The sequence below is a fragment of the Delphinapterus leucas genome, chromosome 9 (genome assembly GCF_059928025.1).
Source record: "Delphinapterus leucas isolate spDelLeu-1000000601 "Yukka" chromosome 9, BTC_Dleu_Yukka2, whole genome shotgun sequence".
Classification (NCBI taxonomy): Eukaryota; Metazoa; Chordata; class Mammalia; order Artiodactyla; family Monodontidae; genus Delphinapterus; species Delphinapterus leucas.
The window spans coordinates 26502126-26790483 of NC_143137.1; the positions used below are offsets into that span (position 1 = coordinate 26502126).

General features: G+C 37.2%; 1 protein-coding gene, 1 long non-coding RNA gene and 1 pseudogene across 2 annotated transcripts; 2 read left to right on the plus strand and 1 right to left on the minus strand.

The window, feature by feature from the left end:
• The first annotated feature begins 9062 nt into the window (after nt 1-9062).
• Nucleotides 9063-209252, plus strand: LOC115801700 (uncharacterized). Its single transcript, XR_004022033.2, has 4 exons — nt 9063-10013; nt 83215-83322; nt 135328-135462; nt 151366-209252. It is a non-coding gene; the product is annotated as an uncharacterized LOC115801700 (long non-coding RNA).
• LOC115801763 (U6 spliceosomal RNA) lies at nt 20253-20353 on the minus strand (annotated as a pseudogene).
• LOC111178901 (peptidyl-prolyl cis-trans isomerase A-like) lies at nt 47122-63685 on the plus strand. Its single transcript, XM_022582094.3, has 2 exons — nt 47122-63147; nt 63216-63685. The coding sequence occupies exons 1-2, from the start codon at nt 63079-63081 to the stop codon at nt 63639-63641; spliced, it is 495 nt and encodes a 164-aa protein (XP_022437802.1). The 5' UTR covers nt 47122-63078; the 3' UTR covers nt 63642-63685.
• Nucleotides 209253-288358: the final 79106 nt, after the last annotated feature.

Below are 288358 nucleotides of genomic sequence, written 5' to 3' on the forward strand. Positions count from 1 at the left end.
TGAAAAAAGCCAATCTGAAAAGGTTACATACTGTATGATTTCAATTACATGACTTTGTGGAAAAGGCAATAGTGGTTGCCAGGGAAGGGCAGGGGGAAGGATGAAAAGGCAGAGCACCGGGAATTTTTAGGGCAGTGAAAATCCTCTGTATGATATTATGATTTTGTATATATGTCACTATAGGCTTGTCCAAACCTATAGAATGTACAACACTGAGAGTCAACCCTAAGGTAAACTTGAATTTGGGTGATTAGGATGTGTCAATGTAGGTTTATCCTCAGTAAAAACTATACCACTCTGGTGAGTGATGTTGATGATGGCGGAAGCTATACATGTGTGGCGGCAGGGGTGGAGGAGAAATCTCTGTACCATCCTCTCAACTTTGTTGTAAACCTAAAACTGCTCTTTAAAACAAAGTCTTAAAAAAGAAATAATTAGTCTAAACTATAAATAGCTTCTAAAAATCAATAAGAAAAAGTTGAAGGCCCCATAAATAATTACATAAAGGATAGAACTGCCAATTTAAAAAGAGGAAAACCAGTGTTTTATATTGACATTTTAACTATATTAGTATGATGTTAATTAAAAGGAATGGTTTGCCTTCAAAATCAGTAACTAAAATATATAAATACTGTTTAATGTTGATAAATGTGTAGATAAACGAGCCCATTCCCACATTGCTAATGGGGGTGTATTGGTAAAATTAATAACTTACATCAAAACCCCAAAATATTTATAGTGTTGGATCTATGAATTCCACTTCTAGAAAATGATTCCTTGTTAATAATTTGAAATAATGAAAAACATTCATGTATAAAAATGTTTAAAACAACTCAATTCATAATATTGAAATATTTAAAATAATGTGAATCTCTAGTAATAAGGAATGGTAAAGTGAAATATCACATGTAACATTAAAATTATGTTTCTGAAATGTTCTTAATGACAAGAGAAAAATGTATGTCGACATTTAGTAAAATCTTATTAAATTTAAAAAAAGGTCTTAGAGAAGCACAGAAAAGGAGTAAGCAGAGTGATATCAAAAGGTTCAGACGGTTATGAGATGATGAGATTACAGGTGGCTATTGCTGTGCTCAGACTTTACAGTATTTTCCAGTTTCTTGAAAAACCATACACTGTTGTTAAGTCAGAGAAACATGTAAAAATTGTAGAAATTGTAGAAAGACATCTGCCAAAGATGGCAAATCCTACAGAGAGCAAGGGGAGTAGATTGGCCAAGAAGAAAGTCATTGGCGACTTTCAGGTGAGAGTGTGAACAGCCCTGGATGTGGAAGGAGAGCAGTGCACTTAGTAGAAATTCGAAGGAGAAGTGTTGGAGGGAGTTAGTGCAGACAGTGGAGGGGCTCTGCACACCACAAGCCCTGTACACAAGTAAATATTAAAGTTGACGGCCAAGGAAGGGTTGCAGATAGAATGGGACCTGGAGGAGGAAACAGAGTTCAATGAAGGTTTCTTTTTAAATAAATAACGTTAAAGAACGCACGTCATTGGGGCTTCCCTGGTGGTGCAGTGGTTGAGAGTCCGCCTGCCGATGCAGGAGACACGGGTTCGTGCCCCGGTCCGGGAAGATCCCACATGTCGCGGAGCGGCTGGGCCCGTGAGCCATGGCCGCTGAGCCTGCGCGTCCGGAGCCTGTGCTCCGCAACGGGAGAGGCCACAACAGTGAGAGGCCCGCGTACCGCAAAAAAAAAAAAAAAAAAAAAGAAAAAAAAGAATGCACGTCATATAATGCTGGAGCACAGTCCTAGAAAAAAGCATCAAGGCGACAGGTACTAAATATGAAGTCTTCTCATGTGTTCTTAGATATTATTCATAGTAATTGTATTTATTGAATTCAGTCAATTATTTAGTAGAGAAAGAAGTCCATGCATTCATAAATTAGACACATTCCCTTTTTAAAAAAAAAAAAAACCTCTACAAGTTTGGGTTTTTGCTCCAAAATTTCAGGCATGGATTCCTTTATCATTAGATCTTAAATGATCTCTTTTTTGTACTTCTTTGACAGAGCTGAGAATGAAAAAATAAATATATAAATGAGACCAGCAACCTTTCAATTTCTTCCATATGACCAAAATGTAGATTTTATAATTTGACTGATAAACCATCTTGTGAGAAGTTTGGCTTTCTCAATCAATGTAGTTGTATGTAATGTCTTGGAATGTCAGTCAGTCATCAGATACTTTGTCAACGTTCTCTGTTTGACCAGCATATGTTCCAGCTATGTGCTGGAAATACACTGGTGGATGAGGCCAGGGGTTCTGGTCTTAATGGAGTTTACAGTCTATTGGAAATAGGAGTACTAAACAAATAAGTGTGATTTGTTTATACTAAACAAGTAAGTATAAGTGTGAGGAATATAGGTTTCTACAAAGGGGGTGCACTTTGCTGTAGAGAATTGAGGAAATAATATTTAAACTGGAGTCTGAGGAATGAGTAGAAGTCATAGGTCAAGCTGGTAGAAGAGTGTCAGTGAACCAAATATATAAAGGGCCTGAGGCAGAAGGAAACCTGAAGTATTGTCTCACGGAGAGAATTTTAGCGGGTTGGGAGTGGGAAAGATGAGGCTGGGCATAGGCAAAAATGAGTCCTGAAGTCTCATACACCATGGTTAGAAAACAGCATTTAAATGGAAAGGCAACAGGAGTTCCCTGAAAGGGTTGAAGTTGGGAAGCCATATGATCAGATTATATTTTAAAAACATCTTTCTGGCTACACTGAAGGGCAGAGTGTGGATGGGCAGTGGTGGGCAAAGTTGATGTGAGAAGAATGAGATCATTCTCTCAGAGAAAGATGAGACAAGTGGCCTGGATTGGGGGGGTTGTCAGTGGGGATGGAGAGAAGAGCAGGGATTTCCGGCGAAGTAGGAGACAGCTGACAAAATTTGGGTCTGTGCTGTTCCATGGTAATATAAGGAGATCCACATGTATAATTTTAAGCTTAAAGGGAGAAATGTGAAATTAATTTTCATGATATATTTAATTTAACCCTATATCCAAATTTTATCATCTCAACACATATCAATATATAAACTATTAATGAGATACTTAATAATCTTCAAAATCCAGAGTGTAATTTACACTTATAAAACTTTCAATTTGAACTAGCACTCTTCAAGAGTCCTGCAGCCACATATGGCTAGTGGCTAAATATTTGGAGGAGCTGTGGGTTCAGATCCTGACTCTGATGCTTGTCTTGGTGACTTTTACATCTTCCATAAACTGGCAGCCTGCTCTGAATACCGCATTGCATCATTGTATGATTAAATGAAGTAATGTACATGAAAGTGAATAATGTTCAATAAAGGATTGTTCAATATGAAAAACTGGTAGGTGTCCATCTAGCCATTATCTTTATGATGCTAAAATGAGGGGCAATCTATTCAATTCACTGAGGAAAAATAGACCAACTGATTTTTTTTTTTTATAAAGATGGAAAACAGAAACAATCGGTTGCTTACTACAAATAAATCCTAATTTACGATCGTTGGCATGGATTGTATCCTTAGGTAAGTGGTAGGCAATAAACAAGTAGGATGGTGAATCTTAAAATTACGTTTAATAGTTTTGTTTTAGAAAACGTGAGCTACGGGGGCACAATAAATTATAACATAACATCCTTTTTCATGTTCTGTAAGTTTTCATGGACAACTCTTTTAATGTGTGTGAATGCACTAAATCTCTAGCAAACACTACAGAAAATCCTGTTATCACTGATATTTGTAATGTTTCTGTGAAATGATTTATTTTAGAAACTAAAATAAGAGTTTCCTTACTTTTGGTAGGGGTCACAAAGAATGCTCAGGTTGCTTTTGATTATACCTACATGGTTGAGGAATTAAAATAGTTAACACATCAAACCAACTTTCAAATGCTTTCCGCTTTTTAAATCTGTGGGAATTTTCCCATGGACACATCAGAGGAGAATTTTGCTCAGGGCAACTGATTAATGAATCACATGATTCTCTAGGCAGCTTCTCTATCACAGACTGAACTTCTGTAGCTGGAGCAGCATAATTGAACTGTGAGCTGCATGTTGGGGAGATACCTGCTTTTGTCCCTCTAATCTATTTTCCAAATTGCAGACGGTAATTTTTTCAAAATACTATTCTGATTAAGCCATTTCTCTACTTCACACATGGCAACGACTCCTCATGCTTTTACATTAAGACCATAGTCTCTAAGGTGGCCCACATGAGCCTGCACAGTACACCCACCTCTCTGTATTCATCTTGCAACTTGTCCCTTACATATCTGCCCCTCATCCTACACTCCCTGTTCTCAGCATTTCAGCCACAATGGCCTTCTGTGGCTCATCAGAGATACATTAGTTCCTCCTGCCAGAGCCCTTTCATAAATGGTTTCCTATGTTTGGAATAATCTGTTTCTATTCATCACCCTTTGCCTTTTATTAAATTAGATTTTGCATTTTGTAATAATTCTAGTTTCACATGATGTTTAAAGAATTAATACAGACATATTCTCTGAATCCTTTATTCAGCTCCCCAAAGGCAACATCTTGCAAAATTGTAGTTGAATATCACAACCAGGATATTGACATTGATACAGTCAAGATCTGGAACATTTTCATCACCACAAAGATCCCTAATGTTGCTCTTTTTTTTTTTTTTTTTTGCGGTACACGGGCCTCTCACTGTTGTGGCCTCTCTCGTTGCGGAGCACAGGCTCCGGACGCGCAGGCTCAGCGGGCATGGCTCACGGGCCCAGCCGCTCCGCGGCATGTGGGATCTTCCCGGACCGGGGCACGAATCCGTGTCCCCTGCATCGGCAGGCGGACTCTCAACCACTACGCCACCAGGGAAGCCCGTGTGTCGCTCTTTTATAACCACATTATCTCCCTTCCAGTGCTCCCACCTCCTACTAACCTCCACAACCGCGATCTGTTCTCCATTTCTATAATTTGTAATTTCAAACATGTTGAATAAATGGAAACATCAAATATGTAATCTATTGGGGTTGGCTTTTTTACTCAGCATAATTCTTTGGAGATTCATCCAGGTTGTTGTAAGGTGTCAATAGTTTAATACTTTTTATTGCGATGTGCCAGTTTTTTGTATTTTGTTTTTTTTTTAATAATACAGCAGAGGACCTCTAATTATATTACTGAGGTTGGGTCTTTTTTTTTTTTTTTTTTACATCTTTATTGGAGTATAATTGCTTTACAGTGGTGTGTTAGTTTCTGCTTTATAACAAAGTGAATCAGTTATACATATACATATGTTCCCATATCTCTTCCCTCTTGCGTCTCCCTCCCTCCCACCCTCCCTATCCCACCCCTCCAGGCGGTCACAAAGCACCAAGCTGATCTCCCTGTGCTATGCGGCTGCTTCCCACTGGCTATCTACCTTATATTTGGTAGTGTATATATATTTTTTTCTTAAATTCCATATATATGTGTTAGCATACAGCATTTGTCTTTCTCTTTCTGACTTACTTCACTCTGTATGACAGACTCCAGGTCCATCCACCTCACTACAAATAACTCAATTTCGTTTCTTTTTATGGCGAGTAATATTCCATTGTATATATGTGCCACATCTTCTTTATCCATTCATCTGATGATGGACACTTAGGTTGTTTCCATCTCCGGGCTATTGTAAATAGAGCTGCAATGAACATTTTGGTACATGACTCTTTTTGAATTATGGTTTTCTCGATGTTGGCTGTGGGTTTGTCATATATGGCCTTTATTATGTTGAGGAAAGTTCCCTCTATGCCTACTTTCTGCAGGGTTTTTATCATAAATGGGTGTTGAATTTTGTCGAAAGCTTTCTCTGCATCTGTTGAGATGATCATATGGTTTTTCTCCCTCAGTTTGTTAATATGGTGTATCACGTTGATTGATTTGCGTATATTGAAGAATTCTTGCATTCCTGGAATATACCCCACTTGATCATGGTGTATGATCCGTTTACTGTGCTGTTGGATTCTGTTTGCTAGTATTTTGCTGAGGATTTTTGCATCTATGTTCATCAGTGATATTGGCCTGTAGTTTTCTTTCTTGGTGACATCCTTGTCTGGTTTTGGTATCAGGGTGATGGTGGCCTCGTAGAATGAGTTTGGGAGTGTTCCTCCCTCTGCTATATTTTGGAAGAGTTTGAGAAGGATAGGTGTTAGCTCTTCTCTAAATGTTTGATAGAATTCGCCTGTGAAGCCATCTGGTCCTGGACTTTTGTTTGTTGGAAGATTTTTAATCACAGTTTCCATTTCAGTGCTTGTGATTGGTCTGTTCATATTTTCTATTTCTTCCTGGTTCAGTCTCAGAAGGTTGTGCATTTCTAAGAATTTGTCCATTTCTTACAGGTTGTCCATTTGATTGGCAAACAGTTGCCTGTAGTAATCTCACATGATCTTTTGTATTTCTGCAGTGTCAGTTGTTACTTTTCCTTTTTCAATTCTAATTCTATTGATGTGAGTCTTCTCCCTTTTTTTCTTGATGAGTCTGGCTAATGGTTTATCAATTTTGTTTATCTTCTCAAAGAACCAGCTTTTAGTTTTATTGGTCTTTGCTATCATTTCCTTCATTTCTTTTTCACTTATTTCTGATCTGATTTTTATGATTTCTTTCCTTCTGCTAACTTTGGGGGTTTTTTGTTCTTCTTTCTCTACTTGCTTTAGGTGTAAGGTTAGGTTGTCTATTCGAGATGTTTCCTATTTCTTAAGGTTGGACTGTATTGCTATAAACTTCCCTCTTAGAACTACTTTTGTTGCATCCCATAGATTTTTGGGTCGTCGTGTCTCCATTGTCATTTGTTTCTAGGTTTTTTTTGTATTTCCTCTTTGATTTCTTCAGTGATCTCTTCGTTATTAAGTAGTGTATTGTTTAGCGTCCATGTGTTTGCATTTTTTACAGATCTTTTCCTGTAATTGATATCTAGTCTCATAGCATTGTGGTCGGAAAAGATACTTGATACACTTTCAATTTTCTTAAATTTACCAAGGCTTGATTTGTGACCCAAGATATGATCTGTCCTGGAGAATGTTCCATGAGCACTTGAGAAGAATGTGTATTCTGTGGTTTTTGGATGGAATGTCCTATAAATATCAATGAAGTCCATCTTGTTTAATGTATAATTTAAAGCTTGTGTTTCCTTATTTATTTTCATTTTGGATGATCTGTCTGTTGGTGAAAATGGGGTGTTAAAGTCCCCTACTGTGAATGTGTTACTGTTGATTTCCCCTTTTATGGCTGTTAGTATTTGCCTTATGTATTGAGGTGCTCCTATGTTGGGTGCGTAAATATTTACAATTGTTATATCTTCTTCTTGGATCGATCCCTTGATCATTATGTAGTGTCCTTCTTTGTCTCTTCTAATAGTCTTTATTTTAAAGTCTATTTTGTCTGATACGAGAATTGCTACTCCAGCTTTCTTTTGGTTTCCATTTGCATGAAATATCTTTTTCCACCCCCTTACTTTCAGTTTGTATGTGTCCCTAGGTCTGAAGTGGGTCTCTTGTAGACAGCAAATATATGGGTCTTGTTTTTGTATCCATTCAGCCAATCTGTGTCTTTTGGTGGGAGCATTTAGTCCATTTACATTTAAGGTAATTATCGATATGTATGTTCCTATTCCCATTTTCTTAATTGTTTTGGGTTCGTTATTGTAGGTCTTTTCCTTCTCTTGTGTTTCTTGCCTAGAGAAGTTCCTTTAGCAGTTGTAAAGCTGGTTTGGTGGTGCTGAACTCTCTCAGCTTTTGCTTGTCTGTAAAGGTTTTAATTTCTCCATCAAATCTGAATGAGATCCTTGCTGGGTAGAGTAATCTTGGTTGCAGGTTTTTCTCCTTCATCAGTTTAAATATGTCCTGCCAGTCCCTTCTGGCTTGCAGAGTTTCTGCTGAAAGATCAGCTGTTAACCTTATGGGGATTCCCTTGTGTGTTACTTGTTGTTTTTCCCTTGCTGCTTTTAATATGCTTTCTTTGTATTTAATTTTTGACAGTTTGATTAATATGTGTCTTGGTGTATTTCTCCTTGGATTTATCCTGTATAGGACTCTCTGTGCTTCCTGGACTTGAATAACTATTTCCTTTCCCATATTAGGGAAGGTTCCAACTATAATCTCTTCAAATATTTTCTCAGTCCCTTTCTTTTTCTCTTCTTCTTCTGGAACCCCTATAATTCGAATGTAGGTGCATTTAATGTTGTCCCAGAGGTCTCTGAGACTGTCCTCAGTTCTTTTTATTCTTTTTTATTTATTCTGCTCTGCAGTAGTTATTTCTACTATTTTATCTTCCAGGTCACTTATCCGTTCTTCTGCCTCAGTTATTCTGCTATTGATCCCATCTAGAGTATTTTTAATTTCATTTATTGTGTTGTTCATCATTGTTTGTTTCATCTTTAGTTCTTCTAGGTCCTTGTTAAATGTTTCTTGCATTTTGTCTATTCTATTTCCAAGATTTTGTATCATCTTTACTATCATTATTCTGAATTCTTTTTCTGGTAGACTGCCTATTTCCTCTTCATTTGTTAGGCCTGGTGGGTTTTTATCTTGCTCCTTCATCTGCGGTGTGTTTTTCTGTCTTCTCATTTTGCTTATCTTACTGTGTTTGGGGTCTTCTTTTTGCAGGCTGCAGGTTTGTAGTTCCCGTTGTTTTTGGTGTCTGTCCCCAGTGGCTAAAGTTGGTTCAGTGGGTTGTGTAGGCTTCCTGGTGGAGGGGACTAGTGCCTGTGCTCTGGTGGATGAGGCTGGATCTTGTCTCTCTGGTGGGCAGGTCCACGTCTGGTGGTGTGTTTTGGGGTGTCTGTGGACTTATTATGATTTTAGGCAGCCTCTCTGCTAATGGGTAGGGTTGTGTTCCTGTCTTGCTAGTTGTTTGGCATAGGATGTCCAGCACTGTAGCTTGCTGGTCGTTGAGTGAAACTGGGTGATGGTGTTGAGATGGAGATCTCTGGGAGATTTTCGCCGTTTAATATTATGTGGAGCTGGGAGGTCTCTTGTAGACCAGTGTCCTGAAGTTGGCTCTCCCACCTCAGAGGCACGGCACTGACTCCTGGCTGCAGCCAGCTCAGAATAAAAGGGAGAAAAAGTAAAGAGAAAGCAGCTCAGAATAAAAGGGAGAAAAAGTAAAGAGAAAGAATTAGTTGAAGTAGAAAGAAAGAAAGGAGGGAGGGAGAGACGGAGGAAGGAAGGAAGGAGGGAAGGAAGGAAAGAAGAAAGAAGATAAAGTAAAATTTTAAAAAGTAAGATAAAATATAATAAAGTTATTAAAATAAAAAATAATTATTAAGAGAGAAAAAAAAACGGACAGATAGACCCCTAGGACAAATGGTGGAAGCAAAGCTATACAGACAAACTCTCACACAGAAGCATACACATACACGCTCACAAAAAGAGGAAAAGGGGAAAAAACCCCTAAACCTTGCTCTCAATGTCCACCTCCTCAATTTGGGATGATTCGTTTTCTATTCAGGTATTCCACAGATGCAGGTTACATCAAGTTGATTGTGGAGCTTTAATCCGCTGCTTCTGAGGCTGCTGGGAGGTGTTTCCCTTTCTCTTCTTTGTTCTCACAGCTCCCAGGGGCTCAGCTTTGGATTTGGCCCCGCCTCTGCGTGTAGGTCGCCGGAGGGCGTCTGTTCTTCGCTCAGACAGGACAGGGTTAAAGGAGCAGCTGATTCACGGGCTCTGGCTCAATCAGGCCACGGGGGAGGGAGGGGCACGGAGTGCGGGGCGTGTCTGCGGCGGCAGAGGCCTGCGTGAAGTTGCAGCAGCCTGAGGCGCGCCGTGCGTTCTCCCGGGGAGGTTGTCCCTGAATGCCGGGACCCTGGCAGTGGCGGGCTGCACAGGCTCCCTGGAAGGGGTGTGTGGATAGTGACCTGTGCTCGCACACAGGCTTTTTGGTGGCGGCAGCAGCAGCCTTAGCGTCTCATGCCCGTCTCTGGGGTCCGTGCTGTTATCCGCGGCTTGCGCCCGTCTCTGGAGCTCCTTTATGCAGCGCTCTTAATCCCCTCTTCTCGCGCACCAGGAAACAAAGAGGTAAGAAAAAGTCTCTTGCCTCTTCGGCAGGTCCAGACTTTTCCCCGGACTCCCTCCCGGCTAGCCGTGGCGCACTAACCCCCTGCAGGCCGTGTTCGCGCCGCCAATGCGGTCCTCTCCCAGTGCTCCGACCGCAGCCCAAGCCTCAGCTCTCAGCCCCGCCCGCCCCGGCGGGTGAGCAGACAAGCCTCTCGGGCTGGTGAGTGCAGGTCGGCCCTGATCCTCTGTGCGAGAATCTCGCCGCTTTGCCCTCCGCACCCCTGTTGCTGTGCACTCCTCCGCGGCTCCGAAGCTTTCCCCCTCCGCCACCCGCAGTCTCCGCCCGCGAAGGGGCTTCCTAGTGTGGGGAAACCTTTCCTCCTTCACAGCTCCCTCCCCCTGGTGCGGGTCCCGTCCTTATTCTTTTGTCTCTGTTGTTTCTTTTTTTTTGCCCTACCCAGGTACGTGGGGGTTTTCTTGCCTTTTGGGAGGTCTGAGGTCTTCTGCCAGCGTTCAGTAGGTGTTCTGTAGGAGTTGTTCCACGTGTAGATGTATTTCTGGTGTATCTGTGGGGAGGAAGGGGATCTCCGCGTCTTACTCTTCCGCCATCTTCCCGGAAGCCTCTCGAGACACTTGTTTTGAATTTAAAAATCTGTGCCAGTTTTTTTAACCATTCATCGACTGATGGACATCTAGATGCTTCCAATTTTGTACGATTATGAATAGAGCAGCTTTAAACATCTCGGTACCTGATTTTGTGTAAACATAGATCTTTACTTCTCTGGGATAATTGTCCAGAAGTATAACTGCTGGGTCACATGGTAGTTACATGTTAAGGTGTTTTCTTTTGTTGTTATTATTTTTAACCTGCCAAATAGTACCAGAGCGGCTGCAGTGTTCTTCATTACCACCAGTAATATAACATTATCCACTTTCTCTGCATCCACACCAGCATTCGGTCTTGTCATTAATTTTTATTTTAGTTATTCTGATAAGTGTTTAGTAGTATCTCACTGTGGTTTTAATTAACATTTCTAATGGCTAATGATATTAAATAACCTTTCCTGTGCTTATTTGCTATCTGTATGTCTTCTGTGAAATGTTTCTTCATGTCTTTTGCCCATGTGTTAATCAGATTGTTTGATTTTGTACTGGTGAGTTTTGAGAGTTCTTTATTCTAGATATTTTGTCGGATATGTGGCTTGATTCTCCTACTCTGTAGCTTGTCCTTTCATATTCTTAATAGGGTCCTATGCACAGTAAAAGTTTTTATTTTTAATGAGGTCCACTTATTAACTTTTCCTTTTATGGATCATGTTTTTGGTATCAAGTCTAACAACTCTGTCTAGTCCAAGATATTGAAGATTTTCTCATTATTTTTTTCTAAAAGGTTAATAGCCTCACATTTTACCTTTAAGTCTTTGATACATTCTGAGTTAATTTTGTGTTAGCAGTAAGACTGAGATCAAGGTTTATTTTATTGCCTAGATATGTCATTGTTTCAGCGATAAGTTGAAAGACCACCTATCCTCCCTTGAATTGCTTTTGAACTTTTGTCAAAACATCAGTTGGGGATATTTATGTGCATCTATTTCTGTGTCCTCTGTTCTTTTCCATTGATCTGTGTATCTATTTGTCTAGCAATACCACACAATCTTGATTACTGTAGCCATATAATGTCTTGAAATTGGGTAGGTGGATTCCTCCTATTTTATTGTTCTTTTTCAAAATTGTTTTAGCTATTTTAGTTTGTCTCTTCATATACATTTTAGAATAATATTGTCTAGATCTATGAAAAAATCTTGCTTAGGTTTTGATATGAATTGCATTATAGCTGTATATCAATTTGAGAAGAACTGATATCTTTACTATGTTGAGTCTTCCAATCCATGAACATATATGTCTTCATTTTTTAGACTTTTTAATCTCTCTCATCAGTTGTGTAGTTTAAACACACAAGTCTTGTACATGTTTTGTTGGATTTAGATCTAAAATATTTCATTTTTAAAAAGCTATTTAAAAAAGTATTATATGTTTAATTTTGTTGTTCACATGTTCAATTGCTAGCATATAAATATACAACTGCCCTCCTACATTCTTTTAGCCACAAATTCTCTCTGTTTTCTTTCATATGAGAATGGCTTATTTCTTCTTCATTCATGCCTACTTTCACTGGGCATAGAATTCTGGGTTGGCATATCCTTTTTTCAGCACCTGAGAAATATCCTGCCACTTCCTCTGGTTTCTATGGGAGCTGATAAGGAATCTGCTGTTATTTTAATTGTTTTTTCCTCTATAGGTAAAGTGTCATTTTTTTTCTCATTACATTCAAGATTTTTCTTTGTCTTTAGTTTTCAGAAGTTCAATTATGATGTTTCTTGGCATGAGTTTCTTTGTTTGCTTATTTGTTTTTTTCTGTTTGGGGTTCACTCAGCTTTGAATCTGTAGGCTTATGTCTCTTGCCAAATTTGGAATCTTTCATCCAGTACTTTTCAGCCCTGACCCCTTGCTCTTCTCCTTCTTGAACTCTCCAGTCAAGAATATTAGCTATTTTGTTATAGTTCCACAGGTTTTCAAGGCTCAGTTTATTTTTTTGTATATATTTCTCTGTTTTTCACATTGTATAATATCTATCTTTCTAACTTCCATTTCATTAATCTTTTCTTTGTTCCCTCTATTCTGCTGTTGAGCCAATTACTAAGCTTTTAATTTCAGTTATTACATTTTTTTCAGTTCTAAAGTTGCCATTTGGTACTACTTTATATGTTCCATTTCTTTGTTGAATATTTCTATTTTTTCGATGAAATTTTCTGGTTTTTTTCATTTCAAGCATGTTGGTAATTACATGTTAAAGCATTTTTATCACAGATGTTTGAAAATTGTTGTTAGATAATTCTAACATCTCTGTCATATCGTTGTTTGGCATCTACAGATTGTCTTTTTTATCCAGTTTGAGATCTTACCAGCTCTTGGCATGACTAGTAATTTTAAATTGAACTCTGGACATTTTCCTCTTATCTTCTGAGACTCTGGATCTTATTTAAACACTTTTTTCCCTCAGACACCACTCCAGAGAGAAGGAAGGGAGGAGCACCACCTCCTTACTGCCAAGTAGAGGTAGAAATTCAAGTTCCCACACAACCTCCATTGATAGGTGTGACATGTGCGCGTGTGCGTCTGTGTGTGCATGTGTGTGTGCGTGTGTGGGCTCCTTGCTACTGCTGGGCAGGGGTGAGAGTTTGGTGATACAAGCTGTCTCCACTGACATCAGCAGATGTGAACTCATTATCTCTGAGTTAATGTGAAAGTTCTGACCCTCCACTCAGCCCCCAATGTGATTTCTACTGACACCATTGGGAGTGCAGGGTGGGTACTTATTACTGAAACCTGGGAATGAAAGTCCTATCTCCCTATTTGATTTTTTCTGACAACAACCTGGCATGTGTTTGGGGCACTTGTTACAAACTCTTGAGGGTATAAGTCTGGATGCCTCTCTCAGCCTTTGTCAGCATGGATGGAGGCATTGTTACAGCTCCTCTGTGATATTTGCCTAGAGTAGAATGCTTATTGTCTAAAATTTTTCTATTTTTTACTTTTTCCTTTTCCTCATTTTTTGGGGGGTGCTAGAGATCAGGCTTTCACTGGGGATTTTTGTCTGTACTTATTGGTGTTTCTGGGTTATCAGCTTCTCATCTCCAAGTCTAAGATGTACAAGGTAGAAAGAAAACCCAAGGAACTTACTGTCATTCCTTGGGCCTTGTGGTCCCCAGATTACTGCCTTCTTTTCTATACCTTTCAGAGCCTTCTGATGTTTGTTTAGTATATAATGTCCAGGAATTTTAGTTGTACTTAGCTTGAATAATAGGGAAAAATATGTTTACTCCATTTTTCCAGAAGTGGTAGTGATCCTTGGCTTTTTAAAATATCCTGTTCTTTAGATTTTAGCCTAATATTCCTCCATCTGCAAAACATCCTCTCACTTCCCTTAGGACCTAAGTCATCTGAACATTAGAGACTCTCATAGAAGTATGCATTTCTCTTCTTAGCATGTGTTTATAATAGAAATTTTAAATGAATTTGACTGATTATTTGATTAATGAGTTTCCTTAATTGAACCCTAAGAGTCATGTTTGTAGTGATCATGGCTGTGTTTTATTTATTATTTTATTCACAGTGCCTAATAGTCTGCCTGGCATTAATAGTAGATTCTCAATAATCTTTGTAGAATGAATAAGGTGATGCAATAAAGTAGAAAGGGCTTTAGTTTTGCAATTAAATTTTGCCACTTTACTAGAGTGTAATCTTTATAAGTCTTTTTTGTCCTTTTACTTTGTATTTTCTCACATGTTGATATTAAGTGATATAACATGTAAAATTTTTCACTCAATTCAACGGGTGACACGATGACTTCCAATTTCCAATAGCTATTATTTCTCTTTTTCTGCTTTCTCTCTTTCTAGGAAGCTTCAGTCTTGCTTTTTTGTTTGTTTTACTTTTTTTTTTTCTGTGTTTGGTGACAAGCACAGTGCCCAGGACATGATGGAAACTCAAAAATTATTGAATGGAATTAAATTGATATGCTTATTATTACTTAGTGGAACTTATATGAGTTTTCTGATATAATATTACATACCTAGGAAAATGTAAATAAAAAGAATTAAAATTTATAGGGGGAAAGAATTTTGTTTAGAAGTGAAAAGCTGTTTTGTCAATAATTCACCCGTGAACTAGAAGAGTAGCAGGCTGAAAATAGTGAATACATTCAAGGAAAGAGTACAGATATTTATTCTATAATAAATGCCACAGAAAGTTACAAGAACAAGTCCATTTGGAAACATAAAAAGAATGTGAACTGTGTTTAGAGGCCAAAAAGTCCTCTGAAAAAATAGATAAAAGAATTGTTGTCAAATGGAATCAGTTTTATCTCTTAGAGTCAGGAAAAGGGAACAAGGAAAAATGGACTTCAAAATACATACTTGACACTGCTCATGGGAGAGAAAAACAGAGAGAAAGAAAAGGGGGTTCAAAGCCTTTTGCTGACCTTTTTTTCACCAGATCAGGTCTGGGGTCTGGGTTTGCAGCACTGCCCACAGGGTGACTGTAAAGGGGTTATCCTTGGGGCTAAGAATGCTTATTGAATTTTGGACAGTGTGATATACACAGCATAGCAGATGGCCCATCTCCTGAGAAAGCTGTAATTTGCGGTTGTAAGAAAGGAAGAGAAAATCACAAAGAAATCCAGAACATCTCTGTTCAGATGTGAATGAAAATGCTGAGACAGTGAATGTGTATAAATCATGGTAAGTTTTTATTGAAGATATACTATGAGCTTGGTACTGCTCCATGAGCTTTACATGAATTAAATCATTTGCCCTATTATGATTGGTGTTCATACCATGACATTTATGTCGGGATATAGAAGTTACAACATGCTTGTAGGTTTATTAATACTATCTCTCTTCTCAGGTTGGAAGTTGGGAGATGATGTTTGGGATGGGAGAAGAGATACTTTATACTCCACTGCTATGCTTTCTGTTATGGCTCGAACTGTTCCCCCAAAATTCATATCCTGAAGTATTAATCTCCAGTACCTCAGAAAGTGACCTTATTTGAAAATAGGGTTGTCGCAGATGTAATTAGTTAAGCTGGGGTCACAGTGGAGTTGGGTAGAACCTAATTGCTGCTGTTTAAGCCACCCAGTTTGTGGCACTTTGTTTTGGCAGCCCTAGCAAACTAACATACTTTCCATAATTTCCTTCATAATTTTGAAGCTTATGTATCCTTTTGAAAATATAAATCGAACAATGGAAGTTCTCTCTTGAAAAATGCAAATAGCCACAATTTCACGTACAGTTTCCAAAGTTCACAGGTGTTCTGCCGTCCATCTACAGATCCCACTCCCAGTCTCTGGTCAGACTGAGAACCTTTGTCCTAGAGTCTGTGTGACCTCACCTGACCCCTTTCTTAGGCAATGCCTCCTGAACACATGGCCCTGCACTGAACACTTCCCATGAGAAGAACCACTCTTTACTATGCGACAGTATCTTACAACAGAGGGCAATTCTGCTCTTAAGAGCTTGTCCAATGGAGCTGTGACTCACATCAGTGTATTCAACTTAGAGATACCATGGGCCTTACCACAGTCCCCTGCTAAAGCATACAGCTGCTTTTCTATGTCCTTTTTCTTGTGTTAAATTAAAACAATCTTTCTATTGTAATTGCTACATGTAATTTATAGGGCAAGTATAGAAATAGGGAGAGGAAGCTGTTGCTGTTTTGGCGTGCTGTAGGGAAAGAACTTGAGCTCAAAGGGACTACTTCTATTTATATTTAAAACTCCAAATATAGTTTTGGGGGCTGTGGGGTAAAAAGAAAAGCAAAGAGACTGAGGAAGTGGTTCCTGAAAGGATAGACGGGCTCTTGCAGAGGAGGTGAGAGGAAGCCAAAAACTTACTCTGCTTCCTTCACCCTCTACTTGGCACTGTGAGTGTTTGCACATGTTCTGGATCTCACAGAGTATGTTCTGTGTGCATGAGGCTGAAAGGCTTTATGAAGAGAAATGTAAGAAGCACCTGCCTACATCCTTCTCTGTGTGTGTTTGTGCTGTGTCTTGCTGTCTAGAGGTTGGCTTTCTCCTCCCACTCGAATAAGACCTATCTCTGTTACTGTGGTGAAAACTCTGTGAAACTCAGTCTGTCTTCTGTTGTCATTTGCTAGATCCAGATAGAATTGCCCTCGCCGTGGCTCCATGTTGTCCTTGAAGAACGTCCTTTACCTGCGTTTATATGACTTTTCTCTGTCATTTGCTTTGTGGAAGAGATACCTTGTCTTGATATTGCCAATGCCCCGCATATATCGACTCACAAGAGTGAGTCTGTGTTTTTCAGCTGTCATTATTATCCTCAAACAAACATTAAACACAGTCTGGCAGATAATCCGGTCCGCACATGGAATGAAATTTCAGAAAGCCCAGTTCAGAAAACCTGTTATTTGCCGCCATAGGATGGAGGGATCATCATTTGGGATTCTTCCTCTCGTGGAAATCCTGCTCACGTTTCACCACCTGAGGCGCATGCCACCTCCAGGAAGCTAGATCTCTCAACTGCATGGGATTTTGACATTTCATGATTTTCCTTAGGTCATAGTATGGTACTTAGGGGGAATCTGTCTGCCCATGAGATCATAAGGTCCTGAGGACAATGCCTGGCCTTATTCATTTTGCAGTCTCCCTCAGTACTTCACACGTGATGCTCACAACAGAGTGCTTTGGGATTTTTATTCCCGAAGCCTTCTAACACCTGGCTCTGCCACTTAGTCTTCTTACATTAATCGGAATTTGGGTTGGCTTTTGAACTTGAGGTAGAAAGTACTTTGGCAGATGCAAACTTGAAGAATGTAGGCAAAGGGACATCAAAAGAGATGTCAGTCACTATCATTTACTGAGATCTTACAGAATGCCGTGAAAATGTAGTAGGAATTTATAAGACAGGAAAATAGAGAGTAAGGGATCAAGTTGAAATGGGGACATTTAGGATAATTTAAAGATTGTAAAATATTTAGGTTTATATAGCAGTTTGCTTTCAAGGAACTTAAAGGAATTACAGTAATATAGGCACAGGTCAATCTCTTGCTATAAATTTTATAGCAGAAACAACATAATGCCTGAAATCAAATGAGAATTCAGTTATTTGCGGGATGAAGACGTGATGTACTTGGAGCTTTGGAAGAAAGAGGGTTGATTAAAGAAGACCACTGGCCTGCCAGAGGATGGTAGAAAGCCAAGACTCATTTCTAGACCTTAGCCTTACTCAACTTAAGGAAGATACACGGAGGAGAGGGGTGGAAAACAGTGGTGAGAGTTAATCAGATTATGAATAGGGTGAAAAGATAGATATGATGTTAGTATAAATGGAAATTATTGGCCCCTGGCTGTAATCTGCTTAGTTACAGAGGCAGCACTGCTCCCCTCCCCAAAACTTGAGTTTTAGATATGCTGTAATCTAACAAATCTGATAGTAGGAAGTTTTTTATAGTGATAAGAACACTTAAAATGAGACTTACCCTCTTAATAAATGTTTAAGCATACAATACAGTGTTGCTAATTATAGCCACAATGTTTTACGGCATATATATGGAACTTAATCATCTTGCATAACTGCTTTTTAAGACATGCCTCGGGCTGCCTTAAATCAAGATAGCCATCCCTTCCGTCAGGCCTCTCACTGGAAAAAGAAACACTTTGAGTAAGTCACAGTGAGTAACCCTAAAATAAGACTGATAGCGTTCTTTTTCTCTGGATGTAATGCAGAGTGGGTACAAAAGTGTGTACGGGAAGTTGTATATATTGCCAGAAAATTATAGTGAGCGTGGGGAAGGGAAACAGCCCAGCTTACCATCATTTGCTTGGTAAATATTTATCCAAAACTAACTACGTGTCAGTAAATATCCCTGTGGTGGGAAACACATTGGTACGTTTGGGGAATAATAAGGGCGATTTGGCTTAGAGCAGTAAAAAAATGGGAGAACAGGATAGTAGGAAATAAGATCTGAAGGGTGGCCTGGGCCAGATCAGGAGGCAGTAAGCAGCTGGGTTTTATTCTAAGTGTGATGCCTGGACCCTGGAACCTTTGGAGCAGCATAACAGGATTTAGTCTTTACAAGCTCTGTCTGCCTGCTCCATGGAGAATGAAGTGTGGGAGGGCAGGCACAGAAGCAAGCCGGCTAGCGGGGAGGCTGCTGCATTTGCTGAGGTGAGAGTTAATGATAACACACAAGGATGGTGGCAGGGGAGGCAGCAAACGTGACTGGTTTAGGAAATGTTCTGATATACATAAGCTGACAAGACTTGCTGATAGATTTATTGCAGGGGAGACGGAGAGAGAAGTCAAAGATGGCTTCTGGGTTTTCAGACTTAGCAACTGAGTCAGTTAAAGAAGGAGCAGGCTCTGGAGGGGTGATTAAGGCTGCTGCTTTGGGCAGATGCTTAACAGACACCCAGTGGAAATGATGAGTAAGCTGTTGGCTATGAGCCTGGGATTCAGGGGGGGGTCAGGGCTGGATATATACCTTTAGTAGTCGTTAGCAGAGAGATGGTATTCGCACGCAGGGTCTGGGTGAGGCCATTAGGAAGAGTGTTGATAGAAGAGGAGATGGACCCCTGGACTGAGTCTCATGGCACTCTGGTAATTAAAAGCAGGAAGGAGAAAAGGAGCAAGCAAAGAAGGCTGAGAAGGAGAGGCTGCTGAAGAAGCAGAAGCATTAGGAGGGTAGATGTCAAAAACAAGAACATGTCCAATGCTGCTCACAGGTTGAGAAAGGTGAAGCTGGAGAGGTGGCCACTGGGCGCGGCAAGACGAAGGTGCTGATAAGCTGAAGTGCATTGAGTGGAGAGTAAGAAGTGAGGAAACTGAACTAGCTATTTCAACTAGCTTTAGCTATGGAGAGAGCAGTAGATAGAAACAGGGAAACTTCACCTATTGTAACAGGAGGGAAGGTGGAATTTAAGGGTATGGATGCAGGTAAAGGTTGACTTGATTTTGAAAACAAGAAGTTGTTATTTTCACATTACAAGAAAAATGGAAAACAACGGTATTCTTTTCAAAAGCATTCATCACCATATTTGTTGCCTGATGAGATGTTAGATCACAGAAGAGTGGAAACTGCAATAGGGCTTGTGAATATTCACTTGGTGTAAATTTGTTTTCATGCTTCACATTCATACACAAGTTGTTTCAATCAGTCATTTTAGTTTCAGGAAAGCTTTCTACTCAATTCTGTATAGAAAAGTAAATAATACAAGAACATTTTAAATTGCTGTTTGGCATCGACATGAAATAAAATTACGCTTTGATTACTCTCTTCTGTCCCACAAGTCTCTCTAGAAGTATAAAAGTACAGTAGTGGAATATTCAGTGATAACAGGTAATTCTACAAATGGTCATGCTTCTGAATTGTTATGTATTGCAGTAAGCATAAATAAATAAGCAAAACCCAGCTTGCTCTGGTCAGTCTTCGCAATATTCAGAAATTTAATGCTGTGTTTGCCTCTGCTTTGCTGATAACAGTGGGCTAGCAATTTAGCTATTCTGTGACCAGTCAAATATATAAAATTGTTGACAAGGGACCAGTATTTTAATAGCTCAGTGTCCTCTTAATGAAGCGGTGTTAATACATTTTCTTCTAATTTCGGTATCATAGTAAAATATATGTAACATGAAATTTACAATGCTAACCAATTTAAATGAAGAGTTAAGTGGTATTAAAGACATTCATACTGTTGTGCATGACATCGTTGAGCAGGTGTCATGCTAATCTTCTCTGTATTGTTCCACTTTTAGTATATGTGCTGCTGAAGTGAGCACTGGTACACATTTTAATGAAAACACTTATTGACATAAAGAAGAAAAAATTATACAGACTGTGAGTCTGAAAGAGAAGCAAGATCCATTTAATGATTATTATAAAAAAAGGGCTTTGATTAATTCTATAATGCTCCCTATCAGAGTATTGAGGCATGGAAGGTGAGTAAAATACCTTCTGATTCTACCCGCAGAGACAGAATATAGGGATAGGTTATCTGATCCAAAATGATCATTGCTGTATTTTCCTAATTTATCTGGTTGAAAATGAAACAACTGAAAAGTGATTAAATCTAGATTAAATGCGTTCTTAATATATGCCAGGCACTATGCTAAATAATGCACAATGCACTGTCCAGCTTAATTCAAAAAGAATGCAATGAGGTAATTCCCTTATTTTCATTTTAAAGATAGTAAAACTAAGATTCAGAAATAGTATAATTAACTACACATGGTCTTACAACCAGTAAGCTATGGGTGAAAGACATGGCTCTGGGTCAGCCTGCCCACATAGCCCTTGCTCTTAATCTCTGAGATCTGCTGTGTCTAAGACCACATCTGCCCCCCACTTTTTCAATTTATGGCCTTAGACAGCCTCCAAAAACACATCCTGTTCTTATGAACACATCCTGTTCTTATGAACACGTTAGTTTTGCTTGTGCAATCATTTATATGCTGAACAATGATACTTACCTCACCCAAGTTTTGAGTTGAACTCTATTATCTCTAAGTGTTTTACAAGCGAACGTTTTCTCGATAGCGACACTCAAGATTTGTGGTTGGGAGGACTGAGAAAGATTTCATCAATATTCTCTGGTGCAGTTTCTCTGTATTCATGCTCATAATTTGCTGACTTCTGGAATGATGGCTTTGAAATTAAAACATCTCTTGAAATAAAACTGCTGTGCCAGAAGACACCATTTAGAATTCCATTACAGCCCTGATGTACAAACATTCTTGCATCTACATTTTGATCCCAACACCTGTTATGCACTAAGAGATATATCTATTTCCAGAATTTTCCCTAGTGGAGCTTTATTATCACCCATTCAGGAAGCCCTTAAATATTTGCCAGCCGTTGGTGAGGTTTCTGCTTGTTTTATTTAGACTTTGTTTGTGGGCTTTCCTCACACAGCGCTCCCACTCCTGTTATATTTTTTTTAATTTATTTTTTATTTTATTTATTTTTGGCTGTGTTTGGTCTTCGTTGCTGCGCGTGGGCTTTCTCTAGTTGTGGCGAGCGGGGGCTACTCTTCGTTGCGGTGCGCGGGTTTCTCATTGCAGTGGCTTCTCTTGTTGTGGAGCATGGGCTCTAGGCGTGCGGGCTTCAGTAGTTGTGGCTCGCAGGCTCAGTAGTTGTGGCTCGCAGGCTCAGTAGTTGTGGCTTGCAGCGTCTAGAGCGCAGGCTCAGTAGTTGTGGCACACGGGCTTAGTTGCTCTGCGGCATGTGGGATCTTCCCGGGCCAGGGCTCGAGTCCGTGTCCCCTGCATCGGCAGGCAGATTCTTAACCACTGCGCCACCAGGGAAGCCCTCCACTCCTGTTATTTACTAGCAGCTCTCTGTTGTGGAAAGAGCATGGTTTTAGAAGACACCCCTGACCCTGGTTTGACTTTGACTCCTCCACTTATTGTACATAATGCACAATTATGTTCAACTATTTTTGATTCCTAAGATTACAGACATAATTTTAGATTTACTTATGATCAAGTAAAGATTTATACAGTTGAGTGAAAAAATATTTCATGTTTGCTGGGGGGAGCGGTAGAGGGGATTGGTAAAGGGCTTTAATTTTACCCCAACCAATCTAAGTGGTAAAAGAAGCTGGTCTGGGTGAGCTCCATGTTCCTCTCATGTGTCCTTCCTTCCCACACTCCTTCTGTTCTCTTACCTGAGCTTCCCCCAGCAGACCTGACCAGCCATAGGCACCAGCCCATAGCTCAGGATAGATGCACGTGGGCAGGAGGGTAGAAGTAGGGGATGACTTTCCTAATCCCTTTTCTTTACTCTCCTCCTTCCAACCTGGATTCTGTGCTGCTGGAAAATGTATCCCAGCACTGAGGCCCTCAGACAACTGTACCGTTTCAGAAGCCAGGCTGGCTTTTCTCTTCATTTACAATTTTGTAAATTCTGAGAGAATTGTTTTTTATTTATTTAAGAAAATGTGGTATATACATACAATGGAGTACTATTTGGCCTTAAAAAAGAAGGAAATTCTGCAATATGCTATCACATGGATGAATCTTGAGGACATTATGCTAAGTGAAATAAGCCAATCACAGAAAGACAAATACTGCATGAATCCACTTATATAAAGTAAGCCAAATTCATAGAACCAAAGAGTGGAATGGTGGTTGCCAGGGGCTGGTGGGAGGAGGGAATGGGGAGTTACTAATCAATGGGCATAAGGTTTCAGTTATGCAAGATGAATAAGTTCTAGAGAGCTGCTGTACAATGTTGCACCTGTAGACAACAAATGCTGTATTATACACTTATCAATTTGTTAAGAGGCTAGTCCTCATGTTAAGTGTTCTTGCCACAATAAAATAAAATTAAAGAAAAAAATAGCTGCTTTTTAAATCTAGATTTCCAGTGGAGAAGGCTAGATTGCACTTGAGTTCTGCTTAAACTTCCAAAATGCATCTGGGCTCTCTAATCTGGCAAGTTTTTATCCCCACCATGTAATTTAACAGTGTGGAGCGAAGAGCTGACTTTCTGGGCCTTGCTGTGCTCTTTTAGATTATGTTACCCAGAAAAAAAATCCTGACCGAGTACCATAAACAAAATACATCTTAAAATCAGGGCTATTGCTTAAATGAATAAACTTTTGAATGCGTAAAGATATATGATATTTCTCATGTTATCATTTAGGAGATGAAATACTACTTTGAAGTTTGAGTTTCCTTTCCTGCCCCTAACTTTCACTTACTTTCTGAAGTTTGTGCCAAATATAATTCTTGATAAAGCAGACACTGTTTCTTCAACATGAGCAATTCTCAATGTTTTCAGCTTCTAATTTTGTTGCCTCAATTTTAATTGTAATTTGTGTTTTCTGAGCCAGAATTGTTTCAAATGAGCACAAAAGTTTCCATTGTTCCGTGTCTTACAATATGAGTATGCCTGAGTTGCAGTCATTAAAAGCCTCACATGGGTCGTTTTTGTTATTGTTCCCCTGGGCCCCCTCTACCCTGACTTTTTTTTTTACATGAGTGAGCTAAGAAGAAGCAACTATTTTAACAATTTATTTAAATAGAAAATGAGTGACTATGTGTCTCGTAGAAAGATGGTCATCAGATGTGTTTTTAAATTCTGACTGCTACAAGTAAATTTAGCCACAGTGCATTGCTTTCTGAATGCTTCCAGAATGGAACACTGTGCTTTGATTGTTGCTTTGGGAGTCTCATTAAGACTCTAAAAGGTCAAAGGAGTAAGGACTGGAGCAAAATATGTTCACTTACAATACACACAGCACAATCCAAATGCAGAAATCAGCTACATACACGATGTGTTTCTACCAGAGTATTCGTACAATAGAGAACCCTGTTCTTGTCTAAATGGTTGCATTTATTCTACCAAATATCTACAGTGTTGTTACTAGTGGAGAAATATTTCAGATTGCCAATTGTTTGCTTCATAAACTAATTTCTGAACAGAGGATGATGTTGGAATCAGATATTTTTGCCATAAAATGAAATCGCTATCTCCATAGGTTTTCCTGTCTTAAGCGATGGACATTTTTCATAAAGCCTCTGCTCTAACACACACTTTAAAAATTTCATGAGGTGAAGACAGAATGCAATGATTTTGGCCCCTGGAAAATTGCCCTTGAAGGAGGACATCAGATTTTGACAAAGAATACATTAAGAATACAAACTAACTTAAAACTCAGTTTTCCCAGCAGAGTCTGCTCCAGCTTGAAATTTAATTATCTCAGGTACATTTCAGTAATTTGTTTCTGCTGGTAATAGGAGATTATTTTCATGCGAATGTGATGATACCCTATAGAGGAATCGGTGGGAGTTTTCCTTTAATTTGAATTTAGCCTTTAATGTTTTCCTTCTCTAACATATTAAGAGGATAGCATAATTTTAAACACCTTGCTACTTGGTTTCCCACATTCCATATTTTAGCTTTTATTTGCTTTGGCTCTTGAATATCTCAAAAATTATAATGAAATAACCTCAGAAGTTTCCTTTTTGTGTCCATAATTGATTGCTATAGTACTTAATATTCTTATAAGGATTAAGAACTACCCTGTTTCAGGGGGTGGGCCAGGTGCTAACAGTTCAACAGTGAAATACAGATAAAAATCTCTGCCTGTATGGGCCTTTCATTTTCGTACGTATGTCTATACCCAAGTTTATCCTTTTCACCTCAACCTCCAGTAAAAATTTCAAAAATTTTCATCAATCTTAGAATTTTAAAGATTGCATAACTTTTTGAAGAAATCACTATGAATTATTTTCAATCTGAGGATACAGTGTTCATGGTGCTCCTTGGAGGTGAGGACTAAATCAATGCTATTTAATGTTTTTATTAATGAATAAGATCAATGATTTTTAAATTGTGTCCTTTGGAGCGCCAATGTCAGAATCCCTTCAGCTGGTGGTCACAGTTCCTGAGATCCACTTCACAGATCCTGATTCAGAATAACAGGGTGCAGATCAGGAATCTGCATTCTTAAGTAGCAGTCTAAGTGATCCCTACACATGCTGAAGTCTAAGAATCAATTACTAATTTAGACAAAGAGCTGAAGAAAGTGAATCTTAAATTAGAAAATGACCACAAGCAATTGGACAAAAAGGCTTGAGCCTTGTGTATTCTCAGTACATAAAGTGGTGCGAAAGGGCAAAAAAGTTATTTTCTGAGGAACTGGCACCAGAATTTCTCCTAGAGGGAAGACTGTTTCTTGTTAAGGAAATACTTTGATGTCTGCTTGGAGAGAGAAAATAAGCCTATGAGAGTAAATGTCACCGAGGCACAAAGAGAAAACAGATTCGAAACAAGATTGGAGGTGCTGGGGAGGGGAGACTGAAGAGAGAAACAGAGAACCACACATCTTGGGGAGAGGCTGGCCACTAGTGGAAATGGCCTAAAAGGTGTCTAAGACTGAATTTTTAGTCATTTGTGTGGTTGTGATGTAAACTCCTTTTTTCTTCCTGAATACTCACTGATGGCTGCTACACACACAAGAGCCTGACATGAGTGGTTTTCATGGGAATCAAATTAAATCGGTGGAGATCTGTGTTGAGATTAAAGAAGAGCAGTGAGGATGGAGGAATACCTAGCCACCAGAAGTTGAGCAGAAAATGGAGGATTAAGAAGGGAGAACTCAGAGCCAGAGAGCTGGGAGAAATGGCAGAGAATTTTCAGAAATTCAGAGGGAGGCAATCATCTTCCCATTGAATGAGGAGTTGGGGTTCAAGCTAATTGTATACAGATCTTGAGGGGTAGGATGATCCAGGTGGACACTGGGCATTATGTTTAGTTACTGTTTTATGGATTATGCCTTATCTTTTCATCTAGGTTTTGAGTTTCTAGTTAGAGGGGTATTCTTGTCTTTTTTTAATTATTAATCACTTTTCTGCACGGTATATTTTGCACACTGTAGGCTGCCACACGCTTATTGAATTTTTTTTGTGCTAGAGTGAAAAGTGTAGAGGATTGTGAATGAAAAGTGTCCTAGATTTATGATCTTTAGGTTATTCCCTTGTGGACCTTTTAAGTTCTGGGTCCTTAAGTCTTATAGACACTTGTAGAAAATAACTTGTCTATGCCTTTATTCCTAGAATGTCTGAGTTACTTGATATTTACTATTTCAGTGGAATGAAATGGTCATTCCTTTAAAATAACATCTATAAACTACTTTTCTATGTGAAAATATATGATAGATTAATTTCCTAAAGTTAGTTTAATTTCCCAGCAAGTATTGCAGACCTTATACATACTCTAAAGCCTTATGATTATTTTAACTTGGTGAGTTAAATATTTGTGGCTAAGCTCATTACATTTTTAACGCTGGAAGTACATTTATTTTCCTATGAGGATTCTAAATATTTAGAGTAATTATACTTGGCATCTAGAATTCTGTTGGAGGATGCATTAAAAAATACTACTTGACACTTCTATGGGTAAAGAAATCAAAGCATAAGTAAGTAGGTAAAGCACAGAATGGCATTTTATCTTTGGAATTCTGGTCATAACTCTAACAGTAATTTCCATGCTGTGAGAAATTCCCTTTAAATCTTTTCATCTGCAAGAGAGCTTTTCTGTTGAACTTACATATATTAGTTTACAACAAAGACTTGAAATAAGTTACAGTCATTCCTCAGTATCCCCAGTGGATTGGTTCTAGGACCCCTAGAGATACCAAAATCTGCAGATGCTCAAGTCCCTCATAGAAAATGGCATAGTATCTCCATATAACCCACACACATCCTCCCGTATACTTTTATCATCTCCAGATTACGTATAATACCTGACACAATGTAAATGCTATGTAAATAGTTGCAAATAAATGTAAAGGTTATGTAAATAGTTGCTGAGCATGTGGCAAATACAACTTTTGCTTTTTGGAACTTTCTGGATTTGTTTTTTTCTTAAATATTATTGGTCTGTGTTTGGTTGAGTCCGAGGATGTGGAACCCATGGATACCAAGAACAAACTGTATATGCAAATAAGTCAGTGAGAATATATTTATGTTGTGCTTTTATAACCAACCGCCTTGTGTGGCAGGCAATATTATTTCCACTTTATACTCGAGTGTGGCAGGCAGTCACCCATTGGAGGGTGACCTCCAATGAGCCACAGTTCTCTCCTGATTATTTGAGTGTGGGCTGGACCTAGTGACTTATTTCTAAAGAACAGAATATGGAAAAAGTGATGGGATATTTTTCAAGATCAGGTTACAAAGAAAAGGTAGCTGCCATTTTCCATTTCCTTTCTTTCTCTCTCATAGGCTTGCTCTGAAGGAAAGCAGCTGCTGTGTTGTGAGCTGCCCTATGGAGAGGTCCATGTGTTAAGGAACTAGTATCTCCAGTCAATGGCCAATGAGGACCTGAGGCCTGCCAACGGCCATATAGGTGGTTTGGAAGTATATCCAGTAGAGCCTTGATATAGCTAGACCTATGCTTTGATTATAGCTTTGAGAGAAAACGTGAGCCAGAGGCACCAGCAAAGCTGCATTTGGATTCCTGACCCAGAGAAAAATAGATAATAAATATTAATTTTTTTAAGCAGCTACATTTTGGGGTAAATTGTTGTCTTAGTCCATTCAGGCTGCTATCACATAGTACCACAAACTGGGTAGCTTATGAACAACAAAACTTTATTTCTCACAGTTTTGGAGGCTGGGAAGTCCAAGATCCAGGTGCCAGAAGATTTGGTGTCTGGTGAGACTCACTTCCTGGTTCATAAGGCATCTTATTGTATCCTCACATGGTGAAAGGGACAAGAGAGCTATCTGGAGTCTCTCTCATTAGGGCACTAATCCCATTTATGATGGCTCTGCCCTCATGACCTAATCACCTTCCAAAGACCCCACTTCCTCATACTGTTACCTTTGGGGTTTATGTCTTCAACGTATGAGTTTGGGGAAGACATAAACATTTAGTCTATAGCCCTTGTTATACAGCAATAGATAAACTATACATGAGGAAATTGAATCCCAGAAAGGTCATATGATTTGAACAATGTATCAGATGTAAAGAATTGAAAACGCAAGGGTTTTCTGACCACTTGGCCAGAGAAGGGCACTGAGGAGGTGGCATTAAACAGATACCTAAACGAACTGAGCCATGTGGGCATTTGGGGAATAAGTGTGCAGGCAGAGAGACAGGCAAGGGCAAATGCTTTGTCATGAGAACACTGGATCAGCATCAAGGCCAATGTGGATACAGAAGAGCAAACTAGAGAAAGATACAGGGGATTAAGTCAAAGAGACAGGCAGAGGCCAGATTATGCAGAGCTTCCCAGCCATGGTAACGACTTTGGATTTTGTTCTAATTCTAGGGGGAAGACATTAGGGTATTTTAAACAGAGAAGTGATATGATTTGATGCACTTGTTAATATTTGTGGAGAATGGAAAGAGAAACAACAGAAGGAGTAAAGACCCAGTAAAAAGATTTCTTGAGGCAGATAACTTGCCTGGATGAGTGTTAATGATTACTTGGACTAGAGGTAGGAGTGAAATGGTAGTAAATGGTAGATTGAATGCTTGGAAATTGAAGTAGTTTTTATTTCTGGTTGCTTCTATGGACATTTTTGTCAAAGAGCTTGCATTTTTGGAAGGGAGGTTTAATTGTGATGAGAATGCAATCTAGGTATTTGATTACTGGAACTTAATGGTTTTGAAATTATGGCTGTGCTCTGCTTTAACCAAATCAGATGAGCAGTCTTGACTGAAGGCACTCAGACATTGGAGAAGACTTAGAGTCAAGGTCTGTATAAAGGCATGATACAGGTTTGGCATTCCCCTTAGATTTTAAGCGGGTGACCATGAGTGTTGGAAAGAGCCAACACTTATTTCTTTGCTTTTGCACTACACAAACTGAAGTTAGTTTTTGTTTTCCTCTCATTATCCTTTTGACCAGCTTTCCTGGGAGATCCCAGAGAACTCGCCCAACAGTTCACATTTTATAATCGCTCTTTTTCTAAGAATGGGTATGTATATATATGTACACACACACACAAACACATACAAGGGAGAGATGGCACAGTTTATTTTTGATTTTGTTGTGTATGAGAACACACATTCCTAAGTAATATGGAGAGATTGTCTAAGTTTGGATGTTGGTTGAGATCCCCAGGGATCTGAACACTGGCACTTTTATTTTGAAATGTCCTATTGCTGCCTCATCAGCATTATCCTCCCATTTTCTTCTCAAAGGTGAATTGGAGTCTTTCATTCTTTACATCTGTCCCACTAGGGGGACTAGAGTTGAACACGGTTCAGGAGAGCTCTTTGTATACTTGATTTCTTCACAAGCTTTGTTTTGGGGAAAAAAAAAAGGTAAAACTCATCTGGTAATTTTGAGTCTTTTCATTTTAGAGCAAGAAATTATGTGGTAAAATTTCAGTAAGTGATACTGGAATATATTTCCCTTTTGATAAGTGTAAACTGCCTTTTTCAGATTTCAGAAATAAGGTCTCATATGTATCCAATATAAATGATATGAAACATTCATTTGTCTATGGGGTGTGTGTCAGATTTAAAGTAAAACATCTTAAAACCCACAGGTCAGTTTCCTCAATAATAAATTCATGTAACTATGAATTTTAAAATAAATACATTCTTGGGGAATAAAATAAATGATATTTGAGAAGTTACTGATTATTTATTGAAGGCATTGTTTATGTTAAATGCTTTATGCTAAGTGAAATAAGTCAGAGAAAGACAAATACTGTATAATAGCACTTATATGTGGAATCTCAAAAATACAACAAACTAGTGAAAATAACGGAAAAGAAGTAGGCTCACAGATATAGAGAACAGGCCAGTGGTTACCAGTGGGGTGGGGAGGGGCAATTTAGAGGTGGGGGAGTAGAAGGTACAAGGATGTATTGTACAACACGGGGAATACAGCCAATATTTTGTAATAATTACAAATGGAAAGTAACCTTTAAAAATTATGTTAAAAATGCAGTTTAAGCAGTATTTTCCCAGCATTTTATCAACTAGGATCTCTCACCCTATCCACCATTCCTTGATCATCTACTACATTTAATCCACCCCAAATGAATAATGGTCCTGCAAGCAGTTGGTTGAATCTACCTACAGAACAGGCATTTCACACAGAAAACATATGTTATTTTACATCTCTCAGATTGGAGAAATGTTATATCATGATGGAAATTGGAATAATTCCAGCTTCAGAAGTGTCCTCTAGAATTCCCAAATGTCACAAATTTCCATTTCAGAGTGGTGGTATCATAATTTATAAACTGCTAGGGAATTAAAAAAGGGCTAAACAACCATTAGTTTGGGTGTTAATATGTAGATGTATGTTTTTTGTGCTTTTCCCCATTATACAAAAGCAAAGGTTTTTCATTATGCTAGCATAGTTAATTTATTATTTTCAAGATAGTGCCTAAACTTCTGGAACACAAAAATTAATGGGCTCTTGGAAACCCTCTCTGAATTGTCCCAAAGTCAATAGTGGTTCTTCCCATCTGTCATCTTAATTTGTAGTATGTCTCCCAGATGCATTAAAACAAAGATATACACTAAACTTCCTTGCATTCCCATTGGCACTAAGTACAAAAATAAGAGTTGTCATAAATCAATTATTTACAAGAAAACTCCCAAACTTGCCAAACTGGAAGCCCTGATTTAAAATAAACTGGGATGTCACTCAGCTTTGCCAACCAACTCTTTCAGACTGCAAATGGCATATTTATTTATAGAGCTATTTAGATAATAATGGAAGAAGGTTTAGTAGCTTATTTTCTAAACTAGCAACCAATGTTAACTCCATGAGTTTGATGACTGCTTATAAAATGATCTGTTTGCATCTGTTTTCTGTTGAAATAATTACAACTGGAAATGATGAAAATAGTTAATATTTAACATTACACTTGTTTTGGGTCATATTCTGAGAGAAGATTATTTTTTGATCCAGAACTGTGGCCTTCAAAGTAATTGAGAATGAATTAATTCATGACTCCCATAGTTCTTTCCATGATAAAAGGGTAAAGGAAAATTTGGGTAAGTAATTTTAGCATTTTATGTTGTCTCATGTTGGAACTGAGCCCAGTTTAGCCTGGGGAGAATCCAAGTCACAGTTGAAAGGGAACCAAGTTTGCAGTCAAAAAACAGTGCTACATACAGCAAGTCCAAAGAATGAGGCAAGCTCAAGAATGGGGGGAAAGAAATGAAGTCGGAAAGCTGGAGAAAAAGGCAGCTAGAATGTAGTTTAAGGAATTGGTCCAGGACAGAGGTTTGTAACTAAGGTCAGCCATTTTCAGATAGTGCCAGCATTATCCTGCAGCAATGGTGCACGTCAAAGTAAGAGTGGAATTTATAGGAACTGTAAGAGCAAGACACAGACCTCCACTATCCCCACTCCTTACCCATAATTGCTGTAGTTCCTTCAGTATTTATTGTTTCCTGGTACAGGATAGCTAAAAATTTGAGTGACAGGATAGCTAAAAAGTCAGGTTTCCCTGATTTTGTCCTAGTCAAAGCCTACCTTTTGGTATAGTTATGAAAAACACCCCCTTTCACTTTACAGAGTTTCCTAGTTTGGATGATAAAGCTTATGGTCATTCTAGCAAAGGCCCAAGATGAGAAGGTATGAGCGCCTTAATCCTTTGTGGATTATTATCTTATTATTATTACTATTTTTTTTAATTTAAATTAAAAAAAATTTTTTAACATCTTTATTTGAGTAAAATTGCTTTACATTGTTGTGTTAGTTTCTGCTGTATAACAAAGTGAATCAGCTATATGTATACATATATCCCCATATCCCCTCCCTCTTGCATCTCCCTCCCACCCTCCCTATCCCACCCCTCTAGGTGGTCACAAAGCACCTAGCTGATCTCCCTGTGCTATGCGGCTGCTTCCCACTAGCTATCTATTTTACATTTGGTAGTGTGTTTCTGTCCATGCCACTCTCTCACTTCCCTCTCCCCGTGTCCTTAAGTCCATTCTCTATGTCTGCATCCTTATTCCTGTTATTATTACTATTTACCCACAAATCCTGTTGAAATCCACATAGGAAAAGAAGATTTGTTGATTATTCCTTCTTTGGGAGATGGCAAAGTGTATGGGAAGGGATGAGACTGTATTCCTGGAGAATTTTTTTTAAAAATTAGAGAAATTTGGTTCTAAAGTGTTCAGGACATCAAAGACCCACACAGACCATGAGGGTAAATTTAAGAAAATTGATATAAAGTTAAATTACTTACCTCCATTTCATTAGGGGCTTTTCCTAAGGTTCTACCTTTTCTTTTGTTTGGAACATAGTCTTCGATTTCTTCGTTTTGCTTGACTCTGTGTTGATGTCTATGCATTAGATAAACAGCCCCCTCTCCCCAGTCTTTTTTTTTTTGCGGTACGCGGGCCTCTCACTGTTGTGGCCTCTCCCGCTGCAGAGCACAGGCTCCGGACGCGCAGGCTCAGTGGCCATGGCTCCCGGGCCCAGCCACTCTGCGGCATGTGGGATCCTCCCGGACCGGGGCACGAACCCCCGTCCGCTGCATCGGCAGGCGGACTCTCAACCACTGTGCCACCAGGGAAGACCCCCCGCCCCCAGTCTTAAAGGAGACGCCTTGGGTAGATGAGCGTCATCGTTCAACCCTGCCCTGGCTCTTGGTTGTCCCTCAAACCTTTGTGATCGTCCAAGTGGCCTATTTTAGTTTTAGTGGCTCCCAGTAGTTGAGGGTTTTCCTAGAACTATCAGTGTCCCAAAGGGAAGGATCTCAGGCAGCACGGAGATTCAGGCAGATTGGAAGCCAGACCCTGAGGCAGCAGCTTTGAAAATATGCAAATATATACAGTCCTGTGGGACCCTGGCTTGAGTCCCGTCGGCCACGGAGTCAGTGATCCAGAGGTGTCCCCTGGGTGGCAGCTGCAAAAACCAGGGCACCGGATGCACTTAAAAGCTTCCCTCCAGGAGACTGGCGCTCAGGAGCACTGCAGAGGGAGAGTGTGAAGATGGGGTGCATCCGCTGGGGTGGAGGTGAGGCGGAGGGTATAGATGGCGTGGCCAGGAAGGAGAGAGAAAAAGATGGTGCCAGGCAAAAAGCGCGCCAAGACGGCGCCTGCCAGCTGGAGCTGGACAAAAGGAGAGTGTATAGATAGCATCTGCAGGAAAAAGAAGAGAAAAGAAAAGAAAAGAAACTTTAGCGTTAAAAAATAATATATATATATATATATATATATATATAGTGACTGGGTCTAGAGCGAGGCACAGGGAGAGTGTGAAGACGGTGCCCGCCAGCCAGCAGGCTCCAGATGTGTGCTAAATTAGATGACTGCCCCTCCTGCCAACAGCTTTAATATAAGCAAATGAGCTTCATTTACAGAAGTCTGGGACCTCTTCATCCTATGCGTCCACCATGAGCTCTGGAGCTGGTGAGTCCGAGCGCTGGAGCCCTTTAAGGCTGTTTCTTAGACCGTTTTATTTTAACCTTTTGGGTAATGTGGACCGAGCCCTGGAGGTTTTTAAAGCTAGATGTTTTAGGAACTTGGCAGTCAGGGGCTGGTCTTAAAAGTTGGGGTCTCCAATGTGGGCGTCAAACCCTACTCTCCTCAGGGAGAAGCTCTGGGGTTTGAGTTCCCTCCCGATGGCGCATCGCTCTGCCCCAGGGTGGGGTTTATGGGGAGATGTGCCCCAGGCTCCCCTACCTTCTTCCACGTGGGACTTAATTCTCTCATTCACCTGATGCATAGCATTTGCTCAGAGATGAGGTTTATTTCAGAGGAAGTTGTTTCATACTTAGCTGCAGATTCGGTGTGCCCGTGGAGGGAGGCGAGCCCAGAACGCTTCGATGTCTGCCTTGACCCAGAACTCATTGGTATAAAGAAATACTGACAAGCCTGGTAATTTTAAAAGGTTGAATGGAATCTTAGGGTCGCATAAAATGTAGCACAGGCCATAAATGAATCGTTAATTAAGATGAATAAGGAATGGTAAAGTTAATATTAGAATGGGGCCCTTTATTTCACGTAAGATGTTCTTTATTCAAGGGCTATTATGACAAAAACACAGCACTTAGATCTTGAAAAAAGGAGAATTCTTTAGGCTTAAAAGTAAATAGGAAAATAAAACATTCATGGGAATTTGAATTTGGAGATTGAAATTAATTTATCACTTCTCATTTTACTATTCAGTGTGGTGTGTGTGTTCTAGGGGATGTTAAGACCTTACTCATGAAAGTCGGTAAACTATTCAACTGAATGGGGCTTCGTGTGGGAACCCTGACAGCAGAGGCATACGGGAGTCACTTGATCACTTGGGTATTTAGTAATGCAGTTAATGCCGTTCATTGTGTGATCATTTCTATAATGAGAAGGTGAAAGTTGATTAGTAAGTGGAACTGATTTGGAAGGAATTTATTAAAAGTTTGTGCATGACTAAGTGTTAAATAGAACATTTAATTTCTACAACCAATGTTTTCATGAAAAATTTGAGATTATTTTTTCTAAAAATGGATCGACTCTCTTGTCCCTGGTTTTCGCTAATCTAATTTCTCCTCAATATCAAGATAAAATGGTTCATACATACTCTTTCACTTTCTCGCTTCCCATTTCCTATTCAGCCCACTGCAGTCTGGCCTTGTGCCTGTTTAGAGATATTCAGAAACTGCTCTCAGAGTCATTGTGACCTGCAGTCATATATTGGACTTCTCGATTGCATTTGACTTGGGGATCATTTTCTCCTTGAAATTCTGTGTTCCCTACGTGTCCTGACACCACCTTCTCGTAGTTCTTTATGACCAGTTCTAGTATAATTATGTGCTGCATTTTACGATGGAAGTATGAACAAGCAACAAATAATTCTGGCTCAATCTCTTGTTTTCCTTCTTATTTGTTAATTTTAGTAGTTGGGCCAGGACATCTCAGTATCACAAACAAGAAAGCACTTCCTACACAAAGTGAATATCTAAATGTTTTGAGGACCTTATTTTTTATTTTCATTCATTTTACATATTAATATTATACATAATATAATATTCATTTGATAAAAGATTGCTATCAACCTTGAAACAGTTTCTGTTGACTCCCTGTCTTTACCTGAGTTCCAACTCCTGTCTTATCTTTGTCGCTGCATTTTGACTTTACTCCTTTGTGGGTGTTGATACAAAGATGGAAAAGTCATGCATTTCCTTTTGTGCGGATGCCATGCCCAACCCACTACTGTCTCCTCTTCTGCTACTGGTACTGGCTCCATCCTGTTGCCTTTCCTACCAATGTTCTGTTTTTTCACTCAGAGGGGAAATTTCTCTTGAAAATGTGACACTCCAATTCAATCAACACTAGAGAATCGGTTTCTGCATGAGGATAGCTCATTTAACCCCCAAATGGTAACCTTCTCTTTGATGATTACAGTGTCTTGGATGAGACCTGCACATAGTGGGTGTTCAGTGAACTCCTAATACTCTTTTTAGGTACTCTAGGGATTATTCCCAGTGGAGGATAAATATGAGGGAGATGATTCTGTATCATTCTTTAAGATTCATCCAGCGTGGGATGTTTGTCCACTGATTTATCCCTGACTTTAGGGGAATACCCTGCTATTCCAGGTGTTAGAATAGTCTTCTTTGCAAATGAAAATCTTCAGGACAGAGATTGGACACAGTCAAATGCTCTTTCCATGATGGCTCCTGAAAAAAAATCTATGTAGGAAAATTTTATTATCTTTATTTTATAGACAAGGAACTTCACTGAGAGACTGTGATCCTTCTGAGGTTATTTCGCTGACACCTGCATAACTGAGACCCAGCTCAAGAGATCTGAGTCCAACTTCTGTCTACATTTCCTCCGGATTGTGTAATTTTATTGCAATAATGAATTTTTGGAGTTATGCCTAAATCTTAAAAGAATTACTTCCAATTTTAAACATTTCTGAGTTTTAATCTGTAATTGGAGTTAGTTCAGTATAAACAAATCTATAAACTAGAAACTCTGTATTTCAAATCTATTAAAAAGAAAAATGAAATACAATCAGCTCAATTAGTTTATCTGGTGGTCTCTAGCTAAGGAAGCATAAGCCCGTATAATAAATCCCTCCAGCAATCTGGGAATTTAGTTCAACATAAATGGTTAAATTATTATATTATTTCCTGAATGTGTCTTTGATTTTTTGAGTATTGTATTAAACCATAAATAAATTATATTAAATCTGGGGAAACAATTAGAAAAATATAAATTAATGGGAGCTTTTATGATGAATAAATGAGGAAAAGGAGTTAAACTTGAAGACAGCAGAAAGGAGTAATACCAAGTATCTATGAATAAATAAAGGTAGATCCTAGGGAGAACATGGGTCAATTTTATGATTATTCGTCTTAAAATAAGGTATTAATCAACTTAACATTCTAGACAGAAAAATAATTTCTTCAAGTTTTGATATGAAAACCTCATCATTTTAAGAAGGTTTGAGTGACAGAATAAGCTTTTAGAGAAGAGAAGGAAATCCTATAATGTAAAATCCTTGAAGTCAGGTTAATGGGTGGATTAATACTCATGACATAAATCCTATAATGCAAGAGAGTGGCTTAGCTGACTTGCTGGGAACATTGCTGATTCAAATTATATTCATCTGCTTGGAAATAATACTTTGGGGGAGTCTGGGTATCTGGAAATATATTAATTTTAGCTTTTTCAAGTCAAAAGGTGTTCCAGAAACTCATCAAGTCACTCAGGCAATGGATGGAAAAATCTTCATCCTGATTTTTTAAAAATTCTCAAACTGTATATACCTCAATTTAATTTTCACCTTGATTTAAGTTGTAGGGACTTCTGCAGTATCATTTTAAATTTTGTCAGTGTCTTATGAGTAATAACTAAAGGATGGTTTTCTTGTTTGCTAATGATTTTATTTTCTTTTTTTGGGGGGGGGCACAGTTCCCTATTTCTTATGTGAGATACCTATTTCAAAGAAACATCAGAAATGTGGTTTGTAAAATACAGATATACCTTTCTTGGTGCAAAAGACAAATTCCTGAAAGAATGCATATAAACTCAGTTCTGGTTTCAAATGGCTTCTTGGCTAGCATTTTCTCACATTTCTACCAAAATACGAAATCAAAGAAAAAGGAGAAACTAAAGCTTTGTAGATTTGACTTTGGAGTCATGTAGTTAAAGAACACACAAACAAACCAATGGTTTCAAACTTACAAGAATGCTGTAAAGGTAATACAAAGAACACAAATATGGCCTTTTTTTTTCTTTTTAATTAGACATGTGTTTCACTTTATTAGATACTGCCAGTATCTAATACTGCCATTTTACATCCACACTAGCAATATAAAGGCATTTTATTTGCTCCACATTCTTGCTGGCTTTTGGTATTGTCAGTCTTTTAAATTTTGGCTCATTGTGGTTCTAATTTGCATTTCTCTAATAAGTAAATCTTTGAGCAACTTTCCATTGCTTATTGTCCATTTGAATATCTTCTAAAGTATCTATTTAAATCTTTGTTCCATTAAAAATGTTTTAGTCTTTTATTAATTTATTTGTAGGAGTTCTTTATAATGTAGATGAATCCTTTGACAGATACCTATGTTGTGAGTATTTTCTCCCTGTCTGTGATTTGCCTTTATACTTTCTTTTTAAAAATTTTTATTTTATATTGGAATATAGTTGATTAACAATGTCATGTTAATTTCAGGTGTACAGAAAAGTGATTCAGTTACACATATACATGTATCTATTCTTTTTCAAATTCTTTTCCCGTTTAAGTTATTACAGAATATTGAGCAGAGTTCTCTGTGCTATACAATAGGTCCTTGTGGTTTATCTGTTTTAAATATAGCAGTGTGTACATGTCAGTCCCAAATTCCCTTTGTCCAGGGACCCAATTAGCTTTCTTCAACTGTCAGTCATATCAACTATAGCAAAAGAACCCAGTCTAAGATCATGTGTTCCACCTGGTTATGTCTTTTTAGCTTCTTTTCTTAAAAAACAATTGTTCCCAAGTCTTTCCCTTGTTTTCATGACCTTGACATAAATTTTAAGGTTATAGATCAGTGTTGTCTCTGTTATCCCTCAGTTTAGCTTTGTCCAATGTTTCCTCATGCTTAGACACAAATTGCATATTTTTGGGTGGAATGTCACAGAAATGATGCTGTGTTCTTTCCATTGCATCTTTACAGGTACCATAAAATGCTTTTTTTGTTGTTGAGTATTTTTATTTTATTTTACTTTTTTTGAATTTAATTTAATATTTTTATACAGCAGGTTCTAATTATTTATCTATTTTATACACATTAATATTATAAATGTCAATCCCAGTCTTCCAATTCATCCCACCCCCACACACCCCCACTTTCCCCGCTTGGTGTCCATACATTTGTTCTCTACATCTGTCTCTCTATTTCTGCCTTGCAAACTGGTTCATCTGTACCATTTTTCTAGATTCCACATATATGTGTTAATATACGATATTTGTTTTTCTCTTTCTGACTTACTTCACTCTGTATGACAGTCTCTAGGTCCATCCACGTCTCAACAAATGACTCAATTTCGTTCCTTTTCATGGCTGAGTAATATTCCATTGTATATATGTACCACCTCTTCTTTATCCATTCATCTGTCAGTGGGCATTTAGGTTGCTTCCATGACCTGGATATTGTAAATAGTGCTGCAATGAACATTGGGGTGTATGTGTCTTTTTGAATTATGTTTTTCTCTGGGTATATGCCCAGTAGTGGGGTTGCTGGGTCATATGGTAATTCTGTTTTTAGTTTTTTAAGGACCCTCCATAGTGTTCACCGTAGTGGCTGTATCAATTTACATTCCCACCAACAGTGCAAGAGGGTTCCCTTTTCTCCACACCCTCTCCAGCATTTGTTGTTTGTAGATTTTCTGATGATGCCCATTCTAACCAGTGTGAGGGAATACCTCATTGTAGTTTTGATTTGCATTTCTCTGATAATCAGTGATGTAGAGCAGCTTTTCATGTGCCTCTTCGTCTCTATGTCTTCTTTGGAGAAATGTCTCTTTAGATCTTCTGCCCATTTTTTGATTGGGTTGTTTGTTTTTATAATATTGAGCTTCATGGGAGCTGTTTATATATTTCGGAGGTTAATCCTTTGTTGATTCGTTTGCAAATACTTTCGCCCATTCTGAGGGTTGTCTTTTCATCTTGATTATAGTTTCCTTTGCTGTGCAAAAGCTTTTAAGTTTCATTAGATCTCATTTGTTTATTCTTGTTTATATTTCCATTACTCTAGGAGGTGGGTCAAGAAAGATCTTGCTGTGATTTATGTCAAAGAGTGTTCTTCCTATGTTTTCCTCTAAGAGTTTTATAGTGTCTGGTCTTCATTTAGGTCTTTAATCCATTTTGAGTTTATTTTTGTGTATGGTGTTAGGGAGTGTTCTAATTTTATGCTTTTACATGTGGCTGTCCAGTTTTCCCAGCACCACTTATTGAAGAGACTGTCTTTTCTCCATTGTATATCCTTGCCTCCTTTGTCATAGATTAGTTGACCGTAGATGCATGAGTTTACCTCTGGGCTTTCAATCCTGTTCCACTGATCTATATTTCTGTTTTTGTGACAGTACCATATTGTCTTGATTACTGTAGCTTTGTAGTATAGTCTGACATCAAGGAGTCTGATTCCTCCACCTCTGCTTTTTTCCCTCAAAAAAAGGGAAAAAAAGGATTGTTTTGGCTATTCAGGGTCTTCTGTGTCTCCATACAAACTTTAAGATTTTTTGTTCTAATTCTGTAAAAAATGCCATTGGTTATTTGATAGGGATTGCATTGAATCTGAAGATTGCTTTGAGTAGTATAGTCATTTTCACAATATTGATTCTTTCAATCCAAGAACATGGTATATCTCTCCATCTGTTTATGTTATCTCTGATTTCTTTCATCAGTGTCTTATAGTTTTCTGAGTACAGGTATTTTACCTTCTTAGGTAGGTTTATTCCTAGATATTTTATTCTTTTTGCTGCAGTGGAGAATGGGATGGTTTCCTTAATTTCTCTTTCTGATCTTTCGTTATTAGTGTATAGGAATGCATGAGATTTCTGAGCATTAATTTTGTATCCTCAACTTTACCAAATTCATTGATTAACTCTAGTAGTTTTCTGGTGGCATCTTTAGAATTATCTATGTATATAGTATCATGTCATCTGCAAAAGGTAACAGTTTTACTTCTTCTTTTGCAATTTGTATTGCTTTTATTTGTTTTTCTTCTCTTATGGCCATGGCTAGGACTTGCAAAACTATGTTGAATAATAGTGGCAAGAGTGGACATCCTTGTCTGCTTCCTGATCTTAGAGGAAATGCTTTCAGTTTTTCACCATTGAGTATGATGTTTGCTCTTGGTTTGTTGTATATGGCCTTTATTATGTTGAGGTAGTTTCCCTCTATGCCCACTTTCTGGTGAGCTTTTATCATAAATGGATGTTGAATTTTGTCAAAACTTTTTCTGCATCTATTGAGATGATCATATGGTTTTCATTCTTCAGTTTGTTAATATGGTTTATCACATTGTTTGATTTGCATATATTGAAGAATCCTTGCATCCCTGGCATAAATCACACTTGATCATGGTGTATGATCCTTTTAATGTGTTGTTGGATCCTGTTTGCTACTGTTTTGTTGAAGATTTTTGCATCTATATTCATCAGTGATATTGGTCTGTAATTTTCTTTTTTTGTAGTATCTTTGTCTGGTTTTGGTATCAGGGTTATGGTGGCCTCATAGAATGAGTTTGGGAGTGTTCCTTCCTCGGCAGGTTTTTGGAAGAGTTTGAGAAGGTTGGATGTTAGCTCTTCTCTAAATGTTTGATAGAATTCAGCTGTGAAGCCATCTGGTCCTGGACTTTTGTTTGTTGGAAGATTCTTAATCACAATTTCAATTTCATTACTTGTGATTGGTCTGTTGAACAATGACGCTTATCTCCTACCCAAGGCATGTCCTTCAAGATTGGGAGGGGGTGGGTGGCTTCCCTATATTGAATATAGTTCCCTGTGCTATATAGTAGTACCTTGTTGTCCATCTGTTCTATAAATGGTAGTTTGTATATGCTAATCCCAAATTCCTAATTTATCCCTCCCCCATCCCCTTTGCCCTTTGGTAACCATAACTTTGTCTTCTATGTGTGTGAGTCTGTTTCTATTTTGTAAATAAGTTCATTTGTATCATATTTTAGATTCCACATATAAGCAGTATCATGATATTTGTCTTTCTCTGACTTACTTTACTTAGTATGATAAACTCTAGGTCCATCTATGTTGCTGCAAATGGCATTATTTCATTATTTTTTTTATGGTTGAGTAATATTCCATTGTGTATATATACCACATCTTCCTTGTCCATTTATCTGTTGATGGACATTTAGGTTGCTTCCATGGGAAGACTGTTTATATCATTTGCTAACTTCTCATGTCCCAGTCAGAAGAGATCTGCACTCACTCTTCATTCCCCTCTGTTCTCTGGTTCATTCTTCTCAGCCATCCTGCCTACTAGCATTACCACAGGAAAAGACCAGGGCAAAGTGGATAGACATGTCTTCAAAGACACTGGAAGCTTTCTAGCCAATTTAGTAAATTTAGCAAATATTCCTGAGTTCCAGCTGTCTGTAACTTTGTGTGAAGAAGGCAAGGTTTTCCCACCTAAGAATTGAGTCACTTCCCTGAATTAACTGAAATGATGTCATCTCAGATGAAAAGCTTTTTGAAAATCGCTTACACCATAAATTCTTTTCCTAACTTGTGACCTCCTGAAAGGGAAATAAGTTTATGTTTTATGTGGGCCTTGGAGTAAATATATATTCACACAAACACATACACACATGCATATATAATATATACATATATATGTGTATATCTTCATATATATTATATATTGCCTTAGAAAGCCCTATTTTGACACTATTTTTGACCTTGAAGATGTTGCTTAGTTTCTGTGTCTTCAACTACAAAACGTGTGTTTATGAGACTAAGAAAGATGGAAAGTACTTATTAAAGTGTCTGGTATCAAGAAGGTTTTCAATAAATGAATGGTACCTACTATGATACTTTTATGTTTTATTAAATTTATGCAACAATTCTAGCCCTGCTTACCACCCAGGATTATCACGAGGCTCGTGTGAGATAACTTGTGTTGAAAATATTTTATACACAGGAAAGTGTCAAACAAATGAAAGAAAACATTGTGATGGGTACAGTGCATCAGAGGGGGGATAAAGAAGAATAAAATGAAGCAAACATAATGTGTCTGGCACCAGCATTTAGTCAGAATGGAGAGGAAAATTCTGACACCTGCTTCTGTGATAATAGTTGACATAATCCACACACTTTAATGATCTTAACACACAATATAGCTCCAGTAATGTCCAAAGTAGCAAGAGTGGTGGTTCAAAGCATTATAACACCAATGTAAAGGCAGCGCATGCCATGTTATCAGCAGATGACCTTTCCCTTTATTTTTCCCCTTCTTCTCTTTCATGATTAACCTAACATCCATCACAGTAAAAAGAGAAGCACCATGGCAAGAGAATCTGGGACATTTTCATGACGGTTGAAGTCAGGCAAGTCCTTACGCTAAGAAGAACTGTAAAACAGGCTAGTAACCTATCATTGTGTGGTGGTGTTTTTTCATTTGAATTTTATTATGTGTGCTATCTAGTAGAGCTTCAGAATTGTATTAAAGTGAAGGAAAATATAATTGGAGATTGTGTAGCAGTTTGGTGAGCACAAACTCTCGAAAAGAGAGCAAAGAGAGTTGTATAGTCTCCCAGAGTATTTTACTTGGACATTTTAGCTCAGTTATTAAATGGGATACTTTTGTAAATATCAGAATAATCTAATTTGTAAATATATCATCTTGTGGTTATTCTGAATTAAAAATTAATGCAAATCAAATTATAAATTGCTCTCTTACACTTTATTTTCTGCAGAATTCTATTTTTTCATTTGAATTTGGTTAAATTGGATTAAATGGTTAAAAAATTAAATGGTAAAATAGTTAAATTATTAAAGAGTTAAATGGTTAAAATTTCAAAGAATGCCACTCATTTTATATGGTTGTACTTACAATTGGTGTTGGTTGATGATATTGTTCAATGTTTTTGAAAAATTTCCATATGCCAAGCACTGTGCTAAATGCTAAGGACTTAAGGATAAATACGATATGATTCCCATCACTCCCAATGAGCATATGAATTGTTCAGAGAGGGAGATAGACAAGTACACTAACAATTTTAATACAATGTGAGAAGTGAACTCTGTATACAATATTCTACTGGAGCATACTCTAGATAGAAAAAAGGAAGTTCTTCTTCTTCTTTAGAAATTTAAAGGGAGTCCAAGGAAATGGTTATTCAGCAAAAGAAGGGGCCTCCTTGGTGGGTGGTAAAGGGGTACTCTATGTGGGAGTTATCTGAGGCTGAAGGAAGAGCTTATACAACAAAATGGAGGTGTGAGTACACAATTTAATGAGGAAGAAACGAGAAGTTCATGTTGGCTGGAATGTAGAGTGCTCTTGGAAAAGGAAATGGCAAGAACTGAGACTAGAGACGTAAGTAGAAGCTTGATAATGAAGAGTATTGAATGTTTTTCTAAGGATTCTGGGCTTATTCTGAAGGTGGGGCGGGGAGGAGAGGTGAACCCTGGAGGATTCAAAGCAGTGGAGTGACACCCACAGATTTTCATTCAGGAAGCTCACTCCAGTAGGTATGCAGAAACAAAAGAAGTGGTTGGGAGCTGGATTATGCAGTGTCCCCTCTGCCACAGTAAGTGCTTTGGCTTTTATTCTGAGATGGAAAGTTTGAGTAGAAGAATGACATAATCTACCTCATATTCATATGATAGTTCTATCTCCTTGTAGGGAATAAACTATGTGGGTAAGGAAATGAGGACTATCAGTTAGGGGACTCAAGCACTTATCCAGCACAGAGGTTTTGGTGGCTTGGACAATGGTTGTAGTGAAGGTGGAGGTGTGAGGAGTGTTTGTTTCAGGATATACTTAGAATGCAGAGCTAAGAGCATTTGCTACTGATTTCAATATGAAAGAAAGAACAACTTTAAGGTTTTTGGCCGAAGTAATTGTAAGGATGGAACTGCTGTTCCATAAGATGCTGAAGAGACCCTTTTAGGAAAAAGGTTGGGGAGGGGGGTGATATCATGTGTTCTGCTGTAACTTTGTTAAGTTAGCTGCCTATAAGCATACAGTGGAGATTATAAGTAGGGAATTATATTTATGAGACTATATTTGGAGGAGAAATCTGGGTTGGAAATACAGACTTGGGAATTGTCAGCATATAAATTTTTTAATTTATTTTTGCGGTACGCGGGCCTCTCACTGCTGTGGCCTCTCCCGTTGCGGAGCACAGGCTCCGGACGCGCAGGCTCAGCGGCCATGGCTCACGGGCCCAGCCGCTCTGCGGCATGTGGGATCTTCCCGGACTGGGGCACGATCCCGTGTCCCCTGCATCGGCAGGCGGACTCTCAACCACTGCGCCACCAGGGAAGCCCATATATAAATTTATTTTAAACCATGGAGATGGATCATTTTCCTGGGGAATGAGTGTCTGTTGAGCAGATGAGTCAGAGAACTAAGTGCTGTGGCACTCCAACATTTGGTGGTTGGAAATAAAAGAGGATCTGATAAAGGAGCATGAGAAGGAGTAGCTAGTGTTACTGGCAGGGGGAGAACCACATGTGCCACAAATCCAATAAAAAAAAAAGTTTCAAAAAGGAAAGAGTGAAACTATCATATTAAGTGTTATTGTTAGACAGAGGAAACAAAGAAATGAGAAGAAACCACTTGATTTTAAACTTGTAGATTATTTGTGACCTTGACCATAGCAGTTTATGGTGGGGACAAAAGCCCGACTGAAGTAGATTCAAAAGAGAATTGGAAAAAGAGGAAGAAGAGAGAATGGGAAAAGAAAAACTGGAGATTAGGAAAGTTTTGCTCTAAAGATAAAAGAGAATAGGGAGAGTGGGTGGAGGTTTACGTGGGGTCAAAAGAGAGTTTTTAGTTTTTAAGATGGAAGATAGGAGAGCTTGTTTGTATGTTAATGGAAATGATCCGACAAGAGGGCAAACTTGAAAATGCAGGAGATAAAAATGATTAAAGACCTTGAATAATTAGAGGATATGGGATCCATTGTAAAATGGAATTTAGTGTTAGAAAGAAGCTTGGACAAATTTATCCATTGTGACAAAAGGGGAAATGTATATGGGTACAGATGCAAGTATATTGGTATAGTAGTTGGACAGTTGCAAAAGTACAGGTAAGAAATAATGGTCCAGATCAAGTTATTGCATGGAGATAGAAGTGTACAGATTCAGAAGATACTTGGAAAGCAGTATGGATAGGACTTAGTGCTTATTTTGAAGTGGAAGATGAGAGAGAAATCTCCTAAAACTATCTCATAAATTGATCATCAAATAAATTATAATTCAGTTAGTCTAGTCTGAGCAAAAGGTAAAGATTTATGAGTCACTAATTATGGAAGATAAAGATGAGCTAATGGAGGATAGATTATATGTTTTTTAATATGGGAGTTTCTTATGTATATTGCATTCAGAAGCATGGGTCAGTTGACAGAACAAGGTTCAGGGTAGAAAGAGTAGATAACAGAGTAGAGAGAGGACAGCCTTTTAAAAGCCCAGTTTGAGAGCCCAGATGGATGGATAATATTTGACTAGAGGGAAGGAAGCCACTTCCTTCTGAGGTTATAGAGAGTTTAAGAGGAGTAGATACACATATGTGTTTAGTAGGGAGAGAAGTAAGGGCCTTAAGGTAGTTCCTGGCTTTTAATTTCTACTCTCTGTTTATCATGGATGAGAGATGATGGGACAAAGACATCGTGAGGTGTGGGAGGTGATTAGGTGCTTGGTATAGTCTCCTTGGGCTGTGGTAGGAGGAGCAAACCAAGTAGAGATCAGAGACTACAAATTTGCTAATGATACCAGTCTATATGACTGTGCGGCCATTTTTAGTGGGATTCACAGCCTAGTAATAAGAATGGAAAAGTTATTGGGGGCAGGGGTTCCTGTGGATAAGGATTTTAAGGATAACTGAGGCATACAGGCATATGAAGGAGGAAATGAGAGTTAATATGCTATCTATTATTAACTTAAATTCTGTTATATAACAGCACAGTTCTGAGTCTCTGACCAGACCTTAACATACGTTTCTGAGCCAATAGTAAATTGACCTCAATAGTCATGGTCAGAGGATGTAATTTGGCCCTTTCCTGGCCTCAGCTAATTGTTCGGAGAATGATACCTGGTTCAGAGGGAACTGACCCAGAGGCTGTGTAATGCAGAATATTCTCCACATCTCTAAATCAGCTGATAATCAAATGTAATCACATCTTCAACCATAATTTTCTTTGGCCGTGTAAGGTAACATATTCATAGGTTCCAGTGACTAGGACGTGGGCATCTTTGGGGACCCATATTTTGCCTACCTCCCCATCATAACATGACTACTAGTAGAAATCACTCTGCTACTTAAGGTCTTGTAAGATTGAATAAAAATACGATCCTACAACACGTGGGCATTCTAACGTACTCCCCAAGATTCCCTGCAAGTTCTTGTAGAACTTATATTTTTATGGTTATCCCTAGTGCTGAGCTATATTCCTACTGAAATACTTCTCAGTCCCACTCTTTCTGTTTCTATTTTGTACCATGCCAGACAAAATGGGAAATGTGATTTCTGGAATTAGGAGTGGGAGTGCAGGGGATAAAAGTGTCAATCTCACAAAGCTTACGGGTACAGGAGACTTTACCGAAGATCTGGTAAAATGGAGGAGAAGCTGGCATAATGGTGGCAGTTATCCAGCCAATACCAAATATTTTTAAATTGAACATCCCTAGTCTTAAAAATTCTTTCATTCACTCCATCCCCAGGGCTTTTTACCATTGGCAGTGTCATCCTACAAAGGTTTCCTGAGTTTTGGAAATCTGCTAGGGCTTTTCCCTTCTTCTCATTCCTTCTTCCTTTTTCAATTGAAAAAAAAGAAAAAAGAGAAGGAAAGCCTTCTTACCTCTCTGCCCCTCACCCCCCTCCTCTTTCTCTCTCTCTCTTTTGTTTTTTCTTATACACCTTGTTCGGAGGCTACTTGTTTTGTACCCAAATTAGAAAATACTGGTAAAGTGATTCTTAGGTATTATAGTCAAGTTTTAAACATATATTATGGAATCTCTTATCCCACTTGAGTAAGTGATAGATTTTTGCTGTTCGAACAGTCTCCAATTCTGAGTTAATTTCCTGCTGGTCTAATAATCTTCATAAATTGAACTCTTGTTGATCAAGGTCAGTATAATAATTGTAGTAGATCTTCTGCTGGAAATATTTAAGACGAAGGATAATTTCACTTTTACTCCTGTATGGAGTGCTAGACACTATATTTAGCTTTATGTTTAATTGACTTATTGTACTGTGTGTTCTTCGGTAATGGAACAAAAATTGCATCTTTTTAAAGCACTTCATGTTACAAAAATACAAATGTAATTTTAAAATGACATTAAATAATTGATGTACAGAAGGCATTGTTTTGAAGAAAGTGCAAAAATTTCTCCTTAATGAAATATTTACATTGTTTCAATATAACTTCCACATCAAGAAATGTAGCTAATGAAAATTAAGTAGAAAAAATTCAGAGTAATTATTATTCAAAATGTTATGGTGAATTCATATGTAATACAAAGTATTTAAATTCATCACTGGATTGCATTCTAACTATAAATAACACCCATATATTGTGAACGGCGGTGGGTTAATTGGGAGAAGTGTAAATGATCACAAACTTACATATTGCCTCAGCAGGTCATATAATCCCTTTCAATAACTCACCATTAATACTCATTTCTATTTTTCAGAAACTATAAGATATTTCTGTTGTTTGCTATTCCCAGGGAATTCTGTCATGTTATTGAATCTTGATAAGAATTTCGGGAATATCATTATGGTAAAAGAATCACATAGTATTAAAGTTTCAGCACGAACAATACTCCCAGTACTTCATGAGAATCAGCCTTCTCAATAGTTTTCCACAGGACTAGACCTGAGTGAAATTGTCCTGGATAATAGTGAGAAATTGGAAGTTTGTCTTTGCCATCCAACTTTCTCTTTTCCTCAGGACCCTCGGTGACCTGGTGTCCCTGAGCTTGTGCATAGGTGTCCCATATTGCAGAATCACCACAGTTCCAATTCCTTTACCAGAGGTGCTTGAGCCATACCTTCAGGGTCACCTCTAAATCAAACTTCTACTCTTTCAAAGTGTTGTCGTATCTACAGTATAAATAAAATTTAGGCAAGCCCAATTGATTTGCTTTCAGTATTCTTAAAAACTCATTTGGCCAAGATACAAATTGGTTTGGTGAATTCCTGAAGCACTGACCCTTTTTTCCGGTCACATTTTCTGTTCTAAAGACTGAGAAAAATAGAGCCAGTCACTATACTCTGTTACGAATAACTAAAACGTCACTTCTGAGTACAAATAAAAATGGGAATATGATATTGTTTATACACTTTTACAGCAACTGAAAGAAAACAGACTGAAGCTAGTATGTATTGGACAGTTAGCATGTGTGAGATACCACATCTATCTTATGATAGAGACTGTTTGGATTAGGAAGATAAAAGCTTGTCTGGTCAAGTAATTGGCCCAAGGATGGACCACAGCATTTTGCAAGGTTTGAAGCTGGCCCTAGACAAGCCTACAGCTTTTACTTTTCCCACACTCCCACTCTGCCTCTGTTATTCCGAGACATTTTCAACTATCGAAAAAAAAAAAGAATAAGTGAGTAGAATATGGTTTGTTTTACTTTAAAATTAGCAATGATGTCTTTAAACTGACAAGAACTGAGTATTTTTGCTATTATGAATGTTTTCTTTTCTTAGACAAGCAGGGTCATTCTAGTTTACTGCCTTGAGCATCAGACCAGGTGTTTAAATAAATGTAAGTCAATTTAAATGTTTTAAATACATTCTTAATGGTCTTCGTTTTCGCATTTCATTTTTGCATTTGGCAGCTTTGAGGACCTAGAAAATGGTATGGACAGTCCTGAGAAAAATGCTCAGTTACCTAAAATACTGTGTTTAGAAATCTCCGAAAGCCTGTCTTTATACCCAAGTTTGAAAATCTCTGAACGAGAGGACTGTAGTAAGGGAGTGATCTAAATAATATTGCAAGCATTTGTTAACAATTAAAAAAAAATCATGAATTAATTGCACGGAAAATAAAAAGTTTAAAAATTAGAATGAATTGTTGAGAACTGTACATTCCTGATAGAATCACACATTGCAGGAGGCTTTAAGTAGTTATAAATGATGACAAGAAAAGATTTAATGTAATTATTATACTGCTTAAGGACAGATATACACTTTTTTTAGTAAAAAAAGTACAGTACATTTGTATTAGAAATTTTATCATGCCGAATTAAGCAGATGTATGTGAAATCTCCATAGGTAAATTGTCCATTTTTAATTCTTCGTGAAAGCTGTATTTGCACTATACAACAATTTTATTTCTAGTTTCTTGTTTATTTCTTACTTCTTTGCTGCAATGTCTGTTTAATGCTTAAGTCCCACTAGACTTCATATTCTGCTGATGATAGGCAGCCCCTCTACTTCAAGAATAAGAGTGAATAATAGGAAAACAACGAATATGCTTCATTTGTCAGTATTCACTGGGCTTTATTAATCCTCTGGGCCACACTCTTCGTCTCCATTGTTAACTGTGCTGTTTTCTTAAATGTGTGAAAACAATCTTTAATCAAAATTATGCCAAGTCATCTCTGGGAACAAACCTTCACATTTGGAAGAGGATAACAAGCTGGACATCGAGTGCTACTTAAGTGTGAATAGTGGTTAAAGAAAAACAAACAGATTTGTTCAAGAGCAGCAGTGAAAACTCTAGGGAAATTGCTCACTGCTCTTGGCGTGTTAGCAATGTTTAAAACCAATGGCGCCTTGAGTCCATGGACCATATTGACTAAGGAGCATTAAAATTCCAAACAGTCAGCCCAGGGCATGCTTGGAAGGACTCAGGACCTTTCTTCAACAGGGTAAGATATGGAGAGTATAAATATTTTTAATGGACTAAACTTGAGGTCCCTGGTCTTAGTAATATCAGCCAACAAATAAATACCTTAATAGGTATATGTCAGAATTGTTATTCCCTATGCATTTTTATTCAATTTTATCACAAGAAAGAATTGATAAAGAACTAATAAGTTAGCTAGTGACTCTCTATTGAAATGCCTAAATAAGATTTATTCAACTCATCTGTTAATGTTCAGGTTTTTTCCTAAACAAAACCTGCATTTCCCAAATTATAAATGAACAATGCCTAAATTTTCTAAAAAAGTCAAAACCATACTTTCATTATCAAATTGCCTACTAACTCAGGGGTACAAAGTCTTTGTATTTGAGAGAAGAAGGAGTGTAGAACTTTCAGGATGCTTTGAATTTACTCAATGAATTCTTTACAAGTAGAATATGTATTTGAAAAAATCAGAATCATTTTAATTTGAAACTATATTTAGTTAATAATATAGTTAATTTTATCTTTCATATTAATCTTGGCATAAGGTTTATTCAGCCAATTTGAAATTATATCTGTAAGTTTCATTTCTCAGAGATTTGCTTTAAAAGAAAATCAAGATTTTCAGAGATCAATGATACATTGTTTTTCTGATGTCATTTTTAATGAAGTAACCCCCCTCTCCTGCAACTGGTCTGGCATGTAAGGAGTTTGGAGATTGCTACTCTGTCCTAACAAGAGCGAGTAAAAAGCTGAAGAAACTAAAAAAGCTACAACCTTTAGATTCATAACAAATATGAGGTCACAGGGGAAACTGCTGTCCCCAAAGCTGGACGAATTGACAGATGAACACATAGAATTGTATCAATAACTTCCTAGATCAGAACCCACAAGCTGAAATCTCCATGGGAATCAGTCCTAGGGTAGGAAAATCTGAACAGTAATTGACAAATTGCTGGAGGTTCATTGTGGACAACTCTGAGAGAACTTCCCCAAATTAATGTCAGAGACCAAACCACAGGTCCAGGAAGCTCAGTGAACACCAAAGAGGATACATGCCAGAAAAGCCACACCTAGGCATATCATTTACAAACCATAGAAAAAAAAAAAAATTCTTAAAGAAGCCAGAGGAAATAAACATCTTACCTAGAGAGGACAGAAGGTGAGAATTATATCTGACTTTCCTCAAAAACCATGCAAACAAGAAGAAAGAAGTGACATATTTAAAGTTTGAGAGAAAACAACTCACCAACCTAGAATTCTGTACCCTGCGAAATTATCCTTTAAAAGTGAAGGAGAAATAATGACTTTCCCAGACAAACAAAACTGAGGAAATTTGTTGCCAGTATTCTGTCTTGAAAGAAATGTTAAAAGGAGTTCTTTAGAAGAAGGAAAATGATATAGGTCAGAAATTCAGATCTATATAATGAAAGGAAGAGAATCAGAGAAGAAGCAAGTGAAGGCAAATCAAACTTTTATTTTTCTTATTTTTAATTTCCCTAACAGATAATAGTTTGTTCAAAATAATAATAGCAACAGTGTGTTTAATTATGTACATATGTATGCTTATCTATGCTTACATATGCTTATGTACACATATATAAGTGAAATGAATGACAGCAATAATACAAGGGACAAGAGAGAGGAGTTAGGATTATTTTGTTATTATAAGGTACTCACACTACCCATGAATTGGTATAGTGTTATTTGAAAGTGGACTTGGAGTACTTGTAAATGTGTATTCCAAACTCTAGGGAAACCACTAAAAAAACTGAAAGTGAAAAAACAGTACAACAGACATGCTAAGAGTGGATAGAAAATAGAATCACATAAAATGCTCAATTAAAACCACAAAAGGCAGAAAAAGAGAAGAAGACAGAAATAAGAACAAGAACAAGGGCAACAAATAGAAAACAGTAACAAATATGATAGATATTAATCCAGATATATCAGTAATCACTTTGAATATCAATGGTCTAAATTCACCAATTAAAAGACAGAATGAATCAAAAAATGAGACCCAACTCTGTGTTGTCTACAAGAAACCCACATTAAATGTAAAAAGACACATATAAAAGTAGATGAATGGAGAAAATACACCATGCTAACACTAACCAAAAAAGGAAGGAGTAAGCTATATTAATTTCAGGTTTAGTAGATTTCAGGTCAAGAAAATTATCAGAAATAAAGAGGGGCATTACATAGCGACAATGACGATGTGTTGATGTAGGTTTACCGGTTGTAACAAATGTCTCACTCAGGTGGAGGAGGTTGATAATGAGGGAGGCTATGCATGTATGGGGGCAGGGGGTATTCAGAAAATCTCTGTACCTTTCACTCAATTTGGCTGTGAATCTAAAACTGTGCTAAAAAATAAAGTCTTTAAAAAGCCCCATATTTTCTAATTATAAATGACATTAATATGGAAGTTTTCTAGAACATGTTTTAAGTGGGCATATATATTTCATACTACTTTCAAATTAACTTATGAAGTAAGTTCAAACTCCTTTATAAAAGGAAAAATACTGAAATTTTCCAATGGACACCAGATTTTTTTAGCTTTCTGAACTTAAGTGCATATAAAAATATAAAAATGTTTTATAAGCTTCTCAGCTAAAAAAATATTAACATTCACATGAAGTACCCTACAATAAAAGTGATCATATCTTTTGAGTTACTTTAGTAACTTAGTTGCTTCATATTATATTGAATTTTAACCTATAAAACAAAAGCAAAGCAGAAATTGAAGTAGGCAAAATACAGAGACCAGAGAAAAATATCCAGGTCTTAGTGATCTAATCTGCCAGAGAAGAATTCAGAGTATTTTCCTTTATTGTTGCTCATTTTCTTTATAGGATATAGTGACACATAATGGCCCTAAACACAAAAGTTTTCTACTTAAAATGAAAAAAGAGGCAGTTGCTTATCAGTTTTGGTCTTATTTTTTGAACATCTATCTTACTTTTTAAAAAGTAAGTCTTTATGAGCTTACAAAGAAGCAGAGTTTTATAATCAAAAGATTTGTTCAGTCATACAGTCATACAAAAGCGCCTTGAAATTAATGATATAATCTCAATTACATTAATTCAGAAATTAATTAAATCTATCTCATATTATTATCTATTCTATAGTATATTTTAATATAGAATATATAATATTTTATTATCATTATTTGTGCATGTATCATTACTCTTTTCCTAAACTATAAACTCCTTCAGTTGGTATGATCTTTCTTATTTATCTAAAATAATTTGTTTGTTTATATTTTTTTGACATAGTACTTTTAAAAATTATTATTTATTTACTTTATTGAGGTATAGTTGATTTCCAATAGTATATTAGTTATATTAGGTGTACAATATAGTGATTCAAAAATTTTATACAATATACTCTCCAGAGTTTGGTTTTTAATGTTTACTGAATAAATGTGAATAAAACTCTAAGAATTTACACATTTTACTTATTCAAATTATAAGTAAGACTGAATTGTGTAGGTGAATATATGACCTTTGCCCTGTTTATTTAATAAAATTTTTTTCTTAATGTCTAACATTCTTTTAACATTTATTAAGCACCTACTATATGTCAGACACTATTCTGGATACTGGAGATATATCAGAAAATAAAACAGCCAAAACCACCAGCCCACATGGAGCCTCCACTCTTGTGGACAGAGAAAAGCAAAAAATAAATAAGTAAATTGAATAGTGTGTTAGGAATTAGCAGGGAATTGGCAGAGGGGGTACCAGGCATTGGGGTCTGCAGTTTCAAATAGTTGAGCCAGGGAAGGGCTTTCTGAGAAGGAGACATTTGAACAAAGACTTCCAGAGAGTGAGGGTGAGCCACATGAATATCTGGGAGGAGAGCATTCCAGTCTGAGGGACAAGAAGTGCAAAGGTCCTGAGGCAGGAGTGTGCCTGGAGTCTTCCCAGAACAGCAAGAGGACAGTTGTAGCTGGAGTGAGTCAGCAAGTATGAGAGTAGCAGATGAAGTCAGAGAGATCATGAAAAGTTGGATCATGTAAGGTCTTGAAGGTCATTGTAAGAATTTTGACTTTTACTCTGAATGTGATGGGAGGTATTGGAGGATTTGAGCCAAGGAATGGCATAATCTGACCTACATCTTCAATAGGATCACTGTGCTGTAATGTTAAGAACAGACTGCAGAGGCACAAAGTGGAAGCAGGGAGACCAGTTAGGCAAGAGATGACGGTGCCTAGGACTAGGGCAGTAGCAGAGATGGTAATGAGAAGTGGTTGGTATGTGGATATACTTTGAATTAAAGCCAATATTTGTTTTTTTGATGGAAAGGAATCAAGGATAATAGCAAGGTTTTGAACTGAGCAAACAGAACGATTGAGTTGCTATTGAGAGGGAAGTCTGATGAGGGAGCAGGTTTGTGTAGATTAGAAACTTATTTTGGAAAAGTTAAGTTGGAGAAGCCAGCTAAACATCTAAGGGTGAAATCAGGTAGGGAGTTGGGTCTACGAGTCATGAGGTTAGCAGGGTGATCTTGATTAGAGACGTGAAATTAAGAGTCATCAGTGTGCAGACGGTGTTTATAGTCCTGGGATGGAGGAGGGCACCCAGAGAATGAGTGTAGTTGGAAAAGATGAGGGGTTCAATAACTGTGATTAAAATATTTGAAAAATGAGAAACAAAGGAAAAGAAAAGGAGGCTGAGTGGCTATGAGATAGGAGGAAAACCAGGAGAGTGTCATGTCCTGGAGTGAAATTAAGAAAGTATTTCAAGACAGGTGGAACATACAGTCTTGTTGTGTTAAATGTTGCTGACAAGTCAAGTGAGATGCAACTTGACAGTGCCCATTGATTGGATTTATAGATGGGAGTGACATCCACAGAAGTGGGGCTAAAGGGGTGGGGCGGAGGGGAAAGAGCTTGATCGTGTATAAAAGAGAGAGTGGGAAGAGACTGTAAACTTTTGAGCGGTTTTACTCTCAAAGAAATGAGAGAATAGAGTGATAGTTGGAGAGCCCCGTAATCAAAAGTATGTGTGTGTGTCTGTTTTAAGAAAGTGAGAAAGAAGCATATTTGTGTGCTGGAATGATAACAAAAGAATGCTTGTCAGGAGAAAGACTTGCTGGAGCAAAGTTATTGAGAGACACCTAGGATTAGGGTCCAAGGTACAGGTGGAGGGATCGAGTACATTCCACCTGCCACGCTGGGAGCTTTCCCAGGAACCCTGTCTAGGAAATGTTGCTCTAACAGTTTTACAAAAGAGAAAACTGAGACTCAGAAAATGTAAGTAATTTGTAAATGTAATACAGCTAGTAGAAGGCAGAGCTGAATTTCAAGTTGTATTCTGCTGTAAATCTAGCGCTCTTTCCACGTTCTCACAGCTGGAGAGCCATTAAAATGGCAACTTCATTGTGGTATTTAATGTTGTGCACATGACTGGAGAAGAAGTTGAGAAAATGTGCTGAGGTACATACTGCTTACTAATTATCTAGGGCTCAATTTGTACAGTATTCCGTGTTCTCTGTATTTTTCTTTTTTGTGCTCTTTACGCTTTAGCCTCCCAAACACATTCTCCCCTACACGAGGGGGATGAGGATGATTGGACAGAAGCATGATCTAAAAAAAAGATTTACTGTGGGAAGAGTTCCAAATTATAGTGGTTTTTTTCCCCCCCAATGTGTTCTCTAATATAAAAGAGATATTTGAAAATGCACTCTATTTTGACTATATGTTAAGCTTCGTAAGTCCTGCAGAAGTAAAAGAAATGATATAAAACATGATATTCTTGCAGAAAGATTTTAATGAGAGCAATGATAGGACCTTACTCCCTGGGCCACTAAGTTTGTTGTGATCCTCGTACATTATTGATTTTTAACCCGTGTCAACAATCTTTTCAGAGTTTGGTCATTGGTCAGATTATCCCCCGGTGAGAGGATAGGAGTGAATCCGCATAAACTCAGTCCTACAATTATCAAAGAGGTCAAAGGGAGGGACCTATAGTTGGCTGAGTAGTAGCTCCTTTCCATACACAAAGGACATACTGGACAAAAGCCAGCACAGCAGTGCTTGAATGGCCTCATCCCTTGGAGATAAATTAGGGCTAGGAGTGATGGAGTATTATTTTATTAGTTAACTTTAGTTAACAAATTTAATGAATATATTCTATATACTTAGCTCTCCTCCACTGAAGAGGTATCAGTGCACAAAACTGCTTTAAAAATCTCTGCTTTTTGTGATGGTTACAATCTAATGGGGACAGATAGATAATAAGCAATAAGGATAATTGACAAGTAAATTTTACGGCATGTCACAAGCTAATAAGTGCTATGGAAAAAAATACATCAGGGTAAGGGGGATTGAAAATGGGGGGAATTATAGTAGTTATAAATCTTGTCTTTGATGCTAACACTCCAAATAAGGACATGAATATTCTTAAAGCAGAGAATGACTTCCAAATCAGCAGAAAGAATTTTCTTATGTCTTACATATAGTGTTTACTGCTTTTAGTATAAAGGCAGTAGTACTGAATTCTGAGGCACAGAAGTGGTGTGGGAATTGGATGAACTTAACTGTCACCCTTTGAAATCCTTGTTTCTGACAGGTCAGATATTTCAAAATCTCTTGTTAAGAACACTTTGAGCATGTTCCTTTCTTGGGGACATTTTCATCTTTAACAATAACCAACTTAGAGAAAGTAGGACAGAGCAACTAGGATATTTTGAAAACAACAAAGAAACAGATGCTTCATTGCTAACTGCTTGGCACTCTGAAACTCTGAATATTTAAAAAGCATCAATTGTATTTCTAAAATTCGAGCAAGGTCATAGGCTGACAATGCCATCCTGTAAAACTCTTATCATAAAACTAATGAAATCGGAAACTAGTGCTATTTTGCAGGGCAGTAAAAGAAGGAAGGAAGATCAGGTAATTATTTTTGTATTTCCCCACACCCAGTGCTTGTCAATGAGAAGCTGCAGGGGAGAGACTATCTTAGATTATTTCTGCATCCCCAGAGCTCTCAGATACTGAAGTTCCAAACAGTCACTCAGGATACTCACTAAAAATGTATAATCTTGAGTTCCACTGTATGGAATATACTTATACTAACTTATACTAACAAAATATGTGTTGTTCATGAAATTCAAATTTAAATCTAGCAACCCTAATATATAATTAAAATTGAGAATAGGTATCCCATATGTCTAAGGACAGATTTCATAGCTGTGAGACAATCATCTACCTGGGTAACAAGGGTCTATAAATTAATTCAGTTTTCTATGGCTCTGAAAAGACTAAATTCTCTTACTTGGCCCCAAAGTAGGTTTGTTTATTTCCGTCTGTTTTGAGGCTAGAAATTAACACTGGCTTCTCAGCTTGGAGGTAACAGTGATTAGTCATATAGTGGGACTCAGTAGGTGAGTCTGATGTAATAAACATTATTAAGAAACTTCTTAAATCAAATATCCTGATGACATTATTGCAGCTCCATTTTTTGTATATGAAGATTATGAAGGGAATAATCCCTTCATAATAAGGGATTATTATCATATTATCATATCATATTATTATATCATAAGGGAATATCCTTTATGATAAGGGAAAATCTAGCTATTTCAGTTTGTGTATATTCGTGTTTCAATGAAAAATGCCAACTATTAACTTATTTGGATGGAAATCAATGTTCTAACCACTCTTTAGTTCTTAAAAATTCCCATGATGAAATGATCATAAAAGTTTCTGCAGACTGGCTGATTATTTTTATTGCTCAGGTATGCTCACCCCTGTTTCATTTTATATTCAAGCTGATTGATTTTCATTGATTCTGCTCCACCATCAGGGACTCAAAACAAGCCAGTCCTAAAAGGTTATGGTTATGGCAGTAAGGAAAGGAAATGGTTCAAGATCCCCATAGAATTAGAAAAAGACATTTTATAAGTTTTCTATTGCTGTGTAACAAATTGCCACAAATTTGCAGCTTAAAACAACTTCCATTTATTGTCTCACATTTTCTGTGGGTTGGGAGTGTAGGCACAGCTTAACAGAGCTCTCTGCTTGGAGCTCAAGGCTGCAGTCAAAGTGTTAGCTGGGGCAGGGATCTCATCTGAGTCTTGGCATATTCTTCTAAATTTCCACGTTTGTAGGCAGAATTCATTGCATTAAGTTTTTAAAATTTGAGATGTCTTGCTTCTTTAAGTCCAGAAAACAGAGAGAGTCTCTGACTTCTGTCTCTGACTTCTAGACCCTCTTTTAAAGGACTCACCTGATTAAGTCAGGCCCACCGAGGATAATTTCCCTTTTGATAACTTAAAGTTCACTGGTTAAGGAACTTAATTACATCTGCAAAATCACTTTATCTTTGCCATTTAATATAACATTGTCACAGGGGTGACATCTCATCACCACATTCTAATGGTTGGAAGCAAGAGTCTCAACTACGCTCATGGGAGGGGATTATATAAAGGTTTGGGTCATTGGGGGTTATCTTCAAAATTGACCTATTTTACTTACAGAATTAACTTTCAGATCTCAGCCAATTTTGGAAAGAAGTGAGATAAAAAGATAATTAAACTCCCCTCTATGAGATACAAATGTGTATTTGGAGAATTAGTGAGCAAAAAAGAAAAGGAGGTCAAAAGAAATAGAGAAGGTAGGCCCAACATTATGGTTCTAATAAAAAAGATTATCAATGAGAATTCAGGGACCAGAGTGTTCAATAATTTTATGATAAGTACCATCTAGAATTCAATGTAAAATTATTTGCTTACATGTATAATTATTTGCTCACTTGCATTTAGTGGAATTATTGGTTCATTTATATGTGGAATTAAAACAAAACAAAACAAGCTCATAGGTACAAAGGACAGATTGGTGGTGGCCCGAGTTGGGGAATGAGAGTGGGTGAAATGGATGAAGGGGTCAAAAAGTACAAACTTCAGCTATAAAATAAATTAAGTCATGGGTATGTAATAAGCAGCTTAGTGACTATAGTTAATATTCAAATATTTATTGCATATTTGAAAGTTGCTAAGAGAGTAGATCATAAAAGTTCATCACAAGAAAAAAATTTGTAACTGTATGGTGATGGATGTTAACTAGACTTATTGTGGAGGTCATCTTGTAATATATATGGATATCAAATCATTATGTTGTACACCTGAAACTAATATAACATTATATGTCTATTATACCTCAGTAAAAAATTACCTGCTATAATGTTTTTGGAATATAAACCTCTACAGTGTCCCAGAATCTCAGAAAAGCTTGTTGCATGTAGGTTACATATAGAAACCGAGAATTGATAACTAATAATGTAGATAATTATGACTCCTTGGATATATTGTGTATACTGCAGGTTTTCCACCATATATGTGGTCAGGATTTGAGTCAGTTTTTCTTAAGTATTGCAAACAAGATGATCACAATAAACTGGAAGTCTTGGGAACATTTAAAATTTTAATTTATAGGTTATATATGTTTCTGTCTGAGAAGAGAACAGTAATTAGAAATTGTCTTAAAATATATAGCCAAACCTGCCTCAAGATAGGCCAGGAGAATATGGTTCATTCTGAAACGAGGGCAAGCAAGTAAACTTCAGGGTCATAAAACAAACAGACAAACAAATACTTAAGCTTTTGTAAAGAAGAACTTAGAAATGTTTTTATTGTATTGGCAAGTGGCTGCTGTCATATAGCCTTCGCAACCTGGTAACACAATTCCAGATATTACCTGTGTCAGCAAAATGCTGCCCTTCAGACAGATGACAGTTTATTAGATTTTCAAAATTGCACTTTTCGTGATAAAAATCACCTCAGGACTCAAGTACAAAAGAAATGACATGTGTTTATATGAGTTTGATTCAGAGATTAGAAGAAGTGAAATATTAATGCTATTTATTGAATGTTGTAACATTCAATACCTGCTGAGTATAAATGTATAAAGTCAGCATAAGATTCCTTCTGTCTATGAGAGGATTGAAATCATACAAGAAGCGTTCAATCTATCAAAATTAGGAAACATTTTGGTGTTTGGTCCTCAGCTTGGTTGAATACTAAGGATACGGCTAAGAGAGATGGCAGGAGAAGTAGTATGCGAAGAACACTGGGTTTAGAACCAAAAGCTCTTTCTTCCAACCCTGCCTGGGTCTTGTGTGCATTGGGTGAGTTATTTAACATTTTAAGGCTTCAATTTTCTCTTCAGTAAAATGGGGACAGCCTCCCAGGATGAGTAGTGAATGTTCAAGGGGTATGCAAATTATATTACCATAATAATTTGAATTATTATTTTCTACTGATTCTAAGCTAGGTACCATCCAAGTGTTTACTTCATAGGGAAGAGGCAGTCAAAGCACAGTATGGGATGTGATAACGGTTTGTAGCAAAAAAAAAAAAAAAAAAAAAAAAAGAGTATTTATCAAACGTAATCTAGGACCGCTGAAGATTCTCCATTCAAATCTATTCTCACTTTACCCAACCTCTTTCAGTCACAGGAGGTACCTGTCTGTGGGAAATCACTTAATCAGGTTAAAATCTTTGTCCAACATGAAAAAAGTATAAAATGAAATGACAAGAAGGCTAAAGTTTGGGCAAGGATCTCTACTTATTACTTTTGTGTATTAATGTTTTGCATAGAATAGTACTTTAGAGTTAGGCAGGGTAGATGTAATCTCAATTATACCAAAGAAAGAGCTTTCTTACAGAAACTTTGCTGGCAAGATTTTTTTTTAATTGAAGTATAGTTGATATATAATATTGTGTCAGTTTCAGGTATATAGCAAAGTGATTCAGATATATATACACATATCTATTAGATTATTTTCCATTATAGGTTATTATAAGATATTGACTATTGTTCCCTGTGTTATATAGTAAATCCTTTTTGCTTATCTATTTTATGTATAGTAGTTTGTATCTGTTAATACCATACTCCTAATTTATCTCTCCCCCTTCCCTTTTCCCTTCGGTAACCATAAATTTGATTTCTGTGTCTGTGAGTCTGTTTCTGTTTTGTTTATAGGTTCATTTGAATTATTTTTTAGATTCCACATATAAGTGATATATAATATTTGTCTTTGTCTGACTTACTTCACTTAGTATAATATTCTCTAGGGCCATCTGTGTTGCTGCAAGTGGCAATATTTCATTCTTTTTTATGGCTGAGTAATATTCCATTGTGTGTGTATGTATGTGTATATATATATATACACCACATCTTAACCCGATTGCTGGGTCACATGCTAACTCTATTGTTAGTTTTTTAAGGACCCTCCATACTGTTCTCCATAGTGGCTGCAACTATCTACATTCCCACCAACAGTGTAAGAGGGTTCCCTTTTTTCGGCACCCTCTCCAGCATTTATTATTTGTAGAATTTTTGATGATGGCCTTTCTGAACAGTGTGAGGTGATACTTCATTGCGGTTTTGATTTGCATTTCTCTAATAATTAGCGATGTTGAGCATCTTTTTATGTGCCTGTCGGCCAGCTGTGTGTCTTCATTGGAGAAATGTCTGTTTAGGTCTTCTCGCTGGCAAGATATTTCTAATGCACAAGATGAAAGGACAGGATAAGTGACAGAGCTAGTTACCAGAAATTAGGCTTTCTTGTATTACATCGTGGGCCTCTCATTTGTTTCCTCCTCCGTCTCTCTCCCTCTCTCTCTCCTTCTCTCTCACTCTTGCTCTCTCTCTCTCTCACTCACTCTGTCACTCTCTCTCTCTCTTAATTTATATATCTATATACCTAAAGGTTAAGTGAAAGAAACTAGTTTGGCTAATTAAGGTAAAATGATACTAAGAAACATTGCACACAAAACAGACAGAGGTTAAAAGGATGCTTTTCAGATTTCTCTCAGAACCTCCAAGAAAATCAGAGTCACACTGCAAAGACAACTCCCTTTGGAGGGGGACCTATTCACTCAGTGGCATCAAATCACACATTAATGTAAAGAGAGTGAGGTAAGCTTCGTGTTTTGGCCAATTGTAGTCTCTATTAATAAATTTTAGAGGGTGATTTTATCAGTTATTTTCATGGTTTAGTATATTCATAATTAATCTATAAATAACATTCTAGAAAAATTTCTTATTGAGTTCTCTGCAAACATTCCTTCTTCTCCTTTTGATTCTGCTCTCTTCACTGCTGTCAGAACTCTCTCTCTTAAACAACTTATCTAATTATTTATTTCCCATTACTTGCACAGTTCTATTAAATCCAGATGGCTTTCAGGAAAAAATACTAAAGCCTCTGGCTAGGCATTCAATGCCCCTCCTCATGTGGCCTGAAATGACCTCTATGACCTTATTTTCACACATGCATCTCAACTCCATAGACCCACTCATGTGACTCTATTCAGGAACATTTATGTCTCATCCTTCAATAAATATTCCATATCAAATATTCCGTATCATTTCATGAGACTAAGTGGCTGCAAATGCTGTCGCTTTGCCTAGAACATCATTCTTCCTTTTATGCCTGACAAATTCTGCTCAGGCTTCAGGATCAAGTGTAACTTTATTTATTTGTGAACTCTTTCCTGAATCCTGTGGGCAAGCAATCTTTTCTTCCTCTGAGTTCCAGGAGATGGTTTTTCTCCCTATTATAACATGTGCTACATTGCATTGCAGTTTATCTGTTTCCATATTTGACTTCTCTGTAAACTGTAAGTTCATCTGGTGCCAGGATTGTCTAACTCACTCTTAATTCCACAGCACATGATATGGTGTTTGTGACCAGCAGATAATCGATAAATGTTTGTCAAATTAAATTAAAGCTCCAGAAGCTCTATTCTTTGACTTGCAAAAATTTCTTGGACTGATTCTTAAAAAAAAAAAAACTTTACTTTTTTAAATAAATATTTGGAGTCCTGATTTTATGTTCTAAGTAGGATGTAGTAGGTTACAGTAAGCCAATACTCCTACTGTAGCAATGTGAAAGTGGATAAGTTGCAAAATTGTAGTGTTAAAAGGTTTCAGAAATCCACGGAATCAACAAGGACTAGGTGGAATAAAATTATAGAGAGGGAGGCAGACGCTGCCACCCCAGAACCTCCTGCGCTGCCCAACCATGGTCAACCCTACCGTGTTCTTTGACATCGCCGTCGATGGCGAGCACTTGGGCCACGTCTCCTTCGAGGTAAGGGACCTGGAAACCATGAACTGACTGCTCATCCAATCCATAAAGTTATGTTTAACAGATTGGAGCTGTTTTCAGACAAAGTTCCAAAGACAGCAGAAAACTTTTGTGCTCTGAGCACTGGGGAGAAAGGCTTTGGTTATAAAGGTTCCTGCTTTCACAGAATAATTCCGGGATTTATGTGCCAGGGTGGTGACTTCACACACCATAATGGCACTGGTGGCAAGTCCATCTATGAGGAGAAATTTGATGATGAGAATTTCCTCCTGAAGCATATGGGTCCTGGCATCTTTTCCATGGTAAATGCTGGCCCCAACACAAACAGTTCCCAGTTTTTCATCTGCACAGCCAAGACTGAGTGGTTGGATGGCAAGCATGTGGTCTTTGGCAAGGTGAAAGAGGGCATGAATGTTGCGGAAGCCATGGAGTGCTTTGGGTCCAGGAATGGCAAGACCAGCAAGAAGATCACCATTGCTGACTGTGGACAAATCTAATAATAAATTTGACTTGTGTTTTATCTTTAAAAAAAAAAAATAGAGAGAGGGAAACTGTATACAAATGATCTTTGGATCACCAGATATTTTTTTCTTGCAGAGGAATTGCCAGTTCTTGTGTGAGCTGAGGGTCAGGGTTGGCCCCTGTGCAGAGCCTCTGCTGGGGAGAGAGAAGTAGGAAGGCCATTTGCTATTGTGTGGATCTGGAGCTGCAAATTGGAATCTTGAGGAACCACAAACATTTGCAATCATCAAAGACAGAATTTAAATTCATATGAAATATTTACCAAGTCAACCATCTGATGGGCCATAAAGAATTGCCAGAAATTTCAAAAGATTTGAATAGCTTAGAGTATATTCTCTGATCACAATACAGTTAACTTAGAAGTCAATAAAAAGATAACAAGAAAAGCCCCACTGTCTGGAAATTAAAGAAAACATCTCGTATATGAATAATTAAGAAATCAAATGAGAATTAGTTTGAACTAAATCGTAATGAAGTTACAACATATTTAAACTTGAGGGTTGCAATTAAAGCATAGTGAAATCAATGGTTACAGGGAGATGTATGCTTGTAAACATATAAGAAAAAAGGTTAAAATTTAATAATTTAAAATTCCATCTCAAGGAGCTAGAAAAACAATATATCAATCCTGTGGAAAAGAGAAGAAAATAAAGATAAGATCAGAAACAAATGGAATAGAAGGATAAAATCAACTAAGCTAAAAGCTTTAAAAAACTTTTAGTAAAATTAATAAAGCTCTAGCAGAACGTTTAACAAAAATAAAGGAAATCAAATTATCATTACCAGAAATTTGAAATCCATTACTATTGGGTTGGCCAAAAAGTTCGTTCAGGGTTTTCCGTAAATAAAAATCTTCCCACAAAGAAAGTGCTTGAATAGCTGCAGATATTTAAAGAAGAAATTAACACCCAGTCACCCAGTTTATGCAGCCTCTCCCAGATAATAAAAACAGGGGAAAGAGTTTTTTTAAGTGATGTCAGCATAATCCAAAGCCTGACAAAGACATTACGGAAAAGGAAAACTAGAGAACAATCTCCCATACAGATGTAAAAATTATTAACATTTAAATTAAATCTAGTGGTATTCAAAAAGGAAAATACAGTACAACAAAGTGGAGTTTACTCCACCTATGAAAGGCTAATTTCACATTTCAAAATGAACATAATTCACAGTATTAACAGAGAAAAGGAGAAAAATACATGATTTTCTCAATAGATGCACAGTTAGCTTTTGATTCAATATCCCTTCTTGATAAAATAAAACTCTCAGCAAACGAGTTATAGAAGGGAATTTCCTTAATCTGATAACGAATGTTTACAAAACACCTACAGCAAACATTATATTCGATGGTAAAATATTGAAAATGTTCCCCTTAAGATCAGGGGAAAAAAAGGTATGCCTATTCTCACTATTTTTATTTAGTATTGTACTGGGGGTTTTATTCAGTGCATTAAGATAAGAAAAAGAAAACTCACTCAGACACACACATCAAATATCTAGCAGTTTCCTCAGTTCTCTTTGTGCTTTGAGACATGCCCGTCCACATCTGATGCTGCAACTTGCCAATTTCAGGAAACACTCCTTTACCACTTCACAAAACTTGCAAGCTGGGACCCCTCCGATGCTCACAAGCAACCTTAAATCACTTTCAAAGTAAAGTGTCATAGTAGTTATTATGCTACTTATGAATTTCTGGACCATACATAAAACTGTTACCACTTTTATCAGACTCCTATTTTTTTATGTATGTGTCACTGGTGACGTTTGTGAGCCTTATGCCCCTAACCCATTTTCCCCATAAACCCTGTGGTTTTTGTTGTGAGATTTTTGCATAGCATAGTGATTTTCAGGGATCTATATATCTATATGTAATGGCAAAACTGCCCATAAAATTCACTGAAAGTCAATCAGTGTTTTTATGTGTAAAATTTATCTCAAGGTAATTGAAACAAAGTGTGACTTTGGACTCATTTTCAAAATAAATAAGAAGCTATTAGGTATTTGACTCTGTGCCCATGTTCACATGTGTTCAGGAATTCTTTTCCTCTCAGAATACACTTTTGCTATTGTGTAACACTGCTCTCTGCAGAAAACATATTATAAAGATTTAAAAAATTGACTTTCTTCATATTTATCCAATAGACAAAATTGTGTTAAAGGCATCGAGCCTAAACTAGTCAGTTCACGCCACTTCTAACAAGAGCTTCCTCAGCCCCTTTGGTGACAGCTCGTGTCGCAGGTTGCAATGAAGTGGGTTAACATGGATGTTAGTCATGTGGGATTTAGAGCTGCCTAGAATGCGATAATACAAATAAAGAATATACTCTCACAGGAACAAAATGGTAGTTTTAAGGCAGTGGTGCAAAATTTGATTGCTTTGGGATGGGTAGGTATGTTTTTAATGAGGTATTTGGAAAATATTCATAAAGAATAAGCTGTCTGTGATACGAGCTGTTTAATGTCATCTGATGGGAATATGATGAGGAAGAACATTTTTAGGACAAGCTTTATGTAACATTGATTGCCACGAAAGGACTGTCTTGTAAAAAAAAACATAAAAGACCGCACCCCAGATTCCTTATTGTAACATGAAAAACAATAATAACTAGACACAAAGTTCAAAAGGAGCTTGGGGAGTTCTAGTATCTGACAGCTTATGCATCTAATTATGATATGTCACCAGAAGTCTGATTATGGTGGAGGGAGGGAAGGAGGGGGTGGGAGGTGATGAGATGGCAGTGCCTAAAACAAAGGATAACATTGTCTCTTTGTATCTGGATCGCTGTTCTTTGGATCATAAGGGAATCTGCAGTGTGAATGAACTCTTTGCCCTGTTGGTGCAAGAAACGAAGTGTTGCTGCTAGCTTGGGCATTGCCACTTGATGCTTTGGTATGAATACGGCAATGATACTTATCTTGTTTGGTTTGTTTTAGATTTTAGTGTTCACAGAGAGGATTTTAAATTTCAAACCATTTGATTCAACTTGAAGTCTCTACCTGCTCTTTTGGGGCACAGATAGGAATGGTAGGATTAAGGGATGCTTTCTGACTCATCTCTTTCAATCCTGGCCAATACAAGAGGAACGGAGCCATACAGCTGTGGAGAGCACAGCCAGCCTCCCTCCCCTGCAGGGAGGCAGATTCCAGGCGCCCCCCCCGAGGATCCCACAGAGGCCTTCAGACTCACCTTTGCCAGCCTTTGGCAGGCTGGCTTTTATTCCCAAGAAAAAGAGAGTCAATTAAATGGACTTCCAAAAAACTGAGTCCTGTATTAAAGGGACCTAGGAATGCCGGAATACAGCTTTGGTAAACTGCTTCGGTGGTGAAAGAGTGGTGTTCTGTAGATCTCCTGCTGCACTGTGTGGTTTTGAATTGCCTGCTGAGAAAGACAAGTCTGATTTTCCTCTGTGCCCCTGGCAAGCCTGTGTAGTTCTAAAGGTCAGAAACGAGATTAATAAGGGTACACACAAGCAGAGTTTCCAAATTACCTCTACCCATATATCGTTCATGCATTAGTCATCAGCTCTTCTACTGTGTGCTGAGAGCTGGGATAAGCACTGGTGAGCAAAGACAAGTAGGACGTGGACCCTATTTTGAAGGGACATCATCTAGTAGAGAAGGACAGGCAGGAAAACAAATAAGGGCCATAACATGTTGTAGGGACTCTGAGAGAATCAGCGTCAGAGGAAGAGTAGTCCTGTCTACCTAGAACACGGGTCTTTAAACTGTTTTTTCCTCTGGATCCATTTGGCAGTTGACAAGATTTAGGTGTTGATGTTCCAGTTTCAAGCAAATGCTCAACAAAATATTTATTAAACATATAATTAAATGTGACCGTGTTGGGATCATAAGGTAAATTACAGAGCCATAGCTACTACCCTAGTTCCTAAGGATATGAAAAGGAAATTAAAGCATATTGTTCTAAGTTACTCTGAAAATGCCATAGTACAGGTGAAAGAACCCAGAACACCTGTTATTGCTTGGCTTTGCAAACAACTAGCTGTGTGATCTTGGCCAAATCACTTAATTTGACCTCAGTTTCCTTATATGTAAAATGAGAAAGTCTCCCATTCCAGACAGTAATGATTACAGAAAAACTCAAAGATAAGACTAAAAATAGAAAAAAAAAAAAAGAAAAGTGTAAATTCGTAACGGAATTTCTCCGTGTATAAACAAACTTTAGAGAGAAACTGGATGATTTTGGACTTCCCTTGAAATTCAAGCCAAGTTGGGAGCCAGATGGTTGTTACCCACAAACCCCACATGAGATGAATCTCAGGAAGCCCATCTGCTTGAATTCCCCCCACTTCCACATGGAAGTGAGGATCTCTAGATATTCATAATCCAGTGAGTCATTTCATCTTCTCTCTTTTCTCGTGCGTGCCAAAGAAAATTTCTCCAGAGGAATATAAGAAGTCTAAGTTCTGACTGGTGTCCCTGGAGTATGCAGTAAATGGTTCTTATCATGAGTATCTGTAGAAAACTCAGAAGAGTACAAGGTAATATTCTGCGTTTTATAAGTGAAATTCTATTCCCTACGACAGCTACTCAGAACTTCTAACCTTGATTGTTCAAATCAGCTTCCCGTTTATGGTTTCCTCTCCCATCCAATCCACTAATAGTGCACTACTGGATCAATCTTTTAAAGCAACTCTGTCCAGTAGAACATTCTGTGATGATAGAAATGTTCTATATCTCTCCTGTCCTGTATACAGAAGCTGCTAACTTTTGGGCATTACTGAGAATTTGAAATATGGCAAATGCAATTGAGGAGCTGACTTTTTCATTTTATTTAATATTGATTAATTTAAATTTAAACTTAGGCAACTACACATGCTGGTGGCGTCTGCACTGAACATTACAGTTCTCAAGCACAGCCCTGACCATGTCCCTCCTTGACTCAAAACGTTATGTACCTTTGTTCTGCTTAAAATGTACCAATAAAGTATCTTAAACATTCAAGAAATTCCATAAACTGTTTTCAAACTTTGCTTTTTATGCAATCAGTATTTTATCTGAAGTGAAATATTTGCTGTTCTCAAACCTATCTTCTGTTTTCCAGCAGTCACACTTTCCTTACGGTTTTTTAAACGAGTATTTTGTTCATTTATTTAATTATATCTGATGTTGAAATAGCTCAGCTCAGTTTTCCCAGCCTTTATAAGATCTTATCTCATTCATATCAGTTGACATCTCTCATGCTCATGAAATCCCATAGCCCTTTCTTATGACATTTAGTACATTTTACTGTATATTGTAACTATTTATGTATATACATTAAGTCCACTACTAGACTGTAATCTTCCTGAGACTGTTGCCCATGTCTGATTTAACTTTGTATCCTTCCTGACTCTTTTCACAAAGAAGAAATATAAATTAATCATTAAGCGAAAGTCAATAGCATTGGATTTAAATCCCAGTTACTTGAACTACTACCTGTGTAATTGATTAGCGCCATGCCAAGGTACATAGCAAGGATGCAGCAAATGCTAGCTAATTCATAAATGCTAAAGATGTAAGTTCAGAATTTTCATAGACAGATTGTCATAGTTACTTTTGATGCACAAACAAAAGGCCATATTCTTTCACTGAAAGAATCACACAATCAGCAATATCTTATTCTCCAAGACTGAGTGTGATAGAAAGAAGCTTGTTCTCTCTAACAGCAGAGAGAACCTTTCTTGATCTATATTCACCTCTCTCTCCATTACTAAAAAGTAGAGTTTGGGGCAAAATGTCAAGAAAGAAGACTTGAAACTTAGCCCCAGGGCAGGACCAACAGCAGATCATCCTGAAAGCTATTCCTTGGTAAAGGCAGCCCCATTTCTATGGGAAGCATGTGGTTTCCTGCCCTCCTGCCATCCACTGTGTTCCTGTTGGCAGCACCAGGGTTGAATGACTTATTTTTTTTGGCCCTGGGCTTGAAAAGAATTATAAAAATACATGGGTAAAAGGGAAGAGAACAGATTTAAGGGGAAGCTGCCCTTCTCAGCATTTGAGAGAATTCTTTGTTCTCTGCTTTTGGACACTAATCTTTGGGTTATTTAGGCTGACTTTTCCCACAATGGTTGAAATCAAATGCTTTCAAAACTCTACAGTAGAGAATTTTAAAGATTTTTCTCAAAGACATAAAATTCTACTAAAATATTGTTGATTATGTTTAAATTACCAAATTCTTGATTCAGAAATATTTCTAAGGAATAGAATTGCTTTTATCTACAAAATCACTTGAACTAACTTCTGACCTACTCTTAGTAAGTGATAATGACTGATCTGCTTTAATGAAATAATAGGATGTAAATCATCTGGGTTTGAATCCTAGTTTGCTATTTACTCACTATGTCATTAATTTTCTTACCTATTAGAGTCAGCTCCTTCTAGGTTCGAACATGAGTTGGGGCACTTATAAACTTTACAATCACTCACAAGTTACTTAAGTTTCTTCATTTATGAAATAAACTATAAAATAATGATAATTCCTACTTCTCAAGAATGTGGTTAAATATGAATTGAATTTACATAAAGTGAATAAAGCACTTTGCACAGTACCTGGCACATAAAAGGCACTCAATACATTTAAGTACCCTATGTGGGTAGTTTGTACTTTGTACGAACCCTGTGTGGTTTGTACTAAGATAAATGCTATAAATTATTAAAGAACAATTTCTTCTTTGGGCTATTTATAACTCCTCCATGTAACGTTGACTATACTATTTTTTAAATCTTTTATTTGGAAATAGTTTATAGCTTACCATAAAGATGCAAAATGTTGGTACCAAGAACTCCATATACCATTTATCCAGATTCAAAAAGTTTTTAATATTTTGTTCCATTTGCTTTATCATAAGTACTCTCTTCATATATTATACATCTATCATTATATCCTAGGCTGGGCTTTTTATAACCACATGTCCAGCTATCTGCAACAGCAGAGAAAGTTTTTTTCTTTTGTTATTCATTATCACGGAAGACATGTGGCTTTCTTATGTAAAAACTAGACCTAAAAACGTTTTGGAAATGCCATACTCCAGATATGCCACTATCTGATCTGTGTATCCAGCACATTACCTCCATATTAAGCCTCCCAGAGCAATACCTGGAGTGGTTTCCCCTCTAGAAAGTGAAGGGAAGCATTAGAGCAGCATTCTCAAACACTTGAGTTTTAGGGCCCCTTTCCCCACTTACAAATTACTGAGTATCTCAAAGAGTTTTTTTTAGGTCTGTTATAGCTATCACTAGTTACCATATTGGAAAATAAACTGAGGAAAACTTTAAATATTTATTAATTCATTTAAAAATAATATTAAACTCACTACATATTAACATAAATAATATACTTTAGTGAAAAAAACTATATTTACCAATAATAAAGATGTTAGAAGAATTGTGTTGTTTTAATTTTAATCTTTTTAATTTCTGTCTTATTAGATGCCAATTAGATTCTTATTAGATTCTCATATCTGGTCTGAAGTCAACCCATTAAAATATGCTGTTTTGGTTGAAGTATAAAAAAAAGAAATCCAGCCTCATGCAGTTCATGGGAAAAGGAGTACATTAATTGCCTTTTCAGATAATTTATCTTTAAAACTATATCAAAACTCAGTAAGTGGTAGTTTCTTAAAGATTAATTGCAGCCCTATCTTTTAATATTCTGTCAAAACGATGCGCTCTATTACTTTTAAATCCATTGGCTTCTTTTTCACTTTAAATGTGTCTTTTACCCATGCATACATGGTTTTGTATCATCATTCATTGGCCATTTGAAAAGTATTGGTTCACTGAGTTGTGCAGATCTTCTGCATATTTCATAAATATCAAAAAACACATTTGTTAATATGCCCACTAGTCTCCTTAGAAAATCCAACACTGGGAAGCTGTTAGACACATAGTGGCTCGTAAAAGTCTTAAAAATTTGTACTTTGCTTGAAAGTTTTAATTATATCGCTGGCAACAAATACTGTCAGTTGTTTTCTTTGGAGTGACAGACTGACTTCATTTGTTCTCGAGAAAACATCTGCCAAATACTTCTTTTTTTAAAAGCAGTTTATTAAGATATAATTCACATACTATAAAATACACCAATTTAAATTTTAGAATTCATTGGTTTGCAGTATATTCACAGAAGTGAGCAACCACCAATACAATAAATTTTAGAAAATTTAATCACTCCCAAAAGAAAGCTCACATCCATTTGCAGTCACCATAGCTTCAGCACAACCCTCAAATCTTAGAAATCACTAATCTACTGTCTGTCTCTGTGGATTTGTCTATTATGAACTTTTCATATAAATGGAATCATACAATATGTGGTCTTTTGTGACGGGCTTCTTTCACTTAGCATAATGTTTTCAAGATCCATTCATGTTGCAGCATGTGTCAGTACTTGACTTTTTTTTTTTTTTTTTTTTGTGGTACGCGGGCTTCTCACTGCCGTGGCCTCTCCCGTTGCGGAGCACAGGCTCCGGACGCACAGCCTCAGCGGCCATGGCTCACGGGCCCAGCCGCTCCACGGCACGTGGGATCCTCCCGGACCGGGGCACGAACCCGTGTCCCCTGCATCGGCAGGCGGACTCTCAACCACTGCGCCACCAGGGAAGCCCGCCTGTCTTTTTTATTATAGCCTTTTTGGTGCATATGAAGTGGCATCCCATTTTGGTTTTGGACTGCATTTTCCTAATGGCTAATGAAGTTCAGCATCTTTTCATGCAATATCGTTCACTTACATATCTTCTTTTGAGATATGTGTAATCAGAACCTTTGCCCATTAAAAAAAAATGGGATATTTGTCTTTTTATTGTTTAGTTCTTTATATATTCTGGATATTAGACTCTGATTAGATATATGATTTACAAATATTTCTTCCATTCTGTGAATTATCCTTTCAGTTTTTTGATGGTGCCCTTTGAAGCACAACAGTTTTTAATTTTAATAAAGCTCAACTTATCACTTTTTTTCTTTTGTCAATTGTACTTTTGGTGTCATATCTAAGAAACCTTTCCCAACCTATGGTCACAAAGATTTACTGCTATATTTTATTCTATGGATATTTCAGTTTCAGTTTTTACACTTAAGCATATGAGCCATTTCAAGCTAATTTTTGTGTATGACATGAGGCAGGGTTCTAAGTTCATTCTTTTGTATATGGATGGATACTCAATTCTCCCAGCACAATTTCTTGAAAAAATTCTTCTTTCTCCATGGCACCCTTGTCAAAAATCAAATGACCATAATTAAATGGATTATCTCTAGCTTCTCAGTTCTATTTCATTTATCTATATGACTGCCCTTATGACAGCACCACACTGGCTTGATTACTATAACTTTGTGGTGAATTTTGAAATCAAGAAGGATGAGTCCTTCAACTTTGTCCTTTTTCAAAATTGCTTTGGTTCTTCAAACACCAACTTCTGAATAACCATAATTTGTTTGTTGGTTGTTCTTTCAAGTAAAAATTATATTCTGTGGTAATAGTGGCTAGTTCTACTCTCAGGCTCGCAAGTGCTTTTGTTCAACACAACTACTGGACTTTATAATATGTAGCAGAAGTGCTCTATGCTTCTCTTTTTATCACACAGAATATTAAAGGATGTGTACTCAAGGGCCAAGATTTAATACATTTAACAAATTTTACTACTATATTAAGACTTCTTTAGAGAAATTGCCTTTTAATATTTATTTATTTATTTTACACATGTGTATGAGACCACAATGACCACAAGTGCTACTACCTTGATTCCTGCTCAGTCCACAGCAGTTTTGCCCATCACTGAATGTGCACCATCAGTACAAATGTCAACACAGTAAAAAAGGTAAAAATTTCTCTGCATGTATTTGGTAATACCAAGTCTGGTAAAAAAAAAAAAAAAAAATCTGTGAGGAGTAAACTCTTAAAATGCCATTTTACGGCCCGCATAACTTCAGAAAACCTGTCAACAAACATTTAATTCATATTTTATTGCATATATCTTTAAAACTATATACAGTAAAAATAATTGTCCAAGTAATCTTGTCATAGTTATGAATATTTACCTCCAATAGAAAATATAGTTATTATTAGTGCTATCATTACTTGGATAAGGATACTTTTTAGGTCTTTTAAAATATCCCTTTGACCCAGAATAGTCTGTGATTGTGTAATAAGGTATTTTCTGTATACATTGCAATTTGTGGCTATGGCATTTGAGATAGCATAAAATATTTTAGACAAAATGTTCTTTCAGTGAAGTTTACATTTTTTCTACTGTAATTACCAAATGCCAGAATTAATTTTTCTCAGATCATTATTCCTTTAGCATAGTTGACAATCCCAGGCATTTAACTCATTCATTAAAATGCAGTAGTGATTTCTCCAATGGTTTTCACTACCAGTAATGACATGCATTATTACACATTACTAATTTCCATGAAGAACAATGAGATACTATGTTATTGGTATTTACATTTACAGGACTATACTTTGTTGCATGCTTATAAAGAAAACAAAAGGACCCAGGTCAAATTAACATCAGGTTTTTTTCTTAAAGATTAAATAATCACTATATTAGTATATGATGTTAGAATTGCTACTAAATATTTTTATTATTATGTAATTTCATTAATAATTGGAATAAACATATGGCTGAGAAGGACAACACTGAAATTATTAAAATAAATATATGATGATAGTTATGAGTAAACTTGGAACTAAAAAAATTTTTCAAGACAATTTTTGGATTAAATATTCTGAAGTTTTTTTTCTTTGATGTTTTGCATTTGCGTTTGTTGTCATTGTTACTTTCTCCAGTTCTAAGCATTTATTAATTTCAAAACAAGCCACTTAACTTGTGAAATTATCTACTTTAAATGCTTTTTTGTGTTAAATGTTAAATGTCTTATTGTGCTGGTATTCCAGTGTTTACATTAGTACTCACTAAAATAAAACAGTTACTTTTTGATAAAAGTTAATTTGTGATTTGAGCCACTAAAACAACACAATGCAAGCATTTCTCAGTTTCGCCTTGAAGAGTCATCTTCAATTTTATAAACTAAAAATGTAGAATTAATAATCAGGCTTTATATCTGGTGACAGTATATCAAAATATTCGCATATGCTCATTGATTAAAACACTTATTCAGTTGGACAGCCACTAATTGATATGCAAATATTTCATCCATTAAGGTGAGCTTTACTCAAAATGTATGATTTGTCTTTAAGATTATAGCTCCTCATTTCAAAGACATGCTATTTTTACCCTATTTGTATGAAGCAACTGTGACATGCAGGGACTGATTAGCTTAAACCACAGATGTGTTTGCCTTAGGGAAGTAGCAGTAGCCTAGTTTTCCCCATAAATATGATAGCCAGAATTCAAATTATTTCCAATCCAAAGCCATGACTGTCCCAATTCTAGTAGTTCAGTGATTAAATTGGAATATAGTAAAGAGGAAAGGAAGATTGAACCTGTAAACATTTAATGTCTGTATATTTTTTTCTAAGGCTAAAAATAATAATTCTGTATATTACTAGGGATTGGCTCTCACTAGGCTAACATCGGTAGGCGACTCATTTACGCAGCACTTGAAAAATTCATTTGCATCACTCATCGACACATGGATGCATAATGAGGGCGGGTATTTTTCAGGAAGAGAACACACATTTAATTTGACATTTTCATGTTAAACTTGAGGCAGCCAGCTTCCCTGGCTTTACTCCATCTTTTCATCCCACCAAACCTTCCCTCCTACTCATCAAATCAGCAGAGCATTCTGCACCCTAAAACATAGGCAGATGGGTTCTTGTGTCATTATTTGTAATCCGATTGAAAGATCTGTTTTTGCTTCTCCTGGCCCCCATCCCATAGTTCTCTAAAATCAACATTCCGTTTCTTAAATTCACGATCTTTCTTTTTTCTTAGCAAGAAATGAAACTTACCAATAGCATTTCTTTGCAACTTTCTCATGTACTTTATAGTCATGCATAATCTCTGGGTGAGAGTAATTCACGTAAAGTGTTGGAAACTGTTTTTCTTATTTCAGTAACAGTAGTACACTTATAAAATGGAAAGTGCCAAATAAATGCCATATAATAACAACAATTTTATTGAAGTCAAGTCATCTAGTCTTTCCTATAAATATAAATGCTTCATTATTTAAGCATGCATTTAAGAACCATTTTCGTGGGTTCTCTTTATTCATGACTGTTTATTCTGAATTATCTCATAATTGGATGATTTCTCATTTATTTTAATAATTGCTTGAAGCATCTAAAAAGCACTAAGTGTTAAGAGGTCATTCCTTAACAGTGACTGTTAGAATTTCTTGAAAATGATTTTCCTAGGTTTCTAGGTTACATTTTTCTTGCCCCATTTGTATGCCTAAAATTCTTTGTTGAGCCAGGGAGGGATATATAATATTATGCTTTTAAACTGTCCAGTCAATACTTGTGTACCTACATCCTTGAATTTTTTTAATCTATAAAGAACTACATAAATCTAATGTGTAAAATATAAAGAGAGCAAGCCCCACTGGGGACATATGAAATATTGAAAAATATAGTAAGAATAAAACTCAGCTTAAATACTGAACCCTGAAACAACATTTTACAAAGTGGCATTTCCCATTCTTTACATTCATAAAAAAACCTAGCCTTGCGTCCTGGGAAAAGTGAGACTACCTCCAAAGTTCATGGCAGTTGATTAGACATAGTTAAATCTTTGCATAAGAAGTACGAGTGTTTGGACTTTTAGCTTGACCAAATTCATATTCTATATTTAGTAGGTACTCTAACCTGATTTAATCACAAATTACAGAAATATCACAGTGAGGGAAGGAAAAGGAAGGGTGGCAATTAAATGAGACAACTGGTTTTCCCAGATCTTTCATTTGACCTCTTCATCCTCAGTCCCCCATCTTCTTTGATTCTATCTTTCCAATCCTTCCAAAATAATTTGAAAGAAGTGCCTTATAGGAAATGCAAACTTTCTAGAGATAGGCAACCAAAAGGTTGAAATTTACCAGTGTGTGATTTTCACCAGAGGACAAATACTCTTTCAGTCAGATGAACAAAATGCTCGTTATTACGTTTTAAGTTTTCTACTGCATACAGAGTATGTTGTTCAGTGTCAGGAAAAGTTGATTCTGGAAAGGTAAAATATCCATGCTTCAGAGAGTCTACATGTTAAGAACAAGTTGATAGATAAGTGATAATTTAAAAAAAAATGAGGCGTAGATGTTATAAAGATTTTTATTCAACTAATAGTTTTTTAAAAAAATTATTATCTAGCATCATGTAGTGAAAATTCATCATACTGGGGATCAGGAAACAGTGCTGATTTTGGCTCTGGCTTGATTGGGTGTGACCTTGGTTATGTCATTGAACATCTCTGGGTTTCAGATTTATTGTCTAAAGAAAACAAAATCGATTGAACAATCTCTAATTCATAGTCATTCTGTATTATTTCTTATGAGGAAAAATGTTCTTTTTAAGGACAGGTGTTTTCACAATACTCCTGTTAATGCACTTAATGCCTCTATCATATCTTTTGAGTTTCTGTCTGGTACTTAAGATTCTCCTATATAACTATATATATCTTTAGTGCGTATATTTTTTTATGAAATGAAAAACATTGGTTTTTTTCACATGGTTAAGCACTTTTCATGGATAGCTAATTCTTCACAGCACTCTCTGAAGTATTATTATAATTATGCCTGTTTTCCAGGTAAAGACTTGGAGACACCATGAGATTCGGTCGCTAACCCAGGATCACATTAACAGTAAATGGGGAACTGAGATTCTAGCCCAGACAGTCTGACCCTGGGGCCCACTTTCTTAACCACCCTACTGCATTTATACCTACCAGCATTACTGATTTCACACTACTCTCCATATTTTTCCAAATGTTTCTTTTTCTAGACAGATTGATTTTTTTGTTTCAAAACAGAAGGCTATGTGCTCATTCAGGACTGCAAATCTTTACATCTTGTCCCCCATCCTGAATGCTTTTATCGAATCTCTCTTCTCTAGGCTCCAAAATGGCACAGTGCTCCAGGTGGCCACTGCCTCAATTAGCCAGAGTTGGCCTCTGAGAATAATCCTCTGCATCGTCACATGTATGTGGCAATGGCTCCCAGGTGGATTTCAGGGCCCTGACTCTTCTCCTGAGCACCTCTGCTGTGCCAGAGGCTCCTCAGCTGACATCTCATTTTGCCCAAATTTGCAACATCCCTGATCCTCTTACAGGTAAATGTACCACTTAATCTCACCAAGCAAAAACTTTGGAATTCTAGGGACTTCCTGATGGCGTGGTGGTTAAGAATCCGCCAGCCAATGCAGTGCACATGGGTTCGAACCCTGGTCCGGGAAGATCCCACATGCCGTGGAGCAACTAAGCCCATGCACCACAACTACTGAGCCTGCGCTCTAGAGCCCATGAGCTGTGCACAACTAATGAGCCTACGTGCTGCAACTACTGAAGCCCGCGCACCTAGAGCCTGTGCTCCTCAACAAGAGAAGCCACAGCAATGAGAAGTCCGTGCACAGCAACGAAGAGTAGCCCCCGCTCGCAGCAACTAGAGAAAGCCTAAAAAAAAAAACTTGGGAATTTTAGATTATTCCCTCTTTCTCATCATATACACCCAGTCCCTGAAACCTAGCAGTTTTGCTCCTTTTGTGTCTCTCAAGTCCCATTTTTCTCCATTCTCATAGCCATTGCCTTAAGTCCTTATTATTTTTTGTCTGAATTATCACAATAGCCTTCTTGTCTGCTCCCTGTGTCTCCCACCATGCCCTATTCCAGTTCTGCCAACATAAATCTGGCACAATCTTCAAAAATGGCTAATCTTTCAGATTTCCTCCATAATTTTCAGTATAAAATTTCAACTCTTTACCATAATTTTTAAGGTTTTTCCTTCCCTCCCTCCCTACCTCTCTCACTTCTCCTGACACTGTTCTCCTCCCGTGAGGTTCAGCAACCTTCCCCAAGTCTCCCAGCCCCTCCTGTGTATCCCTCTACTAGAACGAACAAGTAGGACCCTGTTCTCTCAGTGCTTAGAGCCCCAACACCTAGGCATTTTAATATAAAACTTAAGAACTCATACTTTGAAGGTACACAAACCTGGTTTGAATTACTGGTGCACCAGTTACTAGCTTATTTGGATGAGCTTGGACAAGTAATGTGACCTGCCTGGGTCTTAGTTTCCTCATCTGTAAAATGGACAGAATAAAGGGCCTATCTCACAGTTGTTAGCAGGGTTAAATAAGATAATTAATAGAAAGCCCTTACTGGGATACCTGGGACACAATAATTGCTTCGTGAATGTGATACTACAACTAATGCAATGCCTAAAATTGAATACTAATGAAATTTTTAAATGAATAAAAAACTGAATGAATGAATGAACAAAGTGTATGGAATTGAATCTAAGGAGGAGAGAAAAATCCTGCAGGTCAATGATAGTTTCAGGATGAGATCAAGTAAATAAGCAACACTTCAGATGTGCCCATTTTTTGCCTTCAGATTTGTTTCATGGTTGATATTATTTTAATACAAAAGAAACCATCAAAAGCTTATTTTTGATCAGGCTTTTATTTTATATTTCCACTTCCATGTTCTTCTTGACATTTGAGAAGTACTTTTTACTACTTCCAAGATCCTGGTCTTTGTGCATCTTTACTGAATTAGAATAAGCACAATGCGCTTTCTATTGATGGAGCCATCTGAGGTTCCTGGCCTGGAGGTTTCCTTCGCAGATAAAGGAAAGCTGGTGTCAGCACGTTTAGGGCACATCAGAGAACAATCGAGCAGTGTGCAGGGTCTGTGCAATCACTTGCTCTCATTAGATACTTTTTAAATGTTTGCATGCTTGCCAGTGGCAAAGATGGCAAACTTCAAGTAATTGATTGGGAACAAAATTTTTATTGTCCCCTGCAGTTCTATAAAAACCAGTGGTTAATATATTTTTCTTTTTTTTTCTGAATGACTTTCCACTTCAAACCTTTGGTCAAGAGTCCGGGTCTATAGTCAGTATCTGGAGTCCTTAGCAGATGGGATGACAGGGATTAACAGGCCTTTCTGCAGGTGGTGAAGTGTAACCAGCAAGATACTAGCAGCTAATGTTTTTAAACTCTTTATAATTTACCCTGTGATTCCCATATATGATCTCATAAGGGGAGGGGAGGTATTTTTCTTAACCTTCTTTTACACTTGAGGAAAACAGGAAAATCGAGTATCAGTTAATTGCTCAAATTCATTTATTAGGAGTGCCACTGTTACGGTCATTGTTAGGAATCACATACCCTTCCCCTGCTGACCTAAAAATCATTTTGGAGGCTGATTTTATAATGGATTTAAAAATTGAAGAGGCTAGAAATATTTATTACCATTGGCAGGGCAGAGATGTGGCAGATGTGTTTCACTCAAGCAAATTTAAGACAATACATTTAGGGAAGTGTGTACTGTAGGGTGAGGGGGTTTGTCTACACAGTTGTTACTTGGAGAAGATGGAGCAAGGAAATTAGAGGGAGAAAAAGTATCTACAACAAAGAATTTCTCTTACTCTTGCTCCAATCACCATTTCACTTACCTGCCGATGAGATAAAAATTTCTATTTTAAGGCAAGACAAGAAAATTTAAACATAAAATATTTCTCTGCCAGTTTGGGCCTCCTCCCTCCCCTCCAGTGTGCATTGTGCATCTGCATTATGCATCCACCAGACCTCCCCAATGGCAGAAATACCTGCTTAAGCATAAAGATCAATTTTTCTTCTTCTGGAGCTAGTCATGAAACTCCTTAGGAGATAACATTCCTTTCTCAATCTTGTAGGGACCTTGATGACCCACCACTTGCCTTGTGTGTGCAGATGACTCTGGTGAACTTTATGTACAGTGACAATATATCATTTCCCTTAGAGATAGCAATTGGTGCAGAACAGACTGGTCCGATGACCTGGGGAGATACTGGGCCACACCTAATAGAATTTTACAGCTTAAATACTTACTTATGACCTTAGTAATGTTACTAGTTATGTTACTTGTATTTTGCCTATTTTACAAGATTGTTATTTCTTGCATTACCAAATGTGTGACTAATCCTGAGATAAAACTAATGTGATTAGGTGACTTGAAACAATTGACCAAATATATAGTCCTATAAGATCAATGATTATAATAGTGTAGCTCTAGATATGGAAAGAAGCAACCAGAGGGAACCATTTCCTGAACCTTAACAGACTAGTAGGACAGGCAGTCCAAAAGCTTTTGGCTACTGTTAACAGGACCAGTCCAGTAATAGCACTTCGGGTGGCTTATCAACGAAATTCTTGCTTGACCTGGGAATGGGCATTCGTAGTGCCATGGGACAAATTGGTCATGAACTGCCTCCCAAACCTTGGTGGAAATTAAGAGCGAAAGGGAAGGGATTATAAAGTAAAGAATGTTGCCCACCATCTTGTTGTACAATAATCAAATTATCAGCCACTGCAGTCACTGACCTACCAGACACTCTGAAAGGAACTTGGGGTGAAGATCAGGAAGAGGTAATCTGTGCTCTGGGAAAACTGAGAGAACAGGCCTTCAAATAGTTAGATATTTTCGGGAGAAATCTTTTATGAAACTGGATTCTTACATCTTGCCATACCTGGAAAAGCACTAAAACCGTCAACTAAGACGTCTGTTTCTCATGACTAGCAGCAACCTTCTACTGAGATGTGTGCTTGATTGCATGTACCCCCTTTGCCAGAATAACATGTATGCTGACCTCCCCCTTTACCTCTTTGGAACAGTCCTCAGAGCTTTCTGAAAGACTGTCTCCCAGGTTATAATCCTCAGATTGGCTCAAATAAAATTTTCCATCTCTTTCTTTGATTGTTGATTAATTTTTTTTGTAGACACTGCCACAACCACAGCATGAACCGATTTGTTAGTGAGACTTCTGAGCTTGCCCTGGAATCTGTTTTCTATTCTCTGACATCAGTTCCCATCAGAGCCAAAAGGGTCTCCCAGAACAAATAGCTTTCACTTCAAAATCATGTCATATCCTTAATTACTAATGCCTTAAAATACCATAACCCTTAGCTTTTTGATCTATGCCTTCTACCTTTGTTTTTTAATCTTTATTGGGACTTTCAAAGTTGTTCCTATTTTTTTAATCTTTATTGGAGTATGGTTGCTTTACAATGTTGTGTTAGTTTCTGCTGTTCATAGTTTTTTGTTTTTTTTTCCTCCTGTTTTTCAAAGTTGTTTTGATTTCCCTAGGTTCTTTATATTTCCAAATGAATTTCAGAATCAGCTTGTCAGTTTATGCAAAAAGGAGTCTCATTGGGAATGCTTTTTTTTCTACAGATTAATTTGGGGGAAATTTGACATATTTGGTATATTGAGTTATCTGACCCATGAAACTTGTAAATCACTCCATTTATTTAGGCCTTTCATTTCTCTCAGCAATGTTTTATAGTTTTAAATGTGCAGACCTTAATCATGTTTTGCCAGATTTATCCCTAGGAATATAACAGTTTTTAATGCTATTGTAACTGGAATTTTAAAAAATGTCAGTAGTGAACTGTTCATTAGTAGTATTTGGAAGTAACAGATCTTTGTATATTGATTTTACATCCTGCAACCTTCCTAAAGCCACTTATTGGTTCTTTTTTTTTTTTTAACATCTTTATTGGGGTATAATTGCTTTACAATGGTGTGTTAGTTTCTGCTTTATAACGAAGTGAATCAGTTATACATATACATATGTTCCCATATCTCTTCCCTCTTGGGTCTTGTTCCTAGTTTTGAATGTCATTATTTTCTGAAGCTGTGGTGTGAGTAGTTGTGGTTCTCTGAATTCTTTGCATCTTTCTTGTCTTTCACCTTCAGTGGTGTATTCAATGAATAGTTTTGAGCTCCTGTAGTGTACTGAAGGCACCAAGATGAATGCAGAATGTTCCCCGACCTCACCATTGGTTGAGAGAGATATCAATGGTGTTTCTAAAACACAGAGATAAGTGTATTCATAGTCAAGTCAATGCAGGTCATTGCTGGATCTTTCTAAGGAAACTTGAGTCTCTCTGTCCACCAGAAACAGGATATCCTTTGGTGAGCAAGGCCACAGACTGATGCTGGAAAGGCCTTTGTACTCCCCACATCTACACTCCACCCATCAACAGATTGCAGGAATTAAATCACTTGACAACCTGTGGTAAATTTAATCCACTAGGGCTCATATTATTATTATCTCTGGTCACCACCCAGTATATAGATTCCTGTTATCTACTCTTTCCTGCAGCCTCACCTTAGGCCTCCTGCCCCTGATCTGTCCTAATGCTGCTCCTCTTGGCACTGCCTTCTGGTCCTGATTTCTATCTTTTACTCTTTGAAACTCCCTGATCATAGTTAACAAATTTTTCTGTGTTTCCTACAACTGGGGGCCTTAATTGAAAAGACATTCCGTACGTAAACCCTTCTCCTGTTCAAGTGGGAAAATCTAATATTGGGAAGGAGGTAGTCACTAGAGTCTATGTGTATTTATGGCTTATCTACAAGAATTCTCAAAGTTAGTTGTTTGTTTTGGTTTTGTTTTTAGAAGCCATGGGGTGAGAGTTCCCCAGATGTGTTCCTATGATCTTGAAGTCTATCCATAGCAAGCATGTGACACTTGCCTGGATCATCAAGTTTCAGAGTACCTGTAAAAGTAAGTGCATAAAAATAAACCAGGTGGTTAACTTATTTACAAAACAGGAACAGACTCACAGACATAGAAACAAAACTTATGGTTAGCAAAGGGGAAGGCGGGGAGGGATAAATTAGGAGTTTGGGATTAGCAGATGCACACTACTGTATATATAATAGATAAACAACAAGGCCCTACTGTGTAGCCCAGGCAACTATATTTAATATCCTGTAATAAACCATAGTGGAGAAGGATATGAAAAAGAATATGTATATATATACACATATATTTGTATACATATTAATATATATCTGAATAACTTTGCCGTACACCAGAAACTAACACAACATTGTAAACCAACTACACTTCAATTAAAAAAAAAAAAACAGACATGTGGTCAGGTCCAAGATATTCTGTGCAATCAAGTTTTCTCTCTCTGACCAAGAATGTGTCTATTCTGCCTCATAATCACTTCAGTTTTAAAGAATATATTTCAAATAGGTTAGCTTCCTACTACAACATATTTTCTTTCTTTTGTTTGTGAACTTTTCTAGATTTTTAAACTTAATTATTTTTTTCCTTTGTAATTTATTTTTCACTTCTGCTATCTCTTGAAGTAAAGAGTTTGGTACGTTTGCTTCCTGCTGGGGAAAGTACTACAAGAAATTTTGTGTCATTTTGCATAATTGAGTAATAAAGTATTCTGGTAAAGCCTTTAGAATTGTTCCTGGAATATACTCTGGGTTCAGCAAAAGCTTTCTCTTAACACAATCATTTTTTTCTTTAAATTGATTGGTTCATAGGTGAGGCCCTATTATTTTTGAAATTTAGTGCATACATCTTTGTTAACTTGAAATGGACTTCATCATCTTCTAATGGTTGTTTTTCCAGATGCAGGAGGCCTAATCCCTTTAATCAGTGCTTATCATTCCATGGAATGGATGCAGCATCTGGCAGCTGAGGGCGTGAGGAAATACTGTGGAGGTAGAGGGAGGATTCAGGATTGTCCTAGTCTCTCAGTTTGAAGGTTCTGTTTCATACCAAAGCGAAGTCAGCTTTTTTATATCTTCCTTTTAACTTCCCTACTCCTGCTGCCTGGCCTGCACTGACTGCGTAGTCATTCTGGTCATTGGACAGACCTTCTAATATTTAAAAATGGCCATTGTGTTTCACGTAAAACTTCTCTCTTCCATTTCAACACACCCAGTTCCTACAAGCCTTCTTGATAACTGTTTTCCCAAACATTTATCATCCTGGTCACTCTCGTCTGTTCGCAGCATCCTAAAGTGGTCTCGGAGCAGGACATGCTATTCTAGGTGTTGTAAAGAATTATGGGATTTCCCCCTCTTGTGGACACTGTTTCCATTAATGCAGGATACAATTGTATTCATTTTGGAAAAGTCTTGGTGTCCTGTTGGATGTTGGGCTTGAATTCAATGACAATATTTGAGGTTTTTTTAAAATTGAAGTATAGTTGATTTATAATATGTGTTAATTTCAGGTGTACAGCAAAGTGATTCAGTTTTATATATATATATTTTTTCATATTCTTCTCCATTATAGGTTATTACAAGATATTGAATATAGTTTCCTGTGGTATTGCAGTAAATCTTGTTGTTTATCTATTTTATATATAGCAGTGTGTATTTGTTACTCTCATACTCCTAATTTATCCCTTCCCCTCTATTTGAGTTTTTTTAAATTGGAACGACTTGTTGTTAAAACAGGTTTCCTCATCATGTAGTTGCTCTAATGTATTTTGAACTTAATTCTAGGATTTCATATTTTTATCTGTCCAATTTTATATTACTTTTATGTCATTGCTCTCATGTATTGAGAGTTGTCGATCTATATTATATTATTATATGATATTATATTATATGTATTATATTATATATTAGTATTTGATCTCAGCATTGGGACATCTGATGTTTTAAAATACAATGTATAATAGTGGAAACCCTACTGATAAAGAAGTAGATCAAATCAAAGCTTTATATACAGGTGGCTGACACGCTAGACATCTCTCTTCAGGTTGGAAATGAACAGTAATCAGTATCATTCGGTCTCTAGCATTATTTTACCTCTCTCATCACTGATAGTTTTTCTAATTGGGTAATTTATTGAATGAATCTGGTGAATCTTTCATCATTCTGTGATGTAAATCATTAGGACTGGAACAGTGGGCTCATGTAAAGCATATGTGTACTCTCTTACTATTTCCACACCTTTCCTGAGCGTTAACGTTTTGCTCTGAACACAAACATGCACACACATACCCACACGTTCACACACACACTCACATTCATTGCAGAAAATTTCAAAACTACTTTTCACTTAGAAAATTTAGAAAGCGCATGCAATTCGATTCAAAGAACGGAACCAGTTGTATGACTGTTTCTCCTGGCTCACTCCTAACTAATAGCTACATGTCCCTTCTCTCTTTAAACACACACACACGCACACACACGCACACACACACATACACACCTCTTGTTTATATAAGGTTGGGATCATATGATCTATAATAATTTATCTTATTCTCATTTACTTTTTTTAGCATTTTCCAAAGTCGTGAAAAAATATGGGAGAATATGAACGTTAATGGCTGCATGTATACTATAAAATAGATTCAACATAACTTATGTAACAAATTCTCAGATTAAGTATATATCCAAATTTTGGCTATTGTGAATAATATCATGACAAAAATAATTATAGCCAAATAATTCTCAGTACCTCTGGTAATTTCTTCTAGATAAATGCCTAGAAGAGATTAATTAAACAGTCATAAGTTTACGCATACATACAATATATATTATACATTTATATTTCTTTTAACAAAAAGTATATATTTTAGAAAATATATAAAATGCAAACATTGAAAAGTCAAAAAAATTATAACCCACAACCCAGAAAACAATGTTATTAATTTAATCTTAATAACATAGTGCATATATTTCCTGTATTTTTTTACATTTAAGATTTAAAATATAATAAGGTTATACTGTACATATTATTTTTAGAATTTTTTTAGTTAAAAATAGGTCATAATCATTATTCATATCATTCATTACTTTTCTACAATATAATTTTAATATCTATACAGTATTCTTTTGTATGACTTAATTTTAAAAAAGAGAATTCTTATTATTGGTTAGTTATGGCAGTTCTATATTCTTTGTTATGTAGACTGTGATGAGTATTGCTGATAATAAATCTTTGTATATATTCACATCAATTTTCTAAGGATAAAGTCTTAAAGATGAAATTGCTTGTCAAAGAGCACATGCAATTCTAAAGCTTTTTATGGACCTTATTCAATTGGTCTTTGGAAAATATCCACAAATTTTCCCTCCCAGCAGTATAAAATCACATTTCCTCACATTCTTACCAACATCATTTATACATTTTGGCCTCGCTTTAAGTGAAAATTATGTTGTATGGTTGTTTCTATTTGGCATTTCTTTCTTTGATTACCAGTGAGGTTTCACGTTTGGGGCTGCGTCTGTGTGTGTGTGAGCGTGTGTGAGAGACAGAGACAGAAGGAGATGGAGAGAGAGCTTGTGTGTGAATTTGCTCCTCAGTCTTTATTATTTTCAATAGATTTTTCTGTTTTTTATTTAGAAAATGTATTTGATATTAATGCAATTAAACATTTATCTTTGAATAACTTTTACAACTTTTCTTAAAAATGTTTCCCATTCTCCAATACTGTAAAATATTCAACATTATTATTATTATTTATTTTTTTGTTTTGCGGTACGCGAGCCTCTCACTGTTGTGGCCTCTCCCGTTGCGGAGCATAGGTTCCGGATGCGCAGGCTCAACGGCCATGGCTCATGGGCCTAGCCGCTCGGCGACATGCGGGATCTTCCCAGACCGGGACACGAACCCGTGTCCCCTGCATCAGCAGGCGGACTCTCAACCACTGCGCCACCAGGGAAGCCCACAACAACAACATTATTATTAATACCATTATTTTTATTGCATTTCACTATTGTCTTCTGGAATTTGTGCCTGTGTGAGTTATGATGTAAGAATCTGACTTATTTTTTTCCAAAAATTTTAATCAGTTCTCCCAGCACTAAATTCATCTCCCTACTGATTTGAAGTAATGCAAGCAAAGTATATTAATTCAGATATAGAGAATGGCTGTTTTTATTCCATTATCTGTCAGTTTTACTATTTTCCATTTTTAATTTGCAAATTTTTGTTTATAGTGATATAAACACCTATGTGAGTCTTTATACGATTTGGCATTTCAACTCTGATATTATGTTATATTTTTTCATATATGTCTTATTTTAAGGAAAATCTTTGAATTCAGTTTTGCAGTTATTTTCATAAATTTTTTATACTTACTGACTAGATTCAAAGCTTGCTGCAGATTTGATATCTTCCCTTCTCAGTTATTTGGGATACAATTTTAATGATTATTTTCCAAAAGGAACATGCAAGCAGTATTTTTTCTGAAATCTTTTATGTCTGTGAATGGCTTTCTCTTAATTTCATCCATTAATGACAACATGGATTGTTATTTTGAGTGTCAACTTTTCATTTTCTCTGAGCCTGCAGGATGATGCTTGCTTTCTTTGTTTCTGCAGGGATTTTTCTTAGGCTCCTGTTGTTTTACTTTTCTCTCTTTTCAATCCTGAGCAGATTTTTCCCACAGTCCCTTAGCTCTGTAGTCTATCTTCTTGAGCTGAATGTATGGATCCCTTCCTCAGCTCCGTGACTAGAGCTTGGTAAGAAATATACTCCAGTCCATTTTCCCATGTCTGATAAATACTCATCTACTCTTCTACTCTCATAATCTGTTTCTCTGAGACTCTGGACCATTGGATTACATGAAAAAAATTATAATTCTCAACATACACTTCCCCAAAATCCTTCTTAATTCTTCCCCTTCCTTGAATGTCTTACTTGTAATTGCATTAAAAGCCATAATTTCAGCTTTAAATTCTTCTTCAATATATAAGTATTTGGGGAAAATATTTAAATTTCTATATGCCTTTTTTGAGTCTAACTTTTATTTAATATTTTGATGTGCAGCTTTAGTTTTACTTGATTAAAAAACCACCTACAGGGGCTTCCCTGGTGGCGCAGTGGTTGAGAGTCCGCCTGCCGATGCAGGGGACACGGGTTCGTGCCCCGGTCCGGGAAGATCCCACATGCCGCGGAGCGGCTGGGCCCGTGAGCCATGGCCGCTGAGCCTGCGTGTCCGGAGCCTGTGCTCCGCAACGGGAGAGGACGCAACAGTGAGAGGCCCGCGTACCGCAAAAAAAAAAAAAATTAAAAAAAAAAACAAAAAACAACAAAAAAACCCCACCTACATAGTTTGTCTCTCCTTTTTTAAATCACAAGTCCCTTCCACGTTCTTGCTCAGGTTTATGTGTTTTTTTATGGTCCAGTTTAATTTCTCTGTATCTGTGATTTTTATACACCCTACACTTGCTTTAAAGGTAACAGAATATCATTTAATTTGGGTCTTTATTGAAGAGCTAGGAGTCTGGTAACAAGTGAATCCCTCTTCCTTCATCTATCTTCTAACCCATGTCTACTACATGAGATAGTTTACCTAGGAAAAAGACCCACATTCTTTATTTTTATTTTTTATTTATTTATTTTTTTTGCGGTACGCGGACCTCTCACCGTTGTGGCCTCTCCCGTTGCAGAGCACAGGCTCAGCGGCCGTGGCTCACGGGCCCAGCCGCTCTGCGGCATGTGGGATCTTCCCGGACCGGGGCACGAACCCGTGTCCCCTGCATCGGCAGGCGGACTCTCAACCACTGCACCACCAGGGAAGCCCCACATTCTTTATTTTATTCACTTTTAACTCTAATCTTTCTGATTTTGTCTGTTTCATGTGAATATGTATGTGAACTCTGAGTTAATTACTATGCTAGACACTGGCTCTATAGCAGAGATATGGCTAGAGCTTGCAGTCTAACAGAGAACACAGATATAAAAGACAGTAAGGTAGAGTTGGAAGGTTCTTTTTTTTTTTGAAAAGGGGATTTTTTAAAAAAATTATTTATTTATTTTTGGCTGTGTTGGGTTTTCGTCACTGTGCGCCGGCTTTCTCTAGTTGTGGTGAGCGGGGGTCCTATTTGTTGTGGTGTGTGGGCTTCTCATTGCGGTGGCTCCTCTTGTTGCGGAGCACGGGCTCTAGGCGCCCGGGCTTCAGTAGTTGCAGCACACAGTCTCAGTAGTTGTGGTTTGCAGGCTCTAGAGTGCAGGCTCAGTAGTTGTGGTGCACGGGCTGAGTTGCTCCAAGGCATGTGGGATCTTCCCGGACCAGGGCTCGAACCCGTGTCCCCTGCATTGGCAGGCGGATTCTTAACCACTGTGCCACCAGGGAAGCCCCAGAAGGTTCTTTGAAGAAATAGTTAAGCAAGAAAAAACAAAAGACCTTCTGACACTGACATTTTACTAATCCCTAATGAAACAGCCTAATGACCCAAAATTGTTGCCCACCGTACAGAAGTTCTAATCAGTTTTTGGTGCCTTTTTGTTGCATGCCGTCTTCTAGATTACCTGGGATACGTGGGAACCTTTCAAAGACCTTATCCCCCAAAGTATCTCACTCCACAGCTTTTCTTGCTGGAATTTTCAGCATGTCCATTGTTTGCCCCAACTGCTATCCTTTGCCTCAGGTCGCAGTAGCTAGCTTCTTTTCCTTTCTCAGTGTTTTCGAGGAATTTCCTTGCATAGCCCCCTTGCTCCTCTGAGAGAGCTCTGTTAGGTAAAATAAAGGCAAGCCTTTTGCACTAGTCCTTCAGGGGCTCCCAGAGAGGTCAGAAGAGATACACCGTTTTTTGAGAACAAGGTTCTCTCTGCTCTCTCCAGACCAGAACCAATATCAGGAAATGGGGACTGCCAAGCTGTGGAGGGGAGAAGGGACCAAGGCAAGTCAAAATACCACACAAGTCTCCTACTGGGTTTCAGTCACTGTTTTCCTGATTAAGCATTCACGTGGTTACTGTAAACCTCGGACTATATATTATTCTAGAGTTCTGATAAGGTTGCTTCTACACATTTTTTGCCAGAATTTTTGGTGTTTCTGAGGCATGATAGGCCACTGGAGGTCCCCGCTCTGTCATTTTCACTGATGTTACTCTCGACTTAACATTTTTTTACTTAAAAGCCATGTCTGAGTGCTCTCCCATAGAAATACATAAAAGCTTCTTTATTCTTTTTATCAGTACAGTGTTCCATTGTGTAGTTCTACTCTGATGATTTAATGAATCTCCTATTGCTGTACATCTAGCTTGTTAACAACCTTTTGCTATGACAAGTGGCAAAAGGTAATGAATAGCCTTATACATGTTATTTCATATCTCTGCTTGCATATTTCTGTAATAAATTCTGAATGCATTGGTGTGCCAATGGATATGTGCGTTCATAATTTCAAAAGTATTTCCAAACTGTGTTATATGTGACTCCTACCAGTTTACAGAGTTACTAACAATGCACGGGAATTCAAGGTTTATTATAGGCTTATCCAACATAGTGCTTCATCAGGTTTTTTCATCTTTTCCAGTTTGATGCAGTATAGTTTTTATTTGCATTTCTCCAGTTATTAATGAGGTTGAGTATCTTTCAATAAACTAGAGACCCACTTTTGTTTTAACTTACGTGACTATTTTATTTATTTATTGCTCATACTTTTATGGCCATTTGTTATTGGTTTGTGAGAATTTTTGTATTGGGAGAGCACTCATAATATTTCCATACATATTATTACTGTTTGTCATTTTTTTCTTCTAATTTGTACTTGTTGATTTCTCCATGCATATTATATGCAGTCGTATCGATCATTTTTAAATGTTGCCTGGGCTTTTTATCATAATTAGTAAGACCTTGAAAACTAGGGGATTAAAAAAAAAAATTAGGCATGATTTCTTCTAGGTTTTTTAGACTTCACTTACTAAATTTAAATATTTACTGAGGATATTTCTTATTGTAGTACAGGAAGTTTGGATCCAACTTTAATTTTTCCAAATGAGACTCCACTAGAACGTAGTTGGCTCAACACCTCTTACTGAATAATTTCATTCTTCCCTCCTCCCCCTACCCCCTACACTAATTTGAAGTACCAAGTTTATAATACACAAAATTTCTGTAGTATTTGAATATATATATATAAATTTTCTCTTAAGGGATTATGTCCTATCAGTTCTAAAAACTGAGATTCCCTCCAATATATTATCAGGGTATTTGTAGACCATCTTTTATCCTGCTCAACTTTTAATTTTCTCATTAATCTCATTAATATTCTCTGATAATCGTCTTTTATGGCAGCCTCGTTAGAATGAACATAACTGGCTCAGAAATGTTGATGACTCACTTGTAATTACCGCTAGTTTTCTATGTTCTATATCCGCCGATATGAGATGGTAGAGACTGTTCCTGACTATGTCACATCATGGGACAAGTTAACCAGACATATCAATGCATATGTTTTGTTGGATAATTACAGACCCCTGGAACATATTCCACTATATATACCTGCTCTAAATTAGATTTTAAATTGTAAAGGTAAGCTACCCAATATGTGATGTTGTTCTGGGTAAGTGGTGGTTAATGTCATGGATCTGTAAGAAACCTAAATTTTGGAATATTTATAGCTCCATATCAAGGGTTTAAACTTTATAATTTACAGCTATCTGAGGAAAGTCCTAACAAATTTATTCTAATGGTTTTGAGTATATTATATGGTAAACTAGATATAATTAATGTGTTTTTCTGGGGGTAGGGAGAGAGTACACTTACATTTTATTATCATTTGGCAAATAATGATGTAAAATTAAAATTTGACTTCTAGATAGATGTTGTTATATACATTTTCTCATTACTTGAAATTATTTCACTATACGTGCTCAAGAAAGTGGTAGATTTCCTAAAATATTAGTTATACACTTTTATTTGGCATATAGTTCTATTATATTTAAGGAGATGTAGTGAAAAATACAGGATTATTAAAATTAATGAAGAAAATTGGAGCATTTTGCATGTTTGTAGTATTAAAACACGAAATATATATTAGGAGTATCTTTAACCAACAAAAGAGGACAAAAAGGAAATGATAAATATTATTAAGAAAGAATAAATAAACCTGAAGAGCGGCAACATAAGATTATGGGTTTCAGCATATAATTTTATTAATTTGAGAACAGACCTCCAGAGAAAAGCACTTTCCTTCTTTTAAGAATTTTCAATGACACTGGACATACTTTAGCTGTACTGTCACGTGGTTTATAAATCAAAATGATAAAATTCTGGTACTTCCATTTAGAGATGAAATTAAGTAGTTTTAAGGGAATGAAAATTAATAAGACTTCAAATAATTTGAGAAACATAATTGCCTATTAAAGTAAGGTTAACCTTTATGTGCAGGACATGAATGCAAATTCTAAGAAATATTCTTATGTTTTGTACTTGCTAAAGACATGTGTTGTAACTTTAATATTGAACATATCACCCATACTTATCTTTGAAAGATAAATGCTCAAAGATATTAAAAAATTAGCTACAAACACTGTAAGATCGAGTATTAAAATTATGTAAATTGTGAGCCAGTGCACACTCAACATGGTTTAACTATAGCATTTAATGTTAAGATATTATTTTTTAAATTCACAAAATTTCTATAGGTTACTTAGGCACATTCATTAATCACCCGAGATTTTTGGAAATGGAGAGTTAACTTTCTATCGTGAATGAGAAAGTCTTCTTTCTTGGAAACTAAAATCTTTCGGTTAGTGCCAAAATCCACATAATTGTTTTGACATCCGGCTGACTCTTTACAGTCTTTTGATGATTATTTGTTGAGATCTCTCTGCTTTAGTTTACCCAGCTCTCTCCAAATGTAATCCAGCTTATTTTTAACCTCATTTGAAAAGATTTCCTTATGCCAATAGAAACACTTTTAAATCAAGTTGGGAGATACACAGAAAAGAAGGTATTTGTTCTGCCACATCATTTATTGCAGATTACCTGAGTTATACCCAGCCCCTAAGTAAGCCAAGCTAGCCTGTAGGAATTTCGTTTCTGAAGATGGAAATGACCCCAAGAAACTGACTCGTATTTTCCATTTAATTCAACTTACAGAGATTGGTTTTGATGGGAGTTAGTCACCATAAATATTGGATATCAATCCTCTCCAAAACTCAGTGGCTTAAGAAAAAAGTATTTATTTAGCTCACAAACTTGTAGGTTAGCTGGGGGAAGGGGCACTATTCTGCTCTTAACTAGGCTTTCCCAGATGTCTAGGGTGGGCTTGCTTTGGGGTGATCTTGAATGGCCTTGACTGAGATATCTCATCTCTTTTCCACGTGTTTCATCCTCCAACAAACTAACGTCAGCATGTCCTTCTCATGGATGACAGAAAACAGGAGAGAAGCCCAATTGTGCCAATGATATTCAACCCTGTGTTTGGGCAAGTCACATGGCCGACCCCAGAGTCAGAGTGGGAGGGCCCTGCAAGGCTACATGGCAAAGAGCATGAATACAGGAAGAAGTAAAGAATTAGAGCCATTTTGCAATCTACCACTGTGATTGTCCTAGGATTGTATTCACCACCGCACAATATATGTACTATCTGTATGCTCTGCTGCTTCCAGAGAGCAGAACTACTTTAAAGCTGTTAAAACCTCACAGGGAAGACAACGAAAGCTGTACTACCTTATGGCACCACGTCCTGTAAATGTTGCACTCAAATATTCAAAGCTCCTATTGTTGACTGATAATAGGAAAGATGCCATTTGGGAACATTATTCTGATGCTAAAGTCTACTGAAGCTTCAACAACACTGCAATTCAGATTTTCCTAGATTTATCTCTTAGGAGAAATAAAGGAAACTCAATTAAATGTTGAATTATTACTCTCGAGCAACCAATTTGTGAAGGATAATGATCTCACCTAGAAGATAAAAGTTTTCATATGATCAGCTTCTTCAGTCTGTCAAGCATTGTCAAACACCTGAGAGTAATATGTAAAAGATCTTCCCTCACTTTCTTGGGCTAATTAAGAGGAATGGCGTCCCTAAGGCGTCTTCATGCACAGATCCTCCACAAGGGCCTTACTCTGATGTTTTCAGTTACAAGTTGTGACTCACAGCAGGTGAGTTTTGTTCAAGATTATGCAGTTTATTTTCACGACCGTAGTATGAATTTTTCTTGTTAGGCTCCTTTGCTAAGCAAACACCCTCACTAATCAGCTCATAAACTGTACAACACAATTGCAAACATTTAAAAATATTTCTATTTTTATATCCCATGAAAAGTCTAATTGTTAAAAAAAATCCCATTTACTATGATTTACCTTTATGTGGATTTTGACATGCTTCTCCCAATTCTGTGGTCTTGTGATAAGCGCTGAGTTTTCATGAAATTCTAAATTTTCTTTAGTTAAATCTGGTAACCTTACTGTAAATGAAAACATTGTGATATATCTAATTAATAGTAATAATAGCTAAATTGTACTGGGCACTTACAGTGACTCCAGTGCAGCATGTTTAAATTTTGCATCAAATCTAAACAAGGTTATTATAATTGTCAGGAAATTGAAGCTCAGAGCGACCAGGTTTCTAAGACATCACTTATTGTAGGTGAAAGAAGAGATTGTGTTCATCTTGGGAACCCCTTCCTGCACTGTTGTCTGGAACCTGCCTCTAGGCAGAAAATCAGGGAGACTGTGGGACTCATCTCCTTTGTTACCCTTCTCTCAGATATCACAGAGTTCCTACACTGCCTCTCTTTTATATATATATAAAAGAGAGGCAGTGCCGACCCTTCTAGGTCGTCACAAAGCATCAAGCTGATCCCCCTGTTACACTGCCTCTTGTTTGATGTCTGAAAACAGTTGTTTTATGTATTCTTTCCAGTTTTCTATTCGTTTATTACAAGAAAATAAGTCTAACACCAGTTACTTGGGCATGATAGAAGCAGAATTCCTCTGGAATGTTGTTTATAGCTGGTGAACTTTTCCCAGAAGGGGGGTATAAAGAAATTGGAAAAGGCCAATCACAGTATTTACCATACATTCTTCATTCAAATTTTGTCTTTAGAAACTGTCTTTTGGATGACCATTGTTTAAATGCTCCATAGCCTTTGGGGTGATCTTAGGCTTATAGAATCTCAGTCCAGATCTTATACATAGGATGATTTGGGGGCAGTCATTCTTTATCTGCCTATTAAAATACCTTCATAGTATTGCAATTTAGGGTTCTGCTATCTTCTTTCTCTTTAGTTTTGAATCTCAGGTCATCAGACTATACACCAATTCTTACTAATCCTTCTCTGAGATGCAGGTGGGTCCTGTTAATCCGTCAATTTAGATATTCCTTCATTTCAGGGGATTTTTTTTTTAACATCTTTATTGGAGTATAATTGCTTTACAATGGTGTGTTAGTTTCTGCTTTATAACAAAGTGAATCAGCTATACATATACATATATCCCCATATCTCCTCCCTCTTGCGTCTCCCTCCCTCCCATCCTCTCTATCCCACCCCTCTAGGTGGTCACAAAGTACCGAGCTGATCTCCCTGTGCTATTCGGCTGCTTCCCACTAGCTATCGGTTTTACATTTGGTAGAATGGGAGAAAATATTTGCAAATGAAGCAACTGACAAAGGATTAATCTCCAGAATTTACAAGCAGCTCATGCAGCTCAATATCAAAAAAACAAACAACCCAATCCAAAAATGGGAATTTTGTTAATATTATATATTCAAATTCTTTTTCTGCTCAATTGTTTGGATTCTCTCTGTAAGAGCTCCAGTTATCTTTACGATGGTCCATTTTTGTCTTGCCTCAATATCTATTATTTTCTCTCAAATTGCTCTGATTGCTTAGTCTTTTGTCTGCACTCACTGTAATTATCTCAAGTCATTCTTCTATATTATCGTCTCAGTGTTAAAGCATATCTGTTCTGTACTTTATTTCTAACTTTTTTTAATTTCTGTAATAGTATTATTTTGACCCTCAATTCATTTCATTGGCTCTAGTGTAACCTCTTTATCACATTCTATTGTTTTATCATCTTGTATTTGAGTTTTTATGTATTAAATCCTTGTTCGCATTAATTTCTCCCTTATTGCAAAACACTAGTGGGAACATTTCCTCTGGCTTTTGGCTAACATTTTTAAAAAGCTGTTCTTTTTTAATATATAAAGTTTTGGAAGGGTTGTTCAGTATTTTTGCATGCATGTGAGAGCATTTCTTTGACTTTTACTGGATCTAGAGAGTTCATTTCTCGTAATATATAGTGAATGACTGCTTGACTCCCCTTGCACCTCTGACTGACGTGTGTTTCTAAACTGCAGGAAAGGGCTCTTTTGAGAATTTCATTACTCCTGTGCAAGTGTTTTCTTTACCTGGTAAAGACCAGAAGTTCTACTTCCACAGAGGTGGTGGTAGGAGTTTGGAGAAGAGAGTTTATTTACTCCAGAATTTTGGATCATTTTTTTAGTTTATGGAGGATGCTTGGAGTCTAAGCATGTGCAGTAAGAGCGATTTCCACTTACTCCAGGCCCACTTCACCATGTTCTTCCATTCAAAATTTAAAAAAGAAATCAAAATTGATGGTGTTTGTGAGAATTGTCAATATTTAATCAACTCTCAGTACCATTTATATAAGGTGGGATTGTGGCTAAGGTCCACATTGCATTGTGCCCTTCTTTACTTTTTTGTGGACTGATGAATTTTTTTTCTTCTGGTTATTATTTTTTATAATAAAGGAGGGAGAAAGCTATCATTTTTACGTGGAAGTCTGGTGCTAATTTTTAATTAATTAATTACGGGTTAAGTTTGGATTCTGTGGTAACAAAATGTAACAAAATGTCTATTCCTGTTGAACTGAAATATTTCCCATTATGATTTAATTAGATTTGTGTCACCTTTGTTGCCAAGGAACTTAATGCAATAGCTCTCCTCAGCCTGATTTTTTTAGTATAAGCATCTATTCCCAACTTGTATAATATGATTGCATGACTTTTGTTATTTTATTTGTCATTGGTTCTATGCACTTTTGCTTTTGACTATAAGTCAATTCAAATTCTGTTTGGAATTAGGTAAAATATGTAATTTAAAAATAAAGTCACTTTCTGGGAAAGAAGACAATATACTTTAAATCCCTATTATAACAACAGCTTCTATGCCAACTGTCATAATATTTTCCCTCACCATCATAAAGGGGCTCAAATTATTTTAACTCTGTGGCTTTAAAATCAAAATGTGATTAAGTTAAAAATTAAAATGTGCACACACTCTTAGTTTTTATTCAGCCAAGTGGTCACTAGTTTATAGAAACTTTCAAGTAGAAATATAGCTGATAAATGGAGACCAATTAATGTGTATTTTAAGGTTATTTGATCTTTCCATCATGCCCTTGGTCTACTTGGAGAGATGGTACAAGAAACAGCTCTGTTAAAATTAATTAGAGGGATGTCATTGGAGATGAAATTTATTCTGTTAACCTAATTTGTCTTCATGAAAAGCGAAGGAAGAAATTTTATCAAGTCATTGTATCTAGAAAAAGTGAAGCTACCCCTGAGAATAGCATTATTTTAATCCTAAGAATTGAGACTCAGGTATTGAGACTCACAGTATGTTTCCCATTCTGGTTTGGCTATTCAGAAACTCCAGACAACATTGTGACTTACTTCTATTAACTGTATGGGATCTTAAGTTGTGAAATGTTTTGAGTATGTGTTCCTCTGACTCCATTTCCTTTCCTAATTCTCATTTTTCCTGCTTTAATTTATGTATGTACTTTTTCATTTGAAGGCTTTAATATTCATAAAATATTTTGAGTTAGGTTTGGCATAATAAATGAATTAAATATTTGACTATTCATCTGTCACTGATATACTATATTTAAATTTTCATTAACAGAATGAATTATAAAGTCACTTTACTCAAAGTAAAACTTAAATATTTGTATATTAATCTCAGCCCATTTAGAATACCAGAAAAAGGAAACATCTTAACATATAACAATAAAGGAATAGTTAAATATATTTTCATTTATGTATATGATTTCTTCCAAATAATATTAAATGGGTAAATGTTTATGACATAACATCATTAAAATAATGGGATACAAAATTCTATTACAATATGATCTTAATTTCATTGACATCATATAAACAGAAAATATTTTCAAGTAAAATACATCAATGTTAAATATTACTCATGAGGATTGATTAGAGGCGATTTGTATTTTGTCTTGTGTCTATAGTTTTCATGCATTCTACAATGAGTATCTATTATTTTTATTAACAGAAACATACACTATTTTAAATCACCTTTTAATTTTCAACTTATTGCCATAATCTTAAAATGTATTTTGTAGAGTGATACTGGTATTTTTTTGTTAATCTAAGATATCGACTTAATTCCTACTCCCACCCATACCTAATTAGGCTACTAAGGGTCCTAAGACCTTAACTCCTGATGAAATTGTGTTTTCCCTCTTAAAATATCCAGAGATGAGTCTCTTTTTTGCCATAATGATTGGGGTAATTTTTTTTTTTATCATGAAGGTGAAAATCTAAAGTGTCAAAAGTCATATGTGTGGGTACTTAAAATGATCACTTGGGCCCAGGAATTTTCTATAACTTGTGAAATAAGTAAAGCTGACTGAAATTTCAGTGATACAGACTTTCTCTTTCATAAACCAGACTTATTCTGCAACATGCTGTTGCTAAAGGAACTGAACTTTTCCATGCTATGTAATTTTAAATTTTTACTCTACTTCAATGGCTTTTATATTCTGAAAAAGGTAGTGTGGGAAATCTGGTTGTGCAAGATATGTCATGATTTGAATGCTGCCATTTTCCTTCATGCATAATTATGCTGATTCCATTTTCATATTATTCTCTATTGATATTAGTCTCATTCCCCACATGTTGAGAACACATAGAGTATATTTTATTGCAAAGGAGAGAAAACAAAGAAATGCATTGTAATTGGTCATGTTGCATTATGAGCGACTTTTGTCTTCAGCAAAAGGAGCGCCATTTTAGTACAGCCTCCAGTTCATTAAACACTTGGAAATTTCTTTTTCTTAGTCTTAATCTTCACAATAAAAATACTCTCTTTAGTGTTGGGATAAATGTGCTTTCTTTCTTTTCTTGTCTACTCTACATTCCTAGCTAAATTATTGCTTTCTGGGACTTTGTTTAGTTGTGTGTGTGTGAGTGTGTGTATGTGTGAGTGTATGTGTGTTAGAGAAGACCAAAGAATTCAAACCAAAAAGTGATTGCTATATTTAATTACTTTAATATTTCCAATAGTATGAGAAATCAACATTCAAAAAATATTTGTTCTGTAATCTATAACGTTAAGTTGTTCTACATTCCCTGACAGTGTCAGTGCCTTTGAATTTCCTGGCATGGACACGGTGAGAATTCTACTTAACGATTTTTAACCATCTATAGTTGTTATTCAGTCCTATTCATTAGGACTGAATAACAGCTATAAATGGTATTAGTTAGTTTTCTCTCCTTTGATTGTTATTAAAAGTATTATTTAATTTACAAAACAATATCATAAGATTGTTCAGATTCTTTCCCCAAAGAGAAATTTATTTTAATACTAAAAATATGCCCAAAATAGATTATCCTTTTAAGTTATGTAAGCGTCTGGAAATGAAAACATTTGTTTAACTGAGATTTGGCTTGCGTGTTTTCTAGAGTGACTTTCACAAAACATAAATAAAAGTGATGGAATTTCAATATCCTTGGATATTCTCTTGCAATTAAAAACACTGATTCTAGTCTCAACCTTCTTGTCTCTTAAGATTCATTCAGAGATTTGGGTTTTGCTTCTAGTATTTTGTAAACATAGGAAGAAGAAGCTTAGTGTGTTTGAAAGAAGGTCATATTGTGTTTATGAAGTATAAACCACTGCTCTTGCAATTACACAAACCATTACTCCCCAATATTAATGCTTCCATGCCCTCAAAACAGATGTTCAAATGTTATATTATCTTATTATCTTGTTTCTCTTTGGCACACAGATTCTTTAAAATATTGCCTTTTTTTTAACCACTCTCAAATACCTAAATAGAAGAAAAAACCATCCTATTTTGCCCATTTAAAAAAAAAAAGAAAAGGAAAAGAAAACATGCTAGTCCTCATTTCACCTTTGTTCTCTTTTACATCAAAACTCTTCAAGAAGTTTTTCTACTCACAGTCTCCGATTTTTTTCTCTTAATTCTTTCTTGAATCATTCCAACTAACTTTTATGTCCACCACTTCACTAAAACTACTTTTGTCAAGGTCACCAGTGACCTCTACATAGTTAAATCTAATGCCATCTCTCAATCTTCAACATGGTTGACCTGTCAGCACCTTTTGACACAGATGATCCTTCTCAAGAAACTTTTTTGGTTTCCAGGAGTTTTACTCCTTTCGGTTCCTTTTGTCAGCTGCTCCTCATTTCTCCACTGCTAAATAGGGCAATGATCCATGCTCAATCTTTGAACCTCTTCTCTTCTCTCTATACATTTTCCTTTTACAACTTCAACTGGTCTCATTGACTTAAATCCCTCCTATAAGCCAGTGATACCTAAATGTACACGTTGTGTCTGAAACTCCTTGGAATGCCACACTTACATAACCTGTTGCCTCATCTAAGGTTCTCTTGGATTTCTAATGGGCAGTTCACACCTAATGTCTAAGTTTGCCCTTCCTACAGTCTTCCTCATCTCAGTTAATGGTCACTCCTTTCTTGCAGTTGATGAAGCTAACAAAGCTTGAAGCCAAAATTTATGCTCTCATATTTCACATTCACTTCAAGAGTATATCCTGTAGAATCTATCACCCCAGACACATCTAGTGCTGTTGACATGATCCAAGCTGCCATCATCCTTCAACTAGATCACTATATGATAACCTTCCAGTGGTCTTGCTTTTTCTTCCCCTGCCCCATTATTTTCCACAATGCATTCAGGGGCTTGTTAAAATATAAGTAAAATCATGTCACCCCCTCTACTCAGAACTCTCTAATGGCTTTTTATTATGACTTCAAAGCCCTAGGATATGGCTACCCTGATCTCTCTAACCTCTCTCAGTATAATATCTCTCACTCTCCAACTACACTGGCATCCTAGATTTCCCTTGAATACTACAGGCGCATTCCTGCCTCAGAGATTTTGCACTTACTTTTCCCTTTGTCTGGAATGCTCTTTTCCCAGGTATCCACAAAACTTGCTTTCTCACCTCCTTCAAGTCTTTATTTAAATGTCACATTTTCACTGACGCTTTCCTTGGATCTCTGTTTAAAATTGCACCTCTGCCTGCCTTTTATCCCATTTTTCAGCTTCATTTCCCTTTTTAGCAGTCCTAACCATTTTACATACTATATATTTTTTAAATTTAGCTTGCTTATTGTATGTCTCTCCAAAAACAAGAATGTAAGTTTGAGTTTTAACACTTTTGTTTAGAATTGTATCAACAGAACCTAAAACAATGTTTGAAATATATTGGGTACATGATAAATATTTGTAGAATTTATTAATGAATGCAGCAAAACTGTTACTAATGTGTCATACTTTTAAGCTTCAGAGTGAATTATGTTATTTTGGATAGTAGACTTATTCTTCTAAAATACTTTGCATGTACATGCATAGGTTTATTACACTGAACTTCCATTGCCTTATGCAAAATAGAACCCCCATAAAAATTTCTTGGATTAATAAAATCTTCGTGTGCATATAAATGGAAGTGAAGAGATATGCTAAGAGATGTGAACAAAGCATCGGGCTAGGATAATGCTAGAATAATGCTTCAATAACTGAGTTAAATTAATAGGTGAGATAGTAAATACAAAATTTGTAGGATCCCCTCCATTAGGCAATAAAATAAAATTGTTAAAGAACTTTGTTTGGAGACATCTGGAAAACTCTAAATGGTACTGAAATGACATTCCGCGAATGGCTTTCCTTGTAACATTGTGCTGCCTTAATTGAGACCATTTTCTAGGCAGACTTATTTATAAGTCTAGATATATGTTTTAGGTAACCTATTATTAGGAGAAACGCATTTTTTTTCTTCCAAGAGAATGATGAACTAATGCCAAAAGTATTCCCCTGTTGTGTTCCCTAAGCCAGGATTTTCCTTTCTCTAGGCAGTCTGGATGGCATCATTCTGGATTCAGGGTAAGAAAACCTGGCAAGGAGTCTGGAGACAGGAGTTGTAGTCTCAGTTGTTGTTGTTTTGTTTGTTTGTTTGTTTTTGCGGCACGCGGGCCCCTCACTGTTGTGGCCTCTCCCGTTGCGGAGCACAAGCTCCGGACGTGCAGGCTCAGCGGCCATGGCTCACAGGCCCAGCCACTCCGCGGCATGTGGGATCTTCCCGGACCGGGGCACGAACCCCTGTCCCCTGCATCAGCAGGCGGACTCTCAACCACTGCGCCACCAGGGAAGCCCAATCTCAGTTGTTTTTATCCCTCTCTTCTTTCACCCATCACCCTTCACTCAATATACAGTGTTTAACTATCACAGTCTGCTAGCAGCACATTTGAAAGTCATAGGATAAAATCCATTGTGTATACAAGAGAGATTTTTAGGTTCTTACTAGGAAATGATGATATGGTTGTTTTCCAGAGGTATTGTTGAGAGGGTTCTTAACTATATGAAAGGTTGGACTAGATGTCCTCCAAGTTCAATTTTAAGTCTCCAGATTTGATAATCTAAAAGTGGCTCACTGGTAAACTAGACATAGCAGAGCAATGAAATTCTAATCGTTAAGGTATCTCAACAGAAATCTCCAAAACCGAGGGGAAAAAAAGACTAAAAATTCAAAACATAATATCCAAGAACTATGAGATGACTACAAATGGTGTAACATACATGTAATGGGAATACCAAGAGAATAAAGAGAGAAAGGAACAAAGGCAATATTTGAAGCAATAACGAGAATTTCCTCCAATGTCAGACAACAAACCACAGATTCAAGAAGCTTAGAGAACACCAAGAAGGGTAAATGCCAAAGAAACAAACAAACAAAAAAGAAAACAAAACCAACCAACCAAAACAACAACAAAAAAACCTATACCTATATAATTTACAGACTAGCATTCTATATTTCTTCAAGCCAGATTCCCTGACATAAAATCCAAGCAAACACAACCAGGGAAAAATGTTACATAACCTATTCACTTAAGGAAAAATGTGGAAATGTAACAACCTTTAGGGATGGCTGTTTGGGAAGAACAGCCCTACCTCCAATGGAGGAAACATAAAACACATTTGTAACCCCAAACTTGTTCTCTCTTCATGGAAGTAATCCACAAAGGGTGATCTCTCCTTTTCTTTCTTCTCTCATTTTAGTTTTCTGAGGGCTAGCTATTAGAAACTCTGCTATTAGAAACTACACAACGCCCTGCCAACATATTTAATTGTCTGCCTTGTTCAGTAAAGTTCTCTCACATCACAAGGCCTATTCTACTCCTTTGTGTTCTTTTGGAACACTTAATTACTCCTACATCATAGATCTCTTCAATAGCAACAAGATACAGAGAGAGATTCAAGAAAGTAGATTATTTTCATTTTGCTCCACTGCCTTTGGGTAAAACTGTCTCCATAAGATTCTCATTGATGTCAGAACAATAGAGCTTAGCCCTGGCCTGCACTGTTTTCCTAGGCTTATATCTAGCCAAGAATGGATGTTGCCAAATATTCAAAGAACTTTCTAAACAGCCTCAGCTTGTGAATCTTTAAACATATTGTACTGAGTTATTCCACCCAATCCTTGGTAAAATTCATGTTTATGAATTCATGCACAAATGACAAATGTGCCTAGTGAAATTAAAAGCTGTTTGATCCATTAAGCATATTAGGAGTATTGTAATTTAATTTTCTTGTTTTTATTTTTCAGTTTTGTTTTAACTTTGCTTTAAACAACAAATCATTTCAAACATATATTAATCCATACCTGATATGAATAGAAAATGACTTCAGTAATAGATACCTAGGCTTACATAGCTAGTCCCTTCTAAAAAAATAAAGTAAAATTTACTGCAAGGTCAAGTCAGCACAGTACACATTTTATTTGATATAATAGAAATATGTGGAGGATTTCCCTGGCAGTCCGGTGGTTAAGGCTCTGCGCTTTCATTGCACGGGACACAGGTTCAGTCCTTGATCAGGGAACTAAGATTCCTCATGCTGCCTGATATGGCCAAAAAAAAAAAAAAAGAAGGAAAAAGAAAAAGAAATGTGTGGAAAAGAATTGAGGAGAATAAGAAGATGGCAGAGTAGAAGGACGTGCACTCATTCCCTCTTGTGAGGGCACCAAAATCACAGCTAACTGCTGAACAGTCATCAACAGGAAGACACTGGAACTCATCAAAAAAGATACCCCACATCCAAAGACAAAGGAAGCTGCAATGAGAGGGTAGGAGGGATGCAATCACAATAAAATCAAATCCCATAACCACTGGGTGGGTGACTCACAAACTGGAAAACAGTTATACCACAGAAGTCCACCCACTGGAGTGAAGGTTCTGAGCCCCATGTCAGGCTTCCCAACCTGGGGGTCTGGCAACGGCAGGCAGAATTCCCAGAGAATCAAATTTGAAGGCTAGCGGGGTTTGATTGCAGGACTTTGACAGGACTGGGGGAAACAGAGACTCCACTCTTGAAGGGCACAGACAAAGTAGTGTGTGCATAAGGACCCAGGGAGGAGGAGCAGTGACCCAATAGGAGACTGAACCAGACCTACCAGCTAGTGTTGGAGGGTCTCCTGCAGAGGCAGGGGGTGGTTCTGGCTCACCGCAGGGACAAAGACACTGAGAGCAGAAGTTCTGGGAAGTACTCCTTGGTGTGAGCCCTCCTGGAGTCTGCCATTAGCCCCACCAAAGAGCCTGTACCCTCCAGTGCTGGGTTGTCTCAGGCCAAACAACCAACAGGGAGGGAACTCAGCCCCACCCATCAGCAGACAAGGTGATTGAAGTTTTACTGAGCTCTTCCCACCAGAGCAACACCCAGCTCTACCCACCACCAGTTCCTCCCATCAGGAAGCTTGCGCAAGCCACATAGATAGCCTCATCCACCAGAGGGCAGACAGCAGAAGCAAGAAGTACAATCCTGGAGCCTATGGAACAAAAACCGTATTCACAGAAAGACAGACAAGATGAAAAGGCAGAGAGCTATGTACCAGATGAAGGAACAAGATAAAACCCCAGAAAAACAACTAAATGAAGTGGAGATAGGCAACCTTCCTGAAAAAATATTGAGAATAATGATAGTGAAGATGATCCAGGACCTTGGAAAAAGAATGGAGGCAAAGATTGAGAAAATGCAACAAATGTTTATCAAAGACATAGAATTAAAGAACAAGCACCTAGAAGAATTAAAGAACAAACAGGGATGAACAATAAAATAACTGAAATGAAAAATACACTAGAAGGAATCAATAGCATAATAACTGAGGCAGAAGAATGGATAAGTGATCTGGAAGACAGAATGGTGGAATTCACTGCCATGGAGCAGAATAAAGAAAAAAGAATGAAAAGAAATGAAGACAGCCTAAGAGACCTCTGGGACAACATTAAACGTACCAACATTTGCATTATAGGAGTCCCAGAAGGAGAAGAGAGAGAGAAAGGACCTGAGAAAATATTCGAAGAGATTATAGTCGAAAACTTCCCTAACATGGGAAAGGAAATAGCCACCCAAGTCCAGGAAAGGTAGAGAGTCCCAAGCAGGATAAACCCAAGGAGAAACATGCCAAGACACATAGTAATCAAACTGACAAAAATTAAGCACAAAGAAAAATTATTAAAAGCAACAGGGAAAAATGACAAACAACATACTAGGGAACTCCCATAAAGTTAACAGATGATTTCTCAGCAGAAACTCTACAAGCCAGAAGGGAGTGGCATGATATATTTAAAGTGATGAAAGGGAAGAATCTACAACCAAGATTACTCTACCCGGCAAGGAACTCATTCAGATTTGACAGAGAAATAAAAGCTTTACAGATAAGCAAAAGCTAAGAGAATTCAGCACCACCAAACCAGCTCTACAACTAATGCTAGAGGAACTTCTCTAAGTGGGACACACACGAGAAGAAAAGGACCTACAAAAACGAACCCAAAACAATTAAGAAAATGATGATAGGGACATACATATCGATAATTACCTTAAATGTGAATGGATTAAATGCTCCAACCAAAAGACACAGGCTTGCTGAATGGATACAAAAACAAGACCCATATATATGCTGTCTATAAGAGACCCACTTCAGACCTAGGGATACGTACAAACTGAAAGTGAGGGAATGGAAAAAGATATTCCATGCCAATGGAAATCAAAAGAAAGCTGCAGTAGCAATACTCATATCAGATAAAATGGACTTGAAAATAAAGAATGTTACAAGAGACAAGGAAGGACACTATAAAATGATCAAGGGATCCATCCAAGAAGAAGATATAACAATTATAAATATATACACACCCAACATAGGAGCACCTCAATACATAAGGCAAACGCAAACAGCTATAAAAGAGGAAATCGACAGTAACACAATAATAGTGGGGGACTTTCACACCTCACACCAATGGACCAGGTCATCCAGACAGAAAATTAGTAAGGAAACACAAGCTTTACATGGCACAGTAGACCAGATAAATTTAATTGATATTTATAGGACATTTCATCCAAAAACTGCAGATTACACTTTCTTCTCAAGTGCACACGGATCATTCTCTAGGATAGATCACATCTTGGGTCACAAATCAAGCCTTGGTAAATTTAGGAAAATTGAAATCATATCAAGCATATTTTCTGACCACAACACTCTTAAGATTAGAAATAAATTACAGGGGAAAGAAATTAAAAACACAAACACATGAAGGCTAAACAAGATGTTACTAAATAACCAAGAGATCACTGAAGAAATCAAAGAGGAAATCAAAAAATACAAATGACAATGAAAACATGACGATCCAAAACCCATGGGATGCAGCAAAAGCAGTTCTAAGAGGGAAGTTTATAGCAATACAATCCTACATCATTAAACCAGAAAAATATCAAATAAACAATCTAACCTTACACCTAAAGGAACTAGAGAAAGAAGAACAAACAAAACCCAAAATTAGCAGAAGGAAAGGAATCATAAAAATCAGAGAAGAAATAAACAGAAACAAAGAAAACAATAGCAAAGATCAATAAAACTAAAAGCTGGTTCTTTGAGAATATAAACAAAATTGATAAACCTTTAGCCAGACTCATCAGGAAAAAGAGGGAGAGGACTCAAATCAATAAAATTAGAAATGAAAAAGAGTTACAATGCACACCACAGAAATACAAAGCATCCTAAGAGACTACTACAAGCAACTCTATGCCAATAAAATGGACAACCTGGAAGAAATGGATGAATTCTTAGAAAGGTATAATCTTCCAAGACTGAGCCAGGAAGAAATAGAAAATATGAACAGATGAATCACAAGTAATGAAATTGAAACTGTGATTAAAAATCTTCCAGCAGGGCTTCCCTGGTGGCGCAGTGGTTGGGAGTCTGCCTGCTGATGCAGGGGACGCAGGTTCGTGCCCCGGTCCGGGAAGATCCTGCATGCCGCGGAGCAGCTGGGCCCGTGAGCCATGGCCGCTGAGCCTGTGCGTCCGGAGCCTGTGCTCTGCAACGGGAGAGGCCACAGCAGTGAGAGGCCCGCGTACGGAAAAAAAAAAAAAAAAAATCTTCCAGCAAACAAAAGTCCAGGACCAGATGGCTTCACAGGTAAATTCTATCAAACATTTAGAAAAGAGCTAACACCCATCCTTCTCAAACTCTTCCAAAAAATTGCAGAGGAAGGAACACTCCCAAATTCATTCTACGAGGCTACCATCACCCTGATACCAAAACCAGACAAAGATGTCACAAAAAGAGAAGATTACAGACCAATATCACTGATGAATGTAGATGCAAAAATCCTCAACAAAATACTAGCAAACAGAATCCAACAACACATTAAAAGGATCATACACCATGATCAAGTGTGATTTATGCCAGGGATGCAAGGATTCTTCAATATATGCAAATCAATCAAGTGACACACCATATTAACAAATTGAAGAATAAAAACCATATGATCATCTAAATAGATGCAGAAAAAGCTTTTGACAAAATTCAACACCATTTGTGATAAAAATTCTCCAGAAGGTGGGCATAGAGGGAATCTACCTCAACATAATAAAGGCCATATACGACAAACCCATAGCAAACATCATTCTCAATGGTGAAAAACTGAAAACATTCCCTCTAAGATCAAGAACAAGACAAGGATGTCCACTCTTGCCACTATTATTCAACATAGTTTTGGAAGTCCTAACCACAGCAATCAGAGAAGAAAAAGAAATAAAAAGAAATAAAATAAATACTAAGGATATCCACATAAATCCACATAAATACTAAGAATCATAAGAAAATATTAGTATCCACATAAATACTAAGGATGATAAGAAAATATTAACAACATTAAATGACAACAAATTAGAAAACCTTGAAAAAGTAAATTCCTAAAATACATAACCTACAAAGACTAAATCATAAAGAAACAGAAAATATGAACAGACCAATTAATAGAAAGCAGGTTGAATCAGTAATGAAAAAACTCCCAGCAAACAAAAGTCCAGGACCGTATGGCATCACTGGTGAATTACCAAATATTAAAAGAAGAAGTAATACCAATACTTCTCAAACTTTTCCAAAAAAATTGAAGAGGAGGGAATACTTCCAAATTCACTTTACAAGGCCAGCATTACACAGATACCAAAGCCAGAAAAGGGTACTACAAGGAAAGAAAATTACAGGTCAATACCCCTGATGAACACAGATGCAAAAATCCTCAACAAAATATTAGCAAACTGAATTTAACAATACATTAAAAGGATCATACGTGATCAAGTGGTATTTATTCCTGGGATTCAGGAATAGTACAACATATGGAAATCAATAAAGGTAGTATACCACATTAACAAAATGAAGGATTAAACATAATAAATTTCAGTATGGTTATGTCAGAACATGATCACTTTGCTCTGTGCCTAGTAATCTATATTTAGGAAATCTAATGTGGTTATGAGTTTTAATTCAGGGAGCATAACTGGAAAGAGCCAGTGACTTTCTAGCTGTTTCTCTTTCTCATTCTCTATTGCCCTTTCCCTGTATTTTACATTATGTAAACAGAATAATATCAAAGATCAATATAAAGTTCCCTAAGAGAGAAGAAAAACAACAGCTCGGACCTTCTATTTCATAACAGCAGTTATTATTTCCGCTTCCAGGCATAGTGACTATTGTTCAGTCTGACTTCCGTTAACTTAATGAATAATTCAGTTGAAAAGTTATGGGTTTTTTTAAAATTTCTTGACTGAAAATGCAATTAACCTACATGCTATTCGAAAATAAACCTCCATTTATCATTGAGATTATACCAGATGGCAAAATGTAGGCTCTCCCTTTCTCTCTCTGGGCAGAATGAATGAAAAAGAAACATTTTTACAAGTAAAATTGTTTTTTTTTTAATATAAGTAGAAAAATAAAATAACTCCCTAAATAAAATGCATAACAAATATTTCAGAAACCAGGTTTCAGTTTTAGTGTATGCCATAGGTTTTCTCAGGATTGTATAGCAATCATCACAGTGGTTATGAAGAACTAGGCTACAGTAGGGTCTACATAGTTATAATTCTTACTGGTTGTTTAACATAATTACAGTATTTACTTTTACAAATACTGAGGAATTTGTATACTAAATAAAGCAAGTGTCTTGCAGTGTTTCTCCCCAAATAATAGAGATACTGGCTGTGGAGTATAGGGAGACTCGTGGCACTATCTTTGCAATTTTTTTTGAAGATCTAAATCTATACTAAAATACAAAGCGAAGCAGAAATTCTAATGCTTTCAGCTTCCATTCAGCAGAATTTTAAAGGAGTCAAGAAAGAGTACAATGTGAGCAACAATCCCGCCTGTGCAGAGACATAAAGCGCTGCTTAGTTCTCACCATAAACTGAAATATTCAAGATCTCCTCTTCAAAATTGATTTTCAAGCCTCTCAAAGTAACTCTTCATGCTTATTAGAAAGTTAACTCAGTAATAGTGATCTGAAACTTCTCATCTGCAGACAGGCAAATGACAAGTTAAATTAGAGCCACGGTGTATGCATAAACTCTCTCAGGAGACCTAATGCCGCTTGACCAAGGTACGGCTGCCCCATTGCTGTGAAAGCCAAGGGTAGTATCACCCTGCATATCACTAATTACCTGTGCTCAAGTCCGAAGGTGGCTTAGTGTCTATTCTCAGATTCACCTTGATAGCCACTTAAATATTTTCTGTGTGAAGCCCAGTCCAGAGACACAGAGCATTATCTCTCCACCTTAGGAAGTGATGACCCTGCATAGTCATGCCCAAATTACACTGACCTTTTTGATAGCGGTGTCACATCCTTCAGTGATAGTCAATTAGGCCGCCCAGCTCACCCTTCAGTTTTTTTAAGCACTGAAGATTAACAAGATTTTTTTCCTGTCTCACTAAATGTCTTATTTCTGATTTGTGTCTCCATGCATTGAGCTCTATTTCTGGGTCCGTTTTAGTTCTGGATTTATAGCTTGTCCGTTTCTACATCCACTTTTCTCTTCAAAAATCCTTAATTTGTGTTAAGAAATAAATAATTTACTGCTTTTAAAATGCTGAACACCCAAAATACCTCTGACATTTTCTGTTTTATGAGTGATTGGAAATCAAAGTCATAGTTAAGGTATGATTAAAAGAGTGCCCTTAAAATATGCATCTGAGACTTAGGGGCAGACAGACAGTTATTATGATGATAAAATAATTGCTTCTTTTTTTTCCCACCATGTACTTTTTTTCCCAGCATGTATGAATTTGTACTTCATTCAGAAAGTCAGGGTAGATTTACAGAGAAAGACAAATATTATATCATATCACTTATATCTGGAATCTAAAAAGTAATACAAATGAATCTGTGAGAAACAGACTCACAGACATAGAAAACAAACTTATGGTTACCAAAGGGGAAAGGACAGGGGAGGGGTAAATTAGGAATATGGGATTAGCAGATATAAACTAATATATATATAACAGATAAGCAACAAAGATTTACTATATAACACAGGGAACTTTATTCAATATCCTGTAATAACCTATAATGGAAAATAATCTTAAAAATGTATGTATAACTGAATCACTTTGCTGTACACCTGAAACTAACACAATATTGTAAATCAACTGTACTTCAATTAAAAAAAAAAAAAAAGAAAGAAAGTCAAGGTAGATTTGCCACCAGAAAAGCCTCTGAAAATAGAAGTACTCGTTTGTCCAGGGGAGACTTTCTGGAAAATCTCATGACAAGGATACTGAAGCAGCAATAAACTTGAGGCATTTACCTCCAATTTCCCGTAGCCTACCAGGAAACAAGAGAGCCCCTTCTTCAGAAAATGCAATGCTCACACTCCTTGACTAAAGAAGACACGCTAATTTGCCTTCCTGTTTAATTTGTCTTCATTGTTAAAATCATCACCACCATGAATAAAAAGTATGCATTTGTTACCCGTGGCTCGGGATCCTCTTCTGAGCAGCTTACAAACATAATTGCGTACATCTTGTTGGATACTCTTGCAGTCAATACTGCCCAAGGTACACAATGAGATGGATGCATCCAGGTATAAAGTTTTTGGATGGTAAGAATTGTCATACTCATCTATTTCCCAATGTACTCAGCACAGTGCCCTTTTTGTAGGTGCTTAAGAAATATTTGTTGCATTGAGTTGAATTATAGTGAGAAGAGGCAGGGAAAGTGAGTATCTTGCCAAATCCCTTAATTCCCCAAATCTGCATACTGCCGACGACAAACTGTAAATTAGAACTGCCACAGATATGTTTGAACTTCTGTTTAAATTCCTTCCTAAGTCAGTGCTTCTAAATTTAACACTCTAGTCACATTCCTGGCAGGAGGATAAGCGCCAGGATGGAAAATGAGAAAAGCCTAGTCTAGTGCTCGTCTTGGCATTACCTCCCGTTTGGTTGCAGAAGCCCCAGGGCAAGGATGCATCGTGCTTCTAGCCTTATTTCCCTTACTTGAGTGGTGAGGGGGAGAAGAGGAACAAAAGCTAACATTTGTAAAGCAATGTAATCACTTAAAAGAAAATAGGAATTCTACAGATACCTATATTCAACTCTTGGATGACTTCCTGTCAGCCCCATGATAATAAATGATCAAACAGCAGCTTTCAAAAGCAATACAGCAGTTAGGTATCTTAACTCATCACAGAGTCTGATCTTTGGAGATGAGAGGACATTTTATAGCTGCCCATATTTCAGGTAGCATGTTTGGACCAGGATCATATGAAAACTGCACTAGGGGCTCATTCCAGTTTGCCTGGGTCACACACTAGCTGAGTACTGGGTGACTCCCCTTTTCCCAGGCACAGGGGCAGTGCCCAGTGTCAGCTTACTCTGGAATTGAAGCTTTCCTCCCCAAGCAGGGCTCTGCACCCTGTGCATGAGCACCAAAATTTGCGCACGGTCTGCTCAAGGTCTTTGATATTAGGCAGTTGGTAATCCCAGAACACAATTGTAAAAGTCTGAAACTCAAAATTCAGACTGCCTGGGGTCAAACAGCCAATGTATTCCTTCACTAATGAAGTGACTTTTTTCATACATATAAAAAGAGATGCCCACAAGTCCTTCGACTGGAATAAAACCCACACTATGTGATGCAGACTCCCTGACCTGGCATGTCTCTCCCTAGAGAGATAGGGAGACTAGAAGGCTTCCTGTATCTCTGGTTTGTTGACTCTGGCCTTGTGAGTGTTTCCTTTCCCCTATAATGCTTATTCTTTAATTTATGCCGTGTAATATTTTGAAAATAAACCCAACTCTTTACTCCACCAGTAGAAACCTTTTAGGGATCACCTGACACAATGATATCATAGGGAGAAGAGTATGGACTTTGGGTTCAAAATCTGTAACTTACTAATATAAGTCCATTGATTAGTTATTTAAGTCCTGTGAGTCTCAGTTTCCTGCAGTTTAAAAGGAGATTGAGAACCATCTCAATTTGATTTGGATATTAAATAAAATGATGTGACTGGCTCTGGCACAAAGTATGAGCTCAATGTTCTTTTCCATGACTTTTCCAATGTCTTCTACCATCTCCCATCACACCTTCCTTTTTGTTTTAAAATTAAGAGAGAAATTGTGGAAACAAGGGAGAGAGCACTGAAGAAGGTTCATCATATTAAGGCCTAGGAGCTGAGAGGAGCAAGGCAAGGAAGCAAACCCAGAGGAAGGATGGCTTTAGAATAAGGGGCTTCCCCGGTGGCGCAGTGGTTGAGAGTCCGCCTGCCGATGCAGGGGACACGGGTTCGTGCCCTGGTCCGGGAAGATCCCACATGCCGCGGAGCGGCTGGGCCCGTGAGCCATGGCCGCTGAGCCTGCGCGTCCAGAGCCTGTGCTCCGCAACGGGAGAGGCCACAACAGTGAGAGGCCCGCGTACCGGAAAAAAAAAAAAAGAATAAGGGTGTGAGATTTCTGGGAAACTTTTTTTCTGACTTCACATGAGCTTGAATATCGCCATCTCCCCTAGGCCTAAACAAAGGGCAGTTGCAGATAAGTTTTCTATAAATATTCTCTATTTATCCTTAAATAAAGATGGATGTTGATTTCTTTACCACTTCTGGTGCTTGTGAGGCCTGCCTGGTGTTCACGGTACACATCAACAGGTGCCGAAGGACACAGCAGCATTTCAGAACAGCACAAACTCTGCCTTGGGAAAGCATCACTATTACATCTTATAAACCTCCCTGCACACTGACTTAAGCGGTAGCAGTTCCCAAAGACAGAGGCTGTGCTGCCCAGATGCTGCCGTGATAGGCTTTCATTTATGACCATGTAATTTACACTTGGCAATGACAGCAGCAGTATCATAGTCACTCTGGAATTCAGCTTAGAAGGACTCATAACTCTTTAAATGGGTACAGTAGCTTTCAAGCTGTCAGAACAAAAGAGAGATCGTTTATAATAGCAGCAACTTACCAGGATAAGGAAACAGAGTCCTGTGCATACCGGAATGAGACAATCAACCCACCAATAATAGGAACAGTGCTTTCAAAGCAGATAAAAAGCAACTTCCAGTCTTTCTGTTCTACTTTTCTAAGTCAGTCTATCCTCTTGACTTAAAATACTCATTTGTAAATGGCATGCTCAGAATTAGAAGTGTAGACAGATGAGACCAAATACCAGTTCAGAAAGCAAGGAGCTCTATTACTATTGGTATTTACCCTCAAAGCTGCATTGATTTTGCCATTTTTAAGTTACATTAACTCTGCTCATGTACGCCCCAGTCGACAAAGAATAAAATTCTGTTTAAGTTTTCTGTCCCAGGGGATTTTTATGATGAGTGCGGCAGAACTTTAGAAATCATCTTCCAAAAGAGGAGAGACCAGGTCACTGCTTATCAAAGTTGGAGAAAAATGACTGTCCGTGCCTCTCGGGGATAGTCTCATATGAAGGAAGGTGATGTTGAGAACTTTATCTTGCATTTGCATGGATTTTGTAGTTTATAAGCCACTTTCCATATTGTGGCTGAGAGTGGCAGGTGCCACTGGTATATATGAACGTAGGGGCATTTTAGGGGCCTCTTCTGTCCCAGATTTCTTACCCATTGACTACATCAAGGTGCATGAAATGCCCATCTAATTCACCACAGCAAAGTGGCAACGGCCCTGAGTTTGGAATCAGAAGTCACGTGTATAAGCCTCATCTTGGCCATTTACCAGCTCTGCTTCCCACGAGGACAGTTACTCTCTTTGAAGCTAGTTTCTCATTTCTAAAATGGAATTTTGTGACCTTGATGCCCCCTAGGACGCTTTTCAGTTCTAACATTCTGTGATGCTGTAGGCTGTCCTTTTGACTCACTTCTAAGTTTTCTACATTTAAACTAGGGATCGAAGCAGTCAAACGGCAGAAGTATTTCAGGACACAGGATCAAGAGCAGAGTCAGATGCTATGGGAGAGTCTCCAAACCACACGGAGGATTCTGAGTGGAGAACGGTGCAAGGTAGAGCTCACAATTCTGGAGACTTGAAGGGAGCAGATCTGGCTGGGGGCATAGGCGCCCCTGCACTACTGTCCATCTAAAGTGTTGAATGTGATGGCACGTTGGAGATGCCTAGACAACCCTATCAAAAGACACCCAAGGAATCTATGCTCTACATACTTAACACCGGCCACACCATCCATAAAAAGGGCTTCTGTAAGGGGCTGGAAGCATCAATGAAGACTATATTTGCCTACTTCTCAAACTTTATCCATCTCAAAAGACTGCCTGGTGGCTGGAAGTTAAGATATTAATGGGGCCTGAGGAATGATGATTTATATATTCTTTTTTTTTTATTGCTGTATCACTTCATAGTAGCAAGCCTGTCAAATATCCACAAGCAATTAGATAAAGTGAAGGATTTGGCAGAAAATTGGAAGAACAAGATCTTTCATTGAGAATGCTTATTTGAGTGTGAAGAAAAGTCATAGAGAAAATTACTTGCAAGAAGAAGCTTTTGTGGAATCAAGGACTTGTGACAAAAGTGGTTAAGAACTGTAATTGAGGTTTCATGTCTTCAGCATAAGCCTAGTTTTAGAAAGAGTAGTCAGTGGTGAATAGAATTTGAGGTCTTAGTCTTCTAGAAAAAATAAAGTAAAGCAAGAAGTATCCAGCGAGAATGTTCTTCCATGGGGCCTCTAAGGCTTTAGATGCTTTCTGTTACTCAACATAAACTTCACTACAGTTCTCTTACTCTGGAGAACAGCAGAAACATCAAGTCGAGTGTCTGAGTTCAAAGAAAAGTAGATTAAAAGGGAAAAAAAATCCAAATTCCAGTGAACACAGAATATCACTAAAAAAGAGAACAGACAGAAAATATCCCTAGGGTGTTAGATGAATTTGCCTTTGACATATAATGTTTTAAGTGACATGATTGTATAGAAGGCAAAAAATGAATTTCATGCTGTTACCAAGGAGGCAAGTCTTAAAAGATATGATCTGTTTTTGGTGTTTAATCATTTACCTTTTCCACAAAAATATTGAAGTTGGAAGAAACCTTGAAGGTTATTTTTCCCAACAGACTTACTTTGCATTAGATTAGAGGAGTCGGAGCATTGGGAGAGGTGAATTGATGTCCTTGGATTTGACCAGGTGAGATTGGAAGATGCACCTGGAACCAGAACCTTTTACTCCGAGTCTGAATAGCCTTCATTTTGCTCTTTTAAGCATTTCCCAAAGCCACGTTTAGGGCTTTTTCCCTCCATTTTTTCCTCCCTAGTTTTTGTCTTTCTTTCTCCCCTCCTATCCATTTTCTGATTATTAATGTTCTTAACAGATCTTTAATTCCAACAATTCACATTGTTTCACTAAAGACTGTACTTTCTTTTTGAGTCAATTGTATTCTATTCTCTTTCCATTTTCAATGATTCTGAAATATCCACCAATGGAAGACTTTTAAAATTTTATGAGAAGTCAGCAGGATTATGAAAAAGATGCTATGGTAGCTGTCATGAGGATTTAAAACATTCCAGTTAAAAAGTCAATGAAGTGATGATCAAAAATAGATCGGAAAAAAAGAAATAGATCGGAAGAGATTACAGCAACAGCAGCTCTTGGAAGAGTGTGAAATTAATCAGCTGGGAAATATAGTAAAGCAAGAAGTATCCAGGGAAAGAATCTCTGCAGCGGGGCCTCTAAACCTTTAGACGTTGATTCCTGGATATTGCAGCTCGCATGTGCTACTAGGAATAATTCTTGGAAATAGTATTAACCCAAATCCCACTAATACATGAAGAGTCCTGAGTGCAGGCTCTGGACTCTGAACAACAGTTTGTGCGACAAATATAAAATATTGTATTATCAAGGGCTAATGTCATCTACAAATTTTAGTTGCCTTAATTATAGTCTGCAGCTGTTATGCAAAGCTAAAAATAATGTTAACTGTCACCATTGAAATGTATTTTTTAAAGGAATGTCTGTACACATGGCACCGTGTTGAATGTTTTACAGACTGAGTAGAGTTAAAAGCTCCCAATTTAAAGTGGATGACTAGGTTCTATCGTGCGTCTGGTGAAATTTGCTAAGATCTTAATTCTTTAGAGATTCTTAATTCTTTAAATATGCCTTCATATTTATATTTATAAATAAATCATATTTATTTAACCAAGCTCTCTGAGCAATTGCAGACCTCTACATTAAGTGTACCTTCTCATATATTTGCTATGAATTCTCTGGTTTCAGTTGAAGGCTTCCCTCCTCTGGGAACCTTGAAACATAATAAATTTCATCATTTGTTTCTTTCATAATGATAGGGTTACTTGGAAATAAATAAGTGGTAAAGAAAAAAGAAATAGAGAAAAGTATAAATTACCATCTTAATAGTTTTTATTTTAATTGTCAGGTACTTAAATACAGCCTTAGATAATTGTCACAGAAAGATACAGACATGCCCTTTGATGAGAGAAACACCATAAATAATTTTTATTGTATATAGAAGACTTTATCACACTTTTTTGATGACAACGGAGGTATTGGTACTTTCAAAAATTAAAATACTTATTATTCAGTTTTCAGTATTTAGATTACCATAAGCCAGTTCTTCCCCCTAAAGCATAGAAAGAGATCTCTATCTACAAAATCAAAATCATTACTAGATAGTGAAATATCCCACCAACCAGGTAGTGTTTTTTTAGTAATTGTGCACAGATGATTTGATTTGTTATGCTAAAACTTTGCATCCCTCAGGTTTTTGTTGTATTGTGGACAATGCTAAAATATTAATATGTGGTTGGTGTTTATCAACATCATATCAAAACAACCAGAAGTGAGGATAATTGAATTATTTGGAAGTGATATCTGAAGAAAGGAATTCCATCTTTTGTTGTTTTGAAATATAACCAATCAGGAGCTGAAAACAGCAGAGAAATTTTAAAATATGAGATTGCTCTTTATTTTATGATAGACTGAATTGTGAAGGAAAGAAGCAGTTTATCTTTGAAATATTTTCAAAAGGCTGTTTTTTCTTTTTATAATATTTATACATGTGTTGTGAGAACAACCAATGAAATATAGATAAGCAAGCAAAAGAAAAGTATTTCCTCCTATCCTATAATCCTGGCCTATTGGTTTAATGGCACCGGCACTAAGTCTGTCTTCCTGAGAAGCATCTTTTTCTATATCTTGCCAGTGTCGGTGGTTAAAGAACTGTCATGAGAGAGCAGAAGAGGACAGACCAATTTTGAGATAATAAAAATAAATGTCTCTATAAGACTGGTCATGATAAAGAAAGACTCACATTTTGCCTCGGCCGGCATTCGAGGGGAGAGCTATTTTTAGTCACGGATTTACTGTGGAGTCCATTAACCAACTAAAACCAGTGAATACTTAGGAATAATCCTGAATATAGTCCGTTGTAAAATATAAATGATGGGGTCATCAGAAAAGTAATTTTAGGGAGTGGGGCTTTACAAATAGGAATACCAGGGTGGACATTAAGGATGGAAAAGGAATTGTCTGGGGATTTATTAGAAATTGGTAGTCTTTAAAAGGCCGTTTTGGTCACCCCAGAAACATCAAGCACTAAAATGTCCGTGATCAGAGGCTTTCAGATTTTTGTTAAGTCACAGCTTCAGTTGACTATAATGAGGCTTCCTAAATTTCTGTTTCCAGAGCCTTTTTCCTCTGTCTCAGGTACACCCTACTCAGTCATCAGTAAAGCTTCCTCCTGAGAATCCCCTCAAGGGATTGTTTTTCAGGCACCAGCTGGAAACGTCATTTGTGTTGTACTGCTCTTCCTAGCAAGAGACTCAAGCCTCCACAGGCACAGGAGACCTTGGAGCCTCTCTCTGCTTTGCATTAAAAGAAAGCATCCTCCGGCACCTCCGTGATGAACAAAGTTCACACCCAATCACACAAGCTTCAACTCTGCAAATTTCATAGGCTATACAACTTAAAACTACACTGAGCCCTAATAAATAGGGGACATCTAATCATCTAAGGTTTTCCCCACATCTAATTCTAAGTTGAGTATATGATAAATGAAACACGGCTCTTGGAGGGAGCTAGAGATTCTCACAAGGGACATAAGATCTCTGATTCTTTTATTATTTTAAATTCACTTCTGTTTTTTTGTGTGTTTTCAGTCACAGAGTATATTGTCATTCTAGGTAATAACAAAAAACTTAAAAAACCTGCTATTTATTGAGTGCCTCCTGTTCTCCAAGCACTATGCTAGGCATTTTACAACCAATGTATCAAATTCTTACATAAATCTTTTATGGCAGGAATTGGTAATAATAGAAGAAGTTAAAAACCAAGATTGGGGAAGTAAGGACTTTCATGATACTGCTGTTATCACTTTTCTTTCATATTATTTCCAGTCTTTCACTAATACAGGCCATGCTGCAATGAGTATCTTGGGTCTCCTTGTAAACATATCCTAGGGTTTGTAATACCTCATCATCCAGAATCACTGGTCATAGGGTATAAACAGCTTTAATTTATCAAGATAAAATTTACACTTTTAACCAATGGTAATTATATAGTATTCACTCTACCACTATATAGATCTAGGACCCAACAATGGGCATAGGAGTGACCCTGCTCACTTGGGGAACTTTTACTTCCTATCCCCTCCCCGATAAGTTCAGACTCTACTGGGGTCTTTGTTCCCAGAAGAGTAATGATTGTCCCAGAAGACATAGTAAAGGTTTCATTAAACCTAACGTTATGGCTTCTGCCTGTCATTTTGAGCTCTTCAACACAACAGACACACAGAAAAAGAAAGGAACTGCTCTCCTGGCAGAGGTAATCCACTCTGATTATCGTGAGGAGGTAGCTTTGCTGCTCATAATAGGGACAGGAAGACATACGTGGATCTGGAACTCAGAAAATTCTTTCTGGTGCTTCCCTTTTCCAGTCACAATCTTAAAGAGGAAATTGCAGCAACTCTAGCCTGACAAAATCAAGGTAACTTGGTCCTCAACCACTCAGGCAGGAAGGTCCAGGTTACTCCATGGGGCTGGCAATGGTAATGAACACAAGCACTAGCCAAGTGGTAGGAAAGTCTTGAATGAATGGTAGAAAAGGCAGATAATGTCTATCAGTCATGGCCTTAGGATCAACTATACCTCTCCTCACTAAACCCGTTGTAAATTTATTTTGAGAAACTGTAACTGGATGGCACTTGGAAGAAGCAATGAGAGAATGGAGGAAACTCAATGTTGGGTCTAACAACGAATCAGAGTGGTGCGAGGAGATTGTATCAGTGTCCTATGCATCTTATTCTTGCTGACTTCAATGACTGTATCTGCATCTCCATGCCTATTACACAGGCAGCCCTGAAGTGCAGAGGAGTTAACACTTCTAGAAGGAGCAGCTCTCAATCAATAATTCGCTGGCATTTGTGTATATATTTCCCAGTCCCTTGCCCTTTGGGTGGGGTCATTCTAACATATGTGTTTCCCTGCAGATTTAATCCCCAGTTGTACACCATAATGGCTGGCTAATTAATGTGTCCTGTAATGCCTGCCTTCCACTTCTATATTACGTACACTATTTGCACTTAAATTTTTGTCTCACATCCTGCTTCTGGAAAAACTCAAACTAGGACACAGGATCTCAGCTGTATGCAAGAATCTCGTGAAACTCAAGGTCGTATCTTCATATAGGAGTGGGCCTATAGATGCATCCAATTTATGATGGAGCAACAGAATGTCAGCATTGACTTTGGGCTCCCCTTTTATTTTTTGTACCACCAAGTTTCCTGTTTCTACTTTTTAAAGTTTAGATATGTTTAATTTGATTTTCAGGATGAAACTAAAATAGTGAGGTATCATGTCACTGCTATTAGACTGACAAAAATAAGAACATTGGATAATGGCAGGTGTGGGTGGGGTATGAGGCCTTATGAATATTCATTCATGTACTTCTGCTGAAGGAGAACATTGGTGGAGGTGTTCTACAGAACAGTCTGGCAGTACTTAGTTATTGTACAATAAGTTTTCACCTACTCTGTGAGACCCAACAGTTCCGTTCCTGTGTGTACAGTCCAAAGAAATGCTCAGTGGATCCGAAAGAAGACATGTGTGAGAAAGCTCAGCAGGGTGCTATTTTTGTTGGCGGGAAATTGCACCAATCAGGCATCCACCACGAGAGAAGTAGATGCTAAACTGTGTTGCTGCTGACCTTGTAGTACATGCATCAGTACAAGCAACAGATTAATTATATACACAGTGACTTGGATACATCTTGAAAATATATTGCTAGATGAATAAAGTAAAAATCACAAGATATATAACATAGTTCTTTTGTGTGCATTAAAATATGCATACGAACAACAATCCATCTTTTGTAAGAACACACCAACTACAGTCTGTGCAACAAATGCATGGAGAGGGACGAAGAAACAGAGGAAAGAGGAGAGAGGAAAAAGAAAACAAATGAACAAAACAAGAACCATCCCATGTGGAGACCACTGATAATAATGCACCAAGGGCTGACACATAAGCTAAACACAACCATTGACACCTAAAGTAAAAAAAAAAAAAAAAAAGAAAATTATTATATATTTCAAGCATTTCTATAGGTTTGTGTCAGATGGAAGTTTGGCAGAAGTTTAAAGTTGGAAAAATAATTTTCCTGTTGATGGTTCCAATTTTTTTCTATTACAAATAGTGCTGCAATGAGTAGCCTTTTGTGCCGTGTGCAACACATATAGCTCTACCAAGAGAAGCAATGAGATGTAATGGTTAAGAATGCTGGGTCCAGTGTTGGAGTCTTGACTCCACTACTGTATGCCCTTGAGCACACAGTTCATTGCTCTGGGCCTCAGTTTCTTGATAATAATAGTATCTACCCCATGGAGTTATGGTGATAATAAAATGAGCTAATGTTTGTAAAGCACTTAGAACAATGCTGGAGAATACAGAGCACTCAATCAATGTTCGTTATTAATCCTACTCTTTTAGCACATATTTCAGCAGGGTAAGATTACAGATATGGAATTTCCTGCTTACAGGGAATACATTTTAAATGTTTATACCTTTTTTAAAAATTCCAAATGGGCCATATCAATTTAGTCTACCGCCAAAGATTCCTGGGAATATAATTTTTCTGCACTCTTGCCAAAATCTCATTGATTTTCATCTTTTGGTGAATAAAACATGACATTTTTACATTACATTTCCCTGGTTACAAGTGAGTATGTGGACCTTTAAACTGTTATTTGATATTCATTCAGAAACTGGCATATTAACAAGATTAATCTTGACCAGTGTTAGACAAAAGAGGCTTCAATCCGCTTTTGTATTTATTTGGCTTATGACCTGTAATAGATTCCAACAGTGCTAAGCTTAGCATGAAGCAACCCTACACACTGCCTTACAGATTCTGCCATTTTCTTTCTGGCCAGATGGGCTATTTGGGATATATAAATGATCATGATTATATCAGAGTGTTATTGTATTTCTTTTCCAAATATTCATAAGCATCATCTTGATTAAAATCAAATCTCCAAAGCCGCTAGAAGTGAAAATAAATTGATGCAGAATTATTAAATATTGGATTACTTTAGAACATTGGTTTTGCTTTTAAAATTTTTTCAAGACATGCAAGATTTTAGCAGCATAATTTTAATCCAAATGCCTAAATTCTATTCCATGACCTTAAAGAAATTTAAATGTTTATTATATCCTTGTTAGAATAAAATGCCAATTCATGAGGTTTTAGAAAATGTCAGCCAATATAGCCAAAGGGGCTCTTTATTAAGAAGTTCACTTTGACAGCAATCAAAGCACATGGAATCCTAGGGTAATTTATATAGGAAAAAAACTGAAAGACTGAGAGAGAAGTCACTTCCTGTTAAAATTATCTTTAGCCTATGACTATTTCTTCTGTTGGGTTCCTAGAAAAGTTTCCCAGTAAAAACATTTTTATTTAGTGTGATATATATTCAGACAGTTCTCCCTCTTCTATCTCATACATATCCTTGAAGCCCAGAACTCATGCTGATTCCATAGCAACTTCATCAATATAGAAAGCCTGCAGATATGTGAAGAGACAGGAGAGAAGTAAGAGTTAGAACATGTGTCATTTCATCAATCGATTGCAATGAAGGACCAGGAGTGGTAGGGGAATTGCCAGATATTAGAACGCTTATTGCTGCCCTGTATTCTCAGCCCACAGCTTTGGGAATTTGAAAAAAACTGTAAGACTTCATATTCTTGTATTTTTCAGTATTAAACCAGGTTATTCATTATTGCTTGCATAATCCTTAGAGTAAATGCTTTTATACTCCAAAGTTCAGGTTATATTTTAGGGAGCTCATCTATCTATTGACTCAAAACCTTACCTAGAAATAGGGTCAAAAAATATTAGGAATACAGAGCTTTCACACCTGAAAACATGTTGGCCACAAAATCCTTCCAAATGAAGTTTTAGTCTAATGCCGTCATAATGTAAGGCAGTGTATACTTTGTGGAGAATGGCTTTAACAGAGACTCGTTTCTTGTTATATAACTGGTACAGTCTTTATACGATCTCTACAATATCGTGATGTAAAAGTGCTTCGGGATAACCCTGTAGAGACTAATTCTCATCAACACATCCTTTGCATAATTTCTCACTGATATCACTAATGAAATAAAGCAGAGAGCTCTTCTCCAAAGACTCTTGGTATTAATAGCCTATCCTCTTATCTTTTATGCATTTCCTTATTAGATCTACTATAATAGAGCAGAAATACATGCTCATCTATAGCAGAAATACTACATCAACACTGAAATACACACTTGTCTTTTTTCCTTTATTACAAAGCATATTGAAATTAAGATGTTCTGATTATGAAAATCATAGACATAGTCTAATTATTAACTCCACATCAGCTCAAGTCAGATATTCATTCATTCATTCATTCATTCAGTGAGTGAGTAATGAATCCTGACCATGAACAAGTTACTGTACATTATGGAGGATTCACATGTAAAGAAACAACTTTCCTCAGTGTGTCCAGATGGACTTTATGCACTTAATTATTTGTGATGCAAAATAGAAAGGGACGAGTTCTATAGAAAGTTAGCAAGAACTCACCACAGGGAGACAAAGGAAAATGAGAGTATTTTCCAAATGAAAGCATCATAATGTCCTTTGTAGAGACGTCATTTAGTCTGAGCCATGAAAGGTAGGTAGTATTTCAACATGTGGATATGGGGCAAACCAAGACTTGAATGCGAAATAAACAGTGGGAAGAAAGCCTGGAGTAGGCCATGTGGAGAGCGTGTAGGAAGTATGTAGGAGTCTGGTCTTTCTGGGGAATAAAGTAAGTGAAGGGGATGCGTGGAAAGCAGTGAAGCAGGCAGCTGAGACCAGATGGTAAGGGCCTGGTGTGCCCATGCCGAAGAGTTAGGGCTTTTCTTGGTCATTGCAGGTTTTAAATAGAGATAAAATTATCAGAATTATGTTGTAAAGGGTGAATCTGACTGAGGAGCTCAGTCTGAATTGGAGAGAGCCTGGAAATAGTAAAAAGAGAATCTTCTTACAAATGTCAGGGAATTTGGTAACAAGGGCCTCAACTAAGATAATGCCACTGAAATAAAGGAGAGGTGAGGTGGGAGAGAGCGGTGGAGAACTTGGTAACTGGATACAGGCAATGGGAAAGGAAAAAGGACGAGGTGATGCTATTAACAGAAGAAAAAGACACAGGAGAGGAAAAGAGCATTTGGGACAGAATATTTCATTTTAAGACATATTGAATTTTAAGTCTGGAGAAGTAGGTAAGTTTACTATTAGGTGTTAAAGGAAGACTAGTTTATGAAGAATGAAGGGAGGGTTAAAGTTTTAGAGAGATTGGAGATTCAAGAAAGTCACTTGAATTTCGTGACTAAAGTCACTGGTGAATCTCTATTTTTGTGTGTGTGTGTGTGATACCCGGGCCTCTCACTGTTGTGGCCTCTCCCGTTGTGAAGCACAGGCTCCGGACGCGCAGGCTCAGCGGCCATGGCTCACGGGCCCAGCTGCTCCACGGCATGTGGGACCTTTCCAGACCAGGGCACGAACCCGTGTCCCCTGCATCGGCAGGCGGACTCTCAACCACTGCGCCACCAGAGAAGCCCATGAATCTCTATTTTTGAAATATCTGAGCAAAAGAGAGAAAGAACATATACAAAAATATTAATTTTATGTACGGATAGAGAGATTATGAGACTCTTGTTCTGTATATTTTTTTCTATAATGACCAAACAATTCTTCTGCAACAAAGAAAACAACAATGAAATGTCAACAGTCTTTGGTGGCGTTTAGGTAATGAGAACAGAAGCCATATGCGAAGAGATTGCAAAAGCCAGTTGTCAAAATCTCTGATTTGGGGAGGATTATAATTATTTCTTTCAGAAAACTCCTTCGAGCTCCATTTCTGCATTCACAGTAAATTGTCCTGCCAGGAATTTTATTCCATCGCAGCTCCCTGATCTGACTGAGATTTCATCACCTGTAGATCTATTGATCACATCTAGTGCACATCTAGTGATTCCTTAATGCTCTCACATGAAAAAAGTGATCCTGATTTTCTACAGCTTCTTCTCATACCCAGTGTTCTACAGAGGTCACTGTAACTGACTCCCCTCACCAGGCAATTATAATTTCAAAAGCTAACTTTATGCAACGTGTATTTTAATAGTTTATTTACATGCATTATATATGGGAGTTCTCACAATGATTCTGTGGCATCTCTGCTATTATATTCCCAATTTTGCTTAGGAGGAAGCTGGTATTTAGCAAGTGTAAGTGGCTTGCCCAAGGCAACTCAGCCAGTAAGTAGTGTGGAACATATCACTCCAACCTTTGTGTCTTTTCCAGAATGGGGTAGGATGATCTCCACCCAAGAAACTATATGCTAAATGGTTTAAAGGTTCATAAACTGCACATGAGTTCTCCCTAAATTACTAATATGATTCCTTTTCTGTCATTATTAGCAAAATGGAATTATGGAAAGTCAGAAGACCATAGTTCCATTTCTAGGTCTTCCAGTGTGTATATAGGAAAATCACTTAACCTCCTTGGGTCTTTGAGTTCTCTTATAAAAAAAAAAAGGATTAATACTTGGCTATCTACATCACAATGGTTTTGTAACTATTGATTAAGATAACTCTTCAAAAGTTCTCCATAAGCCATAAAGTGCCTTGAAAATGATCCAGATGCTCCTTGCTCTTCTGCCCTGCACCCCAGGTAGAAGAATATTTCAAGTCTGTTTCTAGGGGGTATTTCTTGCTGTCTAAATAAAGGATATTCATAAAAGCTGGGCCTCTGACTCTTATTCCCACTAAATAGGATTATACTTGTAAAATGCAACTAAACCTTGGATAAAACAAGAGATTATAGTATTACTGGTTTTACTTTTCAGAATACTGTATTTTCGGTTGAACCCAAAGTTGAAATGCTAAATATCATGCAGGGAATTATAATGTTTCTAGTAAATTTTTCTGGAAAAAACAAATCATCCTGTTTGTTTTCAGCAACCTCCAAATTCCTATATCTAGGTTTTCATTGATTCAACATTTTTGAGGAGCTACTGTGGGTCAGGCACTCACAGACCTCATAGCTCAGTGCTCAAAGAGGGAAGAAAGTAACATTCAGCCTTGGCTTGAGAAGGGGAAAAGGGCTCTGGGTGGATAGAATAACATGTACAATGATGTGGATGTAAATTAGAGCTTAGTGTGTCTAGAGAACTGAAAGTGATCTGGAAAATTAGGGTGAAATCAGCAGATTTGGGGGGAGCCAGATAGTCAAGGACCTTGTATTCCATGCTAAAATGTTGGTACTCTATCCTGAGGACAGTGAAGAGTGTTTGATGGATTTTAAGCGTAAAACAATTTTCATATTTTTCAGAGATCTCTCTGGTTCATGTAGAGACTGGATTGAATGGATGGGATCAAGTTTGTCCTTCTTTCTCCTGTTGTAGCACTATTTTTAAAAATCGAGTTTACTGTTCTGTAATTTACATAAAATGTACTAATTTCAAATGTACATTTAAGTGCATTTAGAATAATGTACACACCTGAGTAACTACCACAACAATTAAGATAAAGACTATATCCATCACCTCAAAAGTGTTATCCTGCTCTCCTACTGTCCATTTCTTCCCTCTAACCCTAGCCCTGACACCCACTCTGGAACCACTAATGTATCTTTTGTCACAGTGATTAGCTTTGGCTTTTCTATAATATCATAAGAATGATATTTTAGTTTTTTGTTTTTTTTTTAGTATTTGTATTTTTTAGTCAGGTTTCTGCTCAGCGTAATATTTTTGAGATTCATTCAAGTTGTTGTGTATATATATCACTATTACATTCCATCTTATGTGTAGTATTTCATTTTATAGTTATGTCAGAAATGGTTTTTCCCAATCATGTGTCATGGAAATTTGCATTATTTCCAGTTTTCACTATTATAAATAACGCTGCTAAGAACATTTATGTAAAAGTATTTGTGTAGGCATAAAATTTCATTTCTCTTGCCTAAATACCTAAGAGTGGAATGGCAGGGTCATATGGTGGGCAAATGTATATTTAACTATATGAATAACTGCAAAATTATTTTCCAAAGTGATTGTCATATTTTACATTCCCATCAGCAGTATGAGGGTTCCAATTTTTCCACATCTTTACCAGCACCAGGTATTGTCAATCTTTCTAATTTTAGACATTTTAGTGGGTGTATGATTATATCTTGTTATGATTTAAATTTGCATTTCCCTAATGATTAATGATATTGAGCAACTTTTGGTGTAGTTCTTTGCCATCCCATATATCTTCTCTGGTAAATTTTTTTTTAATAAATCTTTATTGGAGTATAATTGCTTCACAATGCTATGATAGTTTCTGTTGTACAACAAAGTGAATCAGCCATATGAATACATATGTCCCCATATCCCCTCCTTCTTGAACCTCCCTCCCATCCTCCCTATCCCACCTCTCTCAGTCATCACAAAGCACTGAGCTGATCTCCCTATGCTATGCTGCTGCTTCCCACTAGCTAACTATTTTACATTCGGTAGTGTATATATGTCAACGCTACTCTCACTTCACCCCAGCTTCCCCCTCCCACCCCGTGTCTTCAAGTTCATTCTCTATGTCTACATCTTTATTCCTGCCCTGCAACTAGGTTCATCAGTACCATTTTCTTTTTTTTTTTAGATTCCATATATATGCGTTAGTGTATGGTATTTGTTTCTCTCTTTCTGACTTACTTCACTCTGTATGACAGACTCTAGGTCCATCCACCTCACTACAAATAACTCAATTTCATTTTCTTTTTATGGCTGAGTAATATTCCATTGTATATATGTGCCACATCTTCTTTATCCATTCATCTGTCGATGGACATTTAGGTTGCTTCCATGTCCTGGCTATTGTAAATAGTGCTGCAATGAACATTGTGGTACATGTCTCTTTTTGCATTATGGTTTTCTCAGGGTATATCCCCAGTAATGGGATTGCTGGGTCATATGGTAGTTCTATTTTTAGTTTTTTAAGGAACCTCCATACTGTTTTCCATAGTGGTTGTATCAATTTACATTTCCACCAACACTGTAGGAGAGTTCCCTTTTCACCACACCATTTCCAGCATTTATTGTTTCTAGATTTTTTGATAATGGCCATTCTGACTGGCGTGAGATGATACCTCATTGTAGTTTTGATTTGCATTTCTCTATTAATTAGTGATGTTGAGCATCTTTTCATGTGCCTCATGGCCATCTATATGTCTTCCTTGGTGAAATGTCTATTTAGGTCTTCCACCCATTTTTTAACCGGATTGTTTCTTTTTTTGATAATGAGCTCCATGAGCTGTTTGTATATTTTGGAGATTAATACTTTGTCCTTTGTTTCACTTGCAAATATTTTCTCCTATTCTGAGGATTGTCTTTTTGTATTGTTTATGATTTCCTTTGCTGTGCAAAAGCTTTTAAGTTTAATTAAGTCCCATTTGTTTATTTTTGTTTTTATTTCCATTACTCTAGAAGGTGGGTCAAAAAAGATCTTGCTGTGGTTTATGTGAAAGAGTGTTTTTCCTGTTTTCATCTAAGAGTTTTATAGTGTCTTGTCTTACATTTAAGTCTTTAATCCATTTGGAGTTTATTTTTGTGTATCGTGTAAGGGAGTGTTCGAATTTCATTCTTTTATGTGTAGCTGTCCCATTTTCCCAGCACCACTTATTGAAGAGGCTGCCTTTTCTCCGTTGTATGTTCTTGCCTCCTTTATCATAAATTAGGTGTCCTTATGTGTGTGGGTTTATCTCTGCGTATTCTGTCCTGTACCATTGATCTATATTTCTGTTTTTGTGCCAGTACCATACTGTCTTGATTACTGTAGCTTTATGCTATAGTGTGAAGTCAGGGAGCCTGATTCCTCCAACTCTGTTTTCTTTCTCAATATTGCTTTGGTTATTCGGGGTCTTTTGTGTTTCCATATGAATTGCAAAATTTTTTGTTCTAACTCTGTGAAGAACCCCATTGTTAGTTTGAGACAGATTGCATTGAATCTGTAGATTGCTTTGGGTAGTATAGTCATTTTCACAATATTGATTCTTCCAATCCAAGAACATGGTATATTTCTCCCTCTATTTATGTCATCTTTGATTTCTTTCATCAGTGTTTTATAGTTTTCTGAGGACAAGTCTTTCACCTCCTTAGGCAGGTTTATTCCTAGGTATTTTATTCTTTTTGTTGCTGTGGTAAATGGGAGTGTTTCCTTAATTTCTCTTTCAGATTTTTCATTCTTGGTGTAGAGGAATGCCAGAGATTTCTGTGCATTAATTTTGTATCCTGCAACCTTCCCAATTACATTGATTAGTTCTGTAGTTTTCTGGTGGCATCTTTAGGATTTTCTATGTGTAGTATCATGTCATCAGCAAACAATGACAGTTTTACTTCTTTTCCAATTTGTATTCCTTTTATTTCTTTTTCTTCTCTGATTGCTGTGGCTAGTACTTCCAAAACTATGTTGAATAAGACTGGGAAGTGGACATCCTTATATTGTTCCTGCTCTTAGAGGAAATGGTTTCAGTTTTTCAGCATTGAGAATGATGGTTGCTGTGGGTTTGTCATATAGGGCCTTTATTATGTTGAGGTAGTTTCCCTCTATGCCCATTTTCTGGAGAGTCTTTATCATAAATCAGTGTTGAAATTTGTCAAAAGCTTTCTCTACATCTATTGAGATGATCATATGGTTTTTATTCCTTAATTTGTTAATGTGGTGTATCACATTGATTGATTTGCATATATTGAAGAATCCTTGCATCCCTGGGATGAATCCCATTTGATCATGGTGTATGATCCTTTTAATGTCTTGTTGGATTCTGTTTGCTAGTATTTTTTCCAGGATTTTTGCATCTATGTTCATCAGTGATATGGGTCTATAGTTTTCTTTTTCTGTGATATCTTTTTCTGGTTTTGGTAAGAGAGGATGGTTGCTTCATAGAATGAATTTGGGAGTGTTTCTCCCTCTGCAATTTTTTGGAGGATTTTGAAAAGGATCAGTGTTAGCTCTTCTCTAAATGTTTGATAGAATTCGCCTGTGAAGCCATCTGGTCCTAGACTTTTGTTTGTTGGAAGATTTTTTTTTTTTTTTTTTTGGCGGTACACGGGCCTCTCACTGTTGTGGCCTCTACCGTTGTGGAGCACAGGCTCTGGATGCGCAGGCTCAGTGGCCATGGATCACAGGCCCAGCCACTCCACGGCATGTGGGATCTTTCCGGACCGGGGCACGAACCCGTGTCCCCTGCATTGGCAGGCGGACTCTCAACCACTGCGCCACCAGGGAAGCCCTGTTGGAAGATTTTTAATTACGGTTTCAAGTTCATTACTTGTGATAGGTCTGTTAATATTTTCTAATTCTTCCTGGTTCAGTCTTGTACTTTCCAAGAATTTGTCCATTTCTTCATGGTTGTCCATTTTATTGGCATTTTATTTAGTTGTTTGTAGTAGTCTCTTATAATCCTTTGTATTTCTGCAGTGTCAGTTGTGATTTCTCCTTTTTCATTTCTAATTTTATTGATTTTTGTCCTCTCCCTTTTTTTCTTGATGAGTCTGGCTAAGTGTTTATCAATTTTGTTTATCTTCTGAAAGAACCAGCTTTTAATTTTGTTGATCTTTGCTATTGTTTTCTTCATTTCTATTTCATTTATTTCTGCACTGATCTTTATGATTTCTTTCCTTCTACTGACTTTGGGTTTTCTTTATTCTTCTTTCTCTAGTTGTTTTAAGTGTAGGGTTAGATTGTTTATTTGAGATTTTTCTTGTTTCTTGAGGTGAGATTGAATTGTTATAAACTTCCTTCTTAGAACTGCTTTTGCTGCATCCCATAGGTTTTGGGTCATTGTGTTTTCATTGTCATTTGTTTCTATGATGGAATTTAGAACTAAAGATGATCCTCTTAGTTTATTGGAAAAAATCCAATATTTTTACTTTTTTTTTTTTCAATATTTTTACTTTAAAGAGAAGTTCGGTCTTGACTGTGTGGCTCAGAGTAGTTAAACGACTTTAATCTGATGTAAGCCCTCTCCCTTGACCACTAGTTACACCTTTGAATCTTAAGCCCTGACAAAGCCAGTGAAAATTATCTCATTGAATGGCCTTTCCCTTCTCTGTGAACAGCCTGGTTGGCTGACTTGATCTTCTCTCTCACTTTCCCACTTTTTCTTTTTCTGATGACTCGGGTTTGGCTCTAAACCTTTACAACATCGTTCAGGATCAGTGTATACCACAACTTGTGTCACCTTCCTGGACCTGTCTCCCCTTGACTGGTCTGTCCTTCAGCTTCAGCTTCCTGCCCTATGGTTTTGCTCAATGGGCTTCCCATTCAATTTTGTCATTCCATCTCCTAAATCTGAATATTATATAAGAACATCTTTGGTGTTATGCTTCCCTCTTGCCTGGTTTCATATCTGGCCTCTGTGGGTTCCTAAAGAATAGGATAACATTCTTCACCCTTTTCAGGCCACTTCTGATGAAAAAGCCACCTAGAGAGCCACAGTCATCCCCAGTATGTCAGCAACTCCAAACACAATTCACTTCTGGTCAGAGGAGCACAGGAGAATTGTAATACATCTTTTTTGTTTTTGAGTGAATTTATTGTGGCAACCTTCATTACTTGAGGCATTTTAAGTGTATGGACAACACCAACATTAAAATATGCTGGAATCAGAGGGGAAAAAACAAAGGAATAAAAATAACCAATTATTTGGTGAGCAAGAACTGGTATTGTATTTTCTGGAGTAACTACTTCTTGCCTACAACTTAGAGTTAACAATCCCTGACTGGCATGAAGTGTCCCTTTTCTTCCCCCCGTGTTGCTGTCCTGTTTCAGGTTCAGGCACTGCATATGACCAGTAGAGTTGTATATAGCTAGAATCGATTTTACTTAACTTACAATTAGCAAGACTGTACTCAGAGCTTGACCTATATGAATATAATCCTTGTGGCCTGAATCAAGCGCTGTTATTACCTTTGTTGTATAAATAATGAGCCAGTGCTAAGTCTATGGAATAAGATAAACCTAATTTTGATCTTAGCTCATCAACTTCCTAGATGTCTAATGTTGGGCAAGTTAACTCATGTCAGTGTCAATGCTTCCATCAGGAAGACTGCTGTTTGATTGGCAAAAGAGGCTATCTTATAGACAGAGTAAATTAAGGTCTCAGAAGGTTATCTAGGTAAATCCCAGTCATCAGAAGCATTTGTCTAGGCTGTAACTGATGCTGAGGACAGGATGAGAGCTATTTCTATTGCACACATACATACACTTTCACAGATGCATGAGAAAAGGCAGTGATGACTTGGACTTGGTCTTCCCCAAGAAAACCAAGTGAATGTTAAGTGTCATAAGTTTGCAAAGGCAAGAAGGAAAATGTAACAATGGCTATATGGTACATTCCCCCATATCAATTCGGTGGAGACTTAATGGTCATTAAATACAGATGTCAATACACCATAAATGGAGTTAAGCACCAGCTCTGCTAGAATTTCCAGGAAAACTACATCAAATCCATGGGCTTTCATTATTTCAGTTTGGGTTATATTTGTTAGTGTGAATCTTTCTACATGACCAGCTGGTTTTGTTAAGCAAATACACAAATAACAAGAGGCCCAAGATTAGCAGAAGATGGGATTTATTCATTTTAAAGACATTTTATATATACAAAATTTTGCTATTCACTGGATTTATTATTATTTAAGATAGATAATACCTGACCTCATTGTGTTTCCAGCAGAGAAGATAAACATTGATTAGATATACAAATAATAAATTAAAGTCATGAAAAAGTAACAAAGTATGCTATGAAACATAAGAATAGGGGTGGCCTAGTTAATAGCTTCAGTGGAGTTGGGGGAAATATTTTTGGCAATCAAGTTCAAACTTGCCTGAAGAATAGACCTAAATTATTATTATTGTTTTTGCTCTAAGAACTTTTGTTATACTGCAAAGGAGATGACAATTATTTTTATCATGAGATATAATGGAGTTTAAGCTCTGCTGCTGAGATCTACGATAAGTGAAAGTTATCAGAAAACTAAGCATTTTCCTAGATAGGGAAATAAGTCAGCTCTTTAGATACCACATACCAAGCATGGCTTGGGACATCTAGACACCGTATTAAGCCTGTCTCGATCACTGAATATTATATGGCCTTGGATATGATACCTAAAACCCTGTGTCTTCCTTCTTGAAATAATAAATAATAACACCATTCCAGTTTTATAGTGATATAATATAGATGAGTAAAAGCTATGCAAATTCTCTATTTGAAGGTTGTGTAATAATGATAAATGTAATTATTATCCTGATTGATAGCAATGTTAATCCTTAAAAAATTAAATGAAAAAATTCTACATTGCTCTCATAGCAAAATTCTTGGTGTAGGTAGTCGATAATGCTATTTCCCTTCCACTGTCTGTTCTCTTTCTTGAGAAGTAAAATATGCATTCAGACAGAAAATATCCATGTCAGAAAATGTGGACAGTAGTCAAAAGTAAATTAGCAGCCTTTTTCATGAATATTTAAAATAGCCAGTATGAAAGCCCACTTCCATTTGTACTAATTTTTGTCATTTTAAAAGTCATCTGTGGTTTAGGCTCATGGAGGATGAGTCTTAAAGAATTTATTTTCCTCCACAGCATAATCAGTTTGCAAAGAAAAAACCTATAAAGCATTTTCCTACTAGCAGCACTAATAAGAGAAAAATCTGATCTTCAATTCATAATAGCCTAGCCTGATTTTTAAATTAGGGGCTCCTAATCTCAGAAAATAAACAAGCTACCCCCCACCATGTTTCTAGATAGCAAGATTGGGAGGGAAGGAGATAGGTAGATGATAGATGATAGATAGATAGATAGAGGTAGCTTGTTAGATAATTTTCCTTCTTGTCCTACCTATCATAATGGCCAATTGCAATCTATGGCCAGGTTTCCAATGACTAAAGAATAGAAGAAAAAGATTATTGATGCCTGAAAGAATTCTGTTGTGTTGTTCCTCTTGGGGCTTAATATATCTCTACTGCATAAGAATGAAACATGAGATCTAAGTGTAGTATTTCCATTTCAGAGTAGGGCACCAGCTGTCTTCTTAAATTTCCATGCCACTTAATCTGGCTCTTAGGCTTGGTTAGCTTTCGATTCACAAAGAAGGCAGCAACAGCTACACAGGGTCACATTTTTAGCAAGGTCTCTGAAGTAATGAAGTGTACAAAGTATGCTAACAAGGAGAGCAGCTAAGTTAATTCCTTGAGGCAGGTGCAAATATATGGCTTGAAGAGCCACTTTTCAGTGCAGTGCAAGAAGTGACCTGTGAACAGGAGGCGTTAACAGCGGAAGGCAAGAATTTGAGAGTTTCTCAGCATCGTTCAGGGATTATCACTCAATTTGCCTTTTGCTCATGCTAATGCGGAATTTACTACCTTGCAGGTCCACTTCCAGCTACATAAATCAGAAGATGTCAGTACCCCCAAGACAGTCACCTAGAGAGCTACTCACATCAAAATCGTCTGCCGCGTCGACCATCTAAATGCACAAAGTAAACCAGCAAAAGGTGTCGTGTGGGTATGTCCATTCTAATCGCCACCATGATTTCTCAGACGCTACTAGTATACTTGTCAAAATTTCCAAGTCCTTCGTGCCTATGCTGGGTCAGAGGGGAAAAATGGAGATATTTAAATAGGACGTGTTCCAGTTTTTTAAAGAGGTCAAGTAACTTGGGCAGAACATGATGGAAAGAGTTTTAGAGTTGAGGATACCGCCCCCAAAGTAACTTCTCATCTGACTTCCTAATACGTGCTTGTCAGAGAAGTTGGTTTATTAATATCAAATCCCTGAATTAAGCCTAGACTACATAAGCACACACAGAAAAATACATGGAAAACAAAACCTCTGATAGTTACCAAGAAGCCATATTATTATTCATGTGCAAACCTTACACCTTTTTAAGATGAGTAAGTAGTTGATAGGCATAATCCACAATAAAGCATAGAATTAGAATCACAGAATATTAATGCTATAAGCTATGCTGGTATGTTGCTCCTGTACTGCCACTTTAAACGCTGTGCAACAAAACACCCCAAAACCCCGTGGCATAAAATGATAACCATTTGTTCTCTTGGTTCTTGGGGGGCACCTTTACATCCATTTTTATTATTAATTTAATTCCTATGAGAACAACACTATAAAATGGTACTGCTATTCTCCCCATTTTACATTTGAGGATATTAGACACAGTCACAGTTTACTCCATCCCTGACAAATTACCTAAGAGCAAAAAACATAAAGTTTGGGGTTAATCTTTGGTCTATATAATTCATTTTTAATTGGCCATAACTGCCTTAACATTGGATTTCAGAATATTTTTTTTTAATTTTTAATTTTTTTTTTACATCTTTATTGGAGTATAATTGCTTTACATAATGGTGTGTTCGTTTCTGCTTTATAACAAAGTGAATCAGTTATACATATACACATGTTCCCATTGTTCTCTTGTTTACAGATCACCTAGCATGGCTTTGCCTGTTTGCTGGCAGTGGGACTTCTGAGCCTCTGCCTCACGCTGTGGGTCCTTCCAGGTCTGCTTTATGAGTCTCATTCTAGGCCTGCAGCTACTTCGGGATGTTCTTCTAATGACAAAGTTTGGAAGACCCCAGATACATGAATAAAAACATACAATGTTTCTTAATATTTAGGCTCTCCTGCCAGAACGCACACACGGTTACTTCTCTCAAACTCCATTGGCTGGAGCAGGTCACAAAGAGAACAAGCATGCTCCTCCCAAAGAAGTGGGTGGGGGAGTGACTACAGCTGAACAATAAGTGATTCTACTCAGGCTTTAAACAGTAGCCCAATCTCCTTCACAGAGAGGAACATTGGAGGTGCAAACACAAGCATGCATGTAGATGTTATGCGTATGTGACGTGTCCCAGGCCACACGACGGGATAATTTCCAAACTGGAATAATAACTATGTGTTCCATATTTTAAAATGGGAAATTCCAATATATTTTAATATAGTGCCCTATATGATATACTGACATTTTTATCAAGTGATAAAATGAACCATTGCTTTTTGATTGCTCACTGGAGACAGCAGGAAGGGTAGGTTTTGAGCTTTTTTAAAATTGATGGCCCTTTCTTCCACATCGAGCAGACAGACATCCACAAACACACACACATCCACACATATATAGTAGAGGAAGGGGTGGGTAGAGAGGAAGGGAGAAAGAGACCACTAACATAGAAATGTAATTATTCACTGAATTTAAAGCTAAGCCAGTCCTAACTGAGTTTGGAGCTGCGTTTTTTTTTTCTTCCTAAGAGTTTAGGAATTTCAAGGACAAGATAGAAACTGCTAGGTGGTCCCCTTACCAAGTGTGTCATTTTGTTAACAGGAATGTGAAGTGTGGTTTGATAATCAGGGCAACAAACCTAGCAGAGCCAAGAATTTGTATTCCTCTTCTTTCATAGGGATGGAAAACAAAAATTAGCATTTTAAAAAATTTACTAGATTCTTTTTTTTTTTTTTTTTTTGCGATACACGGGCCTCTCACTGTTGTGGCCTCTCCCGTTGCGAAGCACAGGCTCCGGACGTGCAGGCTCAGCGGCCATGGCTCATGGGCCCAGTCGCTCCGTGGCATGTGGGATCTTCCCGGACCAGGGCACGAACCCGTGTGCCCTGCATCGGCAGGCGGACTCCCAACCACTGCGCCACCAGGGAAGCCCTAGATTCTTTTTTTTAATCTCAAGAAAGCAGGATGTGCTGACAAGATAGGTTAATCAGAGCTATAGGAAGGAAGAACATTTTCTTTCTTGACATAAGCCCTGTGAGTATCAAAAAAGGAATTGCTATAACAGAAAAAAATACTATCACAGCTATGACTGGTGATATGTACGGAACAGCCTGCAAATCTCACCCAGCATCACTCTGGAATTCACCCACCACACATTTACTAAGCTGCAGATGGTCGTCTTGTTTTCCACAGGCAGATATCTCTAAACTGTTGGAATTACCCAACACTTAACTTTCTGAACAAGTTTTTAACATTTTCCCACAGATTTCTTCTTTAATGCACTGGATGTTGAAAGACCCCATAGTTAATTTACACACTGCTTTGCAACCCACTTTGATGAACCCACCTTGTGTCAGTTTGTTAACGGAGGCAGAGTATGCAATTAGTTCTACAAAGCAAAAGGCAAAATTCACAATTTCTTTTTACTTTTAAATTTATTTATTTATTTTTGGCTGCATTGGGTCTTCGCTGTGGCACACGGGCTTCTCATTGCGTTGGCTTCTTTTGTTGCGGAGCACGGGCTGTAGGCTCACGGGCTTCAGTAGTTGTGGCATGCGGGCTCATTAGTTGTGGCTTGCCGGCTCTAGAGTGCAGGCTCAGCAGTTGTGGCACACGGGCTTAGTTGCTCCTCGGCATGTGGGATCTTCCTGGACCAGGGCTCGAACCCGTGTCCCCTGCATTGGCATGCAGATTCTTAACCACTGTGCCACCAGGGAAGTCTCCACACTTTCTTGACAATAATCATTCGACTCTGCTTAGAACTTTGAGTTGTGCTTGTGTCCAATTTATACTTTGGTTTCTTACAAGATTTATGATGACTATCATAGAATGTGTCTTCCAGATACTTCCCTCACTTTGAGTTTCCATTAAATTAATGGAAGGATTCACATGTTCCAAGAAACACCACATTCTCCCCATATGCAAAACGATTAATTTTTCCTCTGCAGGAATTCAAATTAATATTCTCAGCTCATGAAGGGAGGGGTTTGGTGGCTTAAATATCTTTAAGACAAAGTTGGCCTTTCTGTGGCTAAACAAAAAATGTCTTATTTTTCCCTTCCATCACTAGTTTGCCTTCATCTCCTAACAAAAATAGAAGAGTTAATCGGAGAGAACAAGAGTCTTTTTTGATATGATTGTAGAAGGGATGCAAAAGGAAAGGATAGAAAGACCAGTGTTTTTCTTTTTCATGAACTTTATGTTATTGATGAAACATATTTTCCAAAGCAAGCAATCCAAACACCCACCTCTGCTTCCAGCACACCTAGCCTGTGTTGGAAAAAAGAAAATGAGGTACATAGACGGAAATTGAAATTCCATCTCTGCAAATAACAGCCTATGTGACCTTAAGTCAGTTATTTATGTTTTAATTTCCTCCTTGTGATGAGGATAAAATAATATATGCAAAGTGTGTGGCCCTTGGTGGGTATTCAGTAAATGATAACACTTACTGTATCATTATCTTTGGAAAAATAGTAGTATGTGGCAAGCAAGAAGATTTTAGCCTTTGGAGTCAAGATGGATCTGGGTTCAAATTCAGACTCCCCCACTGGCTATATGAAGAACCGCTGATGGGTTTACACTGCATGAGATTTCATTTCCTAATTTTTATAGGGTCAGACGGTGTGGGGAGAAATTTTTGGCGCCTGGCCCCTTGCTTGGCAGACGGTTGTCACTCAGTAAATGTTAGCCTCCAGTAGTAGTGATAAAAGTAGTAGAAACAGTACTCACAGTAAGCCAGTGAAAATCCTTATCTGATAAAACTCTTTTTTTTTTGCGGTACGTGGGCCTCTCACTGTTGCAGCCTCTCCCATTGCGGAGCACAGGCTCCAGACGCGCAGGCTCAGTGGCCATGGCTCACGGGCCCAGCCGCTCCGCGGCACGTGGGATCTTTCCGGACCAGGGCACAAACCCGTGTCCCCTGCATCGGCAGGCGGACTCTCAACCACTGCACCACCAGGGAAGCCCTGATAAAATTCTTATAATTTAGTTTTCTTCATACAGTATTTTAGTCCCCATTCCAGATAAAAATACACTGAGATCTTCCTGAGAAACTCTACTGAAATCAAGTTTCTCTCCTGACACCTCATCTATCCTAAACACATATATGGCTCTAAAAGAAAACTCATAATTGTCATTGTGACTTTCTTTAAGGATCCCTTCCATCCCTTCAGTCCTAGGGGGTGAGCTCTCATAGGTGGGGAGAATCACATGCACTAGAGAACCCCAGGGTGACAGGGAGGGAAAGGTCTACTCTCTCATGCTTGCCTTCTTTTCCTCCATGTTTCTTTGATTTCCTGGGGCATATTGTCAAGTGAAATGTCTCCCTGGAGAAAACCCAAACATTTTAAATTTGAAAGGTAAGACTGAAAGAGAGAAGGAGCGCTCCGGACTCACAGGCAGTTGGCTGCCTCAGTTAACGGCTCACCCCCTGACAGCTCAAGCCATGGAATATGCAAAGCTGTGACATTGCTCTTTCAACATCCCATGAGGTTGGTGGGGAGGACAGTTTGCTGTAAAGATTAGTCTCACTGAGCCACTGATTGTATATTCTGATGCTTATCCAGGAAGGTAACCATTATGTTCCAGCAAGGCAGACATAAAGTAAATCTTATTTCTATTTAGAGGTAACGGGCAGAAAGAAGGAACAGCAAGAATCATTGTTTTTGTCTGACACAATTCTTAGGGTTTCTTCAAATGTTGTTGACATTTGTAATTCAGTTGATCAAATTTGCCTTTTCACTCATTTTTATTTAAGGAGATGTTTTTTTAAAGCCCTCCTTTTTGTTTGTATGGTGCCAACAAAACTGATGATTTTAAAAAAAGGAAATTCATTCAATCAGTGTATCTCCTGAAGTACAAACTTCAGTTAAACAACTTGTTTGATTGATTTCCCCTCTGCCACCCTGAATTAACCAGATTAATTTTAGATAGTCTCATTCCCAAACTTCAATCAAAGGATGTTTGTAGGTCTGGCTACATAGGAATCATCTTGGGAACTTTACAATAAATACAGATTCTTGGGCCCATTCCTGATACTTCAGAATCAGAAGCTCCTGTCTCAGGAATCTGCATTTCAACAAAGATCTTGACCATCAGTGACAGTCTTAAATTTCTCATATATATGAGAACTGGTAATTCAGATGAAAAAATAGAGATTTTGGTAGTTTCCTCAGAATCTTTTGCTCTGATTGCCTTGATGATTTATCAGCCAGATTATTTGACCAATTCTTAGAATATAAGTAAGTATATGTAACAGTGTTATAATTTCAGAGAACTAGCTCTGAAGCCCATGGGGTAATAAGCACCGGGGTCGGGGAGCATATACTTTGGGGGTTATTCTCTCTCCCTCCATCCTCATCTGTTATGATCACTGATGTCTTTCTACATGTTTTTCCCAATATGGTAACTAAGTAAATGGATGGGTGAATAACAATGCTGTGCTCTAAACAGCATCAGGGATCCTGAGAAGAAGCTGGATTTGAGTGTCCTTGTGAATCATTCTGAGCCTTGGAAACTCTGGCTTCAGACAAGAAGACAAGACAGCTGTAGCATTGTTGTAGCCAAGATGGCAGAATTTCCAATTGGGCTGTTGACTAAACTCTCTGCAATACCTGGAGAGACCCTTGTCATAATGACCTGACATTACTGTCCAAGAATGTTGCATCTCTAATTACTGCCAAAGTCAGTCATTTTACTGGCTCCATGGCTGAAAGCCTCAGCCCTTAAATCCAGCTAGATTTTTAGCCAATCTTTGTTGTTAGCCAGAAAGTGAGGGTGAAAGATGTGTATCATTAGTGTAAACCTTTTTTCCAACATGGAGGTAGATGGGGCAAAACACAGTACATGCCCATCTCAGAGAACCATGTTATTGCACACAGGGCAGCAACTATTTTGTAGGAATCATCTGGGAGAACAGGGCTACAGGCGTTAAAATATAGGCATGTCAATTTCTAAAGTATTTAGAAAAATGATCATTTTTATGTAAGAATGTCAGCAACCTGGTAACAGACTTTTTTAAAAGGCAGTCTGTTCTGTTAAAATGTCCCAATATGAGGCAAATATGGGGTATTTTTTCCAAAGTAGTCACTTGGAAAAGGAACAGCTGCAAACATTTAAAAGGGTCTGATGCAGCCCTGAGACATCATAGCAGGATACTATTGGAAATCTTTGCAGCTGGGATTCTTGAGCAGCAGAAAGGTTCACATAGCAACTAGTAAGCTACAGAAGAATGGTGGCCAAAAGGTGTAATGATTGTTTAAGAAAAATAAAGCTTCTTTGGTTGCTCTGCTACAAATAGCCACAAAGCAGAAATGCCTTCATAGGAATCATACAAAGGATATAAATACAAATCTACTTTTGACGTGGTTCATCATGCTTGTTACAGGACTCACAATATGAACTTATATTTATCCTTCATTTGTTTGGTATGGTTGTTGATGCCAAATCTAGTTAGGATGATCTATAATGATAGATGGATGGTATATGGTACCCACTGATTATCTTCCCAGCCCCTCTTCTTTGGAACTGCCACCCTGCCCACAGGGTGAGCCTTCCTCATCTCTATTTATACTATATATCCCCTATCTTCAGCTCATAGCTGATTAGATCAGAACTAGATATCTGACCCAAGATGGATTAATCTCATTCTCTCTTCAGAATTTGGTTTTATTTAAGCTAGCTTGGAACTTACACATGGTAAAATTTACACATATCCACTCATATAACGGTGCTATAGAAGGACCATATTGGATTGCTTCATTTCCTTAAACAGCGTAGGAACTGAGAATTAAAAATAATGAAATAAAAAGAGTTTAGAAACAGTTAAACATGATTCTGTGACACACTCTCTTCTCTTCCCACCCACTGATGTTAAAGGGAGAGCCGTGAACCACCCCTATATCACTGATGTCAGAGCACATTTTATTAATGATAAGAGTGATAATGTTTTTGTCATTAAAAACAGCAAAATGATTTATTGTTTAATATATTCTCAATGATAAAAAAAGAATGCAAATGCAGGCAGAGTCCCATTTTTACCGTTGGTTCTGCCTCTGACGGCTGAAACCGTGAATCACTAAATCGTCCGCCAGCTGACGCCTCCCCACCAGGGCTCCCGGAGATGCTTGCATAGAGGACAAAGCCAGCGGCCCACTCTGCATTACTAAGTGCCCTGTTCCAAACTCCTATCCTTCGAGACCAGGGACGAATGACAGGTTTCAAGAGCTTCTTTACCTCCTCTGGCCTAAGGCCTCACCTAACTTCAACCTCTTTCTTCTATTTTTAGTTCTGATGCCAAATCAATCAACCAACCAATTAAACAAACAAACCTTGGGGGGAAAAACACTCGATGAAAAGAGTCAAAATAACCCAGTTTCTCTCTAAATAACATGCACTCCATGATCTTTCCTCTGGGTTCTACTTGGCTTTGTATCACAGTGCCTCTCAAACTTTAATGTGCACACAAACCAACTGAGGATCTTGTTAAATTTCAGATTCCAAGTTGGCTTCACTCTCTAGTAGGGCTGAAATTCTGCATCTCCAGCAAGCACCCAGATGATGCTAATGACCGTCACTTCGAGCATCAAGTTTTAAGGTCAAGTGAGGAAAATGCTTCAGACTGTATTAACCAAATGGGGGAGAAAGAGAGAGTAGTAGGGGTCCTTAAAAGAGGGAGTCCCAAGTGACGTTCAAAGAGAACCCATCACACAGACACGGGAGTGGCCAACTTCTCCTGAATCCCATGGCTGCACGGCATTCTGGGTTTGATAAATATCTCAACTCCAGTTCAGGAGTGAAGTAAAAGGCAAAAAGGAGGTATGATTCCCTTGTGATCATTCCTACATAAGATTTCTCATCTGAATTGTTGGTGGAAGACTTTTAAGGAGACCAATTTATAAGACCCAGAAGAACCACTGAACAGCATCTTGGTGTGGAGACCCAGGTCTGTGTATGTTTACATGGCCCAAGAGGTGATTCTAATATCTTCTCCTGGTTAAAAACCCCTGAATAGTAATTAGAGTGTACCCCTAACAAATATATATCTGGTTTAATAAAATGAGGGTCTATGCATATCACAGCCCACGTTAGCACTTTATTGCTAGGTCTGATGGTAATCTCATTGCCTAAGAAAATCTTTTTTAATGGGTATGTCCCTACCAATATTTGGAAAAACATTATTTTCATATGTTATTGATATGTAATACTTTAATTATATTTATAATGTTAAGTACACAAAATATAATTTAACATGTTTTTTAAAAAATGATATGAATGGTTGTAACTGATCTAGAGAACAGGATTCCTTTCTAGGTCTCTAGGTCCCTTATATATGAATAGTTCTCGGTAGTTTACAATTTATTTCCATATATAGCACCAAATTTATTCCTGCAAGGACCCGATAAAAATACTGTTACTTTCTCTTTTATAGATGAGGAATTTGAGACAGATAATTTAAGTATTTGCCCAAAGTCACAAAATTACTAAGTGGCAGAGCTAGGATGTAAATAAGGTTTGTCAGATACTTATCCTCAACCTCTGTGATGTACTGCTAGTTTTTAAATCAGTGTAAAAACTTTGAACAAACAAATCTATTATTCAAGTCTTATTGAAAATTGTCTTTCATTTTAAAAAACTTAAATGTTTGATTTACAATTTTCTGTCTTAATCATAATGACAATTTGATCAACACTCTTTGTCCTTCTGTCATATTTTGCATCCTCTGTTCTCCATGCAAAGGCCAGATTGAGAGTTGAATAGCAGAAGGAGATGAAACCAGAATAAAATAAACAGAAACCATTTCACTGGTAACAGTGTCCCAGTATTCCCTTTTAGAAGAAGAGATTTTTTAAATGGGTTATTTTTATTGCCATCTGTGAAAAATTCAGTTTCAATTACAAAAAAAAAATTTGAAAATAATTTATGGAGCAAATTTTGCTCTGAACTGTGAAAAAGTTTTGTTTTTAACAGAAGGATGTGGAAACTGGTAGAAGTAGTCACGTTTTTCCTAGGAAGTGATCTTGATGTCACAGAAGAAAGCAGAGGATCCAAATGCATTGCAGGCGAGGGGGAAAATATACTCACATTTAACTCACCACTGCAGAGATTTTACCTCCTAAAATTTATTTGTGTAGTTACAAAATTCTGTAGCAGTTGAATGCCATTCCTCTTAGCTCAGCAGCTATCTCTTGAATTTTCTTCTCTATGAAGCCAATGCTTATTTCTGTCAGAAGACTCTAAATCACAAGTCATTTGACACTTCTAGTTTATCTTCTTTAGCTGAAAAGGTTAATTTAATGCTTTCTACGCTGCATTTTAGAAACAGTTCTGAGAGCAGCAGCTTCATAAAAGGAAAAGTGTTCAGAACATGACATTTTACTCACTTGGATTCCAAAGCCATCACAAGGTTTGCCCTCATAAGCCAAGTCTAAGCCTTTGTCTCCTGTTGAAATGTGTTGCCCCGTCACCTCTGTGGTGCATCCATCTGTGGCCCAGTTCCCCTTCCAGATTCAAGACTCTCATCCCCCAGAGCATGTGTGTGTTGGAGGCGGAGGGCTCACAGCTGAGCCTTTTCTGGAAATTTCCCTGACAGAAGTAAGTTGCCTCATGAAGGTTTCACTTAATCCATGGAGTACTGACATGGGAGATACAGAGGCCCAGCCCCCTTGCCTCTATTTGGGCAACTGGAAGATCCATCCCCCAACCGAAGTGCCCGATGGGACCAGGGAGGTTACTGCTACAAATGTGTCCCCATTAAACTTCTCCCTCTGCCCAGTCCCGTTTCCCTGTTTCCTCACAAGGGTTGTTCCCAAGAACACTCCCCAGTGAAGCTCCTGTGTGCAGACCTCAGAGACTTAGGGTCTTGGGTCCCCACCTGCACCACCGCCAGTGCCCTAGAACACTTGTCCTCATTATAAAAACATCGTTCCCTTCATACATGAGTCCCTTCATTCACCAAATATTTTTCAAGTTTCTACTGTGTCAGGCATAGGATTAATTGCTGGGGATACGGCGGTAAATCAAAGAGATGTGATACCTGGCTATGGAGATTACATTCTGGTGGCGTGTAAAAGAAAAGAAACAGTATTTTAAATGAATTGTAATAACATGCTATAAAAGGAGAAATCCAAGAAGGGAGGGCCAAATCCATTATTGTGGAGCTAGGGAAGAGTATCTGAAGGCAATGATCTCTTGCTGAGAAGTAAAAGGTAAGTAGGATGACCTAGGTTGTGGGCAGCAGGTACACTCCACGTAGAGAAAACACTGGGTTTTGAGAGCCTCAGTATGAGTCACTGAAAGAGTTTCAGTGTAGCTGGAATTTAGAGGGCAAAATGTGGGGTGGCAGGCATGACAGCCATATTAAAGTGTTCCACTGAAGATTTTTTAAGCATATTTTAACAGCCCCATTGAGGTAGAATAGATATAATAAATGACATATATTTAATGTACAAAATTTGATAAATTTTAATACATATACACATCATCATCGTCACAGTCAAGACACTGAACACATCCATCATATCCAAACATTTCCTCACGCCCCTTTGTAAACCCTTTCTCCAGTCCTCCCGTCTTAAGGTAAACACTGATATATTTTTGCCACTACAGCTAGTTTGCATTTTGTAGAATATTCTACAAATGAAATCACATAGAATATTTTGTTTGTCTGAATTCTTTCACACAGCATAATTATTTTGTAGTTCATTCATGATGTTCATTATCAATGTTTTATTCCTTTTTATTGTTGAGGGGTATTCCAGGGTATGGATGTACCACAGCTTGTTTATCCATTCACTGTAAATGGACATTTCAGTTTTTAGTTACTACAAAAAAAAGCTGCTATGAACATTCATGTATAAGTCTTTGTGTAGACAAATGCTTTCATTTCCCTTATGTAAATACCTAGGAGTGGAATGGCTGGGCCATGTGGAAAGTGTATATTTGACTGTGCAAAACTGCCAAAATTCAAAGGTTGTACCATTACGCCATCCCACAAGCAGTGGGAGTTGTAAAGAAAACACCTTGCCCCATATCAGAGTTGGAATTAACTAGAACCCGCTGGACCTCCCTCCATAAGCCACGCTACTGCCCTGACTTCTGTTACTGCCTGTTTCTCCTCTCTTGGTGATAGCCTCTTTCCTCTCTCTGAGGTACCTCATAGCTCTCCTGACTCTTCTCATTGTCTTTACTATCAAAAATTGCTCACAGGGGGGGCTTCCCTGGTGGCGCAGTGGTTGAGAGTCCGCCTGCCGATGCAGGGGACACGAGTTCGTGCCCCCGTCCGGGAAGATCCCACATGCCGCGGAGCGGCTGGGCCTGTGAGCCATGGCCGCTGAGCCTGCGCGTCCGGAGCCTGTGTTCCGCAACGGGAGAGGCCACAACAGTGAGAGGCCCGCGTACCGCAAAAAAAAAAAAAAAAAAAAATTGCTCACAGGAAGAGAAATAAATGACTGATAATGTCGTTATCCTACAGCACTACAGCAATATAGATGAAGAATAATTAACGGAACAATGAAGGTGATCAGGATTGAAGGATAGAACTGGGAGTGTTACCGAACCCAGGTCCAGCTGCTCGCCTCTTGAGAGCCAATTCAAGAGACAAGTGTTGGTAGGAATGGAAAGCTTACTTTATGTCGGAGGCTGGCAACTGGGGGAGAGGGTGGGCTCCCGTCTGAGAACCAACTCCCGATGGCTACTCAGGGGACAGGGGCTTTTAAAGGAGAGTTTCGGGGTTGTAGGCGGAGAGAGAGAGCAAAACAGCACAGTCAGACAGTCATCTTGAAACCAGTCACGTGGTGGTCTGATTAGTGTCACCTTGGTTGTTTTAAGTACAGTCAATCTTTAGTTCCAGGGTTTGTTCCCATTTCTTTGAGGCCAGTTCTCGGAATTCTGTGGAGTAGCTTATGTCATGGCTTCAGTTTGGTCCTCATGTAGTCATCCTCACCTGGTGGGGCTTCAGTATCTGCAGAACAGCTCACAGGAGATGGCTCAGAATATTATCTGTAATCCTTAAGGAGGAACTAAAGGTCCTTGACTATGCTTAATGGTGATTATTATTTGGTCTCCTTTGACTGTTTTCCTTTGTTTCTGCATTTTCTCACTTCTCTGATTAAACTTATTCTTCCGCTAAAGTTTTTCCACAGACAAAAGGCAGGCTGAGGACATGGGGTGGGGGAGGGCAAGGACCACAGGGTCCTGCTCCGTTTCAGGAGAACCTAACATCCAGGAAGTTTTCTTCCTGTAATTATCATATTTACCTCTGATATCTGCCAGAAACAGATTCTGAGTTCTAGATGCCTTGATCTGTACTATCTTTCTACCACAGGAAAAGTCTCATATGTGAAAGTCCTCAGTAAATGTTGACTGACTGACAGACACTTAGGGAGTGACCAAAGACAGGCGATTAAAATCTCTAACCTCTACTTTTGCTTCTATACAATTAGTTTTTAACTATTTCAACCCCCTGTGTATTGAGGAACCTAATACATGCACAATATGAAACCTTGGTCCCAGGATCTGAAAAAGCCCTACAGCAGTTCTATAACACCTGTATCCCAATTCCCTGCCCTAGAGGGCAAAGCTTTTCAAATGATTAAGCTAATCTTGTTCGAGTAGAGGGAAGCTACTAACACACCATTGTAAAGCAATTATACTCCAATAAAGATGTAAAAAAAAAAAAAACCTTGACATCAGACTGGTAGGTGTTTGCACAGGTAATTGTAAGATTCTCACCTAAGGAGAATATATATATGCATCATGTTAGGTACAAGGATAAAACCAAAGTTAGACAAAATATGTTGCCCATTTATCATCTATGCCATTTTTATAGCTCGTAGCACCTTTGAGTAAGTCTCAGACCTGGAAATGCCCACCTTGGCCCAATACCTCATGTCCCTTTCAAGTCAAGAATCTCCTACTGGGTCTGACCAGTGACACATCTGTTGCAATGAGCTGATGAACAGTAGTAGCAAACCTCGTGGCCTTAGGTTAAATTCTGCAGGTGGAATATCCAGTAGATTGGTATCTAAAGTTAACTTCTGAATCCTCCCTAGAAACAGTAGAGGGTAACATTACTCTATTTGAAGCGTGGCATTAAGCACTTCACAAACGTTACTTAATTCATTTCCACAAAAACTCTGTGACTTAGGTAGCTCAGAGAAACTGAAACTAAAAGTTTAAATAATAAGCCCAGCATCATAGATCTAATAAAAACAGAGCAGGTCTGGAGACTGAGCCTTTGACCTCTATGCCCTCTTCACAGCCGCAAGAGTTCATATCTGGGCAAACAGCTTTGGTTGTGATTCTGTTTCAGCCCCTTTCATGCAAACTCCTCACCTCCAAGGCAAATGTCTACTTAATCCAACGGTAACTCTCCCCACTAAATATTAGAAATTCCTTCCTTTTTTTTATGTCACCCAACTTTTCCAATGTGTCTTGGTTAAAACTCAGAGGTAAAATTCAACATAATTTATTTCAAATTTGGTACACCTTATTCTACAAGATACTCAGAACCATTTTGAAAAGTAAAAGGAGATATTTATACCAATTAATGGTGATCCTAATGTTATTTCATGTTATAAAATGTTTAAAGTTTTCTATCTTCTGCCAACCAAAAATAAAACTACATGCCAGTTGCCAGATTGATTAAATTTTAGCAGTATATGATTTTCTCTTTTCTCCTATTTTCGGAATACAGGGAATGTTAGATCATGGTAGCCTCTGAACTCAGTTGAATTATGCTTGATATTTATATTTGATTACTCCTCACTAAATATTAGAAATTCCTTCCTTTTTTAAAATGGATGCTCTTTCCTTTCTAAATTAGAAATTCAAGAAAAAATTATAAAGAACAGGATGAGATCAGATATCAAATTAATAACTTCTCTAATAAACAGAAAAATTAAAGAGGTCTAGTAGATTTAGTTTAAGAAGACATTGTTGAAAATGTTTTTGTCAGGCACTGTGCTGTACATGAATTGCAAAAAAACACCTTTGCCTTTGGAAGTTAATTACCTTGCTCAGAAGTTCTTTTACATCATAAAATACAGGACCGGTATCACAATTTTTCTACTTATTTTTGTTGTAGCTTAAAAACAGATAATCTCAGTTAACTGACTTCACTGAACTAAACCATTTTCAACAATTCCTTTACAGAAAGTGATTCTGAAAATGAGCAGTTTTCCATAATGTCAGAGAGCGATTTAGCTGGAAATCATCCATTACCATTAATAGAATTTATATAACTCAGTTTTACTGCCATTAAAAGGTCAAATCTGAAAGGCTTTGTTAATGTTATTTCCTTTCAAAGAAGTTGTTTCTGTCAAAAATAATAAATTATAGAGCTCGTAAATGATCATTAACTACTCCCTTAATCTGTAATCATTATTTTTAATCTGACTTTAGAATTTTGCCCCACTAATGATATAGATATATCATGCATATGTGTATATATATATATATATATATATATATATATATATACACCTTTTAACTGTAGAGACTGCCTACCAAGTGAGATAATTAAAGGCACAGCCTCCCTTTGCAGAAGGAATATTTTCCATTGAAATGCCTTCTAATCAACAATCCCTGGTAAATGTCTTCTCTTTGAAGAGCAGGAGGCAACTTCCTAGAAGCTTTATCCTGGACTCTCTCAGTGATTGATGATCTCCAATGGTGTTTCGTCAAGCAAACTGGGACGTCATGAGAGTAACAGAATAAGAGCTTAAGCTTGAACATAGCCCAGCCTGCCAGTCCTCTGTTAGGAAGCCATCTGTTAGCAACCTTGCATCATCCCCACCCTCTATCTCAGTCAATTGACTGCTGGTGTCTGAATTGCGGGTGGCTTCTTTGCTTAACTCAGATGCATTGTGTCTTGATTCTTTTTTTTTTTTTTTGAAACTCCCTGTATAAACAGGCCAGGATAATGAGTAAACAAACAACAAAAAACCTTCAGTTACAGTTTGATTCTCATTCCCAAACACACAGCCATGCCTCACTCTTACAAAAGACAGGCTGATCTGGATTGCGTCTCACTTAGGAAAATGACCACCTGACACTAGTTGGAGAAGTGATAAATCTCCAAAGTTTAATAATCACAAATCAAAAAAAAAAAAGCCTGGATTTCCCTCCTACTAGAGGCACACTGAAAAACAGAACCACAGTGTGCAAGGTCATTAACCAAGTGCATGTATCTGCCAGAAAGTTGAAATCGCACCTCACAGTTTGCTGCCAGCAGGATTTCTCCTCGCAACCCCATGGCTGTTTGAAGTGCAGACAGAATGGAGTTGCACGGCCAGCTTTCTCCATATGGGGTACAGCAAGGCTGTGCAGAGGAAGAGTGCAGAATGTAACTGCTTTAGGAAATGACTTCTAGCTCTAGTTCTTCTTTGTTGTATCAACATCTAATTTACGTGGAAAAATAAACACCTACGAATGAATTCGATGTTCACAGAACAAAAACAGTGGGGATTCATGAGTAATGTCCATGATTGAAACTCCGAAGTGCTGAAAGGGGCAGTTCTTAAGTTTGTTATTTTGGGAGGAAAAAAAATGTATATGACGCATGATAAAGTAGAGAGTTTAAAATGCAGTAGGCATATACTCTGCCAGTTTTGTGGTGCAAAATCCAACCCCAAAATACAGCTGGCATGTCTTTCTTTCTCACATTTCTACAGGTAGACCAGGGTATCTCTGCTTCTGGCTACGCTCTGTGGGTGGACCCAAGCTGGAGGGTACAGTTACCTGAGACATCTTCTCCTGGCAGAGGTCAGAAGCACCTAGGTGAGTGGGTACACATGAGAGATGCCTCTTGAAGCCTTGGGTTAGGACTGGCACTCAATCAGTTCTTCCCACATTCCTCTGGCCTAAGCAAGTTCCCTGGCCAAGCCCAGCTCTGATGGGATAGGGATGCTTGCTTCTCCATGGAGTTGGGGGAAATAAGATGACTATTTGCTGAACCTGAATGATAAGCTAACCTGACAACTTTTTTTCTCATAATTTAGAAAATGTCAGTAATTAAGAAAGAAAAAAATAAAAATCACTGGATAACCCCTCATCAGTGTTAATCTTTAGCATATATCTTTCCTATTTTTTATTTATGGGTACAGAGTGGAGTGAGTGATAGAAGGCATTAATGAAAGTTTCGTGGGAAGAGAGGAAGGGTTACCAGGAAAGCGAAAAGGGGAAAGGCTGGGGCAGTTTCCAAACTTAGTGGGATATTAAATCAGACCGTTTGTGTTTTTATGCCAATTTCACTCACTATATAACCATGGGTGCATTAATTAGCCCTTCTGAGTCCCAGTTTTAATCTGTAAAATTGGCTAACAATTGTGTCTACCTCATGATGTAATGTGAAGATTAAATGAGTTGTTGAATGTAGATAGAATAGCACTTGCAACATGATAAATGCCCAGAAAAAATTAGCCACAATCCATAAATATAATGTGTCAGGGTTTTATCTGTAAGTATTGGCCTATTCATCTCATCTCATATGCGTTATCCATACTCATGCTTGTTTACAGAGTGGCAGAGCTTCCCAGAGCCTAAAATAACTTTTGTATCCTCTTGAACATTTTTTACTTGACATCTAAGATTTTCCTTAATGAGTTTAAATAGATATAATTTATGGCATTTGATTTTAAAATAGGGTTATAATACTCTTCTAAATATCTAGTGAAACTCAAATATCACAATTCAAAACAATACATCAACAATTTGTTCTTTGACATTTAGGAATTTTACATCTTTGGCTTTTATTCTCCCTTGAACTCATATTTCCATTCCATTGTTTAACAATAAAATTTTATCATAATATAATTTATTTTTCGTTCTTGAAAGACTTTTATTGATAATCTTTCCTATATTCTTTGCAAAGAAAAGATACATATGAAAAGTGGAAAATTCTTTAAAGGGTTATAAATATTAAATTTTTTTCTGGCTTGAGTCATTACAATTATTACTGTGCATCATAAATATAGTATTGATATTGCTATATAATTTCTGACTGTCAAAAGTAGAATTTTATTAGAAATACATTTCTTATTGAGATTATTGGTATTTTTTTCAATTAGTTCTTATCTCTGTGAATGTGTAAGAAATTGCAGAGTGGGACAGAGTCCTGCGCAAATTGTATTTTGATTTGTTTTGATTTTATAGATGTGAACACAGAGAAATTACTTTCAAAAAAATCAGTAGAGGGGAATGGGAGGAAGTTTTATTTCTTTTTCATAGATGTGTCACTCAATTCTTTAAATATCAGAAATCACAGTGATCTATCATCAAAAATTATTTTAAATTATAGTCTGGTTGACACATATTTGGAGTCCAAAATCCCAGTGATATATCACCAAAAATTATTTTTAGCAGTTTTTAATTAAGTCCCATTTTGAATTGGCAATAGCAAAGAACTAGAAAGTACATGATTTGAAAAATGATTTATTGCGCAGTCATTATTGTCCATGCTTTCTCAATATCTGGGATGTAAACCAAAAAGCAAACAAACAAAAACTTTACAAACACATACCAAATGACTATAAATTATACCTATTATTCTTTTATTTAGTGGTGAATTATTTAACCCAATATACCCAAAAGGGTTAGAACAAATCAAAATGCTATTCCATTACACTCTTTTTAATACAATATTTTTGTATTAAATTCTTTTTTATCTCATTATATGCTTTAAATATATTTTTATCAATATTTTGGTATTGCAGAATTAACCTATTAAATTTATGGAGAATGTCTGCCCCACAGCCTAATCAGCCAAGCATCCCCAAGCTAATCAGACTTACATTCTGTCAGAAAAATTCTGCCTTCGTGTTTCAATTCAAACAAACGTATTAATACACTTCTCAAGTGTTATTATAAAAAGACTTGAGGAAATAAATTATATATAAGGAGATTGCCAAAAGCAGTCATTAGGATTAAAATGATGTCAATCACGAATAATTAATGTGTTATGAAAATAATAAATCAGTAAGCTGTTTCTTATTACTTAATTTGTCATAGTTTAGTGAAATATTTAGTTATAAACTATAAGTTCTTTATAAAGCAGAAGGGATAAAATAAATCTTGGCAATCCTTCAGTACCTGTGTCGGTTTATCAGTTAGCTAAGGATACAGTACCGTTGCAAAGCAACCAAGCATGCAACATCAGTGTCCTAGGACAATAAACATTTATTTATCACATTTGTTTCTAGTATGAGCTGATCTAGGCTAGCCTGGACTGGGTTCGTCTTCTCTTCTTAACTAGGTTCCTTCATTTTCCTGGTAGTCAGTTGATCTAGGCTGGGCTCAGAGGGTTGGTGGCTTAGCTTTTCTGCACATGTCTCTTGTTTTTCTAAGATGAGCAGGCTAACCTGGGCATGTCCTTCACAAGGCGATGGCCGAATCAAAAAAGAGCAAGTGTTTCCAAACACGTAAGCCTCTTGTGGCTTAGGCTAGACGTTGGCATACTATTTTCTTATTTTATTGGCCAAAGTAGGTCACAAGGCCAAACCTAGGAGTGGGAAATCGTGCTGGGTCACAGGGAGAGCACGTGGTATATGCCTGGTTAAGGACATGGATACAGGAAGGAATGGAGAATGGATGCCATTCAGACTAATTCAGTCTACCACTGCCTGGGTATTGAACTTTGGGCTTCAGCTCTTGGAAATAATTAAAAGTGAATCAAATATAAATATCAGACATAATTCAATTGAGTTCATTAGCTACCGTGGTCTAACATTTCCTGTATGCTGAAAAAAGGAGAAAGAGAAAATCCTATACTGCTAAAATGTAATCGGTCTGGAAACTGGCACGTAGTTTTACTTTTTGTTAGTAGGAGATAGAAAACATTAAACATTTTATAACATAAAATAAAATTAGGATCATCATTATTGGTATAAATATCTCCTTCTACTTTACAAAATGATTCTAAATATCTTACTGAGTAAGGTGTACCAAATTTGAAATAAATTATGTTGAAATTTTACCCCTGAGTTTTAACGAAGATACATTGAAAAACTTGGGTGATGTGAAAAAGCATTCCAGCTACACTTAAAAGAATGAACATCACTCATCTATACTACGTAGGCTGTTTGAAAGCTGTCAAGTTCAAGCAATATCTTTTAAGATTTGGCTTGGAATGGGTTTAAATGCATAGATTACCTTGAGGTAGCTATCACAACTTTGCCATATTGTTTTCCTGTACAGGATTATGACATCCACATGTTTATTTATTAAAGAGTTTCATTAATATTCATAAGCTAAAACTTGCCTCCTTCCCATTTCTTTCTTAGGTTATTATTTGATATTCCTATTTCTGCTCTTGGGAATGAAAATGGCTTTTAATTTTAATTAATGATTCTTTTCTTTGAATAGGAAGGAATCTCAGAACACTTATTTTCTGGGTTGTTAGTATTTAAATGGATGGCCTCGGGATTTTTACGTGTAGGGAATTTTAATTAATGTTTAATAACATAAATATTAATTTATACTTTTGAGATGCATGTATATGTTTTATCTTTATTTAATAATTTAGGTACTTTTAAATGACACTCAAAGTTTTAAAGTTTTCCACTGCTGAATTTGCAAAATCCTTAGTTTGAAAGGTCTCTGCTTTCTACTTGTTATTGTTGGTTATAATGAACCATTCAGAATTTCAAAGATCTAAGCCCATTCTCTAAAGTATATAGGTACAATTAGGTATGTTTCACTGCTTGCTGTCTCAATGAAGTATAATTCCCGTTGTCTATCCTTGTAAAGATATTTTTAGCAATTCAAAGTAAGAAAAAATGTTCTGAATAAGCTTTTGTTAGAAATTTCCAAGGAACACAGAAAGAGTTTATGGTTCTGTTCTTTTCCTAAAAAGAGTTCTCTTCTACAATCACAATAAAATATGTGTCATGGACATATATTTTGATGTACCTGAAAAAGAAAGTCAGATTTATAACCTCTGGTTAGAATAGGGAAAATATATATATTTGATGTAGATCTAACTATAAGAGTATAAGGGCGATTTAAGCAACTGTCATACAGAAATACAAAAGAAAAAAATTTTACTTTAATTTTCTTGCAGTAAAATATGTGTTGTTCTAAATTATTTTTAGTTCAAAGACTGATGGAATCAGTAATTGTTCAAAAAATATTGTCACTCCTTCTCTGAAGTCAATCACAATAACACAACAAAAAGAAGTAGAACCCATTACTGTGTCATTAGCAGACACCTTACTCAGTGCCTGCTGAAAATTGATGGCAAAATAGAGAATGACTCCTCTAATTTGCTCACATTCATCTTGAAAGTCAAAAGACCGAATGGACTATTTTCAAAAGATGGGAAGAGGCAATTTATCTTTGTTCACACTGGACAAAATATTTCTGCCCATCAGCCCCTATACAAAAAGTAAAGAGAAATAAGGGAAGGTGATGGGGGGAAATGACAACACTGGGGGAGGGGAGGAGAGAAAAGATAACAAGTTTTTAGTAAAGGATGACACAATATTAGAGACAGAATTTTTAAAAGGAGAAGTCATGGTTAAGACTGAGAAGAAAAATCAACGGAAACAATAAAAGAAGAATGGAATAAACAGACATGTTACAATGAACTAGAGACAACTATAGTTATGGTAGGAAAGAGAATCTGTGAAACAAACAAAGAAAAAAGAAATAGGGTAGTATTACAGTTTAAAATTCTGAACCTCTGATGTTATTGGATTATAACCCATAGAATAATGTAAATATCTACGAGTCCATACTGATATAAATTGAATAAATAAATCAATGAGAAGGGACATCTTTTTCCCTATTGAAGAATTCCAGTTAATAAATGTTGAAAGAATAAGAGGAAAACAATATTACCATTAGGCAAACAGCAAAATAATAATAATTGTTGCAGGCATGATCCACCAATGGATGCTAAATTAGTACATAAAATTTTGAGTGGGAACTGACTATTTGAGTAGCCTCAAATATTTTCCCCAAGAAACAGTAACTTACAGGGAAGAAATTCAAGACCCACATATAGGACCTTAGCCAAGAAATCACTAGTCCTGTCACTAGTAGTAAGACATTGACATTATTACCCTCTGAAGGGCACAAAATCACTTCTGTGATCTTTCTGAACATGTATAACCCCATGAAATTACATCAGAAAAAAACAGATGAGAGATATTCTAGAAATTAACTGACTGATACTCTTCCAAATTGCAAGGTCTTGAAAGACAAAGAAAGACTGAAGAATGGTCATAGATTGGAAGAGACTAAGGAGAGAGGAAGACAACTAAATGCAATGTGGAATCTGGGTGGGGAAAGGCCATTAGTGGAAACCTGGTGGTATTTGAATAAGGTCTGTATTGTAGTTAATAGTAGTATACCAATGTTAATTTCCTGGTTTTGATCTTTTTACTGTGGTTATTGTAAGATGTTAACATTAGGGGGTGCTGGGTGAAGGATATATGAAAATTACTATTTTACAACTTTTAAAAAAAATTTTTATTGGAATATAGTTGATTTACAATGTTGTGTTAGTTTCAGGTGTATAGCAATGTGAATTAGCTATACATATATCCACTCTTTTTTAGATTCTTTTCCCACATAGGCCATTACAAAGTATTGAATAGAGTTCCCTGTGCTATACTGTGCGTTACTGGTTTTCTATTTTATATATAGTAGCAACTTCTCTGATACCTAAAATTATTTCAAAATGAAAGTTAAAAAACAGTTTAAAAAATTCCGGCCTCAAGCAAACATTTTAGGCAAGACTTCTGTTGTAAGAATAATGCACTGATACATTTATTTGTGTTTGGTTTTTGCTGGTTTTTTGATATATCAGGTGGTGTTTTTCTTCAGTATCTGTATCCTTTATGAGGAGTGACTGTGCACCCTTTCCTCAAGGGTGAATGCTGGACACTGGAATTCTTAGCTCCAACCAAGATTCTGGATTCCAGACTTAGCAGTGTGATAAAGACCTTGAACAGTTATAACCTCCTGGTGACCTTGTGGACTTGGGTCATAGACTCATGTGAAGGGCATTTGCCTATTCTCCTGGTACCAGATAATTCTGGATCCCTATGTTATGAGCAGGGAAAGGAGAGGGGAATAACCCCCAATTCACTTAAATTCCCATCAAATGGCTGGATAGAGGTTTGTATCCGATTTAATTTGATTTACATAAAATAATAGGGTATTTCTTGCATCTTCAAGAGTGTGGATTACGATTTATACTCAGTACTCCTCCTAAGTCTTCTGTTAATTACTAAACAAATAAAACCATGATGAAGAAATACCCTCTTGGGCTTCCCTGGTGGCGCAGTGGTTGAGAGTCTGCCTGCCGATGCAGGGGACACGGGTTCGTGCCCCGGTCCGGGAAGATCCCACATGCCGTGGAGCGGCTGGGCCCGTGAGCCATGGCCGCTGAGCCTGCGCGTCCGGAGCCTGTTGCTCCACAACGGGAGAGGCCACAACAGTGAGAGGCCCGCGTACCGCAAAAAGAAATACCCTCTTCTTTTTTGGAATAGCATACAAAGCAGAAGTTCTCTGACTTGAAATGATAATATTTCTAAATCCCTCTGCTCCAGCCTTTGGAAAAATCCCTACTATTGATTAATTGGCTCATGTACCTGTAAAATATGGTTTCTCCATCCATTTATTTTCTTTTTGAGATTTGGAATAACTGACAACTTTCAGGATGAGTTTCCATTTCTGTAATTTTGGGGTTTAAATTGGTGTGTTTCATGGCAGTGGATTCAGAGAAGGCACCTGACAGGCTCGTCAAGCAGGGCATGAAACATTTCAGTAACCACTTTCTCTGCGTAGCAACCAGATGAATATCTCTCTCTTGTTTGGTTTAGACAAACAAGCAAACTGTTAATTTACACAGGACTTTGATTTTTGCTTGATTCTACTAAAGTTCAGAGAAGAAGTTCCCACGGTTACACTCCATCCCTACCAACTTCTTTTTCTCCATGGTGTGTGAGTGCATTTCAGTGAGGAGAGAAGAGTTTGATAGATGGCTTATCTAGAAAATAAATAACACAGTGTTTGCCAACTGCCGCTGCCTTTTATGCCTGGGTAACCTGGATTTGCATTAGAATCCAGCCACAATTTAACAGCATAATTCATGGTGCTTCCAAAAGACCTGCTTTTTTTTTTTTTTTTTAATTCCCTGGACTGATCATCCAAGTTTATTCTTACAGCCGCATTAGCAATTTAGAGGTTTGTATTTTCCCCTTGAAATTGTTAGTTTGAGAACTGATAGTTGTACCCAAAGCAAATACTCTTTAAATCATCACAAATAGTTTATAATGACATTATTCCTGACTTACATGACTTTCATTGGGCTTTGGAGCCAGACAAACTTTGATTCTCTGGTAAGTACTTGGAAGATTCACTAACTAGAAAATTAGGGTTATACATTTGTCCTCTGAGCTTTAAAATTTATCAGCACGATGGGTCAGAACATAGGTTGTCAACGACTTAAAAGGAAAAGATCGGAAAGTTGGCCACAAGAGTTTCTGGTAAGTAACTTCAGTGTGATAATACATATAAGACAGTTTGTCAATCAGAATGAAAGCACAGCTATCTTAGAGTAATACCATTAAAAGTGTGACTTATGTAACTCTCCTTCAGATTCCATGATCTCCAAGGACTTCCATGATTTCCATGTTGGTCTATCTTCAGCTCTTTATTTACTCATTCACCATATAGAACTAACAGTGTAGCAAGAGACAATGTATTGATTCTCCTGTATTTCCATATCTCATGACCGTGACTTTTCTTGGTAAATAAATAAAACGGCTACCAATGAACTTTTTCCAAAGTGCTTAAGAGTAGGGAGTATTAATGTGAATGTTTTCAGAATGTATATACAGTCATACACCTGATTGTTTATTGATAATTTGGCTTTCTGGAGTTGGCCTCAGTGAAATGTGAATCTATCTGGCCACCTCTGAGTACTGAAAGAGGAAGTCTTTGGCATCTTCAAACAGTGATGAACCCCAGCCATGCTAACCTTCAGTTGTAACGCTACATCACTTACAAGCTTATTCTTCTACTGATTTGCATGGAAAACCATTTCTGTGTTACTTACTAGCTATGTGATTTAAGGCAAGTTACCTAAACTTCTTTAAGGCAATTAAGTGGTAAGAAAGTTAAAATATAATGAGTTCAATGGAATTAATGTTCTTATAACAAAGTCTGTCACATTTTACTGCCTTTGAGGTGAGGACAAATCCAAGGGTACAACCTCAGAAAATCTGCATTAGAAGATCAGGAATGCAGCTTATTTGCTTACGGAAGTCACTGTCCCCAAACCTGAACAGTGATGGCCATGTTACTGGTCATCTGGTCCAATCTCATCACAAGGAAATCCTTACTAGAACTTCATCTAGATTCTTAAAAGCTTTTTAGTGATTGAGAACCGACCTCTTTATAAGATCTGTTCCTTAACCTAACTTTGGGTAAACCTACGCATGAAGCTGAAATGTGTGTCTTTGTGACATCAGTCCTTTGATTCTATTTGCCTCTAAATAACAAGTGATACAAATAATTCCTCTTTAAAAGTTTTTATCATTTTTTCCAGGTTGAACATCCCAAATTCCCTCAAACATTTCTCATGTTTCATAATTTCTAGGTTTTTTACCATCTTTTAAATACAAGATGAGACTTCTCCATCTGAACATAATAGTCCATAAGTTCACAGTGACAGTGAATGACAGGAAAATGGGGCTATTGTCTTCTTTGATCCAAATACTGCCCTCCTACCACTGTGATTTGAGAGCAAATTGATGTTTACTACCTTATTTTAGCATCCAATCACAATTTTTTGTTCACACTGAGCTTATAGACAACTGAAGTCTTCTTTACAATAACTTCTATCAGAGTAGATCTTCCCTAAGTGCAATATCTGAGTGTGATATTTTTAACCCTGACTACAGGCCTCGATAGTTATTTTACATATCATCTCCTTGATTTGTTTTCATCTAATATAATATTTATTCCTTTTAAACTTATTCAGACATAGGTGTGATACTCGTTATATTATCAAACAATTCACAATATATTAAACAAAATAGGGAAGTTGATCTGATAACCACTGAGCTATATAACGGGTTTGAATTTAAAGAGTTTTTTGATATTTCTCTAGGAAGAAATCTGAAGAGAGATAGAACATAAAATATTCCTATATTGAGGTATATTTGTTAGTTTTCTTATACATAGTTTACTTGATTATAATAGATTCAGTAAGACACATAGAATAATGAATTTTAAAATGTATACTTGTTCATTGATGGTTCAAATTAAAATAGGTAAATGGATCCATGGGTTAGACTCAGAGATTTAATTAGGCAATAGTGTCATTTACAAAATTTGGGTACATAAGTCAGATAATAATGACTATTTTTATTTTAAGGTTTTACTTATTGCAGTTTATAAAATCTTATAATCCTATGAAAATTTCAGCCCATGAACTTAATTGACATCACATGAATTTCACAGTTTTTGTCACTATAAAATTTTTGTTTTTTGAGGCAGCATTTTCTATACAAAGAAGACAATGCAGAGTTTATTAAACAACTAGCAATGGCTATTTGCAGTGAACTTGGGCTTTCAAATAAAGTTTGGTGCTTTTTACTTTTTAGAATTTAGTATTTATGCTTCCTTAGATAAATTATTTTCATTAGAAACTTGATGATATATGTTCCTCACAGTAGGACAAGTGCAATAAGAGGAAGAAATTATTCCTCTCAATTTATGACAGCACACAACTACCAATAAGGCAAAGCAGCAGGGTATCTGAGAGTGTTTCTCATAATTTTACTATTTCAAAGCATCTAATGTAATTAAATACTTACCAAGAGTTTAAAAAATGAGAGAAATGGGCAATTTAACCTTTTTTTGGCTCCACCCCAATATATTGATTAGTCAATTCGATTAAACAATATGTGCAAACACAGCATAATAACAGAAATCTATTTATTACTAAATTATTACTAAAAGCTCCCTAAGCTTCATTCCATACAGTGATTCTAAGCATATTATGTTATACTATAAAATGAATGCAAGTCCTACCCCCAATTTTAGGGGCTCTTTATTTAAAAAAAAATTAAATTTCAAGCTAATTGTATACCATAGTGGGCTCCTTTTCTACCTTAAGCCTTGCTATCATTCTGAGTAAGCAGACTTCACCATTCTTAGACCAAAATACAAACGCACCTTTTCTGTACATTAGCTACTTACTCCAGACAGTATCTCAGGCCTGTTATCACTCAGAACTGTTTCTCTCTAATCTCCTTTAGTATGATTTTTTTCAGACCTTTACCTATTTAACTAGATGTACCCCCAAAAAAAGAAGGGTTAGTGAGGGAAAAAAAACAAAGAAAGAGGCCAGTGTTATTAGCAGTGATGTTGCAAGATAGACAGAGCTCCATCCGTTCTTGGGGAAGAAAGAAGCCGTACCTGGCCTGGTATTAAGCAGCGGAGGTGAGGCCCAGACTCCACTTCAGTGCAGTGAACACAGTGTAATGAAATTCAAAGCCCCAAGGGCAGGAACTAGACCTTTCTCTCTACTTTATTCTGTGCCAAGTTCTCAGTTGTGGCTCAAAAATATTAAAATTAAAATAAGAAACTCCATGTGTATAGTGAGGCCATGTTATATGTATGAGGTCAAATTCTAGAAAACAAAGTAACTATTCAAATATGAAAAATAAAATAGTAAAATAGCAATTAAAAGCTGTAAAACAAGGAGAAAAGAAAGATCAAAAATGAATTCTGTGCTCAAAAGGAAAATGCTTCAGTTGTTAAATGATATATTAAAAAAATGGCACAATGAAATGTTTACTTAGAGGCAATGAAGTTCTAACTACAAAATAAAATGTCTTTGAAGTCAAGTCAGAAACATGTATTACTATGTGTAATGCACTGTGTTGGGTACAGTGAATAGACGAAAAAGAGTACTACCCTTTGCTAGGAAATACACAGACCAGCAATGAGAACGTATGCAAGCAAACAGGATGTGTAATTCTTTGTGGCCCAGGCCTTCAGCAACTCCAATCTGTCTCTTCATAATCTCTATAAAGTACCTCTTGTTCATGGCCAATGTCCATTTAAAATTTGGGAGTCTGGATCTCAGACTACCTCTTCACCGTAAGTCTAACCAAACCTTTGGGTTTCTTCAACTTTCCTGTTGAGACTAGTCTCTCACTTTCATTTCAGAGTCCCTTGATTGGTTTCAATAACCTTAAAAGCAGATCCAGATTTAGTATTCTTTAGATGAGAAATCACAACAAATTACCAATTTTAAAAAGCTATGTAAAACTCTATCATAAAATAAAGAAACTTTATATTTTTTATTAACTAAATGCTTAATAAACTTTTTATAATTAGTTTTTCTACTTTTACAGTTGCATATTCTGATTACCTGTTCCTAACTCAGTGACTTTGTAACATTTTCTGTAAATAGAATAATTTAGTTTTTCCTCGGACAAATTTGGTGGAAGTTTGTATTTTTTTTTAATACTGAAAACATAGGAAAGTTCCTTTCAGCTTCATACTTCATTTTGTTAATATCATATGCATAATGCTGGATTGTTTTCCATTTTGGGAAAACTTTTATCAATTTTCTTTTGTGCATGGGCTGTTAGTCTTCTTGCACCATGACTCATCTGAAATATATTTTGAACTGAAGACACTTAGCAAGGTAATTTGCTGTCAATGTCACCATGCCAGGAAGATGCATGGGTCCACTGTGTGTGATGGGAGTGTTCCTGGAACCCGTCCCTGCACCAGGAAACCTATAACTCAGTTATACATGGAAATAACTGTAAGCTATATAAATATATCCCAGTAAACTCACATTAAATGTTTTCCTAAATGAATTTCACATTTCTGTGCCTACTACTCCAACACCACTCAACAAAAGGAGACATATGATGAAAGGGAAGTGAGAGTTGAAAGTAGCAACAATTTAAATCCATTACAGTTAGAATATCTCACCTTTGCAAATTATACTGAACATATGACCGTATCACATCAAAAGGGCCCTTCTCCAGGGCCTGGGAACAGAAAGTCTCTCATTTGTGAACTGACCTCTTCATTATTTCTTTTGCATTTCTGTCATCCACTCTTCTGAGCATTCTGTGGTTAACAGTCTCTATTTCATCCTTTATCTCTCTCTCTTTCCCTCCATTTGCCCCCCCTCCATCATCCTCTATGTTGGTCTAGCAAATTGAAGACCGACTATAAATCTCAAAACCTGGGAGTCATCCTTGATTTCCTCCTAACTTTCACCCTCCAGTACAATAAATCAACAAGTCCTTCAGATTCTAAATCCTCCATCTCTCAACTCATTCCCTCCCTTACAGCTACCAGTACCATAATCTGGGCAATACTCCTCCATCACGGGGCTCCTGCAACTGCCTCCTACTCAGTCCTTCTGTCTACAGTACTGTGTCCTCATACTACTCGTTGCAAATTTTCAATAATAATTGATTCATAATTCAATTCTGACCGTATCGTTTCTCTGCTGAAAAAAACAACTCAATAACCCTCACTACCCACAGGTAGTACCCAACGCCTTTGCTGGCACACAAAACCCTCTAAAATAGGTCCTGTATATTTCAGTCTTTTTCTTTCCACTCTCAGCACACACTCTATAGTCGGGAAAAAATGAAAACCCAAAATAACAAAACCAAAAAATAACCCTTCAAAGTGTATGTAATTCTCTTCACTTTATGCTCCAACCAGTTATAACTCAGCATTCCCCACTATCCAAAATACTTCTACTCACCTTCTCCAACTCCATAATCATTTTTAAAGACTTGACTTAGACATCAGCTTCTTGGATAGACTTTTCTGGGGCCCAAGTACTGAAAAAGTTTCCCTCTGCTGGCTTCCTTTACTATTTTGTGTGTAGTACCATTACCAAACTGTCCACAAAATTTTTTATCTCCCCCCACTCGTTTGCAACATCCTGGAGTCCAGAGACCCTATCTTATTCATTTTTGTCTTTGTGACAGAATATAGTGCCCAAGAAATGAAAGGTTGTCAATGAATTTGAATGAATAAAAAGCAAAATGTGATGGTACAGGTGAAATCAGAGTGCTGAAGAATTCAAGAGAGAGAGAAACGAATTGTGAGTTGTATCATGAAGTAAGGAGCATTTGAAATGTATCTTGCAAAATAAGTAAGATTTGGAATGGCCGTCATCTTATAAGATGAAGAGGGATGCATTTCAGAAGAGCTATTTAATGAGTCATGACCAAAGATCAAAGAGCTTCACTGCAAGAATACATCCAAAATTAAACTAATGAAGGAGATCCTGGTAGAATAAATGAGAACAAAATATTCTTTAACTCCTGACATGGATGATAGGTCTCAAAGGATAATCAAGAGGACCTAATTAGATGAGCAAAAGGATGTGTTCGTGGTTGAAAAGGAAATATTATCTTTTGCATTAATGGAAGACCTATGAGTAAGAATGCCAAAATTGAAAAAAAAAAAAAAGCTCTCTAGAAGAAAGATTTTTTAATGCAAATAAAAATATGGTACATAGGAGTAGTATTGGTTATATTTTTGTGTTGGTAAATTGCTGTATGAATACAAATAATTATGTGTAAATCATTAAAAAACTAGTGCTAAATAGGAGACGTTAGCAACTGGGAAATGCTGGTCAATCAACAATTTATTGAGCCACTTCTTTTCTGTTTACTGTAGAAGATACAAATGAAGCAGCAAATAAGATTCTTTACCTTAAAAAGCCTAAAATTCAATTAAAGGAATTTGATAAGCATAAAAGTAGAAATCATAAATACACAACAGATTCTAACAAGTGAAATGTACAATTACACGTTTTTTAGAAAGGATATCCCAGAGAAGACATAGTTGACTTAGATATGAATATTAGGTGGAAGGAAGGAATTCTATGTGAAAGTACCTTTAGCAAAGGAATACGTGTTCTGTCAAGTATGATAGATTCACAGAACGGCTAGGATGCCAGAAGAGCGAAAGTGAGGGCATGTGGCGGGGCTAGTTAGTCAGTTGTAGTGATGAGAATATCGGGGAGAAGCCTGCAAGAGCAGGACCATTTAGAAATAAACTAACAGATGATATGAAGGTGGGATAAACTTTTAAAAAGGGAAATCACATGAAAAAAATTTCACTTTTTTTTCAGTGTATAAGGTTATCTGGGCTGTACATATAAATGAAAAACAAATAGTTCCTACAGCATTGTTAAATAGCCATTGCTTCATTTCCTTAATAGCCTCCCTCTCTACTTATATCATTTCCTCTGTTCCCTACATTTATGCATGCGTACACACTCTTACAAGGTCATATTTTTTCAATCTTTTATGTTTTTAATTTGCCTTCCTTATAATATTTCTTATAAAACCATTGTGGATTTTACTCCCAGGTCTTTTTCTTTATGGACCTAATCTTACAGTATTTAATGATTTCTGAACTCCTGTAAGGTTTGTGTCTTTAACATCTCTCTTCTATCTTCATCTGTAGTGTTTAAATACCATCACGAAAACCATCAAGTTTTAAATCTTTCAATAGGTTCTGTAGTTTACTTATTCCTACCATCTCCATTCCAGTATATGGGAACACAAGAACTATCTTAATTTTTTGTTGCCAATGGTAACTAAAAAAAAAAAGAAAAAAAAAAAAAGACTGTGTAACAATAAACAGTAACATGCTGGACACTCTGCAAAAAAATTTACCCACATTATTTAACCAGCATTATTTACCCACATTATTTAACCAGCATTATTTACCCACATTATTTAACCAGCATAAAATTTATCAAGCAGGAATTATTATCCTCAATTTACAGATGAGGAACCAGGGGATTAGATAAATAATCCACCAAAGATCACACAAGCTATCCATGAAGAGGCAAGGATCCACACTTCGGGCTTTCTGACTTGAAAACCCCTGCTTTCAATCCCTAGACTACACTATCTCAGCCCTGATCATGTCTGTTCAAACTCCAATCAGGTAGTGTTTTTAACGAATACACAAAGTTAAAAATAATTAAAGATGTCCTTTTCAAGAATGGTATTTAGGGGATTTCTCTGGTGGTCCAGTGGTAAAGAATCCACCTTCCAATGCAGGGGATGCAGGTTTGATCCCTGATCAGGGAACTAAGATCCCACATACTGCAGGGCAACTAAGCCCGCTCACCGCAACTACTGAGCTCGTGCGCCTCAACTAGAGAGCCAGCATGCCACAAACTACAGAGCCCACACGCTCTGGAGCCTTCACACCACAACTAGAAAGAAGCCTGCATGCCACAACAAAAGATCCCGTGTGCCACAACGACGATCCTGCGTGCTGCAACTAAGACCTGATGCAGCCATAAAAATAAATTAATTAATTAAATTTAATTTTAAAAAATGCAAATGAAAGTTTACGAGATAAAAATTAAAAATATAGTTTAAAAAGAATGTTAGTTAGATATGGCTATGAAATATAGTGATTTCCACGGTTTATTTATTCCACAAAAAAGTATTGAGTCTTAACCTCTTAGAAACACTCTTTGTTTTTTACATTCCAAAAAAAGCTATAACTTGTGTGATGTATATGATACAAAAGCTTCAGAAAAGCATTCAGACAGATAAGGATATTTAGTTTAATTCACTTCTTCAAAAGGGCATTTGGTTTAATTCACTAAAGGATATTTAGTTTAATTCATTTGTTCAAAAGGAACAGGAAGAAGAAGAGGAGGAAGGGAGAGAGGAAGGAAGGAAGAAAAGAAAGGAAGGAGAAAAGGGGAAAAGAAGAGAAGGAAGGAGGAAGAGATCTACTGAAAAAGAATAAACGTTGGTTAAATGACTGCATATAAATAGCAAAATAGTATAGGATGAAGATAAATGTTAACAGAAAGCTTCAGGAAAAACAAATAAACTCAGAATCATAGCAGATTAAAAAACAAACCTGCATGGGACTTTGTAGTATCTGATGCATTTGGGAGTGGGTGGGTTCAGTGAAAATATACTGGGCAGGTCGGGGGGTTAAACAGATTTAGGAAGAAGAGTACAGAATAAATAAAATCACTAGAAGACTCCCGTGTTTTGTTTTTTGTTTTTTTTTTTGCTTTACTTTTTTTTTGGCTGTGACCCGCAGCATGCAGGATCTTAATTCCCCGACCAGATATCGAACCCGTGCCCCCTGCGGTGGAAGTGCAGAGTAGTAACCACTGGACCACCAGGGAATTACCTAGAAGACTCGCCTTTTGCTTGCTGACTTTAATAAAGTCTGAATGTTCTGAATAAATCCATTCTCCCCATACCTCTCAACATCCCCTAATAGTTTCCATACTAGAATAATCTGATCTCAGTTCCCTGTCCCTTTGCTCAAGAAGACGACTCCTGATTTCACTGACAGGACTTTGGTCCCCATCTAGGGAGAAAGGTTGTCTTCCTCACTAGCAATGCACTTCACCTCCATTTATCACCTGAAAGTGTGAGAGTTGTGTGTAGGTCTTTTTCTTTCACTCAAGCCTGACGTACAATATATAGCAGGGGTTTTGTCAGGAGCTTTACTCTTGAGAATAGGAGGATGGATGGGAAGTTACATTATGGCTTTCTGAAAAGTCCTCAGTAGCACATCTGGAATAAGCAAGGGATTAGAAATATGTCCACTTTGAAGGAAATGACTTGTGTTTCTCTTGAAAGGCTCGACTGCATGAATAGGGTATAAATGTCCTGAAGAAGCAGAGGAAGATCCCAGACAGGTCACCAAGAGTGAAAACAGTCCCCCAAAGTTAATTCATGCAGAAGGGTTGGAAAACATCATATTTTGTAATGTCAGTTTCTATTACGTCATACGTTGCATAGTGTCAAAATATAGCCTAATGAAATAAAACTCAAAGCTTAAAATTATTTAAATAATTTCCCAACTCTAAATCATTCTAAGATGTCTAAGTAATCATGTTATTTTCATGGGTTTCTTATCCTCTTTCTTTTAAAAGTCTCAAAATATATGTTTCAAAGCATCAGGTGGTTTTTGTTGTTGTTGTTGTTTTGGTAAGAAAGTACAGAATGATCCTTTGACCTCATTTTAACATAGGGAGAATCGGAATCACAAAGAAGTCAAATGCTTTTATTTGGCCACAGCAAAAGGTCACCAGATGAAGAAAGACAATTTGAGGGTCTGATTTCTTCCTCTGGATTATAAAGTTGACACAGTAGTAAAGAGAGCAGGAAATTTCACAAGCATACTGGGAAGACAAATCCTGAGTGCAGCTCCACTAGAGTCAAGCGCTCTGCCGCAAACTTGTTTCCTCATCCACTTTAAGATGTGCTAACTTTTAAAGAAATATTGAGAGGATAAATATATAGTTCCCAAACATAAATAATTCCTGAACTTTTGGAGCTACAATGCCATATCACTGATTTTTGTGACACTCTATCTTCTCAAAGTCCTGCCTCAATGACCTTTTTTAAAACATGATGTGTCATCTTTTTGCTAGGATTCTAGGGTTAAACAAAATTATTCTACAGTTTAAAATATCCTCCCCCCCCCACTGGCTTTAGAATATATTTGTTCATTCATTCTGTCTTTTTCTCTCTCTTCCTTACCTCTTCCTAATACTTTTGTTCAACCGCTATTTTTGTTCCTTACTCCCTGAAACTGTAATTGTAAACAGTTTACTTGTAGATTTGAAGCAGATTGATGTTAGCGGTATTTTGTGCAACAGGCAGCATTGTATAGCGGTTAACCACACACACTCTGGAGGCAGGCTGTCTAAGTTTGCTTCCCTGTTTCCCCACTTATTAGCTGGGTAACACAGGCAAGACTTGCATAAGTTAGGCCTTTCTTTGCCTCAGTGTCCTCATCTATAAAATGGATATAATAATAGTACCAACCTCACAGGATTGTGTTAAAGATTAAATCAGTTAATGGGCTTCCCTGGTGGCGCAGTCGTTGAGAGTCCGCCTGCCGATGCAGGGGACACGGGTTCCTGCCCCAGTCCAGGAAGATCCCACATGCTGTGGAGCAACTGGGCCCGTGAGCTATGGCCGCTGAGCCTGCGCGTCCGGAGCCTGTGCTCCGCAACGGGAGAGGCCACAACAGTGAGAGGCCCGCGTACCACAAAAAAAAAAAAAAAAAAAAAGATTAAATCAGTTAAGATATAGAAAGCTCTTAGAGCAGTGCCTGGCATATGTTTTCATTGTCTTAGTTATGGTTGGTTTTGTTCCCCTAGTCCATCACCTCGCTAAATTGTTAGGAGCGGATCAGAAGTTCTAAGCTGCTTATGGTCGTCTTGCATCTTCAAATCATGCACAGAATGATGCGCTACCAGATTCTAACCCAGAAAAGTTTGACACCTTGACACATGCATTCTTTGGCGACCAATGGCATGTATGCGGTCTTGGCTCATCTGAAGACCCCTTGTTGATTTTGCATCTGGACATAGTGGGCCAACATTTTATGATGTACAAGGTGTCACTAAAGCCTGCACGGGCTCCTTCGATCATAGGAAGATGACAGGTCTCATTGTTCCTGCAGGGGAGCGGACACAGACACCAAATGATTTAACTCTTTCAAGTGAGTAACATCCTGATTTGGCTTCTGCTTTGGAGGATGAGCTTCCCTGAGCTACATAGAATCAAGTAAAAACTGTATTATCAGTAAATGTTTATTGACTCTGCCCCAGTCCCCTCCAGACCTTCATTTCTTCTCTATGATAACAAGCATAACTTTCTCCATAAAGCAACTACATCAGTGTTAAGAGTCTTTGTTATTCCCATGAAGTGTGTCTACATTAGCTGCTTTAAAGTTTCTTCTGAATCATTGCTTTAAAACATTTATATTCCCAGACAACTTTAGAAAGTAATATTCTATTTTTTATCCTATACCCACTGATGTGCTGTACAGAAAAACCCCAAACTTGTATCAGAACAATGTTGACATTGATGAAATTCCAGAAAGGGATTATATGAAGACTTTATCATCCAGAACCATAGAAAAAGCTTAGACTTTTTGTGGTTAAAAAAAAAAAAAAAAGGCAATATCTTTATCATATTCAAAACAACCTGGTAACATTTCCCTATATATGTAAAACACAATGATATATGGAATTTGCACTGTTTTCAAGCATTTTTGTATGCATAAAAACAAAGTAACAAAAATGATTATATACAGGTAATTTTACAAAAGAACACTTTCCTCCATATCAGTTTGGTGAGCTCTCACCAGGACACAGTATCCTGTACTATTTCATAAATTTAGGGCAGAGACTCTATAATACTCAAACTTGTAACTTCAGGAGGAAGTGCCTGGAATATTGTAGATAGTCAACAAATACTTATGAAATAAATAAGTTAATAAATATCTAGATATACTATTTGGCTGTATTTAGCACCATTGCTCTAAAAACTAATGACCTATTCCAAATTATAAGCAATGCCTCTATTAGGGGAATGTCTCTAAGGGTCTTTCTCCTGAAATTAAGAACAACAACTATTCTTCCTAGTTGTATTTTCAGGTAATACTATACTAGGTTACACCAAACTTAACTTGCTTAACCAGATCACAGCAAAGCAAAATCATTTTCTTTTTTTTTTTTTTATCTTTATTGGAGTATAATTGCTTTACAATGGTGTGTTAGTTTCTGCTTTATAACAAAGTGAATCAGTTATACATATGTTCCCATATCTCTTCCCTCTTGCGTCTCCCTCCCTCCCACCCTCCCTATTCCACCCCTCCAGACAGTCACAAAGCACCGAGCTGATCTCCCTGTGCTATGCGGCTGCTTCCCACTAGCTATCTACCTTATATTTGGTAGTGTATATATATCCATGCCTCTCTCTCACTTTGTCACAGCTTACCCTTCCCCCTCCCCATAACCTCAAGTTTATTCTCTAGTAGGTCTGTGTCTTTATTCCTGTCTTACCCCTAGGTTCTTCATGACATTTTTTCTCCCTTAAATTCCATATATATGTGTTAGTATATGGTATTTGTCTTTCTCTTTCTGACTTACTTCACTCTGTATGACAGACTCTAGGTCCATCCACCTCATTACAAATAACTCAATTTCGTTTCTTTTTATGGCTGAGTAATATTCCATTGTATATATGTGCCACATCTTCTTTATCCATTCATCCGATGATGGACACTTAGGTTGTTTCCATCTCCGGGCTATTGTAAATAACAAAATCATTCTTTCTTAAGTCTATAATCAGTTCTTATTTTGAAGAGATACAAAAATAATGCCCAAGATAAGTTGAGGGGAGAGGGGTAGCATTAAAATGTACTGCAAGTTAGCTTCCAATTTTTTTTAAAAAATTGCTTTGCCACAAGTCAGAAGCATTTTAGCTTCTTTAAAAAAAAAGTGATTTGAGGGACTTCCCTGGTGGCGCAATGGTTAAGAATCCGCCTGCCAATGCAGGGGACATGGGTTCGAGCCCTGGTCCTGGAAGATCCCACATGCTGTGGAGCAACTAAGCCCGTGAGCCACAACTACTGAAGCCCATACACCTAGAGCCCGTGCTCTGCAACAAGAGAAGCCACCGCAATGAGAAACCCTCACACCGCAAAAAGAGTAGCCCACGCACTGCAACGAAGAGTAGCCCCTGCTTGCCGCAACTAGAGAAAGTCCGCGCACAGCAACGAAGACACAATGCAGCCATAAATAAATAAATTTATTTAAAAAATTATTTGAAACATTTTGACTAATGTCGAGGTTTCCAGTGAAGAAGAATCTCATAAATGTGCTGGTTTAGATGAAAGATGAAAACAGAATAAGAAGAACCACAGGATGAATAATTTGTATCTCTGATGCATACTGATTTATTGTTTTAAACATGTACCAGCAGCAGGGGAATTCATTTGACCTAGAGGAGATACCAGTTCTCATTTCTAGCAACTCCCTTTAACCTGTTTGAAAGAACTATTTTGTATTACATTGATAAAATCAAATAAACATTTAAATGCTGTAATCAAGGCTCAAAATAATGATAACTGAAAGATAATTTATGAAGAACCATTGTAAATTAACACCTCTCACATCAAGAATATGTGTGAACAGAATGAATAAGAAAAGGAGTCGGAAGGAAAAGGAATCTGTAACTTGTAACTTCCATATGCTGATAAAGGTTTAATTAATTTGAAACACAATCTGCTGAAAAAATTTTTAAGTTTTTGTTTAAAGTTATAGTACTAAGTGTTCTCTGTATTTGGAAAGCTGCCACCAGTGGCCTGGACCACATTTAAATTTTAGGAAGCTTAGCGGTTCATGTTCAGTGTCACTTCAAAACAAATACTATTCTAACCCTCTCAAGTTATGGGAGGGTTGATGCTTGCTTCAAGATGTAAGGAAGAAAAACGGGGGAAGAATGACTGTCAAGTTACTATGCATGTTTGGGCTTCCCTGGTGGCGCAGTGGTTGGGAGTCCGCTTGCCGATGCAGGGGACACGGGTTTGTGCCCCGGTCCGGGAAGATCCCATATGCCGCGGAGCGGCTGGGCCCGTGAGCCATGGCCGCTGAGTCTCACGTCCAGAGCCTGTGCTCCACAACAGGAGAGGCCACAACAGTGAGAAGCCCGCGTACTGCAGGAAAAAAAAAAAAAAAAAAGCTGCATGTTTGTTGAAAAACTTACTTAGATATGGCAATTTTTAAATTAGTTGTAAGGACTCTAATTATGTCTCTCAGCATTTTCTCATTGAGGGGAAGAGAGTACACATTTGTATTGTGGTATTTTCAGAGCCAGAAATATTTAAATCCCTTTGAGAGTGAACAGTTGATGAAGAAACAAGGTCATGGGTTTTCAGAGCTGCTTCCCTGGGACCTGGACCAGCAGGTGGAGTGGTTTTCCAGACACAGATTATCATCTTTTCTCACTCTCCTGATCCCCTTGGCAGTTATCTTGTGAGACAAGAATAAATGGTGTGGAGTCAGGTCTGATATCTCCTTTATATGAGTGATTTCCATAAAATTTGGAAGAGTAATGAGTATCAGGGGCCAAAGATTACAAAACTGGAAAAACTTTTCATAGGTAAAGGATAAAATCAGCAAAATCATTTCATTTCATCTCTGACAGTTTCTAAAGCATACCTTCTGGAGGTGCGCTTGAAATAAAATTTTACATTTTTTCTCACCCTTGAAAAAAAGGGTTTTTTCTGTTTTTGGTGCTTCTGCCACCCTGATCTGCAATCCGTAGAAAAATCAATGAGCTACTTTTGCATTTGATACATATGCAGGGACGTATTATGTATTGTACAAAACTGGTAAGATTTTCATTATTTCAAAACAAAGCACTTATTACAAGTATTGAAAAGAATGGCTATGGTGAAAATTTTCAGCAGTATAGCCAACATAATTTCCCTAAAACTCAGTTACTGTGGAAAGTGAATTTGTTTACACAAATTCTAAAATTCATGTAAAAGAGCAAAAATTCAAGAATAATAGACTTGTCCTAACAGATACAGAGACTTGCTTTAAATCTATAACAATTTAGAAAGTGTGGTATTTGTGCAAGGAGTAGGAAATAGAGCAATTGAACAAAATTAAGAGCCCAGAGACAGACTCAAGCATATATGGAACCTAGATATAAGATACAGGAGGCATGGCAAATCATAACCCTAATCATTTCAGTTCCTGAACACTGCTCTCCGGTTTTTGCTGCCTGACACCCTTCACTGGCCCTCTCACATCATAGCAATTTACTTCAAAGGAGCAGAATTTCTCTCATGCTTTGAATCTTTCTTCATGAACAGCTCAGTTCCTTGTAAAGGCTCACCTGATTAGGTCAGGCCCTTTTGGGATAAGTTATTTTTCCCTTCCTTCCTTCCTTCCTTCCTTCCTTGCTATAATGTGGTATAATTGACAAATAAAATTGTAATATATTTACAGTGTATAATGTCATAATTTTATATAAATTGTAAAAGAATTCCCAAATGAAGTTAATTAACACACCCATCATCTCAGATATTTATTATTATTTTTTGTGACAATAATTTTAGCAAATTTTAATGATACAATACAGTATTATTAACTGTAGTCACCATGTTATACGTTAGATCTTCAGACCTTATTCATCTTATAAGTAAAGTTTGTACCCTTATACTAACATTTCCCTATTTTCCCCACCCTGCAGTACCTGGCAACCATCATTCTACTCTCTGTTTCTGAGTCTGATGGGGTTTTTTGTTTGTTTGTTTTAGAGTCCATATAAGTGATACCATGTAGTATTTGTTTTTTTCTGTCTGGCTTATTTCTCTGTCTAGCATATTGCCCTCCAGTTTCATTCTTGTCACAAATGACAGGATTTCCTTCTTTTTAAAGGCTGAATAATATTTCATTGAATGTATTTAATACGTTTTCTTCATCCATCCAGTGATGAACAATTAGGTTGTTTCCCTACTTTGGCTATTGTGAATAATGCAGTGAGTGTGGGAGTACAGATATCTCTTCAAGATAGTGATTTTGTTTCTTTTGGATATATACCCAGAACTGGGATTGCTGGATCATATGGTAGCTCTATTTTTAGTTCTTGAGGAACCTCCATAGTAGCTGTACCAGTTTACATTCCTACGAACAGGGTACAAGGGTTCCCTTTTCTCTACATCCTTGCCTGTATTTGCTATCTCTCATATTTTTGATAACAGACTTCTAAGAGGTATGAGGTGATATCTCCTTGTGGTTTTGATTAGCATTTCCTTGATGATTAGTGATGTTGAGCACCTTTTCCTATATGTGTTGGCCATTAGTAGGTCTTCTTTGGAAAAAATGTCTACTCAAGTCCTTTGCCCATTTTTTGAGTGGGCTATTTGGGGTTTTTTGCAATTGAGTTGTATGAGTTCCTTGTATATTTTTGACATTAATGCCTTATCAAATATGTGGTTTGCAAATATTTTCTCCCATTTCATGGGTTGCCATTTTATTTTATTGATTGTTTCTCTTTTGTTTCTTGTTTGATTTAGCCCCACTTGCTTATTGTTTCTTTTGTTGCCTTTGTTTTTTGGGGTCGTATCCAAAAAATCATTGCCAAGACCAGTGTCAAGGAGCTTACCCCCTATATTTTCTTCTAGGAGTTTTATGGCTTCACATCTTACGTTCAAATCTTTAATCCATTTTGAGTTGGTTCTTGTGTATGCCGTAAGATGGGGTATACTTTCATTCTTTTGCATGTGGCTACCCAGTTTTCCCAGCACCATCTATTCTCCTATTATTAATATCTTACATTAGTATGGTACATTTATCACAATTCATGAAACATTACTGATTCATTATTATTAACTAAAGTCTACACTTTATTCAGATTTCTTTAGTTTTTTTTCCCTTAGTTAGGGTACCTGAATGTCTCTTTTTCTGGTCCAAGATTCCATCCAAGATACCACATTATATTTAGTCATGTCTCCTTAGCTTTCTCTTGGGGGTGATAGTTTCTCAGACTCTCCTGGTTTTTGATGACTTTTTGAGGGGTCATGGACAGCCAACTGAAAGAACCCCCAAATGACCAAAGCTGGAACAATTTGGGCTACAAAATAAATGAATACTGGATTATAACCCAAAGTATAAAATAAGTATCCATAGTGATGTACATGAATGATTGATTGGTTGAATGAATAAGTTAATTAATTAATAATAAATGAGGCAGAAGAGTCCCAGCTAATTTATATAGCTAAGTCTACCCTCAAGGAGGTGGAGCATAACTCCCCACCTTTCTAAAAATAGATTTATTTATTTATTTGGCTGTGTCAGATCTTAGCTGTGGCACTTGGGATCTTTGCTGCAGCATGCAGGATCTTTCGTTGTGGCACGCGGGCTTCTCTCTTGCTGTGGCATGCGGGCTCTAGAGTGCATGGACTCAGTAGTTACAGCACGCAGGCTTAGTTGCCCCACGGCATGTGGGATCTTACTTCCCTGACCAGGGATTGAACCCGCGTCCTCTACATTGGAAGGCAGATTCTTAACCACTGGACCACCTGGGAAGTCTCAACTCCCCACATTTTAAGTACAGGTTACACATGGTGACTTCCTTCCAAAACTTACCATACAGAAAAGAGGGGGAAAAGAGTAACTTTATAGCAGAGAAATCTGACAAACAGCCTCAGCCAGGTAATCGAGGTTAACATCAATAATGATAAATTATGTTGGTAGTTTGTGCATCTGATATAATGGTTAAGACAGTTTATTTTTGTGGTCTTCCTCCTCAAACCAATGGCCCAGTCTAATTAAGAGAAAACATCAGGGCTTCCCTGGTGGCACAGTGGTTGAGAGTCCGCCTGCCGATGCAGGGGACACAGGCTCGTGCCCCGGTCCGGGAGGATCCCACGTGCCGCGGAACGGCTGGGCCCGTGAGCCATGGCCGCTGAGCCTGCGCGTCTGGAGCCTGTGCTCCGCAACAGGAGAGGCCACAGCAGTGAGAGGCCCGCATACCGCAAAAAAAAAAAAAAAAAAGAAAGAAAGAAAACATCAGACAAATCCCAAAAGAAGCACATTCTACTATAGACCCTTTACCAGTTGCCATGAGAACAAAAGGAGAAAAACGGTGTTGGGATATCCATCAGATAAAAGACTAGTTGTAATGATCGGTTACAATTTCACAGCACTATTTTTTCCCATCGGCACCTAGAAACTCAGAGAAGAAAGTAATTCTAAAACTCAAGGAGGCAATCCTTTTCTCTACTCTTGTTTCACTTTGGTAATTAAAGGCTGAAGAATGCATGCCATGTTATCTGACATGATGTTGGGTTCTCCTGTTATAAACGTTATCTGGTGGTGGTGGAGACAAGCAATAATAGTTTACAGCTCCTGCTCTAACCATATTGTCCAGTTTAGGGTAAAGTGACAGGAGAGCTGACCATCAGCAAGCAAATTAGATCCACACTCCCAAAGGAAGTTTATCATTATAGAAACGATCATTTCCATCTAAGTCTGGAACCCTACAGCTGAGCGTGTGATGCAAAATTACCCTAGTGATATGGCTATATTTGAGTGTGGAAATAGTAAAACCTCAGAAGTCATTTTTCCTCAATATTTGATCAATATGAATTTGATTACAAAGTATATGCTCTCCCAAGTCTGAATGGTTTCTATTTCTATTTTAATACTGTACATTGTTGGGAGTAAGCCTTTATTCCTCCTCCTTCTGGATTGTTGTCATGTTTGCGGGCCTACTTTATATGATTCATTTGCAATATTCCTTATGAAAAGAGTGTGAGGCTTGTCGTTAGTATTCTCAGAGGGTCCATTCATCAGCATTGCCCCACTCACACATTTCAAGGGCTGCTACTAAAAAGTTATTTTTGAATTCATAAGTCATGTATAACGCTGATAGAATTTTACTGTCTAAATATAGTAAACCGTAGACTGAATTTAAAATCTAAATGAAAATCATTTTGTAAACACACTTAAAATTTCTAATGTGCATAGATATGTAGATATATATTTAAAATGTGTAAATATACTTTGTCTTTAAACAGTCAATACTTCTTCCTCTCTAAATGGATTTATCATTAATCAGAGACGTTAATGATAAAAAGGTTTTAAGCATTTTTCATGTGATTCTTTGGATATTTTTTCTCTTTGAAGTATTTGGATGCCTGATGGAATTAATTTATTTAGAGATTATTGGGAATTTTACACTGCCATCTAGTGATGTGCAAACTCAAATAGGTGGAGGTTTGGGTGAAACTGAGCAATTTGCCGAGCCCATCTGAAAAACCTGACCGTCCACTGCCAGCCCTTTCCAATAGTTTAGAGAAACTCTCATTTTAGTAATGCTTAGTTTTAATATGTTTCTTCATTCTTTATCAGTCACGCTCCAAACTGCAGGTGAATATTTTTACCTTTGAAAAAGATGAAGTTTGAGTTCGATGCACAGTATTCCTCTGATGTGTGTACTTGTGACAGTGACTAACGTTTATTGAGTGCTTGCCATTTGCCAGGCACTGTTCTAAGTGCTTTCCAGACACTAACTCATTCAATCCTAAACCGGCCTTAGGAGGCAGTTACCATTTTGTCTTTGTTTAGCCCAAAGTCACATAGTAAATGACCAAACTGCTATTTAAACCCTGTCAGGTTGGTTCCAGAGTCCATACGCCTAACCAGTAGGTTATTCTCTTACTTAGCCTCCGCTTCCCCCAACACGCATGCACACACACACACACACACACTGGCTCCCCTCTCGCTCTCCTACATACATGCTCACACATCCTGGCCCCTGACTGCCTCAGGTCACCTTACTGTGGAATCCCACCTTGGTTTTTGCTTTGTACATGGAGTTACCTTGCTGCCTCTGAAACTTACAGTCTTGTAGACTTGAATAGATTGCTGTGTTTTAAGGTTTTTCATTCTTCAGTAAAAGTGAGGGGATTATTTCTGTCTTGCCCCAATTAGTGTCAGCAATTTGAGTTCTAACCTTAAAAATAAAAACCAAGGCGCACTTGATGATATAATCTTAAAAGAAGCTATTTCTACATAAAGACAGCACAATTTTTTCTTTTCTTTTTCTCCAAGAGAATCCAGAATAAGAATGAGATAGAGTTGATTGCAGCAGGACCATGTGGGATATGACTACTCAATGTTGTTTATAAAAAAAAAAAACATTCAAGTTAGATGATGATCAGTTTTGACACAAAATGTGGCAGTAAAATTGCATATTTCACAGAAACTCTAGGCAACCCTAGCCATCAATCAGCATTGGCTTCTCCACTAGGTGATTGCCTACAGTTCGGAGAGCTGTGTAAGGAATGCGGGGTGTGTGTGTTGAGCGCGGAGATGATAGCAACGCACCTGTATGTTTTGCGGTGGCGGGGGATCATTTATGTGTTTGTGGTCAGAGGGGGAGAGAGCCTTGTGCCAAACAGAACAGAACTCTGCCATGGACCCAAATAAATAATTAAGAGATGAACAGTGTTTTACAAGTAGAACATATTATCTTGTATTTTAGAGCATAGAGAGTGTTCTAAGAATTAAAGAAATAAAAGGTTTCCTAGAAACTATAGGGTTTGAGCTGAGGCTTGAAGGGTTATTATTGTTCTACATTAGTTGTTTCTAAACTCCATCCCAGCACTTTCACAGCACTCTCACTCCTCCCTTTGCAAACATCTACATAGCAAATGACACAGTGGAATGGAAAAATATGCATGCCTTTCTAACATAGGAGAATGATGGTTTGCCTGAAATAGTCAACAACCGGATGACTCCGGTATTGATTCTTGGGCATCTGTTAATTATGCAAGTGGTATATTTTGAAATGTCCAATCAAGAAAACTTCAGAAAAAGGTATTCTGTGGGGACTGCAGTCCCTGCAAGTCCCTAGCAATGGCCTTGCCTTCTTCAGGAGAAATATTCTGTCAAATCATTTTTACAGGTCATTCAATACCTAACTTCAGTCACAGATCCCTAATCATGACCCTTCTGTTTTTGTCATGTCACTAAGATTTTGGAGCATCACATAGGTACAGCCAGAAAAATCACAAGCAAGATATATACACAGGAACCCGGCTGGGAGTCAGATGGAACGTTTTTGAAATACCTCAGCTTGCTCAGCACCTCTCCTCTGGGATTCCTATGCATTTTAATGCAACCATGTCAGGATGCATCAGCCATCATCTGAATACTGGGGATATAAAGATGAATAGGAGATATTTAATTAAGGTCTGCTTAATTAATGGCTTCTTGAACTTAGGCTTTCAGACAATGTCCTTTTGACCATTCCTCAAGGCTTAGAGCTCCCAACCTATCAAACAGCTGGTTAACTTCCATTACATACCAGAAACACCCCCAAACTCTAATGCGTGTGTTCACAGCCCCGAGAATGCTTTTCTGCTTCTCCACAGGCGGGACATGGTCTTGCACTGCCCTCAGGAGCATCTCCAACCCCTACCTACAGCTCATGGAATCATTCCAGGAGCTCTGTTGGTCCTTTTGAAGCTTTCAGTGGAGCCACAGCTCTTGCCAGAAATGGTTCATAGAGAGTTCCCTGATTTGGAAATAAGTCAGATTCATCGATGTCAAAAGACAAGGCATGGGTTCCTGAGTTCTAAGAATTTTCCTATAGCATGTAAGATATTGAGGTGGAAGATGAATTTACTGATAATTCTGGACTACAAATACACATCTTTGAGTTGTTTAGGAAGGTCACTGTATCCCCCAATAGTGACAGCTTCCCTTTATCTCACTTCCTAAAGAGGCTTCAATAGACTCAACTCAGCGAATGTGGAGGAGAAAATCTGGAGTAGTCACCCTGGGATAAAATGGGAGTTAGAGGAATTAAACAGGGCTGATACATAGAAGAAACACTAACAAATGTTTCTCAGGAAAAGGTGCTGAGAAAGGTCAGGTCTATTTCTAGTCTTAACCCAATGGAGTCCAGCAATAGTGATTAGAAAAGTGTTTTTAAGGTTTCTGGTGAACTTGTAATTTGCCCTTATTTATTATTTTGTTTCCTTCTGTTCCCACTAATCAGAAAGAAAGAAAACAAGTTTTAGAAAATCTGTCTGTTTACTCACTTAGAGGAAGGAGTGGGATGCAAGAAATGGTAAACTGGGTCCCACTCCTCAATATCACAGGACAGAGGTCCAGTTTGAAGAAACGTTCATCAAAACAAGAAGCAACAGGAGCAGATCCTAAGCTCTAACCAGGATGGTGTAGACAGAGCAAGCTCTTGGCTCAGAAGTGATTTCGGGAAAATAAAGACCAGCGGGACCCGTGGGTGACTGTATTCATCATGTCTTTTTATTCTGTATTTTTTTTTTTTTTTGCGGTACGCGGGCCTCTCACTGCTGTGGCCTCTCCCGTCGCGGAGCACAGGCTCCGGACGCGCAGGCTCAGCGGCCATGGCTCACGGGACCAGCCGCTCCGCGGCATGTGGGATCTTCCCAGACTGGGGCACGAACTCGTGTTCCCTGCATCGGCAGGCGGACTCTCAACCACTGCACCACCAGGGAAGCCCTTATTCTGTATTTTTGATGCTTTGTCATCTTGGGGCTTTGCTGACTCTGGAGAGGCTGCTCCTCCCAGGATTAGCTATTCCTAGAGATAATAAAGGACTTGCCTGCAAGTGTGCCTTCCAGATGCAAACCAACCAGTCCAGTGCCTGTCTACCTCTTACACTTCAGACCACTATCCCCTTTCCCTATTGACTCTGGGGCCAGGTACCAGACAACTAGGGACAGCTCTATGCTCCCAAACCCAATGAAATTATTCAAATTAGCCAATCCTAAACTTGATTACCCTGTCTTGCCCATTCCTTCCCACAGAAACCACAATAAAGGCTCTTGCCCACGTTTTCCACTCACTTCTTCTGCCTCCTGAGTAAGCCTGGTGTTTCCTCAAGTGCCCGGCACCCCAACCTCCCTGGTGTGCCATGCCCCTGTGAAAACTTAACAGACAGAAAACTCAATTAAGTAGAGTTGGGAGACCGGAAGACGGAGCTCTCATGCCGTGCAGAGATAACAGAGCTCAACAAGAACAAAGACTCCTCTTCTCTCCTGGCAAGGACTCAGCCATTGAAAAGCCATCTTTGTTTACTAGAGTCCTCCCAACTTCCTTTTCCTCCCTGTAAAGAATTCTCCTTTCTTTGCTGTGTGGGGACTTGCACATGGCTTGCCATAGTTGCAGACCCTGAATTGCAATTCTCTGCTGATCCCAAATAAACCCATTTTTTTCTGGAGAAATACCTGGCAGTCTATTTGCTTCAGGTCAACACCCCCATCTCTTGGGATCTGTGAATATAACAAACTATCTTTTCAATGGCAATTGTATCCTGATCTGTTTGCATCACCAAACATAAATAATCATAAAAATCCACACTCTAAAACGGTGATTTCAAAGCAAATTGTCCTCCCTGTGTCCTCCATCATTATGGAGGATAAGATTCATTCTTCTGTATGAGGCCGCTACTGTTTTCTCCTTTCCCTTTTGGAAGCAGAGGAAGAATGACACAGTTTATTTTGAAACAGTTTTAAGATAGTTTTTGTTTAAGAGTATTTGTTTGATTCAATGCAATCAAGATTTTTCTTTCTTTTTTTTTTTTTTTTTTTGAGGTACGCGGGCCTCTCACTGCTGTGGCCTCTCCCGTTGCGGAGCACAGGCTCGGTACGCACAGGCTCAGCGGCCATGGCTCACGGGCCCAGCCGCTCTGCGGTACGTGGGATCTTCCCGGACCATGGCACGAACCCGTGTCCCCTGCATCGGCAGGCAGACTCTCAACCACTGCGCCACCAGGGAAGCCCTGCAATCAAGATTTTGTTTGCATATTCACACTCGATAATATAATAAGTCATATTTACCCAAACCCTTGACATACTTAGTATTACATAGGTCAAGCTCTCCTCCATTTCCTGTCCCTTTCCCTTTTTTTTGTCCCCAGGTAGGGCCATTTGAAATCTATGGGCAGATGCGACCTGTTCCCAGATGTGGAGGTGAGCCTAATTTTAATCAGGAGCTACTTTAGTCTCTCTAATTCAACACCTGGAGTATGCAGAAGGGAGTTACCCTTGCCCCTAGTCACTCCCCAGCCCTATACCCAACTCTGGCAGCTACTTTAGTCCTGAGTCCTTCCCAGTTCTGAAAAGTGGCCTAATAAAAAGGGATTAATCAAATGAAAACAAGTGAGAATAGACAATAATTTAGCTGAGTAATGCCCAACAGCCTAGAGTATATAAGGCAGGAGAAGCTGCTGGGGGGTCATGAGGGCTGTGGGTTAACTGAAAAGCAGATGGAAGTTCATACTTAAGAGGATCCAATAAAAATTTAAAAATAAAGACGATCCAAATAGTGAGAGGAACAAGCGCTGAGTTACAGCTTCCTCAGACCTAGGAATCCTGAGAATGCTGAAAAGAAAAAGGAGTGAATCCAGAAAAAGAAAATACAGGCAAGAAGTGCTTTTTTGTGTGATAGAGTAGCATATAAGTTGTCTAAGGGCCTAGAATAAAAGGATTAGAATTCTGCCTTTACAGTTTCTAAAAAACTTTGGTTGCTAAGACCGCTGAAAAACAGTATAGGATGAACACAGAGGAACATGAGTGAGCATCAGCAACGTCCCAAGGGTGTGTGTTTGATGAATTCTTAGCCTTAGTCTTAGGATGAAAGAGAGGAAAAAAAGTGATTAAACTGAATGGCGTATTTGAATTGTGTATACATATATTTGAAATCTCACATTGGAAGACTCGTGTAGAATTCTAAGTTGACCTGAAAAAGTTATATTAAAATTGCCTGCATGTAAACATAGGATTGAAGGTCAAGGACGGAGAAGTTCAATAAAGGAAACAATTCAGGTAATGTCTAAGGGTTGTTCACCCGGCAGTTGGATTTTGTTAATTTTGGAACCCTTGTTCCTGATGACCTTGATTTCCTTTGTGTAGCATATCTGCTGGATATGTGTAGCATGTCAGCTGCTGGAGAGTGACAGAGGACAGACGGCTGGTTTCAGAAAGAGCCTAAGACAGCTGGTGAGATCACTGAACCTGGGAGGCAGGAAGGGAGGAAAGGAGGAAGTCCCTCGCAGGGCTGAGGTCAAGCCTGCTGCACTAGGCCTTTCACGGGAAAGCCTGCATGGTCCCAGAGCCCTATGCTTTACTCCCTTTTAGAGACTTTTTATGTAAAAATGAAAGCAAGCAAGACTTTAAGCCAAGTCTTGCTATTAAAAAATATATATTACCTTTAACATTTTTGTATTTTATATTACAGCAAGGTTGTTTGTTGTGAAAAGCAAATTTATCAAAGCTATAAGGGCATTATTTTTAAAGCCTTGCTTCTCTGTGTTCTTTATAAAGGCTACTATGATCCCGTATTGCATGTGAAAATGCTCTCTGCACAGTAAGTAATGTCATTGAATGAATAAACTGTACTTTCTATGGAGATAGAAGTTATACTATTCAAAAACAACTTTTAGAAAAAACTGTAAGGCTTTAAGATGAATTTTGTGTGCTGTGATAAGATAAATTATTCTTTTAGAGAGGTTTGACTTTGTTGAATTGGCTTTTAGTGAGGGACTGAACAGTTCTTGCATCTGTCATCTTTATTGTATTTTATAGATACAGGCATCTACTTGAATCATTATAAGCATATTAGATATGCGTATATACATAGAGACACACTACTTGAATATTTATTTATTTATACCTACATACATAGGAATTGACTCTAGTGTGGCCTGCTGACATTATAAAATCTTTGGCCTTGATGAACATTGCTGTATCTGCGTGTAGTGAGGGTCACACAAAAGAATTCCCAAGAGTCTTCTGCAAAGCACACTCAGAAATTATTTGCTTTCCTCTTTCCATGATGGGACCATGGGTTGGAGTTCTGCTGTGTGTTATCATCAGTGGTCCTAGAGACCATATTCCACTCACTGGGCAATGTCTATAGCCCATGTCCACAGTCTACTTCATTAACACTCAGGAAGACTTTTAGGAAAACTCATGGTATCTGTTTGAAAAAAATGGAATCTTGTGCACATTTATCACATTAAGGTATGATTTATTTTCTCCAGCATTTATATTGACATGTTATCAGTTATTTTTCATGGGGTAAATTCAGCCAAAGGCACACAATTCAAATCTTTCAGTTCTTTATTATCTGAGTGGAACTTACCAATAAGACATTAATTAGCCATATGTTACTTCAAAAAATGTCTCCTCAATTGTATGGCAACACCTTAATTACAGGAAATGATCAGGACCATTTAATACATGCAAATTGCCCATAGCGCAGGGGAATTAGAGGGTAGACTGAACTGTAACACCTTGCTATAAAAGATGGGCCAGCTGCAGAGAGATTTATCATTCTGTCCTATTTCAGCCTTTGCCAAGTGTAGGCCCACCTCACTCCATTACCTATGGACAGATGCAAAAAATCTATTTATTAAATGATCTGACAGCAAACCCATATTAATATGCTGAGAAAATAAATAATAAAAGCCTATGGTTAAATCGTATGGAAAATGTGACCTGTCGAATGCCTGTGTGCCATGACTAGATCAATATAGACTGAGGTAAAGAGAAAGAAAAAAAAAAGGATTTCATACACTGACACTGCTACAGTCTCTCTAAAGACAAGCATCTGTAAGCTGGAATTTAACAACAAAAAAGTCATAAAATAGCTTTTTAAGAACTATTCTATCTTGCGAACAAAAACTGACAGAAACTTTGGGTTTTAGTACAAGTATAAATTTAATGTAAAGCATAAAAGTTTCAGGAAGGTTCTTAAGAGCTAACATCTGTGGATGGTATACTAGGATCTCTTATTCTCTCTGCCGTGCTGATGAGAGGGCTTCCTCTTTGTACGGAATACGTGATAAAAGCACAGGTCGGACAGCTCAGGTGGTACCAGCCATAAGGTAGGCTCAAGCACAGATGGGCACCTTCAGAAAGACCTTTTTTTCCCCTAAAGTTATAGAGGCTTTTGTAGCATTTTCCTTGGCATAAAAACTCAAGGAAAAACAAAATGCATATTAATATTGGCAGAGTGCAACAACAGGGAGATTCTAATTAAGAAATCAAGAAAGATAACATGGCTTTGATTACTATTACTGATTTCCTTTAACCTACTAGAATAATTAAGTTCCTTGAGTGCAGCATTTATATTTCTTTAACTTTGGGTCTTCCGGAGACCCAAATAGTATGCTTTACTTAATTGTGTCCAATATATATTTAGCAAATTGTAGTATATTAAAATTTCATGATTCTTGGAATTTAAAGAATTTTACCAGAAAGTCAACATCTTCAGTCAACATACTTATATGTTAAAATTTCTGCTTAAAGTATCAAAAAACATATTTCACAAATGTTATTTTTCCTACTGAAAGAAATTAATATAGATTTGGGATTTTAGGAGTTGGAAGTGTCCCCTGTTTTTTGGGACTTTCAAACTGTTATACGGTCTTGTCAGGTGCTGGAGGAATCTCAGGGCCTGACAGAGAAGGTACCAGAGGTTCCTACTTCTGCTTTAACCAGATCAGCTGTGCTTTTATCTGTTTTACATAATTTAAAATCTTGTTTGAAAAATATATGAAAACCTAGTTTAAAACATACATCTCTGAGAATTCCTTTTCACATAATTTCAGGTAAGGCCAGTAACAGTTTTTAACTGGCTTATGCCTATAATGAATAAGTAAATGCTATAACTGTTTTTCAAATTGTATGTATTTCTTTTTCTTTTTTAAAAAAATTTATTTATTTTATTTATTTTTGGCTGCGTTGGGTCTTCATTGCTGCACGTGGGCTTTCCCTAGTTGTGGTGAGCAGGGGCTGCTCTTCGTTGTGGTGCCCGGGCTTCTCATTGTGGTGGCTTCTCTTGTTGTGGAGCACAGGGTCTAGGCGCGTGGGCTTCAGCAGTTGTGGCTCATGGGCTTTAGAGTGCAGGCTCAGTAGTTGTGGCACACGGGCTTAGTTGCTCCGAGGCATGTGGGATCTTCCCGGACCAGGGCTCGAACCTGTGTCCCCTGCATTGGCAGGCGGATTCCTAACCACTGCGCCACCAGGGAAGCCCTGCATGTATTTCTTATAACTTCTTCCACTCACAAACTTTTATTAAAGTTACTGGTAATCATTGCTGACATTCAACTGTAATACTTCCATGTACATGAACTTGTCGTCAGTGTCCTATTTGATTGGGTGGTGCTCATGCTAAAGCAATTGTAAATAAATTAATATAATCACTGCTGCTATGGAACATATGATAACTAAATTTCATAAATTTTTCCCTACTTGTAGATATGCTGATGAAATGGGCTATAAGAAAAAGTAGGAAGAAGAATACGAAGTAGAGAGAAAAGTTAAAAACTCGACCACAGATTAGAGCTCGCATCAGTTCCTTGAGGGAAATCTTATCTGGTCAAAGTCAAGTTCTCTATTCCTGTAACAGACCATTTTCCCCAACTGGTAGAGACTGATTCATCACAAGGATTGAGCACTTCAGAGATAGCTGCTCTTTAAAAAATATATTGTGGACATAATGTTTATGTCACTGAAAAGGAATATCCATCTCTAAACTCAGTTCTAGAATTCCAGTACATTGTCAGTCTGAAGTATTTGGTCCACATGGGGACAAGGTGGGAATGGGGTGGTTGGAATAGCAACTGCTTATGAATACTGAGTAAATACATACAGTTTGTAAGTACATAGGTGATATCAAGGTAATTCTCTGATTGTTCTACTTTATTAATATGGGTGAATAATGATTCTCCAGTTTCAAAGAGACCAGGGAAATTAAGACTAGCGCTTGAATTGGATTAAGTAAACATACTAGGAAAAACTTGCATGGGAGATTGTCTTGCAAGAGGTTGTTAGGATAAATTTAATACTATTGTAGAAGTTTATAGGCTTTTCATGTATGTTATCTTATATAATATTTTAAAAAATTCTTTGTAGTAGAAAAGACTATTAATTCTTCTTGACTGATGAAAAACGAGTCCCAAAAGTTAGTTATACTGTCTCAAGTTGTACAGTTAGTACATGGTGAACCAGAGATTAAAATTCAAAACCTCTTATTCTAGTTTTAGTGCTATCTTCATGTCATCGTTATAGTTTCATAACATCCTAGATGCAGAAAAAGATATTATTGATTGATCTCTGTAATTATATTGTTACTTGCTTTCCTTTATAAAGAGGAAAGCAACCTTTATTATAAAATGGGCTTCTTACTCGTTTTAGGTAGTGGGACTAGTCATGTAAGGTATATAGTTCGTAAAGAATTGTGCTCCCTGACCTAATGACCATGTTGGACTCCCTGATCAAGTTACTTTTAGTAACAGCAAGATAATATCTTTGATCTGAGATATGGTAAACATGGACTGACAAACGTAACCATACATAGATTAAATCCTTAAGTAGACTTGGTGTTTTTTTCTCTATTATGAGATCAAAATAGACAGGCATGCTTATTTAAACCTGGGCAGTAACCAGCACTGGGGATCAGGGTAAAACTTCTGTTAACATTGATGGCTCATTTCCCAACTGTCATATAAGTTCCTAACCAGATTTAAATCATCCCTCCTTCTAAACTCAGCAATCTCAGACAATTAAAAACATGTTTGTTGTTGTTATTGTTGTTGTATTGCTGTTGAAAAACAGTAAGTGCTTTTAATGGACTCCCTACATAAAAAGTTTCATTATTCAAATTAAATCTTTTCTTTAAAAGAGAGGATGAATAGTTATTTCTTCTAAACTGCTATTATTTTGTTCTTAGAATTCAAGAAAATCAGTTCATTAGGTTTTAATTATTATTAACAAAAGATAAGTTTCTCCCTCAGAATCTTGTGCACTAATTAAAATGGACAGTGGTTGGAAAAAGTAATACTAATGCAGGAAAAGTGGTTTTATTTTAGACAACTGTCAAGGAAATGTGAATGATAAAGTAACAGGAAACAATATTAATAAAAGGATAAGTGTTAGAAACATACAATACTGTGTCAAATTACACCGCATTGGATAAACAAATTCAGTGAATCATTTTCTGACTGACAAAGCACTTAACCAAAGGAAAAGTGTGAAAATGAACAACAAAAAAGTATTCCAAAGAGATACTAAGATTGGAGTGACAGCTGGAGAGACAAAGTGTACTAGGATGTAAAGGAATTGTGTTTGATCAAGTCATGTGTCAAATATGCAGGGGACTGAAAGTCATTCAGACTCAGTGAAACTGACTGAGGTATTTGGAATATTAAATAAAAATTCCATTCCATAAAGCTATGGAATATGCGTTGAAGTCAGCTTTACTGGAAGGGATGTTGGATAATGTCCAACATTTAGCACGTGCCCAATCTTACATGAAAGTAAAGCAATGGTTTAAAAAGTAAAGCCCAATCTTATATGAAAGTTTGCTATTGAAACTATGTAAATATGAATATAATAAAATGGATAGATATTTATTTCCCAAGATACCCTAGTCTGCCAAAAATTCTGAAAAGATAAATGGAAGTTTGTACCCAAAGACAGTCGTGAACCATTTATTTGAAAACTTATTAAGTAAATAGGCTATTATAATTTAGTATGAAATATCACATGTTCAGTTTAGCATCTTGCAATAAATTATTAGGAGGAAATAATGCATAAAAACACATGACAGTGAGATTTTTCTAAGTATCAAGCTATTTCATCGCACAAAATACTGATATATTTGGTATTCTGGGGGTGCAGGGAAAGCTGCTTATAGCTTCATTGGCTGAGCTAAGCTACCCCATTGCTTGAGCAGTTAATAACTATGGACAATTTTAAACACCTTGGGCAGATGAAGAGTATAGCTTGCCTTACGTTAGAGAAAAGATAATACATTATAACTAATGCAGTGATCTCAACCTGATAATAACTCTGAGTTCCACCAGGGATAAATCTCATCACCATTTTATTATTTGGCTACATGAATTAACAGAACTAGTAATTAAAGGATTAGTAAATCTTTAGTAAAAACTTGGTAGCATTGAGGAAAAGTTCACTTTAAATGGTCACCCTGACCAGAGAATTGCTTGTCTTGGGCTCAGTTACTTACTCTTTTAAAAGGATAATTTCTCTTGTGAAAATGTAACTGGACTATACACTCTCTCTAATTCACTGTCCAACAGTTGCAACATCTTGGGTTTCATCTTGGACTCCTTCCTATCCTTAATATCTCTTGAAACCACTTTCATTGGTTTTCATCTCCTCTGTCAACACCATATTTCTCCTGAATTATTGGAACATCCCCTGCACTGATCTTTCTGCCTCCTGCCTTGTCCTTGACCCATGGCATCAAGCTGCAGTGAGGAGGGGGGTGTTATAACACTGTAATGTTTTGCCTAGTACTCTGTGTCACCTGTGCTTTTGAGGAACAGAAATAGTGTTTCCAGCACTATTAAATCCCCAACACCTGGCACTTATCATACACTGTACAATATTCTTTAAATGAATCAATGAATAGATGGTTGGCTAGATGCCTGGGAAAGTCCTCTATCTATGGGAGCAAAATTATAAATGATGATTAGCACAAAGAAATGTTAACTCTAGAACTACGGTTTTGGTGCATAATGAAGTAGATGCAATTTCAGCGTTAGCCATAAAAATTTAATGTGCATTCATAGCACTGCCCTGTGGGTAGATTCATTCCAAATTCCAAATAGCTGAATAATACAACAGGCCTTTACAGCACACGCCAGTCATAAGGTAGAGCTTGTTATATTTAAAACACATAGCATCTATTAAAACTTATAAAGTCTGTGGAAATCATGAAATACAAAAGATTAATAAAAATAGAGTGTTTTCTATACTGAAGTTGGAATGTCATGTCAGGCGAGTAGAAATAAAATGATTAATGTAGGATCTGGGAAAATGGACGGTGAACCCATGCAAATAATTACAGATACAGATTGTACTGTCTCCATTTCCAGTGTGACAAGTGAGACGTACCATCCCGCCATGGAATTCTTTGCAAGTACTGCTTTTAAAATCCTCTAGACTTTTTATTTTGTCCATCTAAATTGGCAGGCCATAAATAAATGTTGACATGACATTACTGTGTCTGTTCCACTTCACTAATTTTTGAATTTTTTTCTTATTTCCCTAGAAAAACAGTACAGGATTGCAAAGGAAAAGGTAGCTGGAAGATTTTTTTTTTAATTCTTGAGAGCTCAGTTACTGACTGGGATGCTTCTCTGAAAAAGATTAATGATATCTGGAATGACTTAAGACTGTCCTTAATTTCTTTATCAATAAAATCCCAGGTGAGATGAGCTAGCCCTAAAACAGTGTGTGTCTTCAATGTGTTTCTTTAGAGTTTACTAAGATTGTCAAAGTCTAGAAGGGAAGATGGTCCTTTACAATCTTCTAATGTCCAGTGAAGTTTCTAATACTCTCAGTCATGTATATTCTCTTGGGAGAAACTCAGTAACAGATTCCTTCAAGGGGCTTCTTGAGTTGAACTGGATAAACCTGTAAAGGATGAATGGCTGTGAGAGTGCTATCTAACCATTACGCAAAATTGCCGGCTGATAGGAATCACTGCTAATTATTAACCCCATTTTACAATACCCCATAATCCTTCAATTCTTTCAACAACTGTAACATTTTTCCAGTAAGGTGATTTTAATTTGTTTTAACTGAAAGGCTATATGGTATTCTGAAGTTTATGGAAACTAAAGATGTGAAAAGAGGTAAAGCTAGAAGGTGGATGAAGAAAAAGATCAAATCAAATAAAGATAAGTAGCTGCAATTCAAAAGAGATGCATATCACTTGTTCATTACAAGAGAACAGTCATAGAAAGGCATCAGCAGTGCTTTTTGTAAAGTGAATGTTGTACAGTATGGCATTAAGTTAAGCAGGGCTTGGAAAGGATCAAACATTTGGTTGTGAAACCACAGATGTAGTTTGTAGCAAATAGTTTGAACCAATCTTTGTATTCCAGTCATTAAACCTACTTATAAATACCAATACAAAAAAAGAAACCAAGTTTGATTATTTAATAAATAATTTTCAAGAGCAACTTATACTGAAACAAGCTTAATATTAGGTAGTATCTAGTCTCAAGGGATTTTTTTTAGCCATTTTAGTAAAAAGTGTTAGAAAATAAGATTCAATTTTCATTATTTTAAGACTTTAAAACACTATGTAGACAGAAGTATAAAAAACCAAAATGGTTATTTACACTACACCTATTTTCAAGGAACTATGGAAAATCCCTAATGTATCTAGCTTATTGGATTTCACCAGCTATTATGTGAAATTCCTTTCCCTACAAAATGTAAAAAACCAAGTAGTGAATTCCACAGGGTATTTTCTTGAGTGTAAAGCCATCAGTATTCTAGTGTATTTTGTGTAAGTATACTAATGTCTATTTTATAGAACACACAGCTGCATGGTGAATACAGTGCTAGAGTTTGGGGACTTATCAGGCTATTATTTGCATGAAGTATGTAGCAAAAGTTAAAATAATTTAGCTCCCAAAGCATATGGGAAGAATTTATAACCTCCAAATAAAGAATCACGTAAGCCTAACAACTAAATTCTTTATAGATGATGGAGAAAATGATGTCTCCATGATCCTTTGCACATTACAACATATTACGATCGTTAATTTATTAATTCTACGTAGATTTATTGGCCATCTGCTATATGCATAACACTATACCGTCTCTTTTTGTTTGCCCATTTGCGAGTTTTATTTTCAGTACACTTTCTGAAGAGAGGAAGGATATAATTTAATATTTCCATTTCTTCATCTACCCATTCGACATATACCATATCCCTCTAAAGCAGAGGGGAAGCCTGCTTTAACTTGAAAACTTAGTTACAAGTTGCTCACGACCTCATTAAATAGCCCCACTTTTTGGAAATATTCTAATTCTAAGGAATCTTTTTCTTTCTTTGAATCATTGAATGGAAATATGTCATATATATACATATACCTATATATATGTATAGATGGAGAGAGACACAGAGAGAGAGAGATTTATTATAAGGAATTGGATCACTTAGTTATGGAGGCTGAGAAATCCCAAGAGCTACAGTCAGCAAGCTGGAGATGTAGGAGAGCCAATGGTATCTAGTCCAAGTCTAAAGGCCTGGGAACCAGGAGAGTCAGTGGTATAAGTTCTACTTTGAATCCAAGTCCAAAGGCAGGAGAAAACCAATGTTCCAGTCAGGCAGAGAAAGCAAATTCTCCCTCATTCAGCCTTTTGTTCTATTCAGGCCTTCAACTGATGGGATGAGGGCCACCCACATTAGAGAGGGTAATCTGCTTTACTCAGCCTACCAATTCAAATGTTAATCTCATTGAGAAACTCTCATAAACACATCCAGAATAGTTTTAACCAAAAACCTCCATCAAGTTGACACAAAATTAACCATCACATTTATGTTGCTTCCTTGAGCAATGTACTCCTCTTAACGTGAAAGACATGACATCCAAATACTTTAGCAACCCTCTACTTTAGCAACCCTCTTCAGCATTAGTCTAAGTCCTCACCTCCAAATATCTTGCTAAACTCCAAGTATAGTTAAGAAATGACGGCAGTAAGTCATATATTGTTTATCTGGTGATTGCTTGGGCTGAGACGGTACCAGCAAAGGTGGTGAAAAATGTTTGGTTCTAAACACTGAATCGCGGACCCGACAGAATTTTTCTTATAGAGTGGCATAAGAAAGAGCGAGGTAGAGAATGATGCCACATTTGGCCTGGACAACTAAGAGAATGAAGTTACTACTCCTGCAGCAGGAAAGATTCTGGGAGCTGCAGGTGTGAGGGTGGTGGTAGGAGGAGTCAGGACTCAGTTTTAGAAATATTCACTGTGAGAAGCCTATTCGACACCCAAGCGGAGAGGTTGGTAGGCCACTGAACACAGTTGGTGTTTAGTAGAGACATTAATTCTAGAGGAATAATTTTGAGTCAGTCACACCAAATAGATACTTTTTTTTTTTTTGCGGTACGCAGGCCTCTCACTGTTGTGGCCTCTCCCGTTGCGGAGCACAGGCTCCGGACGCGCAGGCTCAGCGGCCATGGCTCACGGGCCCAGCCGCTCCGCGGCATGTGGGATCTTCCCGGACCATAGCACGAACCCGTGTCCCCTGCATCGGCAGGCGGACTCTCAACCACTGCGCCACCAGGGAAGCCCCCAAATAGATACTTTTAAGTCAGGAAGCTGATGAAATCACCAAAAGAGTAAAGACAAATAGAAAAGAAACAGAATGTGTGTAAGTACATACATAAACAGAGTTACCTGTGTTCACCGAAAACAAATCATATGCGTTGGAGAACTCTATAATATTGCTCTGCCTTTTAACAAATCCCTCCATACATAGACCTCAGACAAGCTCAACTAACTCTAAGAAACCCAAATTTAACTTAACCTGCTCCTGAATTTTTTTAGAACTAAAAATAATTCCGTTGATACTGTAAAAATAGAGAAGAATTTGTACTGAGGCCTCAAGGCAATGGGGCAGAAGAAATAATGAAATGACCTTAATTTGGGAACAGAAGTGTTTTTAAAGAAGCCAAAAATAGTACTGGGATCACAAATTATATACAAGCCCTGAGATTTTAATGACGTTGCCACATCAGAGTTACCTGTTCTCTGTTGCTTTATATATGTTTAATTTTTATTATGACAAAATAAAACAGGACATTTGAAGTGAAAGGTCAAGAAAATAAATCTGCTCATATGAACCCAGTCTATTTAGACACTATTGATTTTGTTGTCTGTATCTGCTCCAAACATTTCCCGTAATAACTTTAAAGTTCATCAATCAAATTTATCCTATACATAAAACATGTACAAGGGAAAGCAAATAGAAAATATTATTTTTTTCAGCATTTATAGTCCTGCCTACTTAGCAGTATTTTGTAATCAGGAACATATTTCTCATATGATTGATAGTACTCTATCTGCAAAATGATCATACTAACTCTGGTCATACAACTTTGATCACTCTGTATTCACTGCTGAGCTAGCTCTATTCATGAAATAATAGTGTGAGCTATTTCCATGGATGATATTAAAGATTAAAATATTTTACTAATGACCTTAAGCGAATCAGACACAAAAGCAAAGATTTTAAGCGGAAAACTTTCATCAATTCAATTATGTCACATTGAAAATCTTCCAAATGATACCATAAAAGATAAAACTAGGCACTAAAAAACTTGAAACATGTAAAGCAGGCAAATATATATATATTTATTGATTTATATTGTTTATATTGGGAAAAAGGATGTGAACTAGAAATTCACATAGGATGACACAAGAATGGTCAAAAAACGAATGACAGGATGTTCAACTTCATGGATAATCAGGGAAATGCAAATTGAAAGAGTGACATATAATATCTCACCTATCGAATTGGCAGATGTGTTAGTCTGATAACTCCAAATGTAGGCAAATGTATAGGTAAATGGGCATCCTCCAGCTTTCCTGGCTGGAGTGGAAATTCAAAATATAACCTTTTTGAAGAGTAATTTTGCAATAGCTAGTAAGGTTGAAAATACCCATAACTCAAGACTTCCCTGGTGGTCCAGTGGTTAAGACTTTGCCTTCTAATGCAGGGGGTGTGGGTTCAATCCCTAGTCGGGGAGCTAAGATCCCACATGCCTTGGGGTCAAAAAACCAAAAAACATAAAACAGAAGCAATACTGTAAGAATCTAGGTATATACCCTTGAGAAATTTTTGCACATGTGTTCAAGGAGACGTAGTCACAAATATTCATTGTAACACTGCTAAAATTTTAAAAACTAAAGCAACCAAAATGTTATCAACAGATAAATAAATCATGGTATATTTATGTGATGGAATAGATTTCTGTTATAATACTAAATGAACAGTATAATACTAAATGAAGCATAATACTAAATGAAAGGAAGCTAGTTCCATACTGGCAGGTAAAGATAATACGATTTGGTAATTATATGATAAAATTTATGTAAACTTTTAAAACTCACAAAATATTACATGCTTTCATGGCTGTATATATCTATGTTAAAATGTATACAGAGCATAAGTATAAAGAATAAATAAACTTCATGATGGTGTTTGCCTTAGACAAGAAGGAAGAGGAATGGATCTGGCAAAATGTACAGAGACGTATTGTTTTCTTTCTTAAAAATGATCTGAAGCAAGTGCTGTAAATTGTTACCATTTATTAATTTCAGTGGTAGTATATGTAAAGTTTATCGTATTTCTCTATATACTTTCCAATTAGGAAATTATAGTTATGTATTTTCTATTAACTTAGGAGTCGTTATATTACATTTATAATTACATTTATTTTTAACAGTATTAGTGTTGGTATCATATAACCATTTTTAAAAGGTTACAGAACTGTCCTTTTACAGATCACATTTTTAAGCCAATACAAATAATTTCCAGCTGAAATACATTTCCTCTAAATTCTACATGTTCCTGGTAACTTTGTTCCACTTCTGATCTACTCATCTTTGATGGCTCTACACACTCATGGCAAGATCCTCATCCTTCCCCAACATTAGCAGCCTCTATATCCCTGTCTGTCTCCCTGACCATAAAGAACAACTCATCATGCCATTTATTCTTGTTTACTTTTGTTACCTTGACAAGCCTAAGAGAGAAGGCTGAGTCCTTGACTTGTCTCTTAACACCCAGAAATCCATGCCCATACAGCTCACTATAGCCCTTATTCTGGACCTGTCATTCACCCTGCCCCAACCCTTGAAATCCATTCTGGCGGCGAACCTCTGGAACTCAGTCAGTCATCAGCAAATTTCTTTATAACTTCTAACAATTCTTTGCAAGGTCCCTTTCATCTTTTTTCCTGAATTGAAATCTGGCCCTCCCCTAACGATATGCATTCCTCTGGAGCCTTTTCAAATGGTGGCTGTCTCTCTCACACATTCTGCAGGGCTTTCTTGCTTTTCATTTCCACCTCTAGACAGTTACTCCATCTTCTGGAAATCCCAGCATATTTGAAGTTCATGCTTCCTACTCTATTATCCTTACCCTCCTCACTGCAGCTGTTTAGATGCCAGGGGACAATTCGCCTTCATTCCTTGGAGATTTCAGCTCTTGGACTGCTACGGTTCCAGAACAATGCAGAGTAAATGTCTGGTTTAAGGCACCTGGTCTATGGTATTTTGTTATAGCAGCCTCAGTTGACTAACACAGTGGTTATGAATAACTAGTGGGGAAAGTGTTGCTGTGAAACCATAGTACAACTTGTCTCTTTTAGAGGAAAGAACGTCAGGCAGGAAGACATGATTCGAGCATTGCCCTTATATCCTATTAACTCAAAGACTGAGTAGTTCTGGAATAGATGAGTATAAATATGCTTGTTCATTGTACACTTTACACATTCTGTTTTATTATGAGGCTGAATAAGTGTTTGTCTTAACCTCAGGCACTAGCTGGCATGGGCCTACTGGTATAATATTACCACAGAAAGAATAGACACAGAGACAACAGTACTGGCCTTGCAGTTGCACTGCTCTGAAATGTGCATGATACCATCTATTGAAGTTATTGAAAACTTCTTGTCCCCAGGTGTCATTGATCTTGTATTTTCTGGTAACTTTCTCCTAAACTAATGGCTGATTTCCACTGAGTTTGTACTTTATAAATATCTGATGAATGAATGAACAAATGCACAGATTACATAGAAAGGAAAAATTTACTTTCTGTAACTGATTTTTAAAACATAATACAATCTTTTAAACATTATATAATTTCTCTTTCCACACTGTAAACCATAAACTTAAAAACCCATCTATCTCATAAAGTGAAGCATTTCCTATCCCAGTAATTTTTAATGTCATCATTATAAAAACTTCCACTGGGATTTTGATGGCTTATAATTTCCAATAAAATGAGACAGAACAGAAGGAAAGTCTTCTTTGTAAAATAATTACTTCTTCATTCAACCTTTTAATGAAGCAGGAATATTAACCCCATGCTAGAGGAAGAAACTGAGGCGTCAAGAGGTGACTTGCCCCAAATATCATGGATAGTAAACAAGAGTCTTCAAACTCAGGATCATCTGACTTACTTCATTTTCCTTTCACAACAAACTACCTCCCAGAACTTGTATCTCTTCCCTTCTCCAACATAGATACAAATATAGGTTCATGTGGTATCTCTTCGAGAATTTTCCTCGGATAGGGAGGAGGGGAAAGTCATGCTCAAGTTTATTTTCTCCTGGAAACATCTCTGATTGACTCCACATGATCCGGTTTAGTTTCTGTTTAAAATCATTCTGAGCTGAACTTGTACTCTATTACATAAACTTGTCACTTACCAATGTTTTGCTTTGTTCTATGTTTGTTGATAATTTTGAGCCCTCAGATTTTAGCTCTCAAAATATAATAAAATATATTATTTATTTCTGATTAAAAGAAAACATGTTCATTGAAAAGAATTTGAAATACAGAGAAAGACACAATCATGAAAACAAAAATCGTACATTATCCAACTACCTAGAAATAAACTATTAGCATTTTGGAGTTTTCAATTCTTTTTATTCTATAAATATATTTATAGATTAATATACATTTTGTCAAAAATTGTGCTATAACATACTTTTAATTTTATATCTGTCTGCATTTGATTATGTCATCATGTTATTAAATTCATGTCACCATTTTGGTTAATTATCAATATTCATGAAGAAGATAAATCTGGTGTGTGTGTGCGTATGTGTGCAGCAGTGTGCTAGAAATGGCTTGTGCCAGCTTGTGAGGACCACTTATATGTATGTTTTCCCAACTTTGCTCTCAGTGAAGTCATGTGGTAGTTTGAAAGCAACCATGGCAGGAATAGCTACCACCTTGCAGAGAGGAAATTGCTATAAGTTGCAGCTTTTTTTCTCTTAATTTGCAGAGAGCTAGCTTACCAGAACTCTACTGGGTTTGGGTGTACAAGGTATGCTAACCTCATAACATAAAAGGAAATTAGCATATTTTGGGGTTCTGGAAACTTTTATATGGCACATGTATTATCTGTTTCCTAATGTAGATAAACTGGACTTCTCACAGATTGCTGGTGAGAAAGTAAAGTGGTACAGCCACTCTGGAAAACAGTATAGCACTTATGAAAGTAAAAATACTTACCATATGATTCAGCAATCACACCCTTGGGCATTTTTCCCAGAGAAATGAAAACTTACATATCTGCATGGGAACCTGTACATGAATGTTAGTAGCAGCTTTATTCATAATAGTCCCAAACTGGCAGTAGCTCAAGTGTCCTTCAGCAGTGAATGGTTAAACACCGTGTGGTGCATCCATAGCATGGCATATCACTCAACAATAAAAAAAAGAATGGACTATTGTTGAACGTAAGAACTTGGATGGAGTTCAAGAGAATTATCCTGAGTGAAAAGAGCCAATCTGAAAAGTTTACGCAATATTTGATTCTATTTATATGACATTCTTGAAATACTACTGTTGTAGACATGAACAGACTAGTGGTTCAAAATAAAGAGGTTTTTTTTTAAAGCAACCTTTTACATTTACAGACTTTTTTATGCATTTTCTTACTAACTATATTAGTTTGCTCAGACTGCCATAACAAAATACCACATACTGGTGGGCTTAAACAACAATTTATTTTCTCACAGTTCTGGAGGCTGGAAATCCAAGATCAAGCTGTTAGCAGGTTTGTTTTCTTCTGAGATCTCTCTCCTTGGTTTGCAGATGGCACGTTCTGTGTCCTCACATGGTCTTTCTTTGTGCATAAGCACCCCTGGGGTCTCTCTGAGTCCACATTTCCTTTTCTTATAAAGGACTCCAGTCAGGTTGAATTAGTGCCCACTCTTAGGGCCTCATTTTAACTTAATCACCCCTGAAAGGTGACTCCCAAACAGTCACATTCTGAGGTACTGGAGGTTAGAGTTTCAACATGTGAATTTTGAGAGTACACAGTCCAGTCCATAATACTAATGAAACCATAGAATGAGCTGTTTCATTTCTTTTTTTTCCATTTGCTGCTGCTAAGAAAATCCTTAAATTGCCTCTTTAAGAAACAGTTCAGATTTGTGCTACTCTTATTTCCTCAGAAAGACCAACAACTCAAGATTACAGATGAAAGTCTGGCCACCACTGGGGAGGTGTGTCCTTCTCTTGAGACAGCCACCCTCTTGTCAGAGAAGTTGCTATTCACCCAAGAAGTTATGGTTGTCTAGATACTTTCACCGGACTGCCAGGGAAGCCCCCCACCCCAGTGTCTGACACTCATTCTCTCTTATCATTTTTGCAGGTTCCAGTGTGAAACCACTGATTCTTTGAGAGGTCATTTTCTTTTCCTTGTTCAACAGTATGCTTTTCCTTACACCTCATGTTGACAGAGGAACATTTTTCAATAAACAAAACTGTGGGCTTGCCTGTACTCTGCATCTCTTTTCTTTACGTCTTGATCACATTCTCTTCTCAGGAATTGATGTGCACAGTTCCCAGTTCAGCTCTCCATCCTTCAACTGGAAATGCATCATTCTTTTGTCTTAAGCATTTTTTGTTAGAACTACACCTCCTAGGGTGACATGGGCACCATAAGGCCCTCCTAACCTAACCTCACAATTCCTACCCGCTCATTCTCTATGAATTACTCTCTCTGTATGTACATTAAAAAAGAATGATTAAGGAAAAGGCAAATGATCCCCTTACAAATCTGCACTTACAATTTTATTATTACCTCTTAACATTCTACATTATACAATTGTCTCCTAAAATTGTATATTTATAAGAATATCTCTAGTGAAAAGATACTTTTTGAAATATCAGATCATTTATTATGCAGTTTCCTTATAAATTCATATTCCTCCATCAGCAAACAATTTTGAGTATTTACCATATGTCTGTCATTTTCTAGGTACCAACAGGTGCTGACTATATGAATAGAAATATCTTTTAATATCCTTTGTCCACAATGTAGCTGGCATACCTTGTATTCGATGACATGATTTATAGTTAAAAAGGAAAATTGTTGGGACTTCCCTGGTGGCACAGTGGTTAAGAATCTGCCTGCCTATGCAGGGGACATGGGTTCGAGCCCTGGTCCGGGAAGATCCTACATGCCGCGGAGCCACTAAGCCTGTGTTCCACAACTACTGAGCCTGCACTCTAGAGCCCACGAGCCACAACTACTGAGCCCACGTGCCACAACTACTGAAGCCTGCGCGCCTAGAGCCCGTGCTCTGCAGCAAGAGAAGCCACCGCAATGAGAAGCCTGTACACTGCAATGAAGAGTAGCCCCTGCTCACCACAACTAGAGAAAGCCCATGCACAGCAACAAAAGACCCAACACAGCCAAAACTAAATAAAAAAATAAAATAAATTTATTTTTAAAAAACCTATTGGTGTTTTTCTCTTGATATTTACTATTGATTGGTATGATCATCTCATTCTGAAATTAGACGTGTCTTTCCTACATATAAAGAAATTATATGAGGATTATTAGCATTATATTAGGAATACATATATATAGAAATGGTCTGTGTTCTAGAACATATAGTTCCACTTTTGCTCCAATTTGTGATTCTCTGAAATCCTGCATTCCTTGTGGTTTGTAACTATAACAATAACTTTTAAGTCCAATCCAAACAATATATTCCCAGGAGACAAATGTCTTAACACTGTCATCAAATGTCAGCTTGAACCCAGGGCAATAGTAGAGGCTGTGACTGGAGATTAATTAAGCTATTTGTGGTCAGTGTTCCATTGTTCTTTGTTTAAGAAACAATGACATACTGAGACACAGCAGACTTTCCTCCTCTCTCTTTCTCCCATTCTCTCTCTGCTTCTTTGAACTATAGGATGACCATTTTTCTTTCTTTCATCTTTGCTTACATTATTACAAGCTGAGAATTAACTTGTGATTCTTCCAGTGTTTTTCTTCTATTTGTCAATCTATTTATCAGTGTACATTTAAAACCATAAAGATTCTAGAATGAGATGAGAATCACGTCAAAACCATTTGGCATTTAACTAGTTTATCAAATACATATCAAACACTTTTTAATTGCAAAAGACGTGTAAATTAGGCCAAACTGTCTGACTCTGGGAAAAGGAAGTAGGAAGAAACCCACATTTTAAAAAATAAGTGAAGCAGGGCTTCCCTGGTGGCGCAGTGGTTGAGAGTCCGCCTGCCGATGCAGGGGACACGGGTTCGTGCCCGAGTCTGCGAAGATCCCACATGCCGCGGAGCGGCTGGGCCCGTGAGCCATGGCTGCTGAGCCTGCACATCCGGAGCCTGTGCTCCGCAACGGGAGAGGCCACAACAGTGAGAGGCCCGCGTACCGCAAAAATATAAAAATAAAAAATAAGTGAAGCAATAAGGGATCTGTGTTTTAAAATATTCCAAGCAGTATTTTTTCATGAAAGAAAATAACACTTAGAAATTTTTTAAAAATTATGAAGTTGCCAATAAATACTTTCAGAAAGGATAATTTAAAGGACAATTAAGATTCTTCACAAAAATGCATTGTTTTGAAGGACATTTTTCTTAAGATCGTGACTTAATGAAAACCAATATACAGTCGTCTCTTCGTATCGGTGGATGCAGAAACCGCAGTTAGTGATAGCCATCTCATAAAAGGGACTTGAGTATCCTTGGGTTTTGACATCCATGGGGATCCTGGAAGCAACCCCCCTCAGATACCGAAGGAGGACCATATGTTCCTGTGGGCAAAGTGTGCCCCTAACAATGTCCTGTTTGGCAATCCCCTTTTGGAATGTATTTTTGCTCAAATTATTAAAACTTTTATTATGCCTCAGTTCATCTTTTAACAGATCTATGAACTGGTGGTATTAACAGGACCATTTATACATTATTAACACCTTCATGTTTCGGCTTTCCTACTTCAGTGAATCTGTAATATTTGCTTGGTGGTAAAGAGTTGGTTCTTGTTCAATAATGAAAAGATATGAAGGAAAAACAGACAAATATTTCTCTTTTTTTGCAGGTGATGCTATTAGGTTGAATTTAAATTAGATAACATTCTGAGAACCTTCACACTCAAATTTTTTAGAATTGAATGATGTAAAGATTATCTTCTGTTTGAATGGAAATGTTTGTGAATATGCTTAGTGCTAGTGAATATAAAATATTTTTACTACAATCAACCCTCCATATCTGTGCATTCTGCATTTCGATCCTGGTTGGTTTACTCCATGGATACAGAATCTGCAGACACAGAGAGCGGACTGTACTACCCCCTTTTATATCAGGGACTTGAGCATCTGCAGACTTTGGTATCCTCAGGGGTCCTGGAACCAATCCCCAGCAGATATCAAGGGATGTGGTACTTTAAAGTTGAAAGGTTGAAAGTCACACAAACAAGCAATTTTGGAAGTATATATGAACTCTAGAAATACGAAAAGAAGAATTTTGCATTTTTAATTTCTAAGTGTTATCTTGCCATGGGGTAGCCTTCAGTCTGGGTTTTCATCTGTGTTTTACTTTTGTGCACTTATATCTGAAAGAAGTTTTGTGCCAAGGTTTTACTTAGAAGATAATTCCGATGAAAGAGTTTATTTAATGAATGATCTTGTAACCTATAGAAGAATAAGTGTGAGCAGGACTTTAATTTTCAGGATGGTGGTATTGTTTTTATCTCCTCTCTCTCTCTCTCCTTTCAGTGTACATAGGCACGTACAGAATAAAATGGACTAAACGAAATTCTCAGCTACTAGACCATTTTTGATAATTTCTCCTTAAATATAGCATACCCTTTTACATTTTAATTACTAAATGCCTGTCTTATAAATCCATTAACCTTTCCTTATATGTAACTAATAGTAAACAAAAGTAAAATTTCTCAAAGGAATTATTCTCTTATTCTTTTGGAACTACCTATGCACAGAGGCATAACCATAGGCATAATACTGATCACAAGGTACAACGTGATTTTTTAAAAAAACTAATCGCTCATAGTTTTATAAATTTCTTCTTTCATAAAAAGTTTAGCTCAGAAAAAAATACTATATTTTTATGTATATAGCTATTTTATTTACCAATATCACACACATGCACCATATATGGTTTAATGCCCTGTTTTGTGATAGTTTTAAGACAATCAGTTAACTGACTTTTAAATGAATTCAGAAGCCCTTTTTGATAGTGTTAGAATTCAATAATGCTAACATTATTTTTTTTGAACTGGATTTAAATCTCTTTAAATGGAATGACAAACCCCAATAGCCTGATGAAAATAAACTTGGATGCAAGTTTTAGCCTTCTGGTGGAAATCTGCCAAAAAAGCTTTCACTAGATAACAATCACTGTAATTATAATAGCAACTGAGAATGGCTTAAACATGACCCCACACACATCCTTTTAGAAATCACAATGCTCTTAACCAATAACATGGTCAATGACAGGGTTATGGGTATGAGTATGGGAAGCCAGGATGACAAGGATGGGGAAAGCAGGTGGTCCATACAAAAAGAAGACCACCAAACCTGCTGGGATAATTTGGATAATTAATTTTGTCCTTGAATTGACAAGGTTGTTTTAAATTTGACATTTTGCCATATTTTTTATTTTGCTTATAATTTTAGAAAGCTCTTCTATGACCTGTTGATTTGAAGTGGGAGCATTAATAGTATTTTGATAAAGTAGCCCCTTCCTTTGTATTCCTTTGATTTACACTATTGCACACTAGCAATCATCTGAAATATTTTAAAAGAAAGTTTACAATTTAAGAAGCAGATGCCTTATTAACCCAATGTATAGGTATAATTATTTTTTGTACTAAATTTAACTCATATTCACTATATGTGCGTACACATATATATAGTATGTGTACAGATGCGTGTACCATACAAATGTATATACACATATAGATATGTATATATATATATACATACACACACATATATACATATATGTATTATAGCCAAACATTTACTTTACTTGAGAACTTAAGTAAATATAGAGAGTGAATAATTGGACATAAAACATGTAAATTAGCAGAAACACATATTTTGGCTATGCAAAGCCCATAATCAGAATTTCAGTAACTGTTTAAGTGTTTGTTATTTATCTAAGGCTCCAAAATTGAATCATTGATATTTCTGGAAATAAACACAGCTTTACTGTGGTCTAGAATAGTGCCCTCAATTGTGCTTCAGTAATCAGATAATCTCTGCTATTTGTCAAAAAATCCCTAGAGGAATAGATATATTCCAAATGCTGCTGTGAAATAGGAAACTAGGGTGTAAAGGTCAAAAATGGGATCAATGTCTTCAGTTAAGCAGTCACATTACTAAAAATGTCTAGTTGATATGGTCAAGACTGCTTTTTTTTTGAATTTTATTTAACTTACTTTTTTATACAACAGGTTTTTATCAGTTATCCATTTTACACATATTAGTGTATATATGTCAATCCCAATCTCCCAATTCATCACACCACCACCCCTGCCCACGCCACTTTCCCCCCTTGGTGTCCATACATTTGTGCTCTACATCTGTGTCTCTATTTCTGCCCCACAAACCGGTTCATCTGTACCATTTTTCTAGGTTCCACTTATATGCATTAATATACGATATTTTTCTCTTTCTGACTTACTTCACTCTGTATGACAGTCTCTAGATCCATCCACATATCTACAAATGGCCTAATTTCGTTCCTTTTTATGGCTGACTAATATTCCATTATATATACGTACCACATCTTCTTTATTCATTCATCTGTTGGGCATTTAGGTTGCTTCCATGACCTGGCTATTGTAAATAGTGCTGCAATGAACACTGGGGTGCATGTGTCTTTTTGAATTATGGTTTTCTCTGGGTATATGCCCAGTAGTGGGGTTGCTGGGTCATATGGTAATTCTATTTTCAGTTTTTTAAGGAACCTCCATACTGTTCTCCATAGTGGCTGTATCAATTTACATTCCCACCAACAGTGCAAGAGGGTTCCCTTTTCGCCACAACCTCTCCAGCATTTGCTCATTGTAGATTTTCTGATAATGCCCATTCTGACTGGTGTGAGGGAATACCTCATTTTAGTTTTGATTTGCATTTCTCTAATAATTAGTGATGTTGAGCAGCTTTTCATGTGCTTCTTGGCCATCTGTATGTCTTCTTTGGAGAAATGTCTGTTTAGGTCTTCTGCCCACTTTTTGATTGGGTTTTTTGTTATTTTAATATTGAGCTGCAGGAGCTGTTATATATTTTGGAGACTAATCCTTTGTCCGTTGATTCATTTGCAAATATTTTCTCCCATTCTGAGGGTTGTCTTTTTGTCTTGTTTGTAGTTTCCTTTGCTTTGCAAAAGATTTTAAGTTTCATTAGGTCCCGTTTGGTTTTTTTTGTTTGTTTTTATTTCCATTTCTCTAGGTGGTGGGTCAAAAAGAATCTTGCTGTGATTTATGACATATAGTGTTCTGCCTATGTTTTCCTCTAAGAGTTGTATAGTGTCTGGCCTTACATTTAGGTCTTTAATTCATTTTTAGTTTATTTTTGTGTTTGGTGTTGGAGAGTGTTCTAATTTCATTCTTTTACATGTAGCTGTCCAGTTTTCCCAGCACCACTTATTGAAGAGACTATCTTTTCTCCATTGTATATCCTTGCCTCCTTTATCATAGGTTAGTTGACCATAGGTGCGTGTGTTTATCTCTGGGCTTTCTATCCTGTTCCATTTATCTATATTTCTGTTTTTGTGCCATTTCCAAATTGTCTTGATTACTGTAGCTTTGTAGTATAGTCTGAAGTCAGGGAGTCTGATTCTTCCAGCTCCTTTTTTTCCCCCTCAGGATTGCTTTGGATATTTGAGGTCTTTTGTGTCTCCATACAGATTTTAAGATTTTTTTGTTCTAGTTCTGTAAAAAATGTCATTGGTAATTTGATAGGGGTTGCATTGAATCTGTAGATTGCTTTGGATAGTACAGTCATTTTCACAATATTGATTCTTCCAATCCAAGAACACGGTATTTCTCTCCATATGTTAGTATCATCTTTAATTTCTTTCATCAGTGTCTTATAGTTTTCTGCATACAGATCTTTCATCTCCCTAGGTAGGTTTATTCCTAGGTATTTTATTCTTTTTGTTGCAATAGTAAACGGGAGTGTTTCCTTAATTTCTCTTTCAGATTTTTCATCATTAGTGTATAGGAATGCAAGAGATTTCTGTGCACTAATTTTGTATCCTGCAACTTTACCAAATTCATTGATTGCCTCTAGTAGTTTTCTGGTGGCATCTTTAGGATTCTCTATGTATAGTATCATGTTATCTGCAAACAGTGACAGCTTTACTTCTTCTTTTCCAATTTGCATTCCTTTTATTTCTTTTTCTTCTCTGATTGCTGAGGCTAGGACTTCCCAAACAATGTTGAATAATAGTGGTGAGAGTGGACATCCTTGTCTTGTTCCTAAACTCAGAGGAAATGCTTTCAGTTTTTCACCATTAAGAATGATGGTTGCTGTGGGTTTGTACTATATGGCCTTTATTATGTTGAGTTAACTTCCCTCTATACCCATTTTCTGGAGAGTTTTTATCACAAATGGTGTTGAATTTTGTCAGAAGCTTTTTCTGCATCTATTTAGATGATCGTATGGTTTTTATTCTTCAATTTGTTAATATGGTGTATCACATGGATTGATTTGCATATATTGAAGAATCCTTGCATCCCTGGGATAAATCCCACTTGATCATGGTGTATGATCCTTTTAATGAGTTGTTGGATTCTGTTTGCTACCATTTTGTTGAGGATTTTTGCACCTATATTCATCAGTGATATTGGTTTGTAATTTTCTTTTTTTGTGACATCTTTGTCTGGTTTTGGTATCAGGGTAATGGTGGTCTCATAGAATGAGTTTGGGAGTGTTCCTTCCTCTGCAATTTTTTGGAAGAGTTTGAGAAGGATGGGTATTAGCTCTTCCCTAAATGTTTGATAGAATTCACCTGTGAAGGCATCTGGTCCTGGACTTTTGTTTGTTGGAAGATTTTTAATCACAGTTTCAGTTTCATTACTTGTGATTCATCTCTTCATATTTCTATTTCTTTCTGGTTCAGTCTTGGAAGGTTATACCTTTCTAAGAATTTGTCCATTTCTTCCAGGTTGCCATTTTATTGGCATAGAGTTGCTGGTAGTAGTCCCTTAGGATGCTTTGCATTTCTGTGGTGTCTTTTGTAACTTCTCCTTTTTCAATTCTAATTTTATTGATTTGAGTCCTCTCCCTCTTTTTCTCGATGAGTCTGGCTAATGGTTTATATATTTTGTTTATCTTCTCAAAGAACCAGCTTTTAGTTTTATTGATCTTTGCTATGATTTTCTTTGTTTCTATTTCATTTATTTCTTCTCTGATCTTTATTATTTCTTTCCTTCTACTAACTTTGGATTTTGTTTGTGCTTGTTTCTCTAGTTCTTTTAGGTGTAAGGTTAGATTGTTTATTTGAGATTTTTCTGTTTCTTGAGGTAGGCTTGTATTGCTATAAACTTCCCTCTTAGAACTGCTTTTGCTGCATCCCATAGGTTTTGGGTGGTTGTGTTTTCATTGTAATTTGTCTCTAGGTATTTTTTGATTTCCTCTTTGATTTCTTCAGTGATCTCTTGGTTTAGTAACGCTTTGTTTAGCCTCCATGTGTTTGTGTTTTTTACGTTGTTTTTCCTGTAATTAATTTCTAATCTCATAGTGTTGTGGTCAGAAAAGATCCTTGATATGATTTCAATTTTCTTAAATTTACTGAGGCTTGATTTGTGACCCAAGATGTGATCTATCCTGGAGAATGTTCTGTGTGCACTTGAGAAGAAAGTGTAATCTGCTGTTTTGGGATAGAATGTCCTATAAATATCAATTAAACCTATCTGGTCTATTGTGTCATTTAAAGCTTGTGTTTCCTTATTAACTTTCTGTTTGGATGATCTGTCCATTGGTGTAAGTGAGGTGTTAAAGAACCCACTATTATTGTGTTACTGTCAATTTCCTCTTTTAGAACTGTTAACAGGTGCCTTATGTATTGAGGTGCTTCTATGTTGGGTGCATATATAATTGTTATATATTCTTCTTGGATTGATCCCTTGATCATTATGTAGTGTCCTTCCTTGTCTCTTGTAACATTCTTTATTTTAAAGTCTATTTTATCTGATATGAGTATTGCTACTCCAGCTTTCTTTTGATTTCCATTTGCATGGAATATCTTTTTCCATCCCCTCACTTTCAGTCTGTATGTGTCCCTAGGTCTGAAGTGGGTCTCTTGTAGACAGCATATATATGGGTCTTGGTTTTGTATCCATTCAGCAAGCCTGTGTCTTTTGGTTGGAGCATTTAATCCATTCATGTTTAAGGTAATTATCGATATGCATGTTCCTATTACCATTTTCTTAATTGATATGGGTTTGTTTTTGTAGGTACTTTTCTTCTCTGTATTTCCCACTTAGAGAAGTTCATTTAGCATTTGTTGTAGAGCTGGTTTGGTGGTGCTGAATTCTCTTAGCTTTTGCTTGTCTGTAAAGCTTTTGATTTCTCTGTTGAATCAATGATATCCTTGCTGGGTAGAGTAATGTTGGTTGTAGTTTCTTCCCTTTCATCACTTTAAATATATCATGCCACTCCCTTCTGGCTTGTAGAGTTTTTGCTGAGAAGTCAGCTGTTAACCTTCTGGGAGTTCCCTTGTATATTATTTGTCATTTTTCTCTTGTTGCTTTCAATAATTTTTCTTTGTGTTTAATTTTTGTCAATTTGATTACCATGTGTCTCAGCATGCTTCTCCTTGGGTTTATCCTGCCTGGGACTCTCTGTGCTTCCTGGACTTGGGTGGCTATTTCCTTTCCCATGTTAGGGAAGTTTTTGACTATAATCTCTTCAAATAGTTTCTCAGGTCCTTTCTGTCTCTCTTCTCCTTCTGGGACCCCTATAATGCGAATATTGTTGCATTTAATGTTTTCCCAGAGGTCTCTTAAGCTGTCTTCATTTTTTTTCATTCTTTTTTCTTTATTCTGTTCTGCAGCAGTGAATTCCACCATTCTATCTTCCAGGTCACTTTTCTGTTCTTCTGCCTCAGTTATTCTGCTATTGATTCATTCTAGTGTATTTTTCATTTCAGTTATTGTATTGTTCATCTCTGTGTGTTTGTTCTTTAATTATTCTAGGTGTCTCTTCTTTAATTCTTCTAGGTCCTTTTTAAACATTTCTTGCATCTTCTCCATCTTTGCCTCCATTCTTTTTCTGAGGTCCTGGATCATCTTCACTATCATTATTCTGAATTCTTTTTCTGGAAGGTTGCCTATCTCCACTTCATTTAGTTGTTTTTCTGGGTTTTTATCTTATTCCTTCATCTGTTACATAGCCCTCTGCCTTTCATCTTGTCTATCTTTTTGTGAATGTGGTTTTTGTTCCTCAGGCTGCAGGATTGTAGTTCTTCTTGCTTCTGCTGTCTGCCCTCTGATGGATGAGTCTATCTAAGAGGCTTGTGCAAGTTTCCTGATGGGAGGGACTATTGGTGGGTAGAGCTGGCTGTTGCTCTGGTGGGCAGAGCTCAGTAAAACTTTAATCCGCTTGTCTGCTGATGGATGGGGCTGGGTTCCCTCCCTGTTGGTTGTTTGCCCTGAGGGGACCCGACACTGGAGCCAGCCTACCTGGCTCTTTGGTGGTGCTAATGGCGGACTCTGGGAGGGCTCATGCCAAGGAGTACTTCTCAGAACTTCTGCTGCCAGTGGCCTTGTCCTCATGGTGAGCCACAGCCTCCCCCTGCCTCTGCAGGAGACCCTCCAACGCTAGCAGGTAGGTGTGGTTCAGTCTCCTATGGGGTCACTGCTCCTTCCCCTGGGTCCCGATGCACACACTACTTTGTGTGTGCCCCCCAAGAGTGGAGTCTCTGTTTCTCCCAGTCCTGTCAAAGTCCTGCAATCAAATCTCACTAGCCTCCAGAGTCTGATTCTCTGGGAATTCCTCCTCCCATTGCCGGACCCCCAGGTTGGGAAGCCTGATATGGGGCTCAGAACCTTCACTCCAGTGGGTGGACTTCTGTGGTATAAGTGTTCTCCAGTTTGTGAGTCACCCACCCAGCAGTTATGGGATTTGATTTTATTGTGATTGCGCCCCTCCTACCGTCTCATTGTGGGTGCTCCTTTGTCTTTGGATGTGGGGTATCTTTTTTGGTGAGTTCCAGTATCTTCCCATCAATGACTGTTTAGCAGTTAGTTGTGATTCCGGTGTTCTCACAAGAGGGAGTGAGCACATGTCCTTCTACTCCGCCATCTTGAACCAGTCTCCAAGACTGCTTTTTTGATGCCTGGCTAAAATAAATGAAAAATATCAATGTAAAGGAGAAATCAACCTTTTTAAAAGAAGATATAATTGAATTCCACCAACGTTTTAGATTTTTAGTAATTAAAGCATTGTTTCATTCCACAACTTGTCACCTCATTAACTGTTTTCTACATTTATGTCTTTTCACATTCCATGAGCTTGCTTCAAGTACAATCCTATCTTTTCTAACATTGTATACTTACCAGTTTAGTTTTAGAATCTCCTACACAAAAATGTCTCTCCAATTAATTTTACTCCATTCTGATTACTCACTTCATTTAGCACTTACATTCCATATTATTTTATACATACTAATATTTTTTACTTGCTCTCAAAATTATGGAATCTTTTAGATTATCAAAGAATTGTTCTATTATTTTACATAATTTAAAACTCATATACTTAAAATGATTTAGTATTATAAACCAAAAGTGCCACATTTACCAGCAAAATAATTTTTCTTTCCCTTACAAATGTTAGAACAAATTCCATTATAACAGTTACAAAATTGTGATGATGTTCAGCTTTTTGAGAATTTATGGGTAATCATTTTTAATGCAGAAATCTTTTCCAACTTCAAAACAAATAACCAATTCTGAAAATTGAGTTTAAACATAATAAAAGCCAGAGCACAAACAGTTCAGATGGTTAATTTTTTTCTTGGAACATTTCAAACTGCTTTGCATTAGTATTGATATGTTTGCATGCACTGGCAGGTAGAGGTAAAGTTAGAGCTTACCATAGTCTTTCCTGGGTGTAATAAACTTCTCAGGCTAATCTTAGTTTAACAAAGTTTCTCAACAAAGGCAGTACTGCCCCCCAAGCGGGTATTTTGGAAATTTGTGGGTATTATTTTGTTGTTACCATGATTGGGGTGGTATCACTTACAATTAATGGAATGGTGCTAAAATTGCTAGGTAACCTGCAATGAATGGTAGAGTCCAAAAAAAAAGTTCTTTTATCACACACCAACTCACAGACCTGGAATATCCTACTGAACTTTAATGTAGATGAAAAATCTGCTCTTGATTGTGTCCACCTAGAACTTATCTCCACTTTGCATAGAAATATAAAGATTTTCTACAAAAATTTTAATTAACGGTAAATTTTCTAGGAATGGGAAATACCATTTAACTTGAAGGAAGATTGTATCCTATTTTGTTTGGAAGTTTACCAGCCATTGTTCAATATTTTAGAAAAATCACATCACCAACCACGCTACTACTCTACTTATGAGTTGCAATAAAACACATCTGTGTCAGTCTGCCTTTTCAGCCATCACATTCTGATGATTCCATCCATCACTGTAAGCGTCTAACCCTACATCGTGTCCTCTAGTGTTGCCATGCCTGAACACCAACAGCACACGTATATTATATTACAAATAATCACCCTTATATATTTTTCTGTATATTACCCCAGTATGATTGTTTTTAATTATGTGTGCACATAGGTTATATTGCCTATAAACTTCATTTCAGGAGAGTAAAGCAAGCACTACAAAATGTTTTTTATAGAAGAAGGACATTGGATCTGATAAGGTTGAAAATCACTACACAGGATGGGAGTGGCAGGGTCGAGCTTCCCTTGGAGCATATAAGGTCAGTGTTTTGTCTGCTCAGGTATTCCTTTTCTAATAATGGGATAATCTGGGAAGTCTGGGTTTCATGTGGTGGCTAAAGTGAATAGGAAAATAAGACATGATATAGTTAATCCTATATGGTGGTATAGGTGGTATGGTGGTGGTATCGATGGCGGACATGGATATAAGTATAAATTAGAGACTTCTGGGGTTGGTCTTTTAGTGAGTTTGCAATGGTGAGCCTGGTAGTATTGAGAGAAGACAGGGTGTATTGATAGAAATACAACACGTTCTCTGGGTTTCCTATGGAGACCTTTTGAGGGCAGTAAGGAATAGAGTGAAAGGGCCATAAAACTGATATCTGATGTCTCTTCTGTCATTTTGTTGATGCTTTACATTTTCTATGATTTCTTATTACTGTCTGTTTATTGCTGTCTGTGTATTATCCATCTAGCTGGCTGAATAATTATGCTATTATCTTTACCAGCAATAGTCTCAATGCAAAATCTTTTTCGAGTTACTTTATCCACATTTTAAGATCTGCATTTTGGTGTTACATGACTGGAAAAAGCCTTCAGAAACCTTTTAAGAGACCATGAGGTAGTGTACTTTCACAGCTCTCATATCAAAGATTATCTGTTTCTTTTACTTATGAAAGACAACTTGGGCACAAATAAATTAAGATACAAACCTTGAAGATGTATATAGATGCATCTCCATTGACTTAAGAAATGTATTTTGGGAAAAGAAAAGAGTATGGGTGTTGTCTCAGTTAGTGATTGATTCTAAATTTCTTTTACCTTAAACATTTTTTTAATTCTTTTTTTAAAATTAATTAATTAATTTTATTTATTTTTAAATTTTTGGCTGCATTGAGTCTTCACTGCTGCACACAGGCTTTCTCTAGTTGCAGCAAGCGGGGGCTACTCTTTGTTGCAGTGCACGGGCTTATCACTGCAGTGGCTTTTCTTGTTGCAGAGCATGGGCTCTAGGCATGTGGGCTTCAATAGTTGCAGCTCTTGGGCTCAGTAGTTGTGGCACGCAGGCTCTAGAGCGTAGGCTCAGTAGTTGTGGTGCACAGGCTCAGTTGCTCCATGGCATGTGGGATCGTCCTGCACCAGGGATCAAACCTGTGTCCCCTGCATTGGCAGGTGGATTCTTAGCCACTGCACCATCAGGGAAGTCCCTACCTTAAACAGTTTTGATCAGATGTGCCAGGATGCTTTTTGGTGAAATTGTCTAGAATGTGCTTGGCCTTTTTGATATTCAACTTTTTTAACTTCAGAAAAATGTGTTTGAGCTATATTTTCCTATTCCTTTCCTATTGCTCAAAATGTCTTCTTTACACATACCAATAATGCTTAAGTTGCACTTTCATTTTCTGTTTTTCTCATCTATTATGTTTTCTCTCATTAATTTTATCTTTTCCCTCTGCATTCTAGGAGAGCCCTTTAGATCTTATTCTTTTACTGTACTTTGTCAATTCTAACCTATAGGCCTCTGATATAGGCTTTAAAATTCTGCTATTGTGGGTTTATTTATCTTGTCATTCTTCTTTATAACTCATTTTCTTATCCATTTAGCTCAGCCTTCCCTTTGGGAATTTCTACTCTTATTTAATAAAAAGTTCCTTGGTTCTTAACTGATGAGAATCAACACATTTTCTAAATGTTATTTTGAATTTTGGAATAATTATTTCCTGGGAATTGCTCTTTCTCTAATGTTTGATTTTGTTTTCACTTCCTTGTTTGGGGGCATTTTCCTTTGCCCTTTTTATTTCTCTATTGTGTCTTTTAATTTTCCTCACCTCCACTGGATTCAATGTAGTGCTGTTTGGATTCCTGTCTTAGGTAAACAAATGCATAGATGTAAGCAGTTTCAATTCCCAGTGTCTACAAAGCTCTCATTTACTACTTGAGACCATTTGCTATACAGGTGTCCCAGTGCCATGATACCATGACAGCACAATACATGAAAATCTCACCCTCAGTATGTACCACTTACAGAGCAGCCTCTTGGGCGGCAGTGTGCCACTTCAATTACCACATGCTTCCGGCCCAGCTGTTTTCTGGAAAGAGGAAGAGTGATGTACGAATGATGACCAGCCCTCTAACTGCCCACAGAAACCTCCATCGGGCAATAGAAGAAAGGCTGCCAAGTTTCCTGTTTAGAACAGTCCCTTTTCTTATTTAAGAGCCAAACAGTGGCAAAGGGATGTTGAAGAGTGCATTTACATGGCCAAGTTTTCTCTGTTCTGGATACAAAGTATGGATGGAAGAGTGCGTGGATTTTCATTCCTATTCAATCAAGTTGTAACTAGTTAAAAAAAAAAAATCCTACCAAGTTCTGACAATAACTTCAATGTCATTCTTAATTTTCAGTGTAGTGAATTTTCAGTGTACTTTTGGAGGCAAAGAGAAGAGGATATTGTAGTATAACATGCCAGAGATCATGAGGGCCTGGGTGTGGGCCATAGCTGCACACATTTCATCACTGAAGATAGGAGGTAAAATTTGGATTTTCACATATGCAAACTTCGAGGCCTATGAGACAGCAGGAACACATATTTATGAGGCAGTTTGATCTTTAGGACTGCACCAGAACCAGAAGAGATGCTGACATTGGAGTTATAGAGTTAGAAGTCTTATTATATATATGACAGTTGAAACTATGGCACTAAGGACAGAAGCCTGGGATATACAAATCCTTAACTCATCAAGAAGCATTTGGGAAAAGAAGCAAGAATAAGTAGAAAAGGGAACTTTGAAAAGAACATATTTTCAACAAAGTCAAAAGCTGAAGAGAGGTTAAACTGGATGAGCCCAAGAGGTTTGACCTTTTAAATTTTCAGTAATGTTTTAGAGATGAGTGTAAGAAGAGTCATCGACGTGGAATCCTGTAATGCAGTGAATTGATGAGAGGATGAAAAGTGAGGTTATGACTGTTAAATGGACTTGCAGGAGATCTGTCTTTGAAGGAGGGGGCTAATGAGATAGAAGTGTACAGAGAAGGGATGGTCGAGAGGCTTTTTTAGAAACAGAAAAAACAGCACAGAAAGGCTCAATTTACACTTGAACTCATTCAAAAAGTTGAACAGCGGAAGGACTAAATGTATTGTTCTTGAAGTCTATTGTTCCTGGCAGAGGAAAGGAAGCCTTAGGAAGAATTGTTTTGTTGTATGAAGTCTGCAATGTTTCTGTTACTTAGCAATTTACGTTAAGAAATGCATAGCAGTAGAATGATATACTTGGCAACGGAAGCTAGACTGCCTACATGTGAATCCTGGCTCTGCCTCATATCAGCTGTGTGACCTTGGGGAAGTTACTTAACCTATCTTAACCTCTCCATGCTGCAATTCCTCATCTCTAGAATGAGGAAAATAATCATATCTAACTCATAGGTTTGTTAGGTAGATTAAACAAATTGATACTAGAACTGTGGAACAAAGTAAAAGTTACACACATGTGCATATTAAATAAACATATATCAATCACAACTATTACTTGACCTATAGGGTTGGCTTAATGTTAGTTGGCTTTAATTAATGGAGTTTAAGATCTTCTCACAGATGATTATTTACTTGGATGATCTATAACCCAAGGGTATAGCCATTGGGGGTACTTGGACCAGAAAGAGAGCTATTACCAGAGACAAATTTTTTATCTGGAAGATGTACCTGTATGAGAGAACGAACATCTGCTCTTCTTATCTTCCTATAAATTGCCCTCCTCCCCTTTGAAGCTCCAGACCCCTATCCCATTCCTCAGCTCAGGATGGCACAGAAGTCGCAATTGCCCTACTTGCTCTTGAGTTTCATATCCTTGGGGATCCTGCACGTAGAAAATTAAATTTGTTTTTCTCCCGCTAATCTGTTTTACATTATTTAATTATTAGACCAGCCAAAGAACCTAGAAGGGAAGAAGGAAAAACTTTCTGCCCTTAGAGGGTGTCATTGCTTTGAGGCCCTATCAGTGGACCAAATTAGGAAAAACAAATGCACACACATCTATTTTTTTCTGTATTGCATATATTGAAAATCATATATTTCCCCAACACCTTCAATACCAGTACACTACAACACACCTATTCTACTTTCCATCTTTCCATATTTATAACTTCTTCTCTGGCAGTGAGAAACCTAGCTCCCACTGTTCTGAATATATCTACCCATGTAATCGATATTCCCTAGGTAACCAATCTCTCGACCCCACGAGCCCACTGTCCCAAATGACTACTTTTCCCACTTGGGCTTCAACCTCTGGCTGCCTTCCTTTGCTCAGGGTCTAAACTCTGACAGGAGGACCACCCACTGCTCTGCCTGGAAACCATTGCCTCATCCTCTGGCTTTTAAACTAAATTATTCAGAAAGGAAAAAGGAAGAAGGGGGGGAAATGAAAGAAAGAGAGCAGACAAGCAAGCAGGAAGCACAGTCAATATATTTTCAATGTGGCCTCAAGTTCAAAAATTTAAATGTCAAGGTTGTATTTAAGAAATTATGTTACTAAGACTGAAACAAAATCACTCTTACTAGATTAAACAGTCAAAATGCTGGCGCATACAAAATCTCAAAAGGGCATTACTTAATAATATGCATTTGGTCTTAGATACAGAATCTACTACTATGTAATTCATAATGATAAATATTTGTAGTGACACTTTACACTTGTTATGTTTGGCATTTTTCTAAAGTGAGAGAATCAAGTATCTGGATAATCAACCACCGTGAAGTCAGTTAAAACACATAGTTATATTAAGTGAACAAGAATATTTGCAAGAAAAACTATTTCTAACATTCTCTTAGTTTCCTATTTTTAAATCATCCTGGGACCGTGCCAGAAATTTCTTTGATTGACCTTACCTAGCTCTGAACTCACTGTAAATAAATTATTGAGCTATTCCATCTTCGTAAAGTACCAAAGAGCTCTTGGGTGAGATGCATTTTTAAAATTTCAAAAAAAAAAAAGATCAATTTCTTTTCACCACAGATTACTAATAGCTTCCACGCATCCTTTTAGGTGCATACATCTCTAGGATCACAGGAAGTGAGAGGAAAATTGACAGAATGGTGCCAGGTCAATGGATATTTTTATGCCCAACTTGAATTAGCAATTTCAAAAACTGCATTTCCTTCTATCCTATGCATGCTACACATATATAGTAGCAACACACAGCTTCCCAGGAGACAACTCCACAGATTTTTAGAAAATCAGCCTAGAAAGTGCATCCTAAAGTTAACAAGACTGATCTCAACTGATCTTCTTTTTTATTTATTTACTTAAGCTTCTTATTCCTTAGTATTCTAAAGCCAAGAATTCTTTGTTTATGGCATTGTTATTGGCCAACCTTATAGTAGCAAGTTTCTGAGAGCTCAGGAACTTAATACTGTTGAAATAAATGCATTATTAACCTATAGGTATCAATCAAGTGCTTCATCAGACTTAAATACAATTTTAGCCTATTGTATCTTAAAACGTTTTAAAACAATATTTGAAGAAGACTGTCAATATTTTTTTCCTTATGTGATCACAGCACTAACCTTACCTTAAAATATGTGAAAACTTAAATGCATGTATTCTAAACTCTGACCACCAGACTTGCTTATCTGCTTCCAGCTCTTCCACAGCTTCACTCAGGAAACTTTGATTTTTGACCACACAGACCTCAAATCTCTTGATCCTTCCCCTAGTCAATATAATTCTGGCCTTACATCCTTCCCTACCATCTAGACTCCATGATTGATGTGTCAAATAAGACTCCGTTTCCTTTACCCTCTTAGCCTACCTACCCCCAACATGAGGGGAAAAAATCCCCATTCCCTTTCCCTAGTTGGCTTAAGTGCTACAGGAGAAGTCTTCAGATTGGTACAAATACCAGTGCATGTTTTTCAACTTTGTTTGGTCTTTCAACATCTGTCTTTCTTTCTTTTACATTATTTCTATTATACCATCTCCTGTTCTCCTAAAATATTCCAAATCATTGAGGCTGCCCTTATCAACACTAGGAAATTATTTCACCTAGCAAACAGGAACCAGTAGAAAATGCCCTCAGCTTCAAATGGACGTTGATCATACATATCCTGTGTTCTTTTTTTGCTTTCACTCTCAGGAGATCAGTGGAGGGCCCTCCATTCACAACTCCTTCCCTGACTGGTTCTTGTTCCCTCCTGTACTGTGCTCTGGTTTCCACCCACAACATTACTACCTGTTGGCTTTTCCCCTCAGACTACAGAAATATTTAAATCTCTTTTCTCATAAAAACAGACAAGCAAACAAAACTAACATAAACTTCTGTGTTTAAATCACCCTGCCTAAACATTGCCTTCTTGTTTCTTTTCTTTTCTTTATTTTTTCTCCTCCTAAGCTTCTTAAAAGAAAACTCTATGCCTTCTTTTCACTCCATTTCCATCTGATGGCCTCCCTTCATTTACTCCACCAAAGCTACCTGGCAAAAATGTCATCAGTGTCCTGCTAATTTCCTAATCCAGTGGAAAAGGCTCAGCTTTCATTTTTCTAGACTTCTTTGAGGATTGCAAGGCTTTGTGCTACTGTCTCCCATGTTTTTAACTCTTTTTGTCATCTAGCATTACACTAGGGTCTCTAGTTAAGGAATTTGAAAATTAACACCCCTTCTATGCTGCTGTGTCCATTTACCTTAAATAAGTGGCTTTAATTTGTGTTCAGCAGATTACTAGAGGTTAAATGCACAAGAGATGCATCAGGGTGGTATTTACATGTAAGATTACTTCTAAAGAACACATTAAGCTTTTCATTATATATTATGCATTTTTCTGAACGTGTTACCATGCAATCTAAAACAGCAGAAAGAGCATAACATACAAAATCCAGCATAGTCATCACCTCAGATGGCAAGACAGAGTAATATCATAGAAGAAAAATATTGATAGATGCAAATTTAGCAAAGAAACAACATTTTGGAAAAATATGTAATTACTTAGGAAGAGTTAAAAATACATTTTAGGTAAAAAAGAAGATCAGAAAGCAGTGTGCACAGGTGAATTCCATTTTCATAACTGTATACATAATTATCCATCAAAATGTTAAAAGTTATTTTCTCTAATGTAAAGGAATACTGGCATCATATTTTTGTTCACATGTTTTAAAAATATTTTTGTAAGAAATATTACTTGATAATAAGGACAAAATTTTTTTTTCTTAAATCCCACAAAATGTATCATGATCAGAAAGGTCATTAATGTTGATGTAAGAGTAGATATGTTGAAAAGCATATGAGTTACTTTTTTAAGATTACCTCCCCAAATTCTCTTAAATGAGCCATGAAGATATTATATAAAATAGTACACCCTACTGAGAAATTCTCCAGGTTAAAAACAAAATCAACAAACTATTATTCATCAATGTGGCAAAGAAAAAGTGTTCTGATTTTTACTTCAGAAATAAAATTGGATAAAGAAAGCAGTTATAAAGTTATCTAAACAGAATACTTCCACCTTGCCATTCATGCTCCTTCTAAAGCAAAAATGAATCAGTTATTTCTTTCTTTGCTCTAAAATTCATATCAAACAAAGGGAGGGCTACTGGATAGTAAGATTGGGAAAGTTCAATCAAACCTCTGTATGTTCTCTAAGAAAACTGCTTCATTACCTTCTTTATTTTCCTCCTTTCTATGTCAAACATAATCAGACAAACCAATGGCAATTTCTCATTTTTCATTTGTAGCCATGTAGTATAAAAAAAGTGATATATTTGGAGTTGTTCTGCAACAGTGAAGTCTTGGGCAAATAAAATATTTTACTGAGCCTGTTTCCTCATCTATAATATGACTATAATGATTGCTACCTCATAGGATTGCTTAAAGGCTAAAATAAAATATAGTGGGAGAAAAAGAAAGTCATTTTTAAATGATTAAAAATGCTGGAATTTTTTTGTTCTAATTATTCAAGTCCTGAATCAAAAAATGAATTATATGTTATTGAGAGCTCTGAACAGAATCATCTGTAGCCCATATCCCACCAGCTTTTTCTCCGGCCTTTAGGGGAAACAGGAAAGTTGATGGCAGCCAGAGAAAGTTAGCCAACAGAAAAATAAACTTAGATGAAACATAGAGGCAGACTTTGAACTCTTTGCATCTGCTCTGATCTGGTGGAATCAGGAAGAGGTTTGTATAAAAACTGTAGCTGGGCTTCCCTGGTGGCGCAGTGGTTGAGAGTCCATCTGCCGATGCAGGGGACACGGGTTCGTGCCCCGGTCCGGGAAGATCCCACATGTCGCGGAGCGGCTGGGCCCGTGAGCCATGGCCGCTGAGCCTGCGCATCCAGAGCCTGTGCTCCGCAACGGGAGAGGCCACAACAGTGAAAGGCCCGCGTACCGCAAAAAAAAAAAAAAAAAAAAACTGTAGTTGTGTTAATCCTCACTGTTTACAGGTAAAGAAACTATGGCCTAAGGAGACAAAGTGACCAGCCTAAAGTTACATTCTTGGCAAGTGATTGATTTTCTGTCCCCTAAACTCAGAACCTGAGAGGTCAAAGACCAACCTTCATTAGCAGAATAGAAAAATAGGTGGAAATGTCAGATGGCACAGCTACGTAACTACTGAGTCAGAATTTCTTATCTATATGCAGGAATAGTAATCATATCTTAAGGAGTTATTGATAATTAAGTAAAAGGACTTGGGGCCTGGTTTACAGAAGTTGCTCGATGAATATTCCCTACTTTAATTACACAGGCAATTGGCGCTAGGGCTACAAATATAATGTCTAATTCATCCTGGCAAAAACAAACTTTATCTAGATGGACTCAAGAAGGAATAATAATATCCTGATTTTTGCTCACTGAGCATCAAAATCTTCAAATAACAATCAGAAAAGATCTATTCAAATGTGGCATCCTTATAACCCTTCTGGGTTCTTTCTCTCAGAATCTGATGAAAAGGAATAAATGATTTATGGAAATAAGTAAATTTACAATCCGGAATTTTTTTTAAAATCTGTTAACAGACCCAAACAAAAACAAGATATGCTGTTCTGAGCATTTTGGTGTTAACTTTAGCTGTTTTTCCCTAAGGAGCAGGTGATAGTTTTAGTCAACGTATTTCACTAATGCATTTTACAACTATTTATTGAAAACTACTTTGTGCCAGATAGTGTTCAAAGCTCTTAGGACCCACGAGTAGATAAACAGGTAAGGATCTCTGCCCTTGTGGAGCTTGAGTACTCCACATTAGAGCAGTATATTAGAATATGGGAAGTGCTATGGGAAAAAGAAAATATAGAGCAAGGTAGGAGGATTGAGAGGGCCAGAAATGGGGTCCAGATTCCAACTGCCACTAGAATGGTCGTAAGGTGAGCGAAGGCTTGAAGGAGATGAAGGAGATAGCTTTGCAGATTAGCTGAGGGAAAACCTTCCAGGCAGCGTAAAAGCCCTAAAGTAGGAGCATGACTGTTATACATAAAACATACGACATACGTGGGCCAATGCGTAAAAAGAGAGAGAGCGACAGATAAGGGCGGAGGAGGAAAGTGATTCTAGAGCGTGAAGAGCCTTGTAGGCTAAAAAAGAACTTCAGCTTTTACCCATGAGTGAAATGGGCAGAGGAGTGACATGATTTGGGGTGTTTTGAGACTCACCCTGATTGCTGTGTTGAAAATAGGCTATGGAGGGTATGGGGCCAAATCCAGAAGCAGAAAAGCCAGTTCTTAGATCAGGGGAGTAGCAGTAAAAATAGTGAAAATTGGTTGAATTCTGGCTATAATCTGAAGGAACCACCAAAAAAAATTGCACAGATTGAGTACGGAGTATGAAAGAAAGGGAGACGTCAAGGAGGACCACAGTGCTGCTGGCCTGAGAAAGTAGAAAGATGAATTTGCCATCAACTGGGATGAGGAAGGTTGAAAGTGGAGTGGGCTTGAAAGAAAGGTCAAAAACTGGCATTTGGATGTGTTGAGTTTTAGATGTTTATCTGAAATGTAAGCAGAGCTATTGAACAGACCGTTATGTATTGAAGTTGACTTGGTGGGAGATTGGGATTGACATATACACACTAATATGTATAAAATAGATAACTAATAAGAACCTGCTGTATAAAATAAATAACTAAATAGAATTTTTTTTTAAAAGAAAAAAAAAGAAAGTTGATTTTGGAAATATGTCTGGGCTCAGGAGATACATTTTGAAGGTGGTGTGATTGAAGAGAGATTTGGAAGCATAAGACTGAATTAAATAATAAATAGAATAAGTGTAGATTGAATGAAGAGAACCGTAGACAGAACTCTGAAACACTTCCACATAGTCAGGAAGAAAGGGAGGAACCAGTGAGATAGCAGGAAATGTAATGTCCTGTAAGCCTATAAAGAGAGCAAGCATTTGCCCCAGTTTGCCCACAACACTGCTAGCTTGTGACTGTTGTCTCAATCTAATTACTAATAGTGTCAACATATTATTCTCAAATGTATCTCAGTTTAAATGATAAATTATAGTATTCAGTTATGGCAAATGCTACTGATAGGTCAAATAACAAGAGGAATGAACATTGACAATTGGATTTAGAAACATGCAGGTTATTCTTGATAATGCTACTTTCAGTAGAGTATGAACCTATGATCTAAATGTTTGTGTTCCCCCAAAATTCATACATTGGAATCCTAATCCCCAAGGTGATAGTATTAGGAGATGTGCCTTTGGGGGGTGATTAGGTCACAACAGCAGAGCCTTCATGAATGGGATTAGTGACCTCATAAGAAAGAACTCCCTAACCTTCTACCAAGTGAGAACACAGCAAGAAGTCGGCAGTCTACAACCTGCAAGAGGGCCTTTGCCAGAACCTGACCATGCTGGCAACCTGATCTTGAACTTCAAGTTTCCAGAACTTTAAGAAATAAATATCTGCTTTTTATAAGCCACCCAGTCTGCTGACGTTATGTTATAGCAGCATGAACAGACAAGGACACATGGGGGCAAAAATCTAGAGTTTGTTTAAGAGAAGTGAAGATTAGATCATTCACACCACTTCCCCCAAAGAGGAAAATTACAAAAGCAGGATAAAGAAAAACAAAATCTGTGTGAGAGCATAGGAGAATCAAACATGGTGATAAAGAATTATGGGCCAAGGTCTAGGACACTATGAAATGTGATCTGACATTTAATGTTATTTTTCCCCAAGAAGTGATTGCTGGTGGCAGAAGAGGAGGTTGAGTAGCTGAAAAGCTGAGCAGTGCTTATGACTACCTTATGTGTTAGAGAAACAAATATTGGAACCAAGACCCCACTAAGGGATCTCCATCTTTGAGTTAAAAACCAAAGGATTATCCCTTATGGGTAATAAACTTTGATTTAACTCAGTACCTAAGATTGGCTTAAGATGGTTCCTGGGTGTTGGTGCTCACAACCATCTACCAGAGAAAAACAAATTCTCATTGAAGGAAGATAAAGTTATACTGGCTTAAATTATTTCTATAATTTTCCATATACAACATACAAAACTTATTTAAATATATAACCAGACTGACATATCAGCAAGGAAAAAATGGAAGCCAGAATGTTAAAAGAAAGTAACCACCGGGACTTCCCTGGTGGTCCAGTGGTTAAGACTCCGTGCTTCCAATGCAGGGGTTGCAGATTCGACCCCTGGTTGGGGAACTAAGATCCCACATGCCCTGTGGTCTGGCCAAAAAGAAAGAAAGTAACCACCAACCTAGAATTGTGTAACCAAAGAAAAATCTTCAAGAAAAAAGGTAAAATAAAGATATTTTCAGGAAAACAAAAACTGGAAGAAGTGGTCATCAGCAGACTTACAGTAAGTGAAATATGAAAGAGTATTTTTCAGGTAAAAAGAAAATGATCCCAAATCCAGCTTTGGAGTTATAGGAAGAAATAAAGAGCAATGAAAAATGCTGAATATGTGGACAAGGCTAAATGGATATTGGGTGGGAGAAATAACATTAATAATGCTTATGTGGTTAAAAAAATACACAGGGAAAACAGAAAATAAGTCAGGAGGGTGATAAATCTTAAAGGGTTCTAGATCCTTGTATTTTCCATGAAGAAGGTAAAAATACTAAGTAATATTCAAGTTTATAAGTCAAGGATTTGCACTTTAATCTCTGGAACCAGTAGTGAAAGTAAAGTTAAAGAATGTATACCTAACAAGGTAACAGGCAGCAAGGGAATACAGATAATAAATAATACAAATCAATTGAAAGGAAGCCAAAGAAGGGGGAAAATCCCTGGAAACACTGAAGTAATCTATGACAAATCCTATATGGAATTAGTTTTGGGTAGAGCAGAACTAATGGTTCAGAGACATATTAAGACCAAAAAGTCTCTGGTAGGGCATCAAAAGTATTTTGTACAAGGGTCTGATGTCTAAGTACAAATCAGCTCAATTCCTAATTAAACTGAAGTACCCTATCTCTACCTTAACTTTATCCAGAGGCAAAGATATGTCTTCACTTAAAGAAAAAAAAAAAACTTTATCCAGAACCTCATATTATCACTACCTTTATTTACACAAGAACAATATAAACATTTTTAAAAACAAAAAAGAAAGGAAAATTTGGGGAATGGCAATGACTTTTAAGATGAGACACCAAAGGCATGATCCATGAAATAAATAATTGATAAGCTGGGCTTCATTAAAATTAAAAATTTCTGCTCTGCAAAAGTCAATGCGAAGAGAATGAGAAAACAAGCCATAAACTGGAGAAAATATTTGCAAAAGACGTATCTGATAAAGGACTATTATCCAAAATACACGAAGAACAGTTAAAACTCAATAATAAAACAAACAACCTGATTTAAAATGAGCCAAAGACCTTAAGAGACACACCTCACCAAAGATGATAAACAGACAAAAAATAAGCATAAGAAAAGATGCTCCATGTCATATATCATCAGGGAAATGCAAATTAAAATATAATGAGGTACAACACACCTATTAGAATGGCCAAAATCTAGAACACTGACAATGTCAAATGCTGGTGAGGATGTGGAGCAACAAGAACTCTCAAAAAACAAACAAACAAAAAACAAACAAAAAATCCCTCTCAATCATTGGTGGTCGGAATGCAAAACAAGGCAGTCACTTCAGAAGACACTGTGGCAGTTTCTTACAAAACATGCTCTTACCATATGATCCAGCAGTCATGCTCCTTGGTTGTGTTTGGGTTTCAAACTGAAAGGAGTTGAAAACTTACATTCACACAAAAATCTGTACTTAGATGTTTATAGCAGCTTTATTCACAATTGTCAAAATGTGGAAGCAACCAAGATGTCCTTCAGTGAATGAATGGATAAATAAATTGTGGTACATCCAGATAATGGAATATTATTTAGTGCTAAAAAGAAATGAGCTATCAAGCCATGAAAAGACATGGTGAAAGATATATATATATGAAATTATAGTTATGGAGAGAGAAAAGAAAGAGTGAAAAAGAGAAGGATTAAAACAATATTAGAAAAATAATGATGAGTAATTTAAATAATTTTCTCAAAATTAAGAAATTGTGCCACAGATTCAAGAAGCGTGGTAAACCCAAAAGGAAAATTGCATAAGGGAAGAGGAGGTGGAAGCAAACCGAGGCATCATCAGAGTAAAACTATTAAAGACCACAAACAAGGAGAGTATCTTGAAGTGCCCAGGGAGGATGGGGAAGATATATTACCTCCAGAGGAGACACAAAAAGTCTGACAGTTGATTTTTAATAAAAGAAAGGGGAAATAGAAGACTGGAACTAAATGCTCAAAGTGCTGAATGAACATGACTACTAACCTAGATTTCTATATCCAGAGATAATATTTTTATAAGTGAAAATAAAGTAAAAACATATTGAAAAAAAAAAACTAGGTGAATGTTTTACCAACACAATTGCACTAACTGAAGAAAAAAGAATCTGATACATGAAAGGAAAATGCATTCAAAAGGAAGGACAGGGTACATAAAGGAATTAAGGGTAAAGGAGAGTGTAAAAATGTGAGGAAATCTGAAAGAATGGGGCTTTATGAAGCAACAATAATAAGAATGTCATATAAGGCTAAAATATATCAATATTTAGAAATTAAATATATGGCAATGATATTACAAAAAGTGGGAGAGGTTCCAAAGTCCTCCCATTGTTGGAAAATGATAAAAAGTACTAATATATGTTAGACTTTGAATCCAGGAACCATGTTATTAGGGGTGGCCAATAAACAAATAGTAAAATAATATGTAATCAAAAACTAATAGGGGGGAAAAATAAAATTTAAAAAAAGTTTGAAAGAAAAAAAAGAGACAAATATATGAAACAATAGAAAACAAAATGGCAAATTTAGACCCAAATAAATTAGTAATTATTTTAAATCTACACATTCTAAATGTAAACTAACTAATCCGCAGAAGACTGTATTAGTCTGCTCGGGTGCTGTAGCAAAGTACCACAGACTGGGTGCTTTAAACAACAGAAATTTATTCCTCACAGTTCTGGAGTCTAGGTGTCCAAGATCAAGGTGTTGGCAAGGTTGGTATCTTCTGAGGTCTTTCTCCTTGGCTTGTAGATAGTCACCTCTTCCCTGTGTCTTCATATGGTCTTCTCTCTATACTTATCTTTGTCCAAATTTTCTCTTCTTACAAGGATACCAGACATATTGGATTAGGGCCCACCCCAATGACCTCATTTTAACTTAATTACCTCTTTCAAAGACTCTATCCCCAAATAGTCCCATTCTGAGGTACTGGGGTAACATATAAATTTGACGGTGAGGATGGGACGCAATTTAGCCCATAATGAAAGCAAAGATAAAACAATGACTAAATGCTCCTTACAAAAGCAGCACCTTAAAATAAGGACTTAGAAAGATCAAAAATGATATACCATGCAAATGCTAACCACAAAACAAAAAGAAAAAATGCTGTCTTAGCTATACTAACATCATACAAAGACTTCAAAGCAAGAAGCATTATTACAAACAAATTTAAATGTTTCATAATGATGAAGTCATCAGTCCACCAGAAAATTAAAACATAGTTCCAACTGTATTAAAATTTGAAAGCATTAACAGGAGAAATAGACAAAAAGGAAAATGATAACACACTTGTCTCACTACCTAAGAGAATAAGCAGACCAAAAAAGTCAGTAAGAATATAGATTTATACTGTAATCAAAATTTTGACCTAATTGACTATATTGAATCTTATGCCCAAAGACTACACACTACAAAATCTTAAAAATGGTACAGATGAACCGGTTTGCAAGGCAGAAACAGAGACACAGATGTAGAGAACAAACGTATGGACACCAAGGGAGGAAGCGGGTGGTGGGATGAATTGGGAGATTGGAACTGACACTAACACTAATATGTATAAAATAGATAACTAATGAGAACCTGCTGTATAGCACAGGGAACTCCACTTCACTATACAGTAGAAACTAACACAACACTGTAAAACAACTATACCCCAATAAAAATAAATAAATAAAAGAAACTGTGGAAGAAAACTGACCACTTGCTAAGAAAAGAGCAAGTATCAATAAATGAAATGAATGAAATCAAAATGGCATGTTTTCTGACCATGATGGAATTAAGCTCAAAACCAATACAACATATCTAGAAAGTAGCCAATAGTTTAGAATTTAAAATACACATCTAAATACCCACAAGTGAAAAAATAAATCACAGATGGAAATAGGGAAATTTTAAAGTTGAATCAAAAACATTTTTTTTCTGTTCTGGTTTCTTTTCCTAGACTTGTCACATATCCACTGATTACTGTGTCCTCTTTGCCTGCATTAGGATCTTCATTTCTTTGATTATATGTTCTTGTTACTGAGTTTCAGATTTTGCTTTCATAAATACAGCTACTTAATAAACATTTGTTTATTATGTAGATGTGTCAAGTGGTGTGCTAGAAGCTGGAGGAGCTATTGCAAATAAGACATAACCTATGCCTCAAGATGCTCCAATTCTAGTTGAAGTAAAAGCATACGAAAGATGGAGTAAAAGAATATGAAAGAAGAAAGAAAGGTATATGTAATAAGCTGCTAGATGATGTGGGAAACGAGCTCTAGGAAGACAGGGAAGGATTCAGGAGGTGATGCCTGACATGAGTCCTAAAGAACAAATTAGAACAGTAGAAGGATGGAGAACAGAACTTCTAGACAAATGAAATCATGTGTTTAAAGTCCAGGGGGTATGGGCAGATCTAAGGTCTGGAGATGCATGTCTTATATGTAAAGTTTACTTTAAACATCTTACAAAAGCTTTCCTCCTCTCTTATATGCTTATTAAATGTTGAATTTTGATTTATCTCTGAGCTGTAGCTGGGAAGACCTCTGGTCCTTATAACTAGCTAGTTCGCTCCCTCAAGCCTGTGTTCTCTATGACATCTGTGTTTTGTGTGTGTGTGTGTGCATATGGTGAAGAAGGAAACAGATTTACATTTTCCTTTTTTTGCAGAAAGAAGTCACTTTCCTTTTTGTGTCTAAACTGAAAATATTACATAATGGCATCTCCTATTTAAGTACAGTAAAAATACCCTTTCTTCATCCTCAATCCCCCCACTTTCAAGCTACTCAAGTTCAACTACTTAATGCTGACTGTCACCTGAAGTGCACAAGAAGAATCCAGCTCTCTTATCCTCCTCTCCAGAGAAATGCCTTTATGAATTCACAGCTCTCTATATTCACTAATTCACTTTTACGTGGCAAACAGGAGACCACAGATATGAAGAAGACAGTCCTTTATATCCAAGAACCACATCCCATAGCCTTGCAATCTTCACATTGTCTTCTTTACTTCCAGGAGTAAACTGTGTTTAGAAAGTGCCCAGGCAACTTAGCTAATGCATAGAATCAGTGGTATTAGCATATTTGCAAGGTACAGAAAGACTGCCAAGTTTTATAAAAACTAATAAAGAAGCAAAACCCATCATTTCTTGATGACTTTTACTGCCTTTGTTAAAAAGTCTAGAGTCTGAAGATGGAATTCTGTCAATGCTCTTATTAGAATAAGAATGTCTCTACCCATGTTGACAAGTGGGCAAAACACATTTATGTTCCATTTATGTTCCAAGCCTTTCCTGTAATTTAATTGATCTTTCAAATTTTGCCACATTAGCCTTAGGTTGCTAGTCAGAAAAATTACCCTGAGACTTAATGTTGCCCTGCCAAACGTAAGACCTTCCAGGTGACCTAATGATATAATAGAGATTGACAGTACTCTGGCCCACATGTAAAATAGTATGAATGAAAGGAAAATCTGCCTGGTTTCCTCTTACCATGTCTTACTGAGAATCCAGGGTCAGTCAGACATTTCATTACAGGGAACCTATTTGTCATTGCTTGTCATCCTGTGATGGAGTAATTCAGTCTGAAATCAAATAAGCCTGGAAGTCATTTTTATTTATGTATAAAATGGTAAAATACGGCTGTCCTAGGGGATAGGAGAAAGAAAAATTACAAACTTTAGCTGGTGGTCTTTAAGAAATCTATTCTTGCATGTACCCAATCTTTTATCTTCTTATTATGTTTAGATAACTTTCAGTGTCTGGACTACCAGCAGATAATTCTTCTGCCTTCTTTCTAATCAACTGCCTCTCTCTTCAAATCAGCCCTGTTGGGTGAGTCTTTTTCTTTATTTCCCTCTGTAAGTGCCTCTAGAAAACTAAATGCAAAGCCAGAAATGAACACAACTTCTCAGAACTGTCCTTTGCTTTTTTAATCAGTTTTATCACTGAACTTTAGCTAAACTCTCAAAGAGAAATGAAATCTTCAACTCGATAGTTAGAAATGCTGACATTTTTATTATTAAACTTCCTTTTGGAGAGCACTAGTAGCCTAAGACTACTTGAAAGAGAAAAAAAAAAAATGACGTTTTGGCCAAAGATCATGCCATCAAAACAAACAAAGCAAGTCAAAAGTCAATAAAATGAGCCCAAGAACAATATTTCCTTGTCGAAAGAACAGTCTCTTCATTTCCTATAGTCTGTAAATGCAAAAAAGTAAACATTTAACAATATTTACCAAGAAACAAAATAGGAAAATATTCCAGAAAAGCCCCAAGGTTTTCCCATACGATAGTTTCTATAACATTTTCAAACACTGACTTTTTCCCCAACATAAGTAATATGCTTTTATTAAAAAAAAAAGATCTATTTATTTGGCTGTGCTGGGTCTTAGTTGTGGCACGTGGGATCTTTAGTTGTGGCATGCAAACTCTTAGTTGTGGCATGTGGGATTTAGTTCCCTGACCAGGGATTGAACCCAGGCCCCCTGCATTGGGAGCGTGGAGCCTTAGCCACTGGACCACCAGGGAAGTCCCAAGTAATATGCTTTTGAATGCTAATTCAATAAGATTTATTTTATTCTGTTACTAAGAATGCTTACGATCAGAAAATAGAATAATGCAGTGGTTCATTTGACTCTGCATAAGCATTTACTTCTGTTCTTAGAAAAAAGAAATGCCTTTCCTTGGATTACAGGAATAAGTATGAAAGGAAATTAAAGAAAAGATCAGCAACAGAGTGCTGCATAGGCAACATGCTAGTAAATTCTGGCATCTTCTAGAATCCAATCACTTTCCTTTATACATAGCATATGTTCAAGTCAGACACCAGATAGAAACTTTGGAAGTTCAGAGATGTTTCCAAAAAAGAAATGATGCACAGAAAATCTGAGGTCTACAGCGGTGCAATCAGCCTGATTTCTGAAAGGCTGGCAAACTCTTCACAGGCTTCCTTTTATCATGGCTGCATGCTAAAAATGTGGACGATCAATACGCTAAATAGGAAAACCTGGTCTGTCCGTTGCCTGAGTTTGTCTGCTAGAACCTTGAAATTAGGTCATGGCCGCCAGGGAAAATTCCTTCTCCAATGGCAGGCTGCGTGAACGTGTTATCAGACTCAGGCAAGAGAAAACACCTCCTGAAAATACTCTAAATGGTGGGAATGACACACACTATTCAAATTACATCAACTTGTGATTCCAAGATCTTTCAATATGGAACCAAGAAATGTAGCTCTGAACTTCACACCTCACTTTCCATCCTGCCCTTGGAAGAAAGCAAAATGGAACATATCTCCTCAGTTTTTCCAGCTGTTTCATCAACCTACTACTTAAATATTCAACATTCCAAGTATAGGATTTCTTTTAGTGAGTACCATTCCTGATACTTTTAAAGTATATTAATTTTAGAATTCTATTTTTATGCAAGGATTACATTCCTGAAAGATAAACACATGCATATATACATATATATATATTTTAAGGAACTGCTGGTATAGCCACAAACATTTATAATGGCTGTATTTTACCATCTTCAAAATAACAGATTATATTTTTAGGTAGTAAAACTGAAATACTGTTAAAATGTTTTGCTAAAATTTCATAGACTTTAATGATTAAATTAAGCCTTTGTTCCTAAGTTAGTAATAATGGGAAACTTGAGGCTGATAAATATCTCCATTTTAAAAAAGGTAATCTGTGTGTAGTAGTGGAAAGACCATCAGTAAAAAATTCAGGAATAAGAATTTAAGTTCTTTTATTATTAGTTTTTTAACTTTTACTTAATGATAATAATAATAATAGTAATAATAAAGTTACTTAATAACTTTTAAAATTTAGGTCTCAGTTTACTTATCTGTAAAATGATTAGTTACGTACAGATTAATAAGCCTACTCCTATCTGTAAGACAGCATGATTATTTTATTTGAATTAAAACACCAACGGAAAAAAATCTGAAATACTCCTAATGTTTGGATGCACTATTAATTTTTTAACAGTTAAATAATAATCATTTATATTATGTACAAGAAGGGGTAACAACAACAGCAATGACAGTTAAATATGGTCTTGCAAAATATGGAAAGTGGTCAGATCACGTTGGAATTAAGATTTCGATACCTTTTCTTTGGCCACGATAATTTATTGCACCTGTTTTCCTATGCACAGCAGTGGAGCCATCTATCGTGGGGAGAAAGGTCCCTTTGGCTCAGTTAAGGGTCTTTGCAGCCATCAAAGATGAGAAACTATGTCGGTATTTACAGTAATTAAGACCTCAAATTGTAAATCTAAAAATTATCATAATGAATATGTCACAGCATAAAATTCTGATTGAGGCTCTTGGGTGACCATAGTTTCATAATTTGACATATTTTAGTTTGAGAAGCCCAAGATTTGCAGGACTACAAGGACAACCTAAACCTAATTATTCCAAATGCCAACCTACTGTGCAATTTTATTGGAGTAACAACACAGCAGCTCTCAATACTCCAAAGAATCCATACATAGTCTGAGAAAGAACACTTTATAGTTTTTACTTATTGAACACCAGTGACTCAGAGAAGAGTGAGTGACCTGATCACAAAGGAAATAACTGACCTACAGATTGAGGTCTGAAATCTGGGACCATCTTTCAGCCTGGAGAGAATTCCCAAACTTCCCTAAACGGATTTTTCATTTTATTATTCTTTGGATTTTTCCTCCAAGAAAATTGCTAAATGTCAACCATGATTGACATGGTTCTTTGATATTCTTCCAAACCCTCTTCATAAAATTAGAAGACAAAGAGTGGAAGCCTCTCATATTTCCACTGGGATGGCTAAAGTTAAAGCTGTTATCTAGTTAAAGTTAAAGCTATATCTAACATAATATTTTCATATTATGTTTATTAGAAACCAACTACCATGACTCTCTCAGCCTCCTCTACTGTATGCAGTTTCTAATGAGGCCGTTTCCAAACTTCTCTTCATCCTGTTTTTCTTCCCTAAGCACACTTGCCCAAACTCTCATTCTAGATAAGCAGTTTCATATTGTTATGATTACAAAGGTTTAAAATACTTCGATGTACATTATCCCATTCCATTCTATCTCCTTCAAGATTCCTAATTTTTAAACTGTAACAGAAAAAGTTGTTATATCTTTCACTCTAAAAATTCAAAAGCATTTTGCAATAAATTACCTTGTACCCACTACACAGGCAAATTGCTATGACCTCTCTCTACACTGCTCCACCAAAATTCTTGAAAGAACAATGTATATGCACCATAGACTCACGCACACTTTCCTTATGATCATTTGTTCCTTACCCCTCTTTTGGTTCTTTTCAAACTCCACACCATTCTGTTGAATACTGTTCACTCCAGCCACAAATAACCTCTTTAGAACCACATCCAAAAATATTTTTAGCAGTGCTCATTCTGCACCACTTCTCAGGAGCAATGAATAGTGTTGATTACTCTTACCCACCTCTTACCCTTAGCTTTTCAAACTATTCCCTTAATTGCCATATAACTATACTTTCATTGTTTTGCATTTATCTAATGGTTTAGATCATTCATTCATTTTTACATTCAAGTTATGCCAGAAATTGTGTAAGCCCCTGCCCAAAAGGAATGCACAATCATGTGGTAAAAATACAATTCTCCCTCCATTTGCGACTGCTTAAAGTGTTGTGTGACGTCTTCCTTGATCTCCTTTTTATTTTTAATTGCAATATTTGCTTTTTTTTAACATCTTTATTGGCGTATAATTGCTTTACAATGGTGTGTTAGTTTCTGCTTTATAACAAATCAGCTATACATATACATATACCCCCATATCTCCTCTCTCTTGCGTCTCCCTCCCACCCTCCCTACCCCATCCCTCTAAGTGGTCGGTCACAAAGCACCGAGCTGATCTCCCTGTGCTACGTGGCTGCTTCCCACTAGGTATCTACTTTACATTTGATAGTGTATATATGTACATGCCGCTCTCTCACTTCGTCCCAGCTTACCCTTCCCCCTCCCCGTGTCCTCAAGTCCATTCTCTACATCTGCACCTTTATTCCTGTCCTGCCCCTACGTTCTTCAGAACCATTTTTTTCGATTCCATACATATGTGTTAGCATACGGTATTTGTTTTTCTCTTTCTGACTTACTTCACTGTATAACAGACTCTAGGTCCATCCCCCTCACTACAAATAACTCAATTTCGTTTCTTTTTATGGCTGAGTAATATTCCATTGTATATATGTGCCACATCTTCTTTATCCATTCATCTGTCGATGGACACTTAGGTTGCTTCCATGTCCTGGCTATTGTAAATAGAGCTGCAGTGAACATTGTGGTACATGACTCCTTTTGAATTATGGTTTTCTCAGGGTATATGCCCAGTAGTGGGATTGCTGGGTCATATGGTAATTCTATTTTTAGTTTTTTAAGGACCCTCCATACCATTCTCCAGAGTGGCTGTATCAATTTACATTCCCACCAACAGTGCAAGAGGGTTCTCTTTTCTCCACACCCTCTCCAACATTTATTGTTTGTAGATTTTTTGATGATGGCCATTCTGACCGGTGTGAGGTGATACCTCATTGCGGTTTTGACTTGCATTTCTCTAATGATTAGTGATGTTGAGCATCCTTTCATGTGTTTGTTGGCAATCTGTATATCTTCTTTGGAGAAATGTCTATATAGGTCTTCTGCCCATTTTTGGATTGGGTTGTTTGTTTTTCTGATATTGAGCTGCATGAGCTGTTTGTAAATTCTGGAGATTGATCCTTTGTCAGTTGCTTCATTTGCAAATATCTTCTCCCATTCTGAGGGTTGTCTTTTCATCTTGTTTACGGTTTCCTTTGCTGTGCAAAAGCTTTTAAGTTCCATTAGGTCCCATTTGTTTATTTTTGTTTTTATTTCCATTTCTCCAGGAGGTGGGTCAAAAAGGATCTTGCTGTGATTTACGACTTGACCTCCTTTGATTCTCTGCAGTGTCTCTATTAGTAAGCTGAGTTACTATAATGGCTTTAACATGCTTTTTGACAGAGCTCTTTTCCCATAGGAGTAATTACCACCTGGGTATCTTCACCAGCTTTCTTACTTGGACCTAAAATGTATCAGATCTTCACATCATCTTCAGTTTCCTATTTGTGCCCTGGAGTGAGTGGCACTAAGATGTAACACAAGGAGAAAGGGACTATTAAGCAAAGATGCATCATCTCTTTGCTCAGCAGACCAACAACAGAGACATTCCTGAAACGTGGAACTCGTGTCCCTTGCATCTTCCTGGGAAGCAGAATGTTTATTCTCCTGCTCAAAGTAACAGTCATTTTGAATATTGAGCATCATTTCACACATACTGATGGCAAACCTAACCCATTTGATCCAGTCTATTCTTAGCCATTAGGGTGAACTGGAGTCATATGTGACATCAATAAACATCAGAGTAAATGGAAATTGATGTCAAAAGGACATCTAATCAGTAATAAGTCGTATGACCTTGAAATTTAGTATTAAGCTATTATTAGCCAGTTAGCTATGTTCAAGTCTATAAAATCGGGATGAAGGAAATCACTAGCTATATAATACTCCCTTCTTATAGACAAGTGTCTTTGGTGGAACAAAAGGAACGTTGAATTGTTAGCAAAGAATGCAATTTTGATTGCTTACTGAGTTACTTTGGAAATAAAAAGGAGAACACAGCTTATTAAGCTTCTACTTTCTCATGTTACCAAATAAATTTTTTTTTTTTTTTTTTTTTGCGGTACGCAGGCCTCTCACTGTTGTGGCCTCTCCCGTTGCGGAGCACAGGCTCCAGACGCACAGGCTCAGTGGCCATGGCTCACGGGCCTAGCCGCTCTGTGGCATGTGGGGTCTTCTTGGACTGGGGCACGAACCCATGTGCCCTGCATCGGCAGGCAGACGCTCAACCACTGCGCCACCAGGGAAGCCCCCAAATAAATTATTGTACAGGACTTTGAGATGCAAAAATCAAGAACACTATGGAGTTCTTTATTTTTGAAACACTGAAAATTAAGTTCTTGGAGTTGGAATTACCAAATAAGCACTAGAGTCAACCTCCTTCTAGAAGTGTGATAGAGAGTATATTTGTATAAACCAAAACAGTGGTCCTAGAGATTTTTGGTCTCAGGTCTCCCTCACACTTTTAAAAAAGTACTAAGAAGCCCAAAGAGCTGTATAAAAAATAGTGGAGTAGTGGCATTGTTTTATATTTTCACAAATCTCTTTAATTTCTGATTTTATAGAAGATAGCTGGATCCTTACATCTGCTTTTGCATTTCATTTGCTATAATATCACATACCATGTAATCTCTGAAAACTCATGAGAGAAGAGAATAAAAGGCAAATAAAGTCTTGTATTACTATGAAATACAGTCTTGTATTACTATGAAAAGAGTTTTGACCTTGTAGACACCATTAAAGTTTCTCAGGGATCCCAAGCATCCCTGGACCACACTTTGAGAACTTCTGGGGTAGAAAAATACATGTGCTCGTGTTTTCAAGCATAAGGACATAGTTTTAAAGATTATTAAAGCATTTGAAAACATGTTTAATCATTCAGCACTCCATACAATATTGTAACAAATATCAACAGTTTGTTGTATCTCCTTCATATTAAAACATAATATTTCCCCACTCCAAAACCACTTCATTTTGTCCCTCCTCAAAGACAAAACTGAAAGGACTTCTTTTAAAATTTCAAAATTTTTTTAGACTCCTATAGGATCATAGTTGGAAATTAAATATTTATTAAGAAATACATGGTATAGCACAGGGAGATCAGCTCAGTGCTTTGTACCACCTAGAGGGGTGGGATAGGGAGGGTGGGAGGGAGATGCAGGAGGGAGGGGATATGGGGATATATGTATACATATAGTTGATTCCCTTTGTTATACAGCAGAAACTAACACACCATTGTAAAGCAATTATACTCCAATAAAGATGTTTAAAAAAAAATACATGGTAAATTGGTGTCATGAATTATGTAACATTTTCAAAAATGGATTTTAGCAATCATAATAGCATCTCAATACCATTATAAAACTATATGGAAAACACATTAATTTGATGCTTAGGCAATGTGCCAAACACAGATGTATTTTTGGAAAGCCTGTACTAATTCCATAGTTCACTATGGTTCAGAGGTCTCTGGTTAGAAACCACAGAAGTAAATGACCCATAAGGTACAGGGCAGAACACACACACACACACACACACACACACACACAATACACACACAATACACACATCCATAATCTTTAATATCAATTTTAATCCTGAAAACTTAAAGGTGCCTCAGACAGCATGAGGCAATGCAAGAATCCATAAACTCAGGTCTTTCCAACACTGGTGGTGACCTCACTTCATATTTCAACAGAGAGATTATTGAAGAGCTAAAGCAAGAAACATATTTCTAAGATACACTGTTAACATAGGAAATTACCCAAACAGGATAGAAAGATAGTAATAGCATAACTGCAGTTTGCACCCCAACGTAGAAAAATAAATTAATGGAGACTTTCCCGCTTGGAAAAAGTTCAATATCTTTTTGTCAATTTGTAATGTCAAGTCGTATGACTCTCCTTGTCATTCCCATTATAGGATTATGGATCCAAATCTTTCCTCTGTGATTAGCAAATACTACTCCTAAATGCAATTTTTCTGGCTTTACATTTAACTAGTACAAAAGAAGGAACACAAAAAAGTCATAAAATAGCCATAAAACTACAACCAAACATGGCCCGTGGACGATAAACAAACAAACAAGCAAGGAAATAAACTGCCAAGTGTAGTAAGTGCCTTAGGAAGAGAACAGAGCACTGTGAGGGCAAATAATGAGATGAGAGGCACATATTTAACTTCTATTTAACTTTAACTGAACATTTTTCTTTTTCACGTTTTAAAAATTGCATATTTCTCCTCCCCATTTACTTGCTCATTGCATTATTTGCTAACTCCTACAACCAAGAAGTGTGTCTCAACCCAGCTGGAACTTCTTTTGTTACCTTTTATAGCCGTCCCCTTATATTAGTGGATAAATATGGCCACTATACTATATGCAAGATTCGTTTATGTGTGTTAATGCTCTAATAGTCATAAATCTGGCCATGGTAACTTTGCAGTTGGAAAAAAAAATACCTACTTTGAAAAACAGGATGAGGGAAAATAGGCTGAAACAATCTAGCATAAAAGAATAAACTAAGAATAGACAAAGTGTTAAGACACTTTATTTAGAATGAGTTCTCTGAGTCTTACCCCAACATAAGGGCAAAATACTAGACAGCTATATACCTAGGATGGTTGCTTTACTGAAGATGAAACTGCCTTGGCACAACTGTAATTTAACCTTTTTTTCTTGACTTTCATTAAGGGTCAGTATTAGGAATGGCTATATGCAAATGGTCATATGAATAGCCTTTATATCTTCTGTAAATTTATGATTAAAGGTAATTTATATGAAGACGGTGACATCTCTGTTGGACATCAGAATTAGCCCTCTTGGAGAATTGTCATGCTTTCATTTATTACCTAATGAGATTACTGCAACTCAATATCACTTCTCTTCCGACTAATACAAAATTGAAAGGAAAGTTTTGGTGTCAATTACAAAGGCTTTTTCAGGCCAGTGTTTCTGAGTATCCTCTGCCTATTTCACACCCTCTTCATTATTTGTATCTGGAGGTCGCTGTATCTGTCCTTAAAATACTTACTATAAATAATCAGGTATGTGAATTTTAGATGAAAAAGTAATTCTAATATCCCCTTTTTGATGAACTAATCATAACAAATGGGAATATGTTTAGGATACTGTTATTAAACACACAATACTATTGTTTTATTAGATTAAAAACTATTAAGACAGAACGATTCATATTCATATAACTGTAGATAAACTTTTGGATGATATCAAATTATCACACTGTGAGTTAATATTTTGTTTGTTAATTGTTATCAATTAAAAGATATACATGACGCTTTACAATCTAACGAAAATTCGAATGTAGTGACTCACCACTAATAAGTAAGAACCTTTTCAACATGAAACATCCTTGATGGGGCTTCCCTGGTGGCGCAGTGGTTAAGAATCCGCCTGTTGATGCAGGGGACGTGGGTTAGAGCCCTGGTCCGGGAAGATCCCACATGCCACGATGCAACTAAGCCCTTGCACCACAACTACTGAGGCTGCGCTCTAGAGCCCGCTAGCCACAACTACTGCAGCCCACGTGCCTAATGCCTGTGCTTCGCAACAAAAGAAGCCACCGCAATGAGAAGCCCGCGTACCACAAGGAAGAGTAGACCCCGCTCACCGCAACTACAGAAAAAACCTGTGCGCAGCAACGAAGACCCAACGCAGCCAAAAATAAATTAATTACTTTTTTAAGAAAAGAAACATCCTTGATGAGCTTCCCTATTACTTTGTACAGTATCACCATGAGGAAATAAGCATATAACAGTTGTACTGTCTATTTATGACACTCAAATTGTTCACAGACTTAGTGACCTGTGCCAGAGCTTAGTACACAAAATAATTCATGTAAATGAAGGACTGATAAGGTAGCAACTGTGAGTAAATTGCAGGGGCTAGAAGCAGTTACTGTTGGTAAGCTTTTCCTAATTGATGATACCAAGTAGGGGAAGTCATTCAGCAAGAACGATCCTGGACTTCAGTTACCTTTGCAGGGATCACAAGAAACAGAACCAAACCAGGCAATTAGAACAGAAAAAAAAAATCATGCAAAAAAACCTTCTCATTCAGGACAAGCAGTTCAAGTGAATCATTAAAGGCTGTCTGAATGAGGAAAGGAGAAGCAAAGCAGTTCTCAGGGTTTGGGTTTCTCTCCTCTGAGACCTTGTAGCAACCTGGTGGCAATGAGCCTGGTCCTGAATCTCAGCCCCAGGAAGGAATTCATGGGTGTGAAAACAGTTTTCTTCCTAGATTAGGTAAAGAAAACCAAAGAGTTAGCTTAAGTAGAAACTATTAACATTTTCAATTTAGTCAAAGAAGTTGCTGAGAGATCAGTATTTCTTTAAATCTTATTTCAGGGCAGTGGTTCCCAAGTTTTTCTGCACCTTGGGATGGTGCAGTATATTCTAAAAAGATGTTGCTTCCTGGCGCCTACCCCCATTTAATTCCTATGAGATGAGACCCGGGCATAAGGATTTTTAATAACTCCCCCAGATGATGCTAATTAGATGTGAAGTTTAGGAACCACTATTATTGATTAGGATAAAAACATTCAACTCAGGGACTTCCCTGGTGGCACAGTGGTTAAGAATGCCTGCCAATGCAGGGGACAAGGGTTCGCACCCTGGTCTGAGAAGATCCCACATGCTGCGAAGCAACTAAGCCCACGTGCCACAACTACTGAAGCCTGCACTCCTAGAGCCCATGCTCCACAACAATAGAAGCCACCAAAATGAGAAGCCCCCACTCCCGCAAGTAGAGTAAGCCCGCACACAGCAACGAAGACCCAATGCAGCCAAAAATAGATAAATAAATAAAAACACTCAGCTACTTTATTGCTGGAAATTAGCTCATCCTCTCAGTGTCCTGAGAGGATGGGCTTTTTCTTGGAGATTTTGGGGACCCAGTCACAGTTTTATTAAGGGAGAAAACAGTTCCAATAATTCTGCCATGTTTACAAAGACGGTAAAACTTCCTTAACTGCCATAGACTGAATGTTTGTGTACCCCCAAAATTCATATGTTGAAAGCCTGACCCCCAATGCGCTGGTATCAAGTGGTGGGGCCTTTGGTGGGTCATTAGGTCATGAAGGCGGGGACCTCATGAATGGGATTAATGCCCTTACAAAAGAGACCCCAGAGAGATCTTCCCCAGAGACCCCTTCTGCCATATATAGACACAGTGAGAGGGCAGCAGTCTACAGCTAGAAGAAGATCCTCACCAGAACTAGATAATGCTGGCACCCTGATCTCAGATTTCCAGTCTCCAGAACTGTGAGAAAGAGATTTCTTTTGTTTGTAAGCCACCCACTCTACAGTATTTTTTTTATAGCAGCCTAAATGGATGAAGACATTTACCTAACTTTAACTTTTGCCTTAGATTTCATGACAGAAGTATCAGATGAAAGAAAAGCTTCGTTATTGCTCAGTTAACTTAGGAGACATATATGAATGAAAAGCCAATTCCACAGCAATAAAAAAAATTCTGAGGTATGTGAATATGGAAGAATGGAAGGATCCTTTTAAAAATAGTCAGTTAGGGCTTCCCTGGTGGCGCAGCGGTTGAGAGTCCGCCTGCCGATGCAGGGGACACGGGTTCGTGCCCCGGTCCGGGAAGATCCCACATGCCCCAGAGCGGCTAGGCCCGTGAGCCATGGCCGCTGAGCCTGCGCGTCCGGAGCCTGTGCTCCGCAACGGGAGAGGCCACAACAGTGAGAGGCCCGCGTACCGCGAAAAAAAAAAAAAAGTCAGTTAATGTGAATACTGCTGCAATGAACATAGAAGTGCTAATATCTCCTCAAGATCCTGAATTTTTTGGATAACTACCTAGAAGGGGAATTGCTGGATCATATGGTGGTTCTATTATTGATTTTGTGAGGAAACTCCATTTTCCATAACAGCTGCACCATTTTGCATTCCCACCTCTCTAACACTTGTCTTTTTTTTTTTTTTTTTATAATAGTTATCTTGACAGGTATGAGGTGATAACATTGTAGTTTCGATTTGCATTTCCCTGATGACTAGTAACATTGGCCATTTGTATGTCTTCTTTGGAGAAATGTCTGTTCAAGTCCTTAACCCATTTTTAATTGAGTTACTAGTATTTTTTTCAGTGTTGAGTTGTAGGAGTTCTTTATATATTATGAATATTAACCCCTATCAGATATGTGGTTTGCAAATATTTTCTCCCACTCCATAATTGTCTTTTCGCTCTGTTGATTGTTTCCTTGGCTGTGCAGAAACTTTTTAGTTTGATGTAGTCCCACTTGCCTGTTTTTGTTTTTGTTGCATGTGCTTTTGGTGTCACATCCATGAAATCATTGCCAAGACCTACATCACGAAGCTTTTCCCTATGTTTTCCTCAAGGAGTTTTAAAGTTTCTGGTCTTACATTTTAGTCCTTAATCCATTTTGAGTTGATTTTTGTGTATGGTGTAAGATAAGGATCCAATTTCATTCTTTTGCATGTTGATATACAGTTTTCCCAGTACTGTTTCCTGAAGAGACTATCCTTTCCACACTGTGCATTTGTTGGAACTACTGTCGAAGATCAGTCAACTAACTGTACATGTGTGAATTTTCTTCTGCATGCCCCATTCTGTTCCATTGGATATCTATCTGTCTTCATGCCAGGACCATACGGTTTGATTACTGTAGCTTTGTAATATTTTTTGCAATCAGGAAGTGTAATGCCTCCAGGTTTGTTCTTCTTGCTCAGGATTGATTTGGCTATGCATGGTCTTTTGTGGTTCCATAAGAATTTTAGAATTTTTTTTTAATTTCTGTAAAACCTGAATGTCCATTGACAGATGAATGGATAAAGAAAATGTGGTATATACATAAAATGGAATACTACTCAGCCTTACAAAAAGATAGAAATAACGCAATATGTGACAACATATATGAACCTTAAGGACATTATACTAAACAAAATAAGCCAGTTATACTAGATGAAATAAGCCAGTCACAGAAAGACAAATATGGCGTGATTTCACTTATATGAGTTAAATTAATAGAATCAAAGAGTTTGAATGGTGTTTTCCAGGGTCTGGGGGGAAGAGTAAATGGAGAGTTACTAATCAAAGGGCATAAAGTTTCAGTAAAGCAAAATGAATAAACTCTAGAGAAACGCTGTACAACATTGCACCTCCAGTCAACAATTATGTATTGTACACTTGAAAATCTGGTGAGGGTAGAGCTCATGTTCAGTGTTCTGACCACAAAACAAAAATGATCTAAATAAGTCACAGGGTGTAATGTACAGCACAGGGAACGGTATAGTATTATTATACTATAATAATTTTGTATGGTATGTAATCTACAAAAATATTGAATCACTATGTTGTACACCTGAAACTAATATTGGGTTGGCCAAAAAGTTCGTTCAGGATTTTCCGTACCATCTTGTGGAAACACCCAAACGAAATTTTTAGCCAACCCAATATAAAAGTCAACCGTACTTCAATTTGAAAAAGACAAAAATGATCTAACAAAAAAAAATCAGTTAAATGAATTTACACACGTACTGTTATCTACATTAAAAATGCATTATATTTATGAACCCCAAATACAAATACACTTAAAGAAAAAAAAAACGTAAATTTCTAATCATATGTTAGCACTCAAGTCTCTCTGTGTGGGTAAAAAAATACCTGAAAAACATTGGATTGAGCAATGTTGCACAGCCTTGTTTACTATAAAGACTTCTTAGAGTTAATGTTATTAATTTTCCTCATTCTTTAGCAAGGTAATAGTTTATAACGAACTCTTCAAAAGAAATATATAGAGCAAAGAACAAAAACAAAGTGTACTGTCATTGCAAACCACTGAGCTGTTTAATAATTGAAGTTATCACATTCTTTAGTCAAGGTGGATTCACTATTTTCCTGCATAATTTGCTTAAAGTTAATGGAATTTGTCTCTTTGTCAGTCAAGTGCGTCAAATACTCCTGTGACATTATATGGATCTGGTTTACTCCCCTTACCATGCAACTTCCCTGTATCACTTATTTCACTCAGATCACCTGGAACTCTCATGACAGTCCTAGAGTGGCTACACAGCACCCTTTCCATTGCCTCAGCCTTTGAAGATCATTGTATGCCATGCAGCTTTCTCTTTACTGTGAAAGTCAGAGCCTGCACATTGAACTCAATCCACTTCTCTCTTCACCACCTGTTGTTTTATATCTTCACTCATCATCCCTTTTCATCTTGTATCAGAAGGAACTCCTTCTTTCAGGGATAATACCTTGACCCCCCCCCTCCTTTTTATTCCTATATCCTCTTTTTAGATCTCGATATAGCATTTTACTTTTTTTGGAATATTCAGTGCCTCTTTCTCTACTAATTTTTATTGACACAATGATATGATATGTCTACTCTATCTTAAAATATTCCCCTTGTAAACTTTTGTACTATTGCATATTTAGGTTCTCGTTCCTTTCACTGATAATTTTCTCACTCTCTCCATTCACCATCAAGCCACACTTTTGCCCTTTACAATGTAGATTCTTTCTTTAACCATCATCTTAAAACCATCTTCTCACTGGGTTTTGTGATGCAAACAATCTGAGTCCTCTCTCATCTCTGACTCTGACCCCTCTGTGTAGAGCTGGCTGTATTTTCTCCTCGAGCTCCCTAAACAAAAACATTTTCCAAAGTATTTATTTGCTCCCTTTTCTCCGGATCGCCTCTCAATATTTCATTAACTTCTGAAGATTTGACTATAACTTCTTGACAAATCCGAGTCGCTAACACCTTCCTACTCTTACTATATTTGTTCTTCCAACTACTTTGGGTACTTCTTCACTTTCATGTCCTGTTGGCATTGTCAGTATGACATCTTTCCTTCTTCCTTCAAGCTAGCCCCTCTTTCTGACTTCAGTCTTTCTGATAAGGGCAAAATGCCCTCCCTTAATCTTGTCTGAAAAATTAAATTCTCTCCTCTTTTACCTCACTATTCTACATCCTGTTGGTTACTAAGTCTTAACAATTCCACCTCCATTACATATTTTCATATACATCTTCATTTCCCTTCTCATTACCACCACTTAAGTTGAGGTCCTATTTAACTCTTACAGCAACCAGTGCAATCATCTAACGACTTTCTCTTACCTCCAGTCTATCCTATAAATTTCTATCAGATTAATTTTTCCAAACGATATTTAGTCCTGTTAAAAAATTTCCCTCGTTCCCAATTTCCTAGTGAGCAATAGGTAAAGAACCTCTACAAAATGGCTCTCATCTACCTTACCAGCCTAATCACATATAATTTGCACTTAAACTGAATTGTTTTCAGAATGTGTTATATGGTTTCCTCTAATGTGGCTCACAGTGTACGACTGATTCTGCCTAAAGTGCCTCCCCTTTTTTTCTCTGAAAGTCATGACACATCTTAAATTGAACTACCTTATCAAAGAAGTACCTTCTTATTCATGCATTCAGCTATTCCTGGACTCCTCTGATATGCACTAGTGATACAATGTAACATAAACATGGTTCCTTCCCACAGGAGCTAACAGCCTGTTCACTCCAGTGGAATGGTTACTCCATCCTCTGAATTTCTGTAATATATCTTTGCCATGGTACTAATTCCATACGGAATTTTATTATAGTTATTTGTATATGAATCATAGACTTATTCATCAAATTGCTTGTATATACAATATATATTGTATATTATATACAAGTATATACAACTATATATATTATATACAAGTATATACAAATATACTTGTATATTATTAAGCGTGACATCCATCTACATACATGTGAAAAATAATTCAGAGAGACACATCCATGAGGACACTGTGTTGTACATGTTTTGGGGTTCACAGGGTCTATACAATTACTCCATCAGGGTCTACTTCTAACAGGTAGGGAATGACTATGCTATATCAAGCTTAATTTGATATCCCAACTCAATTATTTAAGGAAATCAGAGAAGGTGCTCCAAATTGTGGGACATTTGAATTGATCCTTGAATAATAAGATTTTTTTATTCTATGCCCCTTCTTTCATAATTTTTAGATATTCTTCTAAAATCTGAGTGTGAAAAACCTTCCTGTTCTTTAGTTTCTTTAAATGCCTCCCTTGTTTTTTGTTTTTCTTAACTGGAATTGTTTAAAGAGTATGATCAGAATTTCACTTCTTAATGATGCTCCAATCTCTGTTCCCATACAAAAATCACATTTGCATGTACCTTCCTATAGTAAGGTCTCTGCAATATGTCAGCTTTTTGGTTGTTTGCCTAGTTAATTTCTCCTCATCTTTCAAAACCCACCACAAAATATGTCTTCCCTGACTTCCCAGTCCCCAACTAGGTCAAACATCCCATTAAATGTAGCATGTACCTCTCCTCCTAGCATTTATCAGTATTAGAACCAAATGTGTAATGGAATAATTTTGCGTTATTTTCTGTCTTGACCCCCACGGTCTTCCCAGCACCAAATCCGTTACTTTGCATAGAATAGGTACTCAAAAGATAATTACTGAATCAGTGAATAGATGTAAGAATGAATGAGTAGCTCAACATAGGGAAATGCTATTCATCCACTAAGAAGTATATATATATATATATATATATTTTTTTTTTTTTTTGCTGTACGCGGACCTCTCACTGTTGTGGCCTCTCCCGTTGCAGAGCACAGGCTCTGAATGCGCAGGCTCAGCGGCCATGGCTCACGGGCCCAGCCGCTCCGCAGCATGTGGGATCTTCCCGGACCAGGGCACGAACCCGTGTCCCCTGCATCGGCAGGCAGACTCTCAACCACTGCGCCACCAGGGAAGCCCAAGAAGTATATTATTAAGTGAAAAGATTACAAAGCAGTTTTAGAAAATTACACCATTTTTGTTAATAAAAGAATTAAATGTCTACAAAATGTTAAAAATTATTATTTTCAAGGGATAAAATTAAGGCGAATTTTATCTTCTTTTTTAATCTTAATTTTATACATTTTCTATAATCAATATTTATTATTTCAGAACTAGAATAAAGTGCTTCAGCTTGGTTCATTTATTTTTTTTTAGAATCTATTACTTATTTGAACATGTGAAATGTCCTCTCCCCAAACTGGCACACTACTACTACTAGCTTGTAGTTGTATAAGGCTTCACAATTTCCCAAGTTTTCTGATATATCTTTAGCTTATCTGCCCTTCAACAAAACTCCAGAACATAAGCAGGACAGGTCTTGTTCCCATTCTGCAAAGGAGTCTGTGATCACACTTTCATACCAATGTTTGATAATCTCTTCTTTTTCTACTACTATATTCTCCAAGGTCCTTATCACTAAAAAGTCATACTCATCACACCTAAATTAAGGAAGGCAGATATCTACATTGTTTCATCTACTCCTTGAGGAATGAAGGTGTCAGGAAAATGAGTCCAGATTTTATCCTATGATCCACCTTAACCACTTAACAAGAACTAGAGAGTTGAAATTTCCATGATAATTAACTTTTTCACTTATTCAATAAATACTTACTGAGCAATTATAGTGTATTAGGCACTACAGTTATAAGGGTGAGACATTTTCCCTGGCTTCATGGAATCTGCAGTTTAGAGGAAGATAAACAAATGAGGAAATAGATGATAAATTTTTTTAAAAGTTAAAGTGGAAAAGAAAACATGCAATGAAAGAGAATAATAAGAAGGACTTCAATTAGATTGGAATGGTGAGTAAAGGACTTTCTGAAGCGTGAGTAAGACTTATCCAGGCAAAGAGTGGGAGGAAGGGTGTTTCAGTCAGAGGGAATAGAATGTGCAAATACCCTGAGACAAGAAAGAGCTTGGACCACCTGAGGAACTGTGAGAAGGGGCTGCTGGGGCAGAGGTAATAAGAGCAAGAGTGGCACAAGATGAAGTAGGGGAGATAAAATACTGCTCTTCCCTTTCCATTAAATGATCTTTTATTACATTCACAGGAATCAGGCCATGATTGCTCAGCCTTCACTATGATGAATCAGTCTTTATCATAAGCCCTTTCTATCAATTCCCTATACTGACTGTAAGACATGAGTTACCTTCTTACATAAAAAAAGCCAACTTCACCTTGTTTATTATCCTCATTTTCTGCATTGCACAGAGAAAATTGAGTGTTATTGTGTGATGGAGGAGAGTACTTCTTAATTAGCAAATTATTGAACTATTACTTATCTTTAATTTTTACAAGTTCCTAGAACCTTATATCTATGATTCTATATATATATATATAAAATTTTAAAAATTTGAACAGAAATGAGTACATTTCAGAGACCACGGTTACGCTGTGAAGATTTATTCCCTAAGGGCAGAAAGGACATGTAGTGTTAACACATCCATTTATTCTTTAGGAATCAATTTTAGTTAAGCCTCCTGAGGCTTGATAAGCCCATTTTAGGTACACTTTTGGAATGTTCTAATGCACTGTGATAAATGGCCTCAACATATGAAAGACTCTCCACAATCTTTCAAAAATATCATTTTGACCACTTGGTTAACGTTAGTTAAATTAATTCTAAAATTACTGAAACCTAGATTTCCTTATTGATGAAATTAACACATATCTATTTAAAATTTTTTTTCTATTGGACACTGCCCATATCACATAAATGTTTTTAAGGGAATATTGTGGGTGTGGCCACATCAGTCTTCTCTATAATATCTCATTTAGCAGCCTCTCTTGATAATCTGTTTTTAGAAATGATCTCATTCCAGTTACTTTATATACACCTTGTCTGGGGCAATTAAGCTATTTTTGAAGTCAGTCCAAGGATGTTCACACAGGGCTGAGTCTTAGGGAAATCTCCACAGCCAAGAGCTTGTGCAGAACTGGCTAAGCCTTCTGGAAGGCCATTGCACTCTGGGAAGAAGGTTTCATACTATTTCTTAAAATTCTGATTAGGACCATTTCTGTGACTGTGAAAACTTACTTGTACACATTAGAAAGGTAGAACTATGTATCATAAAGGTGAACTTTTAATAAGCCTATACTTCTTAACACCCTACTTTTCCAATCTTAACTTAGGGAAGCCAAGCACTTCCAGAGACTTTGCTCATAGTAATCATGCCTTAAATTAGAACTCTCGATACAGTTTGTTTAACATCACTTTGCTATTTGAGTTTGGTATTTTAACTAACAAGACATTTTCTCATGAATCCTAGTGTGTTAGCTATGTACACAAAGCCCTCAGGTCATTAGCCTAGTTGGTTCAGTTAATTAGAGAACACATTTCCAATGCAAATAAGGTCATTAAATCCCCCAGAAGCCAGTTACCTTTGTCCTAAAGGCACAGTCTACACTGAAATAATAGTGAGTTTTCTTACCATGTGTACCTTTAGCCTCAAGGTAAACCAGATGAGAAAATGAAGATGACAGAGCTCAAACCTATACGCACTAGAGTAAAAAAGCAACGCAGTCGTTTCTTCTAATAATGTATGGGAATACTATATTCATGTAGGAAAAAAATAGGCAATTTTTGGTGTCACAGCCTCTTATAATTGGATAAATTAATCATCAATTTTTTCCGCTCCTATACATCTATAAAAGTGTATCTGTGGGGAAGGACACTGCATTAAGGAAATGAGAAAGACACTACATTAGGGAAAGGGATATTCTGAGGTTGGAATAGAGGGAATTTCGAAATCATCTCTCCTCATTTTACAAAAGAAAAGACTGAGGGCTGGAAAGAATGAGTGAGTGACTTATTTACTGTCACTAGGATTACAAGGAAAAAACCCTGAGTATCAGAGATTAATTTTATATGTCAACTTGGCTGAGCCAACTTACCCAGATATGTGGTCAAACATTCTTTTGAATGTTCCTGTAAGGGTGTATTTAGATGAGATTAGCATTTAAACTAGTGAACCTTGAGTAAAACATAAAATAGATTGCCCTCCATAGTGTGAATGGACCTCATCCAGGCAGTTGAAGGCTTGAGTAGAACAAAATAACTGACCTCCCCAAGGAAGAGCGAATTCTGCAAGAGTTGTGCCTTTGGACTTGAACTGCAACATCAGCCCATCACATCCCTGGGTCTACAGCCTGCTGGTGCATCTTGCAGATTTTCGACTTGTCATTCTCTATAATTATGAGCTAATTCCTTAAAATGAATCAATCTTTCTCTCTCTCTCTCTCTTTCTCTTTCCCTCTCTCTTAGATATACCTATATCTGTATATCTATATCTATATATAGATATCTTCTATTGGTTCTGCTTTTCTGGAGAACCCTGAGTAATAGGATGTCATAAATTACTTGTACCTACAAGTGAAAACATCAAGTGTTTTCCTTTCTAAACATTTTTTTTCTTTTTAGTTCTTTGGATGGGATTTTCAAAAGCCACAAGAATAAGCCCTATACAAAGAGATGGAATTCCCCTTTAAATTAGTATATTAACTCATGAATTACCTCGCTCATCTTCTCTTACTATGAAGTGTTCAACTCGGTCTAAACAAACTGAATAATTGTAGAGCTGTTAATTTTCTAAGAACAGTAACAACACCAAATTAGCTTTTTATTACAAAGGGGATCAGTATTTTTAGCTACTATTGGTACCCAAATCACCTATATATATATATGGCTATTCATCCCTCCTGCCTGTTCTTATGCTATTTTCATTCAACTTCTCTTACTTTGAAGCACATCTCAAGCCTCACCTTAACCATGACATTTTCCTATCGGCTACAGCTGAACTCTCCCTTCTTACACTTCTTTTCCACATTAGCACTTTATCCCCCCATTGTTTTCCATCTGAACCACTCAATATAGTGTTTAACCTTATAGGTTTATTCTTTAAGATGAAAGAGAGGCATTAAGGCTTAGAGAGTATGCCTGAATGACTTAATCCTCTAGGAATTAATCATACAAGTGGTGTCACTGTTGGACTATGAGAACAGTAGGAAGCATGATTATAGAAACTCAACCCTAGATTTCTCTCCTAGCAAGCTTAGATAATTATAGTATAAGGTATGAGGAATCCCGAGATTGATGGGGGTACTGGTATGTCCCCTATCCCAACAACTGGAGCATAGTGCCTTAGCATGTGAGGGCACACAAAGTTAAAATCATTTCTCCCAGGCCCACCCTTAAACAGGGTCTTAAATCTTGTACAAAGAGGGAAGGACAAAAAAGCTGAAACATTAAAAGGCCTTGCCTTCTGAAGTAGTAGGGTGAGTATGACAGTTTGGTGTCAGTGGCCCAAAGGTGGGTAAAAGTGAAGAAGAGTTTTTAAGGGACTTCATTAAAGTCCTTGCCATAGCAGGCTGACAGGGCAATTCTTCTTACTGCTGGGCAAACAATTTGCATCATGGAATAGATATGAGGAGAGGCAACGGTCTCTTGAGGATTCAGCAGAAAACCAATGAGAGCCTTTGACAAGATGTGGGTGGTAGGAGGCCACTGGGTGAGGTGTAAGAAAGGAGAAGCAATAATGTGGTCTCCAGCTAGAGGGAGCATGGAGCTTCATCTATTAAGGTAGCAGCAGCATTACTGCAGAATCAGTAGCAGCCAGTAGGGATCTGGGGTGATTGACGGAATTGTAAGAACCCAAATTGAGGAAAACATGCTGTAAACTCAGACAAAAGTAGGAGTGGGAGAGTGTTGGTAAATGTTAAGGACTGGTCCCATACAACATGCAAAGAGCCCTTGGGGAGGTGAGGCAGTCCAAGGAGTCCAGGGCTATGGATTTTCCTCATCTCTAGTCGTTTCGTTCTTAAAAAGAGTCTTTCTTTGAGAGACAGAACTCTTTTAAAGCCTAGCACTACTTTCCAGCTTTGCGATTCCAGATGTTTCTAGGGCAGTATTAGATAGGAAGCAGCAAAACCTTCATTTACCCACGGCTTTCTTTTCTTAATTTTAGGAAAAAACAGCTTTCTGTCTTTGCTGCTGTCTGTCTCTCCTTGAGAAAATGAGGCACGATTACTGAAGTGCTTCTGAAAGAACTTGATTGTCTTGCATTTGGAAATCCTTTGGGTGGAATTCAGTAAGAGGTATGAAGGAGAAAGCTCACTTCAAAATGTGCCTTGTTTGTATTGATTCTCACTTGGTATGAGTTATGCTATTACCCACAGCTGTTCGTTCCACATTATCTAAATGCCACATCAACATGGAATGCATAGCAACTTGCGTAGCAACTTGCTTTCTGGTTTTGCTCTTTAAGGATAATTTGTTCTGGAGTGACAAGTACCTCTGACAGAAGTTCTGGCTCTTCATCAGCCTGTGATCGTGGGGCTCAATATTGTGGCAGGAGTAAAGGCATCATGCAACTCCACCTCAAACAGAGAAACGTGATTCTTCTGCAACACATCAAGATGTTAAGTTTTGTCTGGAGGCATCTCAAATCTCCAATTAGCTCCCTGTTTCTCCTCCCCAAAACACACACTTGAGGTTGTGAAATATTCCATAAAACTTAGATATAGAGAATGCAACACTTGAAAAATAAATGCTAAGGCTCATTAAGTTTCTGGAGGAAAAGTAAGATTAAGAAAAGTTCCAAAAAAATTGTACAGAGCATAAAACACTTGATTTAGTATAACTAGCAAAATATTTCTCAAATTTAAGACCTTAAATTATATTGAGTATAAATGTATAGATCTTTTTATATTCATTGAGACTGTGTCTTCCAGCCCACAGCCAGGGAAGAAGTAAACTTCTCGGTCAAAGAGCCTGCAGTGAACTGAATTCTATCAAAAACCACTAGGAGAATTTGTAAGCAGATCCTGCACCAGCAGAACCTTGAGATGACTGTGGTCCTAGCCTATACCTTGGAGCTTTGTAAGAGACCTTGACCTTGAGCTGAAGGACCCAACTAAATTATGCTTAGATTCCTGACCCACAGAAACTGTAAGATAATAAGTGTTGTTTTAAGCCTCTAAGTCTTGGGGTAACTTGTTACACAGCAATAGGTAATTTATACACACTCCATAAAATGTTCCTAGTGGATATTAATCTCCTTCATTGCTGAATGATGCCATCATTTTGGAACTTCATCACAAATTATTTTGCATTGTATACTTAGTGTTAATTGGCCACTTTTAAATGGTGTTCTGCAGAGCCCTAAAGGGTGTTTGTATATAAGGGTGTGTATATATGGGTGTGTTTGTGTATGTAATGTGGTTGTGTGTTTAGGAGGAAAGTTTAAATGATGAAGCTAAGTGGCCAGGACTCTGGGCCCATTTCCCCTGCCTTAGCCAGAACAGTTCCTCTTTTACCTTCTAAATATATTAGGATATGATATAATGTTTAATTGGGGGGGGGAGGGTGCTATCTTTTAAAGTTTTAAAATTACTGACTATTTCATGTATTATGTCTTACCATCACTGAACTTAATATAAGCTTTTTAAAGACCAGGAACAATTAAATACTCTTAGCCTGGAATTTTCTTTCAAGTATCCAAATCTAAAGTTTCTAACCTAGAACTCTTGAGTTCCACTTTATAAAATATGCTCAATCAGGGGCTTCCCTGGTGATGCAGTGGTTGAGAGTCTGCCTGCCGATGCAGGGGTGCCCCGGTCCGGGAAGATCCCACATGCCGCGGAGCGGCTGGGCCCATGAGCCATGGCCGTTGAGCCTGCGCGTCCGGAGCCTGTGCTCCACAATGGGAGAGGTCACAACAGTGAGAGGCCCGCGTACCGCAAAAAAAAAAAAAAAAAAATCTATCTATCTATCTATATCTATATCTATATATATATATATATATACTCAATCAGGTAAAATAAAACTAGATAGTCTATAAATCAAGCAACAATATTACCACTTTACAGCTTGGGAATGTGATTAGCATGACAATAAATTTAGGGAACAAAATTGATTCTATGCCTGAATGACTGTTTAAGCCATAAAATAATAGAATCTCAGAATTGGAAAAGATCATAAAGGTTATCATTACTTAAAATACACAACTGATGCCTTAACCTCCCTATAAGCTCTTTATCACATTGCTAGTCTGTTCTTTTTTTTTTTTTTTTTTTTTGCGGTACGCAGGCCTCTCACTGTTGTGGCCTCTCCCGTTGCGGAGCACAGGCTCCGGACGCGCAGGCCCAGCGGCCATGGCTTACGGGCCAGTCGATCCGCGGCATGTGGGATCTTCCCGGACCCGGGCACGAACCCGCGTCCCCTGCATCGGCAGGCGGACTCTCAACCCCCGCGCCACCAGGGAAGCCCCTGCTAGTCTGTTCTTGAAAAAGTGTGATACCAAACTGGAGGCTTTAAAAATAAGTGCACAACTTGGACTGAGGATATCATCCCTGGAAATCCACAATTTTAGTACATACATCCTCAATAAGAATTAGATAAGCTTAATGTAATTGGTAAAACCACTGCCTTTGGAAGTAAAACATTCTATAACTTTAAGAAGGTGCACCACATTTAGTACATTCATTCATTCATTTATACTTGCATTAGTTCTTCTCCACTGCTTACACAACTTTTCAAAAATGTTGTCTACATTCACCTACTCTTCTTCACTTTCTCACCCTTCCATACACTACTCAGTACTCTGCACTCTGTCTGCCAGTTATACCACTCCACTGAAATTGCTCTTGCTAAGGTTAACTATGTTTTATATGACAGTATTTCTTCCTGAGACTCTCTAATGTATGTTTCAACAGTCAGAATGCCATATCATCAAGATGCTGTACTTCATTGGATATTGAAGGAAAGAGGAAATGAAGGCCAAAGATGATTCCTAAATCAGTTTTAATAACCAGGTTACTGCATCTTCAACCTGCATCCCAAGGAAATTTCTAGAATGCTTACTTAGATTTTTCCCTCTCCTTCATATCTCTTAGATCTTGTTGTGATCATTTCAGTACTCTTTAGAAAGAGAACCAAAAAAGGGAGAATGTCACTGAGGAGAGAGGAAAACAGAAGCATGAGGAAAGAGTGAGAGTGGAAATAAAAGAAGGAGTTTTTGACTGGGAGTTGAAAGTGAGGAATGACAAGAGAAAGGTCTGCGCACAGCTGCGGTATTTAAGAGACCATATTTAGCAGTTGGAACAATGAAAGGGATGTTAAGAGATGTGTGTTATCAATTGGACCTTCTATAATGTTCTGAAAGAAGTACCAAAGAAGATCAAAAGATAAGAATTATAAATTTCTTTAATCAGGTACACTATATATTCTTTCATATCACCTAAGCTGAAACTTGTAGGATCCCAAGACTGATTCAAGTAACATATTATCAGTATCCTTACAACAGGGTAAGTGTTACCTCTTTCCTTAGTCCTGTGCTTTGAGATGTCCCTACTCTTGCTTCTTCTGGCCACATCCAACCTCACAGAGCAAGAAGGCTGTAGGGCTAAGATAATGGGCCACACAAAGCCACAATTCCCAAGCTCCAAGTACACTGAACCCTGTAACACCTGTCCACAAATATCTTTACTACATTATATATGAATGCTGTTACTGGAATATTACACACTTTGTGAAGGATAGAATATAAATGACAAAAAAAAAAAAGGAAGGAGAGAATCTAGATAGCTAGCCCAATCTAGGGAATGCTATGCATTACATTAGTCTTGGATATTCACAGCGCACATTAGCATATAAAAGACTCTCAGAAGTACTGAAACAAAGAAATGTGTTTAACTTTGTTTATCCATAGTTCTCAAAGTTATTTACCATTAGGGCCCTTTTTCATGTACCAGCCAAAATACAGTTCTGAAAAACTGAAAATATTAAAAGATTTTTAAAGGTGAGTGACAACTTTCTAATTCATAAAATATTCATAAAGTGGAATAGCTCATAAAAATGGAATGGATAATTATGCCTAATGTTAATTCTGTGGGAAACAGCTGTACCCTTTGGGACAATTGAAAAATATATAACTTTAGATCTGTGTATGAGAAAAGCAAAGAATGAATCTACTTGGGACATTTATTTGGAAATCTTTAATAGTGTTAAGATTTCAGTGTTTGGTGATTAATTTAATTTTCATATATGATCCAGAATTATTCAGTGACTGAAGAGTGAGGTGGGTGTTTAAATAGGATCATTTTACATTTAAAAATGCAATGTGACTTAGGAAGTAATTAGGTGAATTTTATACATCACAAAAGTTAATCTTGAACTTGCTTCCAAGGAGAGATTTTTTCTAAAAGCCTTTGCAAAATAACAACATCATTAGTATTAGCATATTTTCTCAAAGTATCAATTTTTAAAAGCAATATGTACATTGCTCATTTGAAAATCAACCCAAGAGACCTCCCTGGTGGCGCAGTGGTTAAGACTCCGTGCTCCTAATGCACGGGGCCCGGGTTCAATCCTTGGTCAGGGAACTAGATCCCACATGCATGCCACAACTAAGGAGCCCACGTGCTGCAACTAAGGAGACAGCGAGCTGCAACAAAGGAGCATGCCTGCCACAACTAAGACCCAGTGCAACCTGAATAAATAAATATTAAAAAGAAAGAAAGAAAATTAACCCAGGAGATTTCTAAATCAAAAGAAGAGAATAAAAAAAAAAAAGAAGAAGAAGAGAATAAACGTAGACTAACCTATTCTTCTCAACCTATACCCAGGGAAAACTCACAGAATATAAGAAAATGAAGAAAAAATACTACAGATAAGGTTCACATGTCATTTGCTACTACCCCCAAAACTCATGCAAAAAAGCATATCTAGCTAAGAAGGTAAACCCAAAATCTGAAAACCAACATGTGCAACTTAGACTTTAAGAAAGTTCAAAATATGAACCCCTAGCTATCCATTAAGTACAATGCTGGGATGCAGAGCCATGAACCAGTGTAAGTGTAGCAAGAAATGTCACTGAAGAGTCCAGTGTGATAGCACAGAACATCATGGAAGGTGAGACTGAAGCAAAACTCATGTCCACATGTTATTCCTATTTTCTATAACCCAGTTCCCAGATGAAGGGCCTGTTGAGTAAGAAGCACAGTGAAGAAGTGACAGGAGATATGGTGACTATAAAGAGGTTTGGTGTAAGCTACAACTCTTGAATGCCAAAAACTGCAGAAAAATTATCTACCCCACAAAAGAAATAACTGTTCTCATGTGTGTGTTCTGAGAAGAAGCTATGCAAGGTCCCAGATGACTCTTCTCTTTCCCACCCACAAACCACGCACTTTAGCAGCCAGCAGGCACTAGAAATGAGAAATATTTTTATTATAATAAAAATAAGCCTAACTCTACTTCAAAGCTGGTATCATGCTTAATGGTCAAACACTTGAAACAAACCTACTAAAAAACAGAAAACTGAAACCATGACCATTATCTCCACTGTTATTTAGTGTTTTCTTGGAAGTAATAGCACAATTAGATAAGATAAAGGATTCAGAGGTATAGAAATTGAAAAGAAGAAAGTAAAATTGTCCTCCTGGAAAACTCAAAGGAGTCAACTGAAAAGCTATTAGAAATGAGAGAATTCAGTGGGGTGGCTAGGTTAAAAATTAATATGCAAAAATCAATACCTTTCATATGTGGAAGCAACAAAAAATTAGAAATATATTAGAAGAAAAGATGCCATTACAATAGCATCAAAAAAGATGAATTACCTAGGACTAAACATAATAAAAATGTATAAGACCAATATGAATAAAACTTTAAAATGCTACAGAAGAACACAAAAAGAAGATCTGAACAAATGGAAAGACACATCATGTTATTGGAAAACACTCAAGATCACAAAGATGCCAGTTTCTCTAAAGTAAATCAAAAGTGTAGTATAATCCCACTAGTAATGTGAATAAGATTTTTAAACTGTGTATAAGTTAATCCTAATGTTAACGTGAGCAATAAAACTAGAAAGAGGATCCAAGAAAACTGAGACTACAGAATGCTGTGGGGGACTAGTCTCATCAGAAATCAAAGCATGGGGCTTCCCTGGTGGTGCAGTGGTTGAGAGTCCGCCTGCCGATGCAGGGGACATGGGTTCGTGCCCCGGTCCAAGAAGATCCCACGTGCCGCGGAGCGGCTGGGCCCGTGAGCCATGGCCGCTGAGCCTGCGCGTCCGGAGGCTGCGCGTCCGGAGCCTGTGCTCCGCAACGGGAGAAGCCACAACAGTGAGAGGCCCGCGTACCGCAAAAAAAAAAAAAGAAAAAAAAAGAAATCAAAGCATGATAAATTTACCCAAAACAATGTGATACTGACACATAAATATACAGAGAGAAATGAAGTTGAAAAAATAGCTATGAGAATGAAAAGACAAAACACAGACTCTGGGAGAAAATATTTGCAAAGCATATATCTGATAAAGGACTAGTATACAGAATATATAAAGCAGGACTCAGAAACAACCAACCCAACAACAACAACAAAAAGAGTTGGGGGATTTGAATGGACATTTCATCAAAGAAGATAGACAGATGGCAAATAAGTACATAAAAAGATGCACAACATTATTAGTCATTAGGAAAATGCAAATAAAACCACAATGAGATAGTGCTACACCTCTACAAGCATGGCTAAAATTAAAGTCTGACCATTTCAAGTTGTAACAAGGATGTGAAGAAACTAGAGGTTCATACACTGCTGGTAGAAATGTTAGCTAGTATAACCACTTTAGAAAATAGTTTGGCAAATTTTTTAAAATGTAAAGCTACACCTCCCATATGATTCGTCCATTCAACTCCTTGATATTTAACCAAGAGAAATGAAAGCGTATGTCCATACAAGCACATGCATATAAATGTTCATGACAACTTTATTGGAGACAGCACAAAATTCCGCCAACAGGTGAATGAATAAACAAAGTGTGATGTGGCCTAACAATGGAACACAACTCAGAAATAAAAAGAAATGAACTTTCAACAAAATACCTGACCAGTATTCTTAAACACTGTAAAGGTCATAATTTTTTTATAGCTAAGAATTGTAAGATTATCAGAGGATACTAAGGAGACATTAAGACTAAATGCAATGTGGTTATCTGACTGGATTCTGGCACACACACAAAAATGGTCAATTCCAAATTAAGTTTATAGTTTAGTCATTAGTGGTATAAGAATGTTAATGTCTTAGTTTTGACTAACGTACCACAGTTATATAAGATGTTAACATCCAGGGAAGCTTTCTGAATAAAGGGTATACAGGGGCTGTGCTTTCTTTGCAACTTCTCTATGAATCTAAAATTATTACAAAATATTGTAAAAATGTTTTCTTAAAGGAATGAACTATAGACACACATTACATCGTGGATAAATATCAAAATTATTATGCAGAGTAAAAGAAGCCAAGCAGAAGAAACTAGTCCACATTGTATAACTGCACTTATATAATATTCAAGGAGTTGCAAATTACTGTACAGTGACAAAAAGGAGATCAATGGCTGCCTCGGGGTGGGGGAGGGGAGCAGGAAGTGGCAGAAGGGAGGAACTGCAGAAGAATAAGAAGAAACTTATAAGAAGACGGATATATTCATTATCTTGATTGTGATGATGGTTTTATGAGTGTGTGTATGCTGAGTCTTAACAAATCTCACATTTTAAATACGTGCATTTTATTATGTCAATTATACTTTCATAAAGCTGTTGTAAAAGTCATTTATTTAAATATTTGTTTTAGTTTAAAGGAAATTGTAGACAACATAATGAGACTTAAACAGTCAGAGCTAAGGAAACAAATTGAAAATAGTAAGTGTTATAGGAAAGAAACCCATGTTAGAAACAACAAAAGTAAATGAATAAAACTAAAAATTGCTGGGCTGGAAATAAAACCATCTTAATACACTGAATAGAACATTTACATTGAAAAAAATAGAAGCTGCTGTGTGTGATTCCTTTTTTTTCAGCTTTATTGGAGTGTAATTGACAAGTAAGAATTGTACATATAGAAGATGTACAACTCGGTGTTTTGATATATGTATACACTGTGAAATGATCACCACAATCAAGCTAATTAACATATCCATCAACTCATACAGCTACCATTTTCTTTCTTTTTTTATGGTGAAAACATTTAAGATCTACCCTCTTAGCAAGTTTCAAGTACACAACACAGTATTGTTGACTATAACCATCATGCTGTATATTAGGTCTCCAGAACTTATTTGTCCTGATAACTGAAAATTTGTACCGTTTCACCAACACCTCCCCACTTCCCCCTCCCCTCATTTCTTACTCAGTTTACTGGTTCTTGCAAGCCGAAACTAAATTCCATTACTTCTGCATTGACAAAGCTCATACCAAGAGATTAACATCAGATTAAAAGCCATATTAAAGGCCTTTAATGCAAGAGATTGCCGCCGCATCAGGGAAGAAAAGAAAACAAAAACCAGGGACAAGGGTACTTGTGAAAGGACGCTCATCAGAAGACTACGTTCAGGGAAGGAATTGAGATGATACTTCAACTAAATATTTCACAGGGAGCTGTGGAGCAATTTATCAAATGTCAAATACCAAGATATATTTTTTAACTCTTGTGCACTTAGGAAACTAACTTTGGTGATATCAACTTGTTTCATCACCACTTTATCTGAAATGGGTTTTCAAGATCTTAATTTCAGTCTTCAAATCTTAATCGGGCACAACATTCAGGAGAACAGTTGTGCAGAACATCAAAGGCCCTTAGAATAATTTATGGTTCCAATCTTTCCAAAACGGTTTTCCCTACCAACAGAAAATATACTGAAGACAGAAAAATGCACTGAGCATAAACACACTCTTAGAAAGGTTGGGATTTTTCTAGGAGATCAGTGGAACCTCAATTATTGAAATGGTAGAATACTTTTCTACTATACTTCAAGAACACTTTAAGAAATCACAGTGGAGCCAGCATGGACTTTCCTCCCAAAATTTGGTTTAATGGCATCACTTATGCCCCAGGAGGGCATGAAAAGGTTTCTGATTCACATCATGAAGCTGTGTTGGGATATCAAAGCAAACATAAAAAGATTTGGGAGACAGCAGGGAGGGAGGGGCAACTGTCTTGGAGTTTTATGGTTGGAGGGGAGACTGGGCTAGGGGTTTGGGAGGTTTGAATTTCCTTTTGGTGTCAAAGGAGGGACCACCAGACTTTCTTATCAACTTGCCCAGTTGTGGGGGCAGAAGGGGAATGGGGAGTGGTGGGGCTTAAAAGCCGTCAGCAGTCCAACATCCAAAATGGAGCCAGATTCTTTATTGCACATACAAACAAAAACAGACAAAAGCAGCAATATGATGCCTTTTCTCCAGCTGCCTAAGAGGTCTCATTCACTGGATAGATCACAAATATGTCAAACCAAGTTATTCTGTTCTTTTCCCTTAGACGGGCTTCTCCTTCTCTATTCACAGTGGGATTTAATGGTCTGCCCATTGCCTAAACCAGTAACCGGAGAGAAGGCTCACTCCTGATGTTTGTGGGGCCCAGGATAAAATTACAAAAGGAAGCTCCAGGCCTGAGGCTCACTCCTCACTCTTCCCACTCCCTTCCCCCTAATTATAACGGGCCTTGTGCACACGTGCCTCAATGCCTCACCCCTCACGCTCTGTCTCTGTTCACCCACCCTCACAACAGCAGACCCTTGTCCATGTCTCAGACCTAAGGATATACAGTGGTCTGATACGCCCTTGTGAGAATGGATCTTAGCAAGAGCCTGCTCAGGCAGTAGCACTGGAGTAGTTTGGGCAAGGAATCCGTGGTCCCAGGTACTCGGCATAGTTTAGAAGGGTGAGCTCCATGTGAATATGCCTTTAGCTCTGCAGATTCCACCTCGGGGGTTGGGACGACAGACGAGGGTCAGAGCAGGGCTTTCTAAAACTCAAGGTTAGAGCAGGAATCCCCATTTTTGGGTCTAAGGGGGGTACCATCTTAGGGCATCTTTGGCTCTACCTTTTCTAACCCTCACCATATCAGACTGAATAATCTGCCCTCTAAAACCTACCGCAAAAAATATTTCCCGGGTTTGTCGCATCCTCTCCATGTGCCCTTGTGCAACTTCACTTCAGGATCCCTTTATCTCTCGTTATTAATAGATCGACATCCTTCTAATTGGTCTCCTCATAACCATCCTCCAGACTGCCAATGCAGTGGCCTTCCTGAAATGTAAATCTGATTACGTTTCCCTGCTTAGCACCTGCCGTGAAGCATTGTTATCTATAGGATAAAGTCCACACAATGTTGTTTTGTGGTATGGCTTTCACCAACCTACACCCTTGCTTCTCAAATCTACCTGCTGACTTGAACAATACTGAACAACCCACAGTTACCCTAACATATTCTATTGATTCCTGCCTTTTTGCTTTATCTCTCCTGTGGATACCCATGCCTAAAACTGCTCCAATACTTCGCCTACACCTGCTTCCATCAGCCAAAAGGCCACTGTTCCTTCTAAACACATGGTATGGCCCCCCTTCCCTGACAAGCCTTCCTTGCTTCCCAGAGTCAGCAACTGCTTCTTCACTGCTACTTCAGGAGGCAACATATGATGGTGTTTGAAGTCAGTCAGGACTTGACTTCAATCAGATTTTCACCATTGTGTAATTTGGGGTAAGAAAATGAAATTTTCTTACCATCCCTTAAATAGGAAAAATGTATCTACTTCTTAGGATTTCTGTGACCATTAAATGATATGGTATATTAAAGCACCTAGCACAGAGCATGGCACATAGTGGGTCCCCAGGAAATAGTAACTATTGTATTAATTGATTGAATAATTTCAATAAACTGAGTCTGATTGCAAGTACTGTACACACATACACACACACACACACACACCCCACATACGGGTCTCTATTGATGCATTCTATCTTAATCCTTTATTTTCTGCAATTCATAGTACCTGCACAGTGAGTTCTCTTCATGTAAGTGTTCATTAAGTATTTGTGGCATGAAATGCTCTCCTGTAACTGGAAAGATGATTCAAATGATTGGCATGTGGTCCACAATCCCTTTCTTACATTGTTTTCACTTTGCTCTTTGTTCATTCACATTGCTGCCTTCAAGGCCTTTTTCTATATAAGGTCTTGTCTCTTCAGCACTGATGTGTTTGGATAAAGATGAAAGCATAAATGTAGATTTTTATTATATACGCTTTAAAGCACTCTCTTCAGAATTTCTCATGGATAACTTTCTAAAGGATGTGATGATTTTTTAGACCCAGGCTGAAAGCCACCCCTTTTTCTCAAAGGATTGACTTAGTCTTAAAATTTTTTTAAAGAACCATTTTTTATACAAATTACTTTAGAGTGAGCGAGACTATGGTTTCCAAGAACCTAAAAACGATATTTAAGTCCTGAAAGAGAACCACAATCCATCAGTTGCCCCCCAAAATCAGTACTTACTGTGTGCAAAAACAAGTACTTATTTTTCCCTGTTAGGAAATAGGTCTCAGAACTCAATATACATGAAACGATCAGAGAACGACTAAGTAATAGTCTGTGAGTTTCTGTCTTTACTTGCAAACCAGTTTTAAAGGAGGAAGAAATCGAGATGAACTTGAGTAGTTGGGGAAGTTGCATCAAAGACAACAAACTGACGTGATATTTGAACTGGCCTCAAACACAGTCATGATGTTTGTATAGCAGAAGGGGAAAAGAGGCTATTTCCAGACTGTCAGCAGTGTGAATCAGTACACTGAGAGAAAGCTGAGGAAGGGAGTAGGGTGGTTTGACTTGGATAGGTGAGCATTCATGAGTGTGAGCATGGTGGCCTGGGGCTGGGAGTAAATTGAGTTGATAGGGTGGAAACAAGAAGAGACAAGCTTGAAAATCAGACAAAGGAATATGAGGCCATGGATTTAGTAACAGACTTCAAAAGATCCCCCTCACCCTTGTCTAATGGATTGAAGGTAGGGGAGGCTTAATTCAAGCTGTCGGAAGCATGGGCTAAATCTGAAGGACACTTGCAAGGACTGCAGAGGAGAGGGAAGTAGCAAAGAGGAATTCGAGTCTTCTAGCCTGTGAAAAAGATGTTTCTATTGACAAAGTGAATAATCATTGAGATGAAGCATCAGAGTTGGGTTTTTTGGTTGCTGTTGATGTTGTCTGTTTTGGAAAGGGGAATGTAAAAATTCCATTTTAGACAAATGAACATTGGAATAATTATAGAATAATGAGTAGAGAAGCCCAGAAGACAGTAGTAAGAAATACAGTTGAGGGTTAACATACTATGTCATATCTGGAGATTCACATTTAGGAACTTTGAGTGGATGGGTGAGAAGCTATAACTAACTCCATATAAGTGAATGAGAGATAAGACAGCTGCTGTTTATTTTGAAATAAAACAATTAAAACATCAACTTCTGTAAACTAACCCCGTGGTTGGTTCCTGTCCTCAAACTACCATTAGTAGGTAGTCCTGTGCAAAGAAATATACTTTAAAAGTGACAAGTGTTTAAAGGAGACACATGAGTGTCTAGGGTTGGGTGGGAATGCATGTCCTAATTTTTTATCTCTTTAGAAATATAACCCACACAACTCATGGAAATGCAGTTAGTAAGAAAACATTTAAGAAGATCCCACTGTACAATGGAGTTAAAATCAAGTTTAACGACTCTAGAAAAGGGCTTGACTTAGCAACTCCCAAGCAAAATCTAATCCATCTCTAATTCTTCACCTTAAATATATCCTACCACTTTACCAGCCTAAAGCATTCTTAAAATAAAGGCTCATTTCCGGGCTTCCCTGGTGGCGCAGTGGTTGAGAGTCCGCCTGCCGATGCAGGGGACACGGGTTTGTGCCCCGGTCCGGGAGGGTCCCACATGCCGCGGAGCGGCTGGGCCCATGAGCCATGGCCGCTGAGCCTGCGCGTCCGGAGCCTGTACTCCGCGACGGGAGAGGCCCGTGTACCGCAAAAAAAAAAAAAAAAAGGCTCATTTCCAAATGCTTTTTCGTATCTCAAAAGCTGAAGGCAAAAATCAGAAAATCCTGAAAAAGTGCCTTTGATGCCGTTAATGAAATGCAAAACAGATGCATTTGTATATTACTAACTACCACGAGTCTTCAAAGAATATGACTTTCGTTCTTTTAATCAAACAGGCTTAAAGCATGCCTTTTGGATTCATTCTAATGTCTATGGACTTTAATGTCTGAGACAGAAAAAAATCTCTGTGGCACAAAGGCAGTTTATCCTTTTAAACTTTTTACTAATTGAGAAGAGCTTAGTTTTGAAAAGGTGGTTCATTATTCAGGCTGGGCCAATTTTTTAGAATAAGAATAAATGCCAACCATTTATTTTACTAAGTGTAAGCCCTCCAACTTCAGATCCCATCGTCATTCTACAATATCCCATCTGTCTCTGAATATCTGCTTCATTCCTCTCTCCCGATTTCCACCCTTCGACGCTTAACAAGAACCTTTTCATGAAGCTTTTCCTAAATACCTATATACTTGCATGGCCATTAGCTCTCCTTTCTTTAAACTTGTAAAACTTACCATTTAATTTTATTGTATAATCATTTAATATGTCATATATGTGTATACACACTATATATACACACATATGCACTTATGTGTATGTATATACACATACATACATATAAATAGAGGAGATATATATACATGTAGTATGTGTGCATATATATACATCATATGTATCATACATAGTAAGTAGTATATATAGTATGTATATAGTGAGTATATATGACTTTTATATATATGACATATATACTCATATATATGATATTTATAGTGTCTTTTATATATATGTACATGACATTATATATACGATACATATACCACATATACAGTGTTATATACATACATTTATATAGAGAGAAAGTTACCATTTGTTAAGGGGTTACTATGTGCCAGGCACTAACACATACATAATGTTATTCAATCATCTCCATAATCCTATAAAGTGATTATTATTATTTCTATTTATATTAGAGGCAACAGGGATTTAAAGAAGCTAAGGAAGTTATATTCAATTTCACAACTGGTACTGAGTAGTGAAGTTGAAATTAGAAATTCAGACATAGGGACTTCCCTGGTGGCGCACTGGTTGAGAATCCTCCTGCCAATGTAGGGGACACGGGTTCGAGCCCTGGTCGGGGAAGATCCCACATGCCGCGGAGCAACTAAGCCCGTGTGCCACAACTACTGAGCCTGTGCTCTAGAGCCCACGAGCCACAACTACGGAGCCCACGTGCTGCAACTACTGAAGCCTGTGTGCCTAGAACCCGTGCTGTGCAGCAAGAGAAGCCACCGCAATGAGAAGCTGGCGCACCGCAATGAAGAGTAGCCCCCACTCGCCGCAACTAGAGAAAGCCTGTGCACGCTGCAAGGAAGACCTGATGCAGCCAAAAATAAATAAATTAAAAAAAAAAAAAAAAGAAATTCAGACATAGGATATCTCGTTCAGGAAAGCAGCATAAAATCACCTATTGGGTCACCCCTTGGACATTTACCTACACCACCAGAATGGAACCAAAAGAATGCAAGATAAAGGATGTTTCATAAGATACAGCAGAAGAGGAACTATCTGGGAATTGTGTGTGCTCTGGACAGCCGATGGGTGGCAGCTCACAGAGGTCCACTATTTTTCCCTGCAGTGAAAGCACCTCGTTCTCAACCCCAGCAGCCAGACTATGGGGCTTTTCCTAATTACCACCAGCTCCTGCCCTTAACATGTAAAAAGACACCCAGTGTATAGAAGTCAAGAATTAACAAATTTTTGGCTTTGTGGGACCAATTAAATACAGTGTTGTCAATTTTTTTTTCCAAATAAAGATGACAGAAGGAAAAAAACCTACCATACAATAGCATGATTATTTCCTAAAACTAGATATTTTAATAAGAAAAAGAGAAAGGAATTCATCTCAGAAAAAAAGGACTATATTTTAAACTGAGAGAATTTAAAATATTTTAAAATTATTTATTTCTATTTTACTAAATCTTCATTTATCCCTGGACTGATAAAAAAAAAAACTCTGATGTGAATTGACACCACTCTTTAGTTTTAGGGAAGCACCGCTCTAAGCCATGTGGATTCAGATAGTAGCAAGCTCAGAATAATGCTCTCTCACATTATCTGTTAATTTTATGTGTTAACCTCTTACAGAGGAGTGCTTGGAAATATAAAGTCTTAACTCACAACAGAATCTCTCCTTTGGTAGCTGTTTCAGGCAGTCCATCAGGCGTCACATTTTATTTTATTAATTCAATCAACAAATGCATGTTCCCGTTATTGTGCTTTAGACCAAGGCTTTTTTAGTACACACGTGCACTTCTGCTTATAGAGTAGGCCTGTCCTGCCAAAAGAAACCCTGGAGCCACTTAAGGCCGCCATCACCTAGCTCAGTTTATGTTGCCAAAAACACACTCAAAAGTTAAAAGCATAACTAAAAAATTCTCACTAGAGGGTCTCCATTTTTTAGGTATAAAACAATGGACCAGAACATTCTCCAAAAAGTCTGTTGCAATTCCAAAATAACACTGTTCTGTAAACACATAAGCATCAGAACTTAGGATTTAAGTACATAGTTGGATTTGTCTCAGTAGACACAGAAGTATAGCAGCTCCGTTTAAGAAGAATACCCTCATTCATTAAATTTCCAACACCAGAATATGTGACAAGGATCCCAGGGGAAAAAATTAAGGCAGAAAATTTAAAACCGTAAGAAATTTTGAAGATTGAAGACGATGTAAATCCTACAGTGATATCGTGGGTGGGGAGCACTCCAGAAATTGCCTCCACACATTTCATTTTTCCCTCAATTTAGGAGAGTCCTATTTTTCTGTTCGCCTGCCTGTTTTTGTTCAAGGTGGTGTCCTTTTGCCTTTAATTGCGTTTGCTATTGGTGGAAAAGCTTTAAGCCTTTTACAGTAAAAGGGCACACATAAATAACCATGTATTCATAACGAAGCATAAATACTCTTCATAAACAGAATAAAAAGGCTCATTCCTCATTTGGAAGACAGGGCATTGTCTTTTCAACAAGCTTTACTGTCAAGCCCGGGAGACACCATTAGAGCGCTTTTTCTCTTCTTCCCAATAAAACCACTGAGCCTGCAGTGACAAATGTTAGTGTCTCGAAATTGTAGTGCATTAGAGAAATGGAAAGCGTCCCTCGCCACCCCACGCCCCCGCCCCGACATGTGCTTTCACCTTTTCTATGGCTTACAATTAAGCAAGGGGATAAAAGCAGCTTCAAGACAAATTCCTTTTTCGTCTTCAGCTCTATTGTGGATATCGCGGGAAAATGAAAGCATTTCTTCCATTTTACTGTAGACCAAAGTCTGATGAACTGGAAACAGAGGGAGAATGTACATGACAGACCTTATCTGTAGCGTGGGGCTTTCGTGTGTGACACAAGTTACATTTTTCACTTAACTACATGTAGGGTAATAATTATGCTCTACTTCTGCTTTGCTGCCTGGAGAGAAATGAGAGAAAAAAAAATGTTTCTGAATACAGAAAGAGTGAAAAACAAGTGGAGAATCATTTGAAATACATCAGATTCTTAAGAAAAAAAAAAGTTCTTGAATGTCAATGCAGAACTAAACGTGGAAAATAGCACGTGTCTGATATCTGTTCATTCATTTATAGAAAAACCCACAGAGGTACTGTTTATATTAAATGTCAAAACCCAGGTTAGCAAAGATGCTTTATATGGCCCTTAAGCCAAGGGACTTACCCAAATAGGCAAGAACCTGATCAGATGTTTTTTCTTTAAAGTGTTGAACTTCAAAAAGATGGTTCCTCTAGCACACAGAATATGCCATTTTTAATGAATCAAGGACACAGTATCTGTTAAGGTTCTGTTGTCTCAAATTATTGCTGTGGGTCTTCTTCTATTCTTGTGCCGTGGGCCCTGCAGCAGGCACCTAAGTGAAAAGTTCAGAGGGATAGGTTGAAGTGTATTAAAAATTATAGCATGCAAAAAATGACTGTCACAGTACCATGAGTTTCTGGGGAGTTCCCTGCCATTTTTTAAAAGGGTCCCAAGAGTTACTCCCTGAATTGTTAATACGCAGACAAAAAAGAAATCCAAGCTCATAAAACAGTCACATTCAGCATGAATGTCAGTACTAAGAGCTAGACTATTTCTTGATTTCTCTCTCTGATGTCTAGCTGTCTAATCATGGATTAAGAATTTAAAACATCATCACCAAAATTAAAAAGTTAAGTCACGCCGATGTATAATCAAATCTGTAGGTGTTCTATTTAGAATCTAGTGATTTAGGTGCATAGGATGAGGATAAAACGTATCTTGCAACTTATATATTGATCTTATGACTACTAGTTTAGAAGATGGTATCTCCCTGCATAATAAGATTGCTAGAGATTGTGATTTAAGAAGTGGCCACCATTCTGACAGGCATTGCGGCTTGTAGTGCACTTTTAAAGAACAGTATAATTATATCCATGTTGCCAAAGCTGTGATGCACTAGGAAAGCTTGTCATTTTCCTTACATACAATAGTCTGAGCCTTTCTTCTTATTTATAATCACGTTGGTTTGCTCAAATGCATCCAAAGCCCAACAGTCCTTGTTGCCTTACATTGCTTTTTTTTTTTTCAGTGTTTACCCTTATTTATTATTGCACTAGAGATACTAGCTAATGCAGTTAGACAGGAGAAAAAAGGAGAGTAATGCCATTTGAAATGTGGAGGTAAATGTGTCATTTTTGGCAAATGGTGACTTTTTTTAACACCTTTATTGGAGTATAATTGTTTTAAAATGTTGTGTTAGTTTCTGCTATATAACAAAGTGAATCAGCTATATGTGTACATATATCCCCATATCCCCTCCCTCTTGCATCTCTCCCTCCCACCCTCCCTATCCCACCCCTCTAGGTGGTCACAAAGCACCGAGCTGATCTTCCTGTGTGATGCAGCTGCTTTCCACTAGCTATCTATTTTACATTTGGTAGTGCATGTATGTCAGCACTACTCTCACTTTGTCCCAGCTTACCCTTCCCCCACCCTGTGTTCTCAAGTCCATTCTCTATATCTGTGTCTTTATTCTTGTCCTGCCCCTAGGTTCATCAGAACCATTTTTTTTTTTTAGATTCCATATGTATGTGTTAGCACATGGTATTTGTTTTTCTCTTTCTGACTTACTTCACTTTGTGTGACAGACTCTAGGTCCATCCACCTCACTACAAATAACTCAATTTCGTCTCTTTTTATGGCTGAGTAATATTCCATTGTATACATGTGCTACATCTTTTTTTTTTCCTAATTACCTTTTTATTTATTTTTTTAACATCTTTATTGGAGTGTAATTACATTGTTGTGTTAGTTTCTGCTGTATAACAAAATGAATCAGCTACATGCAGACATAGAGAATAGACTTAAGGACACGGGGAGGGGGAAGGGTAAGCTGGGACAAAGTGAGAGAGTGGCGTAGGCATATATACACTACCAAATGTAAAATAGATAGCTAGTGGAAAGCAGCTGCATCGCACAGGGAGATCAGCTCCGTGCTTTGTGACCACCTAGCGGGGTGGGATAGGGAGGGTAGGAGGGAGATCCAGGAGGGAGGGGATATGGGGATATAAGTATACTTACATTGCCTTTTTTTTTTTTTTTGCGGTACGCGGGCCTCTCACTGTTGCGGCCTCTCCCGTTGCGGAGCACAGGCTCCGGATGCGCAGGCTCAGCGGCCATGGCTCACGGGCCCAGCCGCTCCGCGGCATGTGGGATCTTCCCGGACTGGGGCACGAACCCGCGTCCCCTGCATCGGCAGGCGGACTCTCAACCACTGCGCCACCAGGGAAGCCCCTTACATTGCTTTTTGAACAAAATCATTGTGAAGCAATTAATGATGCTTTCCCCCCCTTTTATCCACTTTCAGAACAAACTAAGATCAGTGCAAATTTCTTCCTGCTGTATGTGCCTCAGTCCCCACCATATCCTCAGTACATTTAAATCATTCCTCCTGAAATATATCTCTGGTGTCTATATCACAAGTGAAATGAGATTATTAACTTACAGGTAAATGCATATCATCTCAAATTTCTAACTATGGCTACTTTTTGAAATATGAGAACAATGTCTAGAAGAATTTAATATGGTTTTGTCCTGCTGAATTTGCACAGCTTGTACAGTTCTTAGTCCTTTCAATTGACACCAGAATAACTACCAGCTTAATAACTTATAATGCACCATTTATGATTTGTGCATGCCAATGGAATCGGCTGGAATACTAAAATCACCTGGAAAGATTTTAAAAGAGTAATATCAGGACTCCATTCCAGACCAATTAAATCAGAATCTTTGGAGGGGGGAGTATCCCATGGTATTGGTATTTTTAGAAAGCATACCTGGTGATATAAATGTGCAGTTGAGAGCCACTGTTCTCGGATATATAAGATTATTGGTGAAGCAATGATTCTTACTTTCAAGGAGAGAAGTAACAATGCATATTGTTGTTACTCTTATCATTTGGCTAGAAAATCATACTTAGTACATTAGAAGAAAGCTTCCTCAATGTGAGGACAGGGATCATTATGTTATAAATTCTTCCAATATATCTATAAATTACTATGTGTTTCCCTAAATAAAACCAAGAAGGCAAACATCTAAGGGTAGAGGTGCAAGATGCAGCTTTATCTTGTCAGGTCATGAGCCTCCCCGTTCCAGTCTTAAGCAGGGCACTTTTCACTAGACCACATTTGCTAATGGGCATCCCAAATAGACACTGTGGGAGGCAAAATAATAACCCCCAAAAGATGTCCATGTGCTAATCCCCAAAACCTGTGGATATGTTTCTTTCTTTAGATGACAAAAGGGAGTTTGCAGATGGGATTAAGGATTTTGAAATGGGAAGATTATCTTGGATTATCTAGGTGGCTCCAATATAGTCACAAAGGTCCTTATATGTGGCAGAAGGAGTTCAGAATCAGAGAGATTTGATGATGCTACACTGTTGACTTTGAAGATGGAAGAAGGGGCCACAAGCCAAGGAAGACAGGCAGCCTCTAAGAATCTGGAAGAGGCAAGGAAAAAGATTCTTTCCTTGAGCTTCTATAAGAAATGCAGCCCTGCCAACACTTGATTTTAGGACTTCTAACCTCCAGAACTATAAGGTAATAAATTTGTGTTGTTCTAAGCCACTAAATTTGTGATAACTTGTTATAACAGCAATAGGAACTTAATACAGACACGTTGAATTACCTCTAACTTTGCCCACCCTGAAGATTCCCTTCCACTTTTCTTTAGGTGTAGCACTCAGTCATTTATTTATTCAGAAAGCTGAATTAGACATTGAGTACACAGATGTCAAAACATGGTTCTTGCTCTCAAGGAGTTCAGAGTTAGTGGCGTATAGAAACCATCATCAAACGACTTAGCAAAGAACATGAAAGAGGTTTGCAGAGTGCTAGAGAGAGTCTTGTCCAGACTAATGAGGTTGTAAAAGTTTGCTGGGGGAGGTGATACTTAACCTGTTTCTTGAAGGATGGGCAGTGGAAATATTAGGGGGAGGTGAATGAGGTGGAAAAGTTGGAATATTATAGGTAACAAGCATAGATAAAAAGTATAAGCAAAGAATTAATTATGTATAGGCAGAAAGGATAAGTAATTAGTATATAGGGCTGTAGTATAAAGAGTAAAACTAAATACTTCGTATGGCTAGAGCTCCAGTACAAATTAGGCAGTGCTGAAATATGAAACATTCAAGCTACACATATCTCCTCAGCTATCATTTAGCAAAACCTCACAGGTGTGTAGCACGTGCATTTTGCTTAAAGAGTGATTCATCCCAAAATAAAAAGGCTATTCCTGGAACACCCTAATTTGCTGATCCTCATGCAAATTAGGCTTCCTATAGACTGAATATCCTCACTTTCCAGACATGTTCAGGTAGAGCTGGCTCCAAATTCAACCCAAGCTGGGAAAGCTGAAAATTCTGTTCCAAATACCCAGGCTGGTCTCATCTGTCATTCCATGATGATATAAGGAGCAAATGCATTTTATATTAATATCATTTGGGCCAGAGTAGAAGACTCCCCTACTCCCGCTCCATCCATGCCAGAGAAACAGTAATGGGAGTAAGACTGGGGACAGAATTCTGAAATAATAACCAATTCAGCATTTCAAATAGGAAGAAAAAGATTTAGAATGCATGTATTTGTGTGTATGTTGTGTGTGTGTGTGTGTGTGTGTAATTTTGCTCCCGCCTCTTCTAAGCAGGTAAAACCGTATCAGGAAAGGGTCTCCCATATTGTCTCTCTTTCCTCCAGTTTACCTGTCCCCTTCCTCTAGACTCAGGTAGCACTCTACCATCAAACATGCTGCTGGAATAAAAGTTAAAAATGGTCCACACAGAGTCTCAGTCTGAAACCCTGAAGGTGGTTATTTTTATAACTAACCATTATCGGCATCTTCCACCGTACTTTCCTTCATAACTATTACTTATGCTTTTTATACATGTCTCTCCTGAGGGATTACAAACAATTGAAAAGGAAAACATGGGTCTTAACACATTCACCCAGTCACATTCAGTGATTTTAAGTCCCCATTAAAGATTTGTTCGTGAAACAAACCTCAGTTCCTCAGAGGTTGAGGTTTAGATGGTTCTTAATTCATGAGGCATTAGGCAACAGGGAATTTCAAGCTCCCTTGAGCAAATGAAGATTTGAGTTGATCGTGGGTTTTGTGCTTTACTTTTTTTAGAAAGTTGTCTATGAAGCATTTAGACTTTTGAGAGAAAGTACATTTGGTATCTGAGTCCTTTGTAGCAAAGACTTTCATCACAGCTTCATTCTGGAAAAATTTTTGAAACATAGGTTTGCTCATCCTGCATGGATTCAGTTTTCCTGATACTAAGGCATTATGATTCAGCAAAATATCTTCCCACCATATGGTTGCTATCGTGACATAGCCAAAAAAATCTCAGAGGGATTATGTGAAACAGTCAAGCCATTTTCAATGGGGCTCATAATTTCCTTACTTCCTACCCCCTTGCTCATGATAGAATTTAAGAACCTACGGGAATTAGGAAGTGGAAGCAACCAGGAACCTGGAATGTTAAAATGCAGTCATTATTCAGGGAAAATTGGAAGAAATACCAATCTGTTTATACATGGGAGGTATTTCCTACCCCAAAATTATTCAAGGACCAGTGAATAGTTGTCCCCAACACTGTTAACTTGTTAACATTTATTTCTACAGATGTCTCTGATCTGCATAGACAAAGAGTATAGTTTATCTACGTTTTCCAAATGGGTTCATTTCAGTTCTCATAATTATAAGAACATTAGCTTACCAGACCTGTAATATTAAATATATGCTGTTCTCTCCTTGAAAAATTGAAAAGCTGAAGCTTCTCCAATTATTGGTCTGCCTTGGGACCTGGCAAATTACAGTTACCATATTTCTTCTATTAAAGTATGTTATATTTTTAACAAGTCATGGAAAATCTGCAACATAAAAAGCTAATTGACACATTTTTTTTTTTTCTTTTCTCCGGCATTTGACTCTGTGAACAGAAATGAGCTGTGGAGTATAAATTATATATATATATACCAAATGCCTAGAAGGAAACAGACAAAAATATAAGTGGTTTTCTATGGTTGATATGAATAAAATAAAAATATTTTATTTTTACTCATATTTTTATCTACCAAGAATATAAATGATTTCAATAATAAAATTTAAAAAGAAGGGTTATAGAAAATTTTTCAGAAAAAAAATTGCTGGATGATTCCCTCCCAGCTGTTATCTTCATTTTTAACTATTTGCTCTATGGCTAATAAGTCTAAAATAAATAACATTTAGTAACTGCAGTTGAAATTTATACATCATAACCTGTTTATCTTGGAAATTAGAGGATAAATTACATAGTTAGGCATGAAATATTCTATGGACATTTTACTAAACAGAAAATCGTAGTAAATATGCCCATTAAGTTATATGCGTTTTTAAATATTCCAGGCTAAAATAACTATAGCCAGATTGTAGCATAAAAACTTCAGACCATGAGCACTCCTTCGAAAATATGTTATTAGAATACACCCAAAATGATCTCTTGAGGAGTATCTTGCTGTTGTAGATAAATAACTCTCAGCTTGTGCCCAAGCAGAAGGGCTTCAGCTTTCTAGTAAAGCTTACACCATGGAGAACAACCGTGACTGCAAAAGTTTGTAGCTTTCCCTTAACTGGCAACACTGAGTCAGCTGTACTCAGGATATTTGTTAATTTAGAGGGTATGATCTTAGAGCTTCTCTGGCCCAGGTCTTACCAGAAATACTGTTAAAAGAAATAGGATTCATGAGCCTGACTCATCCACAGACCAATGTCCATCCTTGAGAGATCACAGTGCCAGAGACTACCCCCACCCAATCTTCTGCCCTGTCCTCCCAAACAGCAAAATGCTTTCACTGAACACTGTTTTGAATGATGCCACATTATGGGACCTGATAAGAAAAGCTCTATGCAGGTCATTATTTCATTTATTCTAAGGTGTTACTGAGGTTGTCATTTAATATGGTACACAGTTTATCCCTCAGGAAGAAATTTATCTCTGTTCTTAATGCTGTTGTGCTTTTCCAGAATATCTGGCTTATTAATGTTCTGGTCGCTGTGCCTTACGTAATTTTTGTGTATTTCCCCAATTCATGGGTACTAGAAAATGAAAATCAAATTTCTGCAAAAATTATCATTTTTGGTCTTTAATCACGTTTTCAGTGTTTAGGTGGTAAGATGAACAATACTTATTGATGGATGACTAGAAATTAGCCATATTTAACTTGAATTTCATGTCATTTTTAGGTATTTTTCATTTGGGAAGACAACAGAGCTAGAAGGAAGGAGCACAAGAAAATTCTGGAGACTTTGATTTCTCAAAGTAGTTCCTAGGTTCTTAGCTTGCTGAGGACTTTGTTTTAATGAATAATGCAACGTGAGTTAATCAAGCATTTATGAGTGATTATATCAAAAGTAATCAAAAAGTCGAAAACCATCTGTTCTTTTAAGATTAAAGATCCTGTGGTCTCACTTCCATCATTCATTTGCCACCAAGAGAAATTTCATACAAAATGACGTCAATTTAGTCAGTTTTCCTACCAGTGAGAGATTAAACCACAGAATCTCTCTTTGGGAATTTTAATTCCAAAGAAAACCGTGTGTGGAATGTTTTAATGGACTTTACTTAATCACATCAGGAAGGGTGTATTTTTAGCCTCTGAAGGCACAGTGAGAAAAGTCCCTGTACACATTTCATCATCTGAAAGTATATATTTAGCATATCTCATACACAAGGACCTGGGTCACAGTAAGTTCCATAAAATAAGATATAAATATCAATAACATCCTGCTTATTCTGTCTTGCTTTGGTCTTGATCAGGGACCATGTATTGAGAGTATGAGTATTTTTTACTCCAACATACTGCCAGAAAAGATACTTAGCCAAACAGAACTGGAAAAAATATTATTTTTATTTACTAACTGAGCAATCTTTTTCTCATTTCCAGAAGCTGAGTAATAGTTACCCTAGGGAATGAGACAAATTAAAAGGAAGAAATTTATAGGAAGCCTCATTGCTACCTGGGACAAATACGATTCTCTGGGCTCTCCAAAGAATATCTCCTACAGAAAAAAATGACATTTTCAGGATAAAAGCTGACATTTCCAAGGTCTTGTCCTATGTTTGTTTCTTATCCACCCAGGATTCTCAGTACACAAACTGGTCTTAACCAAAAGAAAGGAACACCACTGACACCCTCTTCTTCACTTACGACCAGATGTGCTAAGAAAATGAGCAGAGGTGATTTAATTATTCTTCCTCTGTTGCACAGATACCTTCTCATTCTTTCTGCAACCCAAGTGCCTAGGAGAAATAAAGAGTCCCAATATCTTGTTCCTTTCTTGGTGATTATTTTTCTTCCTTAGAAATTTTTTTTCATTACAGACTATCAAATTCCTACTTGACTTAGTCTAATGAATAGACTATATTGCACAATTTGGTGAATAGAAGTGTGATGTATGAAGTAGTAAAAGTGGACATGTGATTGTTCATTCCCTGACAATTCTGACTACACCAACCGTCAATTAGTGTCTCAGGTGAAATAATTTTCATTTTTATCACCAATAAAAAACATTATCAGGGATTTGGAGACACTATTTGAGTGGAGAAAAAATTCCAAAAACTAAAAAAAATTAAAAGTTAATGTCCCTAATTGAAAATGAGAATGTGACCTGTAAAGGTTAATCCCCTTTTTTGCTTACAAACTGTTTATTTTTAGGTGGTTTATTAATCACTCAAGGTTGAAAATTATCAAGTCTTGCAACAAATGAATTTTGTTGCTTAAATACAAGAGAGAATAAAAGACACCACAAATTTCCCCCTGGAAAGGCAATGGAACGCTAGTCATATAGCAATTAAACACCTCACACAAGATGGTATTCAGCAAAAATGAATGGATCACTGAGAATAAATGAGTGAAATTCCACATACTACTGTATAGCACAGGGAACTCTGCTCAATGTTATGTGGCAGCCTGGATGGGAGGGGAGTTTGGGGGAGAATGGATACATGCATATGTATGGCTGAGTCTCTTTGCCGTGCACCTGAAACTATCACAACGTTGTTAATCTACAAAAGAAAGAAATTCCACATACTGACTCAAATGTACTCATGTATTTAAATTCTGCTTAATGACCACAACCCAGAAACAAAAATTATAGATACATCTAGAACTTTTTACCCAGAGTTTTAAATTTCATCTGTGTTTATCTCTGACCTTGGGACTGTTATGATCTGTAACCACAGTGGCCTCCAAGAGTGTAAAAACCAGTTTGTGATCACTCCAATATCTATCCCCACACCTTCACTTCACATTGGAAATTCAGATATTGCAGCCCGTATCCCTAGGATATCATCAAGAGAAATTTACACAGAATAAGTTGGATAGATTAGAAGCATATGACCAATTTCTATAAAGATAACATTCTTTGTTGTTCTTCTGCCGACCTGACAAAGATAGAAGTAGCCACAACTGAAGATCCTAAAATACCTCAACCCAAGTGGCCAACTAACTGCCTTAGAAATTAATTCCTAAGTAGTGCATAGTAAGGTGAATTTGAAGTTTCTTTGACATTTAGGATACCAAATACACAGGAAAGTTCTTATAACAGCCCCGTCAGTAATGAAAGAGGATTCAGATGATCAACTATATGTTTATAAGCTATATCTTATAACAAAAGTATGAGGTTAAGGGTATATGAGATTTTAAAAGAAGTCATAGTTGCCTAATAAAAATACTGATTTAAAAATAGGAAAAATGAAAATGTTTTCCCCACAAAATAAAAGTGAAGATATTAATATTTGTGTATTTAATTTGGGGGTTTATACTTGCATAATTTACTTAATGAACCCAAATCCAGAAACTTGGATGATGGCTACAGAGTAAATTTTATCTCACACTCACTAGCACAGTAACATGTTCTCTGCATTCTCAACCACTTTTATAAAATGCTCGTGACTCACTGAAGTCAGCATTGCTCTGTGGTCAGGAAACTGAAACAGGCTTCCTTTCAGTACAATTCCCAATTCTTGGGGTTCAAGAAGATGGCTATTTGCCACTTGAATTTCATTCCAAGGCTCAAAAGAAAATCTTCTCCATAAAACACCCCCAAAGTAATCAAATGCAAACATTAGTTTTATTTATGGTTGGGGTTTTCATTTTTAATCTACCTTTGTGTATCAGGAAGGAGAATAAATGCTTACTGGCTAAGGACATTCACTAGTGGTATATTAGGATATGAGTAGACCTGAAATCTGTGCCTGATACATGTCCATACTGCATACGAAAAGCAATCGGAGAGGAAGAACTGCCTTTCTAAGGAAGCAACATGTGGTTGGAGGGATGTGACAAATCCAAAGCATGCCATTCAGTGAAAACAAAGGGGATGGTACAGTGTGGGTGACACGATTAAAAGGTAGCTTCTTGTAAAGTGAGAGAATAGGTGACTCTCAAGATTTTCTAGAGAGCAGACCAAGCCAAAAAATTTTAATAGAAGTTACTGAGGACTTTGTTTCTGGACCCATTTGAATATCTGAGACAGACACAGACACAAGTACAAACTGGAGTTCCTGTTTGGATTATGTTTCTACAAATGAGACATCTTTCCAGGAATATGTGACATGGTCCATGGATTTTTAGACATTTTATATACAGACACAGATATATTATTGATACAGTGACAACTATGAAATCTATATTCCCAACCCTGATATCTCCTCTAAGCTTCAGACCATAGTCCCGTCCACCAATGCAAAACCTTCACTGGTCATCTCAGAACCCAACATGTCCAAACCTGAACTTATTAAATCCCCCTAAAATCTCTTCCCCCTCCTACATTTCTTTTTCTTCTTCATTTCCTGCATCCCAAGGCTAGTGAATACACCACTGGCCACCCATTTTCCTAAGGAAGACACTGAGTTTTTCTCTGAATCCCCCCCACCCTCCTGTCTTTCATTTCTAGTCCCAAAATAGTGGATTCCATCTGCTAAATAACTTGCGAATCTATCTACTTCTTTGCATTTTCAGTGTCTCCAGGCAAGTTCAAGACAGGATCGTCTTTCATATATATTTCTGTAATTGTTTCCCTGCCTCCTTCAAACTTGCCCTGTTCTAACACATTCTCCAAACTATAGTCAAATTGATTTTTGTAAGATGGAAACCAGGACATATCACACCCCCGTTTGAAATCCTTTAATGGCTCCTCACGGACTTTAGGATAAATTCCAAATTCCTAAGGTGGTTTGCAAGGCCCTATATGATCTGGATTGTTCCTGATGTTCAGGCTCATCTCTGGCATCTCTTTCATCCACTCTAGATCCAGTCATGATGAAGAACTTTCAGTAAGTTTGCTCTTGCTTCTGGGTCTTTACATATGAAATCTCTTCTTGCCCTTTTTCATTTATCAAAGGATATTGCCATTCATCCTTCTACCTCCATTTTTATTAGTCATAATAAGAGTAATAATGATGGCTATCATTTATTAAACACTTCTATGTGCTTAGCGATATACATAATTTTTTGTTTGCACAGAGACTGATGAGGGAGTATTAGTGGACAATTTAAAGATGAGGAAACAGGATAAATAACATGAAGTCATTTATTACAAATTCCTTGCCTCTTAGCCATCATCTTTCTGGCCCAGCCGTACCTGGATTGGTTCTCTGCTCTTGTGTTCTATATGCTCTATACATACCCCAGTTGTAGTATTTTTCAAGCTACTGCCTCCTCTTTCATATTTGCTGTTTGTTCTGTTTTCCTTGCTAGAATTCCCTTACATTCAAGAAGCAAATCTTATTCCATATTGTACTTCCTACCACCAGCACTTATCACAGTGGCTGACACAGAGGTATTCAGAAAATATACATTTATTGAATTGATAAAATAATAAATGAAATCTGCTTTTCTCTGAAATCTGCTCGGATTCTCAGAAGGAAGAAGCTATTGGATTTTATTATTTATTAACCTTCACTTGTCCCCCCACCCCAAGATCTCAAGGCTTTGTGGAATAAAATTTAAAAAGAAAAAGCTGCTCTTCACAAAACTGTTGGGAATGCCCTGCTTTTTACTTCACTCTTTAATTTAAAGAGATTAAAAACTGAATTTGATCCTGAAAGCTCTTAAGTGCACAAAGAGAGGAACACATTAAAACCAAAGCTGCTATTTGTTTAAATTACAAAATAGCCAAATTCCGCATAAGCTTTGCTGGTAAAACAAAAGCTCCTTGTTCTCTTCTGTGTCACTAGGAACTCTTGCATTATTTAGGGAAAAAGAATCCTCTCACCCACTTGAGCCAAGTAACTTGCACTCATTGAACAAAACCAAAAAAGGCGGGGAGTGATATTTCATCCATAATTTCAGCATATATTGTAGTAAAAAGAGATATGCACAATCCGACCATGTAACAGAAGACCTGAGATCTGTTCATCGTATTGCAAGCTCTTCATTGTTTAATTATGGGAACAAAAGCCATTTAACCTCTTGGTGCTTTTTAAAATATAGAATTTGATACATTATCCCTCTGCCTCTGATGCTGTTAAGGTGATAAATAAAATAATAAGTTGGAAGTGCTTTTAAAATTGCATAACAGTGATAAGAAATTGTAAATTTTATTTCGAGGTCGATACTTTTATTCAAGTATGATTACTTTATTTAGGTAGAATCATAAGGAATGTACCCTTCATGTTATCAAGGGTCTATTAATTGTTTCTTGCCTATTTTCTCTATGTGCTCCATACTGTTGGCAAAAGATCTCACTGATCTGTCTTTCAAACAGAGAAAAAAATTGAGTGATTTGAACAAATTTAAATGTAAATACACACAAAATAAATCCTTTAAACTAAATTTTACATTTAGTACATGAAAGCAAACTTTTCTGAAATAGCCCTTTATGTTTTGCTTGTTATTAAAAACAAAACTAAACAAAATAAAAAAATAATCTCCATTGTCCCAAAATTCAGATGTTCTTTAGGTCAGTATTCATATTGCTTAAGTACGATTTTCAAATAGTAAGTCATGACTCTCATACAAATATGAAATGAGCATATGTCAAAGATTTTAATTAATTAATTAGTGAGGAATTGAGTAAGGCGTTAGAACCTGTTTAAAGAGAATTTGAAGGTCAGACTTATGTGTATAGTATAGGCAATTAGAAATGCTGAAATACATTTGCTAATAACTGCAAAGCAGTTTAATATCTCATAAGGTAATCAAATGTAAAGCTTGGAGTCATCTTTTCTACAGGGTATAAATCACCCTTGACAAGAATAATTTGCATTACTCTCAGTTTCCTACAACTTAATATTTTACCCCTACAGAGCTATAAATCGCTCTACCTAGGAGAAAGACAATCAGAGGGGCATATACCTATAGAATCAGACATTTCCCCAAAGATCCACTGGATAATATCCAGCGGTCCTCTGAAAGGACACCCAGGAATCTCTTTGGCCCACGTCTAAGTCTAACAAGTTTTCCTGACAATATCTATGGAAAATAAAATATAGAAAGGTACGTCTATAGAAACCCTTCCTTCCTTAACAAGCTTAAATCTAAGTGATCACCAAGTTAGAATATTTAGTTGTTCCAAGACAGACAACCAAATTTCTAGAACTAGAAAATGGTCTAGGAAATAATTATTGTGGTTCTTTGTTTTTGAAGTATAGTATTGATTTACAATGTTGTGTTAGTTTCTGGTGTACAGCAAAGTGATTAAGATATATATATATATGTATGTATGTATATATACACACACACATACGCACTCTTTTTCATATTCTTTTCCATTACGGTTTATGACAGTATACTGAATATAGCTCCCTGTGCTATACAATAAGACTTTGTTGTTCATCTATTTTATATTCAGTAGTTTGTATCTTCTAATCCTAAACTCCAAATTTATCCCTCCCCCACCCCCTTACTGCTTTGGTAGCCATAAGTTTGTTTTCTATGTCTGTGAGTCTGCTTCTGTTTTGTAAATTAGTGTGGAAGTCCCTATAATGACACCATCTTTAATACAACTGTAACTGGACCTTTCAAAGAAACAGCTTACAAAATAAAGCATTTTAACACAGGACATCATCCAAAACAAAGGTGGTGGTGGTGGTGTTTGATTTTAAATCTGCTTTTCCTTAGACCACCATGTAATCTTTGGTTACATTTAAACATCAATAATTTCAATTCCATTTGTGTTTCCAGCCTCCTCAAACAGCACAATTAATTGGTTGGCTTTCTCTCCTGCTGGAAAGTAAGCTCCATGCAACAGAGGCATTCTCCTATTCATCGATGCTGCACCCCAATATACCTGCTGAGGAGGGGGAGCTCACTAAATATCTGTTAAACGAATGACTTGTTGGCTGAACTGCAATTTGAATAGTCTCTTAAAAAACAAGAATACAGAATTGACTTTACTCATTCAACATTCTTTTAATAAATATTATTTAGTATTTTAACCTAACATTTTTATCATAATGCATACATACAGCTCATAAATAAATGAGCATAAAGTTAAGCATATTGAGAAAAAACAATAACTTCCATCCTACATTTTTTTCCACTGAGCACAAGATCAGCTTTGATGCTCAGCAGAAATATAATTTTTAAAAAAAGTATCCTTTGCTATTTTTAATAGATTAATAACAAGTCACTGGATTATTGTATAATTTTCTAGCAGGACCAAAAAATAAATGTATTATTGAAAAATAACGAAATGGAACCTATCTTGTTAATATCCTAGGTTTTTTCCTTTTTAAGAATTTAGCTAATTTTTTTAAAAAATTGAGATATACTATGCATACAATAAAATGCACAGTTCTTAGAAAAATAATCCTGATGCCCAGGATGTACCCAGACCAATCAAATCAGAATTTCTGCGGGTGGGACCAGGTATTGGTATTTTAAAAAGTGGGCCCAAGCCCAATTCACACCAAGCTAAGATTTACTATTGGCTACACAAACCTGAGTGATTTGACAGAGAAGAAAACAGATTATGAACTATCTATTTTACAAGTACCAAGTCATCACCAATAAAGAACTCGCTGTTTCTATTTTAAAAAATTTAGCTAAAAAAAGAAAGAAAATATCTATATATATAAAGAGAAAGTAATGACATTTTGCTTTTCATTACATCCAAAGAATGTTCTGGAAGCTGGGCAAAGTTAGATAAATACTTAATAGTTTTACATGGAGTATATTATAGTTGAGAACTTGAATTCTAAATGATAACACTTAACTGCTACAAGATACTCAGACTTAAAAGAAAAAAAATTAAATGAAGCTCAATAGATTAGAGCTACAAAGATTGAAAGGTAAACTAATATTCTAAGAACATAAAGATACTTGCTTTAATTGCTCTGAGTTACCAGGAATAGTTTATATACATAAAAACATTCCATTTCTTGACCTTCCGTTAATCATGTCTAAGACAAAGCCTTAAATACATATGTAACAAAGAGGAAATGTTGCTCTTTATAATTAAAAATATTTTAAATGAATAATTATGTATCTTTTTCATGTTAGAAATGATAATGTTATTATTCTTGTAAAAATTATTCACGGTCTTTATAAAGAAAAAAGTAAAATATCCAAGTCCATCACTCAGAAATAATCTTCATTAACACTGTCATAATTTTCCTACACATATATATGTAGGAGACAGAGAAAGATAGAAATAGTTTTATAATATAAATGATACTTGGTAATTAAAAGCAACAATTTTAATTGCTGAACCAAAGAGAAGTGAAAAAAAACACAAAGAAACTAAAATCAAGCTGGCAGAATTCTGAACATTACATAAGTGTTTCTTCACTACAGGAGATATTATTTCCTAAAAGGCACTCTAAGAGGAAAAAAAATCTGTAAGGAACAATATTTTTATGTTTAAGGCTTAATACTCTTGGCATCCACAGGTGTGAGTACATTTCTCTGGAACACAGAGTGCCTTTTCAAGCTGCAGTTTCATCTCTTAAGTTTAGGGAACATTGCTTTGCTTATTTATTTATTTTTTTTTTGCTTTGCTATATTTTTGACTAATACTTTTTCTGCCCCATTCATTGGGTTCTTAACTTCTAAGATACCATTTAACCTTCATGAGACTGTCTGTCCTCAACATCTGGCACGGAAGGTAACAGAACACACAGTGCTGAAGAGTGAAGGCGCTAGAGTCAGGATGCTTAGATTCAAATTCCAGATTCTCAATTTTCTATTTGTGTGACTTAGCCAAGTTATTTAACTTCTTCAGGCATCAATCAGTCTCTTCCTCTGAGAAATGCAGACAAATGAGCACAAAAATAACTCCTTTCGTTGTGTTGGTATCAGATGAAGAAATACGTAAGGCACTTAAAAAGCACCTGGCACGGGCTTCCCTGGTGGCGCAGTGGTTGAGAGTCCGCCTGCCGATGCAGGGGACATGGGTTCGTGCCCTGATCCGCGAAGATCCCACATGCCGCGGAGCGGCTGGGCCCGTGAGCCATGGCCGCTGAGCCTGCGCATCCGGAGCCTGTGCTCCGCAATGGGAGAGGCCACGACAGTGAGAGGCCCGCGTACCGAGAAACAAAAAAAAAAAAGCACCTGGCACATAGTAATTTCTTAATAATCTTACATTTTAATCTATTGGTATCTCTATTACTATAATATCATTATCTTTGATTTATTTTATTTTTCTCTAGTCTTTGTCCTGTGTCAGTGTTACGAGTCAGGAAACAGCACTATCAAATTGGGTAAAATCTCTGATCTTAAGATTCATTATATTCATGTTTTAATTTGATCTTAAAATTTATGTTGCATTAAAATAATTTATGGCGCTATGGAGCTTTTTAAAAATATGTTCTTTAGAATACAGAAGATCATAAAAGACTATTAGAAACAATTATATGCCAACAAATTAGATAACTCAGTAAATGGATAAATTTCTAGAAACCAACAACCTACCAAGACGTAATCATGAAGACATAGGAAATCAGAACAGACCAATAATGAGTAAGAATGAATCAGTAATCAGAAACCTCCAAACAAGGAAAAGTCAGAGACCAGTGGCTTCACTGGTGAGCTCTACCAAACATTTAAAGAACACTAATCCTTCTCAGGCTCTTCCAAAAATTCAAAGAGGAGGGGATACTCCCAAACTCATTTTATGGAGGTCAGAAATGCTCTGATACCAAAGTCAAACAAGGACACTATAAGAAAAGAAAACTACATGCCAATATTCCTGATTTGTAGAGATGCAAAATTTCTCAACAAAATACTACCAAAATGAATTCAATAGCATATTAAAAGAATTATACACCATGATCAAGTAAGATTTATCTCTGGGATACAAGGAGAGTTCAACATAGGCAGATCAATAAATGTTATACAACATATCAATAGAGTGAAAGATAAAAACTATATGATCATCTCAATCAATGCAGAAAAAAAGATCTGACAAAATAAAACATCCTTCATGATAAAAAAATCTTAACAAATTGAGTACAGAATAAACATAACTCAACATAATAAAGTCTATATATGGAAAAACCCATAGCTAACATCATGTTCAGTAGTGAAAGGTTGAAAGATTTTACTCTAAGATCAGAAACAAGGGTACCCATTCTTACCACTCCTATTCAATGTAGTAGTGGAAATCCTAGCCAGAACAATTATACAAGAAAAAGAAATTAAAGGTATCCAAACTTCCAAAGAACTAAAATTTTCACTGTTTACAGATGATATGATCTCATATATAGCATATCCTAAAGACATCACCAAAAAACTTTTGGAACTAATTAACAAATTCAGTAAGGTTGCAAAACACAAAATCAACATACAGAAATCAGTTGTATTTCTATACACTAACAACAATATATCCAAAAAAGAAATAAAGAAAACAGTTCCATTTGCAATAACACTGAAAATAATAAAATACTTAGGAATAAGTTTAAGCAAGGAGGTGAAAGATCTATACACTGAAAACTATAAGACTTTGAGGAAAGAAATTGAAAAAGACACAAATAAATGGAAAGCTATCCCATGTTCATGGGTGGAAAAATTAATATATCCATACTACCCAAAGCCATAGATTCAATGCATTCCCTATCAAAATTCCAATGGTATTTTTCACAGAAATAGAAAAAAATAATCTGAAAATTTAGGTGGAATCACAAAAGACTCCAAATTGTCAAAGCAATCCTGGGAAAGAAGAATAAAGCTGGAGAAACTAAAAAATAAAACAAACTAGTGAATACAACAAAAAAGAAACAGATTCACAGATACAGAGAACAAACTGTGGTTTGTTCTACTGGTTACCAGTGGGGAGAGGGAAAGGAGGAGGGGGAGGGGATTATAGGTACAAACTACTATGTGCAAAATAAATAAAATAAAAGGATATATTGTACAACACAGGAAATATAGCCAAGATTTTATTGTATAACAACTATAAATGGAATATAACCTTTAAAAATTGTGAGTCAACATGCATTGTACACCTGAAACTTATGTAATATTTTACATCAACTACACCTCAATAAAAAAAGAAGAATAAAGCTGGCGGCATCACACTTCCTGATTTCAAACTGTATTACACAGCTATGGTAATCAAAACAGTATGGTACTGGCATAAAAACAGACATATAGACCAATGGAACAGAACAAAGGGCCAGAAAATAAATCCTTGCATATACAGTCAACTATTATTTTACAAGGGAGCCAAGAATGCTCAGTGTGGAAAGGATAGTCTCTTCAATAGGTGGTTTGGAGGAAAACTGGATTATCACATGCAAAAGAATGAAATCAGATCCCTGTATTACACCACTCACAAAAAGTGACTCGAAATGAATTAAAGATTTAATCATAAGACCTGAAACTGTAAAACTTCTAGAAGAAAACGTATGGAAAAAGCTACAACATTGGTCTTGGCAATGATTTTTTGGACACCAAAAAACTGCATAAGCAACAAAAGCAAAAATAAACAAGTGGGACTATATCAAACTAAAAAGCTTCTGCACAGCAAAAGAAACAAGAAAATGAAAAGGCGACATATGGAATAGGAGAAAATATTTGCAAACCATCTGTCTGATAAGGGCTTAATATCCAAAATATATAAGGAACTCATACAACTCAATAGCAATAACACAAATAATTCGATTTAAAAATGGGAAGAGGGTCTGAACAGACATTTTTCCAAAGACATTCAAATGGTCAATAAGTACAAGAAGAGACATTCAACATCACTAATCATCAGATAAGTGCAAATCAAACCTCAATGAGATATCACCTCACACTTGTAAAAATAGTTATTATCAGAAAAAAAAAAAACAACAACAAAAAAACCCAACCAACCAAACAGGGGATAACAAGTGTTGGAGAGGTTGTAGAGAAAAGGGAACTCATGTGCACTGTTGGTGGGAATGTAAATTGGTACAGTCACTATGGACAACAGTATGGAGGTTTTTTAATAATTATAACTAGAGCTACCTCATGACAGCAATTCCAGTTTGGGGTATATATCCAAAGGAAATGAAATACTGACTCGAAAAGATATCTGCACTACCATTTTTATTGCAGCATTATTCATAAGCCAAGGTACAGAAATAACCTAAGTGTCCATCTACTCATGAATGGATAAATAAAATGTGAGATAGATATAGATAGATGGGTGGGGGGAGAGAGAGAGGTTATTCAGCCACTAGAAAGAAGAAAATCCTGCCATTTGTAACAATATGGATGGACCCTGAAGGCATTATGCTAAGTGAAATAAGTCAGAGGAAGGTAAAT

Coding starts and splice junctions, on each gene's coding strand:
- LOC111178901 (XM_022582094.3), top strand. CDS start 63,079: ATGGTCAACCCTACCGTGTTCTTTGACATCGCCGTCGATGGCGAGCAC. Junction 63,148..63,215: donor TGGGCCACGTCTCCTTCGAG/GTAAGGGACCTG, acceptor AACAGATTGGAG/CTGTTTTCAGACAAAGTTCC.